The following is a 288,358-nucleotide window of genomic DNA, read 5'->3' as shown; positions in this document are numbered from 1 at the left end:
AATGACAGGACAAAATTATGCAAATACTGTAGTTCAGGTTTTGCTTCATTACCCGTTTCTCAATGAAGTCAAGACACATTTTCTGCTTTTCAAAATGCGAATGTTGTCTGTTATGCACTGCCGATAAGCACAAAGCAAAAAGTTCCAAACACTAATACGTTGTTATTGCAATTCATGCAACGAATGGAACAAAATGAGGAACGAACACAGCAACAGCTACAAAACTTACACAATTGAGCAAACGCTTGAACAAAGATGTGAAGACTTAACTGCTGAGTTACTTAAAATCGAATCGAAATGTCAAAAAGTCTGTAATGACGTAAAAACACAAATTTGTGAGCATTTTCTAGATATTTTTTCGCGTAATGAAAATGCATTACAGAATGACGAAGCAGCCATAAAAGAACTGCAAACTATTGTTCATGAAAATCAGGACACCCTGCAAGCTAAAATTGACTCAGTTGTATCTACCGATTCGGTTATGCAACTTGCAAAAACTCAAGGAAACTTAAAGAACATACACTACTGGCCATTAAAATTGCTACACCAGGAAGATGACGTGCTATAGACGCAAAATTTAAGCGACAGGAAAAGGATGCTGTGATATGCAAATGATTAGCTTTTCAGAGCATTCACACAAGGTTGGCGCCGGTGGCGTCACCTACAACGTGCTCACATGAGAAACGTTTCCAACCGATTTCTCATACACAAACAGCAGTTGACCAGCGTTGCGTGGTGAAATGTTGTTCTGATGCCTTGTGTAAGGAGGAGAAATGCGTACTATCCCGTTTCAGACTTTGATAAAGGTCGGATTGTAACCTATCGCGATTGCGGTTTATCGTATCACGACATTGTTGTTCGCGTTGGCCGAGATCCAATGACGGTCAGCAGAATATGGAATCAGTGGGTTCAGGAGGCTAATACGAAACGCCGTGCTGGATCTCAACGGCCTCGTATCAGTAGCAGTCGAGATGACAGGCATCTTATCCGCATGGCTGTAACGGTTCGTGCAGCCTCGTTTCGATCCCTGAGTCAACAGATGGGGACGTTTGCGAGACAACAACCATCTGCACGAACAGTTCGACAACGTTTGCAGCGACATGGACTATCAGCTCGGAGACCATGGCTGCGGTTACCATTGACGCTGCGTCACTGACAGGAGCGCCTGCGATGGTGCACTCAACGACGAACCTGGGTGGACGAATGGCAAAACGTCGTTTTTTCGGATGAATTCAGGTTCTGTTTACAGCATCACCATGGTGGCATCAGTGTTTGGCGACATCGCGCTGAACGCACATTGGAAGCATGTATTCGTCATCGCCATACTGGCGTATCACCCGGCGTGATCGTATGGGGTGCCACTGGTTACACGGCTCGGTCACCTCTTGTTCGCAATGGCGGCACTTTGAACAGTGGACGTTACATTTCAGATGTGTTACGACCCGTGGCTCTATCCTTCATTCGATCACTGCAAAACCCTACATTTCAGCAGGATAATGCACGACCGCATGTTGTAGGTCCTGTACGGGCCTTTCTGGATACAGAAAATATTCGTCTGCTGCCCTTGCCAGGACATTCTCCAGATCTCTCACCAATTGAAAACGTCTGGTCAGTGGTGCCGGGCAACTGGCTTGTGACAATACGCCAGTCACTACTCTTGATGAACTGTGGTATTGTGTTGAAGCTGCATGGGCAGCTGTACCTGTACACGCCATCCAAGCTCTGACTCAATGCCCAGGCGTATCAAGGCCGTTACTACGGCCAGAGGCTATTGTTCTGGGTACTGATTTCTCAGGATCTATGCACCCAAATTGCGTGAAAATGTAATCACGTGTCAGTTCTAGTATAATATATTTGTCCAATGAATACCTGTTTATCATTTGCATTTCTTCTTGGTGTAGCAATTTAACGGCCAGTAGTGTAGTAGATAATCTTTCAACACAAATGGACACTCTGAAACTTGGTCCAGAAAAACACACCGAGGAAGTCAGTTCACTATCGGAGAAAGTAGCCGAACTTTTGGATCAGTTCACTAACTTTTCCACAAAGGTAGGTGATGGTCTGAATGACGATAGCCTTTACTGACACAGAAGAGTATGAACAAATTAGAAAATTCAAACAAAATCAGAATCAAATTAATACGCAACACAAAAGGGAAATCCGGGAAGTACAAGATCAGCTGGCACAAGTAATACAAGAATTACCTATTTCAGAGGACACTCGCGCTCCAATTCGGGAAAGAGGGACTCACAAATACGAAAAGCCACAAAATAATAACACAAGGCATTTCGGAAATTATGAACGAAATTGGCAAGGTGCAGCGAGTTTTGAGATGGAACCGCCGACACGACGTAACAATGACCGATATGTGACATGATGATTTTGACTATAAGCTGTTTATTACTACACGTAAATTCAAAACATTTAGGAAGTCTGGCAACGACATTCATCTACAAGCGTGGCTTCATCAATTCTCTCATTGTTTTCCTCCCAACTAGTCATTAGAGCACAGATAGGAATTTATGTGTGGCTACTTGGAAAATGAACCTCCTGTAAGAATGCGTTCGATCATTCGCGACTGTCACAGTGAAGGAGAATTTTATCATGCCTTCCTCTCAGCATATTGGTCTCAAGCTACTCAAGACCGAGTAAAACATAGCATCATAATGATGAAACACTTTTAACATTGTGAATTTTCCAGTCTCGTCAAATAGTTTGAAGACATGTTACACAAGAAACAGTACCTGTCAAACCCATACAGCCCCTCAAAACTCTGGCATCTCTCTCCCCACATCCACCACTGCTGGCGGCTCACCTCCAACTGCATAACACTACGCACTGTTCACATCCAACTGCCCAAAACTACAATAGCGAATATTCCAACAATGTCAACAAGCCACAGACCGCACACAGCATGGTCAGTGATATTCATACACAGCGCTATGTGGCGTTACCAACATAAAAGAAAACAGCCTACTTACAACTGTATCTATACAGAGACACTCGAGAGGTGTTAGTTGCAAATTGAAGTACCTTCGGAACATCCATGATTATTTAAAAGTTGTAGGAGAGAGTCTGGTAAAAAATAGAAATATGCACATAAATGAGAACACTAAGTTTTTTTGTATACTATGAAAAAGTGCTCAAGGCAGATTTTAAGTTTAATGAACGTCTCAACACAATACACTTTCCTACCTCTGAAATCTAGTAAGTTTCATTACAACAACCAAGTTAGTCTAATGATGCAGCAATAGTGAAAAAAGTAACACCATTATAGTACTTATCTTTGACATTCCATTAGACTTCCTCCTTCGCAAAACAGTTTCCGTTACAATCTTGATTAATCATTTTGATTGAGCAAATTGATAAATTGAGACATTAAATTGGAAACATAACACTGCCATTGCTTCCTCACTGTAACACAGCTTAACACTGACTCTCCACTGCGCCCTCGTGCGCATTAGAGATTCACAGGCGTGGTGATGTTTGTGACATGACGGAGACTGGGAAATTTTACTTTACAAAAATAATATTCTGATAGAAAGATATTAAAAACACTATGCGTAATAATGAAACTATACTTGACAGAAAACAAATACAAACTACTGCTGGACATAAACATATTGTTAGAAGTATAGTATTTGCTAAATATTAGGGTACACTCACAGTAGTGGAGACTGCATGACATGTGTAGACTGTTAGTACAGAGAGCCGGTACAATACATATATGCAATGCACATAGTAGTGTCCTAAGTACAAAGAAAATATTTGTCACCACCCTAGGTTGCGGCACAAAAAGTGTCCTCAGAGCAGTACAACTTGTAAATAATTGTCAACCATAAGTGCACAGGCAAATTATATGACGCATTGAGGGAAAATCTTGCATTCCCACGACAATGACACTATAAATATTAATTGAAAAGCCCAGTGAGACCGACTGGCACTGTGGTCAGAAGTATTTGGTAGAACTGACCAGTGCAGGACAATCTTGCAGTCCCATTTCCACTGACATCAGAAGTAGCTGATATAGTTGACCAGAGAAGGACAATATTGTGGAGTCCCACTGGCACCAACGTCAGAAGTATTTGGTATCGGCGGTAACGAGGAGGTAGCAAGCTCAGCATGTGCTAAAAAAATAGTCCATCCACACTGTAGCAAGAACCTAACCATTCATTACAAACATGTCTCTAAGAGACATCCACAGGAAGAATAATCTTAAGTGAAGCGCAGGCTAATCACAAGCCAGGGTATAAGAGTCTACAGTCTCTGATAAAATAAAATATGTGAGCCAACAGTGGCTCCCAATGAAAATATTTCAGTATCTGTGTAGAGTGCACATAAATTACAAATGCGTCATATAAAACAGGAGGGTATGTCCAGGCAATGAAATACCATATTGAATAAGTATAGTATTACATCGAGAAACAAAGTAAGAAAGATGTTACCTAAAAGAGCAAAAAGAAAAATAACAGAATATAGTAGGTCATAACACTGACGAAATGACTTAAAACTAATCAAATAAACAGTTTTTCAGACCTATTTATGAAGTCCACATGTCAGAGTAATGTGAAAACTTAGTTGCTGTGTGACAAGAATTTTTGACCTTAAAGAGGAAAAATATCAGAACACAGTACACCTTAACACTTAAGAAGTGGCTTAAAGTTAAGCAAATATTCAAGGTAGCAATATCACCAAGAAAGGAGTATACATAAAATCCAGTATGTCATAGTACATACAAATGGCATGGGAACACTCCATTTCATTCAGTTTAATGTGTAAACTTAGTTGGAGTATCACCAGAATTGTTGCATAAAACGTTATAGTTGTGGCTTGTGAAAAATGGTTGTCAAGAGCAAAGTACATCACATTTGGTAACATGAGTAACACAGCTGTGTAAAATAGTTGTATACATTCAGAGAAGTGTGCAAACATAGGTGTTTTATGAAAAGATACTTTCCATATGATTGCAAGAACATCTCTATGTTAACATAAAAAAATATTTATACTGATATCTAGACTAACTATCTCTGCAGTGTAAACACACACAAGGGAAAAATAGGAGCTCCACTAACTACTGGAACAAATAGAAGATGAGGAGTAAAAGGAATGTTTGTACAGTGCACTAGGACTATTGTACCTGTGTAAAGAGATAATTTAGTCATTCGTCGTGCGTCAGTAAACATAGCAACAAGAATCTGGCCAAAATAATGAATATATGTCAGACTTGACAAGACAAATATCATCACACAGAAGAAAAAGCGTAATCGTCCACAAATCACCATAGAGGAAAAGAAATCAAGTCTAGCAAACCAGCAAACACTTAAAAAGTAACCATAATCTCACACTTTTTATACCAGGAAAACAAAAGTATCATCATGAAACCCGAAGAAAATATCATCATCATCTATATGAAGTATCTCCTTAACATAGTATCTTCAAAAGAAATACATCATAAAGACACATTGTAACACTAGAAATACACTCCTGGCAATGGAAAAAAGAACACATTGACACACGTGTGTCAGACCCACCATACTTGCTCCGAACACTGCGAAAGGGCTGTACAAGCAATGATCACACGCACGGCACAGTGGACACACCAGGAACCGCGGTGTTGGCCGTCGAATGGCGCTAGCTGCGCAGCATTTGTGCACCGCCGCCGTCAGTGTCAGCCAGTTTGCCGTGGCATACGGAGCTCCATCGCAGTCTTTAATACTGGTAGCATGCCGCGACAGCGTGGACGTGAACCGTATGTGCAGTTGACGGACTTTGAGCGAGGGCGGATGGAGGCCGGGTGGACGTACCGCCGAATTGCTCAACACGTGGGGCGTGAGGTCTCCACAGTACATCGATGTTGTCGCCAGTGGTCGGCGGAAGGTGCACGTGCCCGTCGACCTGGGACCGGACCGCAGCGACGCATGGATGCACGCCAAGACCGTAGGATCCTACGCAGTGCCGAAGGGGACCGCACCGCCACTTTCCAGCAAATTAGGGACACTGTTGCTCCAGGGGTATCGGCGAGGACCATTCGCAACCGTCTCAATGAAGCTGGACTACGGTCCTGCACACCGTTAGGCCGTCTTCCGCTCACGCCCCAACATCGTTCAGCCCCCCTCCAGTGGTGTCGCGACAGGCGTGAATGGAGGGACGAATGGAGACGTGTCGTCTTCAGCGATGAGAGTCGCTTGTGCCTTGGTGCCAATGATGGTCGTATGCGTGTTTGGCGCCGTGCAGGTGAGCGCCACAATCAGGACTGCATACGACCGAGGCACACAGGGCCAACACCCGGCATCATGGTGTGGGGAGCGATCTCCTACACTGGCCGTACACCTCTGGTGATCGTCGAGGGGACACTGAATAGTGCACGGTACATCCAAACCGTCATCGAACCCATCGTTTTACCATTTCTAGACCGGCAAGGGAACTTGCTGTTCCAACAGGACAATGCAATTCCGCATGTATCCCGTGCCACCCAACGTGCTCTAGAAGGTGTAAGTCAACTACCCTGGCCAGCAAGATCTCCGGATCTGTCCCCCATTGAGCATGTTTGGGACTGGATGAAGCGTCGTCTCACGCGGTGTGCACGTCCAGCACGAACGCTGGTCCAACTGAGGCGCCAGGTGGAAATGGCATGGCAAGCCGTTCCACAGCACTACATCCAGCATCTCTACGATCATCTCCATGGGAGAATAGCAGCCTGCATTGCTGCGAAAGGTGGATATACACTGTACTAGGGCCGACATTGTGCATGCTCTGTTGCCTGTGTCTATGTGCCTGTGGTTCTGTCAGTGTGAACATGTGATGTATCTGACCCCAGGAATGTGGCAATAAAGTTTCCCCTTCCTGGGACAATGAATTCACGGTGTTCTTATTTCAATTTCCAGGAGTGTAGATAGTGAAGGGAGACGAAAATTTAATAGTAATGGGTGACTGGAATTCGAGTGTAGGAAAAGGGAGAGAAAGAAACATAGTAGGTGAATATGGATTGGGGCTAAGAAATGAAAGAGGAAGCCGCCTAGTAGAATTTTGTACAGAGCACAACTTAGTCATAGGTAACACTTGGTTTAAGAATCATGAAAGAAGGTTGTATACGTGGAAGAACCCTGGAGATACTAAAAGGTATCAGATAGATTATATAATGGTAAGACAGAGATTTAGGAACCAGGTTTTAAGTTGTAAGACATTTCCAGGGGCAGATGTGGACTCTGACCACAATCTATTGGTTATGACCTGTAGATTAAAATTGAAGAAACTGCAAAAATGTGGGAAATTAAGGAGATGGGACCTGGATAAACTGAAAGAACCAGAGGTTGTACAGAGTTTCAGGGAGAGCATAAGGGAACAATTGACAGGAATAGGGGAAAGAAATACAGTAGAAGAAGAATGGGTAGCTCTGAGGGATGAAGTAGTGAAGGCAGCAGAGGATAAAGTAGGTAAAAAGACGAGGGCTGCTAGAAATCCTTGGGTAACAGAAGAAATATTGAATTTAATTGATGAAAGGAGAAAATATAAAAATGCAGTAAATGAAGCAGGCAAAAAGGAATACAAACGTCTCAAAAATGAGATCGAGAGGAAGTGCAAAATGGCTAAACAGGGATGGCTAGAGGATAAATGTAAGGATGTAGAGGCTTATCTCACTAGGGGTAAGATAGATCCTGCCTACAGGAAAATTAAAGAGACCTTTGGAGAGAAGAGAACCACGTGTATGAATATCAAGAGCTCAGATGGCAACCCAGTTCTAAGCAAAGAAGGGAAGGCAGAAAGGTGGAAGGAGTATATAGAAGGTTTATACAAGGGTGATGTACTTGAGGACAATATTATGGAAATGGAAGAGGATGTAGATGAAGACGAAATGGGTGATACGATATTGCGTGAAGAGTTTGACAGAGCATTGAAAGACCTGAGTCGGAACAAGGCCCCCGGAGTAGACAACATTCCATTAGAACTACTGACGGCCTTGGGAGAGCCAGTCCTGACAAAACTCTACCATCTGGTGAGCAAGATGTATGAGACAGGCCAAATACCCTCAGACTTCAAGAAGAATATAATAATTCCAATCCCAAAGAAAGCAGGTGCTGACAGATGTGAAAAGTACCGAACTATCAGTTTAATAAGTCACAGCTGCAAAATACTAACGCGAATTCTTTACAGACGAATGGAAAAACTGGTAGATGCGGACCTCGGGGAGGATCAGTTTGGATTCCGTCGAAATGTTGGAACACGTGAGGCAATACTGACCTTACGACTTATCTTAGAAGAAAGATTAAGAAAAGGCAAACCTACGTTTCTAGCATTTGTAGACTTAGAGAAAGCTTTTGACAATGTTGACTGGAATACTCTTTTTCAAATTCTAAAGGTGGCAGGGGTAAAATACAGGGAGCGAAAGGCTATTTACAATTTGTACAGAAACCAGATGGCAGTCATAAGAGTCGAGGGGCATGAAAGGGAAGCAGTGGTTGGGAAAGGAGTGAGACAGGGTTGTAGCCTCTCCCCGATGTTATTCAATCTGTATATTGAGCAAGCAGTAAAGGAAACAAAAGAAAAATTTGGAGTAGATATTAAAATTCATGGAGACGAAGTAAAAACTTTGAGGTTCGCCGATGACATTGTAATTCTGTCAGAGACGGCAAAGGACTTGGAAGAGCAGTTGAACGGAATGGACAGTGTCTTGAAAGGAGGGTATAAGATGAACATCAACAAAAGCAAAACGAGGATAATGGAATGTAGTCAAATTAAATCGGGTGATGCTGAGGGAATTGGATTAGGAAATGAGACACTTAAAGTAGTAAAGGAGTTTTGCTATTTAGGAAGTAAAATAACTGATGATGGTCGAAGTAGAGAGGATATAAAATGTAGACTGGCAATGGCAAGGAAAGCGTTTCTGAAGAAGAGAAATTTGTTAACATCGAATATAGATTTAAGTGTCAGGAAGTCATTTCTGAAAATATTTGTTTGGAGTGTAGCCATGTATGGAAGTGAAACATGGACGATAACTAGTTTGGACAAGAAGAGAATAGAAGCTTTCGAAATGTGGTGCTACAGAAGAATACTGAAGATAAGGTGGATAGATCACGTAACTAATGAGGAGGTATTGAATAGGGAGAAGAGAAGTTTGTGGCACAACTTGACTAGAAGAAGGGATCGGTTGGTAGGACATGTTTTGAGGCATCAAGGGATCACAAATTTAGCATTGGAGGGCAGTGTGGAGGGTAAAAATCGTAGAGGGAGACCGAGAGATGAGTACACTAAGCAGATTCAGAAGGATGTAGGTTGTAGTAGGTACTGGGAGATGAAGAAGCTTGCACAGGATAGAGTAGCATGGAGAGCTGCATCAAACCAGTCTCAGGACTGAAGACCACAACAACAACAACATATAGAGAATGTCATAAACGTTATATTATTTGCTGACAAAGGCAGAGATTGACCTATTCTCAATCCAGTAAGATCTGTTTAAAATGGGTTAGTACAAACTTTGAAAATTCATCAGATGAAAAACTGCCAAGGTGTCAGCCACATGACCATTATCTGAACGCTTACCATTTACTTCTGAATGTACCAGGTGACTGTACTAAGCTGCTGAAGTATATAGACTTGTCACTCCTTAACGAAATTATGGTAAGACGATGGTAAGAAAAATGAAGCATAGCATGACCTGCATACAACGTTCTTGAAAATACGTAGCACAAGTATGGAAAGTGATAACACAGAAATTAGGTATTGGAGTATAAGTTGTGTGAGGATGTTGTCTGTCAAGCTATGTATGTGTTTTCTAACTCATTCAGTACATATAACTCCCACAAGAACAAATAGTCCAAATAATACAGTAGGGTATTATTCGAACAATAATGTTGTAGTATATAGTACATTTCTGTAAGGTGTAGCATGGCTGTAGCTTGTTGTGTTGCTCACATACCGGTAGAGAAATAAAATTACCAAGTATATCCAGGGCTGCATAAGCATCTCACGAAAGTGACAAGTCCATATCAAACAAAAGAAATTTTAGTGTAGTAGCAAATATCTGTAGAACAGTTACTTTTGTCAACCTGCCTGACTGTTCAAAACTAATCTTTTATACTTATAAACTAGACATATCATCATGTGAAATAAAATTGACTTTAACGAAAGCAGTGTCACTATGCCCTCACCATTACCTCAGTATTATTTATCACCATCATTATCAGCATCCCATCAGTAACTTCACATAACACATTATATATGTAAGCCACATAAATCATAATCATACATTAAATATCATCAGTAATCATCATCATCAAATACAGAAATATGTAGTAAACTTCATAATACAACTAATGCGAAATACACCAAAATAAAATTCCCTGTTCTGTCTATATCAGTTGTCTCCTACACGAAAAACACCTGATAGCGATAAGTATAAAACATCCAATATTGTACACAAAACACTTGCAATGACAATAGATCCTGAGAAAAAGAAATAGTAGCTCTAATCAAATATTCCTTCTGACAGTAGACAAAAATGTATGAAAGCATCAGACTGTAGATAGCATCACGTAAATGGTAGAAAGTGACAGCAAAGTAAATCCAAATATAAGTGCACGTCTAAAGGTATAAGACAAATAGGCGTAGTGATATCGTTCAGGTAGTAATCCAGATCACAGTGTAAGTGTGTTGTCTTTAAAGTTGCGCATGTTAGAAAATCAGAGAAAATCGAACATATAAAACAAAAAATAACAAACTAGGTTGTAGTCATACCAATCCGACAGCAAACAAATTCTCAGTGTAGGTATGTCGTTTGTGAAGCTGTGTGAGTGTGTCCTATCCGTGAAATTCTTTGACATTCGTAATATAGTGTACACCCATACTAGATTTGCTTCTCAGACTTTCCACTTCCAAAGCATTCGGATGACAAATACGACATATTCAGTATTGTCCGTTAAAGCAAAGAACGAATAAGATTTCCTGTAATTGCTGTTTATCAAAATCAGAGGTGGCTTTACAACCGTCAACTTTGTTCTGAATCGTGCCAAAAACGTCAGTCACAGTGCCGTCATCGTCGCGCTCACAGTACGGGTCAGCAGAATTAAATTATGTGATGTACCAGTCGATATTTCTGTTTGAAGAAGGAAAATGCAGGCGACTGATATCTTGTTCCTCGCTAGAGAGGCTCTGATCAAAATTTAAATATACCATTTTGTTGTCGTTTTATAACATAATACAAGAATTGTTAAAAGCCAGCACTGCTTTAGGTCTGTTTAAGAAATCGATGCTCAGAATGACTTCAGTTATTAATAGTGGAACGATAAGAAAGTTGGCGAAAAATATGTGAACTTGAGTAAAAAATTGTAAATGAGTGTGAGATTTGACTTCAACGCTTTTATTGAGGTAACGTCGGACAAGAATTATCAGATTTGCAGTGGTTGAATGCTGCGTCACTCGTGACGGTAACGGGGGAACCAGAACTGCTTGTAATACGTTTTTGCCAACTTGAATGGTAATAACAGGATGATACAAATGTTTCAGAGGCTGTTCAGTTTCAGGTAACAGTAAATCCCTGATGTCTTCTAAGCGGATCATATACTCTACAATGTGTGCAGAATGCGATGTATCCTGTGTGTTGGCGCGGCGTGTGCATCATCTGACGCCTGGTCCGCTAGTCATTGTTGCATAACGTCTGTACCGTTCGGTGCGTTGGCAGATTCGACTTCATTGATTTGAACAGTGCGATGAGGTTCTGAATGATTTTGATTACCTTGTCGTGGATGAAAATGTGAATGTAGTTAATTTAAGCATGAAGACTGGGTGTTATAAGTGCCCTTTATTCCTGTAATAATGACTAAAATTTCTATTTCCTTGCTTATTCCCATTGTGATCATGAAAACGTTTTGTTGGTACGGCTGTTGTCTACAGTTACGGAAAGTGTACCTGCGTACAGAATTATTCTCAAAATCATTTTGCGGGAATGATTGCGCTGCGACAGCTGTTGTGTCAACGGCTGATTTATGTATTGTCTGGAATAAACATATTGCTGACTAGACCGTTGACAACTGTGATTCCGCTGTTGGTAGTTATTAGGAAGACTTTGGTTCTGCTGTAAATGTCGTTGCTGATTACAATTAAAATTCTGGTTGTTGTTGTCAAAATTTCTGTTACGTCTTGCATTCGCAAAATACTTATACTTATTGTGATTGAAAAACGTCCCAGAATGACCACCGTTGTGTTTGTAGTGAAAATTATGGTTGTTAGAAAGCGACTGATCTATTTCAAGTAACAGTAAAACGCCACGAAAAGTTAGATGTTTGTTGACCTGCTCTTAAAGCACATTTCAAGTTTCCTGGAAGTTTTGAAATACAGAGGTGGACCAAACCTGACGGTCTGAATGGCTCAAGTAAATGCTGGTTCTGTTGTACCATGTATTCGAAGTATTGTGTTAACGTTTCAAAATTCGAGTTGTTGAAATTTGGTAAATTTAGCAATTTGTATTTTACAGCACGCTGTGTCGTCTCAGACCAGTACGCTGCGAGGAAAGGGCTTTGGAATTCTACAACTAAGAACACTTGTGTGCAATAGGTTGGCACTCTCGTCGATGGTCCCCCTTCCAAAAAGCTACAAATAAATTCTAATTTATGACAGACAGGCCACTTTGGCCGCAAAGAAAAAGTAAATTGCTGAATCCAGTCCAAGGACCATTACGAAATACTTTTAATTTCGTGACAGATAAAAAAAATGCTTGTAGGTATATCCAATGATTCGAAAATACTCAAAAGAATGCTGTCGGCAGAAAAAGATGGGAGAGTTGTCATATGGTTGTAAAAAGCCTCTTTCTCTGACCGGTTTAGTAAGCTGAGGTTGCAGAGAATGTTCTATATTCTGATCGATAAAATGCATGGCGAAGTTATGTGAGAGTGCTGAGAAACGGCAACGTTCTTATTGTCAGATAAGCGAGCATTAAGTCTATTAAGTTCCTGTTTGATTTCACCATTAATTTGCATCTGTCCCTGTCGAAAGTTTTCAAGAGACTGAAATTCTTCGTTGTCAATGAAGTGTAACGGTTGTGTACGTTCAGAGTGATTGTCATAATTTAATTTTAATTGCGCTACTCTGACGGCGAGTTCATCATGTTCAGCTTTCAGATTGCCGTATTGGTGGAATTTTATTAGTATCATCTTTAAGTGACTGTAACAGTACAGCATGACTACGCATTTTCTTTAGCAGAGTAGCAACAATTTCACTGGGTAGGTACCGACTTTCTGTTCAGAAATGGTATTAAATTGTTCATCAACGGCTACTTCTCTATATGATACACGTTGATTAAGGTTGTCATGAGCTGTAGTTAGTTCGCTTAAACGAGGTATGACATTGGCAACCAAGGTTGAAACATCGTTTATACGGTCTGTTAAAGTTTTGTGGATGTCTTTTACTCGTCAGAGGGTGCTTTCTTCTTGTCACGGAGCGCATCTAAAGATTTTTTATGCTCTTCGAATTTGTGATTAAGCTCTTCCAAATGAGTAACCGGTGCATCAGAACGTTCTGTAAAAGATTCATGATTTTTAGAACATTTATCATTAAGTTCTTGAAATTGCTTTGTAAGGGACTGTTTTTAAGTTCGTCAAAACAAGTGGATTATTCATTAAAACGTTTCGTAAGTGTCTTCTTGTTTTCTTTAACTTTCTCAGCAAAATGAGTGGATTGTTCCTCAAAACGTTTGTTATTTTCGTAAGGTAATGTCCTTATAGCTTGCAACAGGAGTTCAAAAACTTGATTGGAAAAAAGAGGGTGAATTGTTGATTGTCAGAGAACGTTGTTGCATAACAGAATTGTCGGAAATTTTTTGTCGAGAATGGCTGTCGGATTTTATCAAAGGGAGTGAATCTTCCATATTTGTCCGTGTGCAGTTGCTATACTCAGAAAATGAAAGGTCAGTTTTACGAGAAATATTGATATCGGAATGTTGCATTACATCAGAATCATGAGGTACTGTTGCTGTCGGTTGGTTTTCGCAAATAAGATTTTTGCAAATTCATCGTAGTGCGTGATTTGTTGACGAACGTACTACGCGGCATGATAACAGAGAAATATAAAAACAAATCACAGATGTAAAAGACAAACGTCGAAAACAAATGGCGCCGAATCTGAAAAGAGATATACAATGTTAGCAGACAAATTCGCGTTACGCCAAAATTATAAGAATAAGTAAGACGGAGCAGTACACAATTCCTGACTGTTTCTCAAAATAATCCTACGTCGCTCATACTGTATAAGGACATTGCCAGTTGAATCTTCTCTTTAAATTATTAAAGATAATATACAGTGAAAGTTCTCTTTTAAATAATTAAAAATGTGGTTGAAGTACTGTACTATCATAATCTGAAAGCAAAGCTGCACTGTAATAATAAATTGTCGTAACAAAAAGGGAAGGGTTTCACACTGTAAAGGTTAGGAATTTGACTGCAAGAATTTGGAACAGTATAAACTGCCTGAATAATGAACTTTGACATGAAACCTAGAGAAACTAGTTCTGCAAAACTATGTTAAACCTGAAAATTACTGTATCTACGCAGAGAAACTCGAAAGGTACAATGAGTTCTCTGTTAGTTGCAAATCGAGCTGTTTTTCGAACACACCTGGTCCCATTATCCATTAAAAATTGTAAGATCAAGACTAGTAAAAAATGAAGTATGCTCATAAATAACAAACTACACTCCTGGAAATTGAAATAAGAACACCGTGAATTCATTGTCCCAGGAAGGAGAAACTTTATTGACACATTCCTGAGGTCAGATACATCACATGTTCACACTGACAGAACCACAGGCACATAGACACAGGCAACAGAGCATGCACAATGTCGGCACTAGTACAGTGTATATCCACCTTTCGCAGCAATGCAGGCTGCTAATCTCCCATGGAGACGATCGTAGAGATGCTAGATGTAGTCCTGTGGAACGGCTTGCCATGCCGTTTCCACCTGGCGCCTCAGTTGGACCAGCGTTCGTGCTGGACGTGCACACCGCGTGAGACGACGCTTCATCCAGTCCCAAACATGCTCAATGGGGGACAGATCCAGAGATCTTGCTGGCCAGGGTAGTTGACTTACACCTTCTAGAGCACGTTGGGTGGCACGGGATACATGCGGACGTGCATTGTCCTGTTGGAACAGCAAGTTCCCTTGCCAGTCTAGGAATGGTAGAACGATGGGTTCAATGACGGTTTGGATGTACCGTGCTCTATTCAGTGTCCCCTCGACGATCACCAGAGGTGTACGGCCAGTGTAGGAGATCGCTCCCCACACCATGATGCCGGGTGTTGGCCCTGTGTGCCTCGGTCGTATGCAGTCCTGATTGTGGCGCTCACCTGCACGGCGCCAAACACGCATACGACCATCATTGGCACCAAGGCAGAAGCGACTCTCATCGCTGAAGACGACACGTCTCCATTCGTCCCTCCATTCACGCCTGTCGCGACACCACTGGAGGCGGGCTGCACGATGTTGGGGCGTGAGCGGAAGACGGCCTAACGGTGTGCGGGACCGTAGCCCAGCTTCATGGAGACGGTTGCGAATGGTCCTCGCCGATACCCCAGGAGCAACAGTGTCCCTAATTTGCTGGGAAGTGGCGGTGCGGTCCCCTACGGCACTGCGTAGGATCCTACGGTCTTGACGTGCATCCGTGCGTCGCTGCGGTCCGGTCCCAGGTCGACGGGCACGTGCACCTTCCGCCGACCACTGGCGACAACATCGATGTACTGTGGAGACCTGACGCCCCACGTGTTGAGCAATTCGGCGGTACGTCCACCCGGCCTCCCGCGTGCCCACTATACGCCCTCGCTCAAAGTCCGTCAACTGCACATACGGTTCACGTCCACGCTGTCGCGGCATGCTACCAGTGTTAAAGACTGCGATGGAGCTCCGTATGCCACGGCAAATTGGCTGACACTGACGGCGGCGGTGCACAAATGCTGCGCAGCTAGCGCCATTCGACGGCCAACACCGCAGTTCCTGGTGTGTCCGCTGTGCGGTGCGTGTGATCATTGCTTGTACAGCCCTCTCGCAGTGTCCGGAGCAAGTATGGTGGGTCTGAAACACCGGTGTCAATGTGTTCTTTTTTCCATTTCCAGGAGTGTATTTTTTTTGTGTCAGATTGGTGAACGCCAACAGAGACGTTCCTCAAATGTTGACCTTGTGAACAACACCTGACCCAAAGGATTTTACACCTGCTTTGACGCACCCGACTACAGATATTCACGGGAGGACTTGTGAACACAGACAAGGTATTCCTGGAAGAAGAAGAACTGGTTGCTGTGTCACCTGCATTCTGTGGGACAACATCCACCGTATCTGAACCTGCAAACTAGGTTTGTCCCTCTGTATTTCCTGTTGGTTCCTGTCACTTTTTACCCATGACGTCATAATTTCTAGTTCCCTCTGGTGGTGATAATGTGAACTAGGTCAGTTGGACTCCAGATGTCAAGGTGAGGACATGAAAAAAAAATTAAGAAACATTTTCCAGCAGGATAACACTCCAAAATAAACTACCTTATGTCCCTCCACACCAACAGCTCAGGACTGAGTGAGCAATTTTTCCTGCCAATTTGCAGCTGGGGGGTGATGGAGAGAGGGGAGGGGAGAGATGGGTGTGGGATGGAGAGTGTTTGTGATTTCCGATATGGGGGATGGCAGAGGGACCACCTGACAGGCTGGGGATTTCCTTAAGGGGAGGGGGTAATTAAATGATCAGGGCGCAGTGGGGCATGGGTGAACAAATTGAAAGTGGCGTCATACTCTCTTTATTCCCATAGTGATGGTATTGAGTAATTATTCAGATCAGTACTGAGTAACAACTTGGGCAGCATGTTGGTAGTTGTAATCATGTAAAAAGTCGCAAAGTGCTACACAAATTTCATCTAGTGAACCAAACGAAGTAGTAAACATGGTGTGTGGTGAGTGAAGCCTACACTACAGACACGGTATTGTGAATGAAAGACTCGAAAAATATAAAGATAATCACCAATTCACGTGGAATATGGGCAGCCGTTCTACATAAATCTTAATGTGCTACACAATGCAACATATCATGCTTTACTAGCTATGAAATCATAAACACGTGGGGGTAGTGATATACTGGTCGCAAAGAAACCATCATTAAATTGGAATAAAATTCACCCAAATTTATTCGTGAGCTAAGAACAAAATATTATCTCAATATGAACGCATAATGGTTAAGGCATAATATACTTTGGCACATATCCACGATTCAGTCTCAAACAAAGCGATGAGCATCAGACAACACTCTTGCAGCAAAATTCAATAGAGGACTCTTACTCATTTCTCGGACGAAAATGACGCTGAAAGGAAACGAATTAAGTTAGTCTACAACTAAATAACGCCTTCTGATAAGTGTGTCCACAGCATAAACGAGACCTTCTCACAGAGTACGTCCATCGACTTATCACGGCGGAGCCTGAGTGCCTATCATAGAGTACGCAGAGAACCGGCTCCACTTCCAAAAGAGTCGTGTGGGGAAAAGAACCCGTTGGTCCTGGCCAACCAATGCAAACCGAAGTTGTAGCCTCACGGATATCTTCGAAGCATCTCTTACCTGTCATTCATTGCTGAACTTGTTCCCGAAGTAAGGCTGACAATGCATCTGTTGTACTCATTCCTCTATGGTTACCCGCATAAGCATTCAGATTTACGATACTATCATTTCCATTCACTCATGAGCACAGAAAGGGAACACCAATATCGGAAAGGATGTGTATCAATAAGTAAATGAACAAGTTGGCGCATCCTTTCTCCATAGACTATTGGTCTCCAGGATAAATAAATACGCCACACGAAAATCAGCATGATACATATGCAACTTGAATCAAATAATGCAATCATAATGAAACAGTACTTATGGACCTGTTTCACCCTTAGTTGTAGGTCTAGGAAACAGCCGCCATATAACCTTGTACGGACGTAGAGGTGGCTAAAATCATGTGCGAGATGAAAAATTCCGGAACTCCTGGATCCTATTGCAGACCAGAAAAGGTGATACAATCATTATTAAATGTTTACGCAATTCCTCACATGTGTAGTTTATTAAATTAATGAATGATCAAGGGGCTTTAAAAAGATTCTGGAAAACGGAGAAGCAGTCATTATAAAAACGGAGAAAATAAGAATCCCTTATTCCCCAAGTCACAACGGCCTGTCTGCCTGACAAATGCGCTGATAAAAGCGTCAATCAATTGATTAAAATGTGACAGGATTCTAACAGGATTAAGTAATGCTCAGTAAGAGTCTAGGAAGGGTAAGTATACGTAGAATACTGAGTACAAAAAAAGAGAGAGAAAATATGTAAAACATATAAAATGATAGACATATCTGGAACTTTCAGCAACATACGGTATCCAGAAGGGAAACGGGCAGCCCATGAATGTTACACGGATTTGTATTACACTGAAGCGCCAAAGAAACTGGTTCAGGCTTGCGTATTCAAATACAGGGATATGTAAACAGGCACAATACGACGCTGCGGCCGGCAATGCCTATATAAAACAGGTGTCTGGCGCAGTTGTTAGATTGGCTACTGCTGCTACAATAGCACGTTATCATGATTTAAGAGAGTTTTAACGTAGTGTTATAGCCGGCGCACGAGCGATGGGACACAGCATCTCCGAGGTGGCGATGAAGTGGGGATTTTCCAGTACGGCCATTCAAGAATGTACCGTGAATATCAGGAATCCGGTAGAACATCAAATCTCCAACATCGCTGTCGCCAGAAAAAGAGCCTGCAAAAAACGGGAACAACGACAACTGAAGAGAATCGTTCAACGTGACAGAAGGGCAACCCTTCGGCAAATTGTTGCAGATTTCAATGCTGGATCATCATTAAGTGTCAGTGTGCGAACCATTCAGCGAAACATGATCGATATGGGCTTTCGGAGCCGAAGGCCCACTTGTGTACCCTTGATGGCTGCACGACACAAAGCTTTACGCCTTGCCTGGGACCTTGGCTTTTGATGATTGGAAACATGTTGCCTGGTCGGACGAGTCTCGTTTCAAATTGTATCCAGGGGATCGACGTATGCCGATGTGGAGACAACCTTATGAATCCATGGACCCTGCATGTCAGCAAGGGACTGTTGAAGCTGGTGGAGGGACACTCGGGCAATTCCAGCAGGACAATGTTATACACGTCCAGAATTGCTGTAGAGTGGCTACAGGAACACTCTTCTGAGTTTAAACACTTCCACTGGCCACCAAACTGCCCAGCATATCTAGGATGCCTTGCAACGTGCTATTCAGAAGAGATCTCCACCCCCCCCCCCCCCCTCGTACTCTTACGGATCTATGGACAGCCTTGCAGGATTCATGATGTCAGTTCCCTCCAGTTCTTCATCAGACATGTGTGAGTCCATGCCACGTCGTGTTGCTACACTCCTGCGCGCTTGCGGGACCATACACGATATTAGGCAGCTGCAGCAGTTTTTTTGGCTCTTCAGTGTAGATTACTGCTGAGACCGATAGATGACATGGTCAGGTCCTTCAACAACAGTTCAAACGTGTTACGAGAGAATGTCCTCAGGGATTCGTTTGCCGTCCCGAATTCTGGGATGTTAACTTAAAACTACTTCTGTATAGTCACGGTAAATGATAACAGCCAAGCAGTTGCAGGATAAAGATTTACTGAAATCCTTGACCACAGTTTCTGTATATCTAAATATACCTGCATCAAAAGCAAAAATACACTAAAATCATATCGTGCAGTGGAGATACATAAAACAATCGTGCCAACGGCGTCGTCAGTAGTTAAAATTAAAATATGACCTGCAATTGTTTTATGTATCTCCACTGCAGGATGTCATTTTAGTGTATTTTTGCTTCTGATGAAGGTATTTTTAGATATACCGAAACCGTGATAAAGGATTTCAATAAATCTTTATCCAGCAACTGTTTGGCTGTTATCAGTTACCATGAAGATTTCAACAGTTGCTGCTTCAGCCATGTTAAAAATTTTGTCTTCTGTATATATCACAAAACAGTCAGGAATAGTTACGAGTTGCACCATACGCTGATGGATTTTTACTTATAATGCAGCCCAACAGACGACATCCACAAGAAAATAATGGCAGCTAATTTCTAGGAGTCATGTATGAGTTGTGCTCGCAGGTGCGACTCAAGGTAGTACCACAAAAACTGACAGATGTGTTACTTAAAGGAAGGCTTACTATGGATCCACTGATTAAAATAAATCAGGTTACAATTCGAAGGCATACCGTCAAAAGGTATTTAGGTACGTATCTAGTCGAACATTGGACATCTAATGCCCACGTAGAATGTGCAACAAGGAAAAGCTGTTGTATAATAAATAAAATTATTAATATGGGACAAAGGACGTCACGTTTGCACGTGAACGTAATTCGACTGTACCACGAGTATATATTAATTGCAGATTTTGGTCCCATGTTTAGGCGCGCAGGTCACTGTTGGCAAAACTTGTTGCTGTAATGAGAAAAATGCAGCGAGGAATTTTGTTACGATGCTATCGAGCCTTCAACACCAGGTCTACAGACGTCCTAACGGTATTGACGAGCGTGCGTTCCCTAGACCTAAAACTAAGAATGAAACAGGTCCATAAGCACCGTTTCATTATGATGGCATTCTTTGATGCCAGTTGCATATGTATCATGCTTATTTTCTTGTTGCGTATTTTTTTGCAATATTTAGTGTCATTTTTTGTCGTTATCTGTAAGAAGAACTCGATGAACTTCAGTGAACCCTTTCCAGTTTGTTGTCAACCAGCCTCAAGTTTGGATTGTGGATAGAACAGTGGAGGATATTATTTTCTCAGTTACAGTTTTATAAGACAAGCTCCAGGGATTTAGACCCAGATTTTCGTAAAACTTTCTCGACTGACTCGTCTATATACATTATCTCAAATTTGTACATCTCTTTTAGTTATCTATGGTGCATTTGACTGAAACAGCCTGAAGGTTCTATGCAACACGTAATACAAGTATTTATAAGCTGTCTCAGATTTCTGACAAATAATTGAATCGATCGCACATTACAGGAGATGGTTTTGCGGGGGACATTCAGCTATAAGAGCCTTTCAAGTTCGTGTGGAATGCCCACTTAGAATAACACAGTGCAGAGAGTTAACTGTGGTAGCACTTAAACCCATATCGTACCCAACGTGTGTAAGCAATGGAGCAGATGATTTTTGAATCCAGAGATCATCTCTGTGAAACGACTTTTATCCTGTTCTGGAGTGTAGTACTTCCTACAGTTTGTACTCGTATTGCCGGCCGGAGTGGCCGATCGATTCTAGGCGCTTCAGTCTGGAACCACGCGACCGCAAGGGTCGCAGGTTCGAATCCTGCCTCGGGCATGGATGTGTGTGATGTCCTTAGGTTAGTTAGGTTTAAGTAGTTCTAAGTTCTAGGTGACTGATGACCTCAGATGTTAAGTCCCATAGTGCTCAGAGCCATTTGAACCATTTTTTTGTATTCATATTGTCCACAGAAGAAGCCCATTTCCATCATGATAGAAGTTTTAATCTTCCACAGTACCCAAGTCTGCAGTGGTGAAAACTCTTACACTGTGCTTGTCTCAGATCAATAACAAAAGTTTTGTTCAGCTGGAAACCACGTTTGATTGGTTTCAGTGTATAGTAATGTCTCATGAAACTTTCATCTTTGAATAGGACCATACTCTCATTTATACTTACAGACATTGTGGGACCTGATATATTTGAAATGAGTCGTCACTGCAAGAACGCAGTCTGTAGAACTTATCTTTTCAGTCTTTGCGTTTAGCTTGGGTGTCATGTACTTGCAACAGTGAGAGAATAGTTGCAAACGGTACCTGCTCATACATTCCGTTACTAATGGATGACACAAATAAGAAGGTAATTACTGGTAATCTTTCCAGGAGAGCTGTAACTAGCAAAAAAAAGATTTAAGTGAAAATTAATATTTCGTTATCCTGTAAGTTCAGTCTTATTCTTCTACAATCCATAAAGTACTGACTGGAATCTTACGTCACTTATCACTGATCCACATGTATTCATGACTGCCTACAGAAGGAAGAAATTTAGTTCCGATCCGTTCCATACAAGACGACGAAGTTTACGGAAGAATTTTTAAAAAAATATATAAGTGGAATGAGATATTGGGATGAGCCAATCTTGAAACATGTTGTCGATTCTAAAGACTAAGTTCTTATAGAAATCAGTGAGAAATTAATAAACATTTCTGAAGCCAACTTGGAGGAATTTATGGCAGTCCTAGATTGGACTGATTTGATCAACGAGGATGCCAAAGTCACCTAAAGTTATTTTGTAAATTAGTCAACAACGAACAGAACTGAACAGTACAAGAATCGAGGTAGAAGCATTAAAGACCTTCCCATATCCCGCAGTGGTCATCGCCCTTACTGCGCCTGGTCAGTAGAAAGTCTGCAAGGCAAGTCGTGCACGGTAATGAGAATCCATCTGCTAGTTGTAAACAGAGGCGCCACGAACACAGGCACTACTCATCCAAGCTATTATTGCTCTTGGTTGTTACTGGAGACAAGCATTGACGTTACAGTAAACAAGTACTATGGCGCCCAGGGAAAACACATGGCACTGTCAATGCATTAAGATCAATTGTGCAGGCACTATCAACTCCGATTACGTGCTGACCCAGGCACCTTCACTCCCAAGTGCAATAATAAAGGGCTTCTATAAATGGGCCATTCGTTTTGAAAGGTCTGTACTTTCCAAAGCATTGCACGTAAAAATACGATTGATGCATGAACAGAACCATCAACTCGACAAGTTTTCATTGTGTCCACCAGTTGGGTTACGACTCTAGTGCATTGATAAAATGGCGTCAAAGTGAAAAAAAGAGAATGTTGGAATATGCAAGATGTTCTGTTATAACAGTGCAACTTGTATTCAAAAGGAATTATGGAAAAGAACCACCACGTGAACAGTTCACTATGCGTTGGTATCGACAATTTAGGGACAGCAGTTGTTTCTGTAAACAGAAAAGAGTACTAATTGACATGGCGCCACGTTCAACGTAGGACAGGGCTAGGGAAAGTTTCGTATACAGTAAAAAAAGAAGAAAACGCACAACGCACAATACAGGAAGCACTTCAGGATGAACATTTCGCTCCCAAGCTGATATTCAGCAACAAAGTAGCCTTCAATTACCTCGAGATATTAATTGCCATAATGTGAGAGTGTGGGGCATTGAAAATCCCCAGGAAATAGTCCGCACATGAACGAGACCATCCGAAGGTTAATGTTTTCTGTCACAGACGAATGGAATGTTTCTCTTCTGTGAGAAGACTCACCTTGATCTGTTGCAGTTGTGGTTGTTTCCACAACTGACTACTGATTCCGAGAATTTCATTTTCTAACAAGGCGGTACAGCTTTCATCAGAGTGTAGATGTTCGTCATTAACATTTTCCGCGTCGCCGGATTGGACGTAGTGGTAACGGTGTGGCTCTGTCCACTTGGCCCTCTCAGGTCGTCTGACCTAACGTCTTGTGACATTGTTCTTTGGGAGTACCTTAAGGAACACAGCCAAGGACACTGGAATGGCTAAGAGAACGTATCAGTGCTGCTCTGATGACCATCGAAAGGATGTTGTTACATATGGTACGGAACGAACTTCACAATCTCTTGGATGTATGTTGTGTAACCAGAAGTTGTGTAGAATGCAAAGTGTGAACTGGTCACTTTACGGTTCCATTCTTAGATCAGTCATATTTGTACATGTAATAGTTCGGAAAGCCAACGGCCTTGCCACAATGGTGCCACCGGTTCCCGTCAGATCACCGCAGTTAAGCGATGTCGGACTTGGCTAATACTTGGTTGGGTTAGCATCCGGTCTGCCGAGCGCTCTTGGCAAGCGGGATGCAGTCAGCCCTTGTGAGGCGATCTGAGGAGCTACTTGACTGAGAAGTAGCGGCTCCGGAACGAAAACTAACAACGGCCGGTAGAGCGGTGTGCTGACCTTACGCCCCTCCACATCCGCATCCAGTGACCCCTTTAGACTGAGGATGACACGGCGGTCGGCCAGTACCGTTAGGGTCTTCCGAGACCTGTTCGGACGGAGTTTACTTTTAAATAGTTCGGTAAATATAGTGCTTTCTAACGCATAAATATTTATAGTGGCCCCTTACTGTGGGCGGCTAATGCAGTCCTGGCTACCGAAATAAAAAGCACCACTGGCGATCTGATAATCCACGTGGGCAAGCGCATAGCAGATGGCGAAGGCAGTTTACTTGCATGCAAGATAACGTGGCGGACGAAGGTAACCGACTATCTACAACGAAATCGAAAAACTGTTATCAGTTTCGTAATGATTTACCCCATCTTGTAACTAATACTACGGTTACGTGACGAACATCTTACCTTGCTGCATTTTAGGGGATGACATTCGCGATAATACATTGACGGAAAAAAATCGCAACACCCAAAATTAATTAATGCAGAGTATGAAATTTCGGGAATACATTAGCAGTGCAAGATCACAGGTTAACGTATGCGCGAGGTAAGCACTGTAAATGTTAAATGCTGGTACTTTAAGAACCGGTGTAAGCGCCAAATTGTTGACTGAAAGCATGCAGATGTGCATGCATTGTGTTGCATATGTTCCGGATGTCAGTTTGTGGGATGGAGTTCTATGCCTGTTGCACTTGTTCGATCAATACAGGGACGGTTGATGCTTCTGATGGATGACACTGGAGTTGTCGTCCAAAGATGTCCCATAGGTGCTTGATTGGAAAATACCTTTTGATCGAGCAGGCCAAGGTAACATGTCGACACTCTGTACAGCATGTTGGGTTACAACAGTGGTATGTTGCGAGCGTTATCCTGTTGGAAAACACTTTCTACAATGTTGTTCATGAATGGCAACACAACAGCTCGAATCGCCAGATTGACGTGCAGTTCTGCGGTAGGAGTGTCTGGGACAACCACGAGAGGCTCCTACCGCCACACGAAATCACAACCCAGGTCATAACTCCAGGTGTAGGTCCAGTCTGACTAACAAGCAGACAGATTGGTTGCAGGCTTTCAATTGACTTCCTTCTCGATAGCGCCACGTGGCCGCCCGGAGCCCGGTCTTCTTACGGCCACGACAATTGCTGCCAGCAATCACGTACCTACATTCCTGCCAAGTCTTTCTGCAATATCGGAGAAGGAACGTCCAACTTCTCCTGGCTCTATTACACGACATTGTTCAAACTGAGTAACGTGTTGATGAAGGCGTCTTTGTCGCCTTAAGTGCATTAGTGACTAACATCAACTCACCATGTCCAATCTGAAAGGTAACTAGTGCTCACGACCGTTACAAGTGTATATAAAACAAACCTGAGTTGCATCACTCTTACGCGACTGGTGCGAAATCTGAATTGATATCATCTTACAGACGCCCACCAACTTTCGTTTATGTCGCATAAGTACTACTCAGTGTGTATTTACGAGAAGGAGTGATTTCTAGAGCATTTTTCGGTATCAACTTTGAGGGATAATAGAAACCAGACCGGATTAGCAGAAAAATTTTCTTTCAATATTTGCAGACTTTGACTGAGGAAGTCTGGATGAGGGGTACACTTAGCACGGAAGGTCAAGTCCCCTATAATGTCACTCCTTAAACACAACAACCAAATCAATAGATTAACAATTTATTCAAAGACAATATTTATAAAACAGCTAAGAGACAATAAACATGTGGCCATCTCTAAGACAATACTAAAATATCACAGATAGATTGTTTCTTAAGCAAGGCAGCAAATTAAAATTACCAAAACTGACTTAAAGAGATGAGCCACAAATATTTCAATGCTTAAAGGAATATGGAGATGATGTAAAGAAATGTGGCACAGTTTTTTTTTTAAGAGCAATAATTTGCAATATGAAAGTGATTTATGAAACGCACACCAGTTGGTTAAGAACCCAAATAACACAAGCAGCAGAACAAGTTACAAATTAATACAATTAATTCCCAAGCTAATAAAAAACTTTATTTTAAACAAAATATACATGAAACACGTTAAATAATTTACCAAACGGGCAGTGAAGCCAGGCAAAAGGTGACTTAACTTAAAATGCCGGAAGTAGCAGACCAGCCGTCCAAAACAACAACTAAACGCCGGGGCCCAACCGGGAGTCACTTCAAATTAGAGGCCACGTCACGGCTTCTGTGCACCGAAGCGAAACGTGGTGCCGCTTCCACACACCCCAACTCGCAGAAAACTGGAACACAAAAACAGACCGCAGAAGACACGGCAAACACCAACCAAACATCAATTAATATAAGTTAAGAGATCAATAAATAACAATATAAATGAAGAAGCAGTTGCTCTTTTACTAATACTGAGTGAGTGCATTCAAATAAATGCACGTACGGTATATGAAGGAACTATGTATAAATGACTAGCTTTACAGAATACGAGTCTCTACTAATAACCGAGTGAGTGCTTTCAAAGAAATGCACGTATATAAGAAACTCAAATTTTACACTAATATACAAGGGACGTCGATACACTGAAAATCTCATACAGACAATACAGTAACTTTTGGATATTCTCCCAAAAACCCAAAATATAACACACACACCTTCGTACTAATCAGCTTCCTAAGAGTAATCCAACCAGCGGATTTTTGCAAAGAAGTAGTAACTACTGGTCTCCATGCAGTCACACACTTTGCCGGCTGCTCTTACTTCAACAACGCGTTCATTAGGGCAACCTAGCTACAAGTACATTCGGTGCAACGCAAATGGTTCAACGAAACGAAGGCAACCAAATCACTTACACCTTCGATGGAGAGCGTTGTTTGAGATGGTCTCCAGGGATGTGTCTCTTCGAGAAAACAGACACCAAGGCAATGCGACGAACAGCACCCGGAGTTAACATCAGGCAGCTCCACCACAACCTCGCGACCGTCTTACGGTAGGTCTTACCGTGCCGCTGCTGACCGGACACTCCTGTTTTCCTCTTTCGTCCACGCAAGCACTTCCTTGCGCGTCGTAGCGAGTTTTCTTTTACTCCGGATACCCTTAGGGAAAATTGGCAGCATGCTCGAAACAACTTGGAGTTAGCTCATAGTCGACAAGTCGAATGTTATAACCAGGTCAGATGAGTTTTTCAGGCTAAAACCGGGGATAAGGTGTTTATTAAGAACATCGCTAGTCGGAATGCTCGTGGTATGGGAACTCTTTAAGTTTGTACAGCGTTACTTGGGACGGTGTGTCGTCACCAGAGTCTTAGGTCCTGTTAATTTGTTAGTTAAGAAGCTTGCAGCGGGCATCTTAGTCAAAACAAGCCTGTTAGATAAGTCTCTTTCCCTTCTTTTAGTGGTGGTTAGACGAAAGGGGGGGCTGGTCAGGTTTGAGCGGGGGAGATTGAGCCGTGGTGCGCCTTTTCTGGCACACCAGCTCTTTGACACGACAGGGTAGTGTCGTGTCAAAGAGGTGGTGTGCCAGAAAAGGCGCACCAAGGCTCACAGATATTTCTTCGTTGTTTTCTCATTGGTCGTTTCAACGCTAATGTCAAAATTAAAACGCTGCGATTGAGCTTGCAGCAGTGGCTACTGCAGCTGAGAAAGCACGAATGTAAAGCTCGAAGTTTAGTTGGTAACATCATACACCATTACTAATGAATATTCCCCGAGTTCCTCAATTAAGAGTTTGTAAAGCAATTGTGGTAGTATTTGTAGTGTACGCGATGTTGTGGTGGAGCGTAGTTGTCACACCAGCATGCTGGCACTCTTGTAAGAAGAATGACTGCTATGTAGTCGCATTCCAATACAGCACGTCGCCATTCACTTGTTGCGAGTAGAGAGCAATGAAAAAAGAAACTGCAAATTAACGCACTAAAACAAGCAGATCTCAATAAATGAAGAGTGAAATATACTGCACTCAATAAATGAAAAATCGGTTACTTAGAATAAATTTTGCAGGAAAAAACGATGATAGAAATGAAACCTACTGTAATCATTTTCACTGCTGGCTGAGGCCTCGGTGCTGTTACTTCAGTCATATAGTTAGATCAGCTATGTTTCTATTTCTGTGTCCAGATGATGGACTGTTTGGGCATAAATAACTTCAAAATATTCAGATGTGTGTGAATTCGTAAGGGGGCAAACTGATGAGGTTATCAGTCCCTAGACTTACACACTACTCACACTGTACTTAAACTACCTTATGCTAAGGACAACACACACAACCACGCCCGAGGCAGTACGGGAACCTCCGGCGGGAGGGGCCGCGCAATCCGTGACATGGCGCCTCCAACCGCGCGGCCACTTCGCGCGGCAACTTCAAGCTCGTTCACATGGCTCACTGATTCCTTCCAGACGCTTTGGGGAACACTTTTCAGCGTGTAGCGATGGAACTGAAAGAAATATAAAGTACCATAAGTCTTAAAATTCTTGTTATCTTTTGTTACCTTGTTCTTGACAGGGCCACAAGTACGTTAAATTACATTGAATTCGCTTATTCATTGCACCGTAGGCCACCAGAGAAGTTGAACTTTCTCTTCCACTCAGCGCAGAACACTTTCCAAAACGTATTCTTGTGACCTGACGGGTAGTCGCACATGTTCCAGTAAGCCAGCTCTAGCACATTCTTCATATTATGATGTGGCATTAGAGGGGAGCTATACAGCATTGCTTTCCATTCTTTGAATAACTTGTGGGTGTGCTGAAAAGTAAAGCCTCCGAATTTTTCCTGTCAAAAAACATAAAGATTTTTAAATAAAACAAACATTATTGACATTCTACATCTATATTTTTCATGTCTACATATTTATTTACTATGGCGACGAACATATTTCTCCCAATGAGAAGTCAGTTTCTTGATATCATCACAGTAGAATGTCTGATTTCGTTGACGAAGCCACAATGCCACCGCATAGCGTCACTCCTATCGAAGAAAAGTCAGTGAAGGAGTACTTTAAGTTTCGGAAACAGATGAAGTCGGATGGGGCCGAGCCAAGACTGTATGGAGGATGATCGATGGCAGTCAATACAAGGACTCGCATTTCTACAGACGCTCATGTGTGGTCTTGCATTTTCATGCTGAAGGAGATTGCTACATGTGTGGTCGAACCCTTCGAATTCCTCGTTTCAGTTTTCTGCACCGCAGTTCTGCAATGATGTCCTTTACGCGCTCTTTTGATTCGCCATACTTATCCGAGAGCGTTGTCTGTTTATCCAACGATTTTCTGTTATGAGTCATCAATCCGATTCCGATGAGTCTCGTCGGTAACCGTGCGCGGTCGTCCACTGTGAGCTCTGTCACACACATTGAGAGCAGCACCACCGTTTCCGTCATTACGAGCACGAACAACCACACGTCGCACACTATCGATGTCGACATAATCTGCAACATACAAAGCTCTTATTCTTCTATGGATTTCAATTAGAGGCAGAAACTCTAGTACGACACAGTTTCTCACGCACCGACATGACTACGTTACACACCGCCGTGTTGCACGCTACAATTCGGGGCCCTCTAGCAACAGAGGACTACAGCTTGCGTCAGTGAAGTGGGAAAGTCGACCGAGTGATTTGCGTGACATGTAATAACTCATTCGGTACTGAGAACAGAATAAAAATTTGGAGGCATTACTTTTCTCCTCGGCCTCGTGGAATCCTTTTTCCATAGATACACAGCCAAAGCTCTCAGATAAGTGCAGAATACCACGAGAGAGTGTACAGGACTTAATTACAGAACTATGGTACAGAAAACGGAAACGTCGGATGAAAACTCCAGACTCATGGAGTTTGGATTTATCATCGTGTGATGTGGAGCCTGATCTGTAACAATCGCAAATCTGTTTAGTAATTTTTAGAGTATACCCTCTTCGTTGTCACAAAAGTGCTTACGATGTCACGATGCAAAATCTTAGGTTAAGTACAGCACGTACGGAAGCTTTTAAATTATCATTCTTCCCCCTCTCCATATGCGAATAGCACAGAAGAAACCTCCGCGACATTCACTTACGGGAAGAATGACTGTATAAATGCTAGTACCTGGTACGATGGGACAGAACTTCTGCCATGGACGTCACAGAGGTTTGCAGAGTATAGATTACCATGTCGGTAGATACACATGAAGATGGTCTTTTTATGGCTATAACTGGTTGCTTAATACCTACGTTAATACAGCTGTAGGTAACCATGATTTTTCAGCACTTTACAAAGTCGAATTTTGTGTAAATGGCTTGATACTTTCACATTGACGTTTGTCTGAGTAGCAACGTCCCCTAATTCACTTCACGTTAATGATTGCATGTTTCATGTAAACACCTAATTTTCTCGACGAGTCTCCTCTTGGTGATTTGTGTTTTGTCTTTATTTTAACACGATGTTAACTGAAATAAAATGTCGTTCTGCTGCTACTTAATTTAGTTATTGCTATGTCTAGTTCAGTTTTTCGAAAGTTATTCCGTGATCAATAATGCTAGTATCGCAGAGCATAGTTTCACCTCGTTTTGGTGCACAGTTTTTAAGGGGTAGACCGGGGTACAAACTTCTGTGAGCCAAATTTTTTCATTTGCTTAGAATATTTCTTAGAGAGTCTACTTTTAAGTTTCGTTCATATAAAGTGTGCCAAGAAGCATACATTCAGCGCGATTTGGTGTACAGTAGTAATTTTTGAGACTCATTTTTTATTGGCTTGAACTGTTCCTTAGATAGTGTAGTGTATTTTTAAGTTTCATCCATATAAAGTGTGCCATAATTATTAAAGAATGTTAAAACCGCGACTTACATCATGGTGGTCACCTAACTAACCTAAGGGCAGCACACAACACCCAGTCATCACAAGGCAGAGAAAATCCCTGACCCCTCCGGGAATCGAACCCGGGAACCCGGACGCGGGAAGCGAGAACGCTACCGCACGACCACGAGCTGCGGATACAGATGTAACATCTATAATACGAGTTACCGACGGAACAGGAGCCCTTTTCGTTTCGAATAGTATCACAGTGGTCATTAGTATCAACTAATACACTATTTTCAACTTCTTAACGTAGTTCGTTTATAGTAGTCTGAAAACTCGTGCTTGTCTCGCGTCTCCTTAATTCGTCATTTCTCTTCCTTTTCATGCGAATTAAAACGTGAATGCTTGAAAAAGGCTGAAAGGCGTATTTCTACACATAAAAAAGGTTGGGAAAGTAATATCAGTCGTGCAAAAAACGCACGATTGGCAAGCGGAAGCAAGCGGAAGCTAGTAAATCGATATTTCGTCAAAATGAGACTGTTTCGACACGGTCGAGAGAAATGCAAACTTTACGGTGTTGGCATTACCTATTAAAGGTCTGTTCAATTTCAAAATTGAAAAACACAAGTTGGAACTTTAACGCTTGTTTTTTCTAAGCAACATTTTTCATGTCGGAGGGAGCTATAACTTATGAAGTAATGTATACATGAAATTACATTTAATTGTCACTTGAGAGTCGGCGTTTTTTCTAATGTATTACGTAGGATTTTTGCGGTATAATTTCGAACTTTTGTGCAAGTTTTCATAACGACTTTTTGTCGAATACATTGATTTTTATTTCAGAATACCGCCATTTTGCTAAAACAATTTTTTTTTAAAAAGAACATCCCTACGTATTACGTTGGACAATATCATTGGTTTCAAAGCAGTTTTCGAAATTTTGTTATAGGTCGAAAACAGGGGCTTTCAGATCTCCTCGCACTCAGTTAAGTTTACTTTAAAAAATGAATATACAGTCTTTATTGTGTAGAATATGAAGCCGGTTTTGTATTTTTTGTTATTTTATTAAAAAATTATGAATATCCGTTTCAGAATCGAGCGTCACCCTGATCTAGCCTTTTTAAGCTACCTGTTGAACACTGAACATTATACATTTTTCTTGTGTTGCACCTGACATCGATGCTTCGAAACATTTCGTTAGGTGTCTATAGTTGATACTGAAGTTTATTGCTGTGGTCAGCTGAAACGTTGAAAATCCTGTTTAATATTTACACGGTTATCAAAAACATAAAATAAAACTTTTATTTCCAAAAACTGCTTTCGACCAAAAATGCCGTAGAAGGACGCATTGTTGAGCGTGTTTTCTTTAACGGATGTGAACGTCTGCTTTAATAGCCCTTAACGATCCCCCCAATGGTAAGTCTTTGTGATCCCACGCCTTTGCAGAGCTGCTGGCCATTGGCGTGAGGTGCGCATGCGCTCTGAGCGGAATTCCATTGGCCGAAGCGCGGTCTGCCGAGTCAATATCAGCTCTGCAATCCGCTCTGCCTTTGTGGCGTCCTTTATGCGCTGAAATTGGATCAACAGATGACAGCTCGTTTTGAATTGCAAATCTGTGATGCATACTGCTGGGTTCAGCAAGCATGTGTAAGAGACGTCTTCGGATTGGTGTTGAAGCTCAGTGTAATAATGAAGTGATTTAGAAACATACCCGGAATTGCTAACAGTAACTCTCGCAAGAACCCGTTCTGCATTTCCCATGATGTCTTTAGTTATTTGCCTTCTATCGAAATACTATCTTCCTTATTTAAATCTGAAACTTCTTGCAATCTTAAACCATACCGGATGCACTCATTCACGGCCAACTATTGAAACTTTCCTAAAACATGACGTTTTGTGAGGTAGGCTTCTGAAATCTTATGACCCAAATTCAACGCTCCGTTAGTGTATACCCATATTGACCGATATAATAGGATATATCGTACAGTAAGAATGAGACGCAGAAAAATTGCTTACGATTATTTCTACAAATTACAGGTGGTGTGCGGAAAGTCACCCAATTTCATTTGACTTTTAAAGCTCTACTATAGGGGAAGTTACACCAACGTGGCTAGTTGCACAATTTCGGGATGGATCCAGGAAGAGCTAACTGAGGAATAGGCTACCTGTGACATAACTTGGAGTGTGCATCATTTTATTCTCCAGGTTAATTATTCCTGGAATAGCGTACCCGTCTAGTTGGCAACAAAACAGTACGTAGAGCATGCTGGATATTTTCGCTCACCTTTCATATTAATTTAGTTGTCTGCAGAGATACCGGGTTGAACATAAGGTACTTTGGTACTTCGAGGCGTGTCGATACTGTGAACGAGTTCAAGAGCGTAGTAGGAAACGCAAAAACTGATCCAGTCTCATGCAATGAAATAATTAGTGAAAAACGTTTAATTAAGCTTGTAAAACATTTAATTAAGCTTCTCTGCATAACAACGATATATCTTGAAATTAATTAAAGGATGAGGCACTTTTTGTTCGACCAGTAAAAGATCTTCCTAAATTTGCAAATACAGTATGGGAAAATATATGCAGCAATTTCAGTTCAGAAACAACTTTATATATGTCGACAGAGCAGCTGCAACATACGTACGATTTATTACTAAGAAAGAAGCACATAAATATTTTGTCCAGAAAAGGTAGCAGAAGCTCAAAAGTGGAGCGAAGGTTCCAAATTACGTACAATGAAATACACGATTTTATAAAATGGCAACTGAAGGACGCCATAGGCAATTCCACTAAGTTTCAAAATTTCTACGAAAAATAACGTTCCATCAAATGTACTGTTGGCATTGGTAGACTATGAATTGTAAGTAAACGCCTAATATAGTAGGAGTTGTGCAATGTGGTCTGTTTTGTTGGTCTTTTCAGAGACTCCAACGAACTGTGAGAACACAGACCTCACGGAGATTGATTTGACTGACAATTCTGAGAGGTGTTACTGGCCACCTTGCTGTTGTATTTGTATCTTCGCATGATTAATTCATTACAGAGCAATGGATGTTCTACAAAAAGTTCCTTTGCTCAATTATTGAACACTGTGTTTAAGATGCCAACATTTACAGTGAACGTCCATCATCCATTCATGTTATAAAAATTTTCCACATTCCTTCCTAAATCACTGGACCAGTTTCAACCAAACTAGATACACATATCGGTTACTGGTTGGAAAGAATCGATGTTGGTGGCGGGGGGGGGGGGGGGGGGGGGGGGGAGAGTAGTGGTAAGAACCATCTACCTGTCAAAGGGATGGGAGTGGGGGTGAAAAGGAAGTCTCACCCACGACACGTGATTACCCAGAATGTATTCATTGAATATTTGACAGTGAAAACACTTAGTAAATTGCAACAAACTTTAATACAGTTTCAAACCTTTATGAAACATTTTCTCGCTGACAACCTCCACAAAATGATGACACGGAAAAATTTTATTGCTTACTACATTTTTGCTGCTCGTACATTAAAACTGCTGCATCAGGCATGATCTTGTAATTTAATGCATCGTTATTACTAACTGTATTCGTGACATTCTGCAGACAGTATTCACATACACCACTGGATGTACATGCAAAATTTATCATTGTACGTCACATAGGTCAGGAGATATGGCGTCATGAATACTGAGATCCGTGAAAAAATGCCACATCATGCGTGTTGTTGAAATTTATTACTTCTTTCCTATTAACTCTATTCCCAACAAATTTCTAAGGAAATATCTAAATACGCACTGAATGTACCTACAAAATTAAATCATTGTACAGTGCATAGTTCAGGCGCTATGACGTCGTGAACGTTGAACTATAGGTCGAAGTTCGCTAGAGACACAGGTGAAATTTGTGTACAAGTATGTGTGAAATATGTTAAACAGACGCGAAATGTATCTGACGTGTGTATACAGGCAAAGCTGCTGGTAAAGACCTCCTCCTAAGACTGTTGGTCGATTTCAGAATAACTCTGTACATGTACTTCCTACTATCCGGAAGTAAATACTGTGGGGGTGGGTACCTGCAAACTCCTATTGAGGTGAGGGCGATGACGTGGAGATAAAGGGAGGAAGAAGAGATGGACAGAAAGAGAGGGGGAAGGAGGGCGTGAACACAGATATGAGGGAGGAAGAGATGGATTGAGTGAGTGGGGGAGCAAAAGGGCAGAGAAAGGTTAAAGCAGAAGGACAGTGAGAGAGGGGTGGAAGAAATGGACAGCGACGAGTGCAAAGGAGATGGACTAATAGAACTGGAACAAATTCATACCTGGGCAAAGCTCAGCTAGCCTCTTTTATATTGCTGGGGTAGAAATGTACTAATGGGACATACCCAAACTGGAGGCAGTTGTTTTTGTATCTCACCTAAATGTCTGAGGATCAGTTCAGTAAACATTTCCCCACAATTTTGGCTTGTGCATTCATCGCTGGCAGGTATACTGCAAGTAATCTTGGAGGGAGAAGGAAGTAACTGGACACGTGACACTGTTTTTCCATGTTTCCTGCAACCATCTCAGCTTAAAACTGTCAAAATAAAAATACCTATTCTCAAATGTGAAAGAATTATCAGAGTAGAATACGGCGCTGTTTCAAAAGTCGCATAACAAAAACGAGAGAAGAGAGGAAGAACTGTATCCGTTAAAACAAAAGAGCACAAAACTAAAACTAGGGATTAGAAAAGAAACATTAAAACAAATTATTTCAGAATAGCAATGTGTGAACTCAATTACATTTGTTTATTTTATTTTCATTTAAACAGCAGAGAAATGATATAATGAATAAAACTGCCTCTTGTGCTTGTTGTCTATTGTCATACACATCCTTTAATAATCCTGTTGACTGTCCTCTTGTCAGTGCCAATGACATCTCCAACAGACAAAAGAAAATCACCAGTCGGTACCAAAAAAACCTACAATGGAAAGGAGAAAATCACCACAGTCAAAGTTCTCAGTGTTAGAAGAAGCTGGTTCATTGGTGAAAGAGTCATTCCTGAAAGAAAGAAAAGAATTAGATGAGACAATATGTGCGTCAGTTCAAGAGAAATTTAAAAGCATAGCTTTCCAGTCACTCCTTCCACATTTTATCATTTTGTAGATCAGTAAGTAAGCCTTCCTTTTAGCTGAGTGACAAGAACCAAAGCTCTTATAATATACGGACAACTATTATTTTATGATAAATATGGATTTGCGTGTGTGGATAGTACTGAAACTGAGAAACACAACAACTATATTCCATAACTGTGGAAATATTATCTTTCTCCATTTTTTTTAAAAAAAAGTAAAAGTACAGACTTCCTGTCAATGGTAAAGTGTTAAACTTAGTCTTAGTCTTAGTCTTAGTTTACTTGCTTATGGAAATGACGCTAGGCCGAGACTATTTCGTTGCTCTGAAGGATTAATGGACCAGTGGGTCTAATATTTTCACTGAAAGACGGAAGTTATGGTCCTAAGATAAAGACTAAATAATTTTTTATGGCTGTAGATGTAGCGTAGGTGAGTGAACTCGGGACATTAGCATTCTGCCACCATTTTTGTTACGTGAAAAATCATAATTTTGTTGTCTAACACTGAAAAGAAATGTTAATACAAATAGCGCCCAGGACTGGCATGGTTTTGTGATCTGATTAAATCTACTACTAGACAAAACGAAGTAGTTCTTTCTAATACCCCGATGAACAATTCTATTTTAGCAGGAACTACCATTTTATGCAGCTAATTTACAAAAATGATACGACAGTATAGCAATTACGAAGTACTGGCATCAAATGCCTATTTTTACAAATAAACATTATACGTTAGGAAATATTGATAGACTCATTTGTCAGTCATGAGATCTTAAGATGAAATACGACTTCCTTCGGCAGAGGAAATCAAGATATATATAAGGTGTTTCAAATTAGCACGTCTATACTCCTGAAACTAATAAACATATACAATGAATTTTGTGTTTTGATGAATGGGAAACTCAAAAAACTTTTTTTTCATACCTTTTCATAGGTGTACAGTACGCCCTCTTGAGATGCATGGCATATGCCAATGCGGTATTCAAATTGTTCCCATACTGCAGCGAGTATGTCATGAGTTACAGCTTCCACAGCTGCTTTGTGTGATGTCTCAGTTCATTCATAATTGTTGGTAACGAAGGCACATACACAGAGTCTTTTATAAACTCCCACAAGAAATAATCAAATACAGTCGGGTTCTGTGACCTTGGAGGCCAGTAATGTAAGAATGAATCATTTGCACCCGCTTGAAGAAACAACACAGAAACTGGAAAATTAGAAAACGAGACTCCATTTTTGCAGATCACCTGCTTAAAGAAGAAGGCCAAAATTACAAGCTGAAACAATGAAGTGTTACATCATATGCATAAATAAAGGAACTACATTGAAATAACGAAAATTAACAAACATATGTCCATCTTCTGATCTTAGTACTGAATAACCAGACATAGTTCCGTTACTGTTCCCTGCCGCCGTTGGATAAGCAGCTGCAGCACAAAGTCGTATAGTCCTAGCTTACTTATTTGTTACATAGTTTAATTCTTAATTTCTTTGCGTGTTTTTGGGTACTTGCATTGTTTAATTAATGTATTTCGGGCGTATTATAGTATTTGAGAGTTGTAGCATCGCGCTGTAGCGTTTACTTGGTAGATTCTTACTTAAATTGCGTGTGAGTTTCGTATAGGAGGTGTAATTTCGAGTTTTAGTTACTGTAATCGTAAATTCAGGCAGAGTGTAGCGCAGTCATTAGGCATTTGTACAGGTTAGTTGATACATTCTTTGCGTGTTTTGCTTGCGTTGTCTAGGCACGGACTCGTGTTTCAGTAACTGTTGTTCAACATCGATTACAATGGACAGGGACTGCGATTGCTGTGTTCGGATGAGGGCTGAGCTGGCATCCCTTCGCTCACAGCTGCAAGCGGCGCTGACTTCGGTCGCACAGCTTGAGGCTGTTGCCAATGGGCAACACTGTGGGGAGCCGGACTTGGGTATCACGGGGATGTCAACCTCGTCCCGTCTGTCCCCAGATCGGTCTGCCGCTGTGGTTGCCCCGGTTGCTGCCCGCAGTGGGGCTGAGCCCTCGCCTGTGGTTGATTGGGAGGTCGTTCCAAGGCGTGGCAGGCAGCGAAAGGCGTCCCCGGAGGCTGATCAGAAAGCCTCCCCGGTGCGTCTGACAAACCGGTTTCAGGCACTGTCTCTGGCTGAGCCAGATGCAGCTGCCTGCCCTGTTTCAGAGGATCATTCTCAGCCTTCAAGGTCCGGGCAATCGCAGAGGGTGGGCTTACTGGTAGTTGGGAGCTCCAATGTTAGGCGCGTAATGGGGCCCCTTAGGGATACGGCGGCTAAGGAGGGGAAGAAATCCAGTGTGCACTCCGTGTGCATTCCGGGAGGAGTCATTCCTGATGTGGAAAGGGTCCTTCCGGATGCCATGAAGAGCACAGGGTGCAGCCAGCTGCAGGTGGTGGCACATGTCGGCACTAATGACGTGTGTCGCTTTGGATCTGAAGAAATTCTCTCTGGATTCCAGCGGCTATCTGATTTGGTGAAGGCTGCCGGTCTTGCTTACGAGATGAAGGCAGAGCTCACCATCTGCAGCATCGTTGACAGAACCGACTGCGGAGCTTTGGTGCAGAGCCGGGTGGAGGGTCTGAATCAGAGGCTCAGACGGTTTTGCGACCGTGTTGTCTGCAGATTCCTTGGTTCAAATGGCTCTGAGCACTATGGGACTCAACTGCTGTGGTCATTAGTCCCCTAGAACTTAGAACTACTTAAACCTAACTAACCTAAGGACATCACACACATCCATGCCCGAGGCAGAATTCGAACCTGCGACCGTAGCAGTCGCACGGTTCCGGACTGCGCGCCTAGAACCGCGAGACCACCGCGGCCGGCGCAGATTCCTTGACTTGCGCCATAGGGTGGTGGGGTTTCGGGTTCCGCTGAATAGGTCAGGAGTTCACTACACTCAGCTGGAGGCTACACGGGTAGCGGAGGCTGTGTGGCGTGGACTGGTCGGTTTTTTTTAGGTTAGAAGGCCTCGGGAAAGTACGGGGTGGGCTGCAATGTCAAAGGGTGCATGGCAAATACAGGACGTACTTGGATCAAGGAACAGTCGGAATTATAGTTGTAAATTGTTGTAGTTGTGCTGGAAAAGTCCCTGAGCTTCAAGCGCTAATAGAAAGCACAGAAGCTGATATCGTTATAGGTACAGAAAGCTGGCTAAAGCCTGAAATAAGTTCTGCAAAAATTTTTACGAAGTCTCAGACGGTGTTCAGGAAAGATAGATTAGGCAGAATTGGTGGTAGAGTGTTTGTGTCTGTCAGTAGTTCCGAACTGACCGTGCAAATGTAGACGAGATGTGGCTCAAATTCAAAGATATAGTAACAACAGCTATGGAAAGATTCATACCTCACAAATTGGTAAGAGATGGAACGGATCCCCCGTGGTACACATAACAGTTCCGAACGCTGTTGCAGGGGCAACGGAAAAAGCATGCGAAGTTCAGAAGAACGCGAAATCCCGAAGATTGGCTAAAATTTAGAGACGCGCGAAATTTGGCACGGACTTGGATGCGAGATGCCTTTAATAGGTTCCACAACGAAACATTGTCTGGAAATTTGGTAGAAAATCCGAAGAAATTCTGGTCGTATGTAAAGTACACAAGCGGCAAGACGCAGTCAATACCTTTGCTGCGCAGTGCCGATGGTACCGTTACCGACGACTGTGTGGCTAAAGCGGAGTTATTGAACGCAGTTTTCCGAAATTCCTTCACCAGGGAAGATGAATGGAATATTCCAGAATTTGAAACACGAACATCTGCTAGCATGAGTTTCTTAGAAGTAGATACCTTAGGGGTTGCGAAGCAACTCAGATCGCTTAATACGGGCAAGTCTTCAGGTCCAGATTGTATGCCGATTAGGTTCCTTTCAGATTACGCTGATACAATAGCTCCCTACTTAGCACTCATATACAATCGCTCGCTCACCGATAGATCTGCACCTACAGATTGGAAAATTGCGTAGGTCGCACCAGTGTTTAAGAAGGGTAGTAGGAGTAATCCATCTAACTACAGACCTATATCATTGACGTCGGTTTGCAGTAGGGTTTTGGAGCATATACTGTAGTCAAACATTGTGAATCACCTCGAAGGGAACGATCTATTGATACGTAATCAGCATGGCTTCAGAAAACATCGCTCTTGTGCAACGCATCTAGCTATTTATTTGCACGAACTAGTGGCCGCTATCGACAGGGGATCTCAAGTTGATTCCGTATTTCTAGATTTCCGGAAAGCTTTTGACACCGTTCCTCACAAGCGACTTCTAATCAAGCCGCAGGCCTATTGGGTATCGTCTCAGTTGTGCGACTGGATTCGTGATTTCCTGTCAGGACGGTCGCAGTTCGTAGTAATAGACGGCAAATCATCGAGTAAAACTGAAGTGATATCAGGTGTTCCCCAGGAAAGCGTCCTGGGACCTCTGCTGTTCCTGATCTATATAAATGACCTGGTTTCATTGGCAGGACACTTAGAAGATGCAACAAGTCCACTAAAGAGAGAGCTTACACTACACTCGTTCGTCCTCTGTTAGAATATTGCTGCACGGTGTGGGATCCTTACCAGGTGGGATTGACGGAGGACATCGAAAGGGTGCAAAAAAGGGCAGCTCGTTTTGTATTATCACATAATAGGGGAGAGAGTGTGACAGATATGATACGCGAATTGGGATGGAAGTCATTACAGCAAAGACGTTTTTTGTCGCGGCGAGATCTTTTTACGAAATTTCAGTCACCAACTTTCTCTTCCGAATGCGAAAATATTTTGTTGAGCCCAACCTACATAGGTAGGAATGATCATCAAAATAAAATAAGAGAAATCAGAGCACGAACAGAATGGTATAGGTGTTCGTTTTTGCCGCAGCTCGTTTTGTATTATCACGTAATAGGGGAGGGAGTGTGGGAGATATGATACGCGAATTGGGATGGAAGTCATTACAGCAAAGACGTTTTTTGTCGCGGCGAGATCTTTTTACGAAATTTCAGTCACCAACTTTCTCTTCCGAATGCGAAAATATTTTGTTGAGCCCAACCTACATAGGTAGGAATGATCATCAAAATAAAATAAGAGAAATCAAAGCACGAACAGAAAGGTATAGGTGTTCGTTTTTCCCGCGCGCTGTTAGGGAGTGGAATAGTAGAGAGATAGTATGATTGTGGTTCCATGAACCCTCTGCCAAGCACTTAAATGTGAATTGCAGAGTAGTCATGTAGATGTAGATGTAGATGTACTCGTCACATCTAACTCATAGCCCCAAGTAGGCCATGTGGTGAAAATACCGCTCTTACTGACATGACCCATTTTTCCTTTATTTCAGTTGTTATAATTTCTCTTGCCGTGATAAAAAATTTACATTGTATAACCACAGCTGCTTCACTTAATCTCACTGGCATATTTGATCTGTATGTAATTTAGCACCTATTAAAGCCAAGATTATTTTGTTCAACCACACCCTTGGAACATGTCGCTAAAGTTTATTGTTTAATTTATTTTCATGAACAGTTGTAATTTGTACATAGTTCATTATTTAATGTGTCAGATACATTGTCTTTGTTAAATATTTTTACATCTCATTTACGCTGTAATAATTCCTATCGTTTCATTCCTAAATTTAAGACTTTTCATCTCTTGAAATGGAGATACAATGTGGATGCACTAGTTCAAAATCTTTGATCCTACAAAATGTCACTGCACCGTATGTTTTGTGTACGTGATGACGGCGTAACAGCCAAAAACATCTTTGTGCTCACAGTGAAGCACTAAAATCAAACATAATACAACAGAGTCTACAATGATTAAGTTTAGGTCTTAGCAGTCAGCAATTTCTTCGTTTCCGAAAACTTCTTCATTCGCTGTGATCTGTTTCTCGTTCTTCTGCAGATATGACATACTTCTTCCGTTCTGATGATTTGAATATCAGCCTAATGTACGAGGGTCAGTCAAAAACTAATGCCTCCTATTTTTTTTCTACGTTTAATTGTCAGGAAATTTAAATGCAATTACATAGGTTGAAAACCACAACATTGAGGATCATTTTGTCATTTTTCAATGTAATCTCCGCTCATCTCTACAGTTTTGGTCCATCTTTGAACAAGGGCATGTATCCCAGCACGGTAAAAATCACAGCTCTGCTTCCTAAGCCATTGACGCACGGATGTTTTGACGGCCTCCTCATCTTCAAAATGAATCCCACGATGAGCTTCTTTTAGTGGCCCGAACAGATGGAAGTCTGATGGTGCCAGGTCAGGGCTGTATGGGGGATGAGGCAAAACTTCCCATCCAATTTTGACAATCTCGTCAGAGGTGTGACGACTGGTGTGTGGTCTTGCATTGTCATGCAAAAGAAGAACATCTGCCATTGATTTTGTTGGGCGAACTCGCTGAAGACGTGCTTTAAGTTTTTTGAGGGTTGTGACGTATTGAACAGAATTTATTGTGCATCCCTGCTCCAAAAAATCAACCAGAATCACACCCTCTGTATCCCAGAAAACTGTTGCCATAACTTTCCCTGCCGATCGCACAGTTTTGAATTTTTTCTTCCTCGGCGAGCTTGTGTGACGCCACTCCATTGACTGCCTCTTTGATTCGGGTTCAAAAAAATGCACCCATGTTTCGTCCCCGGTCACAATTTTTTTCAGAAACTCATCTCCCTCCAAACGGAAGCGCTGCAAGTGGTGGGAGGCTATTGTTTTCCTTGCCTCTTTATTCTGATCGGTTAACATTCTTGGAACCCACCGTGCACAAACTTTTGAGTACCCCAATTGTTTAATAATCGTGATCACACTGCCTTTACTAAGAGAAATAATGCGACACACTTCATCTGCAGTCACCCGACGGTCACCACGAATGATGTCATCAACTTGCTGAATGTTGTGTGGAGTCACTGCACTCACCGGCCTGCCGCTCCGCTTTTCGTCAGTCAACGGTGTTTGCCCTTCAGCTTCCTTACAACGACGAACCCATCGTCTAACAGTGCTGACATCCACTGTCACAACACCATACACCTTCTTCAGTCTTTCATGAATGCGTATGGGCGTTTCACCTTCTGCATTCAAGAATTCAATCACACAACGCTGTCTCAAACGAACATCGATGTCGGCCATCTTACAAACTTCTGCCGTGCTGCCACCTGTTAACACAGAAAGTTACTATTGCAGTGGATTGCAGAAGAAGGTTTGAGGAATGGCGCCAAATTCACATTTTTCACTTAACTTAATTTTTTTAAATAGAAAAAAAATGGGAGGCATTACTTTTTGACCGACCCTCGTATTTGTTCTTCAGAATCAGTTACTCTTGTCTGTGTTGAATTTGATGTGTAGTGATGTTCAGTTCATCCAGATCACTTTGTACTTCTTTAAACCAGATGTTTTTGGTTTTATTGTTCCAGAAGTAGTCAGAAAGTTGCTTCAGGATTCTAGTATTTGGTAGGCGAGATATGTGGCCGAAAAACGCAATCCTTCTTTTCCGCATTGTATCAATAATCGATTTACTTTCTTTATGCACTACTGAATTGGGCAAAAGTCTCCACTGCCCTATAACTTGATGTTTCTTACTGATAATTGTTCGGCGTTTTCTTCTATCAACTTTCTGCAATTTGTCAGTTGTTGCTTGAGTATTTAGTCTGAATAGTGTTTCATTTGCATATGTTGTTTCCGGTTTAACGACGGAGGAGAAATGTCGAAATTTAGTATTTGTTGAGAGATCGTTTCCATTCATAATGTAAAAGATTTACACTAATGAGGCAAAGCATTTTGACCACCGCCTGTAGGTCCACTTTTCGCGATTCTGCGTGGCACTGATTCGACGAGTCCTTGGTAGCAGAACGAGAGAAGAGAGAGACTTGGAAATTTTTACATTTTATTCATTCGATGGCTAGTTTCAGGCCGAGACCCATTTTCAAATCATCATAATATAGTCGAATATGGCATTCCCGAAGATGTCAGAAATGTACAACGTTCACTGCTTGTATTCTTTAGAGATGCTTCTCGAAGTAGTTTAGAACTTCTAGCTGTTAAATAATATTGTTACGTAGTATGTGTTTTTATACTACGTTCATGTCCTCTAGTGACAGAATGGGTTACCAGGCAAATGGAGCAATGTCGTTAGCAAGTTAGTAGTGTGTCAGTCTTACATAAAAATGCAGTGCGTTTTGAGATTTTTTTCGGAACATAGTAAAATTATGTGGTACGTTCCATACGCAAGCTTGCTGTGCTCGATACACTTACGGTGAGGTTATTATATGTGTGTATCTCATGGGTCTTTGCATCATGACAATTATTAAATGTACATGTACGAATTTCTAGACTTTTCAGGCCGGCCGGCGTGGCCAAGCGGTTAAAGGCGCTACAGTCTGGAACCGCGTGATCGCTACGGTCGCAGGTTCGAATCCTGCCTCTGGCATGGATGTGTGTGATGTCCTTAGGTTAGTTAAGTTTAAGTAGTTCTAAGTTCTAGGGCACTGATGACCTTAGAAGTTAAGTCTCATAGTGCTCAGAGCCAATTTTTTAGACTTCTCATTTTATATCAACCACGCGATTGTTGCGTCACAGCAGGACACATTGCAATAATTCTTGGCAATTTTCACCATGTGGTAGTTTTTATCTATTCTGTATTAGGAGGGCATGGAATGAACGTTTCGGCAAGCAATATCATAACTTGTAGTGACTTGGTTGTACCACCATCACCTCGGTTGTCTGGTCTCATTATTTCCCGTAATTTTTGTTAGATGTATGGTCAGAATTCCCATTATATATTCTCCAACTGATGTTTTACATTTGAAAATGACGACTTAGTTCGTTGAAACCAGTAATGTGCTCCCTTTTTTTTTAAAGAAAAAAATTATGTACAATCACTTTGGCTTCACTATTGTTGTGTCAAATAAACATTTAAGTTATATTGTGGTCTCACTCCTTACGACAATTATGTCGGAATATAGAAGAAAAGGAAGGTAAGAACTAACCGGGAGAGGTATGTTTTCTCCTACACCTCGTGTTCCTGTCTTCCGCCTATGAAACTTTTTTCGACCCGTGACTGTAAACGCACGCAGTTGTCATAGTGACAATTCTGCAGTGTCATTTCGTCCGAGCAACGTCATACATACACTGCTACTAAACGGACGTCTGTCGTTAGCGTGGTTGATGTTATGACAGCGCACTTGGTACACACAACTGAAGACTACAAGCTCGTTCATGTTCAACAGTGGTGTACTTCGTACTACTTTACTACGATATTGCGGGATCTCAAAGGTCGGTGAGCGGATGCTGTAGCAAATACGCTATCTCATCGAAGGCATGTCATTTTTGCTGATTTTTGTCGACTGAGGACGAGAGAAATGTGATGCGTTGGAGGAGATGTTCTATTTACTTCTCTCTCCACGTAGTACTTTTGCCGCTTCCAAGTTTCGGTTGGTAGGTCCTGCCTTGCAAATAAAAATAATTCAAGAAGAAGCCTCCTGTGGCTCGTTAATAATATTATGGAAGTCGTTAGAAATGTGCTTATAAACAGATGAACTCTGGTCGTCGAAGTTGAACCCTCGTGTAAACAAATGTATGATCTACCATTGCTCGTGGGCTGTATTGCTCAAGCATTTCATATTTTATGACCACTGGATGTAGGACTTACGTATGCATAAGGGGCAGTCAAATCAAAACAAGGCAGAAAGTAAGTGAACTGTTTATTATTTCGAAACTAATCGTAGTAACTATGAATACATAATACCACTGTGAGAGAAGGCGGTCAACGACTTCATGGAAAAATGTTTGCGGTTGTCCACGGAAACAGGTGTGCACCACTTCATCCAGAGTAAATCGGCGGCCACGAATATCTCTTTTTCAGGACTACAAAAATGTGGCATTCACGTGAGAAGTGATGGAGACTGTGTAAAGGCTTGCCAATGAAACATCCTTAGCGCAGTCAACACAACTCTGGCAACACGACGGAGAGCATTATCGTGCAACTGAATATTGCAGTCCGTCATTCCGCTGCCTATTCGCTTTCTGGAACACAGCGCCACAATTAACGCACAGCGGTAGGTGGGCACTTAGGAAAAGTTGAAGCGCGTCATCAAGTCCAAAACGCTGAGGAATGTTGACGGACTGCGTCATTCAGCTGCAGGACAATGCCAGCCACATGTTACCAAGGTTGTTTCGACTACACTACGGATGTTTCGTTCGGAACCCCTTTGCAGATCCTCCACACAGTCCCTATCTCTCCCTGCGCGATATCCATATTTTTGGAATCCTGAAAGACGTTCGTTACCATCGATTTGCTTCGGACGAACAGGTGCACGCCTCGGTATAATGCAAGTTCCATTTGGAACCGCAAACATTTTTCCTTGAGGGCACTGACGGTGTTGTCTCACTTAGGGGTAAATTTATTAACAGTCATGGCGATTATTTTTGAAATAGAAAACAGGTTACTTACTTTTTAGGGTTCCGTACGTCTGTCGGTAAAAACGTAACCCTTACAGGATCACATTGTTGCAGTGTGTCTGCCTATTCGACTGTTAAAAACACTTTTCCTCAGATGAGTCAAGTTGAGATTAATCCGACATACTATGGTCTAGGGTCCCGTGGTGGTCAATGCAGTCAACAGTTACGGCCATTTATGTCACATATTTTGATACAAACTCAGTCGTTAAAAGTTACAGGGTACAACCATAAAATTTGGCAAGAAGCGAGATTCCACAGAACAAGTAAAGGAAAAGAAATCACGAAATTGTTAATTTGCAATTTTATCACATGAAAAAAGTTTTTTTGTCATTTTTTATCTGACGTCAAAATTAAAATGAAATTGTTCCCGAAAATCTTCTCGGGACCCATATCTTACCATTATCAGCCTCGATAACGAGAAAAAATCATCGAAATTCTGGATTACTGCCATGGACGTGCTGTCTGTGTACATAATTATGTTTGTACGGAACCCTCAGAGCGCGAGTCATACTTGCACCTGGCCAATACTTCGCCCTCTGTGTCGTTTTCATTGGAGCGCCCTTTATGTTATGTATTTTGTTATAATGACCCGCCCAGATAGCTGCCCTTAGCGGGCCATTTCCAGGATTCGGGGAGCCGCGCAACCACCACATCGGATTTTCCCAGCAGATTAACGACGAGGGGCTGTGGGGTGTCCAGCATGGATCTGGTTTCTAGGCGGCTTTTCACATCAGACTATGTGAGTGCCGGTGTGCTACTCACATCCCGCCTCAGTTGCACGTTTCGGAACATTTCCGAAAACTTTGTCAGTCTTGCGCGTTGGGTGATGGGTGACAAACGTTTCGTCCTGAGTGGGGGGGAGGGGAGGAGGGTTAGAGGAGGGGGAGGGATGGGTGGTGGTGGGAAGGGCATCCGGCGAGCCTCTACCACTGAAATCCGTAACAACATGTCGGTCCCGTGACGCTCGGAAAAAAGCGAGGAAAATGATGAAAGTAAATTAAGAAAATTGTAGTTGTGATGAAACTACGACACACGTTAAAACGTCTACAATCTGAATCTTCTTGATAATCACTGTGCTAAACGTGTTACGCATGTAGCTCTTGTCTCTTGTATCAAATCACTCGACACTTGGTTTAACTACGTGTCATCTTTATTGAATCTACTTACAAAATTTTCGAAACCTACGTGGAAAAAACTGTAGTAATACACGAAGGCTATTAGGAAAGTAAGATCCGATGGTGCTCGAAATGAAAAGCACATTGAAAACACAATGCCGGCCGCTGTGGCTGAGTGGCTCTAGGCGCTTCAGTCCGGAACCGCGCTGCTTCTACGGTCGCATGTTCGAATACTGCCTCGGGCATTGATGTGTGTGATGTCCTTGAGTTGGTTAGGTTTAAGTATTTCTAAGTCTAGGGGACTGATGATCTCAGTTATTAAGTGCCATAATGCTTAGAGCCGATTCAACCTTTTGAAAACACAATGAGGCTTTACACAGATGTGTCGGAGAGCGTTCTCTGGTAAGCCTGTCGATTGCGTGACGTCGCTGTTTCCACTTCTGAGCGCTCAGTGAGGACGTAAGGACGCCTGGAAAATAGTGTCTCCCGCCAAATATGAGTGATTTCACCTGATGTCTTGCAGCCCACATAACTGTCATGCGTTTCCTTCTTCATGACAGTTTTCGGCCGCACACTGCATGGCCAGTGAAGGTGCTCCTGCAGCCTTTTCGATGGGAGGCGTTTAATCACACCCCGCCATGAAACACTGGCTATGAAGACAACATTTTGTCACAGAGAACGAGCTGCAGATCAGCGTGGCTGCTTTCTGTGACCGAGTATTGGACAGTTGGTACGACGCTAAACAAACTTCTTAATCGGAGCGGAGACTGTGTAGAGAAGCAGCTCGAAGGTGTAGCTAACGCTTAGAAACAAAACATATTTGATTTTCACAGTGGTTTTCATTTCACGACCGATCGGACCTAAGGTTCCGAATAGCCCTCTCAGTTACGCAGGAGGGAGCTGTGGGGGGGGGGGGGGGGGCGGTCTTAGGCCTATGAATGTGATATCGAGCCTAGACTCGCGACGTACTCCGCATGTTGTCGCAGAATTCGAGCACTGTACGTGGAACATCATCATCAAATTGCACAACACTTCTCCTGACGTTAGGCCAAACGGATGCTAATAATATACTTGACTGGCCCCTTTAAACTAGTAGATCGGTGCTCAGTAACCAGTGGCGTCGCGTCTTCGGTTACTACGGCCCTTTCGCTCCCAGGAAGCTTTCCGCGATGAGACGGGTTCGGCAAACACAGGTGGAGATTATATCCCCCGCGATCATCTGGGCAGCGTGCGCCGACTTCAAAGCCGGCCGGTAGGTCGACAACGAAGTGAGACGATACGATACGGTACTGTGTGGCAAATTAGAAGCTCTGCGGAAAGTAAATACTGGGCGACGGCGGCGGCGACAGCGGCAGAGCGGCCCGTAATCTGCGGGCACGTGCCGCGGCTTACCGCGGCGGCTGAGGATCGCCGACACCCGATACGGCTGCCGCTGGTAGCCGGCGCGTCTATCTGTCGGCGCATCTCGGGGCCGGCGCGCCCCGCCCACACAGGCACGCGACCGCCGCCAGCGGGGGACCGCTTGCTGGCGGCGGCGGCGACACCGTCTCCTGCGTGATCCGGCGCACCGAGCGCTCGTCGTGGAGAGCACAGCCCAGACTGCGGATCGCTGGAAGATGGTTGCACGGCGGGTTATGGTCTTTCCTACTCCGTCGAAGATTGCAAAGAAGTGCGTCTTATCCATATGGGTGCGACAGAATACGTACCTAATATTTTCTAAAACACCGTGCATAAAAATGGGATTTTCCGGTGCTGTGGGTTCTATTGGTGATAAAAAGGAAGGGTCAAGAGTTTTGGGCAGACCTTCGGCAAGGGACCATCTGCATACAGAACAAAAGCATCGTCTTAGTGTCACTATCCTACAGTACGGGGTCAACGTATGCACATCACACACTTCCTCCTGCTCAGGGAAATGACGCAAATCAGTTGGTTCTTTTTGCATTCGATGTGGTCTGTGGTGGACTCTACGCGATTTACGGAGACACCATTAGTTCATGGACGGTGCCTCGGAAAACACCCCAGAAACGATCTTTTCACAGTATCTTCGTCGTCGCCAGCGGACCAAAACCCAACCGAGGATTCCAAGAGGACTAAGCACAGCAAATGCCTGAAATTTTTACGATACATTTCTAAGATTCCTATATCGAGCAACATAGAAAATTTTCTTGATATCTTTATCCGTTGCCAAGATACAGAGATTCGAAGTTACCCTACTTCCATACATAAAACTCGATAAGAGGCGAAATTAAAATAAACGTAACAAGTGGTTCAAAATTCAACGGTATGCTCTCTAGGGATTTATCTAGAGAACCCATCTCCCCTGTCAAACATCTTTGTCCGTTATCAAGAAACACGCCAAAAACTTGTTTTCTCGAGTACCATAGCATGGCAGTGAATTGCGAGACGGCGATGCACAGAAAATGGCTGTAACATTTACGATGTGTTCCTAAAATCCCAATCTTGAAAATTTTTTCATATCCTCCCTCCGAGGTACAGAGGTTCAAACTTACCCTAATTGTAGACGTATTATATACACGTAAAATCCGGAGTCAAGTGAAAACGTAGCTTATATACTAACTTAGCATGGAGAAATATGCTGTAAAGTGTTTTCGTTATCATCTAGGAACGCTATGTTGTAGTACTGAAGCACATGCAAAAGCTTTTTGCGCGTAGATTTCGGTCTGAAGTGTAAAATTAGTTTTACGTTATTTCGATTTCACGTAAGTAAATCATTTTAATTTTGATGACCAATGCATTTCGTTTCATATGAGTTACATGCCCTGCTGCAGCCGGGGCAAGAAGGGAACGAGCGGAAAAATGCTCTCATCGGCGCACAAAAATGCGAATATGCTCCTGTTTATTTAAAAGACTCCAACTGAAAAGTCTGATATCAGCAGTCTCATTCTACCTTCTGCAACAGCTTTAAAAATTTTATCATCCTAAGAAATTCATGGCTTTTTATACTGAGAGAGAAGAGACAGTGGCAGAGGCAAGGAGACGGAAAAGTGATAAATATTGGAAGACAGAAGACAGTGGTTGCGTTATAGAAAAAGCGAAGGAGACAGTGGCAACGTGAGAGAAAAAGAGGAACACAGTAACAGTGGAAGACATTTGACAGTGTCGTAACAGTGTTAGGAAAAGCGTGGAGGGCAGTGCCGTGGAGGTGGGGCGGGGAAAGAATGAAGAGAGAGTGGGCGAGAGCCAGTGGTAATGAGAGACATAGTATATCACAATGACAACGAGGAAGAGAGAGGTAGTGACAGAGAGACGATTCAGCAGTAGTAGGAAGGAATGAGTGAGATAGTAGTATCAAGAGAGAGCAAGAAGGAGACAGTGGCAATGAGAGGAGACTGTAGTAGTAGGACAGATCGAAGGGGATTATGGCTTTGACATAGGAGACAATGACAGATAGAGAGATTATAATGAGTTTGGCTGAATGAATGCGTGAGAAAGGACAACTGGAAGTAGATGGGTATGGGTATGAGGGACCTAGAGCGGTGGACTAGTGGGTGTGAGTGAGTGACAGGAGAACTTGGAGTTTGTCAGCTGTGTGTTTAAAAAACGCACGAATATGTTCGTATGCCAAAATTTTTGGGAAAATGTTTGAAGGTGCTGAGGAAGGTAGAATGAGGCAGCTGGTTCCTTATTTTTCAGTCAGAGTCTTTCAAATAAAAAGAAACATATTCGCATTTTTTTTCTGCTGGTTACTTCTCTCCCGTGCAGGTCTGTTTGTTGTTTTACTTCATTTGCTGTCGATTTCGAAGCAACTTGTGGCACATTGTTATCCTAGGGTCGCTGACTATACTTGAGCTTGTGATGTAAGATATAGCAGTTAGCACACCAGAACCTAAAAGAACCTAGTGGGAATTATTAATTCAGCGAGATACAACGCTAAATGAGCTTAAATGGAATCCACGAATATTTGCTGTCTTGTAACAGCTAACCGAGCTCTGAATTATGTTGTTACGTGATTAGTGTGCAGAAAAATTCGTAACAACCTCTTTCAATACAAAACGTCACACATTCAAAATACATCTTACTTCCAAGGAATAAACGGTATGCCGTGTTCGTAATTAATCCTGCACACCGAATTACATAAAATTCTCCTAATTAATGGTCACTGCGAATACTACCACTTCAGTGCACAAAATTATTTTCATTTCGTCACTGGTGCACTCGGAGTATTTACTAAAGAAGGGTCTTGTAATAACTGCTCCGCCGGATGCTTGATTCCAGTGGTCAAGTGACCATCATTAGCGGCATACCGTTAAGGTATTCACAGTATCATGAAAAGGATAGTTCGATACTGACCATAAGCAGGATGTGTGTTGCATATAAGTATTTCAAAAATACTGCTGAACATGTGAGCTTTCGGCCAAAAGCCCTTCTTCTAAAGTTGACAACACACACACACACACACACACACACACACACACACACAAACACACACACAAACACATTCACGTAAGAACAACTCATACAGATGACCATTGTCTCTGGCCACAGAGGGGAGACTGCCAATCCGTTTTTCAGTATTTTGAAAGACTTCGTTACGGAATTCGTACTTTTTTGGTTGGTAGTGTTGTGCACTGAAGTGATAGGATCTTCAATGATTATTAATTTGAAGATAGCACTGAAGAGTTTTCTTTAACTCAGCACAGAGATTTAACTCCGAACAGGATATAATGGCTGTTTCTCGGAAGTGAGACGTTCTTAGAGATTGTGAATTTGTCTACTATTCGTGGTTGTGACGATTTTCCTCGACCATGACGACAGAGCTAGACAGTACAGGGATTCATTAGCTATTACAAGATAGCAAAGATTCGGATATTTTGCGCAGACCCCTTTTGTGTAGCGGTTTCCTGAGTCGATAAATCCGACTGGGTGCTCTCGGGCTCGGGGACGCCAGTTTCTGATGTTACATCATAAACCAAAATAGTCAGCACCCGTAGGTAGAAGGACCGCTACAGACTGCGGTTTGCACTCCGGGCATTTCAGCTTTGATGTCGATGTGATATACCAAGGAAATTGACTCCCTACTGGAAATTGTTTATAAAAAAATCAGGGACGATCAAAATGTTTCCCTTTGACGGTGCTGCTGCAGCGTACGTGCAACGTGATGCGCCTCCGATGTGGGAATACAAGCAAGGGACGGGCGAAGGAGTAGTGTGGCATTCGTGTCTTTCAGACGTGCGTGCGGTGAACGCGGAAACGAACTATGGCGACGTTATTACAGGACCAACACGCTGTTATTCTTTTCTTGGCTGCCAAAGGACAATCCTCTGTATATATCCATCGGAGATGAAGAACGTGTACGGGACAGCACATTCATCGAAAACCACCCTTGTGGAATGGTGCCCCAAGTTCCTTGCTGGTTTGCTGCTGCTTCATGATATCGCACATCCTCATATCGTGAATATCGTGATGCAGAAGTTTCATCAACTCAATCGATCACTCACCCAATAGTCCTGACCTATACGACCTTCAGCCCCTTAAAAAAAAATGCCTTGAACAGTCGACGATTGCTGTTGCATGTGGATGTGCAGCAGGTAGTTATGGACTTTTTCACGCAGCAGAACACGTTGTTTTAACCAAACGAGTACCTTCAACCTGGAATGTCGATAGAATGATTTACTCAATGCTCATGTCAATTTTACATGATTGGCATACCTATTTTGGACTGTACAGATTTCGAACAGAAAATTTTTGATAACCACTTACGACATTTCTGGCTCTGGGAACCACGATATTCGATCCAGGGATTGACTAATTGGTTGCGAGTAAAAGCATTAGCTCAAGTAGGACGTAAGGAAGTCGAGTGAGGTGCAGACGGCCTATGGTTCATCGACTACCAGTTCCTTGAGAAATAGCGCCACCTTATTAATTGTATGATCCGACTTACTGTCACCAAAGAAGATGGAAGGATTACACTCAGTCCAGCGCGTCATATCTCACTTTTCCAATTATTAATTTTTTTACATGACAAGTTAGATATCGTTGGTAAAATAGTCCCACGAGGTCTTTCTCTGTCAAGCTTACGGCGCCTGGAACTGATGCTGAACCCCTGCTTTCGATACATCTGTGACGTTCGAGTCTCTGCACCAAGTCTTTATTTATGTTTTGCCGTCTTACACACAGCTCTGCTGGCTACGGACAGATAAGGGCAGATATTTCCATACACTCAGTCTCCTCTACTGTCTTATCAACGTACACCGACCCTCAGTCCCTGATATCCCTCCTCAACCTTAACGCTCTTGTCTTAACAACAAGGCAGAAACACTCGTTCCCATGAGAAGTAAATCCTTTCTGTCCGACTCCATCACCCAGCCGCTTACATCTACATCTACATGACTACTCTGCAATTCACATTTAAGTGCTTGGCAGAGGATTCATCGAACCACAATCATACTATCTCTCTACTATTCCACTCCCGAACAGCGAGCGGGAAAAACGAACACCTAAACCTTTCTGTTCGAGCTCTGATTTCTCTTATTTTATTTTGATGATCATTCCTACCTATGTAGGTTGGGCTCAACAAAATATTTTCGCATTCGGAAGAGAAAGTTGGTGACTGAAATTTCGTAAAAAGGTCTCGCCGCGACGAAAAACGTCTATGCTGTAATGACTTCCATTCCAACTCGTGTATCATATCTGCCACACTCTCTCCCCTATAACGCGATAATACTAAACGAGCTGCCCTTTTTTGCACCCTTTCGATGTCCTCCGTCAATCCCACCTGGTAAGGATCCCACACCGCGCAGCAATATTCTAAAAGAGGACGAACGAGTGTAGTGTAAGCTGTCTCTTTAGTGGACTTGTTGCATCTTCTAAGTGTCCTGCCAATGAAATGCAACCTTTGGCTCGCCTTCCCGACAATATTATCTATGTGGTCCTTCCAACTGCAGTTGTTCGTAATTTTGACACCCAGGTACTTAGTTGAATTGACAGCCTTGAGAATTGTACTATTTATCGAGTAATCGAATTCCAACGGATTTCTTTTGGAACTCATGTGGATCACCTCACACTTTTCATTATTTAGCGTCAACTGCCACCTGACACACCATACAGCAATCTTTTCTAAATCGCTTTGCAGCTGATACTGGTCTTCGGATGACCTTACTAGACGGTAAATTACAGCATCATCTGCGAACAGTCTAAGAGAACTGCTCAGATTGTCACCCAGGTCATTTATATAGATCAGGAACAGTAGAGGTCCCACGACGCTTCCCTGGGGAACACCTGATATCACTTCAGTTTTACTCGATGATTTGCCGTCTATTACTACGAACTGCGACCATCCTGACAGGAAATCACGAATCCAGTCGCACAACTGAGCGATACCCCATAGCTCCGCAGCTTGATTAGAAGTCGCTTGTGAGGAACGGTGTCAAAAGCTTTCCGGAAATCTAGAAATACGGAATCAACTTGAGATCCCCTGTCGATAGCGGCCATTACTTCGTGCGAATAAAGAGCTAGCTGCGTTGCACAAGAGCGATGTTTTCTGAAGCCATGCTGATTACGTGTCAATAGATCGTTCCCTTCGAGGTGATTCATAATGTTTGAATACAGTATATGCTCCAAAACCCTACTGCAAACCGACGTCAATGATATAGGTCTGTAGTTAAATGGATTACTCCTACAACCCTTCTTGAACACTGGTGCGACCTGCGCAATTTTCCAATCTGTAGCTACAGATCTATCGGTGAGCGAGCGGTTGTATATGAGTGCTAAGTAGGGAGTTATTGTATCAGCGTAATCTGAAAGGAACCTAATCGGTATACAATCTGGACCTGAAGACTTGCCCGTATCAAGCGATTTGAGTTGCTTCGCAACCCCTAAGGTATCTACTTCTAAGAAACTCATGCTAGCAGCTGTTCGTGTTTCAAATTCTGGAATATTCCATTCGTCTTCCCTGGTGAAGGAATTTCGGAAAACTGCGTTCAATAACTCCGCTTTAGCCGCACAGTCGTCGGTAACAGTACCATCGGCACTGCGCAGCGAAGGTATTGACTGCGTCTTGCCGCTTGTGTACTTTACATACGACCAGAATTTCTTCGGATTTTCTACCAAATTTCCAGACAATGTTTCGTTGTGGAACCTATTAAAGGCATCTCGCATCGAAGTACGTACCAAATTTCGCGCGTCTGTAAATTTTAGCCCATCTTCGGGATTTCGCGTTCTTCTGAACTTCGCATGCTTTTTCCGTTGCCTCTGCAACAGCGTTCGGACCTTTTTTGTGTACCACGGGGGATCCGTTCCATCTCTTATCAATTTATGAGGTATGAATATCTCAATTGCTGTTGTTACTATATCTTTGAATTTGAGCCACATCTCTTCTACATTCGCATAGTCAGTTCGGAAGGAATGGAAATTGTATTTTAGGAAGGCTTCTAGTGGCACTTTATCCGCTTTTTTAAATAAAATTATTTTGCGTTTGTTTCTGATGGATTTGGAAGAAATGGTATTGAGCCTAGCTACAATGACCTTGTGATCACTAATCCCTGTATCAGTCATGATGCTCTCTATCAGCTCTGGATTGTTTGTGGCCAAGAGGTCAAGTGTGTTTTCGCAACCATTTACAATTCGCGTGGGTTCGTGGACTAACTGCTCGAAATAATTTTCGGAGAATGCATTTAGGACAATCTCGGAAGACGTTTTCTGCCTACCACCGGTTTTGAACAAGTATTTTTGCCAACATACCGAGGGTAGGTTGAAGTCCCCACCAACTATAACCGTATGAGTGGGGTATTTATTTGTTACGAGACTCAAACTTTCTCTGAACTGTTCCGCAACTGTATCATCGGAGTCTGGGGGTCGGTAGAAGGAGCCAATTATTAACTTAATTCGGCTGTTAAGTGTAACCTCCACCCACACCAATTCACACGGAGTATCTACTTCGACTTCACTACAAGATAAACCACTACTGACAGACACAAACACTCCACCACCAATTCTGCCTAATCTATCTTTCCTGAACTCCGTCTGAGACTTCGTAAAAATTTCTGCAGAACTTATTTCAGGCTTTAGCCAGCTTTCTGTACCTATAACGATATCAGCTTCTGTGCTTTCTATTAGCGCTTGAAGCTCAGGGACTTTTCCAGCGCAACTACAACAATTTACAACTATAATTCCGACTGTTCCTTGATCCAAGCACGTCCTGTAATTGCCAAGCACCCTTTGACATTGCAGCTCATCCCGCACTTTCCCGAGGCCTTCTAACCTAAAAAACCGCCCGGTCCACGCCACACAGCCTCCGCTACCCGTGTAGCCGCCAGCTGAGTGTAGTGAACTCCTGACCTATTCAGCGGAACCCGAAACCCCACCACCCTATGGCGCAAGCCAAGGAATCTGCAGCCAATACGGTCGCAAAACCGTCTGAGCCTCTTATTCAGACCCTCCACCCGGCTCTGCACCAAAGGTCCGCAGTCGGTTCTGTCAACGATGCTGCAGATGGTGAGCTCTGCCTTCATCTCGTAAGCAAGACCGGCAGCCTTCACCAAATCAGATAACCGCTGGAATCCAGAGAGAATTTCCTCAGATCCAAAGCGACACACGTCATTAGTGCCGACATGTGCCACCACCTGCAGCTGGCTGCACCCTGTGCTCTTCATGGCATCCGGAAGGACCCTTTCCACATCAGGAATGACTCCTCCCGGAATGCACACGGAGTGCACACTGGATTTCTTCCCCTCCTTAGCCGCCGTATCCCTAAGGGGCCCCATTACGCGCCTAACATTGGAGCTCCCAACTACGAGTAAGCCCACCCTCTGCGATTGCCCGGACCTTGAAGGCTGAGAATGATCCTCTGAAACAGGGCAGGCAGCTGCATCTGGCTCAGCCAGAGACAGTGCCTGAAATCTGTTTGTCAGACGCACCGGGGAGGCTTTCTGATCAGCCTCCGGGGACGTCTTTCGCTGCCTGCCACGCCTTGGAACGACCTCCCAATCAACCACAGGTGAGGGCTCAGCCCCCATGGGGGCAGCAACCGGGGCAACCACAGCGGCAGACTGATCTGGGGACAGACGGGACGAGGTTGACATCCCCGTGATACCCGAGTCCGGCTCCCCACAGTGGTGCCCATTGGCAACAGCCTCAAGCTGCGCGACCGAAGTCAGCGCCGATTGCAGCTGTGAGCGAAGGGATGCCAAGTCAGCCCTCATCCGAACACAGCAATCGCAGTCCCTGTCCATTCTAATCGATGTTTAACAACAGTTACCGAAACATGAGTCCGTGCCTAGATAACGCAAGCGGAACACCTGTACAAATGCCTAACGACTGCGCTACAATCTGCTGAATTTACGATTACAGTAACTAAAACTCGAAATTGCACCTCCTATACGAAACTCACACGCAATTTAAATAAGAATCTACGAAGTAAACACTAAAGCGCGATGCTACAACTGTCAAATACTATAATACGCCCGAAATATATGAATTAAACAATGCAAGCACCCAAAAACACGCAAAGAAATTAATTAAACTATCTAACAACATACTTTTCAGTAGCAAGAACCAGAATGACCTTGCTGCTTATATCAGAGAACTGAATAATAACTACAGCTTCGACAGGCAGATAATGACATGTCTATTGAAGCAACAATGATGACTACCATTGTAGCCCTACGCACTCATTTCTTTATTATATCCTTTTTTATCAGATCTTCCTCATTTCACAATGCTTTCAGCTGGTCCAGTCCATCTAAATTCCTTTGCCTCAGTACTCGCTTTGTCGGAGAGTTTGTATACCCATAACTTCTTGTTGTATGTGCCATCATCATCATCATTATTATTATTATTATAACTACTGTTACGGCGACAGCACTAGAGACAGCAATAGTAGTGCTGCTAGTGTTTACTTTATTGGTTCTTAGTCAGTCCTGTTGATTCACAGTCTTTACAGAGGTTTAAATTATTTTAGTTACATGAATAATGTGCTTTTACTGTCTGGTATATTAAAATTATCGTTATTTCTTAGAAAACTACGATGTAAAAAAAGTGTGACATGTGTGAACCCCTTGTCAGATGTAAGAGAGCCTGAACGCTCTTATCTTTTCAGTTTAAATAATAAATAAATGAATAAATAAGCCCAACAAATTATAAGGAAAAACTTCCCAACAAAAGCCTATCATCCACTCGACTCAGATTTCATTTTTATAACCACTTGCAATGAACAGTCTGAAACCTTCCGGTGTCTCCAGGTCTCTTTCACGTATACAACCTTCTTTCATGATGCTTATACCAAGTGTTAGTGATATTTAAATTACGATCTGCGCAAAATTCTAGCAGGTGGCTTCCTCTTTCACCTCTTTCCTCCAGTCCTTATTCACCAACTATTTTTCCTTCTCAACCTTTTCCCGCTATCGCATCACAATGCTCCATCAAATTTTTTTCCCTTAACTCTCCCTTCTATTTCAACTTACATTTCTTCAATCTCATCATCTGAAGTGCTAGCTGGCATATAAACTTGTACTACTGTGTTGGGTGCAGCCTTCGTGTCTAACTTGGCCACGATAATTCGTCCACTATGCTGTTCATAGCAGCTATTTTCTTGTTCATTGTTATTCCCTTTTTATTTTGTAGTTATAACCACCGGAGTAGAAGTCCTGTTCCTCCTGCAACCGAACTTCACCAGTTACCATTATACTTAAACTCAACCTAGCCATTTTTCGTTTTAAATTTTCGAACCTACCTACCCGATTAAGGGATATAACATTCCACGTTCCGAACCATGAAACGCCAGTTTTGTTTCTGCTGGTGACGACATGCTCCTGAGTAGTCCCTGCCCAGAGATCCTAATCGGGGATTCTTTTACTCCCGGCATATTTTACCCAAGTGGAAGCCATCATCATTTAACCATACATTAGATTATATAAGTTGAAAGAAATAGATGATCTTGAGAGTTTCTGAGGGAACTTTAGGCAATTGTTGACTAGACTAGGAGAAAGCAACACAGTAGAAGACGAATGGGCAAGTTTAAGAGATTTGCGAAGGTTCACCTCTCTCCAAAGACAGAAGAACGCTGCTTCCGTCTGTCTTGGTCAGCGTCTGCGTCACTTGATCCTCTGTCCATGATCCTCCCCCACCCCCATCCCAAAAAAACTACTTCATCCTGCTCAACTTTCAATCTCTCGAACATGACAGACCGACGGGCTAACTCTATACTATTGGCAACATGACGGCCGAGAGATTCCAAATATTTTCTAAAAATCGGGTCAAGGAAGACAAAATTCGTCCTCTCTGCGTACAGGAAGTACATTTAACCTTCAAACAGTTGGTATATAAGTTTCAACGTGACACGTCTACTCACTACTAAGACAAAGGCGCCTTAACAGACGTTCAAGACACCCAGATGGATAACAAATAATATTTTTTTCGTATTATATGAGTAGAGATTAACAGTTTTTGGATTTTTTCCTTCGTTTATGCTGTGAAACCTTGCTTCTTGCCCAGTTTCCTGATTATACGTCAAGACAAGGACCCTATAGGTAATGACGAGTGAGTTTGCTAGTATCAAAATATGTCTCATACCTGGCGGTATCTTTTGATTGCATTGATTGCAGGAGGATCTGCAGCGAATTGACGCATGGTGCACGGAATGGCAATTGAATCTCAATGTAGCGAAGTGTAATATGATGCGAATACATAGAAAGATAGGTCCCTTATCATTTAGCTACAAAATAGCAGGTCAGCAACTGGAAGCAGTTAATTCCATAAATTATAGGGAGTACGCATTAGGAGTGATTTAAAATGGAATGATCATATGAAGTTGATCGTCGGTAAAGCAGATGCCAGACTGAGATTCATTGGAAGAATCCTAAGGAAATGCAATCCGACAACAAAGGAAGTAGGTTACAGTACGCTTGTTCGCCCAATGCTTGAATACTGCTCAGCAGTGTGGGATCCGCACCAGGTAGGGTTGATAGAAGAGATAGAGAAGATCCAACGGAGAGCAGCGCGCTTCGTTACAGGATCATTTAGTAATTGCGAAAGCGTTACGGAGATGATAGATAAACTCCAGTGGAAGACTCTGCAGGAGAGACGCTCAGTAGCTCGGTACGGGCTTTTGTTAAAGTTTCGAGAACATACCTTCACCGAAGAGTCAAGCAGTATATTGCTCCATCCTACGTATATCTCGCGAAGAGACCATGAGGATAAAATCAGAGAGATTAGAGCCCACACAGAAGCATACCGACAATCCTTCTTTCCACGTACAATACGAGACTGGAATAGAAGGGAGAACCGATAGAGGTACTCAGGGTACCCTCCGCCACACACCGTCAGGTGGCTTGCGGAGTACGGATGTAGATGTAGATGTAGATTTAGAATATTTTTTTTTTTTTACCGCCAACGGACCGTAGACTTCGGTATGTGGCATGAATTTCAGCTTGATATGTTTACTCGTTTCTGAGAAAAAGAGGTTTTAACAGTCCAACAGTTAGACAGGCGGACAATCCTATAAGGGTTCCGTTCTTACCATTTGAGGTACGAAACCGTAAAAACGAATCGAATTGTTGGATGAATTCCGGTTCTTCACACCAAGAAAGGTGAAGTAGTTTATATGTACAGAAAAGGATGGCCATGGTTCCTGTGATGCAAAAAGTAATCTTCGGATTGATTACCGTGGTAAGAATAACGCAAAAACACTCGAATACTGAACAAGTCGATTAGACTTGCTAGATGAATAAAAGGAAGTACATCAGAAGAAAATCGGATTCCAGAAAAGAAAAATCACGTTATGTCATTACAATGCACACCGGACAACTAAGGTCTTTTGTCAACAAAGAAACTGATAGTCTTGAAATGCGAACTGCTGGAACAGCACCAAATTTGGTACACTATGAATTCCATCTAAGCCTGTATCTAAAGAATCGAACTCCATTTAAACTTTGGTGGTATTATACTGGAATATGTCAGATCTTTCTGAATCACACTTCATGAACGGAATGTTATCAGTGAAATGACGTTAAACGAAAGAAGTTTAGCTTAAACTGCTCAACAACGGAGAAGTATTATTAAGACAAGAACAACATTTCAGTGTGAAATCCATCTGTTATAAACGTCTTTCATGTTTGTCTCTATGCGTGAGTCGCGAACCACTTGCATTACTCAAAGATTAGATAGCCAATGTTCTTGTCTGCTAGAGAAGCCTTATACCTTTGGTTGAGTAGTGAAAAAGCATGTCTCGAAGCCGCACTTTGAGTACAGAGGCGTGTCACCCAATGAGAGTGCTTCGCGCACAGTTTAAAATTCGGTTGAACAGCGTGGTCTGCAGGACCTTTTGTGAAATTAACACTTTTGTCTTGAGGATTGCATTACTGAACTGCAGGTTCTTGGATTAGTGTTGAGATGAATTTCAGGTTCATCCAAGGGACATGCTTTGGCAATTGTGTATCCATAAGAGCAAGATTTTTGCCTTTGTTTGCATAGCGTCCTTGTTTGACAATATAAGGATCAATATCTGTTTTTCTTTGAGTTATCCGAGAAGATAGGTAGTCTTAACCGTTACTTTCCCACGCTTATTTTTCTGCTTTCTGTGAATTCGTCTCCTTGTACAATTACGTGGTCTACTAGAGGACATTTACACTCCTGGAAATGGAAAAAAGAACACATTGACACCGGTGTGTCAGACCCACCATACTTGCTCCGGACACTGCGAGAGGGCTGTACAAGCAATGATCACACGCACGGCACAGCGGACACACCAGGAACCGCGGTGTTGGCCGTCGAATGGCGCTAGCTGCGCAGCATTTGTGCACCGCCGCCGTCAGTGTCAGCCAGTTTGCCGTGGCATACGGAGCTGCATCGCAGTCTTTAACACTGGTAGCATGCCGCGACAGCGTGGACGTGAACCGTATGTGCAGTTGACGGACTTTGAGCGAGGGCGTATAGTGGGCATGCGGGAGGCCGGGTGGACGTACCGCCGAATTGCTCAACACGTGGGGCGTGAAGTCTCCACAGTACATCATGTTGTCGCCAGTGGTCGGCGGAAGGTGCACGTGCCCGTCGACCTGGGACCGGACCGCAGCGACGCACGGATTCACGCCAAGACCGTAGGATCCTACGCAGTGCCGTAGGGGACCGCACCGCCACTTCCCAGCGAATTAGGGACACTGTTGCTCCTGGGGTATCGGCGAGGACCATTCGCAACCGTCTCTATGAAGCTGGGCTACGGTCCCGCACACCGTTAGGCCGTCTTCCGCTCACGCCCCAACATCGTGCAGCCCGCCTCCAGTGGTGTCGCGACAGGCGTGAATGGAGGGACGAATGGAGACGTGTCGTCTTCAGCGATGAGAGTCGCTTCTGCCTTGGTGCCAATGATGGTCGTGTGCGTGTTTGGCGCCGTGCACGTGAGCGCCACAACAGGACTGCAAACGACCGAGGCACACAGGGCCAACACCCGGCATCATGGTGTGGGGAGCGATCTCCTACACTGGCCGTACACCTCTGGTGATCGTCGAGGGGACACTGAATAGTGCACGGTACATCCAAACCGTCATCGAACCCATCGTTCTACCATTCCTAGACCGGCAAGGGAACTTGCTGTTCCAACAGGACAATGCACATCCGCATGTATCCCGTGCCATCCAACGTGCTCTAGAATGTGAAGTCAACTACGCTGGCCAGCAAGATCTCCGGATCTGTCCCCCATTGAGCATGTTTGGGACTGGATGAAGCGTCGTCTCACGCGGTCTGCACTTCCAACTGAGGCGCCAGGTGGAAATGTCATGGCAAGCCGTTCCACAGGACTACATCCAGCATCTCTAGGATCGTCTCCATGGGAGAATAGCAGCCTGCATTGCTGCGAAAGGTGGATATACACTGTACTAGTGCCGACATTGTGCATGCTCTGTTGCCTGTGTCTATGTGCCTGTGGTTCTGTCAGCGTGATCATGTGATGCATCTGACCCCAGGAATGTGTCAATAAAGTTTTCCCTTCCTGGGACAATGAATTCACGGTGTTCTAATTTCAATTTCCAGGAGTGTATATTGTTCATTAACTTTAGTATCTGTTTTCTGAATAATGACAAAAAATTTCCCTTCTAGAGTTATTTTCCAGTCCTAGTAATTTTCAGTCCGCAGCTTGTGGTCTCGCGGTAGCGTCCCGGGCTCAATTCCCGGCGGGCTGAGGGATTGTGTCGTCTTTATCATCATCATTCATCCCCATTACGGGCGGAGGAAGGCAATGGCAAACCACCTCCACTAGGACCTTGCCTAGTACGGCGGTGCGGGTCTCCCGCATCGTTCCCCGACGCTCTTGCAAGAAGCATGGGACTTCCCATTTCCAGTAAATTTTATGTTCCATGACACAGGTGCATACTTAACCATTGTTCATATGAGCAGTAGGTGTGAGCGCAACGTGCTTAGGCTCCATTCAGCAGACATAGCATTTTCTTCCTTTATATGCAATTCCATGCAAACAAGGTAAGTGTGAGTAACAGAGAACTTCAAGACGCGTGCAGAGCAATGATTCCATGAAGACTCTGCACATCACTGAATCATTAGGACATACAAAGTACAGTTACATCTTCGTGGCCCCTGTCTTCATAAAAGAGAAGAGGTATGTACCCTTATACGTTGTATTAGGAGTGTTCAAGATCTTGGTTGCAATTTATCTTCCTTTAATTTTAATTAAAGTTCTTTTGTTCTATCCGTTGCGCTATTAACGTTTGCTTACTACCTCATGTATCATTAAGGGAAGTCAAATCGCATTTTTGTTGATCCTTGGGCCAAATTTCATACAAAGAGGAATAGTTTCGTGACGTTAATACCGGAATCATCATTTGCTATATAGTCATGTTAAATTAGAACAGGCAGTAGCAGCTTTCAAGAGTTCGTTCAAAGACTTTTCGGTTCATCCTCATGGCACCGCATGTCTGAATTAGCGTCAGTTTACCGGCGTACTAATACGTGTCTCAAGGTAATGTTTGTGCAATTACTACGTTACTGATGGTTCTCGGTGTTGGCTTACGTCAATGGCTTCAACGTGATCCCCAAACAAAACACTACCTTTGTCTTTGAGCCTTAGAAAGTACGATGGTAGGAGGAATATTGATTTTAGAAAGGGGAGGAATTTCCTTCATCTATTACCATAATGAAGGAAAGTAGTTTCAAATGCTATGGTGATGTTATGAGAAGCACTGAGCAGTCGAAGTCAACGATTCAGGAGGAATTCTGCATCGTGGACGTCAAAGTATTCAATGACTTCACAGTAAGACTTGAACGCCCTAACTGTTAACCATCATGAAGACATTGACTGTCTGAGGTAGACGAAACTATGACGATAATCACTACCACTATCACTATCACGGCTCAGTTCGAGGAAAGTGCGAGAAAAAGAAAACAAACATGGAAGAAGCACGGTGATAACAGATTTCCTACGCCTTAGCACCAAAGGAATAGAATCTGTTTGTAGCATTTTCATATTTCCACAAGAGAGCACGCTTTGGACATACCCATAAAATAAATAAACCTCGTTTTATAAAAGCAATGAAAGTACTGCAATAATTTTTATTTCTTCACACTCCGATTTTCGACTGCTTAGTCCTCCCTCGGGTGAGGATTAACCCACCCTCCTGCAGGTAAAATTTAGCATATACTGAAATATTAGACAATACACAACAAATGCAAAGTAGAACTTACACACAGTATTAGCTGTCACATGCGACAAAGAAAATTAATTTTACTGTTTTCGTTTTTCACGTTTCTTATATAGCCGTAAGTACTGAGTCATGCCTGCTCAAGTTACATGCTAGCAAAATCAAAATTGCAAATTCACCAAAGCTACTCAAAGGAGACAGGATGCTATGGATCTTTGATGATAGACACACTTGTGGTTAGCATATAATTTTAATTTCCAGTAAAGAACAAATTTCATTATTACGGAGTTACAAAATTGGAATAACAGCATAAATTTAATTCGGACCTTTGTCATCTTAAGATAATATACAACTGACTTCAACCGTCTGCCACGAATTCATATAACAAACAATATTTTAAAGGTAATAATTAGATCTGATTGCAAAAGGATCACAGACAGACAGCACCATAAGCACACTGATAAGTTCATTGCTTACGTAACCGAAATTTACACAACACTAATGATTCACTTTGAGTTATTTATGAAAATACATCTTCCGTCTCGGTGAACAGGCAGGATGCTTATCTAAAGGATGGGGGCACGGCTTATACACGTTGGCACTCGGAACGAACGAGTAGAAAGTAGCCGCGAAGCAATTTCTAAGATGATTAGGTTGCAAACTAGTGGAGAAAACACGCCGCACACACACACACACACACACACACACACACACACACACACACATACACATAATCTCAACCTGCCCGCGAAGCGACGAACCCCATCTGCCCTACATACCAGACCATTTCTACAACAGCAAATAATTCACGCGACAGACAAATTCAACTCGTAATTCAGCTTTTTCAAGAACGTGCAAGGCTTACTAACTACGCGACTACCTGTAACATAACTGACAACCAAACAGAGATTTACCGAATAAAAGAACAATTAAAATCACACTGACTTACAAAGCTCTGCCCTTCATATTAAAAGAGAGTCTAAAACCAAAACTGGGCGAAGAGTACACTAATTAACATACTCCATCAAATTAACACTGCAAGGAACCTTTAAAAAACAAGCAGTAAACAACACTTCGAAGCCTTAGACTTCGTAAGTTCAGTATAACACTTTTTTTTTATTCAGAACCATCCTTAGCTGATCTCCAGCAGATACAACATGCCACCTTAAGTTTCACAGATCTTCACAGGTTAACAGTAGCATATGAATCATACGTAACTTAATGCTTCCAGTTACGCGATGAGAAGGTGTCCAGCCTGAGATGGCGGACCCGCCACCTTTTCGCTCGCAAACGCGCCGAGTAATCAGCACCGTACTCCCGGCGCGTGGCAAAACAACAAGGACGGCGGGGCCCAGGCACAGCGGATTCAGACGAGGGCCTGTCTTCAAAATATGTTGGCTCGTTGAACGCCAACCAGCGAGGGAGAGCTCGGCCACACACCAAGCCGGAAAACCAAAGGCGGAACAGTCAGAAATATAAGACAAGACGAGTGTCGATATCAGCAAGTGTAGCATAACCAGCGCCAGTCGCCACGGCTCGAGTACATTTAGTATGAGGGAAATTTTAGAATCGAGCTATCGTCCAGTACTGCAGTTTAGTTTTAATGGAAAAGTTTCTTCAAGCGCCGATATTTTAAATTAAATTCATTGTCATTCTCTGCCATCATAATGCGATCACAACACTCAGAAGAATTTTAATAAGATAGATTTCGAAAGGTTGTGGTTATATACTAGGGTTATGAACCTTCAGTGTGCTGTCTTGTTAACCGAGAAAGCTGCTTAGTAATGACATAAAAAGAGAAAACAGAAATATACTCTGCACAGTTAAAGCCTCACTTTTTCGTAATTTTTTCCATTTGTGACTCAAAGTTTAAAATTTGGCTTAAAGGTGCTTTCGCCATCCTCGACACCGCTTCAAACAGCGGAGTGTTGACACATGCTAAGAAGAGGCCAGAAGGACAACCTGCGAAGTAGTGCTGCGTGCCTGCATGCAGGCATCTGGAATCGGAGGGGTGTCAAGGAATTGGGCGTAGGACTGCTTTATAGATTGTCTCTGTAAATGCCCATTTGAAATTCTCATTAAAGATGGGCGTCTGCCACCGAGGGTGTTGTCGAATTGTGGGGTCTTAGAAAGACTCTTTGCTCACGCCCCCCCCCCCCTCCCCCTTCCCTCGAACCCATCCCATGATCACCTCGCAGGAGGGTTGAAAATGCGTAACCACCGTCTGCTGCTTTGCATCCGGTTAAAATTTCGTTGAATGCTTTTCAGCGGTCCCTAGGGCTTCCATCACGTGCACGATACCAAAAACTACGGACACGCTGAACTCCAGAGGGGTGAGATAACGCACAATGGGGATGCAGCACCATAATGTACTTAGAGGAAGGTTGAAACGTCTGCTGGTGTCAGAGGTTGACAAGAACGTCGTCCCGTTGCTTATCGCAATGCTTCTATTAGAGGCGACTAGCGTTTTGTTAGGAAACCTAAAGATTGTAAGGACATGCGGTTAGAGCACAAGACTTCCTACCATTAAGACTGCCTCCATCACTTCAACTGTCATCACGATAATGAGATAAAGTAATTCCATTTCACCCAATAAGGAAATACACGTCGCAGTACTAGGTGTCGAAGAGATACACGTTGACCATCAGTCCCCTAAAGCATTATACATGGCGTGGAACTAGTACAGGGCGTTCACGTGAGCCCCCATTGTTGATGTAAGTCACAGGCAGTAGAGTGACGTGTGTGTGCCATTTGCTCGAATGGACCAGCTCAGTAAGATGGATCGACGCGACAGCATATTAGAATGGAGGACAGTGACAATTGGACACGCCGTTGACTACACCCGTGAATGAAGTTGCCGTATTTGTCGGTGTGTCAACTCGCAGTCCAATTTGTCTACAAGAACTGAGGCAAACATGTAACACGGCGAAAGAAAAGTGGTCATAAAAAACATCCTAAGCAACAGGGGCCGGACACAACTCACGTCAATGACAAACGGCTTCAAACCCGACAAGAATCGCTGCTCTCAGTGGATGGAGGTTCATCTCATCCTGTTTCCGAGCAAACATTGTGAAGGGAACTGTATGCGATGGACATTTGGAGCTAGGTACCCGCAAAAGGTGAATAAACACACGGGATCACGAAGCTGCACGTCTTCATTAGACCAAACAACACAAAAATTACACAGTAGATGGTTGGAGGCTTGTTATGTGTTCCAACTAGTTGAGATTTTGCTTGTTTTCAGATGATGCAGGGTGTTGGGTGTGGAGGGTACCATTAAGGCCAGAAGTGGTTCTGTGATGTTTATGGGTGTTTTTCGTACGATGACTTGGATGCACTCATTCATGTTACCGTGTACGTCATCTAGGATGCTTATTTCAACATTCTTGGTCGTCAAACGTCGTATTTTCTTCTACATGGTTATGGTGAGTATGCTGTCAACACATCCGTCTTCCAAGACGACAACAGCTGACCTCTCGAGGAAACGCGCATACGTCCTGATTTGACGGGGTTGGAAAATTTGTACGAAGTAACATTCTGGTAGAGTGGCGTTTCTGCGGAGTCTGGGGCTTTTGCTGGGATTAGCGGCTTTTCACAGGTACAGGCACACTAACATACCAAAGCTACGACACGATTTCTGACGGAAGGAAAAGAAATGGATGTAACTGGATATCATTTGCTGTGTCTCCGGTGTATTTATTTTGTGTTCGGTGTCCACCCCTTAAGATTTTTATTAATAAAAATTTGCAATGAGATTGCCGCGATGTTCCCTTAGAAGGGGCATCATCTTTTACTAACGGGAAGAGACATTTAATCGACTCTATGTCGTTTCCAATGAAAACCACGAGGAAGTAATCTGATTTCGTCACCTACTAAACTTTTTTACGACAATGCCGTTGGTTATGAGGTGCATTAAATTACTTTTCAATGTTTAAATAACTCCAGTAATTTTAAGATGTCATTACTTTAAATTGTTTTCGAAGCCTTTGCAGTATTCTCGTTGGTCTTTACTGCTGACATCCTTCTTCTTTTCCATCGAAATTTAAAATTAATCTGGCAAACTGGTGGCCGTACTACTGTGTGTCTTCTCGACGGTTTTGTATTTGTGAGTAAACAAAAAATAAAAAAAAAGGTTCAAATGGCTATCAGCACTATGAGAGTTAACATCTGAGGTCATCAGTCCTCTAGACTTAGAACTACTTAAACCTAACTAACCTAAGGACATCACACATATCCATGCCCGAGGCAGGATTCGACCCTGCGACCGTAGCAGCCGCGTGGTTCCGGACTGAAGCGCCAGAACCGCTCGGCCACAGCGGCCGGCCGTGAGTAAATATTTGGGTAAACTGATGTTAATGTATTTACGCTTTCACTCCATTTTTCAGAGTCAATGTTAGTGGGATACCGCCTCCCTACTGCAGTTGCACATATCTCTTGGCATAATGTCGTTACCAAGCCACTGGTCCAGAAATAGTTGTGTGACGCTTTTGGTTTTCATACGTGGTGTCCTGAACAGACAGCCAACCAACATTTATCCTTTCCAGGGAAATACGTGCTGTAGCATATTTCTTCGTTTTTCTCATAGGCGGGAACACGGCCGCAACACTGAAACCGTTTCCACAAACACAGATTAAAATGAAGACCTACTTCATTAACAAACATTGATGAAATTGTAGTACCTGTTTCTTTTGTACGCTTTTCTTCACTTACAAAATGTTTTCGCACTTCATTTGGAGCTGCATCTGGAATACAAACATGGCTACCTTCCCGTAAAACCGTGTTTTCATGGTTACAGTGTCTCTTTCCATTTATTCTTTGTAACGTTTACATAAAGCCGGTAAGTTACATCTTCTTTGGTTGTATAGTTCACTATATAGTGATGACTGTTGTAAATCAATGAAGGCTCCCTTTTTTGGGCTCGGTGAGCTGTATCTTCAAAACAATCAGAACGCGGAGCACTACTTTCCAGTCACAGAGCAGTACTGAATTGTGGGAGAAAACCCGCAACACAGTCGTTTGTTAGTGAACTGGTTCAAATGGTTCAAATGGCTCTGAGCACTATAGGACTTAACTTCTGAGGTCATCAGTCCCCTAGAATTTAGAACTACTTAAACCTAACTAACCTAAGGACATCACACACATCCATGCCCGAGGCAGGATTCGAACCTGCGACCGTAGCGGTCGCGCGGTTCCGGACTGTAGCGCCTAGAACCGCTCGGCCACTTCGCCCGGCAGTGAACTGGTGTGCGGACAGGTTCTTAACACAGGAAATGACGTTTCCCAATAGTATGTCCCAGATAGGGATGAACAGTCTGATGTATCTCTCTTCTGGAACTGTCTTTTCCGAAGTCCACTACCTGAAGCGTACTGGGCTCTGCAGAAATGTCAACACAGCGCATCTCCGTACAGCCGGCCGCTGGTGGCCGAGCGGTTCTAGGCGCTTCAGCCCGGTACCGCGTGAGTACTACGGCCACAGGTTCGAACCCTGCCTCGGGCATGGATGTGTGTGATGTCCTTGGGTTAGTTAGGTTTAAGTAGTTGTAAGTTCTAGGGGACTGATGACCCCAGATGTTAAGTCCCATAGTGCTCAGAGCCTTTGAACCATCTCCGTACAAGTGTCACAAACTTGTTTTGACACTCAGACGTCAAATCGCACTGCAGGTGGACTGGAAAACCATCATATCTTAATCTCACAGCAAATGTCTGTAGCCTGTTGAAACAGTGTGTGATACACAGCTTCCAAAATTCCCGCAGTTTGGCAGCTGAACGGGAGTAATATCTGAAGAAACTTTCAGACTCTCTACCTCTGCCAACTGGAGCGATTAGCGTGCTGCCTCCTGGGGTGATTAATTTTTTTTTTCAGGAAATTTGTCAGTGACGCCGCACGAATGCGGATGAATCATCGGAAGACACTACGCTATCTCCCAGATCTGATCGTGGAGTTGTTTCCTTCCGCCGTCGGTGAAGTTAGTCAAGATGGACCCTAGGGCGTGGTCGGGAACTGCGAAGGTGGGATCGCTTTCTACCGATCTTTCCAGCGTCCGTGAGACAGGTGGGCGCTGTCGGTGGTGGCTACGGCGGCGAGTAATTCCCATGGCGGCGGGCAGCGGGCGACCCTTCCTGTTTCCTGCTGATCCGGAAGCGTGAAAGGATACACCGCTCGGTCGCCGGCCCGCGGCCGGCAGGTAGCAGCAGCGGCTGCAGCGCGGCCCGCCGCCAGCTGCGCAGCGGCTCACGACACTCGACACGGCGCGCCGTCACCGGCCAGCCAGCGGCGGGGCACAGCGCGGCGCAGCGAGGCCGCCTGTCGCCAATATTTCCCTTACACGGCGCCTCTTCCTGTGGTATGGAATGCGTTTTGTAAACACGTCATCGGCATCCGATTTTGAAAGGTTTCGATCATATGTGGGCTGTAACTGGCGACTTACGTAGCTAAACAGCGCGGGTCAAGTACGAGGTCATGCCCTCCTCTCCTTCCCCCACCCCCAAAAAATTAATATAATCGCTTTTATTTAATTTTTAGTCTCAAAATTTTTCGGCTTTTGGAGAATAAAGTAGTACAAAAACTGACAGTATCGCAAATGGTAAAGAATCGTACACCCATGCTCATAAATTAAGGATAAATGCAGAATGTGGTGCCACCCAACGTGGCACTACACAAAACTGGCGCTAATAGCATAGGCACATAAGGAACACACACGACACTGATCTGTAAATCCACGGTCCCGGCGGAGTTTCGAGTCCTCCCTCGGTCATGGGTGTGTGTGTTTGTCCTTAGGATAATTTAGGTTAAGTAGTGTGTAAGCTTAGGGACATTTGACCTTAGCAGTTGAGTCCCATACGATTTCACACACATTTGAACATTTGTAAGTCCACGGTATTGATGATAAGTTGAGAAAACCGTCCCGAAACACATGTGCTACAAAAGGCCACTGTTTCCTGCGCATGTACCCCGACATCAATGTGGTATGTGCGTATCATGCACACGTACACAGGCCGCACAACGGGTTGGCATACTCTGGAATAGGTGGTCGAGCAGCAGCTGGAGTGTAGCCTCCCATTCTTGCACCAGTGCCTGTCGGAGCTCCTGAAGTGGTTTGAAGACGTGCGGCGATACGTCGACCAAGAGCATCCTAGACGTGCTCCATGAGGTTTAGGTCTGGAGAACAGGTAGGCCATTCTATTCGCCTGATATCTTCTGTTTCAAGGTACTCATCCACGATGGCAGCACAGTGAGGCCGTGCGTTGTCGTCCATCAGGAGGAAGGTGGGGCCCACTCCACCCATTGAAAGGCGGACATACTGGTGCAAAATGCCTCCCGATACACATGACTTGTTACAGTTCCTCTGTGAAAGACATGCAGCGGTGTACGTGTACCAATCATAATCCCACCCCCCACCATCAAATCACGACCTCCGTACAGGTTCCTTTCAAGGACATTAAGGGGTTGGTATCTTGTTCCTGTTTCACGTCAGATAAAAAGCCGGCGAGAATTACTGTTCAGACTATACCTGGCCACTCTTCCAATGACCACGTACTGTGTTCTTGACACCAGGCTTTACGGGCTCTCCTGTGATCGGAGGTCAGTGGAATGCACCTGGCAGGTCTCCGGGCGAATAAACCACGTCTGCTCAGTCGTCTGTAGACTGTGTGTCTGGAGACAACTGTTCCAGTGGCTGAAGTAAGGTCCCGACCAAGGCTACCTGCAGTACTCCGTGGCTGTCTGGGGGCACTGATGGTGAGATATCGGTCTTCTTGTGGTATTATACACTGTGGACGTCCCGTACTGTAGCGCACGTTTCCTGTCTGCTGGGATCGTTGCCATAATCTTGAGTTCACACTTTGTGGCACACGGAGGGCCCGTGCTACGACCTGTTGTGTCTGACCAGTCTCTAGTCGCCCTAGTATTCTACCACTCATAACGTCATCAATATGTGTTCTTTGAGACATTTTCAACACACACTCACCATTAGGACGTCTGAAAACGTCTGCACACTTATTCTCTGCACAGTACTCTATCATGCACCAACACACCTCTGCGAATGTGGACTGCTGCCAGCGCCATCGCACGACGACCGCGCGTCAAATGCACGCCATCGTCACACCGCGAAGTGATTTAAGCCCGCAAACCGCCCACCAGTTAGTTGTTTTATCATGTATCAGCATTATCCTTAATTTATGAGCATCTGTTTAGATAATGACAAGCTACATGCATCTCCATGTTTTCCCAGCCGTATAAATTCCGTTTCTTCTTCTAATACGTCGACCGTATACAGTTCACCCATATTCATAGTGAGCTGAGTATGTTACGATGTGAGTCAGCAACCTCTGGTTCCGAGGAGACAAATGTTACGTCCTCGTTGCTAATGGTAATTGGATGGAAGGTGGCCAAAGCGATGTGTCGCCTTAGGAATCTGCACCCGGAAGCAAAAGATTAGGTGACAGACGGATCTGTAGTCGCAGGAGTCTGGACATTCAAGCGAAAGATTAGTTGATACAAGTGCACTTTAAATAAATATGTCATACTCAGCTTGTGTGAAATAACTTCTACAATGTTCACAACTTGTGGCAGAAGCAGCTAGCTGTAAGCAAAGGTCCATTAAGAGCGACCGTCTAATATCTGAATGTTTTCCGGTGGATCTTGAAAGTTGTTTAGTTCAATATTTGTAATTATTATGTAATTGTTATTGTTGTGAAAGACGTACTGAAATGAATAAAGCTCCAAACCTTACAAAACTAGCATTTTGATTGAGAACAAAAAAAGCAGAAATTTGTTACCCTTCCTATTAATGATGAAAAATCAAATTCTGTTGCGTCTGACTGGGATTATAAAATTATTCTCTAACATCTCATAACGATTAATGCAATAACGCTCCAGTACACAATAGAGAACTTACCTCCTCTTGCCGCTGCAACTGCATGAATATTTTGCATCCAGCAACATGCTAAAATAGTTCAACTGAAATGCTGAAATGCGTGGAGGGTGCAATGCAAGGTCATTACTATTGATACAACTACTGCGCCTTTTTTACATAGAAATTGAATGATCAGGGGCGGTTTGGTCAACAAGCCTTAAGTATTGTAAGAAAATTAAAGAAACCAATAAAAATTATTAATTTACTATATTCTAAAAAAATTACGATTTAAACACTGACAAACTTTACTCGGACCTTTCCTTTTCTTCCAAAGATTAATTAGCGACAACTTTAATTATTCCACAACTTCTATAATCAATGACCACGTATCTGGTTCAAATCAAATGGCTCTGAGCACTATGCGACTTAACTTCTGAGGTCATCAGTCGAGAACTTAGAGCTAATTAAACCTAACTAACTTAAGGACATCACACACATCCATGCCCGAGGCAGGATTCGAACCTGTGAGCGGAGCGGTCGTTCGCTCCAGACTGTAGCGTCTAGAACCGCCACGTATCTGGTCACAACAAAGATACGAACATTACTCCCAATTTATGCATAACAAATCTGAGAAAATTCCTCCAGTGAGCAAGCAAGCAACAAGTGCGTGCAGCAAATAGGCATGTTGCTAAAAATCCTGAGTTAACACCGAAGACTTCTCTGGTGCTACCAGAACGGCCTCGGCAGGCTGCCACCCCATCTGTAGCCTGGTTTGTCTCTATCGCAGGCTACTCTCAACAACTGTTCACTATCTAATACTCGCGATAATAATATGTTAGACTCAGAGTTTATGTATGCACAGCAGATTCAGTGAGCAACATTCCAAGGAAATATTAACGTCTAACTTTGAAGCTAACTATCAACAGATCGGTGTAATGTTCTGCACCAATCAGCGACACGGAAGCGATCTTGTACTAGAAACGATCCTGTACTAGAAACGATCTTGTACCAGAAGATTGTTGACCAGGTGCCCGCCGCTTGTAACATCGTCCTTGCGGTCTTCAGTGGCTGGCGGCCAGGAGTTACTTCATTAGTGGCGATGTTCAAAGGGCCGCTCACTTTTGCCCTCAGGAATCTTCGAGGCACCGGCTCCGTCAGTATCGATAAGCTACGATACTACAGAATGACACGCTCCGATCTTTTACACTCGCGACCGCACCAATGCGTATGCGGCCACCAGCGCCAGAGACGTCAATCGGCAGCGGAGAAGTACAGATATGCATGAATTACTTGTGTGGCTATACAGTCGATCGACGCTGGAAGCCGATGTATCACAATGAGCTGCACTGTCGCAACACCTTTGCAAGTTTATTAAACTCCTTTATAAGGAAAGGACCAAAACAAAGCACTCTATTAATTAAATTCGAATTTCTACAGCTTCTTTCATCTAAGTCTCCAAACTGTGAAATTTACGATAGAATTTCCCCTTCTTTGAGCAACGTAGAGTGACCAGTATCAGTACAATGCTCTGTCAAAATCGATTTATTGCGGAGTGCATCTCCGGTGGCCGGCCGCGGTGGCTGAGAGGTTCTAGGCGCTTCAGTCCGGAGCCGTGCGACTGCTACGGTTGCAGGGTCGAATCCTGCCTCGGGCATGGATGTGTGTGATGTCCTTAGGTTAGTTAGGTTTAAGTAGTTCTAAGTTCTAGGGGACTGATGATGTCAAATGTTAAGTCCCATAAACTTGCAAAGAATTCACCAGAGCGCAGCTCACAGTGATAAATCGACTTCTTTTCGTGGACTGACCGTATAGCCACAGATCTAATTCATGCATATCTTTACTTCTTTGCTGCCGATATACATTCCTGGCATCGCGGCCTGCGAGTTTAAAAAGACGGGATTTAGCGTCAGTCATTCGGCTCACTCTGAAGATGGCTGAACGTTATGCAGCCGAAATATTAGAAATAGTAACGAAGTTTATGCGGCCGCACTCCTGAAATGTAATAGAGCAATTATAAACTACCTTTAACCCTTGATACTAACCTGTTTCATGTTGATATGGGAAAAAAGGTATGTCCTTCCCAATCCGGCGTAGTATCCAGTCTGATGGGCTTAATTTTATGTTTTTTTAGTTTTATTATAAAATTATTTTTATTACGATATTATATGTCCATAGTTAACATCGCAAGTCATGACGACAAAAAAAAAAAAAAAAAACAGGTATTACATAGCTGGAGCGAAACCATGTCCCTGCTCCTGTTTTAAATTCATTATTCCGTTGTCTGTCGCCAGGATGGTCTGGGACAGTTACTCCTCAAATTGCGGTTCTACTAGATCTACGAATATAAGATACTGGATCTTTGACTTAGCACTTGAGCTTTCAAATATATTTAATCCGCAACTACAAGTTAATAAAAGAAAGATCAAAGACTAATTCTTCTCATTTCAAAGTTTGATCAAGACCCACTGTTCAGTTACTTCTGTTACATCTTTAACGTCTGTGATGTCTGTATAGTAAGCGACCACTACTGTGAAAAGGGTATTGTGAATTTTATGGAGTTACTTACATGTTAATCCACGTTTGCAAGCAGCCATAGATTGCGGATCTGCGGGATGTAGTAGATAACACAAAGTAGTAAGAGAAATTTAAAGTTAATGCATATCATTGAAATATCTATTCATGTTTTATTAGTCGTCCAATTCTGTTTAAATTATTAGCATCTTTTCTTATTGCAGACATCATAGTAGGCAGAAACGATTGAAGAAACAGCAAAACCCACATTTACACACTCGTATGACCGACCTGCGTTAGTGTTATGTGAAACAGTGGTAATAGTGAACACACATTACGATTTTACGTTGTGTGAATTATGACGTTATCGAAGTTTTTAGAGATAATTTCTATTGCAGCTCTTAAATCAATTGCATGACTCATGTAGTTCTGAAATTTTATGATCAAACATATCAAAATGCCGTATTTCTCTGAACTGAAATCTACTGAAAGCTATGATAAAGCGACGTACCTACCACTGATGTCAACAACAAGTATCAAAAAAAATTATTATTATTACATTAAAAGATTTCATATACCGGATTTCGTTATTACTGTTATAATAATAATTGTTATTATTATCATTATCGAAGGCACCTGTGGCGAATTAAATGTCTACTACTAAAGAAGCTATTCACAACAGTGCTTGAAAGCGTTACTACTAAAGATGCACAAAAAACTTTAAACATTACTCCCTTGGTCCATCCAAACTCGTCACCTTATGGCTTTCTCCTCAACTATTTTGCTAAATTGACTGGTCAACCTCGATTATTTCCTATTCCCGTATCCTACTATAACATGTTCTCAGCTGCATCTGGAATAAAAATTAAAACAAACAAGAAACCACACCTACATAGTATACACGATAATAACAGCATTGAAGTGGTACGTTTTTGACAGCTATAATCACCCCAGAATATGATTAGCACAAAAAGCAATAGTAAAAAATATCTGCATCACTGAAGAGACAAAATAACTTCTGAAAAAAGTATATTTGCGTATTTTTGATAACCATCTCTGTTGTTTTGTAGTTACTCTTTGATTTCTTGTCTTGTGAGTAATACGTCCTCGTATACCATGAGAGCTGACGTCATGGTTTTGCTATTTATAATCAGCTAAGATTATGTTGCGACGGTATCTAACGGTTATTGCTGAGTAGTTGCTCTTCCAAGCAGCATCCCATACGAGGAAACAAATTGCGCCTTTACCTGCGGTTACTCATACTTTGGGCACTTGGGCTATGCATGGCTCTGTTCAAAAAGAATAGCTTGGCGTAGTCATAGGGTCGAGCAGCGCACATTTGATTTTATGCCTCACAGCTAATTCGCTGCAATTAGTAACCTGTAGCTGTGACCCTGTAGTCAAGTAGTCTGTGCATTAGATAAAATTTGGAGTAAATAAGATTCATAGAAATACAAAATAAAAGTTAAATAAATATTTTAATAACAAGTGTTCTGTTCTAACATTTATTATGTTGAATAATGTTTATACATCTCATGTGAACGGGAAAGGGGTGTGAAACCTGGTAGTCAAGGGAAGGCAGGATTCGGTTACGATTGTGGACGGAGCCGCAATCAGTTACTATTGGTTGCCTTTTACAGTTACACACAATTTATTTGAAACCAGTAATTCCAGATTCAACAATAAATAAAAAACCACTGTGGAAATAACAATGTTTTCAGCGAGTTACAATTCAGCAAATCACCATTAAATACAGATACAGCAGATAATGTTTCAAAAGCAAGCCGCTGTGATTTGGGCAGAAAGCCTTACACGCCAGGAATGTCAATAAATTAAGAATTGTTCAAAACTCGCTGCAACTTACAAATTACTGGTTACAAATTACTGGTATTGAAATATTAAAGTAAGTCGCCACAAACACAGCAGAAGACATCAGACGCCAGAAATGACAGTAAATAAGGTTTTAAGGCTTACTGCTAAAATACAAATACCAAATTAGAATTTTAAGGTAAATGACCACAATTACGGCTGAAGGCTTTACGCGCCAGGAACGGCAATAATATAAAAAATTTAGAAACCTGCTGTAAAACAGCAAATACAATAGCAAAGGTAGCGAAATAAGATGATGGTAAACCTTGTAACACAACTCTTAACATTCACTGAACACTACACTGCTAGATTTATTCCAGAAGGCGATCAGAACTATTAACGAGACATATATAACCTTTAATGTAGGCATTACAAGGTATTGCAGTAATAATACAAAAATGAAACACAATGACAACTACATAAGTTCCAAAAAGGGTACTAAGGCAGATTATAGCCGCAGAAGGCATGGAATGAAGGAACGTTACACTGAACTACTGGCCATCAGGCCTCCTTTTAGAAAACACATGTCTTACAAGAATCAAGGGGCCACAGACAGTGCTCCAGGAATCGACCTCTGAGAAGGTCTGGCAACAAACACTTTCGCGAGCGATGAGATAGGCAGCCAGAAGTTGCATTCACTTCACAAAATGGTAACTCAGACTAGTGGCAGTCTAACGAATGACTAATGATAATCTTGCTGAAGCTATCTGACTTCCTCTAAACCAAATGCAACGATGGAACAATACACCAAAAGTGGAACCGGTGGTCTGCACTACGTCTCCAGAGTACTGAGTTTAGAGCGCCCGAAAGGAGAAAGAAATCACTACCACCAGAATAGAAGAATCACCAACCGGCCTTAACGGACAGCAGCGGCAAGGCGAGGAAACGTACACTGCTGATATATACACTAACCCCCAGGGCAGTAACTGGGGAGTTAGCGCCCACCAGGCAAGAAAAATTACCGTTGGCTGAACTTAACAAATTGTAACAAGTTGAATCCAGTAAATAGTAATAAGAAGTCGAGGAAAGCTAATCAGATCCGCCTTCCCCAAGCACTCCACTCGCTGTTCTTCACCTCAGCGACACTACGAGCAGCAACACGAACCCAACTCACTGGATAATCTCGAGATATCATAATGGTGGAGGTTTATCTACTTGGATTGCAATGCAGTCATCTTAATGGTTGCAGGCTCTGGTTTACGACGAGGTCGTGTACCCTCTTGACCACAGCCCTTCCATCCGGCAGTCCATGTGTGCCGCCAGCGGTCCCGGTGTGTTCTGGCACTGCGTGGACCTGGCTCCTCCTGAGTCCCCAACCGAAGTGGCCCACTCACACGACCCGGAAAAACAACGATGTCGCCCTAAAGTTAGGGCCACAGTTACTACATATCGATAACCGTCGCTGCTGCCACTAGCGGACAGGCAACGCTTGCGAAACCGAGCGGCGCCAGTCAACACGAGAAGAATCGCAATCGCAACCATGCCAACTAAACGATACCGTGTGGCCTCCAACAGAGAGCGGAAACCTACAAACAGCACCAACGCGAGCCGCCGCACGGCTCAGGGTCCTATGATTTTCAGTTGTAATACAAACAGACAATACCCATACCAAATGCAGTAAAGTTACGCTGAGACCGTTACGAGAATGGTAGCAAAATCTCCCGACTAAAAAGTCATCAAAGATAAGCGAAAACTAAGGCAATTTTGCAATCACAATACACAAACTATTCAGCAGCTCAAATCAGTTCGGAGCTCTACATAATGATTGACAAATTGAAACATGCAATACAAAGAATATTAACTTATACTCAGTCTCTCTTCATGTCCCTAATTCAAACAGAAAGAGGTAGAGTCCTGCTCTGGGGCACATTCATATCTTCTGTGAGTTAGTCCCTTTAAAAATCAGAGTAATGTAGCTGCAATTAAGCACCCAGAATCAATCACTTATGCGACTGAATCACACATATTACCATAGATAGCTTCGCCTTCTTCCAGCGTTCTATACAGAGTGCCCCCAATCGCTCCCTTGAGTTCTTCACTCGAAAGTCCCAGTTTTTAATTGACTCCCATAGCCTTGTCGTACTGTCTGCTTTTCCATTGGCTGCAGGTCATCACCTGATGAGACTGCTGAAGCGGTGTAGTACCGTGTCGGCAATGCGGCGTGTGCAGGCAGCTAGCCCAGCAAATTCAGCGGCCAGCCGGCTACAGAGCCACTGCTTCAAGCAGTGCAGTTGCGTTAATGAAAGAAATCGTTACCTTTGTGAGCCGTGCGTGGCTCGTGTTAGTACCATATCTCATTTGACATTCTGTTTTTAGTGTACTACCACCTCGTTATGTTAATTTCAATTACTGGTGTCACTGGGTTGCCACCTTGGCTGCCCGTGAGCGGCAGCAGCGGCGCTTATTGATATGAGCCCTGGCGCATTATCGTTGCTGACTGCTATTACTTCTCGGTTGTCGTGTGATCGGAGTTAGTTCGGATCTGGCATTGAGTTGGAAGGCGCTAGCAGTGCAGTTCGGACCTGGCAGTTTGACTCAGGACGCGGCAGAAGTTCAGTTGGGGCGCGGCTGCAGTGAGGTCCGGACAGCCATGACTCGCCCCACGGTCGCCGATACATACCACTTGAGTGCGGACCACCTTGGTCGGTCGTCTTGTCGGGCGACGTGTATGGTGGCCTCCGTGTGCCGACTCGTGATTCGTCCTTGTTATTGCACAGTCGCTGCCGTTAGTATTGTCTAGTCCTTCGTGCAAGTGTTCGTGAAACTGTGTGTAGCTTGTGATGTCGTCTGCTCATTTTTTTTAGTGCTGTCTTCTTGCTGATGAGTGGCAATCAGTTGGTTGGCGTGGGGCAGCGAGGAAATCTCTGCAGGGCGTGGTTTGGCCGGGCCCACTGGTGGTCTCTCCACAGTGTCAGAGTGTATGGGGCTGTTATCATTATTACGAGGTCCGTGGCTCACCGACCTTGGACAAGAAAGTTGAGTTTGGATTTAATTTACCAGCAAGTCAAGACTGGTTCTCGTTGTTGGCTGTTAGGACATTCCCGTGAGCAACAAAGTGTGTGTTCGAGTTGACGAAGGTGGAGCCAACATCCAGTGGAGTCTAACTGTATTTGGTTATTGTTGTCACTGTCCAGCACGGTGTGTAGTTCGACAGCTTAATGTATGGTTGGTTGTGGGCGTCCATGCCTTTTACGTTTGCATTGAACTCCCGGTTGTGTGCTGGTCGAGTGGAGCGCAAGTTACCTTGTCGGTGGGTCCGCTGACTGTCTGTTGGTTGGGTTGTCGTCGGATCGAGAATGGTTAAGCCGACTGCCTGTCTCAGTGAACGTTAGTATTTCAAGTGATGGCCGACCCTTGAAACTTTTGTGTGCCATTAGCTGCACTGCCTTTTCTTATTATCTGTTGTGTGTATTTGTATGGCTCATAGCCGATGGTTTTGAATTAAAGTTGAATTGTTTTTAGTGGTGTTATAAGTCATGGGCCTTCAGCCGCTTTAAGGTTAAATTTCCTTGCTTGTCAAGTGTTAGATTGTTTGGGCCTTCATCCTGATTAAAATATTTTTTCTAGAGATAAAGTCTTGGGCCTTCTGCCTACTAAAAATTATTTTAGTTGTGTTTTAAGTCATGGGCCTTTAGCCGTTTTAAAATTAAAGATATTTCTCTTTCGAGCATCAGACTGTTCGGGGCCTTCATCCTAACTGAAGATAAGGCCTTCTGCCTTATGTTTTTTTTTTTTCATTTAATTTTACCTTGAGTCTTAAATCATCGGCCTTCTGCCGTCTTTAAATTAAGGTTGTTGCTTTTCAAGTGTTATATTTTTGGCCCTTCAGCCAAATTATAAAACTTACTTAACGTGAGGCCTTCTGCCTTCTAAATATTCATTTTAGCGTCTGAATTTTGAGTTAATGCCTTTTAGACTTTTTTAAAAAAATTAAATTGATTGTGCCCTTAATGCATAAGATAGTGTGGTGTATTCAACCGATAACTAATTTCAAGAATTTGTACTGTAATCTTTGGTCAAATAAATGAAGTTATGTGTGTTCGAGTGTAACTAACAGCCGCTAATTTTGGCCCCTTTCAGCAATTCCAACCATCTGTCCTGTCCTGTCCTGTGGATTTAGCAGGGTGTATCACTTTGCATCTCTGTCTGGAGGCATGTGGGCTTCCACCTCGAGTCCACCACATGTCCGAGCCATCCTGCGGGGTAGGTGCCCCACCCTGCAGCAGAGGGCACTGTAGAACGAACAGCTGCCGCCCCCGTTCAGCTTGACTTCACAAATTAAACGGCAGTTTTAGAAACTACATTTGTCTCGCAACACAATTAAGACCGATATTAGCCGTTACTATACGGGGTTTCGTATTGAACGGGGGAGAAATCTTGCCCCGTAAAATGACGGAATCGGCAGTCTACCGAAATTCTGGCATCCATTCAATTGGCAATTTGGTAATCAAATCGGTAAAATCCCCAACGTAGAACTTACTATACATATTTTTTTCCAGCTCTCATCTGAATAGCGGCAATGCATCGCTTTCTAGCTCACCCCGTCAGGGCTACGGAATCATATAATAGTAAGGACGAAAAAGTTATGGTTACAGGTCTGATAGATACCATTCAGAACCCACCATTGATGGTGAGCCATCTTTTATTGTCCTGTCCCCATTTTATTCACTCTCGTGTTGTCCTGTGTCTGCTGTCTACCTTACAGGAACTTTCAGGTGATGACGCTCGAGCAGCTGCTCGTATTCTTAGTTTTATGACATTGACGGACTTGTCCAAGAAAACCTAACTCTTTTGCTGCGGAATTCTGCACATATTGGACATTGGTCATTGCAGGAACCTCAGAGCCATAACTCACATCATTTGCGCTCTTAGTTTTATCTATACGTATACATATACATATACGGACTTTTTTCTGTTCTTCCGAGAGAGTCCACGCGGCGATTAAATTACGGTTGATATCCTTCTCGACAGTCACTTAGTAGGCAGCGGCTAAAAGCGGTCTTTTTTAGTGATTAATGCTGCGTGCCCTGGGCACCCGATGCCGACCCTCGCCCCCTTTGACGCGGCGCGCGCTCACCATCGTAATTGTCATCGTGGGAGCACAGAGTGGAGGGGAGAGGGCGGCGATGCGCCCCATCCGCTGACCGCGGCATCCCCCGGTGTGCAGACGTGGTCCGCTAAGTCAACAACCCGCTTTGTGCGCATGCGCGCTGCCGCTACCGCGCCGTCGGGCCGGAAACCTGTAATTTTATTAAGCCGTAAGCCGCCGCGGTTGTGGACACCTGCGTTCTCACCCTGCTGCTGCTCTCAGACACGAGGGAGGCGACATACTGGCTTCAGCTACCTCCACGCACCATGCTTCTCAACCTTTGTTCGCTCTTCGTCATCCAACACACCCCTGCTCAGAAACACGAGACTCGCGACCACAGCTCCCTGTAAACGTGAAAGATCTAATTCACAGAATGTAGTGAGAGAGTTCAAATCGTTACTCAGCAAGGTAAGATTAGGAAGTGATATTAATTTCAAACACACATTCACACACGTACATCACAACAGTCGTGTCCTACCCTGCGTTGGCTCCCTGAGACTAGGTGACAGTTTAGAAGTAATAGCACAGTTCAGACGGATATAAGAGTTGAGGCCCTCGTATTGCAAATTTAATCTGTTAACTTCCTGGGAATCTGACTTGCACAGCAAAGGTTAATATTAAAGTTATGGCGATGGGGTAGTAAATACTTATATTTAACCAAATTTGTTCAGTATTTTCCGACCAGCCATAGTAAATTTTCAACTTAATGACGTTTAGTAAATTCACGTTATTTGAACTGATGTACCGATATATTCACTGTTACAATATTATAGAAAATAATCCTCACACAGACATCTAAATCTACATCTCCATCAATTTGCGTGATAAGTTTGCACATTTCGTCTGATTTATTGCTAGTCTTTCCTTTAGAGCATGCAGCGTACGTTACAACACATCGCCCTTAACCTTTCACATTAGTAACCTTAAGGTCTCCACATTCGCCATATCAACCGCTCTAGGTTTCTGTTGTATTTCCAAAGTGAAAAACAGCCGAGTTTTTTGATAAATCCCTGCACTCTGTTCAACGTGATGGCAATGGTTTTGGCAACTTAGTTGATGTTTAACTGGGATCGCACGCTCTCTATGCAGACACTGCTCACCTTGACTGCTACGTTTACATTCTCACCTCCTGCCAAGCCTACTTTATAGCGAGCCAAACACCAACCCTTTCTAAGAAGTGTATTATTTACTCTTCTTTTCTTGCTCTATGCCCACAAAGTCCTCCGAACAATGAAAGTAATGTGCATCTCTAGCTTACAGACCCCTTATCAATCCTGAAATGTTTCCCAACATTTCTTCCGAAGCGGCGAAAATAGGAGCGACGACCAAACTTACCTCTTTTTGTACGATCTTTACGTTTTCTTTTGGTTACATGCCTCTTGTCTGGAGTTCGTAAGTCAGCTCTTCTCTCCTCAAATAGGACAAATTCCTAACACTTCCGGCAGGCAAACTAGAAGAAGCAACAGAATAATACCACATTTCAATACATACGGCTAATGTTTTGATGATACTTTTATATTGGTTGTACGTCTTTACATTTGATCTTCTTCGCTCTGGTACCATCCTCTATTGGCAGCGGCTGATTAGTGGAAACGACAGACACGCAATAGAGATACCAACAATTTTTTTAACAGTCATAAAAATTTCTGCTACTTCCTTACAATACAACAATATTTGGAGAAATTACACTACTGGCCATTAAAATTGCTACACCACGAAGATGACGTGCTACAGACGCGAAATTTAAGCGACAGGAAGAAGATGCTGTGATATGCAAATGATTGGCTTTTTAGAGCATTCACACAAGGTTGCCGCCGGTGGCGACACCTACAACGTGCTGACATGAGGAAGGTTTAAAACCGATTTCTCATGATCGGCGCTGCCTGGTGAAACGTTGTTGTGATGGCTCGTGTAAGGAGGAGAAATGCGTACCATCACGTTTCCGACTTTGATAAAGGTCAGATTCTAGTCTATCGCGATTGCGGTTTATCGTATCGCGACATTGCTGCTTGCATTGGTCGAGATCCAATGACTGTTAGCAGAATATGGAATCGGTGAGTTCAGGAGGGTAATACGGGTAATACGGAACGCCGTGCTGGATCCCAACGGCCTCGTATCACTGGCGGTCGAGATGACAGGCACCTTATCCACATGGCTGTAACGGATCGTGCAGCCATGTCGCAATCCCTGAGTCAACACATGGGGACGTTTGCAAGACAACAACCACCTGCACGAGCACTTCGACGACGTTTGCAACAGCATGGACTATCAGCTCGGAGACCATGGCTGCGGTTACCCTTGACGCTGCATCACAAACAGGAGCCCCTGCGATGGTGTACTCAACAACGAACCTGGGTGCACCAATGGGAAAACGCAATATTCTCGGATGAATCCAGGTTCTGTTTACAGCAACATGATGGTCTTATCCATGTTTGGCGACACCGAGGTGAGCGCACATTGGAAGCATGTATTCTTCAAAGCCATACTGGCGTATCACCCGGCGTGATGGTATGGGGTGCCATTGGTTACACGTCTCGGTCACCTCTTGTTCACATTGACGGCACTTTGAACAGTGGACGTTACATTTCAGGTTTGTTACGACCCACGGTTCTACCCTTCATTCTATCCCTGCGAAACCCTACATTTCAGCAGGATAATTCATGACTGCATGTTGCAGGTCCTGTACGGGCCTTTCTGGATACAGAAAATATTCGACTGCTGCCCTGGCCAGCACATTCTCCAGATCTCTCACCAATTGAAAACTTGTGGACAATGGTGGCCGAGCAACTGGCTCATCACAATACTCCCGTCACTATTCTTGATGAACTGTGGTATCGTGTTGAAGCTGCATGGGCAGCTGTACCTGTACACGCCATCCAAGCTCTGTTTGACCCAATGTCCAGACGTATCAAGGCCGTTATTACGGCCAGAGGTGGTTGTTTTGGGTACTGATTTCTCAGGATCTATGCACCCAAATTGCGTGAAAATGTAATCACATGTCAGTTCTAGTATAATATATTTGTCCAATGAATACCCGTTTATCATCTGCATTTCTTCTTGGTGTAGCAATTTTAATGGCCAGTAGTGTACTATTCTTCATTTATTGTAAAACATTAACGATGCCTTTCACTATTGTAGATTCTCTAAAAGAAGGATTTAAAAGAACAAGAAAATCATTTGAAGGAAGTACAGAGGAAATATATGACTATATAAAAGCTAATGTGAAAATCATAGCAACAGAGGTGTTGGGTACAAAAGATAGCAACAACGACCGTGCAGCAGAGAGGTGGTCAGAGGAGCTAGAGGTCCTCGTTAGAGAAAAACGAAATACGTTCCTTCAGTGGTTGAATAATAAATCAGAAGAAACAAGATCAATATACAAGGAAAAGAAGAATGAAGTGGTGAAAAAAAATAAGGATGGCAAAAAATGAAGCATGGGAAAGAACATGAGCCAAGGTGAATAGCAAATTAGGATTTGGGAGAGCAAAAGAAGCATGGTCAGTATTGAAAGGGCTTCGACAGGGTACAAAAAGGAAAACTAATCTCCAACTGATAACACAAATGGAATGGGAAGAGTATTTCCGAAAATTATTAAATGAGGACAGAGAAGAATATCTAGTAGAAGGAACAGGGGAAGATAAAGGACATGAAGATGATGAGATCCAGATTTTAGAAAGTGAAGTACTTCAGGCGTTGAGAACAGGAAGGAATGGTAAACCACCGGGACCAGGCAATGTCAATCTGGAGTGTCTGAAATATGGTGGTGACAAACTTGTGAAACTGATAACACAGCTCTTCAACAAAATGATACATGGAGAGTCAATACCCGACGAGATGAAGCTAGGTTACATTAATACAATATTTAAGAAAGAGGATCGCAAAATTTGTTCAAACTATCGAGGAATTTGTGTTACAAACAAATTAATGAGAATTTTTGCGAAAGTAATTAAAAACAAACTGGAAAAAAATTTTAGAACCCAAGAAGAACAATGTGGATTCACGGCTGGGAGATCATGTGTAGGCCATATTTTCACATTACGACAGATTTTGGAGAAACATAGGGAAAAAGCAAAAAAATATAGTATTAATTTTCATAGATTTAAAAAGCGTATGATACTGTTCCAAGAAAATTACTTTGGAGAGCACTACATATGGCAAACATAAACCCTTCCTTGATTAAAATAATACAACAGACGTATAAAGATAACATTTGCCAATTGAATGTTGGTAATAAACTTTCACAGAAGTTTAGAACAAGCAAAGGCCTTTTACAGGGCTGTCCCATGTCACCATCATTATTTAAAATCTATATAGATATTATCCTTAGAACATGGTCTCGTAAATGTAATATTATGGGATTAGAAATAAGAGATGGAGTTTACCTACAAAATTTATTATTTGCTGATGATCAAGTAGTCGTAGCACAAGATGGGGAGGATGCTAACTATATGTGCAATCAACTAGCAGAAGCATACAAAACTTGGGGTTTGAAGATTAATTACCAAAAAACAGAATACTTGACTAATGATTCAGATGAGCTATACATTGAAGGAAAGAAAATCAAAAAGATAAACACTTTCTGTTATTTGGGATCCATTTTAGAAATCGAGGGAAAATCAGAGTCAGAAATCAATAAAAGAATTAGTGGCGGACGGAGGGTCATTGGGATGCTTAACTCAGTCTTATGGAGCAGGAATGTAATGAGCAGGACTAAAAAATTAATATACAAATCCATATTAGAGAGTGTGGTTCTGTATGGAACGGAGATGTGGACAATTAACATGAAGCACATTAAAAAATTACAAGCTCTAGAGATGGACTTTCGGAGAAGATCGGCAAGAATCTCCAGGATAGAAAAGATAAGGAATACCGAAGTAATAAGGAGAATGGAAATAAAAGAAAGAATATATCACGTAATGGATAGGAAGAAATTACAGTGGTACGGGCATGTACGACGAATGGAGAAAACCAGAATACCAAAATTGATACTGGAGTGGGAACCGGAGGGGAGAAGAAGAAGAGGACGCCCTATGACCACCTGGATCCAAAATGTACAGCACACAATGAGGAGAATGGGCGCAGAGGAAGAAGACACACAAGATCGAAACACCTGGAGAAATATTTTGAGAATATAGTTTAAGAACGGTTATTGTTTGTATTGTAATTTCCAAGTAAATTATTATGTTGGAGATATGCCTCTTTAATGAGGAAAAGCTCAAAATAAAAAAAAAGAAGCTCAGCATAACTCCGACCTAATCCATTAAGCAAGCATACGTTTATAAAGAGCAGTCACAGTTTCCTTCTTAACAAAACGAGTTAAGTCAGTCTTACATAGTTTTCAATGAAGCTACTTACGCTGATAACAATCTTTAATTAAACCTTTTAATAAAAGCAACCCTCCACAGGAAGTTTAATAATCACAATATTTAAAACACAATAAATAAAGCACTCAACCATATCAGTATCCAGTCCGTCGAAGCAGCGTCTTACTGAATTTTATTCCGAGCTTTGGTTTGGCAGTTAATCAGGTAGGCATGTATGAATCTCAGTTATCCACCAACAAGGAATCAGGATCATAGACATGCCCCTAATGCACACCGACAAGATTATTTGCGTTCTTAAGTCTAGAGTTCCACTGAAGAAAAAGTAGTTTAAGTTCAGTTCAGAATAATCAGTTTATACGCTACCTCTATACAGCTTTCACAATAAATGCCTTCAGCAAATACCATAAGCCACTATTGATGGCAACTGCGAAACCAAACTAGAAAAAGTAATAATACAGTCACATCTAAAGATCATAATTCCAGTCTAACAAGTTAGGCATCCGCGTAGGAAAAGAACCCCACACTCCAACTGACATATTTGACATATTTAATGCCACTTATACTTAAGATACGGAATGTACCATGGAAATATGGAGTCACGTTGAGTCCACTGACAACGTGCGTCTGTCTGGAGCGAGCTAACCGTCACGCGACGCTAAACACACCTTTTATGTTGGACGGAGGCTGACAAGGCTCCGCTGAATGGCAAACATGCTCAGCACTCCCACCGTCACGTGCGACTGTCATACCGCTTCCTGCCAGGAGAACTCGAATTCTGTGCCACACTTACTTCTCGAGCGTAGGCGTTTCCTGGAAAGAAATGCCCGGTTGCCACAGTCGAGTACGCCGTCCGCACCGTCCAACTGCCCAACCGTGACTCTTTCTCAGAGACAAGAATTATCGCTTTGTTCTCTCTTTCGAACTTAGGCACCTCACGCATCATTACTAAACGTTCGACTGCCCAGAAGTAACTATCAAAAAAAAAAAAAAAAATGGTTCAAATGGCTCTGAGCACTATGGGACTTAACATCTGTGGTCATCAGTCCCCTAGAACTTAGAACTACTTAAACCTAACTAACCTAAGGACATCACACACATCCATGCCCGAGGCAGGATTCGAACCTGCGACCGTAGCAGTCGCACGGTTCCAGACTGAGCGACTAGAACCGCGAGACCACGGCGGCCGACAACTAACTATCTCCTCAGCAGACACGCACCTGCTCCCGTCACATGACCGTTGGACCTCTCTGCTTCTGCGATACTGTGGCTTAGTGGTTCCAACCCTTGACACAACAAATTGTGATCTGTTTATATCTCTCTCGAGTACGCCTTATTATTCAATATCTGATTTCAAAATCTCTACCTGACGATGATGTAATCAAACTCGAATCTTCCTGAATTTCCAAGACTTTTCTAACTATATCTCCTCTTCTTATGATTTCTGAGAAGTGTAATTTCATCTCCCTTTGCATATTCAATGTCCAACGGCACTGCCGTATTGGTAACACGGGTTCCCGTCAGATCACCTATTTAAGCGCTGTCAGGCTTGGTTAACGATTGGTTGGGTGACTATTTGGGTCTGCCGAGCGCTGTTGGCAAGCAAGATACACTCAGCCCTTGTGAGGCCAATTGAGGAGCTACATAACGAGGAATTAGCGGCTCCGCTTACGAAAACTAACAATGTTTGGGAGAGTGGTGGTCTGAACACTTACCCCTCCACGTGCACATCCACTGATGATTATCTGGTGAGAATGACGCGGTTGTCGGTCGGTAGCGTTGGGCAGTTCGATCCCTTTTCGGAAGGAGTTTTTTTACATACTGAATTACTCATTAAATATCCTCATATACCTTCTTTATCACTTCATCTTCTGCTATGTGTACCTGAACTATTATTTTCAGGACTGTTTTGCTGTTGAGCCTGACGAGAACATTCCTGTCTCTGAACTGTTCACAATAACTCACTCTCTGCCCTAGCTTCATATTCATAACGAATCCTACTCGCGTTATACCAATATCTGCTTCTGTTGATTTTGCCCTACATTCATCGGACCAGAAATATCTATCTTCGTTCCAAAAAAATGACTCTGAGCACTATGGGACTTAACATCTATGGTCATAAGTCCCCTAGAACTTAGAACTATTTAAACCTAACTAACCTAAGGACACCACACAACACCCAGTCATCACGAGGCAGAGAAAATCCCTGACCCCGCCGGGAATCGAATCCGGGAACCCGGGCGCGGGAAGCGAGAACGCTACCGCACGACCACGAGCTGCGGGCTGTCTGCGTTCCATTTCAGTTGTATCAACCCTACTGTATCTTGAATGAGGTTTTGCATTTCCCTTTTCAGATTTTATAGCCTCCCTGCCATGTTCAGCTTCTGACATTCCACCCTCCGACTCGTAGAATATTACCCTTTCATTGGTTATTCCATCTTTTACTCATGATCCCCTCTCCCTTGGCAGTTCTCTTCCGGACATCCAAATGGTGGAATAGTCCGGAATCTTTTGCCAATGAAGAGGTCATCTCGCCACGTGTTTTTCGGATAAGCTTTATGAGTATTTAATGCAGTGGTTTCTGTTGCTCTCTGCGTCCTTATTCTTTTGATCATTGCTGAGACTTCCACATTTTAGGAGCAGTTTTCCACCCCCAAGGGCAAGAGACTGCCTTGAACAACTCTCTACTCTTCCTCACTCTTTAACAAGGCCGTTCACCGATGGAGAACAACTTCTTATGCCAGAAGTTTTCACTCGACATAGTTGATGATTTTCATTTAAATGTAAACAAAGGCGAGGTTCGAACTCTGGATACAGGACGTTTTGATTAGTAGTCAAAGACGCTACAGCTCGGACACGTGTTCATCTTCAAAATGTATCAAATCAAAATCTGGAGCAGGATTTCAATTCCATCTTGCTGCATCCCCTACATTGTAACACTTCAGATTTCTGTTTGAGTTTCTGTCCTGAAGTTGGTGGAGAAAGTGCTGCTCGAGCCTATCCATCTTCGACGGCAGCCATGCTGGAGTGCTGCAGTGTGTAGGAGATTTCCTCCTTCACGCCCTGCAAGCCTCACGTACTCCGAAGAATGCTCATATGCTCATTAGGATTCAGAATGTCGAATCAAAACACCTTTGAGCCGTATAAATTTTCAATATTTATTTTATTGTTTTACCAGTTTCGGCGAAGTATTCGGAATGCCGCAGACATTTTGGTCCTGTTGACTCTTGGCTCCTCGAGGATGATGTTAATGAATTTTTGTCATGAAGTATGAACCCATCATTATGGAGGATCCACTCTCGGTACTGCACAGCCCTGAAATTACCCTCGATGACAATGATTGCCGTCCGACATTCATACATCAGACCAAAACATGACTGACGCAACATGAGGTGTGCATTTATACATGGCTGCCTACACACTTTCCTACGACCATCAGCAGACTATAGACAAATATTGAATCGGTGAAAACAAGCGGACGACACTGGTTCTGGTTACGTAACAGGTGTCCCTACATTCTGCGCTAACAACGGTGCCGAAGAATTGTAGATACCTAGAAGCCAAAATGATTCTCAGGAGACAATTACGTACTGTCTGGCTCCATACAGCTTTCCCATTTGCTTCCAAAAATGCAGTGCGCTGTTTTGTTGCGAGCTCCTCGCTGCAAACTCCCCACGGAATCTCCGAACCGTAAATTGTGGAACACGGCTAAAAGCATGCCTTCGACGTTTTTTTTATCTCAAGTCAGCGGCTAAATCTTGTATCACATCGTTCACGAGTTACTTATGCGATAGGCTTTGTTAAGGAACAAGAGTGGTAGGATGTTTATAGTACCGATAACATAGATGACAAGTATAATGTTTTCCTTAACACATTTCTCATGCTCTTTGAGAGTTGCTTTTCATTAGAACGTTCGAAATGGCGTACTAGTAGTAAAGGGCAGCCTGGGTGGCTGACTAGTGGGATAACGATAAAATGTAGAACAAAGCGCGAATTATATCAAAATGTTATAAGTAGTCACAATCAGGCTTCAGTAGCCCATTATAAACAGCATTGTAAGGTGCTTAAAACATTATAAGGAAAGTAAAGAATATTTGGTACGGAAATAGAATCGCTAATTCATAGGATAAAATTAAAACCATATGGGAGGTTGTAAAGGAAGTGCCTGGTCAGCAGCGCGGGGTCGACGATATAAAGTCAGTTGCAAAAATATTTTTTTGACTGATAACTCACATATATGTACAGTATTTAAAAATAATTTTGTAAGTATTTCTGGTGAATTAAATAAAAACTTAGTTTCTACTGGAAATCATATAACTCTCTTGAAAAATGCCTTTCCGAGACTGAAGTCTGAAATACACCTCTGTAATAGTAGCAAGGGGGAAACTGAATCAATAATTAAATGCCGGCCGGAGTGGCCGAGCGGTTCTAGGCGCTACAGTCTGGAACCGCGCGACCGCTGCGGTCGCAGGTTCGAATCCTGCCTCGGGCATGGAAGTGTGTGATGTCCTTAGGTTAATTAGGTTTAAGTTGTCCTAAGTCCTAGGGGACTGATGACCTCAGATATTAAGTCCCATAGCGCTCAGAGCCAATAATTAAATCACTGAAGACTAAGGGGTCTCATGGATATGATTCAGTGCCTAGCAGTAAATTAAAGTACTGTGCTGTAGCTTTTAGCCCTATACTTAGCCATGTTCATTAGTCTGGGTATTCTGACATTGGCCTCTCAATACATTTATATTATTTACTGTCGTTTCTTGTTAACAATATCAGCTAATTTCCATAGTTAGTGGCTTTCGCTAAGATAATACTAGGCGGAAATCCAATTTGTATTTGGATCGCACTTCCTTAACTTAAGTGCAGAAAGGTGTGCAATACAATGCTGCATCCATTTTTCAGTAAACCATCACAAGAAATTAAAAATGTTAGCAGTAATCCATGCGCTTTCAAATCGAAACTGAAGAGCTGCCTCATGGATCACTCCTTCTATTCTGTTCAGGGGTTCCTTGAAAAATTAAGCTGACTCCTATGTTATATTGTTGATTGGGTTTACTTAAACTTATGGCTTGACTTTTTGGGTTCATAAACATTTTATTTTATCTGTTATCACTTCTGTGTTGTACTTTCATGCACCGACACGTTCCATGACCTTGGAGATTTGCTCCACAGTTTGGTCCTAGGGAACTAGACGTGTAAGTAAATAAATAAATCGTTCGTTTGTGATCACATGTACGCCACCAAACGCACTCACCTGCAGGTTGCCTGCTCCTCACAACGGTTCATACCACGGAAATCTGAAAAGCCAAACATATTAATACGTGGCAATACTAGTGGATAGCCACCAGACTCCATCTGGATATCTAATCAATCTGTGGTTTAGGAAATTGGAAATTTGTGGTAAGGTCTTACAGGACCAAACTGCTGGGGTCATCGGTCCCTAAGTCTACACGCTACTTAATCTAACTTAAACTAACTTACGCTGTCGACGACACACACACCCGTGACCGAGGGAGGACTCGAACCTCCGACGGGGGAAGCCGACGGACCGTGACAAGGCGCCTGCCTAGACCGCGCGGCTGCGGTTTGGGGCTAGCATCTTTGATTAGTAATGAAAACGTTCTCGGTCCTGGGTTCGAACCCCGCCAGAGCTTAAAATCGTCAGCAATGGCGACCGAAGATTTCCGGCAGAAGGTGTAACCCTCGTTCTGCCAACGATCTTGTCAAGGAGGGCGCACGTGCGGACAGAGATGCAGGGCACTACCATGCTCCTAAGGTGATAAACTCGTTCCGAAGGCGGAAGAATCAGCAATGATCAACGGCATGAGAGTGGAGAAAGCAATGGAAACCACTGAATTATGTGGGTACCCACAGGATACGTGGTAAGTAATTGAAAGTGCAAGTGTGTCGTTATATTGTCTCCATTGGCATAAGATTCCGAACTAGTCCCCCATTCGAATCTTCAGAGGGGACTGCCAAGGGGAAGGTGAACATGAGAAAAAGTTTGAATAACCAACGGAGGGTAACGTTCTACGAGTCTGGGCGTGCAATGTCAGAAATTGGAACGTGGTAGGGAAGCTAGAAAACCTGAAAATGGAAGTGTTAAAGCTCACCCTACATAAAGTAGGGGCCAGTGAAGTGAAATGGAAAAAAGACAAGATTATAGGGTAATGTCATCAATAGCAGAAAACAGTATAATGGAAGTAGGATTCGTTAAGAATAGGAAATTAACGCAGAGAGTGAGTTACTCTGAACCGTTCTGTGACAGGGTTGTTCTCATCAGAATCGACAGAAAACCAAGACCGACAAAGATTGTTCAGGTATACGAGTCGGCGTCGCAAGCCGAAGATGAGCAGAGAATGTATTATGAGGATGTTGTTGTTGTTGTCTGTTGTTGTTGTTGTCTTCAGTCCTGAGACTGGTTTGATGCAGCTCTCCATGCTACTCTATCCTGTGCAAGCTGCTTCATCTCCCAGTACCTACTGCAACCTACATCCTTCTGAATCTGCTTGGTGTACTCATCTCTCGGTCTCCCTCTACGATTTTTACCCTCCACGCTGCCCTCCAATGCTAAATTTGTGATCCCTTGATGCCTCAAAACATGTCCTACCAACCGATCCCTTCTTCTAGTCAAGTTGTGCCACAAACTTCTCTTCTCCCCAATCCTATTCAATACCTCCTCATTAGTTACGTGATCTATCCACCTTATCTTCAGTATTCTTCTGTAGCACCACATTTCGAAAGCTTCTATTCTCTTCTTGTCCAAACTAGTTATCGTCCATGTTTCACTTCCATACATGGCTACGCTCCAAACAAATACTTTCAGAAAGGACTTCCTGATACATAAATCTATATTCGATGTTAACAAATTTCTCTTCTTCAGAAACGCTTTCCTTGCCATTGCCAGTCTACATTTTATATCCTCTCTACTTCGACCATCATCAGTTATTTTACTTCCTAAATAGCAAAACTCCTTTACTACTTTAAGTGCCTCATTTCCTAATCTAATTCCCTCAGCATCACCCGATTTAATTTGACTACATTCCATTATCCTCGTTTTGCTTTTGTTAATGTTCATCTTATATCCTCCTTTCAAGACACTGTCCATTCCGTTCAACTGCTCTTCCAAGTCCTTTGCCGTCTCTGACAGAATTACAATGTCATCGGCGAACCTCAAAGTTTTTACTTCGTCTCCATGAATTTTAATACCTACTCCAAATTTTTCTTTTGTTTCCTTTACTGCTTGCTCAATATACAGATTGAATAACATCGGGGAGAGGCTACAACCCTGTCTCACTCCTTTCCCAACCACTGCTTCCCTTTCATGCCCCTCGACTCTTATTACTGCCATCTGGTTTCTGTACAAATTATAAATAGCCTTTCGCTCCCTGTATCTTACCCCTGCCACCTTTAGAATTTGAAAAAGAGTATTCCAGTCAACATTGTCAAAAGCTTTCTCTAAGTCTACAAATGCTAGAAACGTAGGTTTGCCTTTTCTTAATCTTTCTTCTAAGATAAGTCGTAAGGTCAGTATTGCCTCACGTGTTCCAACATTTCTACGGAATCCAAACTGATCTTCCCCGAGGTCTGCATCTATCAGTTTTTCCATTCGTCTGTAAAGAATTCGCGTTAGTATTTTGCAGCCGTGGCTTATTAAACTGATAGTTCGGTAATTTTCACATCTGTCAGCACCTGCTTTCTTTGGGATTGGAATTATTATATTCTTCTTGAAGTCTGAGGGTATTTCGCCTGTCTCATACATCTTGCTCACCAGCTGGTAGAGTTTTGTCATTACTGGCTCTCCCAAGGCCGTCAGTAGTTCTAATGGAATGTTGTCTACTCCGGGGGCCTTGTTTCGACTCAGGTCTTTCAGTGCTCTGTCAAACTCTTCACGCAGTATCGTATCTCCCATTTCGTCTTCATCTACATCCTCTTCTATTTCCATAATATTGTCCTCAAGTACATCGCTCTTGTATAAACCTTCTATATACTCCTTCCACCTTTTTGCCTTCCCTTCTTTGCTTAGAACTGGGCTGCCATCTGAGCTCTTGATATTCATACACGTGGTTCTCTTCTCTCCAAAGGTCTCTTTAATTTTCCTGTAGGCAATATCTATCTTACCCCTAGTGAGATAAGCTTCTACATCCTTACATTTGTCCTCTAGCCATCCCTGTTTAGCCATTTTGCACTTCCTGTCGATCTCATTTTTGAGACGTTTGTATTCCTTTTTGCCTGCTTCATTTACTGCATTTTTATATTTTCTCCTTTCATCAATTAAATTCAATATTTCTTCTGTTACCCAAGGATTTCTAGCAGCCCTCGTCTTTGTACCTACTTTATCCTCTGCTGCCTTCACTACTACATCCCTCAGAGCTACCCATTCTTCTTCTACTGTATTTCTTTCCCCTATTCCTGTCAATTGTTCCCTTATGCTCTCTCTGAAACTCTGTACAACCTCTGGTTCTTTCAGTTTATCCAGGTCCCATCTCCTTAATTTCCCACATTTTTGCAGTTTCTTCAGTTTTAATCTACAGGTCATAACCAATAGATTGTGGTCAGAGTCCACATCTGCCCCTGGAAATGTCTTACAACTTAAAACCTGGTTCCTAAATCTCTGTCTTACCATTATATAATCTATCTGATACCTTTTAGTATCTCCAGGGTTCTTCCACGTATACAACCTTCTTTCGTGATTCTTAAACCAAGTGTTAGCTATGATTAAGTTGTGCTCTGTGCAAAATTCTACTAGGCGGCTTCCTCTTTCATTTCTTAGCCCCAATCCATATTCACCTACTATGTTTCCTTCTCTCCCTTTTCCTACACTCGAATTCCAGTCACCCATTACTATTAAATTTTCGTCTCCCTTCACTATCTGAATAATTTCTTTTATTTCATCGTACATTTCTTCAATTTCTTCATCATCTGCAGAGCTAGTTGGCATATAAACTTGTACTACTGTAGTAGGTGTGGGCTTCGTATCTATCTTGGCCACAATAATGCGTTCACTATGCTGTTTGTAGTAGCTTACCCGCATTCCTATTTTCCTATTCATTATTAAACCTACTCCTGCATTACCCCTATTTGATTTTGTGTTTATAACCCTGTAGTCACCTGACCAGAAGTCTTGTTCCTCCTGCCACCGAACTTCACTAATTCCCACTATATCTAACTTTAACCTATCCATTTCCCTTTTTAAATTTTCTAACCTACCTGCTCGATTAAGGGATCTGACATTCCACGCTCCGATCCGTAGAACGCCAGTTTTCTTTCTCCTGATAACGACATCCTCCTGAGTAGTCCCCGCCCGGAGATCCGAATGGGGGACTATTTTACCTCCGGAATATTTTACCCAAGAGGATGCCATCATCATTTAATCATACAGTAAAGCTGCATGTCCTCGGGAAAAATTACGGCTGTAGTTTCCCCTTGCTTTCAGCCGTTCGCAGTACCAGCACAGCAAAGCCGTTTTGGTTAATGTTGCAAGGCCAGATCAGTCAATCATCCAGACTGTTGCCCCTGCAACTACTGAAAAGGCTGCTGCCCCTCTTCAGGAACCACACGTTTGTCTGGCCTCTCAACAGATACCCCTCCGTTGTGGTTGCACCTACGGTACGGCCATCTGTATCGCTGAGGCACGCAAGCCTCCCCACCAACGGCAAGGTCCATGGTTCATGGGGGGAGGATTATGAGGATACTGAACAGTAAATTCAATACGGACGGAAGATGAAAATCTAATACTCATGAGGGAATGGCATGCGATTGTGTGGGAAGGAATAAAAGGAACGGTTACGGGAGAATGTGGGCTTGGTAGTAGGAATGAGAGAAGAGAAAGACTAGTTGAGTTCTGCAATAAATTTCAGCTGGTAAAAGCCAATACTCTGTTCAAGAATCATAAAAGGAGGAACTATCCTTGTAGAACGGCTTGGGGATACGGGAAGGTTTCAGTTAGATTACATTACGGTGAGACAGAGATTTAGAAATCAGATACTGAAGTGTAAGGCGGACCCAGGAGTACATATAGACCCACATCACGATTTAGTTGTGATGAAGACTAAGCTGAAGTTTAAGAAACTAGTCAGGAAGAAAGGTACAAAGAAGGTAACTGCGAAGAACCAAGGGTAACAGGAGAAATTCTTAAATGCAGCGGAAAAAGCTGATATGTGGAAAGAGTACACTGAAGACCTCTATGAGGCGGATAACTTACGTGGTAACGTGATATAAGAAGAAGAAACAGGAGCAGTTATTGTATATACCGGGGATCCAGTATTAGAATCGGAATTTAAAAGAGTTGTGGAAGAATTAAGATCTGATGCATTGAGGTGTGGTGCTACAGAAGAATGTTGAAAATCAGGGCTGATAAGGTAATGAATGAGGATGTTCTACGGAGAATCGGCGAGGGAAAGGATATATCGATCAAGGCAGAAGGGATAGACAATACTCCTCTTGGGGAAATGACAATAAAACGACTACTCACGTTGGTGTGTAGAATGTGTGAGACTGGCAATATACCATCTGACTTTCGGAAACACATCATCCACACAATTGCGAAGTTTGCAAGAGCCGACAAGTGCGAGAATTATCGCACAATCAGGTAAACAGGTCGTGCGTCCAGGTTGCAGACAAGAATAATATACTGATGAATGGAGAAGAAAACTGAACATATGTTAGATGGTGATCAGTTTGGTTTTAGGGAAAGTAAAGAAACCAGAGAGGCAATTCTGACGTTGTGATTGATAATGGAAGGAAGACTAAGGATAAATGAAGACACTTTCATTGGATTTGTTGACCTGGAAAATTGTAAAATGATAAATGATGCAAGCTGTTCGAAATTCTGAGAAAAAGTAGGGATAAGCTACAGGGGAAGATAATGTACAATAATAAGAATAACAAAAATAATTTACAATATGTACAAGAACCAAGAGGGAACAATAAGATTGGAAGACTAAGAACAGAGTGCTCGGTTTAAGACGGTGTAGAGAGGGATGTAGTCCATCGTCCTTACTGTTCAATCTGTACATCGAAGAAGCATTGATGGTAATAATATTAAGGTTCAAGAGTGCAACTGAAATCCAAGGTGAAACGATATCAATGATAAGATTCGCTGATGGCATTGCTATACTCAGTGAAAGCGAAGAAAAATTTCAGCATCGGTTGAATGGAATGAACAGTCTAATAAGTACAGAATATGGGGTGAGAGTAAATTGAAGAAAGACGAAAGTAATGAGAAGTAGCAGAAATGAGGACAGCGAGAAAATCGGCATCAGGACTGGTGATGATGAAGTAGATGAAATTATGGAATTGTTCTACGTAGGCAGGAAAATAGCTCATGACGGACGGAGCAAGGAGGACATAAAGCAGAGTAGTATTGGAAAATAGAGCATTCCTGGCCAAGAAAAGTCCATTAGCATCAAACATAGGTCATGAGTTGAGGAAGAAACTTTGTTTGTTTGCAGCACAACATTCTACGGCAGTGTAACTTGGACCGTGGCAAAATCGGAACAGAAGGGAACTGATGCATTTGTGATATGGTGCTACAGAAGAATGTTGAAAATCAGGGCTGATAAGGTAATGAATGAGAAGGTTCTCCGGAGAATCTGCGAGAGAAAGGATGTATGGATGTATGGAAAACACTGACAAGAAAAGGGACAGGATGGTATTGCGCAATAACTTCCATTGTGAGATGTAGAGCGCTAAAACTGTAGAGGAAAAGATAGAGACTGGAAGACATTGAGGACATTGGTTACAAGTTATACTGTAAGTTGAAGAGGTTGGTACATGAGAGACATTTTTGGCGGGTCGCATCACACCACTCGGAAGACTGGTGACTAAAATTAAAAAAATTACAGAAGCTAGATTGGATACTGTTATTGTAAATGAAACATACTTTTCTATTTACTTTATATGCTTTTTACCACGCGAAATGTTCAGACGGAATGGTGGCTCAGTGATTAGCGCCGCGTTTTTTTAGCTTTGCGGGCCGTTTTCGAAACCCAATTATTGTTTTTATTTTTATTGTTTTCATTTATCTGCTCATGTCTTACAAACCTAGGGGCTATAGGGGTGTTATATTAATTGTAAAATTACGACTGAATTTCAGAATAAGTGTCACCCATTTAGTACAAAATATATGTGAGTGTATGGTATGTTGAGGGGTTACAATCTTTTTAAATTCTCATTTTCTGATGTATCATTCTCATATCACTTCTTATATTGTCTTTTATTCATATTTTTATTCTTCGGGAAGATCTGATACATTCCCTTGGACGATACTGATCATAGAAACATTTCAAACACAGATATTCCGAATACCACTAGCGTCAAAGGCAGGTCTTCCGCAGTGATATTTATTCGCGTGAATCTCAGTCGGGAAACAAACGTTGCTAACATTGGTGGAGATTTCACGAATTTGCAATGATTTCATGGGAAATTATGTATAACGAATCACTTTTCCGAAAACTGGCGCTTGCACCTAACTATGAATAAAAACACACAACAGAAATTTAACCAAAAACAATTTCAAATAATTTGCTCACTTTTTTTCTTATTTGAATTCATTCATCTGACATACAGTTAGTTGACCAATATGGACTACGTTATATCAGTATACACTGCAAAACATTCGTGTAGTTATCTTCACTAGGCACGAGCATACAAATGAAAAACAATAATGAGAGTAATAATGAGGTTTGGAACACAGGGCGAAAAATTTAAGAGCAGCGACGCTGACCTCTCTGCCACCACATAGTCTGAGGGTATCGCGCTGTAAAAGGCACATACCACGAAAACCTTGACTGTTCCTTTTTCAGAAACGGTCCTCTTCCACTGAGCGAAGTTTCTGGGAAATCATTTATGGCACTTGCCGTGTTCTCCTCATAAGTACATTATTTTGTCGTCTCAGGCTTTATATTTTACAATGTTCAAGCAAAACAGGTGATCGTATATTTACAGCTCTAAACTTAAGAACTATCTCTACGCTGAATGCAGGGAGTCGTATGAACTACTTGCCTAACACATACACTACCTTAGTAATATTAGAGAACGCCTAGCTCCCTGCTCGGTCCGTCAAGAAGTGGCTAAGTGTGTGACTGTATTCACACTCCCTTACGTCTGCATCTACATCTACACGCCGCAAGCTACCTTATGATGTGTGGCAGAGGGTACTTTGTGTACCACTGTCACACCCCACTCCCCTGCCCCCACCCCCCTTCCTGTTCCATTCGTTTATGGTTCGCGGGAACAGCGACTGCTGGTAATCTCCTTATGCTCTCGAATCTAATTTTATCGCATACGCGGGAGGAAGAAATATATTCATTGACTCTTTTAGGAACGTACACTCTCGGAACGTTAACAGTAAACCACACCGTGATGCAGAACATTTCTCTTGTAGCGTCTCACAATCGAGTTGGATGATGGTCTCCGTGACGCTTACGTGCTTACAGAGGGAACCTGTAACGGAACGCGCTGCTCTTCTTTAGGTCTTTATTTCCTCTATCACTACTGTCTGATTAGGATCCTATACTGACGAGCAGTATTCCAGGTTTAGTCCAACGAGTCTTTTGTAAGTTGTCTCATTTGTTGAAGTTCTACATTTCCTGAGGATTATTACAATAAATCTCAGTCTGGGATCCGCCTTTCCTGTGATTAGTTTTATGCGATTGTTCCACTTCAAATCTCTCTTCCAGCAATTCGCTACTGTAGCTCTGATTCCGGCCAATGGCCAATCAAGTTTCTCGACCGTCGTTGAACTTCGAGAGTGGCGATCTACAATTCATGGTCTCTGTCGTGCTGAACTTTCGACCGCCCAGCAGGACTGAGTTCCGCTGCGTGTAGCCTCCACGTTCAGTGAGGTGCTGGTAGAGGGCTACTCGGCGATGAACCAGGCTTGGCCGATTACGTGTGGCCTGTGCAGTTTAAACAACCAGCGTCCACACCTCCCACATGCAATACATGCTATTATATGACGATGAAAATTCCGACACTCAAAACCCTCTAGGCTCACTTGCGACTTTTCGCTACCAGTCCCATTTACCACTTTGTCGTCTGTCTCTTCTACTTTGCTATTTGCCAATTTAAATGAAAATGCCGGGTTTTCCCTCAGTGTTCGGATTACGTATATGTACAGTATACGAATTCTGCTGGCTGTGCTTGAAATGATTCTTGAAAGCTTGTTGAGTGACTCAACCTCAGTGGAATTTGTTTTCACCTTCGTCTCCCATTACACAGTAATGCAGAGATTGTCTGTGTTTAAATGACTATTACAAATTTCCGATCACGAAGAAATTATCAGGCTATTAAAATCATAAGAGTGGTGCAAAACATTTTTGAGCCGTACCTAAAACTTCAAATTTGGATTATGATTGCAGATTCAGTCACAAATGCTTGTGAGCAGTGACTGCTAAAGATTATTCATAAATATATGGTTATACAGTAGTTCTGAACTGACTGAGAGTAACATGAAAATCCATTTCTCTGAGAGGAAGAAATTTATAAAGAGAAGCTTTTCTGTCAGAAGCAGCTATCCTACATCTACTGACCTGAACATACAGTAGGTGGCGTAGCCTTGCATCGGCTAACCTCAGCCCACTTTCTTTGTTCACACTCGATCGAGTTTTTTAGTTTAGCGTTGACAGGCAAATCATTCTAGCTAGTCATCCCCCATCGAAAGGTATGCTTACATCAGACACTAAACAACAGGAATCCCAGAGGCGATATGCAGACAACGGTTACTATACGTGCAGAGAGAAGTGCCGTAACGAATATACATTGTGTTTCAGATAATTTAGAGTACAAAATTTCCCTGAAACATTTTTCTAATTTTTAGTGACTGCAGAACCTAATGAGATGCAGGCGGCCATAACTGTAATGTATATAAGCGAAACCCAGTTGACGATACACACGCTGCCGATCCATACGCCATTCCCTGTATACTGAACTAATGTGATCTATGACCTCAACACGTTAGGGTCATTTTTCAGCAGATTTAAATGTGACACAAAGGAATAGCAACAACGATTACGCGTGCTTCCCAGCAGACTTACCTGCAAACTTATGAACATCAGTGTCATATACTTCATTCCAAATATTTGTGCGGTTCAACTTCAACAATATAACGAGTTCTTGTCCATGACTACTTCGCAACATAACACGTCCTCTAGTCTACAAGTTGTCAAGGATATCAGTAGGCAGAACGGTCATATGTGGAATATGATTGGCTTATAACCGACCTGTTAGCTTCCGTGTTCGGTAAGTACCAATCGACTGGACCAAAGACGACGTGCATGAAACATGCCAATAGCTTTTGTGCGTAGATTCGGAACATACTGATTATGTGGTTTTTAATTTTTAATACTGATTTGCAACTCCAATCGTTTATTTCCCATAATATGAATTATTTTTTGTGAGCTGTTCATCACAGGGACGTTTGATCATAAAATTTGGTGGCCACAAGCCTCATGTCGGAAAAAAAAGAAAGAACCTTTTTATCTTTCCCCACAGAAAGTTCAAGCGATGTGCTTACTGATAAAATTAGAGAGGTTCAGGTTCATGCGGGGACGTTGCGAAAATCGTTCTTGGAGCATATTCGGCACAAACGGAGAAGGACGACAGTACAAATAAGAATGGTACCGGTACAATAAACTACCTTTGCGATGTTATGAAGTACAGCGGCAGACTGTAATACATGTGGAAGTCTATATGACTATAAATATGTTGCAGCCGAAACTGCAGATTCTTCTGTAATCTGGGTACGCAGGACAGAGCGGATCAGGTTGTGGAAAGGGGCCCAAATCAGTTGCTGTTAGCTGCACAAACATACAAACTTTATTTTGCTAACACACTTAATCACACGTAACCTTAAAAGAATTCAGAAACAATACGGCTGAAGGCCAGAACACAAGTTATTAAAATTGCCTTAAGGAATACACACGGCTGAAGGCCTTAGTTACAAAATAAGAGAACTGAGGGCTTAAGGCCTGGATAACAAGAATTTCAGTAAGAAAATTTTAAAAGGTTTTAAACAAATGACCTTTCAAATTTTAATTTAAGATGGCTGAAGGCCTTATCTTAAAATATTTCATAAAGTTCGGCTGAAGGCCATATACTGAACGTATAACAACTCAATGCTTAAGGCCTCGATAACAAAATTAAGATAGAGAGGAAAATTCTCTGATATTCAAATGATTTTTTCAAATTAAAATTTAAGACGACTGAAGGCCTTATCTTAGAATATTTCATGTAGAATTTCGGCTGAAAGCCACATACTGAACTTTAAAACAAACTAAGTTAATACATGGCTGAAGGTCTCGCGCATTACTCGAGAATACAAAAAAAAAAAAAAAAAAAAAATCTGAATCCAAAACTACAGAACAGTGGTGGTCAGAAGTGTTCCAAGGATCGGCCTGGGGAGGAAACTCTAACATAACTTTAGGTGAGACAGGCAGCCAAGCGTAATACTAAATAATCAGATGGCAACACGACCTATGCATTCCAGCGAGGACGAAGAAACCAGCAGCACTATGTCTTGACAGTTAGTACCTAAATACAGTCAAGGCACAATAACCACTCAAAAAAAGAACACCAAAGTTGTCGAACTACAAGTCGTGCCGGACAGCATCAACACGGTGAGGAAAACACACTGCCAGAAAACTACGCTAACGACCAGGGCAGGTAACCGAGACGTTAACTGCCACGAGGCAGAAGATACCGCTGGTGCACTTCACTAATAAGTTAAATCTATTTTATTTATTTATTTATGCATTTATTTTACCTGGCAATAGTTTAGCACTATACAGGAAGACAGCTGCAAAATTTTGCCGACTCCAGCACACTAAACGTTGCTGCTTGCGGGTATGGCCCAGGAAGCAACAACCGGCAGTGAACGAAGAGATGTCACAACAGTTCAGGTTTCATAACAAGTTAACTGATTACTGAACTCCAGTATCCAGGTTCGGTGGGCGACGGACTTTTCAGCTCTCGCAGCTAGTGCCTCACAAATCCAACGCCAACAGCGGCTGTGGTCTTACCTCGCGCCGTGGAGTCTTCCTCGCTGCTCTGTCGCTACCGACCGACTGCCTACTCCAGTACGCAGACCGCATTCATAACTGCTCAGTGGAAATCACAGGCACTACACACAGTTCCACGTAAACACTTGCACCAAGAACTCTGACAATCCTAAAACCAATCAATGTGGAACAACAAGGATGAGTCACAAGCCGATACATGCAGGGTTTCGATAAAGAGCCGGCGACCAAATACACGTTGTCCGATGAGACGACCGGCCCAAAGACCAACCAAGGTCGTCCCCACTCAAGTTATGTGTGTCGGCAATGGTCGGGCGAGTCATGGCTGTCCAGAGCTGACTGCAGCTCCATTCCGACTCCCTTGATGTCCATTCAGAACTCGGAGACACGGCGACCTGGGCACACTAGCTCAGATCCAACCATGCAAAGGGAACACTTGCCCATTGGCCACCCGACATATCTGTACAAGGACGGAACCGGCCCACGTCCGGCAAGATGACCAACTGACGAGGCCCAGAAACTGTCAAAAGACCAAATAAATGTCGCCCGATGAGACGACCGACCGAACGACCAACCAAAGGTCTTTCCCACTCCAATCTCCTTCCGTCGGACAGTTCACGTGTGTCGCCAGCAGTGGGTGACTACTGGCAGTCCAAACCTCACTGGCACTCCATCCCGACTGAACTCTGACACATGAAGACCCGGAAATACTGGCGGTGGCACCAGAGATAGTACGACAGTGCACTTATCGATCAGCGCTACTGTTGCCACTCACGGTCAAGCAAACCAGCAACAAAGTAAAGCCTGTAAATCGAATAAGAAACGAGATGGCAATACCGTAAAGACAAGATGTCAAGCAATAAACGGCATGAGCACGAGCCGCGGGCGGCTCATCTTCTGACGACTCTAACTGGTTCAATCTTCTAAGTTTATCAGACGGGAAAGAGTCGTATTGTTACAGTGATTAAACTAGTTTCCTTCAGGCGAAGGAATGTGTTGAAACTTCGTATCAAGACGGCGTTGTCCCTAGCCTACTACTGCTGAACTGCCGATACGGAACCGCGGGCCTCCAGCAAGAAGCATCACGCGGGATAACATTCACTGCTGGCAATGAAAACTGCAACACCATGAAGTCAGTACGCAAGAAACATCACACTGACAGGAAGTGTACTCGTGATTCGATATGAGAATGATTAGCATTTCAGCATAAACGAGGTAGGGGTAATGCCATTACATTACTTATACAAGGGAAGATTAAGCAACGGGTTTGTCAAACAGAAATCGCTTGTGCTGTTATTCGTTAAGTAGGAAAATCGTTTTGCTCTTGGTGGAGGAAGGAGAAACATCCACCAATACGAGTTGGAATTTGACAGAAGCGGGGTCGTGGCATACAGAGACTGTGACTTGTTCCGTGAATATTGCTGCTCGCGCTGGGCGAGATCCCAAGACTGTCAGAAAAATATGGAGTTGATAGGTTCGATTCACGATAGCCATGATCGACACCATGCAGGCGCTTTCTACCCCAAGAGACTAATGCCATTCAGACTCGTAAAGTCGCGTCACGTTAAACACGTCATGTAAATTCGCTCAGGAGGCATATGAATAATTGAACACGTCTTTATCACTTACCTCACTGTTAAGGACAAGTGGATTATTGTTAGTAGCGGCCTAAAGTGACATGGTTGTGCTCATTTAGCCACTCATAAAATCAGCTTGTTTGGCGCTAGATAAGCATCCGCAACGACTGAGCGATGATGTCTAGATCGCCTGAGCTATCAGTACGACAACCATTGTTGCGGCTTCACTTCACTCGGCAGCAGGAGGCGCCAAGCCTGTAGTTGAAACGTATCTGTTACTATTAAAATGTGCAAGGGGACGATAGATTAAAATAGTTACTTCAGTCTAGAGAGAGGTCCTTTCCTTTAAGATTTAAGTGTAGGGCCGTACAGTGCTCGAACTGGATAATGATTTGAAAAGAAAGTGCAACGGATAACTATCTTTTACATCTAACATGTTAACCAAGGAGACAGAGCAGGAATTGTAATTTATTCATGAGATTTTCAATTCATTCATCCATTAATACACTGTAGAAAAGGGGCAGGATTTCAATATAAACGTCGTGAATTACTTTTCGACATATGGACCGAATGGTTTATCAAACAGTTTAATTGAACTTGGACGGAGTACAGACAGAACAGCAGCATTAACAAAGTAATGGATTGGTGTGGGCCCTTACTTTACATGAAGATTCAGTGAAATCCTGTCAGAATCTGTTTGGGATCAGTGCCAGACATTGACACAAAGTTTCGCTGTGGAAACTACTAAAAGCATCTCGCATTGGAGATCGCACTAAATTTTGACCTAACTCAGTGCAAAGGGTGCTCGACTGTTCATATCCCTCACCCACTAAATGCAACTGGTTTGCCGACATGCTGGTGGGCTATCCCTCGATTTGTACTGTGTCACAGAGTTGAAGCAATATGGAATAACGTAGCCATGAATCTCAACCAAACTCATTTAGATTCATTGTCCAGTCAAATTACAGCCATTGCTGTATTCAGAGGTGGCAACTCTTGGTGTTAAATTTCGCACCCTGTGTGCACCGGATTACATCTACATCTACATCCATACTCCCGAGCCACCTGACGGTGTGTGGCGGAGGGTATATTATGATTATATTCTCTTCTCGCTCTACTGTATAATCACAATAAGCAATACCTAGTTTTCTGTTCTGGTGCCGCATTTTAATGACCAGCAGTGTAGTTCTACCATATGCGGATTGTGTGGGGAAAGCATTGCAAATAAGGCTGTAGCAAATAAAGCGGTTCATTATGCGTCGCCTGCCTCAGCACCTGAGTCGTGGGCGGCCCGTGCGGTGGGGCGAGTACAGCGGCGCGGGACTGGCTGATTGTGCAGTGGGGGCAAGCCGGAGCCACCTGTGTTTGGCACACGTCGCGACGCGTTCTCCGACGCTCCAATTACGCCGGTGCCGCAAACACCGACCACAAAGAAGCCCGTCTCTCCGCTGCTGCAGGGGTGCGCGCCAAGCGGACACTCTGGCGAGCCCGCCGACGTACCTCATTGTGTTGTGCAGCCGTAACAGTTCATCCACCGCTAATAGCAGGCTGGCTGTGCAGAACGCGGATGCGTACTCTACCGACAAATTTGCCCAAGTTGCTCGAAGATGAAGGCCACTGTTGACTCACTGGCTAGTGATTATGTATCTGCTGTGAGACCGTCAAACACTAATGAGGCAGGAAAAACGGATACCTATAACTAACAAACGTTGAAACTCGATCGGTCCGTAGGACGCGGGAAGAGCACAGTTAAGGCAAAGAGAAAAGCTTTGTGCAGAGGAGTAAAGCAGTGCGAAAACTATGAAATTGCAACTGCATCTGACGGGCTAGACGAGTGACGCGCTGATTTAAGAAATATTGCTCGCATTCCAAACGGATGATGACGAGCACCATATGTGGAATTACCTAAACTTGAGTCAGGGCGTAATGCAGACGGACGACGGCATGGTTGTTAAAGGAACTGCTAACAATTCATATGCGGGGTGATTTCTGGTGACTACGTTTGTAGTCATCACAGCTTACGTCTGTGGTTAGGTCGGTACCGCACCTTCTGCCGCAAGAAGTAACCTCCACTACCGAGCTTCACGCTACAAATATGAATATGTAACTTCTGCATGCCACATCTGAAGAAGTGCCTGAAAAAGCTCGCCGACCGGAGTGTCTGAGCGGTTCTAGGCGCTACAGTCTGGAACCGCACGACCGCTACGGTCGCTGGTTCGAACCCTGCCTCGGGCATGGATGTGTGTGGTATCCTTAGCTTAGTTAGGTTTACGTAGTTCTAAGTTATACGGGACTGATGACCTCAGAAGTTAATTCCCATAGTGCTCAGAGCCATTTGAACCATTTTGTGAAAAAGCTCGAAACTTAAAGGGAGTAAACACATATTGCATAAGTGATTGCTCACAACTACCTGTATTTATATTCATTGATATGACGCAGTTTCAGACCATAACGTTGAATTATCCCAGGTGCACATGTTGCCCCAGGAGGAAAGATCAGTATTCAGAGCAACGATCATTCGAACCCAAAATATTTAAACATGGGCTCTAAAATAGATACCTCAAGAACTATGGCTTAGCGGCTCTAGGCCCTTCAGTCCGGAACCGCGCTGCTGCTACGGTCGGAGGTTCGAATCCTGCATCGGGCATGGATGTGTGTGATGTCCTTAGGTTAGGTTTAAGTAGTTCTAAGTCTGGGGGACTAATGACCTCAGATGTTAAGTCACATAGCGCTAAGAGATATTTGAACTAAGAACTATTATCACTTCTTCAACTTCGGTATTGTGAAACTAATCTCTTCTACTACAAGCTGTTTGATTTCCATATTTCGCGAGGAGGTAGTATGGATCAAAACAAGAAAAATGTACCCGGTGAACATGCTCTTTAAACTGCGTGCCTTAAGAGTCAAGAGCACTTTTTCATTAGTAGAGAAGATGACGATGGATTCATAGGTTTTAAAGTGTGCGTTTCCGAGCCTTTTTTTTTTTGGTTCGAACTATCGTTCCTATTACCTTCCTGAATATTCGCCATTGATCCTGGGACCGAAATAACAATAATAACCAGAGAAAACTGACCATTAGGCAAGTAAAGTGAATACTGGGAAAGAGAAGAGTAATCGTCTGGACATCAGAAACTGAAACGCCAATTTCTGAGAAATAAGCAATTTGTCAAAAATGCCTCTCCGACGGTAGAGGTATACAGGTAGAAAAAAGGAAATGTTGCTGAAACATTAGTTACAATATTGCTCCAAGATGCTTGGGAGAGTTGTATGCCGGTCGTAGTGGCCGTGCGGTTCTAGGCGCTACAGCCTGGAGCCGAGCGACCGCTACGGTCGCAGGTTCGAATCCTGCCTCGGGCATGGATGTGTGTGATGTCCTTAGGCTAGTTTGGCTTAATTAGTTCTACGTTACTAGGCGACTGATGATCTCAGAAGTTAAGTCGCATAGTGCTCAGAGCCATTTGAACCATTTGAGAGTTGTATTCATAATACAGAAAATGACGTTCATCAGAGCCAAATGCTAGCTCATACAGCGCTCAAATTAGTAAGAGGGAGAGATCACTCCAATAATATCGCAAAACGAGTCTCGATAAAGCATTATAAAACTTTATAGCATCGCCAAAATGTACAATAACTTCAAGAAAAACATATTTAGACTGGGAAGCAAAGGGAATCGATTATGTAAATATAAACTGAGGTCAGAAGTCACGGGAAGAGTCATCCCATTTGAAGATGTGCCGAGTATGACGCTAGAATATTGCGGCTAGATGCTGCTTGAGGCATGACACAATAGCAGTAAGTCACTGCCTGGTATACGAGTGGCTATTGTACTTGGCTGCACATCGTGAGGTGATCGACTTTAGGATGATCTATGCAGACTGTATAGATATATCAGAGATCATGCAAGAAGAAGTCAAAAGTGTCAAGGGCGCATCTTCAGTATGGCACTGAGAATGTATGCACACCCGTATACCGCTGCGCAGGATCTCGAGTGTCTGATGAACGGACGTTACGTCGCCTCCATAGAGCCATATGGACTGATCGACGGTCAGCAGTGAGTCATATCGCTGCCGATTTGCATGGGAGGTGTCGGGAACACATTTCAACCGGGAGTGTACGGAGACAGAGGCACCGCGTGGGTTACAGCAGCCGGCGACCGAATCTTGTCGCAATGCCTTCTCAGGAGTCTAGACCACCTGTTGCAGAAGAATTGATGAAGTCTGTAAACGCCACAGAAATAGTAAAACAATCAGTATGTAATTAGGCTGAGCTAACAGTGCGGTCGAACGCTGCTTCCTTTTAGACAGATACATATTTTTAATGTTTGTTGAAAACAAAAGAAAATTCCTTAAAAGTGGAAAATGTGAAAGCTATGTCACTGTTGAAGAAAGACAACATAACGATTTCAGTAACCACGGAAGAGTGATGGAGATTACTATTGCTCCTTCTCTATTTAATATATGCCTCAATCAGGCTGTTTGAAAATAAGTTTTAATTGAAGTTCACTTTTTTATTCTAGCTAACTTACCATAATTTCGAGGAAACGAATTGACCTGCAGATTTCTGTTCAGTGAAATACGTTGGGAATATAATATCAAAATTTCAAACCAAAAGAACGGACTTCTCACATATAAATATGTGCGCCTTGACGGCAAATAATACCTTCAGTGTGGGTGTGCTCTACGTTCGACTTCTTGCGGTAATGAGGCGAGGGTAATACATAGTGTATACCACGTCTGTAGCGTGTGACACGAGGGAATTTGGGTTAGACGGGAAGCATGCACAAGTTGATATGGTGACCCCTCGTGATAAGGGGAAATTGGGATCGTGTCCTGGCCTAGGACAAACTTTCATTTGTCGCCCTTGGATTTATTTCAATGCTCCATTGCGGTTGACGTCGAAATTTCTCCCTCATCGTGCAAATACTGTTTGTCTATATCAGGTTTCACTGTGTATGACAACGCAAGGGACGATCATAGTTTCATGTTTGTAGTAGTCACTTCTGTGTTATTAGAAGGATCATAATATAATGACAGTTAACTTCATATTCTTAAAACTAAACAAGACAGAGGGAACCTAAGTTATCAATTGCATGTATGAAACAATTGTAGGGACTAAACGAACGTTATGAGATGGAATTAGGAGACAGTATTCATTTGCAAAATTCTTATAAATTCAGTAGATGCATATTTTTACAGGGCACAGTTTTTAATACATGACAGATAACTAGAGTGTTGTGATTGTTTGAAGAGCAAACTATTCTGTGTGCTATTGGTAGCAGTTCTTTGTATCCAGTTCTATTTACAGACAGTCCGATTCAATTCAGAGTAATTGGCGTCACACACATGGAAAGTATTTTCATAGTTAATGTTGGTGTTCAAAAGTAAGGTAGCCAAAGCTGTTCTAGATCACAGTACATGGGCGACACCATAATTTGAAGCTTAGAAGTCACTTAGTTTTTGTATTCCAAGATTTTTTGGATAAAAAGTTTTTAAGTTGATTAGTTTTCAGCCTACTTCACGATGCTGATGACACTTCTTTCCTCGCACAACACCTACATTTCAGAAACCTCAACGATCCTTAAAATCCTCTCAATCAGTAAACCTCCAGGTGTAACTAATGGCTCTTCACGTCAACCCCGCCAAAACGCAGGCAATAATTATAGGAGGAAACACAATGGGCATGTCGCCACCATTATGGACCTACATCTAGTACGAATATGTACTATTTGCCGATATATGTTACATTGGTGTATTTGGTGTGTGTTATGGATATATATTACTGTATTTTTACCCTATGAATTGTAAGTACTTTTCAGTTTGTGACCTACTGACGTGATGTGCAATCCATAGTAGTAAAAGGGCAAAGAGAGAGTCACCACACTCTGCATTGTTGCCAGATTTATTGAAGATGGCGGATCCAAGATGGCTGACAGAGGTGTGGCAATGTCACAATGTAGGCCTCATGGGAAGTTCAAATTTTGGCAGGAATGTAGGTCAACTGGGCTACCTCCAGTAACCTAACCCCTCCCCTCTCTTCCCCCCTCCCAATATATATATATATATATATATATATATATATATATATATATATATATATATATATATATATATATATCGAAAACAAAGACCGTCTATGTGCCGCCATCGACCATATGTGCAGACCCCATTAAATAACAAGGTATTGATCCACTCAGTCTCCTGCACAGACCAGTGTAAAGTGTCGTCGCCTGTAATGTAGTAGGGGGACCGTATCTCACAGACTGTCAGTGGCAAGAGAGGCTCCCTGTGCCCCTGGCTCATTGTTTGAAACATAGTTTTTTTTCTGCTGTAAGACGCTTATGAGACAGTTTTGTGCACTACCATACATTTTGTTTTTGGCACCACGACTTTGAGGTCTGTGTCCGGTTCTAAACTGATGTTACCAAATGGTTCAAATGGCTCTGAGCACTATGCGACTTAACATCTATGGTCATTAGTCCCCGACCAATGACGTGGCAGCATGCTTCCCAGTTTCTGTATCACCGTCAAACAGCACCTCCACTACTTTGCGAGTACCATCGCGAATGTAGTTAGAGGTCTGCGCAGTACCTTCATTCATTGTTAATAATCGAACTGCAGCGTAATTTATTATCTTTCTCTATGTGGATGGGAGTCACAGGGCATTCTCGCATTTCAGTTCGCAAATTATACTGTGCAAAAACAGACATAATGTCTTATGGGATAACAGCAATCAATGATTTTATAATGTTACTTAAAATCCGTCTTGATTGCAAATTGTTTTCTATTCATATGACCGGTTTCGGTTCATTCAGAACCGTCTTCAGATCTGTAGCGAACGGATATACGTGTAAGCAGGTGATGAATATTTATAGGAAGATAAAGAAGAGGCAAATGGAACAAACAGAAGGAAGTCAAGTAGCAGTTAAGAGGAGCAACAAGAAAAAAATATGTAGCTCTCACTTACAATGGAAGAATTACAGATAAAATTGAAAGATGCTTTCGTAAATCCGACGTTAAAATAGGGTTCCGAACAAATAACACGTTAAAATTGAAGCTCCGGCATAGAATATGTAATAGTAGGAATAAATTTCAGGATTCAGGTGTATATAAGATCAAATGTAATGGCTGCTGTAAACAATATATAGGGCAGACTGGTAGGAACTTTGAAACCAGATTCAGGGAGCACACCTACTCTCAAAACAAAACAGCTTTTGGGGCGCATATGGCTGTGACAAAGCACTCAGTCACGAACATTGAACACAATTTAGACATCCTGCATAGAGCTCATAAGGGACAGTTTCTTAACATTTTGGTAGAAATTGAAATATACACCTACAAAAATAAAGATCCGGATTTAATCCTCAACGAGCAAAGCGAATTCAATCATAACGCCTATTTTAGCATTTATGACGACCTACTAAGATGACAACTGTTGCGTGTGGAGATCCAGGCCAAGGGATGAGAGATGATGCGCGGTGGAGAAGCCGGAAGACGCAAGCAGTGCCTGGCGTCGTTGACGGGGCCCTCCTGTGCCGCCCTCTTGCCCGCGGCAATGGACGACTGAGCGGACCGCGGCACAACACCGAAATGGAGGGAACCACGGAAGCAGACCGTAGAGGAAAACAAGTTCACACCAGCACCATAGATATATAAATCACTCTATGTTTTTTAGATCGTATAAAAATGATAATTTTACTGTTTTTTAATTCTGACAAGTACAGATTTGACCCTTGACATCTACATATTTTAATTAAGTATTTTTAATATAAAAAAAGATCCACTGAATACAGTATGTTCAAATGGAATGTACCAAATGTACCAGACGCCACCTGTCGGTAATAGTGTTATAATTAATATAAGTGACGTGCACTCTGCCAACCAATTTTATGCGACGTAGCATGTGAAAATTGCTGGATTTGGACGGGTTACTCCTGTAACTGAAATATCAGGTACGTTCTGGTACATTTGATGTTGATTACATAGGATGAAAGAGATTTGCATCCGTAAAATAGTAAATTAGTATCATTATTTTTACAGATCTGAAGATGGTTCTGAATGAACCGAAACAGGTCACGTGAATAAAAAAAAATTGCAATCAAGACGGATTTTAAGTAACATTAAATTATACTGTACTCGCATGTTACCTCGATGAAAAAAAAAGACTGTTTCCCAGTGCTTCCATGTTAACGTTTTCTCGTATTCCTCTTGCTGTTGTATACTCGTCCCATGTACAAGAGTTGTTCTGCATCAACCAGAAGTCATGCAAGTACTCCCTCAATTGCTCCGCATTTCGATGTATTTTCCCCCAGTTTATACGTATTTTCCGCTCTTTTACGTAATTTTATCGATTTTATGTCACTTATCCCCATGCTATCATGACATCACTTCTCGCACAGTATTCTAAAATTGGTTGTAAATGTGGTATAGCTGCCAACACTTAGAGCAAATGTACTATTTTTCTGGTCGGGTGGCATAGTACAGTACTATATCCGAATGCATCCAGTCACCCCAAACCACATATTCTATAGTTCCAGAGCGTTTGTTCTGTTTTCTGTATGTCTGTGGCTGTGCATGTGTCACAGATGGCTTCCACGACACGGCCTTCCAGCTGCATTTCCTTTTTTTTTTTTTGGTCGAGACAAAATTCTACTATTTGTCTATTGAGGTAATAGTGATCTACACGAGTCGACCGCTATCTTTAATGCTTTCCTGAAAAATAAAAGAGAACCATCTGCCTATAAACGTACTTGCATATGCTTTAAAGGATGGCAGAGAATGGATGGAGTGATCGGTTGAGATGGAGCTGTAACGAGGTAGTATTTAATGGTGGACTGACGCTGCATTCTACAGAGAGGGACATGTTGCTGCAGATCATTTTGCCATTTCTTTCCGTTGTTCTGTCGGAGGGACGCGGAAACCAGTGCAGTCGTTGTAGTAATGAGGAAACGGAGCGATTTATCTGACGTCCAAACGAGCTCGGTCATTGGCTTTTCGGACAAAGGTGGAACCATTAAGCAAAACAACAAAGTTTTTAAAACTGTTCACTTACCGATGTGATTAAAGTACACCGTGCATGGCAAGATGGCGCTAGCGCCGAGGCAACTGCGTGAGCCACCGCTGCGGAGATATATGCGGGCGAGTCTCCTCAATAACGTTTTATGCTTTATCTTCTCAACGACTTTTTATACTTTATATACCCTCCACTGCTAGTGCTACCATCTGCCGTGTGTGAGTGGTTATTTCACGCTGACGAAGAACATAGGCGGTGGTCACATTAACGTGAGGGGACCGTGTAGTCATACCTTATGTACAGCTCTCCAAAGTGATCAGTGTGCTCTTTTAAGCTGGTGACTAACAACCGCCGAGTTGGTGTTACTGTTATTTCTGCAATTAGCGCTGAAATTGGTACTATACTCTTCTTCAGTCCTATAGTTTCTCAGCTATCCCCTTCATCTGAGTATAACTTCGCTTCTTATCAGCTATCTGCCTTACATTCTCGTATCAAGGGCTGCGATTATTTTCTTTCATCATCGTTTCAGCTTTCAGCAATACCATAATCCTTTCAGCTACACTCATCTCAGAGTATATGTTCAAGTACTGTACCTCTTCGATTCATTATGGAAGATAACACTTCGTGAAACATTGAAAAGTTATACAAAGTCCTGATATCTTCCCTACTATACGAAATATCTGAAAGCAAAAAGATATTTATATTTTGTAGGGAAGCTACAGGCGCGACGCAAACAAGACGTTAGGAGAACAGCGTCATATGACAGTGAAACATGGACTGCGGGGAAAACCGGATAAGAAGAAAATCGAAGCATTTGAAATGTGGTGCTACAGAAGTAACGAATAGGAGGTTCACTGGAGAGGAAAGGAATACAAGGGAACAGTGACAAGAAGAAGGGACAGGATGATAGGACATCTGTCAAGATATCAGATAATAACTTAAAAACGTTCTGGACTGTACTGATGCACTAACTGTTGGCATTACCTCCACACCCTTCTGTTTCTGCCCAGTGTTGAGGGAGTAGAACATCAAAATGGTCCAAATGACTCTTAGCACTATGCGACTTAACTTCCGAGGTCATCAGTCGCCTAAAACTTAGAACTAATTAAACCTAACTAACCTAAGGACATCACGCACATCCATGCCCGAGGCAGGATTCGAGCCTGTGACCGGAGCGGTCGCTCGGCTCCAGACTGTAGCGCCTAGAACCGTATGGCCACACCGACCGGCAGTAGAACATCCTTCGTGCACACACCTCCTTCATCTTCAAATCCTCGTGGATGATTGTGTGGTGGATTTTTACATGATAGACGTGTTCCCTCGTCTCCATTATGATGTAATTGACACGCTGGGCATTGTTTCGTTTGCGTGCAGTTTGTGGACGGCCAGTGATATTGCACTTTTGAGCCGTGTCTGTATTGTGATACCCAGTCTGTAGCTTGGTGCTGTTTCCCCAAATATGGCTGCTAACCTCTTCTACATCTACATTTATACTCCTCAAGCCACCCAACGGTGTGTGGCGGAGGGCACTTTACGTGCCACAGTCATTACCTCCCTTTCCTGTTCCAGTCGCGTGTGGTTCGCGGGAAGAATGACTTCCGGAAAGCCTCCGTTCGCGCTCGAATCGCTCTCATTTTACATTCGTGATCACCTCGGGAGGTATAAGTAGGGTTGGTTGGTTGGTTGGTTGGTTGGTTTGGTGGGAAGAGACCAAACATCGAGGTCATCGGTCTCATCGGATTAGAGAAGGATGGGAAAGGAAGTCGGCCGTGCCCTTTCAAAGGAACCATCCCGGCATTTGCCTGGAGCGATTTAGGGAAATCACGGAAAACCAAAATCAGGATGACCGGACGCGGGATTGAACCGTCGTCCTCCCGAATACGCGTCCAGTGTGCTAACCACTGCGTCACCTCGCTCGGTATATAACTAGGGGAAAGCAATACATTCGATACCTCATCCAGAAACATACCCTCTCGAAACCTGGACAGCAAGTTACACCGCGATAGAGAGTGCCTCTCTTGCAGAGTGTGCCACTTGAGTTTGCTAAACATCTCCGTAACGCTATCACCCTTACCAAATAACCCTGTGACGAAACGCGCCGCTCTTCTTTGGACCTTCTCTATCTCCTCTGTCAACCCGACCTGGTACGGATCCCACACTGATGAGCAATACTCAAGTATAGGTCGAACGAGTGTTTTGTAAGCCACCTCCTTTGTTGATGGACTACATTTTCTAAGGACCCAATGAATCTCAACCTGGCACCCGCCTTACCAACAATTAATTTTATATGATCATTCCACTTCAAATCGTTCCGTACGCATACTCCCAGATATTTTACAGAAGTAACTGCTACCAGTGTTTGTGCCGCTATCATATAATCATACAATAAAAGATCCTTCTTTCTATGTATTCGCAATTTATTTGTCTATGTTAAGGGTCAGTTGCCACTCCCTGCACCAAGTGCCTATCCGCTGCAGATCTTCCTGCATTTCGCTGTAATTTTCTAATGCTGCAAATTCTCTGTATACTACAGCATCATCCGCGAAAAGTTGCATGGCTGAAGCAGTCACTCCTTCCCTCTAAAGAAACCACACTGTGCTCAGTGGCCCGTGCTTTTTTGCTTCCATGGTATCATGTCGATGTCCACGAACGTACTCACAAGCCGGGACAAGCGCTGCTGCAGTGCGCCACCTAAAGCACGTAGCAACACCGTCAATCTTAACGCACGCATCGACACACATTTCAAACTGCTACTTTGCAGGGGCTATAGGGAGAATGCCAATCGACATTGAAAGAACTAAATAAAAGGACGGAATTAGGGTCTAACGTTCCGTCGACATTGAGGTAATTATACAAGGAGCACAAGCTCTGAATGTTTCATGGATGGGGAAGGAAAATTGGCCGGCCCCTTTCAAAGGAACCGGCCGGGCATTCATCTGGAACGACTTCGGGAAATCACAGAAAGCCTACATCTGGGTGACGGGACGAGGATTTGAACCGTTGTCCTCCCAAATGTTGACCACTGCACGACCTCGCTCGGTACGAGCTAAACAGGTACACGTTGCAAACGAAAATTATGTCAATCGTGAGAAAAAGTCAGAATTACTTGACGAGAAAAATAGTTTTCGTCGTTATTTGGCACTTATCAAGAAAACAAGGTACAAACAATGAAGTAAAATGCGCTATTTACTGCGTTCTGGGTATTATTTGACGTGTTTGCAAGTGTATGTTTTCTCGAGCAAATAAATGTATTTGTTGTGACTGTTTTTCTCTTCTTTCAATTCTCAGGAGTGAATAGAATTTACCACACGACCTTTGCTAAGAGGTTCCACCATGAATTCATCTTTGTTGCTACATTTTGACTCTGTATATCGATGTTTTCTCAAGAAAACCCCACTTTCACCTTTCAGAACGCTGACTGGACAGCAGACATCTCTCGCAATTTTGCCAATGTCGAGCAAACGAAAATGAGCACTTGAATGAAACGAGAATCAGTACAGGAAAACTGTAGGGATGCTGCAGCAAACACATTTGTCTCCAACGTCAGTTGAGGCAAAAAAAGTCGATCGTGTAAAAGGCTTAAGCGGGCGAGCGATCTGCCTCAGAACCCAAATAAAGGCTCGACACGTGAGGTCAGAGTTTCCCGGCCACCGTGTGAAAGCAGCAGCGCCCGGCCTGGTTTCCGGTGCACGCGAGAAGCTATAATGGCGGTTCACATGTCCAGCTACGAAAAGAACCCTTTATTGGCAGAAACGACAACAATTTTCGCTTTATGCAGAACAACTAGAGAAATTATAAATACACTAAAATGATGGCGTGAACATGACAAATCTGTTGCCGGTTAGTTGAAGACCAGTTAATTCCCGATTACCGAGCGAGGTGGCGCAGTGGATAGCACACTGGACTCGCAATCGGGAGGGCGACGGTTCAATCCCGTCTCCGGCCATCTTGATTTAGGTTTCACGTGATTTCCCTAAAGCGCTTCAGGCAAATGCCGGGATGGTTCTTTTGAAAGAGCACGGCCGATATCCTTCCCAAACCCGAGCTTGCGCCCCGTCTCTAATGACCTCGTTGTCGACTGGACGTTAAACACTAACCACCACCACCAATCCCCGATTCTGCAGAGAACCAAACTCCCACGTATAAAACAACTTCAAACTTTGGATTGTTTTACAGATGAGTTAATGCGTCAGATATGCGTCGTTTGGCATGTAAGTGAAAAACAGTTCATAAAAGGTTTGAAATTAAGTTTAAATTTTGTTAAAAGCAGCTAAGTGCTCTCATAATCGAACACTGGACAAGTACAGTCTGCGCAATTTGACCTCCGTTTTACGTAAACTTTTGTTTTTCACGCATCTCTATGCTTACGACATTTTATCTCCTGAGCCATGTGGTGTAGAATAATATTATTTGGCTGGTACATTCAGTGTTTTTGGAGATACAGTGTGCAAAACGTGTTGCGAATAGAGGTAGTAATAAAGAAGTAATAAATTAAAATATCACGCCAAAGCGGCAGTTTTACTGCGTAATAAGCGGAAATGCAGTAATTGATCAACTTTTATTTTATGTGGGCTGTTAGCGGGAATAGTTTGATAAAGGTTTACAGTTATGTGTAAGGTGTGTTGCAAGTCACAAAGCGCTTTCATTTTCAAATACTGGATGAATATATTCTGGGTATTTGCGCGCGGTGAGGCATGCTGTCTTGAAACGTCTACACAGTTCCTAAGTGTAGTTCTTGTCTTACTGCGTTAAGCCTTTAACATACACCACCGGAAAAAAGTAGTACGATTGGAAAGGGGACTTCAATTTTGATATTATGGCGGCATATGTCACTTGAGGGATAGTAGATGTACTGATAATGGTTTCAATGTCGTCCGCCAATAGATAGCGTAGTGGCGTAGCCACCAGAACACCATCTGTGTGTCTACCGTTTAGTAAGGAATGTACACAGCCAGAAGTCTCAGTGTGTTGTACACGTGTGAAGCAAGCAGGTAACCGTGCCATGGAGACACACTCGTGCCTCTCACAGCGAACTGAGCGAGTTTGGAATGAGTTAAAATGTGGTCTTCCAACTGAGGGGGTGGTCCTTTCGTAGGACTCCCAAACAAGTTGGACGTTTGTCCAACGATGCTGGGATCAATGGTAATGAGTGATGTTAATCCACCAATCGTATATAGGAAAATAAACCCTAGAGCTAACAATAATGGTGGGTTAAACTTGAATTTAGTTCCATCATCTGAATACCTTGATTCATGTAGGTACGGCAATAATTATTGTTGCTGATGTATGGTAATCAGTGGTCAAGAGAACATTCTCACGCTCTTAGACGAGGTTCTGGACGTCCACGCAGCACAGACGCCTGCCAGTATATTCGAATTGTAAGTGCAATAGTGGCAGATCGTACAGCTAACGCACCACTTATAAAAGGACCGAGTGAGGTGGCGCAGTGGTTAACACACTGGACTCGATTTCGGAAGGACGACGGTTCAAACTCGCGTCCGGACATCCTGATTTAGGTCTTTCGTGGTTTCCCTAAATCGCTTCAGACAAATTCCGGGATTGTTCCTTTGAAAGGGCACGTCCGACTTCCTTCCCCATCCTTCCCTAATCCAATGGGACCGATGGCCTCGCTGTCTATCCCCTCCCCCAAATCAACCTACCAATTGATAAGAGGCCTTAGAGCCCAGATGTGTCAACACGCCGGCCACGATGGCCGAGCGGTTCTAGGCACTTCTGTCCCGAACCGTGGGACTGCTACGGTCGCAGGTATGAATCCTGCCTCGGGCATGGATGTATGTGATGTCCTTAGGTTAGTTAGGTTTAAGTAGTTCTTGTGCTATTGATATGCAACTGTAACGGTTTCATGTACTCAGTACGTACTGTTGCAACAACAAATCTTGAATAAACTGGAAACCTCTAAAAAAGTGTAGTAATTTTTTTTGACAGTGTGTGATACCTGTTGATGAGTACATTATGTCAGCATTTAAAATTTTAAAATTCGGCCAATAATTGTATGAAAAACTGAAAATTAAATTATTGTTGTCCTGCTATTGGGACTGTGCATCATAAACAGTGAACAATGAACAGGGTTAGCTGATCAGCAACCTACATTACGCCACGATAACCAAGAAAGTTACAAAAGTTTTACACAAACTTATGCTTACACAGGAGACTTTAAAAACTGATAGCTTGCAGATGCATATAGCCACTGCCACAAAACAGATGTCAATCGGCATCTGAGCGTGTCAGTTGTCAGTAGAATACAAATTTATTTTCGATAATACGTAAGTTTTTCATTATACTAATTATGCAAATATGCTAGAAATCAGAATCCTCTACATTTAGAAGTAATGTATAAGTAAATGCAACAGTGTGTAACATTATCTTAAGCATTTCTCCCAATGATCACATGTTTAGTTAAGAATTATTTGACTTAATGAGGTTGTTGTACATTTCGGCTGAAAGTTAAGATTAATATGGAGGAGTATATGTAAATTCTAAAAGCATAATTGAAGGGAGCTCAAAAACATGCAAAATCTTTGCAAGACATGTTTACAAATGCCTCTCGCCATGAAGACAACATGCATCAAACGTCAGATTAGCACGAAGTTTACTACATTCTTGGATATGCACATTAGCATTTCAGCGCTATCGTATTGGAATAAAACCACCTGCATCCTGCGTACAAGGAAAGATGTCACAGAAGGTTTCTCATTGAGAGATCGCACTGATTTTTGTTTGTTTGTAGAAGCCAACGCTAAGCCTCGAGCACGGTAGAGAAACGCCTCCCAGCGTGAATCGGATGCAGCAGACTCGTGGCCTGCCAAGACTGTGGTGTGTCATTCCGCAATAATGCCACTCGCACTGGTCAGGATTCCCAGATGGCCATCTGAATATGGGAATCTACAAGTTAAGGAGAGCCATACGCAGTCCCATGCTGACATTCTAACGCCGTAACTCACTAAGTTGTGGACGATCATCCAGCCACGTCACTCATCAACAATCAGGAAATACGCTTGCTCACAGTAAAACCAGTATCCATGCGGAAAGTGCGATGGAGTCTGGAGCACCACAGTCTGTTTTAGCTCATCGGACAGTGTTGTGCCTTCCTTGTGCACAAAAGCAGAGCCAGATGAGCTCATGGATGTTAGCGCAACAACGGCACTGTGAACCATGCCGTACTTTCAGGTGAATCTTGGGTCTGTATGAAGCAACACAATCACGGAAGGAAACTGACAATGTCAGATTGCATTCATCATGAAGTTACGGGGATGACAGTTGCTGTGATGGTATGGTGTTGCTGTTGCCTACACAACGCCTTCATCTTTGGTTCGCATATTCGTTAACTTTGAGAGTAGGCATTATATATGGTATAGCATGTGTGTGGTATTCATATTGCTAACTGAGGACGGTGTACTGAACTACATTACATCAGTATTTACATCATTTGCGACTAATAATTGTGGTCGTTACAAATCGTATGTTTTTAGTTTAGTTAGTACCTCCAAGAACATGTGGCAAGGGCAAGCCATTAATGCTTATATTCCCCAGGGCACCAGGTCAGATGTTGAAGCGTGGACGTGTGGACGCAAGAGGGTTTGTCTAAACCGACAGGTGTAGTCCACTTAGTGGTACAGTGCAACAGTGCATAAAACATTAGAGAGCTAGGTGCGTGATGTTTTTTTGTGAGATGACTGTTGGTCGCAGAGAAGAAACAACCAATACAGTGATGTGTGTACGTGTTAAGGTCCTGCATATAAAAATGTCTGCACTTATACCCAATACATCTTGTATTTCTGATGTGTTACGACGGGGAGTTAGTGCTGTTCCGATCAACCCCCATAAAATGGGATTCGATTCTTTCCATGGTCAGCAGATTTCTCAGTCCAGTTGACAATATGTATTACTGGTGGCTGTTATTTTCCATTGGTTATGCTTTGTTAATAAAAAAAGAAGACTTGACGGTCCATTTCTGAGTGGTAACTCACGTTTCGGTTTTTGAGCCACATATGAGAAGTGAACAGTTAATGATCAACCCACGTAACCGTCAGCGTGCACAACAATTAAATGCTGACCAGCACTTCCATTTGTCAATACCCCTCGCATACTACCACTTGGTCTATTTTTCTTTACTTTATAATGTGTGTGAATTCGTGTTTCGTCTAACTGAACCGCTGGCCTCTTTGTTCCAGATTCTCTGTTCTTCCGTAAAAGCGTAATGAAGTATGCCCTTTTTACAACTATGCCCCCTCGTTCACACATAACACGTTTATTACGGCACCTTTAGTTTAAAAGAACTAGAGGCCAGGTAAGAACAACTTTTATTAGAACTTTTACTGGAGGTTCCTTGCTAAGCTTGAAGGTCAGTTCTGTGCGACAAAAGCTGTCTAGTTTTCGCAAATTTGTTATTAATATGTAATGTTCATAATAATATACAAATTTCTGACGTAGAATACATTTACTCGCATCACCAGTGGAATACTTATTGTGAGCACCTTGCTAAGTTAAGTGCTTTCCAATGTGAAATGCTGGAACATTAATAACCGGTGCAACCGCCAGAATGTTGAATACAAGCATGCAGACGTGAATGCATTGCTTTGTACAGGTACCGGATGTAAGTTTGTGGGATGGAGTTCCATCCCTGTTTCACTTTCTCGCTCTTTATAGGGACAGTTAATGCAGGTTGTGGATGACATTGGAGTTGTCGTCCGATGATGTCCCATATGTGCTCGATTGGAGACAGATCTGGTGATCGAGCAGACGAAGGCAACACGTCGACACTCTGTAGAGCACGTTGTGTTAGAACAGTGGTATGTGGATGTGAGTCATCCAGTTGGAAAACACCCCTTGGAATGTTGTTCTTGAGTGGCAGCACAACAGGTTGAATTACCAGACTGACGTACAACTTTGTAGTCATGGTGCGTGGGAAAACCACGAGAGTGTTCCTAGTGTCATACAAAATTGCTCTACAGACCGTAACGCCACGTGTGAGGCACGCTTACAGGTTGATTGCAGATTGCCTTCAACTGGTCTCCTAACACAGAGCCCACATCTCGTGGTCGTGCGGTAGCGTTCTCGCTTCCCACGCCCGGGTTCCCGGGTTCGATTCCCGGCGGGGTCAGGGATTTTCTCTGCCTCGTGATGGCTGGGTGTTGTGTGATGTCGTTAGGTTAGTTAGGTTTAAGTAGTTCTAAGTTCGAGGGGACTGATGACCTAAGATGTTAAGTCCTTTAGTGCTCAGAGCCATTTGAACCATCCTAACACAGACACTGCCATCACTTGCACTGAGGGTGAACCAAAATACAACAGACCACCACTCTGCCCTCCAATGAGCTCTCACTTGACATCACTGAAGTAGCAAATGGCAAAAGGCAATGGTTTAAGTGGAATGCACACCATAGGAGTCTGGCTTGCAACTGTCCTTGAAGTAACCGATTTGTAACAATTCATTGTGTCATTGTGGTGACAACTGCTGATCAGACTGCTGCTGCAGATGCTGTATGATGCGCTAGAGCCAGGCGCTGAACGCGATGGTGCCCGTACGGAGTCCGTACATTCTCGTGATAACCGCTGCCAGCAACCATGAGCAGTGGCTACATTCCAGCCAAGTCTTTCCACAATATCTCGTGGCCCTATTACACGAGCGCATTCAGACTCAGTGAGGTGCTGATAATGGCGTCTTTGTCGCCTTAAATTAATTCTTGACTAATATCAGCTCACGACCGTTACAGCCTGTATTTAAAGCAAATCTGATGTGCATCCTCATAGTGGCGTTATTAGTGCCACTCTTATACGACTTGTTCGAAATTTGAATAGACACCATCCTCCATATGTAGAACCAAACATTCGTTTATGTCGCACAACTCTTCTTTGTGTTGCGATTTTTTTCCATCAGTGTGTATACAGTATATGTGTTTCAACTAGAGACAAACAACACTTCGTACAAAAAAAAGTTCTAGGTAGAAAGTCAATATCAGTAAAGGAACACCTCCTAACCACGTTCCGTGCGTGGGCGGGGTAAACTTCGTATTTTGAAGTGGAAATTCCCATTTTTGTTGCATATTTGGATTCTAAGCAAAAAGAGATACACGCAGTTTACTCAAGCCAGTGTTTTCCGTTCGCTGTGGATAGCGCTGTAATCCACAAATATCGAGCGTGCCTACTTTCTCAATTAACAACAGACGCATTTGAGTCTACGTTTAATTTGCAATGTAAATGTAATACTTTGTGTTCTAACAGCTGATACTGATGTTCAAACGTTACTTGGTTGGTTGTTGCAAACATGATTTTACAGCACAAATAGTATGGCTTGACACAGGCATTTCTGGCAAATAATTTACTTGTATGGTAACGTAATTTTCTTTTCCCTACGAAGTTAATTGCGGTGAGTCCCCAAACTATTGGAATATATTATTTCGGTGGCCGCCCTCGATCTCCACCGTCAAGGTGACTGATTTCAGTGTGTGTTTCCATCAAACCGCCATAGCTGCCGCGCTGCCGCTACGTGGCTAAAGGCGTAACAAACCACAACCTTTGTAATGAGCTAAAATGTCCATGAAATGATAGTGTCAGTCCCACCTGCCATGGATACTCACAACAATCAAGCACTTCAATGGTGTTGGGCAGAGGAGTCCACCGCTATCACTCACCGAACTCAAGCATCACAGTGATGCGAGGCAAGAGCAAGCACCGACACCAAGCATCCCAATGGAAGCTGAAGATTACAACACCCACGTCGTTGTTCCTGGATCACGCTAAACTTTGTTTTAACGAGACATTGAAACAGCTGCCCATATTGTACTGTATAATGAAATTTGCAACAATAAAGCAAATTGCGGACATAAGCATCAACGATTAGAACACAAAGGTTTACACCAACATCTTAAATGAATCAACTGCATCGGTACTTGTTTCCATAAACGGGCAAACTTGATATTTGTCGTTTACAACGTGATCTCCCAAGAGTGGAAAACAATGGTTTGAGTAAATCGTTATCGTTTTTTAGCTTTTAAGCCGAATATGCAATAAAATGGGCCGGGGGGGGGGGGGGCTGCAAGAGAGTGTTCCCATTTGAAAATGCAAGCTGACCCTCACCTGCAAGAGAGGTAGTTACTTGGTGAAAAGTTGTAACACATACAGATGTCACCTCTCTCTCTCCTTTGATGTTTTCTGCTTGGTTGTAAGTCGACTGTTGCCTATTAGTACAGACTACCGGTTTGCATCCACGTGTCCACACTTCAACATCTGACTTGCTGCCCTGGGGAAATTAGGCACTCTTGCCTCATGTACTTGGAGATACTAACCAATATAAAAACTTACTACTCCTAGTAGCTATAACTATTAGTGTACAAATGAAGTAAATACTGAGGTAATGTTGTTCAGAACATTGACCTTGGTCACCAACAGAAATATCTGCACATCTACCGTTTACACACACACACACACACACACACACACACACACACACATATATATATATATATATATATATATATATATATATGTGTGTGTGTGTGTGTGTGCAGATATTTCTGTTGATATATATATATATATATATATATATATATATATATATATATATATATATATATATATATACTCCTGGAAATTGACAGAACCACAGACACATAGACACAGGCAACAGAGCATGCACAATGTCGGCACTAGTACAGTGTATATCCACCTTTCGCAGCAATTCAGGCTGCTATTCTCCCATGGAGACGATCGTAGAGATGCTGGATGTAGTCCTGTGGAACGGCTTACCATGCCATTTCCACCTGGCGCCTCAGTTGGACCAGCGTTTGTGCTGGACGTGCAGACCGCGTGAGACGACGCTTCATCCAGTCCCAAACATGCTCAATGGGGGACAGATCCGGAGATATTGCTGGCCAGGGTAGTTGACTTACACCTTCTAGAGCACGTTGGTGGCACGGGATACATGCGGACGTGCATTGTCCTGTTGGAACAGCAAGTTCCCTTGCCGGTCTAGGAATGTTAGAACGATGGGTTCGATGACGGTTTGGATGTACCGTGCACTATTCAGTGTCCCCTCGACGATCACCAGAGGTGTACGGCCAGTGTAGGAGATCGCTCCCCACACCATGATGCCGGGTGTTGGCCCTGTGTGCCTCGGTCGTATGCAGTCCTTATTGTGGCACTCACCTGCTCGGCGCCAAACACGCATACGACCATCATTGGCACCAAGGCAGAAGCGACTCTCATTGCTGAAGACGACACGTCTTCATTCGTCCCTCCATTCACGCCTGTCGCGACACCACTGGAGGCGGGCTGCACGATGTTGGGGCGTGAGCGGAAGACGGCCTAACGGTGTGCGGGACCGTAGCCCAGCTTCATGGAGACGGTTGCGAATGGTCCTCGCCGATACCCCAGGAGCAACAGTGTCCCTAATTTGCTGGGAAGTGGCGGTGTGGTCCCCTACGGCACTGCGTAGGATCCTACGGTCTTGGCGTGCATCCGTGCGTCGCTGCGGTCCGGTCCCAGGTCGACGGGCACGTGCACCTTCCGCCGACCACTGGCGACAACATCGATGTACTGTGGAGACCTCACGCCCCACGTGTTGAGCAATTCGGCGGTACGTCCACCCGGCCTCCCGCATGCCCACTATACGCCCTCGCTCAAAGCCCGTCAACTGCACATACGGTTCACGTCCACGCTTTCGCGGCATGCTACCAGTGTTAAAGACTGCGATGGAGCTCCGTATGCCACGGCAAACTGGCTGACACTGACGGCGGCGGTGCACAAATGCTGCGCAGCTAGCGCCATTCGACGGCTAACACCGCGGTTCCTGGTGTGTCCGCTGTGCCGTGCGTGTGATCATTGCTTGTACAGCCCTCTCGCAGCGTCCGGAGCAAGTATGGTGGGTCTGACACACCGGTGTCAATGTGTTCTTTTTTCCATTTCCAGGAGTGTATATGTGTGTGTGTGTGTGTGTGTGTGTGTGTGTGTGTGTGTGTGTGTGTGTGTGTGTGTGTGCAAAATACTAATACGAATTCTTCACACACGAATAGGAAAACTGCTAGAAGGCGACCTCGGGAAATATTAGGTGGATTCCGTAGAAATGTTGGAACATGTGAGACAATGCTGACCCTATGACGTATGTTAGAAGATAGATTAAGGAAAGGGAAACCTACATTTCTAGCATTGTAGACTTAGTGAAAGCTTTTGACAATGTTGACTGGAATACTCTCTTTCAAATTTTGAAGGTGGAAGGAGTAAAATACAGGGAGCGAAAGGCTATTTACAATTTGTACAGAAACCAGATGGCAGTTATAAGAGTTGTCGGGCATGAAAGGGAAGCAGTGGTTGGGAAGGGGGTGAGACAGGGTTGTAGCCTACTCCCGATGTTATTCAATCTGTATATTGAGCAAGCAGTAAAGGAAACAAAAGAAAAATTCGGAGTAGGAATTAGAATCTATGCAGAAGAAATGAAAACTTTGAGATTCGCTGATGACATTGTAATTCAGTCAGAGACAGCAAAGGACCTGGAAGAACAATTTAAGGGAATGGACAGTGTCTGTAAAGAAGGATATACGATGAACATCAACTAAATCAAAACGTGGATAACGCAATGTAGTCGAAGTAAATCGTGTATTGGTGACGAAATTAGATTAGGAAATGAGACACTTAAAGTAGCAAATGAGTTTTGCAATTTGGGGAGCAAAATAACTGAGGACGGTCGAAGTAGAGAGGATATAAAATGCCAACTGGCAATGGCAAGGAAAGCGTTTCTGAAGAAGAGAAATTTGTTAACATTGAGTATAAATTTAAGTGTCAGGAAGTTGTTTCTGAAAATATTTGTATGGAGTGTAGCCGTGTACGGAACTGAAACATGGACGATAAATCGATTGGACAAGAAGAGAATAGAAGCTTTCGAAATGTGATGCTACAGAAGAATGCTGAAGATTAGATGGATAGACCACATAACTAATGTGGAGGTATTGAATAGAATTGGGGGGAAGAGAAATTTGTGACACAATTTGACTAGAAGAAGGGATCGGTTGGTAGGACATGTTCTGAGGCATCAAGGGATCCCCAATTTAGTACTGGAGGGCAGAGTGGAGGGTAAAAGTCGTAGAGGGAGACCAAGAAATGAATACACTAAGCAGATTCAGAAGGATGTAGGTTGCAGTAGGTACTGAGAGATAAGGAAGCTTGCACAAAATAGAGTAGCATGGAGAGCTCCATCAAACCGGTCTCTGGACTGAAGACCACACAAACACACACACACACACACACACACATATATATATATATATATATATATATATATATATATATATATGTGTGTGTGTGTGTGCGTGCGTGCGCGCGCGCGCGTGTGTGTGTGTGTGTGTGTGTGTGTGTGTGTGTGTTAACACTGCTTCCTGTGAGAATACCGAAGTTAAGGGCTGTCTCTGGTTTTGCTGATACTTGACTGGGGTAACCGAGCGCTGTCACCAAGCGCAAATTGAGGCGCTGCTTGATTGAAAACTAGCTGCTCCGCTCAAGAAAACTGACAACGGCCGGGAGGGCGGAGTGCTGACCATACGCCCCTTAATTTCGCAAGCCGTGACGCCTATCGGTTGAGGATGACAGAGCGATCGGTCGTTACTACTGGGCGTTTCGAGCCTGCTCGGAGTTTAACTGTAAAACAAACAACAAAAAAACAACAAAAAACACCTGTTAAAATTACAATGTATTGAAAATAACTTTTGTTTGCTGTTGACTGTCAAACGTCAGGTGAAAAATGAATTCGTGACGAATTTAGCATTTGCGCAGTTACTTGCAAATGTGAACGCGGTCTGTTCTATTAATCTGAAAAAGAAAGCTAAAGAAATCATAACAGTAGAGTACTTTCAACGATGTAATTCATCTTGTATAACATGTTACATAAAAAGAATGAGTGCATAAACTTCTGTAGCTTGGTCAGAACTCCAGCGACGGCCAGCTAAGTATGTCACTCAACCTGTCATTAGCACGAAGAAAGGTGATCATCCAGTGATGAATCAGTATTAATAATTTTAACTTTTGCGTCAACTCAGATATCGGAGCAAATCTGGTTTTATTAAATGAATTTTTCTTTCCAGGCCTTCGAAAGCTGTTGGGTACACGACTACGGTGATATAACACTTGTTAATATTGGCACCGAGCCAGGTGGCGCAGTGGTTAGCACACTGGACTCGCATTCGGGAGGACGACGGTTCAATCCCGTCTCCAGCCATCCTGATTTAGGTTTTCCGTGATTTCCCTAAATCGTTTCAGGCAAATGCCGGGATGGTTCCTTTGAAAGGGCACGGCCGATTTCCTTCCCCATCCTTCCCTAACCCGAGCTTGCGCTCCGTCTCTAATGACCTCATTGTCGACGGGACGTTAAACAACACTAACCCAACCTGCTAATATCGACGTTGGGACTTTACGCAAAAGTATCCAAGAAATGTGCTGTAATTGAAAGGCAGCTCTTGTTAGCATAAGTGAACTGGAATTTCTCTATGGTAAAGTAAAAGTATCTTGCTGAATGTCGTAATCTGAATGTACTCTATTGACAGGTAAACACAGGCATAGAGAAGTTCAGAAATCTGAATGATTTTGGCATAAATTTATTGCATAAGAACGGAGCCTCCGAACAGCAACTTCACCTCGCACGCACGCTACAGCACTAACAACGAGTTCACTATTCGGTGCTTTGACTTTCTCCATCTCGTAGTCTGGGGAATCCCCGAAGCGTGCGCTGAGGAGGCTGGCTGCGCGTTCGCCGCCAGACATCCGACTGCTGCGCAGCGCCGCTGCCTTTCGAGTGGAGTGGCTGCCACTTTGCGCGTAACCGTACCGCCGCCCACGTGTCGGTGATCCGCCTCCCACAGCGAGGGAATTAAAATGCGCGGGCGGTGGACGAGCCTAATGCTCGCTCCGATTTCACCCCCACCTAACGTCCCCCCCCTCCCCCCGAACCAGGCCCAGACGGGCGGCCGCAGGATGTGACGCCGGCTCCTTCTCCATACGCCAACGCTAACCGGATCACCAGCCGCCCGCCGGAGGGGTGTCCCGGCTGGGGTAGCGTGGAGTGGGGCGGAGGTCACCGGCGGGTGCCGTACCCGACACTGGGGTCCTCCTCCACCCACTGCTTTTCTCCGCTGGCGGTCAAGCGGCGCACTGGACTCCATCGGCCGGTGTGGACAGTCGACAATGGTTCTTTGCACTACACGCCCGCGCGGCGGCCACTGTGGGATGACTGAGGCGACACCGGCCATCGGCTTCACACGTTGACACAGGTATGCCCCGCCGCCAGCTAGCGAGTGTCTACGCACTACACGAACCGCATACGTGTGTCATCGTAACTACGAGTTTGGTGAAATATTTACGTTGATGTTTTCGGGTTTTAATCAGGAACAAAAGCTTACACGAATGTCTGTAAAACGACTAAATTTACACAAGACAAGTGACGTCCGTCGAGGTTCATAAATATATTCATCACCTCTTCTTCATTTTTCTTTTTTAAGGGACGTCAAACAGTCCGACTTGGAGCAGGAGAGGCACCACAGGACGTTTTAATTTCCACTATCTATACTTTTACAAATAAATTCATAAAACTTTGTCAGCATGACCAGGAAGGGTTCAGGATTCATGCTCATAGCAGTGGAAGTTCAAAAAATAATGAAATATATTTTTTTACTTGTGGAATGTCATCATCTTTTCCCTTGTTATTGTCTGCATTCTTTGCTATAGGTACACTTCTCTTCATAAGTAAGGGAGATTCTTCCATGAATTTTGCACAGCATACAAATCAAACTTACAGGTGTATGAAAGTCTAGAATTTTCCAAATCTGTTAAAAACTGTGCTAAACATTAAGATAATGAACCATAGCATTTGAGTTTTTTCTATAGATGAAGTTTAAAATGTAACAGTTAATTCATTTTTCATTAACTGAATAAATTCTAGAGTTTCATACACCTGTAAGTATGGTTTGTATGCTGTGCAAAAATTCATCAAAGAATCTCTCTTACTTGTGAAGAAAGGTGTACCTATAGTAACAAATACAGTCAATAGTAAGTGAAAAAATGATGAAATTTCATGCGTAAAAAAATTATTATGTTATACTTTTGAACTTACATTGCTATGAGTTTGAATCCTGAATCCTTGCTGGTCATGTCGACAAAGTTTTATGAATTTATTTGTGAAAGTATAGAAAGTAGAAATTAAAATGTCATGTGGTGCCTCTCCTGCTCCAAGTCGGCCAGTTTGATGTCCTACCCCCCTCAAATTCGATAAAAATGGTTCCACCGACGTCTGGAAACCGATGCGAGAAATTCAATATCTACTTGAAGTGATGTACGATCAGGATTCTACATACAAAAACCATTGTGATATTGAGACTGTAGTCGCCTGCGTTCTTGAACACCATTCGTATATTTGTCTTTCTATTAAAGAGATCTCCTCCAACCCTATAGATGTGAGTGTCAAAGCCAGTTGTAGTTTCCGGTAACCAAGCACATACTTAAAATTGCAGGTCACTAACAAGACTCCACTTGTTTGGCACGTCTGTGTCATGATTCATCATCATAATACTAGAAACGAAAGAGATGCAAAGCATTGAACGAAACGGTTCTGATGCTCTGATGATGGGCCATGTCCTTAACGCGTCAATAAAATTTTATACCAAGCAGGTACTTGTTATTTAATGATCTGAAGCAAAGATGCTAAGATTTAATGGTGTAATGGATGGGAAGCCTCCAGCGTGACTTTGTTCTGCAAGCTAAATTCGCTGTTTCCATTTCTTACCAGTTCGTTTTCATTCTTTTCCCTCGGTCCAGATACAGTGTGACTCTATTTCGCAAAGGACTGCCCACGGACCGCAGAGATGTGACACTAAATGATCACTATTGTTTCTTATTATCATGAGTTTAGTGACGTATTTACTTGGAAGTCGCATGGGTTCCGATCAACAAATGGAAGTTTATACACACGCCATTTATATGTAACACGTTCACGACCTTTCGAGAGCATTTTCCCTCACAAGGAGCTCATCATTTGACACCGCCCCCATTCCTCTAATTTGAACTTGCACACTTTCACCCGTCTCGGTTTTCGTTACCAACTGTGATACGCACTGTGCACATAGCTTGCACGTGGACGCCCCTCGCACTCCTCTCAGCTAGGCCCCCTAAGCGTCCGCTACTAATTGTGGTACTTTCTATACAGAAATCACAGTTGCGTCCCTCTCGGTTGAGAGCCCCAAGCGGCGACTTGTGTCACTTGGGCCTTTAACCGATCCTCAAACGTCACACATGATGAATTACGTGTTTAAAGATACTCAGATAATAAGAATCTTTACCTTTTTGCTAGATTTGCTGGGTTCCGCATTTGGAAGTCAGTGCACAATTCAATAAAACTCGATACTCGTCTGTAACTGGTTTACCATCAGAATAAGAGTAACTGCAGGATTAAAATTGCTGTGGCAGCTTTACGAGAGCCAACAGCGAGCGAAAATTATTTCAGATCCATTTCTCAACGTAAGCGCTGTATACCTTAAAAGTGGTGACGTTTCGGTTGATATTGCAGGCAGCGTTCACCAGATACATGACGGCTGCTTGCATTTACTGCTGAAGCGGTGGTGGTTTTGTTACATATGATGCGGTCACACAGAAAAATTGCTGAGAAGGCGAAAGCCTGTGCTCTTGCATGTTTCCATGTGACATGCCTCGTAATTTTAACTAAAATGTTAATTAGTTGTTACCTGATTTTTATTTTAGGCAGTGAGCCTGATTATTGTCTTTGCTGCTCACAGAGTTGATCTCGCGCGCAAAGATGTGCAATTGGGTCGTTTGTACACCCTAGCTACGCTGTTTAAAGCCACAAACGTTTTTCTACTTTTAACTAGCAAATATCAGATCGAACATCACGGTTCGTGTCACATAAGACGAGTGCTGTCGGCAAAGCTTCACAGCTTGAAGTTCTTCATTTGTTGTTTGGGGTTCGAAACTGTTCAAATTAAGTAGCGATACTTGGGTGAAATTATTTTACGGATAACGTTCTTGTCGTCAGAGCAATTGCAAAACTGGAACTAAATTGATGATACAGTGTGACCCTATTTCACAAAGGACTGCTCACGAATCGCAGAGGCGTGACACTAAATGATCACAATTGTTTCTTGTAACCATGGTTTGGGATTCGAGTCTGTTCAAATTAAGTAGCGATACTTGGGTGACATTATTTTATGGATAACGTTCTTGTTCTCAGAGCAATTGCAAAACTAGGACTAAATGGATGATATTTTTAGGGTCTGCAGGGTTACACCTATCCCTACGAGTGCGAATACTTTTCAATGTCAGTCATCTGCACACATATGTCGTCTTTTTGCTATCGATATCTTTTACATTTTTCTATCTCATGATCGGCTCCTGCAATGATTTACTGGACGATATAGCGGCCTACGAACTACGAAGGTGCGAAGTTACGTGATCACCATTCCAGTAACTCACATTATCTCCTAGCAGTATATAGATATCTAACACGAAGAGTGGTGCGATTTGTGGAACAATATTACATTACATGCACATTATTGCTTAGGTATAACAAATGAAAGATTTCATTTCTCATATTCTTTTCTCATTTACAACTGTAGCTGGAGTTCACATAAGGAAGATAAAAATTACCGATGTAGGATACAGAACGTTAAAGCAGGTCTATCTAGTTTGGGAATACCATGTTAATGTTTTCATCTTCAACAGCGATACATTTATCAACTAACTTACGCGAGTATTGTTACTTGTTGGTTATGAAATTTTATAAAAGTCTGTGCTACACGAGAGTGCTGGCACAGTGGTTAGAACTCTCGACTCTTATTCGTTTGGAGTGAGGAACCAATACCTGTTAGGCCAAACTGTTATACGTTGTTTTACTGGCTGGGACGGTCATTTATTAAAGGCACCAGCTGCTGCATATTTTACCTCTAACTGAGCAAGATAACCTCATCCGTGACAGCACTCTAACCCTTTCCGCTCCGGTTATTCACAGTCGCGTTAGTAGCTTCTCGTTCTAGACTATAGCTAAAAAGCCAAATTTCAGAACGATAAACAAGTATTCTTTGTACAACATCTCAAAATAATTTTATTTGTTTTGGATTACATCAGACACACTTCAACACTTGCTGAATTCGCCCACAGATATTTACAGTTATAACATTGCTTTCAAACAAATTGTCGGACGTAACACTAAATTTCTGACGGTATTCCCTGAAATCAGATAAAATGAAGTAATTAAATATTGTTAATTCATCTGTTTTACAATATTTAGTCAATGCATCGTTCAGTGTTAAAATATATTTCAGAGTTCTCTTCGTTTCGAATGAATCTTGTAAGTTTCACAGTAGAACTATCAGAAACATGAGAAGCATGTTATCAAACTGCAGTTTCCATTAATACGAGCACCACGTAGGAAGTGGTACCAATTAAGATTTAGTTATGAACATCAGTATTTCTCTCTATGGTTACATGTAGCACTTTTTTCTTAAGTGAGGAAATTCACTCGCTGTAAATTGAAAACACAGAACAAACACTTCTGGCAGGGAACGAGGTCAGTACGTCTCGCAATCCTTCCGAATTATGCATTCCGGAACTGACGACTGGTCAGCAGAAGGCAGCAATAAAAACTCGACGTGATCTCATCGTTATCTGTTTTTCGATAAATGGTACCATTCGCCGATAGGATTATAGCCTACTGGCAAGTTAAATGAACGAATCTGCTCGATCTAAGAACCCAGTCGTCGAAGGGACCCCAAACTCTAATATTCTTTCTTTTTTGTCTGCTAGAGTTGGTAAATAGCGACACATGGACTCAGCACCGTGGAATCAGTTTTCAAGTACCCTGTAGTAATTAAGAGTGCAATCGACTATCTGATGCCTCTCCTGCTGGAAACTATATCGAAGCGAAACTATTTCTTTTTAAGAAATGCCTCGTACACGTTGGCTGTTGCACCTGAAATCCCTTTTGCCTGATTCATAACACATAATATTAGTGACGTCAAAGCGATTAAGGAGAAGACAGGATGCCCTATATTGGGAGTCTCATTGGAAAGAATAATCGCATCTCGTACCTGCTTGAAGAGCACAGGACACACACAGAAATGCTGCGCAGTTGTGTATACAACTTAGGGGCTGCGCGCGACTGCGGTATGTATCTCACTCGAAGGAGCTGCGTGGTGGTCTCCAATCTAACAGACTCCCAGACGATCAAATTTCAAATGCAACAACAAAAGAAACTGTGGTTTCTTTCTCTGGCAAGCAAGTTAAGGCTTTCATTAACCGCTTACTGAGTTCCCTTCTCGAATGTATAATAGTAGTGGCGAAAAGGAAGTAATTTAATAAACGTTGAAGGATATCTCGGTCTAAGGCGCTGCAGTCTTGGGCTGTGCGGCTGGTCCGGCGGAGGTTCAAGTCCTCCCTCGGGCATGGGTGTGTGTATTTGTCCTTAGGATGATTTAGGTTAAGTAGTGTGTAAGCTTGGGGACTGGGGACGTTAGCAGTTAAGTCCCATAAGATTTCGCACACATTTGAACATTTTTGAAGGATATCTTCCAGGTATGGGTCTAATTTTTAACAGTTGTAGCGTTTCTGTAGTGTGTGTGTGTGTGTGTGTGTGTGTGTGTGTGTGTGTGTGTGTGTGTGTGTGTGTGTGTGTGTGTGCGCTGAAAAAGCTTTGTGCAATTATAATAGGCAGATCATGCCGCAGAAGTTTTGCTTTAATCGCAACTAGCTTGCCGAGTCTGTCATGATATCCACCGTAAGCTTCTTGGCATGCTTTCTGTGTCTGCAAATAGTACAAAGTGTATAATACTAAATAAATGTGCAAAGACCGAGCGAAGTGATGACGCTAGATCTCGTGACTCGCTATAGTACAGCTATTTTTCGATTCTAACTGTAAATTGTATTCCGTCCCCATTTAACGTGACGTTAAATCCTAATCTTCCATCCCTTTCCACAATAAGTGTTTCAGTATCGGATGCTCGAGGTAATAATAAAAATCAGACTAAGATTGACTTCACTGGATGTGGTAAGCTACGTAAAGCAATATTCACATTACAATTCCTTTCGAGTATGATCCAGTTCTCGCTCTCACGCTTATCTGCTTGGCCACCCCCCCCCCCCCACCCCCCTCCCTTCCCGCTTAAATCAGAAACGAAATAGTAAACGAAATGTTACACATTGTCCTCCGTTCTCGTGTGTGTAATCCTCTACCTAATTTTTATGTTTCTTTAATATAATGCAAGGGTATACGTCAGTTACCACCTACAGCGAATAACAACTTTTACATTTGATTATGAAACTATGTTCATAGATGGGAAGTCTAACAGCTTCCTTTGTGAAGCAAGGTCTCAAATGAAGATTGAAGTAGCTCGTTAAAAACACCGCAGTAAAAATAAAAGTGAATAATATTTTTCACTATAATATGCCATTTCACCAGTTGAAGTCGACTCAGCATACCGTTACTTTTCAAGAGGAAATCATGGAGTTCAAGTTGGTTACGACAAACACTGTGTTTTTTTTCTCCACGTATAAGAACACGAATGTAATTCGATAGAAAACGATATAATAAGACTGTACTGACTATTAACATTTTTACCTGAATAGCTGGAAAAATTTGGAGCGCTCATCAAGATTGTTACACTTCACATACTGTATAACTAATTCATAGACGAACACTACTGTAACTAAAAAGTTTCCAAGAAAGGGATGATAACTGTTTTATTTTTAGCAGTGTAAATACTAAACAGTACGGATGGTATTATAGGGATAATTTAGAAATAAGTAGTCGTTAATATCGCAGACACACATCGCAGAAGTGGTTAAGTAATTTTTGGTAAGGATTTCGGTAGATGGCAGGTAATTAGCACTATAACGTCTAGATCTGTCTCCATAACAACAAAGCAGCATTGATGGCCTGTATTGCAAGATGATAGCTGTTCCATACTTCATACTGTATGTTGTTATTTCTGGAATTTTCAGCAGGCAGATATTTTAGAGTGGCCCACAGGGTCGCTAGAATTTTACCTCCGAAAACGTGTAACGATCTTAACGTCAGCGATGGTATTCAAGCAACCCTGTACCTCTCTCCGTTGCCGAATTTGGTGAATACTGATTTCTTTCACATCAGAACCTGAATCGACTTTTTCACCAATGCTCGAGAAGATATGGAACTGCATTGCAGGCAGTTTTTAAGTATAGCAAAATTACTACAATATCTTCAAGAAATTATTAAAATCATTCCACTACCTGAGGAAGGAGAGACCAAATTCTTTATGCGGTAAGAATGTAACCGCGTTTTCAGAAACCCTGGACCATCCCAGGAGCTTTAAAGCAATTGAAAACTAATGTGGTTGAGGCGTTCAGGCACGACAGGTTTATGGCAGCTCAAGCCGCGAGTTTTCTCACGAGAAACCAAATCAGTACTTTCCGAAAATACTCTTTTTCTAGCCATCGTTCTCGTCACCATCGTCACTTTCAGAGTTTTGGCGAGACGCCTATTTTGACTTCGTTGGTCTGCCTTATTCATGTCATCTCTACTTGGTTTCCAAGACTTCCTTTTTCATGTGGTATGTTTTTTATGGCTCATACTGTTAATAGACACTCTTCTTCCCATATACTTTCATATTAGTCTGTTGTATCAACCGTCAACTCAACTATTGATTTTATAATATCTTCATTTTTAGTTTTATAAAATTTTGTTCCCCATTTCACAGCCTTAAGGAATTTCGTTTCAGTAGAGAGGTACAGGCACGCCCATAGTTTTCTAATTGTAATAATAATTTATTTCTTCCTCTTATTTTTTAGAATTCTGTGTACACTGGTACAAACATATTCGAATTTTGCAAACTTTTTATGTGCATCTTTTTGGTAAGGTAAGTGATTTCAAAGACATTTTTGGCTTTTTACTTGTTACATGCTGTTGTTATTATAGTTATCAGTGCGGAGACTGGTTTGATGCAGATCTCCATGCTGGTTTATTGTGTGCAAGTCTCTTTACCTGTGCATAACAACTGCAGCCTGCAGTATTTGAGCCGGTGGCTGTGGCCGAGCGGTTCTAGGCGCTGCTGTTACTGTCGCAGGTTCGAGTCCTGCCTTGGGCATGGATGTGTGTGGTGTTCTTAGGTTAGTTAGGTTTAAGTAGTTCTAAGTCTAGGGCACTGATGACCTCAGATGTTAAGTCCCATAGTGCTTGGAGCCATTTGCAGCATTTTTGCGGTATTCGAGCCTAGAGCTCTCTCTACAATTTTTAAACCCTTTCTCCTCTTTCCACCCCCTCCATTCCTTGTAACACATTCACACATACTACTCCCTCCATTACAAAATCTACTATTCTTTGGTTCCCCGGGTACGTCTATCAACTGATCCTTATTTTTGGTCGGATTGTGTCGTAAATTTCTTCTTTCCGCAATTCGATTCACTAGCTCCTCATTATTTGTTCGATATATCCATAAAATCTCCAGTATAGCTGTCCAGCACTACATTTCAAAAACTTCTATTCTCTTCTTGTTGACGTGTGTATTGCCCACGTTTTGTTTCAGTAGAAGACGTCATTCCAAGCAATCACTTTGAGAAAAGACTTTCTAATATTGAAATTTATATCTGATATCAACAAATTTTTCTTTTTCAGAAATACTTTTCTTGCCATTCTTAGTCTGCATTTGAGATCCTCTCTGGTTCCATAACCTTGTCGTAATGTGGTCTTCATCTTGGAGGTTCGATTCCTGTAAATTACAGTACTTTTGCATTATCAGTCGAAATCTTCATATTATATTCTTGTCGCCGTAAACTCAGTTTGTGAACAGCAGTTTGGATATAAATCTGCGTCATCACGTACAATTCATATTCTTAGCCTATATTTCAAAGTAGGCGTCTGCGGCTCATACAGTGGAGTGGCAGCTGCAGCTTTCTGGGAGGCGAGCGCCAGTTACACAAACACTGGCAGAGAGCTGCGCGTGGCAGGTGATGGCAAGGAAGGGTCAAGGCATTAAGACGCCACGCGAGCGCCGGGATTAGTTGCGAGTGGTCTCTGGCGGGCAGCAAAAGCCAGGCCAGGCGCAGGGTGGGGTCTGGCAGGTGACCGCACCAGCACGTGCTCTGCTCTCCTCACAAACGACACTTGGCGCCGTAGGGCCTCGTTAAGGAGCGGGGGTGCCCCTCTCTTAATACGTCCAATGAATCCTACTTCTTCATACCCACATTACATGGAAATTCGAAATACTAGTGGTAGTCATAAATTTACAATAATCACTTCGCACACATCAAGCCATGACCATGGAACTTGGTGATAGTCCTTCACAGCATATTCGTCATTCAATAGGTCATACTTTCTCCAGCAATGGATGACTAGGCGGTAGAAATGGTCACTTCGTTCTATTTATGCGTTGTGGATGTTCAGAAACGGTTCCACCTCGAAACTCAGGCCGTCGTCCTGCAGGAAAATTCTGCCACGCAATGGTTTCTTGTTGAAATTAAAATTTCTTTTTACAAAAATCTTTTAATGCCTATGTCGTATTTTACATAAGACAATTAACATACGACTATTAGTTAGTTTCGGTTGTAAGAAGCAAACATTTTTATGTGTGTAAAAAACAAAAATACAGAAAATCGCCGTATAAAAGCCGCTTTATAATGCAATATTCAAGATAAAAATATTTGAAGAAATTACAGAAAACGAAGGTGAACCCTAGTACTCTATTAAAAATTAGCATCTTAGGTTAAGGAAACAACATGTACAGGGTACTAGAAAATGATAACGACGAACGTCAAGGGTTTGTAGAGGATACCTTGAAGAACAAACTGAGGGTGGAAACCCAAGCCCAGAAATGACATCTAACAACGCTTCAGAACGTCGAAGTTACGGGTGCCGGCGCCTGCCGCTAGACTACCCCTTCGACAGCAAACATGACTTTGTGCATTGACGCAACGTAGACTGAACACCTCGCAATGCTGTCAGTTGTTCAGCAAATGCGACTGCTTGCGACGATCGACAGTGGACAAAATGGAGTTAGCTACTGCCTAGACATGCCTTGTCTAATATGAATGCAATGCGTCGTTGCCTCGGTGGATGACGGTTTCGGACACGGGTTTCTATATGAAGCTTATTTCTCTCCTGGAAACGTACAGGAGAAAAATAAACTTCGGATGGAAATCCGTGTCTGAAACCGTCATCCATCGAGGCAACGGAATGTCGCATTCATAGGAGACAAGGCATGCCTACGCACCAGCTAGCTTCATTTTCTCCATTGGCGATCGCAGAAATCAATCATGGTCACTGAATGACTAACAACATTGCGAGACGTTCCGCCTACGATCCGTCAGCGTACAAAGTTACGTTTGTTGCCGAAGGGGTGGCCTAGCGGCCGGCGCCCGCGGCTATAACTTCAATTGCTCTATAGTGTCGACGAATGACGTTTCCGGACACGGGATATTATTCTCCATTTGTTCTTCTGAAGATATCTTTTACGTCTCCTCGATAATTGTCGTTGTCATTTTGTATCACAATATAAAAAAAATGCTTACCGAGAAAGAATTATGCTTTTATTGTTCCCTACCACGCCCATATTAAATGCAGGTCGAACCCAAACTGGATGTACCAGCAATAATCATCATGTAGTGATACGCATTTGTGCAGAAAATAACATGAACAAGGAGTTTGTTGCTAACAGCAACAACAAAACTGAGCCAGGCAGTACACCCGTAGGAATACACAAAAACAAACTAATTCCTTAAACATAGATTGTATAAAGTTTTTTTAGACGATTTTCTGTATTTTGCTACTTTGCAGATCTGAAGATGGCTATTACTAATAACCGAATCTAGCCAGTCATTTTTTTCGTGAAAATTTTTTAAAATCTTGACAAATTACATAAAGATCGAATTCTTCTTCAAAGACTCAATGATTACTAATGGGTTTTTCATCCGAGGAATCAAGAACATGTCTCTGGTTGCCATATCAGGAGATTTCGTGGCCTGAGACCAATTTTGACAATGCAGAGAAGCAGTGCATACGGCTGTGTCCTACTCAGAATGGTCTGCGCATCTGTCGTGGAGCAGGAATACATCTTTGTACAGCTTTTTGCGACGCTTCATCTTGACAGCCGCAAATGACCTCGTCAGGAGGTATCAGTAGAATGCTCCCGTGGTGGATTACCCGGTGCGGCATTAAGAAGACTACCGAAAAAGAGAACGATAAGCGAGGTAGCGTTGTGGTTAGCATTCTGGGCTCGCATTATGGAGGAGGAAGGTTCAATGCAGAAGACAGTTTATCGGATGATAATCCATTCCATTAAAGGGCTGCATCATTTTGTTTTATCCCCCTCGCAGCGTGCTGCGGTACTGTGGAGTGGAAATTTCAGTGCATCCAGGATAGCAGACATGCACCTGCAAACAAACAAAAAATTAATGACGTAACTCCATTTTTGTAGAGGTAAGAATTAAAAGTAGAAAACCTACTCTCGAAGTCAACCAAGAGTTACGCGATCTGTTGTAAATTTTTATTTATGTTAGCGATTGAAAAACCATGAAGTCAAGGTAGCACATGAAATCTTCTTTATCTGAACTGATTACCAGCTTTGGCTAATAATATAGTCATCTTCTGATCACAAAAAGTTTTTTGATTAGTGCTGGTGCCATAATGGCTTTACATGTCGTTAAAATCTTTGTTATAATGACAGGTCCGACACACGACATAATAAAAAACGACTTTTAATTATTCATGGCCAGTGTAATTGAACAATGGTAATAAAACAAAGGCGGTATGCTGTTACATCTTAAATGATGTAAATACTGATTGTGTCTGCTACTAAGATGTAACTGCATTACGCCTATGTTTTATGATCATCTTCAATTACACTAGCTATGAATGATGATAAGCTGTTTTTAGTTACGTCATGTGTGCGTGTTTTCATTTCAATAAAGATTTTAACGACGTATGAAGCTGTAATGGCACCAACGCTAATCAAGAATGTTCTATGGTCTGACGATGGCTAGATTGTTAGCTGAAGCTATAATCAATCCAAATAAAGAATATTTCATGTGCGATGTTGACTTCATCGCTTTTCAATCCCTAATACAAATAATAAAAGAAACTCTTCGTAATATACGAAACAGAGACAAAGAGTTAAAAATAGACAGACCTTAAAAGGTGGATCGAATAGAGTAGATCAGAAGTGAACAGTGTCACATTTAAATATGTGAATTGCAATACGTGTTATCATAATGCTGTGGATGAAAAACTATAAATTTCAAGCAACATGCTGAACGAGACAAAACCACAAAAACCGAAATGATAGAAAAACATTTTTATAAACCTGTGGATAATCGTTCTATTTTGTCTCAGGATGCCTGATATATCTCTATAGGTAATTGGCCAAGGGCCCGAAACCGCTTTCGTTTTTAGAAGGAAAAGAAAAGTGCTTACATTTTACTGAAAATCAGAGCTACGCTTGAAGAACCAGCATCAAGATGCTCCTCAAGCAGGACAAGAATTTGGAAGTTTTTCTTCTTGTCGATAGACGATGCTTCATGACTTTAGGTCAGGGCTTAACAGCAAACATGCTTCGTAAGCAGACGGTGGACGGAGGCTTGCGACGAACGAGTGCTGTACCCCCTCCATCGTCACAGGGAATAGCGTAAAGGGCCGTATGGAGAACAAAATTTTGTACATCGCTGCACGTTCAGAGACCGTGAATAGTTACAATTGAAAGAAAAACAACCTTCGGTCACTATTTTTAACAAATTAACCTGGTTTCGACACTGCTGGGAGTGTCTTCCTCAGAATATAAATCAAGGAATGGTCTATATTCTATAACATTCTGTGACCATGTTATAAATATAGACGATTCTTTGATTTATATTCTGAGGAAGACACTCCTAGCAGTGTCGAAACCAGGTTAATTTGTTAAAAATAGTGACTGAGGGCTGTTTTTCTTTCAATTGGCCGTATGGAGAGTTGTGTAAACTAGTACGCCTATCCCGAGGCAAGTGTTTGAAGAAATCTAGATTTCTATATTCCCTGCCACGTTAGAGATCTATCACTTCAAGCTGCAAATCAGTAGGTTCTGGAAGTTTTCTCATTTTCCCATTCAGTTGTGCTGCGAATCCTCGTTTTTAAAGTCTGTAGACACTTAAACTAATAAATTCCACAACAAACCAGTATTTTCTACACTTTCTTCCGGGCTGTTAAGAATGTCATGTTAGCTGTGTGTCTGCGGTAGCTACACTTCCATGGAGTGCTAAGGTATATGCAAGAAACAAAGATTTTTCAAGCTGACAGTGAACTCGTCTGCCATAACCTTTGTGGGATGTATGATTGTCGTGTTTGATAAAGACACCACTCGAAATTGTTCTACCTGATGTGGGCATAAATGTTTATTTGCAATTGTTAAATATTCTTTGATTAAATCATCATCCGCGAAAGGGCATAGGGACTCTGCCAAAACTAGTGCAGTTTTGTAGTTTTTCATCGTCTTCTTTTTCTTCAGAGAGCTTCCCTTTAAATCGTGAAACTTCTTGTTGCCCCTCAGATCCCTCAGATTTTCCATTTTCGTATTCTCTGACGTGTTGAGCCGTGCAGCGCCTTTGTAAATTGAACTTCCTGAAAGTCTTTCATCATTTTACGATACACTAAACATTTCACGAACAAATCTTTGTCTGTAAAATGATAAGATTCCTCGCACTAAGGGCTGAAGTGCTAAGAATTTATATATGTTACACAATGCTGGAGCGCCACTGTAGCTATTGGATGGCACGGCACTGCTGTCAAAACCAGCGCTCCCTTATTTCACAGTTGGTGCTACTCGCGTGCTGTAGTGACCACGTGATGCTCGTGCATTCCTCTCACTCCTTATCACGCCGCAACTGCTCTACTTGCGAGCAACAGCGTGAAGGAGCACGAGTGCTGAAGCTAAAATTCAGCGAGCTATTAAGCCCTGCATAACGTGGATCATAGTTAATCAGTTTTATTTTTCTGTCTCGTATTTGCCTTAAGTATACTATCATCGCTACTGCTCACCAATCAGTTAATTTTTGGTATTATATTTAATATTTAATTTCAGTCTGTCATTTGGCACAGAATCATTTACACATTACATATAAAAGACATGTAAGGAACCATTTTATAATCCTTGTTTTCGTTGGACATAATCCTCCTAATTTTTTCTGCTGAATTAAACACAGTTATACACTGAAGAGCCAAACTGGTACACCTGCCTAATATAGTGTAGGGCCCCCACGAACACGCAGAAGTGCTGCAACATGACATGTCATGGACTCGATTAATGACTGAAGTAGTGCTGGAGGGAACTGACACCATGAATCCTGCAGGACTGACCATAAATCCGTAAGAGTACGAGCGGGTGGAGATCTCTTCTGAACAGCACGTTGCAAGGCATCCCAGATATGCTCAGTAATGTTCATGTCGGGGGAGTTTGGTAGCCAGCGGAAGTGTTTAAACTCAGAAGAGTGTTCCTGGAGCCACTCTGTAGCAATTCTGGACATGCGGGGTGTCACATTGTTCTGCTAGAATTGCCTAAGTCCGTCGGAATGCACAGTGGACATGAATGGAAGCAGGTGATTAGACAGGATGCTTATATACTTATAACCTGCCAGAGTCTTATCTAAACGTATCAGTGATCCCATATCTCACCAACTGCACAGGCCTCACATCATTATAGAGCCTACACCAGTTTGAACAGTCTTCTGCTGAGATGCATGATCCATGGATTCATGAGGTTGTTTCCGTTTCCGTACACGTCCATCCGCTCGATACAATTATTAAGGGAACTTAACTGACCAGACAACAAGTTTATAGTCATCAACAGTCCAGTGTGAGTGTCGACGGGCCCTGGCGAGGTGTAAAGCTTTGTGCCGTGGAAGCATCAAGGTTACGAGAGTGGGCCTTCGGCTCATAAGCCCACATCGACGATGTTTCATTGAATGGTTCGCACGCGGACGCTTGTTGATGGCCTAGCATTGAAATCTGCCGCAGGGATTGTACTTCCGTCACGTTGAACGATTCTCTTCAGTCGTCGTTGATACCGTTCTCGCAGCATGTTTTTCAGACCGCAGCGATTTCGGAGATTTGATGTTTTACCGGATTTCTGACATTCATGGAACACTCGTTAAATGATCGTACGGGAAAATCCCCACTACATCGCTACCTCGGAGAATCTGTCTCCCATCGCTAGTGCGCCGATTATAACACCACTTTCAACCTTATGCCTTGATAACCTGCAATTGTAGCTGCAGTAACCCATCTAACAACTGCACTAGACTCTTGTTGTCTTATTTAGGCAGTGCTGACCGCAGCACTGTATTCTGCCTGTTTACATATCTGTATTTGAATACGCATGCCTATTCTAATTTCTTTCGCTCTTCAGTGTATAAGAAGTACAATAGGAGAATAAACAGAGAGACGTAGCTATCTAAGACGTCATCACAGAGCACACAGCCGGCCGGAGTGGCCGTGCGGTTCTAGGCGCTACAGTCTGGAACAGAGCGACCACTACGGTCGCAGGTTCGAAGCCTGCTTCTGGCATGGATAAGTGTAATGTCCTTAGGTTAGTTAGGTTTAATTAGTTCTAAGTTCTAGGCGACTGATGACCTCAGAAGTTAAGTCGCATAGTGCTCAGAGCCGTTTGAACCATTTGAACGGAGCACACAGGTTACCTAAGAAACGAAAAGTGCCATGGCATCAACTCTTGGTAAACGAAGAACCCTGACATAATTCTCAAGAACTGAAATAAATATTGAATGTGATTCAGTTTAGCATTATATGTGCTGAAGGGATAGTTTTGCCGTGAACTGTCACAATTAGTATGTCAGTTCATGTAAAGTAGCGCTCTTGATGTAGAATTATCGTACTTTATAACATCTGCCTGTTGCAGTACGTATTAATAAATGTTCAAAGATGTAGCAGTAACCTGTAAAACTGTAGAGGACACGTACCACACCTTCATGCGTTTGATACTTCATACGTGAGAGATCAGAGCTTCATCGACCGTGTAGCTAAGACTAGTAGGTGTCCGTAGCGGAGAGGCGGCTCGGTGCCGGCAGGTCGCGAATGATAATTTTTTGTTTACCGCGTCGGCGGAGAGGACAGTAACTCGACCCGTGGGCCACACACAATGCAGCAGCAGCCAATAAACGCGCGCCTCAGACACACGAGACGGCCACGAGGCGCATACCTGCCGCTCACGCCCCACCGCCGGTAGTCTGCTGGCCCGTGCATCCGGCATAACGCGCTGGGAACACACGGCTGCGCCAGACGCCGCTTCCAACTGCTACGTTAGAGACCAACGCCGCATAGAGCCAATGGAAGTCAGAGATACAGTAGTCGCAGGCAGAACTTCATTGTGAAATAACTGGCAGTGGAGCTCAGCAATACTTTATAATTATGATAATTAGATGGCCCGTTTAGTTCGTGAAATCCAGAAGGCAGCAGGCAGTTGCAAGTTATTTCGTAACTTGTCAAAAGTAATCTCGTAGGAGCCCGCGGTGTAACGCACGGCTTTCCGGGCGGTAAGGAGCGCAGGGTCCCCGGCACGAATGCGCCCGACGGATTTGTATCGAGATCCGTCAGTCTGTGGATGGTTTTTAGGCGGTTTTCCATCTGCCTCGGTGAATGCGGGCTGGTTCCCCTTATTCCGCCTCAGTTACACTATGTCGGCGATTGCTGCGCAAACAAGTTCTCCACTTACGCGTACACCACCATTACCCTACCACGCAAACTTTGGGGTTACGCTTGTCTGGTGTGAGACGTTCCCCTGGGGGGTCCACCGGGGCTGAACCGCACAATAGCCCTCGGTTCGGTGTGGGGCGGCGGAGGGGTGAAGTGGACGACGATAGTCGTCGTAGACTTGTGGACCACTGCAGCTGCGGCGGGGACGGAGCCTCTCCGTCGTTTCTAGGTCCCTGGTTAACATACAATACAATACAATACAATACAATCTCGTAAGAGGCGGGTGAGGTGATTGGCAAGGTGCTTGGCACATTAAAAAACACGTAATTTAATACCCTTTATTAAATCATTAATTAATGTACACTCGACCCAAAACAATACGGGATTAATCAAGACGGAAAATTGAAAAATACTACTTTACAGCCTGTATCAACAAGTAAATCTTGGAAGTTATCATTACAGTATATTTCGGTGAATAAGACGACCTTCAGATAAGTCGAAGTATAATTTTTCGTCAAAGGTATGTTGTTTCACCGTGCTCCCCACTTATAAGACTATACCCAAATTATCAATTGCTAGTAAATTTAGTGATCATCTGGATAATAATATGCGCGCTGATTCGGATAATGACCCTGAGTATTTATAAAACCGTCATTTTGGACATAGCCGCTGTGTAGTATTAAACAATTGGTACGGTTGCACACATCGTAAATCAAAAGCCTCCTTCAGCACTGTTACGGTTTTGCCTCTAGAAGAACGTGACGAATAACGAATGCAATCGGTTTAAAATTTACAAAGCGTGTGATTCATGATGAAACCAACAAAAAGAAGGAAATACGAAGGAAGATCCAAGTTAAAGGTCGTAAAAGAGGCTAACGAATCGAAAGATTTTGTCGCGGCAAGGGCTTTCGATAAAACAGAGGAGATGGTAAAAGACTGGCGAAAGAACGAAGATTCTATTTAAAAAATGCCAGTGAAAAAGTATTCTCTGAGGAGAAGAATAGCTTGCTAGTCAGATTTAGAAAACAACGTTGCAGAATGGGCACAAGCAGAGAGGCAGAGTTGTTATTTTGTTACAAGAAATGTGATTAGGGCTTATGCATTGGAGTGGGCAAGAGACAATCCAGAGTACGGCAAAGAATTTAAAACTTCGGTAGCTTGGTGAAATTCTTTCATGAACAGAAAAATCTGGTAATAAGACAAAAAACAAAAATTGTGCGCAAATTATCAAAATATCTTGACCATAAAGTTACGAGATTAGATAAGCTTGTTATTCGTACGAGGCAAAAAACAACTTTCCACTATCTCATATTGGAGATACGGATGAAACATCGATGAACTTCGATACGATAAACAATAGAACTGTGGAAACAAAAGGCGTAAAATCTGTTCAAGCCAGAAGGACAGGCCACGAAATGAACAGATTTACAGTAGTATTAACATGCATGGCAGACGGACCAAAGTTAAAACCTATGGTCATTTTCAAGCGGAAAACAATTATTAAAATAAAATTTTTACTACACATTTCTGTACATTTTCACGAAAGGAGATGTATGGACGAGAATGATGTAAAATTGTGGATGGAAGATGTGTTGCAGCAATGGAGCAATTGGATGACGAGTTGATTTTTTGTTTGATTTCGTGGTCAAATCACGGGCTCAAGTGAAAGTGGATATAGTGATCAAATCCTTCAAGAAGTATGGCCTTTCTAATGCTATGGATGGCACTGAGGACGATTTGTTATGGGATACTGATGACGAGGCGGAAATCGATTCACGAGGTGCAAAGTGGGACGCGTATGACGAGCTTCTCAACAATGAAATGAGACTGTGCTTAAGGAGCTGCTTTTCTGAGATAATGATTCTGAGGATTTTGCAACGTTTTAAATGCACTGGTCAGTGATTCATTTTATTTTATAATCATTTTTATTCATATAAACTCACCTGTCTTATAAATTATATCTGTCGTATAAGAAGAATTTTTGGTGCCTTTTTTGTGCTACAAATATCATCTTGTCTGCCGAAATAACGTTATTTAACTCATTAGGCAAAAGGTTAGTTACAGTCTTAAGGTACAGATATCAGAAAAAAATTTTCCAACACTCACGCTCATATAACTCTGCTTCTGACTGACCTTTAACAAGTTTTAAATACAATACTGTTACAGTTAATCATTTCAGACCAGTACAACAAACGAGTCGGAATAATGCAGCTAGACTATTGCTGCCACGGCTCCACGGCCACACGGTCTGCAACGAAGGTATCACAGTAGTTCAATTAAGAGCTAATCAAGTTGTAGACAAGTCTCACAAGTAACGGTTAACTGTTATAAGGGCAAGCGGCCATTTTTAGAACCGGAGGGAAGAACTTTCAGGACCAACAACCATCGTTGAGAAACATCTTGAATTTACTTACCTTATGTAAATCTAAAGAGGCCTGATCTTTAAACGTGACGCAAGTCACTTTAAGCAGTCTGTCCAATAGACAGGAAGCAGTAGATGATAGTCACTTTAAGTAACGGCCTAAATACCCTTTATACAGGGAGATAAACAATCAGTCAGCAAGTTATACCTGTTTACGCTATTTGAGAGGAAGAGTCCAGAGAGATAGTTTTTGGAGGCACCAACTAAACGAGGATCATAATACTGGTTACTCAAGCTGAGAGGTGTTCAAAAATGGTTCAAATGGCTCTGAGCACTATGGGACTTAACTGCTGTGGACATCAGTCCCATAGAACTTAGAAGTACTTAAACCTAACTAACCTAAGGACATCACACACATCCATGCCCGAGGCAGGATTCGAACCTACAACCGTAGCGGTCGCGCGGTTCCGGACTGTAGCGCCTAGAAATGCTCGGCCACTCCGTCCGGCGCGGAGAGGTGTCAGAGACAGTTTTCAATCATGTAAACCCTTATTTACAGCAAAGGCCAACAGCCTGTTTTAAGTTTGAGAGAAGTAAGTGACCCAACATAGTAAGTAACAACAGGATCGATCACAGTCATAAAGTAATAGACTACTGCTAATGACGTGGTAATTAAGATGTCAGTAGATAATTGCACCAACACAAAATCAATAAATCAGACGCGCTACTTACAACGCACAACCTTTGAAATAAAAGGGGCACAATAGTATGTGAACAAGTTAGGTGGAGGAAAACGTACCTCAATGCAAGCAAGTAATGGTGCCGACAACAACACACTTAATAATAATAGTATGGTATCTGCGCATGAAAACACAAACCCTGAGTTCCACACAGTTTAGTCATGTGACTCATCTGGTAATTTACCATAAAACCTACCTAAGGAAGGCCGCAAATATAAGATTAAAGGACAGTAAATGCTACAAAGAGCTTCATCTTTTTAGACAATGGCGGCCACAACAGATAAATAGCCGCAAACGAACAATCACCAAGACCACTCGTTTAACATCTGCACGGTAAATATTAATATCAGTCCTCTAAGTTCAAATTGCGACAATCGAGGTTCTGATGGTTGAGAAGTTTAATGCCATGGCTGCCGGAAACTTATGACACGAATTACATACACGAAAGAAACAAAACAAATCTACTGGAAATTGTCTCAAATTGTGTAGTCGCCACACACATGTGCACACATTACAATCACTGGCTACAATTAGCGCACATTATAACAGCAAAACAGTTTAATAAGTCTTGAACCACCATTAAGGGCTACACACCTTCTATATTCAACGTCCACAGTAACGACACCTGGTGAACAGAATGTTTAATCATTAGAGCCGGCCTAAATCCACAGGTCTGTCATTCACCAGAAAGTTCCGTCGTGAACGAATCCACGGAGCGCCCTCTCAACGGATCTTAACTCAAACATGAGAGCCATAACAGACCGCGCAGTTTCCAGCCTCGGCTGTCGCCACCGGCACTGCTCAGTCGAACGTACAAACATCAACTGCCACGGTCTTCTATCCGCGCTCACGCGCCATCTCAGCTGTTTACCCTCACGGCGTACCTCCGATGCCGGTCGGTGTAGCCGAGCGGTTCTAGGCGCTACAGTCTGGAACTGCGCTACCGCTACGGTCGCCGGTTCGAATCCTGCCTCGGGCATGAATGTGTGTGATGTCCTTAGGTATGTTAGTTCTAAGTTCTAGGGGAATGATGACCTCAGCTGTTAAGTCCCATAAGTGCTCAGAGCCATTCAAACCATTTGTACCTCCGATCTGATTCAAACTGCTCGTACGCGACCCGCGCAGCCAAATTATAAATCCCCTTTCTCCGCCAACTGTCCTGTTCTCTCGCGGCCGGTTGTCCACTGCAGGTATTCCCTCCTGCCGATATATCGATACTGACCTCCACCGCCCCGGTAGCTGCGCGGTCGACGCTGCGGATCTCCAAGCGGAGTGGCACGGCTTCGATTCCCGGCCGCATCGGAAAATTTCCTCTCTTGGGGACTGAGTATTGTGTTGTCTTTACGTTCGTAGCGTTGTCAGTGACATTCCAGAAGATAGCTGAACGGACCCCTTCCGAAATCCAGTAAATTAAAAAGAAACCTCCAAAGACGTCGATGTAGCTGGTGCACGGCAAAAAATGTTTTAGATATAGTTGTGCACTTCTACCTAATAAACGAATTATGTAGTTGTGGAGAACCAGAGCAAGCAGTTAACTGGACCTTTTAATAAAGGTAATGCATTATTTCGTTCTCAATGGGGATATGCCCGATTGCAAAGCTATTGTCACTAAGTGCTGCAGTCTGGTGACTGTCGGATGGTAGCTAACTGGTCTCAGTCCTTTTCCTAGAAGAAGATATCAAATGGGTCAAATGGCTCTGAGCACTATGGGACTTAACTGCTGTGGTCATCAGTCCCGTAGAACTTAGAACTACTTAAAGCTAACTAACCTAATGACATCACACACAGCCATGCCCCAAGCAGGATTCGAACCTGCGACCGTAGCTGTCGCGCGGTTCCAGACTGCAGCGCCTAGAACCGCTCGGCCACTCCGTCCGGCAAGAAGATATCATCTCAGTACTTTTCCAGCAAAGGATCAGATAGTCCCTATTCATCTCTGCAGATTAAATGAAGCGTTCGGCGCTGCTGCGCCACCTCACAAACAAGCTGTCACCTCTCAACCTAACCTTGACCCCAAACCACGCGACAGATTGTACATCACCACATATATGTCCTCGTATTCCCATTAATCGGTGTCGTCAACTCACAACGAAATTGACACCTTCCAACTTAACCTAGGTTTAGGGCTTCGCTACAGATCAGTGTGTCTCCTCAACCTACTTTTCAAACACTAACACACGCGAAAGAAATACCTTCGGTGTTCTCCTTCTGCAGGAGCATATAATAAGTTACACGTCACATCATCATTATGATTTGTTAGAAAGCCGGCAGGTTGAGTGGACCCGACTCTGCAGTGTCATATGGAATGGGACTGTGGATTGTGATCCGTATGTCGAATGCAGGTGTTTAGCACACTGATTCCTTAAGTGCCATTGAAGATGGCTACTGAAATCATGGTAGGTGCTCTAACTTTCCTAGTTTCTCTTATCGGCACTTGATCATTACGCTCTACAGCTCTTTAGCTGAGTCATTTATCTAAGTTACATTTAAATCACAAACCACAACTAATGTGCTCGGACAAGTGAGAAGACCCCAATTAAACAGCTGAATCTGTTTTTCGGGTATTCACGATGAATAATGAGTGACTTCAGTTTGTGACACTGCCACACTTTGTTTCGTATTATTTACTGCTATATATACTGCCTACCAAAAAGGTGAAGCACGCAGAAGGGAACGTGTAACAAAAATAAATTTCACGGGTGTAAAGTGCATATGATGTTATTTAAATGATTACACAATCGATTCAAAATTACCAAGAACTTGGTGGCATGAGCTCACTTATTAGTGCGACGTCAAACAACCTCTGATTCGTACGTATGCACCGACTGAGCTGGGAAGGGAGTCAGGAAGTCGTTGTATCCTCTGCTGAGGCCAGCTGGTCCATAACTGTTGAAACCATTTCGTGATATCCTGGTTAGTGGCAGTGGGGTAGATTTGACGTCCGAGCCCATTCGCGACATGTTCCATCGGAGACAACCTGTGTACCTTGCGGGTCACACGAATGTCTCGACATCATCCAGACAGTTCATATAGACACATACTGTGTGTGGATGAGCATTGTCCTGTAGAAAAATGCCACCACAATATGGTCACATGAGAGGAAACACATGAGACGCAGGATGTTCGTGACATACCGTTCTACAATCAGAATCTTTTCAATTATTACCAGTTGCGATGTGAAGTCATACCCTACGGCACCCCACACCATGACGGAGTGACATCGCTGTTATTCTCCAAAAAATTGGAAGAATGCGATCTCTCCCCAGGTCGCTGCCATACACGCCGACGGTGGTCATCTGCGGTAGCGTACAACCACGATCCATTGCTGACCACAAGGTGCCGCCAGGAATAAGCAGTATATGCTTCGTGGTTGTGCCATCACCCCAGGCGAAGTCACCTCTGTTGTTAATGATAGATGAAAACCATCGTACTGTATTATTAAACACGTATTGGGTTACGACCGGTTTCGTTAAACATCTTAAGGTGTGCTTAAGTCATGGCACAAATCGTCATGTTGTCATATGTATTTTTAAGGATCGAATCCAAAAACACTGCTTATAAGCATTCTGCCGACTGCGGTCGGTAGTTTAACGAGTAGACACGGCACTTCAGTTTACTGTCTGCTAGCAGTCGCCAGAATTTTTATGGGTAATACTTTACAGATGGACACATACAGTGTCGACCACAAAAACATTTGTTTTTATGATAGCTGGTTATGATCAGTTTTTGAGCATCCTCAGACCCTTATACCATGATGGTAGGCGGTGGCCGGCAATGGAACTCCCGCCGCCGTCCAGGTATGAGGATCTGTAGATAGTAAAAACTCACCTAAACCAGTTATCACCATAAATGTTTTTTCGGCCGAGACTGTGTCCATTCCTAAAGAACTTTTCTCCAGACCACTGGTCTCCACGAGGCATGTTCTCAAAAATCACTTTGATGACAAGTGTTTTTACGCTTGGTCTTTAACTTTCCACACGACAACCAAACCATTCGTGTCATGACTTTGGCTCTTTTCGCCAACCTGTAGATGTTCAACAAATGTGTAATAATACAGCTGGGGTGGTTTTACTTAATCATTAACATTAGTTTCAGCTGTAGTGATCAATATGGTCACGATTGTTTGTGTTGTGTTAACGACTGCTTCAACGACCGCCTACACAAGGGTCGGTAATTCCCTGGACGGGCTGCTGTTAGTCTCCACCAAACGGTGTGGGATGACACAGAATGTTGCAGTGTAAGTTCTCGGATGGTTTGCATAGATATGAAGCGGTTACAACGTGCTTACAAGACCGTACGGCGATGATACCTTGTTGTGGTCAGACGTGTTCAACGGGAGCCTTGACAACGAGTGTGCCTGCCCTCACGTTCCCGTATCGTCTACTATCGGGCCAGTCTCTCATCCGAATCCCCCACAAATCTGGATTTTGCCCGATTCAAGCAGCGAGATTGACACATGGAGACCAACAACGAGGCCACTTTCAAATAGTCAGGAACACTGTCTCACACGAGTACACGATATTTCAGTGACCTCAGTTATTATTCAATTTTTAAGGTTGTTCAAACCTTATCTAACCTTCCATGTTTGCTAATAGAACTGAACACGAACAACTCTAATGTAATTTCGTTTCCAATGGGCCTGCAGCTCGATATACGTCAGGTGAAGACATTATGAATTAAACCCAAAAAGCTGTTTTTTTTAGATGTTTAGTTAATCACGACCACACTAAACACAATCTTAAATCCCGTATACCACACTAAAGAAAACTTAAAAATTAGATCGGGAAAAGATAAATTACCAATTCACTCGAGTCCAGGTATATACAAAATTCATTGTAAAGATTGTGATAAGTTCTATATAGCTCAGACAGACCGGAACTTTAATACACTCCAAGAAATGGAAAAAAGAACACATTGATACCGGTGTGTCAGACCCACCATACTTGCTCCGGACACTGCCAGAGGGCTGTACAAGCAATGATCACACGCACGGCCCAGCGGACACACCAGCAACCGCGGTGTTGGCCGTCGAATGGCGCTAGCTGCGCAGCATTTGTGCACCGCCGCCGTCAGTGTCAGCCAGTTTGCCGTGGCATACGGAGCTCCATCGCAGTCTTTAACACTGGTAGCATGCCGCGACAGCGTGGACGTGAACCGTATGTGCAGTTGACGGACTTTGGGCGAGGGCGTATAGTGGGCATGCGGGAGGCCGGGTGGACGTACCGCCGAATTGCTCAACACGTGGGGCGTGAGGTCGCTTCTGCCTTGGTGTCAATGATGGTCGTATGCGTGTTTGGCGCCGTGCAGGTGAGCGCCACAATCAGGACTGCATACGATCGAGGCACACAGGGCCAACACCCGGCATCATGATGTGGGGAGCGATCTCCTACACTGGCCGTACACCTCTGGTGATCGTCGAGGGGACACTGAATATTGCACGGTACATCCGAACCGTCATCGAACCCATCGTTCTACCATTCCTAGACCGGCAAGGGAACTTGCTGTTCCAACAGGACAATGCACGTCCGCATGTATCCCGTGCCACCCAACGTGCTCTAGAAGGTGTAAGTCAACTACCCTGGCCAGCAAGATCTCCGGATCTGTTCCCCATTGAGCATGTTTGGGACTGGATGAAGCGTCGTCTCACGCGGTCTGCACGTTCAGCACGAATGCTGGTCTAACTGAGGCGCCAGGTGGAAATGGCATGGCAAGCCGTTCCACAGCACTACATCCAGCATCTCTACGATCGTCTCCTTGGGAGAATAGCAGCCTGCATTGCTGCGAAAGGTGGATATACACTGTACTAGTGCCGACATTGTGCATGCTCTGTTGCCTGTGTCTATGTGCCTGTGGTTCTGTCAGTGTGATCATGTGATGTATCTGACCCCAGGAATGTGTCAATTAAGTTTCCCCTTCCTGGAACAATGAATTCACGGTGTTCTTATTTCAACTTCCAGGAGTGTCTAAGATACAGAGAACACACTAGAAACACTGAACGCAACCCATCAACATTCTTTCAACACCTACAGATAGAACAACATACCACAGACAATGTAGAAAAAGCAATCCAAATTTTGCATATAACACCTAAAGGTCGCTTACTCAATATTCTGGAAGAGGTCGAAATCTACACCCATGCACGCAAATATCTACAACAAATACTCAACGAGTGATTAGATCTAAAACACAAACACAATATAGAAAATTTTATTCAAATTATAGATCATGAAAATGGGTAAACAACCAAAGACATAAGCTAAGCCAAACCAATCACACATTCACAGATAAAAATAAACATCACGGTAAATAAGAGAATATCGATAAGTAACTGCTCTGATGTAAACTTATAACATCGTTGGTTAAACAACAAACAAAAAATAATCACACACAACAAATACAATTCAGGCCATAATTTCCAACAAACATAGCCTATGAAAGCTACGTCATAAAATAACTTTAAATGACGTAAGAAAAACGCTTGAGTTACTAACTAGCGATGTAATAGATAAGTTAAGAATTCCATAAATGTATGGTAGTCAATCTCATATATGACAACTGGGCTACCGTCTTCCCTAGAAAACAGTACATAATAAAGCCATTACTTTCAGACCACCTGATGATGGCAGTAGTGCTGAAAAAGGTCTGTCATGATTAAATAAACATCTCAAAAAAAGAAGCAGATTGTTGGATTTAATTAATAACTCGAATGTACTTCGATAGCCATTCTATATGTCACAGAGTTTTGCACCTGTGATCATTTACATACTCACTGAAGATGTGCACGTGTAAGAAGTTCCATTGACATCCGATCATGTCTTCTAGATGCTTCATTTTATGTTGTTAGAAAGTGTAGTTTCGGATATTATGCCATTCTCAAGTACAATGTGTAACTCGATTTTCGTATGTATCTTAGTTACAGCCCCCGTACTTGTCTAACACACACAAGTTCAAAAAAAATGGTTCAAATGGCTCTGAGCACTACGGGGCTCAAAACGTCTAGGGTCATCAGTCCCCTAGAACTTAGAACTACTTAAACCTAACTAACCTAAGGACATCACACGCATCCATGCCCGAGGCAGGATTCGAACCTGCGACCGTAGCGGTCATGCGGTTCCAGACTGTAGCGTCTAGAACCGCTCGGCCACTCCGGCCTGCTCACACAAGTTAAAAGGGAAATATGGTCGGCTGTAGCCAGCAGATACGCATGCCAGTATGTTCGTTTCCATAGTCCAGAAACCACTATCGCCATCTACAAGACAGGCTCATGACTGTTGCCGCACACTAAATGTAGAGTTCTCAAATTACAATCTCTCTGACAGTGATAATCTTATTCGCATTATAAATTGAAGAGCCAAAGAAACTGGTACACCTGCCTAATATCGTGTAGGGCCCCTCGCGAGCACGCAGAAGTGTCGCAACACGACATGGCAGGAACTCGACTAAAGACTGAAGTAGTGCTGGAGGGAACTGACGCCAGGAATCTTGCAGGGCTGTCCATATTTCCTTAAGAGAACGAGGTGGTGGAGATCTCTTCTGAATAGCACGTTCCAAGGCTTCCCAGATATGCTCAATAATGTTCATGTCTGGGGAGTTAGGTGGCCAGCGGAAGTGTTTAAATTCAGAAGGGTGTTCATGGAGCCACTCTGTAGCAATTCTGGACATGCGGGGTGTCACATTGTCCTGCTGGATTTGCCAAAGTCCGCCGGAATGCGCAGTGGACATGAATGGGTGCATGCGATCGGACAGGATGCTTTCGTGCGTGTCACCTGTTAGAGTCGTATCTACACGTGTCAGGGGTCCCAAATCACTTCAATTGCACACACCCCACACCATTAGAGAGCCTCCACCAGTTTGAACAGCCCCCTGCTTACTTGCAGGGTCCTTGGATTCACGAGGTTGTCTCCATATCCGTACACGTCCATCCCCTCGATACAACTTGAAACGAGACTCGTCCGACCACGCACGAAGTTTCCATTCACCAACACTCCAGTGTTAGTGTTGACAGGCCCAGACGAGACATTAAGTTTGTGTCGTGCAGTCATCATGGATACAGGAGTGGGCACTTTGGTTCCGAAAGCCCATATCGATGATGTCTCTTTGAATGGTTCACGCGCGGTATTAGCCTAGCGGTCACAGGCACTGCAGTCATGGACTGTGCAGCTGGTCCCGGCGGAGTTTCGAGTCCTCCCTCGAGCTTGGTTATGTGTGTTTGTCCTCAGGTTAAGCAGTGTGTAAGCTTAGGGACTGATGACCTAAGCAGTTAAGTCCCATAAGTTTTCACACACATTTGAACATTTTTGAATGGTTCGCACGCTAACACTTGCTGATGACCCGGAATCGAAATCGGCAGCAGCTTGTGAAGGGTTGCACTTCTGTCACGTTGAACGATTCTCTTCAGTCGTCGTTGGTCCCGTTCTTGCATGATCTTTTTCCGGCCGCAGTGATTTCGGAGATTAGATGTTTTACCGGATTCCTAATATTCACGATGTAACGTTCTTTATTTTGAAGAAAGAGAAACATGACGATTACCTTGAATTAACGTCTGATCTGTGGAATGAGTACTGAACTCGAATTCTCATGTTGCGTGTTGTAAGTGCAACTGGTGTGCTTACTCTGTGTTATTGTTAGCAAAACTTCGCACGCATTGATTGGGCAATGCCACTCCCAATACGAACAAAGCAACACTCCGAAATATACTCAGCCCCTTAGGCACTGAGTCATCTGGCCCTGTTGAAAACTGATGACTTTGGTCCCTGTACACATAGTAAATGAATCAAACTGTCTTACCTGTAAAGCAGCAACAGTGGAACGCGGTATGCTGGTCTCTCATATATATATAATATATGCTAACTACAGGCTGAGCAGTGTGCAATGTTGGACATAATACTTGAAATGCACGTTAAATTCATTTGGCTGATAAACTAGAACATTTAAGAAAATCCAAATTCTTTGAAAAATGTATGACCTGGACTGGGAGGCGTTATTGATTATGGTGAATTACTAACACACGTTCTTTTAGCAAAATTGTATTGCAAGTTTAGTTTGCGTATTCAAAAACATCTGAAAACTGAAGTTACATTACTCACAATTGATTCACAAAGAGTGAGATTTAAACAGCAAGTATTATCTAACTTTATTAATCCAACATAAATGCAAATCATCAAATTACACATAACTCTGTTAACAAATCTTAAAATCATTACAAAAATAAAGTATCTAACTAGCCTTTTTATCAAATCAGTTTATGTATATTCTGGGGTTACTCAACAATTACAAATTATCAGCCAGCTCATCTACACTAACGCGCTGGCAGAAACAGAAATCATAATTATTGAACATCTTTACCTTATTTGCGTGAATACTTCTGCTTGCATGTTCAACAATATTGACATACCTACATTAATCTAACTCTTGGTGGCTTCACACAGCACACCCTTTCCCTCACAGACAGCTGCGTATAATTGTGCGCCCAGCGCTCTTACTCCAACACCGGCAGTATCTTTAGCTCTGCGGTTGCGCACAGTCAGCGATCAGGATTACCGAGTCTATCAGACACACCCAACTTTTGTAGTACACTACTTCCATTTTAATGTATTAATTTCCTTATCTTATTCTGGTGCCACATATAAGTTTGTCCCAGTATTCTCCTGCCAACGGAACACTCGTGATGTGGTCGTACGAGAAAATGCTCACTCCATCGCTGCCTCGGAGATGCTGTTCCCCATCGCTCATGTACCGACTATAGCACCACGTTCAAACTCACGCACATCTAGATATAGGCAGACAGGAGAAAACACCCAGATGACATAGAACTATATTTGTTCGCTTCCAAGAGCTGAATACGATGCGAAGTTCCAACAGCAGCGCCAGCCGTTGTGGCCGAGCGTTTCTAGGCGCTTCAGTCTGGCACCGCGCGACCGCTACGGTCGCAGTTTTGAATCCTGCCTTGGGCATGGATGTGTGTAATGTCTTTAGGTTAGCTAGGTTTCGGTAGTTCTAAGTTCAAGGGACTGATGACCTCAGATGTTAAGTCTCATAGTGCTCAGAGCCATTTCCAACCGCAGCGCCGTATTCCAACCGCAGCGCCGTATTCCACCTGTGTACATATCTCCGTATTTGAATACGCATGCCTATACCAGTTTCTTTGGCGCTTCATTGTATGTTGCCGTGAAAAGGAACGAAGCTCATTACAGATGGAACGCAAGCTGGGCTTGGGGAAAGGATGAAGACGGGAATGGGCTGTGTTCTTTTCAAAGACAGCATCCTCGAATTTGCCTTTCGATTTAGGGAAACCGCAGTAAATCATGTCTGACAACCAGATTACTCACTAACGCTCTACACAACTGAAATCCTGTAAAATGAATTCTTATGTGACATTACTGAAGAAGGTTAAGAGTGGCGGTCTAGGGTGCATTGAGATACAAGCTGATTCAGATTATACATACGGGGTGTCCGGTGAAGGTGTCACTGATTTCAAAATTAAAGTTAGATCGCAGACGAGTGTAATATACCTAAGTTTATTGTGAGAGCTGTAAGAATTTTACACAGAAGCTATACAGAAGTTTAGATATGATTCGGATAGCTGTTAACAGATGGCGATGTAATGGCAGTATGTCGTGCTTACAAATAGCGCGGGAAATGAGGTTAGTGTACCGAAGGATCAGGTTGAAATAATATTCCGTTGAACAACGTCCATTCCTGATTCTGGAATACCACAGTCCTACGGCAACAAGACGCTGTTCTCAAACACGATATAATTTTACGATAGGACCCCATGGAAAAACCATTCGCAAGCTCTTCGCTAGATTCCAACGGCCGTCAGCGTAGTTGATGATCTTTTGGGGAATGCTGACCACAATATAGCGGTAGTTACTTATGAAAATGTCGCCACGGTTTCTGCAATTATTCAGCAAAATCCAAATCCGAAGAATTGCAGCAGAGACTAGTTTGAAGCACTCTAGCACGTAGAAAATACTGAGATAGAGCCCACACACTTTTCTGTTAGAAATCTAAAGTCTGTATGAGCTGTGCCAAAGAAAGCTGACTTCTCAAACAAGATTTTTCACAATGATAATAAAGGATTGGATGTTGGCTGCTTGTGGTTCGAAGATGAAGCTCACATCCAGCTAAATGGAGTCGTGAATAAACAAAACTCACGATTTTGAGGTTTCGACACTCCCTGATTGTGTGTAGTGAAGCAACTGCATTCCTCTGGAGTTACTGTTTGGTCTGCGATATGCGGCAGAGGGATTATTAGCCCTTTATTCAAGGGAGAAACGATCACCAGCGAATGTTACGTTGCAATTTGTAAACAGGTTTCCGCCACACAGTTGAAGTTAGAGGATCGACTAGGCACAGAGTGGTTGAAGCAAAATGGTACCAGACTACATCGCACCGAATAGGTATTTCGCTTTCTTTTAAAATTACTCCATTTTCAGTTAGTAGATACGTTCCTCAAAAATCTTCCAAGACGCAATATGCATGTGACCCACGAAGCAGTAACGGTTGTTACGAGAAGAAATATGAGGGACAGGTCAGAGAGCAACAAAATTTCAGACATTTTCTATGGTCCACAGAAGTAACGGCACCCATTCCTTCTTGACAAGACATTCTTCGATACATATTGCGAGGCATTGTCATGCTAAAACACGAAGATGAGCATTTTTGGATTCAGGTGGAGACCTGGAGTCTGAACGCACTTAAACACGATTCTCGGGTGCTTAGATGTACGTCAAGTGTCTTCGAAAAAGCGACAACGCCATACAGATAGCAAAGACACGTCAACTACTTAAGATGGTGAAGCAAGTTGGCCATCATACATTCAAAGATGACTGCAGCGTTATATAGTCCAAACGGCATAACTGATCCCATAGAGACTTTCAGGAATTACAAAGGCATTTCCTGGTCACCCTCGTCAACTTCGATTTACTGTTAGCATGTCTGCGTGTTCGCAGTTGAGAAATACTTAGATCTTTTCAAGCGGTATAGGGTGTTATCAATGAGCGGGAGTGGATAGACATCCTTGCAAGCCGGTGTGGCCAATCGGTTGTAGGCGCTTCAGTCTGGAACCGCGCGACAGCTAGTGTCGGAGGTTCAAATCCTGCCTCGGGCATGGATGTGTGTGATGTCCTTAGGTTAGTTAGGTTTAAGTAGTTCTGAGTTCTAGGGGACTGATGACCTCAGATGTTAAGTCCCATAGTGCTCAGAGCCATTAGAACCATTTTTTTTAATGGACATCTCTCTTCATGATTTTGTGCAGTCACTGGTAGTCGCCGCAGAAGCTCCATGCGCCACCTTTCTTCTTCACGAGGACCACGGGCAAGGACTAAGTTTTCTATAAATGTTCAAAGATGACATCTAGCAGCATTTTCTCAACTCGCTCCTACATTATCCGTCGTTCAACTGGCTGATTGGTAGATAATCTCTAGTGTCGATACGGTGTTTTACCGTGGGCCTCTTGGCCTGTCTTTTCTCCACTACGAATTTGAAAGCATCTGAAAGTTGGTGCAGAATTGCTATCATTCGCCGTTGTTGTTTTCGGTCAGACCAGATACTATTGGGAGCTCGATAATAGCTTACTCTCCTGCATAGTCGGTAGCGGAACACTAAACTGCTCTTCCTGCTCTAGTTCAGCTGTCCCTATGCACATACATTTAAGGATGAATTGTTTGCAATCGACAAAAGCGTAACAATTTAACTGCGCATCTAGCTCTTATCATTAATGATGGCAGACAACCACTTAGACCAATATTTGTTATGTATGCTTCTGGAATAGCTTCGTAAATCTAGAACTCCACCGTTTATAGCTGCTTGTGATGTCGCAAAAAGTATCATCCTAGAATAACATTGTGACTACATTGTGTTAAAATGATACATTTGTAGGGTTTAGTTGTGTTTCTGACAGCTATTCTTGCAATACGTGTTCCTGGTGGCTGGATGTATTTCACACCTGCGATCTTCAGCACAATCGTACTCATTCAGTCTTCTTAAGGTGAGTCGACAAACATCTGACATTATAGCAAAGGAATTCCTTGAGCTCTGAGTCGGCTAGTGCCTGGATAGGTTGGCCGTCGATGAAGAGGTCAATGAGATTTCCTAACATGTTCCTAACTGTCGTCCATGGAATATTTTTATCTGTGGTGGTCTCGCGGAGTTATCATGAATGTGGCGATTAAGTAAGCGACTTGTATATCTGTATGGCGACTGGGGAGGGCTATGGTGAGTTGGAGATGGACTTCAATTGACTGGCGGGGACTGTTGTAATCGTTGACATCTTGCGGGTAATGAACTTCCAACACTCGTCTTGTTTTTAATCAGCAGCGCACAACGCGTTCAGTAAGTCCACAGTGAAAACACGCACATTTGTACCCATCCGTCTTCCAAATGTCTGTTATTCGGTGGGGCGTTATACTTGGTGAAGGAGTTGGTTGTTCCTCAGTTCGGTGGACACTGGATCACCCTCTGACAACGGTGGCATAAGTCCGGATTGGTCGAGTCCATTCTTTACGGCACGTACGGCTGATGGTGGATATTGGTGACAGTGAACTGTATGACTCTTCTTCAAGAGCTTCTATTACCTCCTGACATTAGCGGACGAAGTTCATGACCGCTGAGTACTTGGTCCAACATTTCTGGCTGGCATACACTACTGTACCTCCTCCATTACTAGGTGGCATATGAAAGACGAGCTCAAGGTGGTTTTCCACAACTGCCATTGCGATCACTTTCATCAGCTGACCATACTTCTCTCGTTCCATTTTTTTCTGTGGCATATCCTCGATTCGCTGGGACCACATGACGAGCTGCTTTGTCGTGACATACTTTACCAGAAGAGCTTGGCGCATGTCTTCAGCGACTCCTTTCATCAAGTGTGAAATATGGTCAGCTTCTGTCACATTCGGGTTCAGCATGTGGCATAGCACCAAAACATTTTGTATGTACGAGTCTTTCGTTTCTCCGCGACGTTGGGCCCATTTCTTCAATTGTTCTTCCTGTAAGTGGTCTTGCTGTTGACCGTCGCTAAACATTGTGTTCATTTCAGCCTGGAATTTGTTTTGAGCTTCTCTTTATTGCCTTCGAACAACTGCTGGGCTGTGCTGTTCAAGCAGAAGTATATATTCGCCAAACGCTTGGAGTCATCCCGTCTGTTGTCGAATCGTTTCAGCCATTTCACCTAGCCGTGACCAGCGTCTCCGGAATACTCTAGTGCCTACCTGATGTGCGACTGACTTACTGCAGTTTGGGAATACACTGATATCAGGAAAGATATATTGGTTATATTCCAATTCCTGTCCATGTGGACGAAGCCTTGTACATTATCTAATTGGAGCCATGTGATGTAGATGTTCTGAAGCATACTGCGGTTTCACCAGTGTCACAGTGAAACCTAAGACCACATCTACTTAGAACTGAAAGTATGTTTTTTACGAATGTCAGTGTGTGGACAGAACGGAACTGAACTCATGGACGGAGAGTGCAGATATTTATACAAACATCGCATAACTCCGAACGCTTGTCTTTGTACAGTCACAGAATGTACTAGATGTACAAACATTAGTAACATGATATATACATATACACAGATATATAGTGTACCATAATTAATGGCATAAACGCATACAGTTGAAAGTAACGATACTAGAAGCAAAAGAGTCTCAGCAAAGATAGGGTCGAAAATGCATACCTTAAGAGCTACAAGCAATTTTTCATCTTTGATACTGTGAAAAAAATCTCTTCCACTGCAAGTTCTTTGCTTTTCATATTTTGGGAACTGGTAGTATGGACCAAAATAAGAAAAGAATGCCAGGCTGACGTACAGATTTGCAATCTTGGTGCGTGGGATAATCACGAGAGAGCTCTTGTTGTCGTGGCATTCATGAACAGAATTCCAGCTCGTCCACATACCGCTGTTGAAATCCAACATGCTCTATAGAACGCTGACATGTTGCCTTGGGCTGCTCGATCAGCACAACCGTCTCCAATCGAGCACGTATGGCAGCATTAATCGTTCCTGTCTTGAGCGACCAAGTGGAACAGGCCTGCAACTCCATCCCACATAATGACATCCGACACCTGTACAACACAATGCATGAACGTTTGCATGCCAGTGTGCAACGTTTTGGCGCTCACACAGGTTAGTAATGTACCAGAATTCCGCATTTTTAATGGATGTCTCACTCTTACATTAACCTGTGATCTTGCAATGCTAATCAGTTAATATGTTACCTAGACAAATGATTCCCGAAATTTCATTATTAAGTATTATTACTTCTTGGTTTTTCGATTTGCTTCCCGTCAGTGTGTCTAGTGAGAACCCGTCTCTACCTATAGTTTACATCTGTTGTTATTTGAAATTAGAACATCTTACTTAATTTCACACAGTCGAACGCTTTTTCTAGATCAACAAATCCATTGTGAGTGTCTCGCATCCATTACCAAGTGTAACCTCTGCAATGCTTCTCTAGTGCCTTTACTATTTCTAAAGTCAAATTGTAGTCATAAATTTTCTTTTACAGTATGTATATAATTCATTGAGATGGAAGGGTTGACACAGGAGAGGAATTCGTGGCGGGCCGCATCAAACCAGACGGAAGACTGATGACTCAAGGAAAGAAAGAAAAAAATATTATTCATGTTGTCACCCATTTTCTGGAAAACCTCATCATCCCTTACTTTATAAATCCACCTAATTTTCAACCTTCTTCCGTAGCACCACATCACAAATTCTTCGATTTTTTTCTGTCTCGGTTTTCCCACTGCCCATGTTTCACTACCGGACAATGTTTTGCTCGAAACGTACATTCTCAGAAATTTCTTCCACAGATCAAAGCCTATGTATGACACTAGTAAATCCTCTGGCGAGGAATGCCCGTTTTGCCAGTGTGCTAGTCTGCTTTAGGCATCCTCCTTGTTCCGTCAGTCATTGGTTATTTGCTGCATAGGTAGTAGAATTCATTAACTTCATCTGCTTCGTGACCGTCTTCTCAGTCTATTTTCTGTACGCATTAGAGTGTTCATTCCATTCAGCACATCATGTAATTCTTCTTCACTCTCACTCAGCATACCAATGACGTCACCGAATCGTATCACTGGTATCCTTTCACCTTGAAACTTAATCCCACTCCTAAACATTACTTTTATTTCCATCATTGCACCTTCGATGTACAGATTGAGCAGTACGGGCCAAAGACTACATCCTTGTCTTAATCCCTTTTTAATCCGCTCATTTCGTTATTGGTCGTCGAATCGTATTATTCGCTCTTGGATCTTGCACATATTATCCGTCTCTCCCGATGTCTTACCCCTACTTTTCTCAGAATTTCGAACATCTTGCACCTTTTACATTGTCGAACGCTTTTTCCAGACCGACAAATCTTATGAGGGTGTCTTGATTTTTCCAGGCCAACAAATCCTACGAACGTGTCTTTTATCAACCGCAACATCAGACTTGCCTCTCTGGTGGCTTTACCTTTTCTAAAGCCAAACTGATCGTCAATTTTCTTTCTCCATTCTTCTATATATTATTCTTGTATCAACATGGATGCATGAGCTGTTAAGCTGATGGTGCGATAATTCTCACTTTTACCACCTCTTGCAGTCTGCGGAATTGTATGGATGATATTTTCCGGAAGTCAGATGGTATGTCGCCAGACTTATACAGTCTACACACCAACGTGACTAGTCGTTTTGTTGCCACTTCCCCCAATGATTTTAGAAATTCTGATGGAATGTTATCTATTTGATCTTAAGTCTTCCAAAGATCTTTTAAATTCTGATTCTAATACTGGATCCTCTACATTCTCTAAATCTTCTTCTATCACGTAAGACAAATCTTCCCCCTCATTGCGGTCTTCAGTGTACTCTTCCTTCCTATTCGCTCTCTGATTTGCAATTAACATCGTAATTTCCGTTGTTATCTTAATGTTATCACCCTTGCTTTTAATTTCACCGATGGTTGTTTCGACTTTCCTATATGTCCTTCCCACAATCATTTCTTTTCCGATTTTTCACATTTTTCATACAGCCATTTCGTCTTAGCTTCCCTGCACTTTCTATTTATTTCATTTCTCATGGACTTGTATTTCAGTATTCCTGAATTTCGCTGAACTTTTTGGAGCTGCTTCTTTCGTAGATCAACTAAAGTATCTTTTCCATGGTTTCTTCGTACTCATCTTTTTTGTACCTATGTTTTTCTCTACATCTTCTGTGATAGTCCTTTTTAGATTTGTCCGTTCCTCTTCAACTGAACTGCCTAGCGAGTCATTCCTTAGCACAGCATCTATAGTCTTAGAAAACCACAAGCATATCCCTTCATTCCTTATTACCTCCGTATCCCAGTTCTTGAATATTGATTCTTTCTGTCTAGTATCTTTAACTTCAGCCTACTCTTCATCACTACTACATTTCGATCTGAGTCTGTATCTGCTCCTCGGTACGCCTTACAATCCATTATATGATTTCGGAATCTCTGCTCGACCAGCTGTAATCTAATATTGACATATCCCCCAGCCTTTTCCAAGTGACCCCTTCTTCTTGTGATTCTTGAACAGAGTATTCCCTATTACTAGCTGAAATTTATTGCAGAACTCAAGTAGTCTTTTTCCACCCTCACTCGTGCGCAGCCGTTTCTTCTGCTCGTTCCCCAACAACATCATTCCAGTCCTCCATGACTATTAGATTTTCATCTCCCTTTATGTACTGAATTACCTGTTCATTATCCTTACATATTCTCCATCTCTTCATATTGAGCTTGCGACGTCAGCGTATGTACCTGAACTAACGTTGTCGGTGTTGATTTGCTATCGATTCTGATGAGAATAACCTTTCACTGAACTGTTCGCGGTGACACAGTCTGCGTCTTATCCTCCTATTCATAACGAATTCCCAGTCATAGAAACTGAAGAGAAAAACATAAGGAGCAAAAAAGGTAGCTGCAAAGAAACCATGGGTAACACAAGAAATACTTCACTTGATCAATGAAATAAGGAAGTACAAAAAGGTTCAGGGAAATACAGGAATACAGAACTACAACTAACTGAGGAATGAAATAAATGGGAAGTGCAGGAAAGCTAAGACAAAATGACTGCATGAAAAATGTGAAGAAATCGCAAAGAAAAGATTGTCGGAAGCATATAGGAAAGGCAAAACAACATTTGAGGAATTCCACTGCTAAATTCACAGGAAATAGCAGATAGGTGGAAAGAGTACATTGAAGGCCACTATGAGGGAGGGGGGAGGGGGGGGGGGGGGGAACGGGAAGGTATGTCTGATGTGACAGAAGAAGAAATAGGAATCGATTTAGAAGAGATAGGGGATCCAATTTAGAATCAAAATTTAAAAGAGCTTTGAACGGTTTAAGATCACTGGAGGCATGGAATAAAAAACGCCTTCAGTCACAACTTTTCGTGTTTTATTAAATACACGATGCATTTCGGACCCTGTGGGTCCATCACCAGGTGTAATTTGTCTTAACACATGATTTATTTTTACCCTTGTATGAGGTGAAATGCATATTCCACATAATCCAAGAAAAGCGTTCATAAAATTTTAGCTCCAGAATGCACTCTTTTCTCCATCGTTTTCGTAGATGACACTTCATTCAAGAGGGACGTTGAAACTGCGAAATACATGATAAAATTAGACTTAGGATTAAATAAGGCAGAAAGGGTGGAAAACATTCCACCAGAATTAGCACACCCAGGGAAGTGACAATATCATCTGACTTCTAGAAAAATACAATCCACGCAATTCCGAAGACTGCAAGAGCTGACAAATGAGAGAATTATTGCATAACCAGCTTAACAGCTCATGCATCGAAGTCGCTTATAAGAGTAATTTACAGAAGAATGGAAAAGAAGATAGCGGATAGGTTGAATTACGATCAGTTTGGCTTGAGGCAAGGTAAAGGCACCAGAGAGGCCATTCTGACGTTGCGGTTGATAATGGAAGCAAGACTAAACAAAAATAAAAACGCAATCATAGGATTTGTCGACCCGGAAAAAGGTCAAGATGGAAATTCTGAGGAAAATATGGGTAAGCTATAGGTAGAGGCGAGCAATGTAGAATATGTATAAGAGCCAAGAGGGAATAATAAGAGTGAATGACCAAGAACGAAGTGCTCGGAGTAAGAAAGGTGTAAGTCTGGGATGTAATCTTTCGCCCCTACTGTTCAATCTGTACATCGAACAAGCAGTAACGAAAATAAAGAAAGATTCAGGAGCGGAATTAAGATTCAGGATGAAAGGATATCAGTGATACGATTCGCTGACGACATTTCTATCCTGAGTGAAAATGAAGATGAATTACATGATCTCTTGAATGGAATGAATGCTTTAATGAGGGCAAAACATGGACTGAGAGTAAAGCAAAGAAAGACGAAAGTAATGAGAAGCAGCAGAATTGGGAACAGTGAGAAACTTAATATCAGAATTGAAGATCACGAAGTAGATGAAGTTAAGGAAATCTGCTACCTAGACAGCAAAATAATCAGCGACGGCCGGAGCAAGATGGACATCAAAAGCAGACTAGTGCTGGAAAAAAGGGCATTCCTGGCAGAGAGAAGTCTACTAGTACCAAACATAGGCCTTCATTTGAGGAAGAAGTTACTGCAAACATACTTTTGAAGCACAGTATTGCATATTAGTGAAACATGGAGTGTGGGAAAACCGGAAAAGAAGAGGATCGAAACTTTTGAGATGTGTTGCAACAGAGGAACGTTGAAAATTAGATGGGCTGATAAGGTAAAGAATGAGGAGGTGCTGCGCAAAATCGGAAGGTTGGCACAGGAGAGGAATTCGATGCGGACCTCATCTAACCTGTCAGAAGACTAAAAAAACAAAAAAAGTTCTAGAGACAGTTGGAGCTAAGTGGTCTTGAATTTTTTTCCTTGATTCAACAACCTTTTGACATCGAGACCGTTCGCCACGAATACCTCTCTGTTGCTAGCCTCTTCATCTCAGAGAAGAACTTATACCTAACGTTCTTACGTTTTTGGATGTTCTTTAATTTCTGTCCTCCCTTCAGCACCCAATAGCGCCACGGACGTTGTTTCCTGATGTCTTAACGCTTGTCCTAGCATCCTGTCCTTTCTTCTTGTCACTGTTTCCCAATGTGATCCCTTCTTCACCGATTCATCGGAGGACCTCCTCATTACTTATCGGTCCACCTAATTTTTACATCTTTCTTTAGCCTCACATCTCGGTTCTATTTTTTTCCTGTTTTTCCACAGTCCATGATTCACGGTACTCCAAACATAAATTCTCAGATATTTATTTTCCAAATTTATCCTGGACAGAAATAAATGCCCTCTTTGCCTCTGCTAATCTGCTTCTAGTGTTTTCCTTGCTTTGAAAATCGACCTTATTATAAAGACGCTATCAGCTTGGGAGAAAACCGTATTCATCACTTAAGGAACAAAAAAATAAACAAGCAGAGAAATTAAGAATAATTAGTTCACTTTCAGGAAATATATTTTGAGAAGTGCGATTCTAGACAGCTATGCAAGAAAGAAGATCAAAACAACAATGAAAGTGAAAAATGAAGTTATACATATGCTAAGCTTCGCAGCGCACAGAACCCTTCTGCGTGAAATAATGGAGTAACTTCTACTAACAGAAAGATCCTGCTTAGCGCAGAATTTTGGTTGAGGATCAAAAAGAATAAAAAAGGAGAATTAATAAATCGAATGCAAAAGGCTCAGCAAAAATAGCCTGCTTAACATCACGACTACGAAAAGTACTATGGAAGAAATACACTCCTGGAAATTGAAATAAGGACACCGTGAATTCATTGTCCCAGGAAGGGGAAACTTTATTGACACATTCCTGGGGTCAGATACATCACATGATCACACTGACAGAACCACAGGCACATAGACACAGGCAACAGAGCATGCACAATGTCGGCACTAGTACAGTGTATATCCACCTTTCGCAGCAATGCAGTCTGCTATTCTCCCATGGAGACGATCGTAGAGATGCTGGATGTAGTCCTGTGGAACGGCTTGCCATGCCATTTCCACCTGGCACCTCAGTTGGACCAGCGTTCGTGCTGGACGTGCAGACCGCGTGAGACGACGCTTCATCCAGTCCCAAACATGCTCAATGGGGGACAGATCCGGAGATCTTGCTGGCCAGGGTAGTTGACTTACACCTTCTAGAGCACGTTGGGTGGCACGGGATACATGGGGACGTGCATTGTCCTGTTGGAACAGCAAGTTCCCTTGCCGGTCTAGGAATGGTAGAACGATGGGTTCGATGACGGTTTGGATGTACCGTGCACTATTCAGTGTCCCCTCGACGATCACCAGAGGTGTACGGCCAGTGTAGGAGATCGCTCCCCACACCATGATGCCGGGTGTTGGCCCTGTGTGCCTCAGTCGTATGCAGTCCTGATTGTGGCGCTCACCTGCACGGCGCCAAACACGCATACGACCATCATTGGCACCAAGGCAGAAGCGACTCTCATCGCTGAAGACGACACGTCTCCATTCGTCCCTCCATTCACGCCTGTCGCGACACCACTGGAGGCGGGCTGCACGATGTTGGGGCGTGAGTGGATGACGGCCTAACGGTGTGCGGGACCGTAGCCCAGCTTCATGGAGACGGTTGCGAATGGTCCTCGCCGATACCCCAGGAGCAACAGTGTCCCTAATTTGCTGGGAAGTGGCGGTGCGGTCCCCTACGGCACTGCGTAGGATCCTACGGTCTTGGCGTGCATCCGTGCGTCGCTGTGGTCCGGTCCCAGGTCGACGGGCACGTGCACCTTCCGCCGACCACTGGCGACAACATCGATGTACTGTGAAGACCTCACGCCCCACGTGTTGAGCAATTCGGCGGTACGTCCACCCGGCCTCCCGCATGCCCACTATACGCCCTCGCTCAAAGTCCGTCAACTGCACATACGGTTCACGTCCACGCTGTCGCGGCATGCTACCAGTGTTAAAGACTGCGATGGAGCTCCGTATGCCACGGCAAACTGGCTGACACTGACGGCGGCGGTGCACAAATGCTGCGCAGCTAGCGCCATTCGACGGCCAACACCGCGGTTGCTGGTGTGTCCGCTGTGCCGTGCGTGTGATCATTGCTTGTACAGCCCCCTCGCAGTGTCCGGAGTAAGTATGGTGGGTCTGACACACCGGTGTCAATGTGTTCTTTTTTTCATTTCCAGGATTGTACTGAAGGTGTTTGTAATATCGGAAACCCAATGAGAACTCTGGCATAAGTGAGGAAACGGAAGTTTTCTTCGACAGAAATAGCTATAGTAGTCAAAACATTGACAGAAAAGCGGTAAAAACTGTTGAAAACAATACATTTTTAACAAATCACTGTAGGGAGGTCAATTTGGAAAGTGGCAAAACAGAAAAAGGAGAAACTGAAGGTGGTGGGAAAGGGATGATACACAATGTTATAGGAAAATAAAGATCTATTCCACAAAATAAACGGAGAAAGGAGGCAGTGGCTAATCACGGAAGAGAGGATAGATACGTTAAGTATTTGTAAGATTGTTCAGGTCAAGTTAATTCGACGATGGACGTAGCAGTTGTAAGACTGTAAAGATCTTTGTATGTGTCAGAAGCTATTAGGGGCAGCAGGCGCTACAGGAAAGTGGAAAAGCAGTAATTGTCAAATGTAAAAACGACGGATAATGTAACAACACTCTAAATAATGATTTAAAAAACAAGAATGGTATGGATAGTGGGCTGAGCTTTTAGTTCGTCTCTGTTGTGCAGCTATCTCATTCTATTCGTGGCAGCCACGGCGTCACACGCCGACAGTTAAGCTGATTTCCTCTGCCGAGGAGTGACGTAAAGTCAGATTACCTGTAATGCTATTAACCGTTCGACTGTGACCACTGCCGCAACCAACTACACTGAAGAGGAACGAGCTCTGAAAATCGTCGTAGCTGCAGGAAAACATAGACAGTCTGCCCTTTTCCTTGGGTGGACCTCATAAAAGCTACGCCATCTGAAAAGTTAACCTCACGAAAAAAGTAATTAGTCTCTACAAAACTCGTATATACAAAACTGGTCTTAGATGTCACAAATGCTAATGCTAATAGACAAGCAGAGATGCGTGTTAGACCATCAGTAGGGACGAGCAATTGCAGTTTGTACACCACAGTTGCTCTCTTCAGGATTTTCTACAAACAAAAATTTTATATTTGTACGGAGAGGGCTGTGTACAAGTCGACAAAATTCTTCTCAAGCTTGATCTTGAACATTAAGAGTGCAACGAGAAGACTATGTTAAACACAGAGGAGAGGGCGGATAGGTGGAAAGCGTACATTACAGGCTTTTATGACGGGAGGAAGAAGAAACAGGAGTCGATATGGAGGAGATAGGGTAGCCAGTATTAAAATCAGAATTTAAGAAAGCTTTGGAGGACTTAAGATCAAATAAGGCCGAAAGGATAGATAACAGTCCATCAGAATCTCTAAGATCAGTGTGGGAAGTGACAACAGAACGACTATTCATGTTGACGTGTGGAATATGTAAGCCTAGCGACATACCCTCTGACTTCCGGAAAATATCATCCACACAATTCCGAAGATTGTAAGAGCTGACAAGTGCGAGAATTATCGCACCATCAGCTTAACAGCTCATTTATATAAGTTGCTGACCAGAATAATGTACGGAAGAAGACGGTCAGTTCGGCTTTAGGAAAGGTAAAGGCACCAGAGAGACAATTCTGACGTTGTGGTTGATAATGGAAACAAGACTAAAGAAAAATCAACACACGTTCATAGAATCTGTCGACTTGGAAAAAGCGTTCGAGTAGATCAAATAGTACAAGATGTTCTAAATTCCGAGAAAAATAGGGGTAAGCTGTAGGGAGAGGCGGTTAATATACGATATGCACAAGAGTCAAGAGGGAATAATGATTGTGAACGACGAAGAACAAATTTCTCGGATTAAAGAGAGTGTAACACGAGGCTGTAGTCTTGCTCAATCTATACACTGAAGAAGCAATGATGAAAATAAAAGAAGAGTTCAGGAGTGGAATAAAAATTCAAGACGAAAAGATGTCAATGATACGATTCACTGACAACATTGCTATTTTGAGTGAGAGTGAAGAAGAGTTATATGATCTGCTGGATGAAGTGAACACTCTAATGATTACAGGAAATAGGCTAAGAGTAAATCGAAGAAAGGCGAAAATAGTGAGAAGTAACAGAAATGAGAACAACGAGAAACTTAACATCAGGATTGATAGCCACGAAATAGATGAAATTAAACAATTCCACTAGGTAGGCAGCAAAGTAGCCAATGACAGACGGAGCAAGGGAAATAAAAAGCAGACGAGTACTGGGAAAAAGTGCATTCTTGGTGAAGAGAAGTCTACTAGCATCAAAGATTGGTCTTAATTTGAGGAAGAAATTCCTGGGAATGTACTTCCTGACCACAGTATTGTTTGGTAGTAAAACATGGACTGTGAGAATTCCGGAAATGAAGAGAATCGAAGCATTTAGGGTTGGTTCGGTTGGATTGTTTTGGGGGAGGAGACCAAACTGCGAGGTCATCAGTCTTATCGGGTTAGGGAAGGCTGGGGAAGGAAGTCGGCCGTGCAATTTTTTAAAGGAATAATCGCGGCATTTGCCTGAAGCGGTTTAGGGAAATCACGGAAAACCTAAATCAGGATGGCCGGACTTAGGATTGAACTGTCGTCCTCCCTAATGCGAGTCCACTGTGCTAAAGCACTTAGGTTGTGGTGCTACAGACGAATGTTGTAAATTAGATGGACTATGTGGAAAACACTGACAAGCAGAAGGGACAAGGAGATAGGACATCAGTTAAGACCTCAGGCCGCTCGTGGTAGCCCGAGGTCTTCGGCGCCTTGCCACGGTTCGCGCGTCTGCCCCCGTCGGAGGTTCGAGTCCTCCCTCGGGCATGGGTGTGTGTGTTGTCCTTGGCGTAAGTTAGTTTAAGTTAGGCTAAGCAGTGTGTAAGCCTAGGGACCGATAACCTCAGCAGTTTGGTCCCATAGGAACTTACCACAAATTTTCAAGACATCAGTGAATGACTTCCATAGCGCTAGGTGAGCTGTAGAGGGCAAAAACTGTAGAGGAAGACAGTGACTGGAATACATCGAGCAAATAATTGAAGACGTAGGTTGCAAGTGCTACTCTGAGATGAAGTGGTTGGCACAGGAGAGGAATTAAGGAATTCGTGGTGGTCCTCATCAAAGCAGTCAGAAGACTGATAACAAGATGAAAAACACATGAGGCACAGGTCTGGCAGTGTTGGATATTGACGCTACTTCTCCCATGTGGCGTCCATTATATTGTTCCTTGGGGACTGTATGTTTACATGGCAGTGTTGGATATTGGCGCTACTTCTCCCATGTGGTGTCCATTACATAGTTCCATGGGGACTGTATAAATTTACATGGTCTTGCCATAAATTAACCTTCGGTGTCTTTGTTCAATGTAAACAAATAGATGTGATACATAAACACGTTTGCAGTTATAGATCGTCTGAAGAGCTACGATCTTTGCCAAAAATGGGAACAAATCGCGCTAGTTGCAAAGAGTAGTAATGCGGAAATCTGATGAGAGTATTTATACTTGACGCTCCAGATCTTCAGCGTCAAATATATACAGACTCTTGATGATCCTAAATCATTTTGGGGGCGAGGAGTCAATGGCCTGAAATAAATTATGCGAGCATTAGGAGCTCGAGAATGACCACTGTGTGGCTGTAAACTGCTTACGTCTGGTAATAAACGACTATCTTCTGCGCCTACTGTGGTAGTGTTATCTTAAAAAACAATAAAAAATCGCTAGTGACTGATCTACGATCGAGCGTATCACTGTTTACATTAACCACGTATTGTCGACCATTAAGCAATAGTCATTACAGGCATTTCCTGACATGCATGTACAGTTTAATTCAATGTGATGTAGCTGAATAGTCATACGAGTGAACCGAGGGAAATTCGAAACAAGTGTCATTCAGTTAGGAAGAAATTTCGCGCCACACATGGAAAATTACGAAGAAGTGGTTCTTTTAGGAGACAGAAAGTTTACCAAGGATTTCTCAGTGTTGGGCTAGAATGAGAGGTCCTGTCCCATGACCAGCGCGATTGCCGGATATCGCTGCTGTGCATTCTTTCCTAATGGTTTACTTGAAGTCGTTAGTATATGAAACTTCAACAGGAAGTGGAGAGAAACTAACTGATAGGGTTCCAACTACTTGTGTCATTATCTAGCAGTCATTAGGCTATTTTTAAGAGTGAAGCTTTTTATGCACCATTATAACGCTTTATTTGAAACTAGCGGTCGTTATTTTGAACAACTGCTGTGAGTTATTAAAGGGTATAAGTTGAGAACGTAAATATTCATTTCCTACCAGTAGTCCTTTATCTCAAAAAACTCAATTTAGGACTCTCCATATAATTTGGACTCTAAAGTTGTGGGACAATCTGTGTAGTGAAGGACTTGATATTACATTCCAGAACGTCGTGGAAAATTTATGACTGTATATAGATAATATTAGTTTCACTCAATTTTGGTTGTCTGCTGTAGTAACCGCGTATGAATAATTTTGAATATAATACTCTTGGTTCCAAAATTGTATTTATTAATAACAATTACGCTTTTCGCCCTTGTAAGGCATTATCACATTATATGGAAAAAAAGAGAACAGAAAATTAATATGAAAAAACAGAAAATAGAATGAGACATCCAGCCATGCATACGAGGGACAATAATACATGCACATACTAACATAACAACGTGGTAGGATAAGCTTCGTCCGTCAATTGCAGCTGAATAAGAAGCATCAGGATATAGCATGCAGTACTCAATTGTCTTCTCAAATACGTAAGGGATCTAAACTGAAAGTAAAAAGTAGAAAGTAAAGTTAACCAAAATTAATAGTGGGTGGTATGAGAGATGCTATTCTGCAATAGATAAAATACTAGAAGAATTAAGTACCTTACGTAGAAAAGTAGGATTCACAGCATAGAGCGAAGCGTGCAAATACGAAGGAAATGGGCTCGAAGGCGCAAACATTCAAACGTAACAGAGTACAGTAATTACATTGTTTAAGGCCAACAATTTAAAAATTATTAAAATATATGCGAAATCACATTAAAAAGGGAACAAATCACTTTGCACTTACAAAACTGTGAAGAACTAACGGAAACTTTCTTAATAACTGTTAAACGCACACAGGAAATGTATAGTCCAAGAGAAATCTGTGCGCATCCAAGAATGTTCATAGTAGCAAGATAAACATAAATACAGCAACGTTAGTAAAACATCCGTAAATGTGCAAGGGAGTTTCATGACTTGGCCAAAGAAACAACCTGTGCGACGTATGTCTCACAAGTGCCGGAAGGGCTTGGACTATTACATTACAGCATTAACGCCGAATACTATTTAACATGATTGAGTACAATCCTTAGCTCAGTTTTTATAGATTGACGACGTAATATTTATTGCGATGTGATAACAGTGTACTATTCATGATTTTATCACCCGATGATAACGATTTTACCTGTGCGACGTATGTCTCACAAGTGCCGGAAGGGCTTGGACTATTACATTACAGCATTAACGCCGAATACTATTTAACATGATTGAGTACAATCCTTAGCTCAGTTTTTATAGATTGACGACGTAATATTTATTGCGATGTGATAACAGTGTACTATTCATGATTTTATCACCCGATGATAACGATTTTACGTTTCGGCACACATAATGCTGTGAATATCTTTATGAACCATGACTGAAAAGTGAAAATCGTTGTATAAATGAAGTATGTTTGCAGCACCTCAGGGTGGTACTTCGACATTTTTCATGGCTCTTTCTGTTTACTGCTTTCTTCTATTTTCCCAAGATAATCTGATGATGCCTTACAAGGGCGAAATGAGTAGTTGTTATTACCAAATACAGTTTTGTAACCGAGACTGCTTTATTCAAAAGAAGAGACTGTGTGTAGTGTTCAGTTAGAGGTAACACTGACAATTAATTACTCTGGTATCCTACAAGTTCACTCCGTGAGACATATTGACTCGTGTTTGGCCGTCGCTGTGACGAGACTGTAGCTGCCTATATGGGAAGTATGACAAGAAACAAATGGACTTTCTCACTGTGCTAACGAATTATTGACGTACAATACTATCTCGTGACTATTTTTCGGCGAGGATTGTGCCTTTGCTAAAGTAACTAATCTGGAAATGATTTTGACACCATCTGTATATTTGAGTACGTGTACCGGCTTAGACTGAAGTATAACGGAGAGTAAAAGAATAAGCCTTACGGAAACAAAAGGAGAAATTTGACTGTGCAATAATTAAAATATCGTCAATCTTTAGAAAGTTGCGCATCTATACATATCTTGGAAAACACAAGCATGTATCACGGTATTCTCTTGTTACGGTAGTGTCCCCTTTGGCTTGCTGCAAACAGTATTGCGGCTCAAGTGTACTACTTCCCCTATTCCCCCCTCCCCCCCTCGCCACTCCACCCACCACTCCCCGCCTCCTGCGTTTGTCTATTGTATGAGTATGTGACAAGTTTCAGCTAGCCCAAGAATGATCAGTCGGGTTCATGGCAATATATTCCGCTCCGTTCGTTTGATTCCTGCAATTTGGAGGAGGAGTACATCAGGTGGTCGCAGTTTATGGTGTATTCTTTTCGAGAAAGACAAATCCATCATCCAAATTTTGAATGTAGAGCTCGGCAGAAGTCTGAAGAATGCAATAACGGTACAGCACAGTCCTCAATTTATCCTCAGTACCGATGAGGAGCCCGACATGTTTTTTTTTTTGTCATCAGTCTACTGACTGACTGACTGGATTTTCCTGTGCTAACCTCTTCATCTCAGAGTAGCACTTGCAACCTTCGTCCTCAATTATTTGCTTGACGTATTCCAGCAGATGTCCTATCATCTTGTCCCTTCTCCTTATCAGTGTTTTCCACATATTCCTTTCCTCTCCAATTCTGCGTAGAACTTCCTCATTCCTTACCTTATCAGCCCACCTAATTTTCAACATTCGTCTATAGCACCACATCTCAAATGCTTCGATTCTCTTCTGTTCCGGTTTTCCCACAGTCCATGTTTCACTACCATAGAATGTTGTACTCCAGACGTACATCCTCAGAAATTTCTTCCTCAAATTAAGGCCGGTATTTGATATTAGCAGAGTTCTCTTGGCCAGAAATGCCTTTTTTGCCATAGCCAGTCTGCTTTTGATGTCCTCCTTGCTCCGTCCGTCATTGGTTATTTTACTGCTTAGGTAGCAGAATTCCTTAACTTCATTGACTTCGTGACCATCAATCCTGATGTTACGTTTCTCGCTGTTCTCATTTCTAGTACTTCTCATTACCTTCGTCTTTTTCCGATTTACTCTCAAACCGTACTGTGTACACATTAGACTGTTCATTCCGTTCAGTAGATCATTTAATTCTTCTTCACTTTCACTCAGGATAGCAATGTCATCAGCGAATCGTATCATTGATATCCTTTCACCTTGTATTTTAATTCCACCCCTGAACCTTTCTTTTATTTCTATCACTGCTTCCTCGATGTACAGATTGAAGAGTAGGGGCGAAAGGCTACAGCCCTGTCTTACACCCTTCTTAATACGAGCACTTCGTTCTTGATCGTCCACTCTTATTATTCCCTCTTGGTTGTTGTACATATTGTATATCACCCATCTCTCCCTATAGCTTACCCCTACTTTTTTCAGAATCTCGAACAGCTTGCACCATTTTATATTGTCGAAAGCTTTTTCCAGGTCGACAAATCCTATGAACGTGTCTTGATTTTTCTTTAGCCTTGCTTCCATTATTAGCCGTAACGTCAGAATTGCCTCTCTCGTGCCTTTACTTTTCCTAAAGCCAAACTGATCGTCACCTAGCGCATTCTCAATTTTCTTTTCCATTCTTCTGTATATTATTCTTGTAAGCAGCTTCGATGCATGAGCTGTTAACCTGATTGTGCGATAATTCTCGCACTTGTACCGTGCATGGTACCGGTCAAAAAAGATAACTGACCCTCATACTTGCTGAACCCATGGGACTGCATCTGTAAGATAGGTTCGTTACCTGGCCATCGTGCATAATTTTCTATGACGATCATCAGGCAGTGTAAAGTTTACTGCATTCAACGCAGCAGTGAAACCGATGTCTCATAACCCAGGTTCCATTCTACACTACTGGCAATTAAAATTGTTACACCATGAAGATTACGTGCTACAGACGCGAAATTTAACCGACAGGAAGAAGATGCTGTGATATGCAAATGATTAGCTTTTCAGAGCATTCACACAAGGTTGGCACTGGTGGCGACACCTACAACGTACTGACATGAGGAAAGTTTAAAACTGATTTCTCATACACGAACAGCAGTTGACCGGCGTTGACTGGTAAAACGTTATTGTGATGCCTCATGTAAGGAGGAGAAATGCGTACCATCACGTTTCCGACTTAGATAAAGGTCGGATTGTAGCCAGTCGCGATTGGGGTTTATCGTATCGCGACATTGCGATACTGTTAGCAGGCATCTTATCCGCATGGCTGTAACGGATCGTGCAGCCACGTCTCGATCCCTGAGTCAACAGATGGGGACGTTTGCAAGACAACAACCATCTGCACGAACAGTTAGATGACGTTTGCAGCAGCATGGACTATCAGCTCGGAGACCATAGTTGCGGTTACCCTTGACGCTGCATCACAAACAGGAGCGCCTGCGATGGTGTACTCAACGACGAACCTGGGTGCACGAGTGGAAAATGGTCATTTTTTCGTATGAATCCAGGTTCTGTTTACAGCATCATGATGGTCGCATCCGTGTTTGGCGACATCGCGCTGAACGCACATTGGAAGCGTGTATTCGTCATTGCCATACTGGTATATCACCCGGCGTGATGGTATGGGGTGCCATTGGTTACACGTCTCGGTCACCTCTTGTTCGCATTGACGCCACTTGAACAGTGGACGTTACATTTCAGATGTTTTGCGACCCGTGGCTCTACCCTTCTTTCTATCCCTGCAAAACCCTGCATTTCAGAAGGATAATGCATGACCGCATATTGCACGTCCTGTACGGGCCTTTCTGGACACAGAAAATGTTCTTCTGCTACCCTGGCCAGCACATTCTCCAGATCGCTCACCAATTGAAAACGTCTGGTGAATGGTGGCCGAGAAACTGGCTCGTCACAATACGCCAGAACTGTGGTATCGTGTTGAAGCTGCATGGGCAGCTGTACCTGTACACGCCATCCAAGCTCTGTTTGACTCAGTGCCCAGGCGTATCAGGACCCTTATTACGGCCAGAGGTAGTTGTTCTGGGTATCACGTCCTTTCACTCTCTTTCCTATTTCTCGATAATACAGAAGGTACTGTTCTTCTTTGAACTTTCTCGATGCACTCCGTTAATGCTCTCTGATAAGGATTCGACACGTCACAGCAGTACTCCAAAAGAGGACTGGCAAGCGTAGTGTAGGCAGTCTCCTTAGTACACTCCTGGAAATGGAAAAAAACACATTGACACCGGTGTGTCAGACCCACCATACTTGCTCCGGACACTGCGAGAGGGCTGTACAAGCAATGATCACACGCACGGCACAGCGGACACACCAGGAACCGCGGTGTTGGCCGTCGAATGGCGCTAGCTGCGCAGCATTTGTGCACCGCCGCCGTCAGTGTCAGCCAGTTTGCCGTGGCATACGGAGCTCCATCGCAGTCTTTAACACTGGTAGCATGCCGCGACAGCGTGGACGTGAACCGTATGTGCAGTTGACGGACTTTGAGCGAGGGCGTATAGTGGGCATGCGGGAGGCCGGGAGGACGTACCGCCGAATTGCTCAACACGTGGGGCGTGAGGTCTCCACTGTACATCGATGTTGTCGCCAGTGGTCGGCGGAAGGTGCACGTGCCCGTCGACCTGGGACCGGACCGCAGCGACGCACGGATGCACGCTAAGACCGTAGGATCCTACGCAGTGCCGTAGGAGACCGCACCGCCACTTCCCAGCAAATTAGGGACACTGTTGCTCCTGGTGTATCGGCGAGGACCATTCGCAACCGTCTCCATGAAGCTGGGCTACGGTCCCGCACACCGTTAGGCCGTCTTCCGCTCACGCCCCAACATCGTGCAGCCCGCCTCCAGTGGTGTCGCGACAGGCGTGAATGGAGGGACGAATGGAGACGTGTCGTCTTCAGCGATAAGAGTCGCTTCTGCCTTGGTGCCAATGATGGTCGTATGCGTGTTTGGCGCCGTGCAGGTGAGCGCCACAATCAGGACTGCATACGACTGAGGCACACAGGGCCAACACCCAGCATCATGGTGTGGGGAGCGATCTCCTACACTGGCCGTACACCTCTGGTGTTCGTCGAGGGGACACTGAATAGTGCACGGTACATCCAAACCGTCATCGAACCCATCGTTCTACCATTCCTAGACCGGCAAGGGAACTTGCTGTTCCAACAGGACAATGCACGTCCCCATGTATCCCGTGCCACCCAACGTGCTCTAGAAGGTGTAAGTCAACTACCCTGGCCAGCAAGATCTCCGGATCTGTCGCCCATTGAGCATGTTTGGGACTGCATGAAGCGTCGTCTCACGCGGTCTGCACGTCCAGCACGAACGTTGGTCCAACTGAGGCGCCAGGTGGAAATGGCATGGCAAGCCGTTCCACAGGACTACATCCAGCATCTCTAAGATCGTCTCCATGGGAGAATAGCAGCCTGCATTGCTGCGAAAGGTGGATATACACTGTACTAGTGCCGACATTGTGCATGCTCTGTTGCCTGTGTCTATGTGCCTGTGGTTCTGTCAGTGTGATCATGTGATGTATCTGACCCCAGGAATGTGTCAATAAAGTTTCCCCTTCCTGTGACAATGAATTCACGGTGTTCTTATTTCAATTTCCAGGAGTGTTGATCTGTTAAATTTTCTAAGTCTTTTGCCATAAAACGCAGTCTTTTATTTGTCTACACCATTTTCTGTGTGTTCTTTCCAAATGAAGTTGTTCGTAATTGTAATTCCTAGGTATTTAGTTGAATTTACGACCTTTAGATTTGACTGATTTATCGTGTAACCGAAGTTTAACCGATTCCTTCTGGCACTCATGTGGATGACCTCACACTTTTATTTATTTAGCCTCAATTACCAATTTTCGCACCATATAGATATCTTTTCTAAATTGTGCTGCAATTTGTTTTGACCATCTGACGACTTTACTGGAGGTAAAAGACAGCATCATCTGCAAACAACCAAAGACGGCTGCTTAGATTGTCTCTTAAATCATTTATATAGATAAGAAACAACAGAGGACCTGTAAGACTATCTTGGGAACGCCAGAAATCACTTCAGTTTTACTCGATGACTTTCGGTCAGTTACTACGAACTGAGACAATATTCTATAAGCACATAATTTCACTTGTGTAGTATAGTGTCAAAAATTTTCTGGAAACATAGAAATACGGAATCAATTTGAAACCCCTTGTCAATAGCACTCAACACTTCGTGTTAATAAAGAGCTAGTTGTGTTTCACAAGAACGGAGTTTTCTCTATCCGTGTTGACTGTGAGTCAGTAGACCGTTCTCTTCGAGCAATTCATAATGCTCGAATACAATATATGCTCCATCCTTCTGCTCCACATCGACGTTAATGATACTGCCCTGTAATTTAGTGGATAACTCCTACGATCTTTGAATATTTGTGTGACTTGCGCAACATTCCAGTCTTTCGGTACGGAACTTTCGTCGAGGGAGCGGTTGTATATGCTTTTTAAGTATGGAGGTATTGCATCAGCATACTCTGAGAGGAACCTAACTGGTATACAGTCTGGACCAGAAGAATTATTTTTATTTATTTACATGTGTGAATATGTCATTAGTGTGACTGATTCATCCAAATAGTATGAATCTTAATCATAAGTTCACGACATCGGAAATATCTACTTCTAAGTTACTCATGTTGGCAGCTGTTCTTTATTTGAATTCTGGAATCTTTACACCGTCTTCTTTGGTGCAGGAATTTCGGAAAGCTGTGTTTAGCAACTCTGCTCCGGCAGCACTGTCGCGATAGTATTTTCATTGCTATCGCACACAGAAAGCAGTGACTGTATCTTACCACTCGCATACTTTATGTATGGCAGAATCCCTTTCGAGTTTCTGCCAGGTTTCGAGTCACAGTTTGTTTGTGGAAACTATTGAAGTCAGCTCCAGTTTTCGAGCTTCTGCAAAAGACCGCAAATTTTGGAGATTTTGCATTGTTTAAATTTGGCATGCTTTTTCCGTTGTTTCTGCAACAGTGTTCTGACCCATGGTGTATCTTGGGGTATCAGCTCCGTTGTTTGTTAATTTATTTGATAAAAATCTCTCAACTGCTGTCGGTACTATTTCTTTGAATTCAGGCCACATCTGGTCTACATTTACATTGTTAATCTGGAGTGAGTGGAGATTGTCAAGTGAATTTTCGTCTGTTTTTTTGAATAGGTATATTTATTGCGGTCGCAGGACATACCGGAATTACCACTCTTTGAATGCGGAATGTTAATTCGAACTAAAAAAAACGCATGTGAGATTGCATTTCGGAAATTGTTAGAAAATTCAGTATTCCGAGCTCTATAGTGTCAAGAGCGTGGCAAGAATACCAAATTTCAGGAATTACCTGTCACTACGGACAATGCACTTTGCTGACGGCCTTTACTCAACGGCCGAGAGAAGCGGCGTTTGCGTAGAATTGTCAGTGTTAACAGACAAGCAACACTGAATGAAATAGCTGTAGAAATCAATATGGGACGTATGAAGAACGTATCATTTAGGACAGTGAGTCGAAATTTGACGTTAGTGGGCAACAGGAAACCGAAGCGAATGTCTTCGCTGTCAGCTTACCTGGGCTCGTGACCATATGGGTTGGGCCGTAGAGGACTGGAAAACGGTCGCCGTGTCAGATGAGTCGCAGTGACGGTGGTAGGAGATGATGGTAGGGTTGGAGTGCGACCAGACCCCACGAAGTCATGGACCCAGGTTATCAACGAGGCACTGTGCAACCTGGTGGTGGCACCATAATGGTGTTGGCTATGTTTAAGCGGAGTCGACTGGGTCTTCTGGTCCAAATGAACCGATCCCTGACTGTAAATGGTTATGTCTGGTTGCTCCATTTGCAGCCATTCATGTCTCCAAACAACGACGCACCACGTCTCAGCGCAACAGTTGTTCGTGATTAGTTTGAAGAACATTGTGAACAGTTCGAGTGAATGGTTTGGGCCCCCAGATCGCTCAATATGAATCCTATGTAACATTTATGGGACCTAATCGAGAGCTTACTTCGTGCACAAAATCATTCATCGGCTACACTTTGCAGACTATAGAGGCAGCATGGCTCGGTATTTCTGCAGGGGACCTGAAACGACTTGCGACGTCGAGATGTTGCACAGGCGGGCAAAAGGAAGTCCGACACGATGTTGGGAGGTAGCGCATGACTTTTGTACCTCAGTGTAAAATAACTTTCAGTACAGTCGTGTTCATATTAGATTTATGCTTGAATACGAACGCTTTAGTCTAATCCTGATCATCCTCAGAAAACCGTCTCGTTTGTTACGTCTCACTTATTTTGTTGTGTTACGATAATTACAGTAATACTTTCCTATACATACTATGGTAGAATTTTCCTTTATAAAATTTTTAAGTCATATACTTCTCACCTGTCTATCTCCCAAAATATAGAGCTATCCCACTGATATAAAATAATGCAAGTAAGGAATCGAATAAGCTCTGGACATCAGTGATATCAACGATAAAAACAGATGAGTGCTCTGTCAGTGATTTTAACTCGTGGTGATGATAGCGGTGAGATCTATCTGAAGCTCGAGTATTTTATTCGAAGTAAACCAAGAAGATTTTATTGCAGCATGCCACCGCTGTAGACTTCGACAGGACTGAGAATGCATATTCATAATAACGAAACTTTCTAGCGCACTGAATACATCATTTTGACACAGGAGTGAACAAATTTTTATTATTATTAGCAGATTTATCACACAATACAATGATCAGTGTACTACAGTGGAGAATATTCTGAGACGGATGCACAAAAAATGGGTTAAAGTTCTGAAGACTATTTAGTTGCCGGTTTCTTCCACTAGTGTCTGGTGTAGTTTGCTGGACAATAAGCAGGAGTGTAAGTGGAAGTCATGCATTTGGCCAGATGTAAACCAGCGCTAGCTGTCTACAGAAAGTGGGAAAGACCGTCAGCTATGGTATCTCTGGCTTCAAAAATGCCTCTGGCCTGGCTGGACATCGACTTGAAATGGGCGTGATGACAGATACCGGTACGTCATTTCACGTTGCTCCATTTCTTTTCCAGAATTCTTTAATCATAGTGGCTCATGAATGGTGCGTGCCAGTTTTCGGCACACAAGCAGAAACATTGCAGAAGGGTAAACCACAGTCTCGACAGGCCGAGATACTGCCACTGTCGAATTCCGACGTGTGCTCGTGCCCGTTTCTCATTTCTATACGGGCGTACAATGCTCTCCTCGCAGACACATTCAAATCAATTTCTGGATGCAATAACAGATTTCTAATCTTTTCACATATATCGATAATGCAGATAGCATTATTCTTACTCACTTACTACTACACAGATCTATAATACACTCCGTGTCAATTTACGTTCGACACATGCTACCTTCATGGTGTTGAAGTTCCAATGATCTACAATGCAGTGTCATTATCCTCTTGTCTCTTCCAATCTTTTCCATTTATTCAGCTCTATTTATGGAGTTACAAAAATATGTCTACTACAATTTGTTCGTACCTTCATGGTGTTGAAGTTCCAATGACATACAATGCAGTGTCATTATCCCCTAGCCGGCCGTTGTGGTCGAGCAGTTTTAGGCGCTTCAGTCCCGAACCGCGCTGCTGCTACGGTAGGAGGTTCGAATCCTGACTCGGGCATGGATGTGTGTGACGTCCTTAGGTTAGTTAGGTTTAAGTAGTTCTAAGTGTAGGGGACTGATGATCTCAGATGTTAAGTCCCATAGTGCTCAGAGCCATTTAATAGCCTAGAAGCCTACACTCTCTACGAACCACTCTACTTTTCCTTAAGAGAAAAAGATGCTGGTTCCTTTTACTATATTATTAATCTTTTTATCATCACCTTCTCGTGATGAAATGCTGTACACCCGTACAGTGGCGTTGGAATTGATTTGCTCCCAATCAACTGACTTTTTGTTAGCATCACAACACATTGTGTATCTGCGATTAGTATTCATGAAACATCAACTTCACTCTCTGATTCTGCACGGTCCATTCACATTACTGTGACCTCCTGTCGGAAGCCTGAATAGCCACCCTTTGTAGCGCAGATGGACATGTGTGGCGCACCACCTGCCATAGACGACAATGATAATGTCCTTTTGGAAATCAGATAAATGGCTCAGTTTGCGCATTACGACAACGACTGCACAACATGTGATTCACCCGTAAAGGCTATCCGTCGGCATTCAGTAGACATCCAGTTTCGGTGTTGACAGGCTGGATACATGATCAGGCACCAGCAGTGGAGGCCCATATGCACCAACATTCACGGAACGGTCGTTGTGGAGAAACTGTTGGTAGCCCCTTGATTCACCTGGGCGGTCAGTTGCTCAACAGTTGCCCGTCTATTCGCCTGTACAGATCACCACAGCCGTCGTTCACCTCTGTCTTCGATGGCGCCTGGTGCACCACAGTTGGCTAGGCAGAGGTTTTGAACAGTGTCTTTTCGCTGCATAGTCTGCTGTAACCACGGCGGCACGCGAACAGTTTATAAACTTAGCCGTTTCGGAAATGCTTCCACCTTTGGCTCGAAAGCCAATGATTATGTCTTTCTGGACGTCAGATAAATGGCTCAGTTTGCGCATTACGACAACCACTGCACTGTTATATATACTACACTGCTAGTGCTGCCACCAGCCATCTGTGAGTGGTTATTGCACTTTGCCGTTAAACATAGGCTGTTGTCACATTAATGTGACTGGACCGTGTAGTTGCTGATGCTGTATAACAATTTGGGCAGAAGTCTCAGGGTTCTGTCACTGTCTTCAGCTACACCACTTCACTAACCCAAATAAGTCCACCTACGTCTCTCTCTATCTCTCTCTCTCTCTCTTCACATATTGCAGTTAAACTACAAAATTCCACCCGTGTATTAACATCTGGTTAATCTCATTCATTGTCATTCACATAATTTCCACCTCTGTTATGTTCTTCTGCTGTATACACCGATGTGACTACCGTATATTTAGATATACACTCCTGGAAATTGAAATAAGAACACCGTGAATTCATTGTCCCGGGAAGGGGAAACTTTATTGACACATTCCTGGGGTCAGATACATCACATGATCACACTGACAGAACCACAGGCACATAGACACAGGCAACAGAGCATGCACAATGTCGGCACTAGTACAGTGTATATTCACCTTTCGCAGCAATGCAGGCTGCTATTCTCCCATGGAGACGATCGTAGAGATGCTGGATGTAGTCCTGTGGAACGGCTTGCCGTGCCATTTCCACCTGGCGCCTCAGTTGGACCAGCGTTCGTGCTGGACGTGCAGACCGCGTGAGACGACGCTTCATGCAGTCCCAAACATGCTCAATGGGGGACAGATCCGAAGATCTTGCTGCCCAGGGTAGTTGACTTACACCTTCTAGAGCACGTTGGGTGGCACGGGATACATGCGGACGTGCATTGTCCTGTTGGAACAGCAAGTTCCCTTGCCGGTCTAGGAATGGTAGAACGATGGGTTCGATGACGGTTTGGATGTACTGTGCACTATTTAGTGTCCCCTCGACGATCACCAGAGGTGTACGGCCAGTGTAGGAGATCGCTCCCCACGCGATGATGCCGGGTGTTGGCCCTGTGTGCCTCGGTCGTATGCAGTCCTGATTATGGCGCTCACCTGCACGGCGCCAAACACGCATACGACCATCATTGGCACCAAGGCAGAAGCGACTCTCATCGCTGAAGACGACACGTCTCCATTCGTCCCTGCATTCACGCCTGTCGCGACACCACTGGAGGCGGGCTGCACGATGTTGGGGCGTGAGCGGAAGACGGCCTAACGGTGTGCGGGACCGTAGCCCAGCTTCATGGAGACGGTTGCGAATGGCCCTCGCCGATACCCCAGGAGCAACAGTATCCCTAATTTGCTGGGAAGTGGCGGTGCGGTCCCCTACGGCACTGCGTAGGATCCTACGGTCTTGGCGTGCATCCGTGCGTCGCTGCGGTCCGGTCCCAGGTCGACGGGCACGTGCACCTTCCGCCGACCGCTGGCGACAACATCGATGTACTGTGGAGACCTCAAGCCCCACGTGTTGAGCAATTCGGCGGTACGTCCACCCGGCCTCCCGCATGCCCACTATACGCCCTCGCTCAAAGTCCGTCAACTGCACATACGGTTCACGTCCACGCTGTCGCGGCATGCTACCAGTGTTAAAGACTGCGATGGAGCTCCGTATGCCACGGCAAACTGGCTGACACTGACGGCGGCGGTGCACAAATGCTGCGCAGCTAGCGCCATTCGACGGCCAACACCGCGGTTGCTGGTGTGTCCGCTGTGCCGTGCGTGTGATCATTGCTTGTACAGCCCTCTCGCAGTGTCCGGAGCAAGTATGGTGGGTCTGACACACCGGTGTCAATGTGTTCTTTTTTCCATTTCCAGGAGTGTATATTTAAATTCATTAGGCCGTCCTCTTCTGGACTACAGTGAAAAATTTTTCGTGTGCCATGTAGGATCCGTTTCATAACTAGCACACCGATCTACAGTTTTTTTTCTCTCCAGTCATAATCACATCTATCACTGCAGTCTGTTCCGTGACTCATTTGCTCGTTTGTCTGTTTCTCCCAGCAATTTCACCACGTTTCTCTCCATTTATCAGTAATTCTCTTTTTCTTCCTTCTTTTTAATGTTTTAAAATTAAAAGGCCACTTTTCAAAATCACAACTGGTAGTAAACACTGATTTTAAACTTTCTGCGCTTCAGTTTTTTCTAAGTCTCCATGTACGCGCTATTAAGTCAAACGAGCAGTTAAGTTGACGGACGGCCTTATTCTGTTGCAGGATAATGTCCACCCACATGTTGCCAATGTTGTTTCTACTGTACTGCAGAGGTTTTTCTCGGTAGACGATTGCCATATTTTTGAAGACATGAAGAAAGATAATTGTGACCACGATTCGCTTCGTATGAGTAGATGCACGCCTGGGTACGATCAATGTTCCGTAGGCAAACGCAAACATTTTTCCGTGACTGCACTGATCGTCGTGTCTCACAGTGGGATAAATGTACTAACAGTCATGGCAATTAAGTTTTTAAATTATAAACAGGTCACTTATTTTTTTCCGTTTGTCTTGTTTTCATTCGATTGCCCCATATAGTTTCGAAAACTTTTTATAATCTACCAAAAATTGCTGTTTTTCTGTTTGTTGCTTTTGCTGTTCACCCAAGCTTTGTCTTCAGCTGCCTTAAGACCAAAAATAAATAGTCCTTCCAATCATCTAGTTCTGTAACTTCTTTATTAATCTGTATTATTTTTTTCAGGGTGCTGGTTTTACATTATTGTTAGGGTACTACAGATATCTGTCAAGCCTACAGTAAAACAGGCTGTAGTTTTCCATTCGTTGGTGACGTTCACCTGTCCTAGAAACAAAAGGTACTGCCTCATCCGAAAAGCAAATGTTGGTTCACATACGTTCCACAGAACACTCAGACTTTTGAGAATCTCCACATCTTCTTGGCTTGTCGAGAAGAGTTTTGTTGGTACGGAATCTCCTTGCGGTAATGAATTTCTCACTAACGTGATGAAATCTAAAAAGAGTAGTAACACTGACATACCAGTTTCCCTTTACACTATCAATTGACTAAAAGTCAATCGTTTTTACTACCCAGTTGCTGGTAATCTTAACGAATACCTTTAGGAATTAAGAAGAAGAGTCAGACAATTCTACGTTTTGTATGTCTCGTCTGACTCCTTTCTTGAGAAATAGAATATACCTTTTTCAATTTTGATGTTTTACTTACGGCTGAAGTTCAGTAAACAATTACGAAAGGTTCTATTAAACTTGTCTCTAGTTTTAAAATTCTGTTGAATAGCTATCAACTATGTCTGTCTCCATTTTCTTTATATCTCTCGTTGTTTCAGTCGCCTCATCTAGCGTAACATACTGTAGGTCAGTATTTTATGTATTAACAGTGGTATATAATTTTTGATTCATCTTTCAAAGTGCACAAATATCGGAAAAATTTTTGGAATGCTTTTATGATTTTTTGTCTTTTGTTAGTTGCTATGAATTCTTATCTGATCGAAAGAAGAGCCTTCCGAACATAAGTTTCGATTTTATTGTCCTCACAGTATTATCGTTATTCTTCTTCCCAAATTTTCATTGACTGTAACTTCTCAAATCGTTTGGAAGATTGGGACTATTGTTGTTTATATATCCGAGCAGAACATTTCGAGATCATTGTCAGTTTCAACAAAAAAGTTTCTTACTTGTAACCATGGCGTTCAGTGGTAATGATACAACACAACGATTCACAGTCGCAAACTTTTTATTGAGAGGTTTGTGCTGAATATTGTTACTACTCTGGTCGTCAATCGTAGGTGTTAAGGCAACTTCTGGAGTACTTCATGGCAGTTTTGTAGGGCCATGACTATTTACAACGTCTGTAAATGAGCGAGTGGATCACGTAAGAAGCTTGAACAGGCTTTTCGATAATACTGCTCTTTGGAGGAAGCGCCAAAACCAGAAGGGTGAAGAGAGATGCAGGATTACTTGCGTAAGATCGATGATCGTTGTACGGACTGGTAACTGACCGTGAAAATAAAAAAGTGTTATATTTTGCAGATTAATAGCCAAAGAGATCCAGCTGCACGTGAAGCGCTATTCTTTAGCGTGATTCGCATGATTAAATTGCAAATGGAAAACTATTAACTTTATTTCATATCAATTATTCCGTTGTTTTGGTTAATTCACTATAAGTTTAAGGCGTATATATAATTGTAGAATAACAATACGAGAATATTGTTAAAATATTTTGAACGTATATGTGCGTGATGTTCATATATACTACTTTCTCATACTGCTGTTTTCTAGTAGAATAACTTGAATATTCTCGAACAAGATTTTTTAAAACAAATTGGGCTGATGTATCCACCTCCCACGTTTTCTTCCATAGCCTTCAAAATCCCACGAACAAGCGGGTTATGATTGTCACTTTACGGTACAGTGCTTAGAGTCTGGGCATTAGGCAGTCATAGCGGAGTGCGGAGACTGATAACTGGTGCGCGAGAAAATTCAAAGTCTGTACTCTCAGGAGGTCATAACTGTGTACCATTTGAATTATGGCTCAAATTTTCGGGAGGGACTGATATCGGGCGGGACTGATGTCTTGCTATTGCACTTTTTTACCCCATGGAAATGTGGGGTTAAGTTGGTGATGTTTCCATCTTAGGTTGGTTGGGTATGATTTCCTGACGCGACAGTTGTGCCGTTACGAGTATCCTGAGCTTGTTTAAGATAAAAAAATGTGCTATCTTGATAGCCCCTGATGATGGCTCCAGCTTAAAGAGACTACCTTTTGGACTATTGCCTAATCTCATTATAACAACAATCTTCAAAGACGTAAATACCGGCCGTAAATGCATAAGTTGCTTGGATAGAGAGTTAGAAATTGCTTGGTAGATCGCTCGTGTCCGGTGAGGTCGAAGCGAGCTACCGCTTGCAAGTGACAGTCGCGAGCGATTTATCGCTCAGATGTTGGGTATTGAGGACCAACGAATGAATGGCGGGGGTGCCTACACGCCAGGCGCACAGCCACCCGTGTGAAGGGCCTCGTCGTGGACCCCTCGCTCGTCCAGATGCAGGTCGGTGGATCCGTCCAACACGGAATCTCCCGGGAGAAGCCTGCCAAGCGGCGTACCATGCGCTCAAATAATTAATAAGAAGCCCCTGTCGGCCGTCGGCGTGCAACCTGTGGCAGCACCAATTAGCCGCCCTGGGTAGACGCTGCTCCCTCGCCCACCCTGCCGCCCCCCTTCCCGCCAACTCCCTGGCCCTCACTCTCATAACGAATCAAAAAGCTGCCCGTTTGCCTTTGCAGCAGATCTGATCCTAGTGCTCTCCCGCGCACGGTTTCACCACTTCAGTTGCCTTGTGTGTTCCCTCGATCGCAATCTACAGATATGCGTTTGATATCCAAATATAAGGTTAGTAACATAGCCTCTTTAAAACCAATATGTCTCTTTACGTTTGACATAATCTTGGAAGGGAGTGAACATTTCGATAAAATAACACTTGAGGCGCTCATTCTATGGATTCGGGAAATAAAAGTTTGAGATTAACAGCCAAATAATGTTTCTAAACGCGAGCAGTATTCCACCAGATAACTCCTATAACTTTACTGGGGCCGCAGAAAGAGTAGCATGCATTCTCGAACAAGAATGAGCCGATGTGTCCACTTACCACTAGCACTAAAAACTAGAAATAGCAACCGTTAACTGATGTTTTTAGCAATGTTTCTACTGTGCCTGATGAATACTGGGAATTTTTCTTTATAAATACGGTGTACTTTGAGCAACATTATTTGAATGTCTATATGAAAGCAATAGGAACACTTATAACGTTACCGTCAGTTGCCGCCGCAGTTTGTTTCCGAATCAGTGAGTTGTGCATTATTTCTGAATATAGAAATCTGCTGACTGTTCTACGGATTAAGTACGAAATATGTTGCTACGTAGGTTATTAATGAACGATTGTGACCCATACACATCGTATACATATTTGTTCGAAAGTAGCTTTGGAAATATTTGTATGGACAGCAGAAAATGTATACTCCTATCCATACAAAGTTTTTTTTCTAGAATTTAGTTTTCATTTCTTTTGTTTCTTCCCCTTTCCATTGTTTCTTCCACGTTATATACCACTGAAACTGGTCGCTAAGAATGTTACATTATTAACCTTTTAGCAACTCTAGGTCGTGGCATCCAAATACTCTACCGTAGCTCTGACAGGTATATATTAGGAAGGAACAAAACCATGAGACAGCGAGGAAACAATATTGTAAACTATAAGCTGTTGGTTCAGTCAGTCGAAACTGGTTACATACGTTTTCATATAATCATTTTTATGGCCTACGTGTTGCGCAGCGATGTTTTTTGTATGAGTTACTTCACCTATCAGTACCAATCATAATATAGCACAGTATAACACCACACAATACCTGATAGATAATGATTTACTAAACACTGAAACCGAAATTTAGTTGATCCCAGTTAAGATGTAAACTTAGTTGTTGTATATGCTGTTATATCGTATGCTGTGCTTGGAAGTACTATAATTTGCTTCTGATAGGAAATTGTAGTAGATATCAGCCATTATACAGTCACCTGCGAATGCTAATTTCAGATTTAATTTTGTAAAACTTATATCAATTATGTCTTGTGTGGAGAGTTCCCTTGACAACGCGTAAATGTGTAATGGACAATGCTTACCGGTATTTATTTATATATAACACAGTTTTTGTCATAGAATGTGTAATAAACGAAAATACACGAAAAATTACTTAGGTACAATTCTGCAATATTAGAGGTAATATGTGAGAATATAATACAGGGTAAGTCTCACGCAAAATTTCTAATGTAAGGTCTAGGTATTCTAGCTGTGATGCAAGTAATATGCTGTTTCGTCATTTACTACAGGGTTGCAAAAATCAGCAAATTCACAAAAATTATCTTATTCAACATATAATTTTTTTCCCTTATAAACTGATAGACCAAGCAAACTGTTCCTGTTTACTGTTATTTGTTAGCAGTCTAACGTTTATTTCTCTGACAGATAAAATGCTTTACTTATTTTACCATTGTTTTTCTTTTAGTTTTAACAAAACATATTTTAAGTGATTATTTTGGACGATTATTTTAGACTGCAGTTATTTTTTGTGCCATGCTATTTAGATGACAAGTTATTATTAGCTTTTTTTTCCTACGTTACAGCACTATTTTGGCACCTGTTTTATAGGCTAACAATTCTGACAGGAGTGACATCGTCTGTGTTTACCTATTTTCTCATATCTACATATCTGTCGAAACTTTAATCTTTGACTTTTTCTTGACCTATTCCATTCTGGTTACCTTTTCACATTTACTGCCTCATCCAGTGACAGGTTTTTTCTGCTCTTAATTCTTAACATCATTCTATAGCATAACGTTTCAATTGTTACCAGTTCGTACTTTTCGTAGTTTACAACGGCTCAATATTTTATCATAACTTGGCGATCCAGACGAATCGATAAACATCTTTTCAGTTTTTCAATATCAATATCCAACATCGGAAAACACCGCCTTTTATGAAAACTTTCATTTGTGTAATAATGCTTCTGATATTTAGCTTTATCCAACAGGACATGATTCGTACATTTATTTCCCAGCTTTGATGTTATTCGTAATTGTTCTTTCTCTATCTCTGCAGTTCTTTTTTTCCTTCGTAACTCCTTAACGTACATAGCGTGGAAAATAGATTTTCTCTCCACTTAACAGTTCTTGCAAGTTTTGCAAGAAATAACCGAAATGTTTTAATTATCGCTACGAAAAAACAAAGGAACGTAATTAATTTTTTTCGTTTGAGTTAGAATACGCGTTTGCAATGCTAGTACGTATTGAAATTCCTACGTCACAATATCATAGCTTGCCGTTGGAAGTGTCAAAACAAAATGGCGCAGCACGTTGAAAAGATGCAGTTTCGTGCAACAATTGAAGACGAATAACGCATATACAATGCAAGGTGAGTTCGTGGAAGTGTGTGGAAACTATGCGCCGTCGTACACTACGTGATCAAAAGTATACGGACACCAACAAAAACATACGTTTTTAATATTAGGGGCATTGTGCTGCCACCTACTATCAGGTACTCCATACCAGCGACCTCAGTAGTCATTAGACATCGTGAGAGAGCAGAATGGGGCGGTCCGCAGAACTCACGGACTTCGAACGGGGTCAGGTGACTGGGTGTCACTTGTGTCATGCGTCTGTACACGAGGTTTCCACACTCCTAACATCCTTAGGTCCACTGTTTCCGAAGGGACACGTACAGCACAAAAGCGTACCGGCTGACCTCGTCTGTTGACTGACGCAGACCGCCGACAGTTGAAGAGGGTCGTAATGTGTAATAGGAAGGCATCTATCCAGACCATCACACAGGAATTCCAAACTGCATCAGGATCCACTGCAAGCACTATGACAGTTAGGAGGGAGGTGAGAAAACTTGGATTTCGTGGTCAAGCGGCTGCTCATAAGTCACACATCACTCCGGTAAATGCCAAACGACGCCTCGCTTGGTGTAAGAAGCGTAAACATCGGACGACAGAAGAGTGGAAAAACGTTGTGTAGAGTGACGAATCACGGTACACAATGTGGCCATCCGAAGGAAGAGTGTGGGTATGGCGAATGGCTGGTGAACGTCAACTGCCAAGGTGTGTAGTGCCAATAGTAAAGTTCGGAGGCGGTGGTGTTGTAGTGTGGTCGTGGTTTTCATGGAAGGGGCTTGCACCCCTTGTTGTTTTGCGTGATGACTACCTCTCGTTGCTGTTTTCCACTTCAAAGGATATGTCGTCTACGGACATTGCTACCTGAACCCCTGTGACTATGATTCTTGTTCTGAAATTTAAAAAATCTGTTATTAATGTGTAACTGAAGAATTGAGACGCTGATGGGAACCACTTATAAAAGGACATGATGTAGAATAGAACTGCAGTAATATTCCACAGATGCTGTAACTGAAATGAAATCAGTTGTAAAGACGAGCAAATTGTTTTGTCAGAGAGCTAAAGAAGCGTTTTACACGCTGTTAGTATTAGTGGCTACATGTATCAACTATTAATGTAAATGGAGAAGCTTTCATGTCCGTGTCATTGAAGGTAAAATATTCTGAGTTGTAAGGCTGCATCATGTCCATTCTTCAAATTTCTTCTTTCTTTGTCGACATTCTGATCCCTCTCCTGGAACTATCCGTTGTTTCCGGAAGAGTCCTGAAAAGGATCTCAGCAGAGAGATCGAAACGTTTACTGTTGAATAAAAAATTTGAAGCGGATCCCGTGGTGGCCGTATAAACCAGATTATTTTATCTTCAGTTAGGAAACATATTCGTTGCGAATTGATCAGTGGCTACAGGCTTTTTGAATGAAGTCATTTCCGCCATTTAACTGTAAGTTTTGATTATTCATTTAGCTGACTATTTTGATTTCTGCTGTAGAGCCAGTTTCAGTCTGCCTGGCACTTCGTCGTAGAAACATTGCATCACATATGTTAACACAGATACCATTCATGTGATTCGTATCCGTCCACAATATGTAGACGACGATATAACATTCAGATATGCCGGATATTTACTGTATTTCTTTCACCTTTGCACTTAAAACTGGCTCAACAGACGAAATCACGATAGTGAACCAAATAAACAATAAAACCTTAGAGTTAAATGGCGGCAATGATTTCATTAAAAAAGTATTGGCCTGTTGTGAGTATGCTTCCGAGACGAAGGAAATACTCACACTGGCTAAAATATTTTTAAAATGGAGAATGATGTCTGAAGAGAAGGGGTCGCCGCGCAGTGTGCGAGATGGCGGCCCGGAAGCGATGCTGTGTGTAGATGTGTGCGTGTGCTTGCGCAGAGGGCCGGCGCGATGGACGGCTGCTACGTGCCCAACAACCCGCAGTTCGGCCTGCCGGAGGCGGCGGCCTGGGGGCTCGACGACATGGGCTCCTTCTCGCTGCCCGCGCTAGACCTCGACCCGCTGCCCAGTCTGCTGCCGTTCAGCCCCGCCGCCTACAAGTGAGTATTGCTCTACTGGCCACCGCATGCGTCTCAGCCAACTATACTGTCTTTGTGGCTTGCAACTAAACCTCTTTCGTAGTAGGCAATAAGATCTGTAAGGACGATACAGAGGTGTGTGGGAATGAAACAAAGGTAATCACCTCGTTATTGGCTCGGTGAATCATAACCACCCTCAGTTAAGGCACGGTACATCCTTTAGTGGAAGTGTCCCGAAACAATATTTACACCTAAAGTCTCCCTTCACTGACTGATAATTTGAATCTCACTATGTTTATACTTAAGTTGCAAAATTAAGATACAGAGAGAAAATTTTGGACTCATTCATTGCTATTTATAAAACAGAAAGTTTTTCTTCCGTATCAGCAAGCAGATTGCTAATTCGAATCTGTCTGGAGTGGCTGCAACTAAACTTTGCGAGTTTAGGCTTTAGTTTAGGCCACCTGCTGAACGATAACAGGTAATTGTCATTTTCACATAAGGCGTTTTGCAGTAGAACTCTACGAAAGTTTCATCAGTATAAATCGCAATTTATCATTTTAGTGTGAGGAGATGCTGAATTGAAAATTTCAGAACACAATGATCCTTTGATTTCTTCTGGGCGCGCAGCAATGATTCTACAAATGTGGAAAACAACACTGTTTCCAGGAGGCTTGTTTAAATGAATATTTTGTTAATCTCTAGGGCCTAGTTTATACCGTGAGCTCATTCTCAACTACACCTACAAACCTAATAGCTCACCACAATTAAATGGAAGTCGAAATATAAAAGTCCTTGCAACTGTATGGGAAGAGTTTTCACTAAATTATAGTGTGATTACTTACAATGGACGTGGAAACTTCATCTTCATAAATACTGTAAAACAGAAGCCACATGCCGTACACAGTTATATATCGCATTGCCCTTTATAGACACAAACTAAAATATTAAATGCATGGAGTAACTGTAGGTGCAAGAAAAGCAGTATAGTAGATAATAAGAAACCACATATAACAACAAGCAACGAGAAACCATACCTCGCAATAGGTATCCACTAACCGCACATACACAGCTATTGTCGGCCGCGGTGGTCTAGCGGTTCAGGCGCTCAGTCCTGCCTCGGGCATGAATGTGTGTGATGTCCTTAGGTTAGTTAGGTTTAAGTAGTTCTAAGTTCTAGGGGACTGACGACCACAGATGTTAAGTCCCATAGTGCTCAGAGCCACTTGAACCATTTACACAGCTATTCGTATTTCAACCATATGTGAACACATGTGTAGATGGGATAGTTTAGAACTGTCTGTCAAATAGTATAAAGTCGAAAGATATTATGGTACTATAGCCATACAGTTTCAAAGTAGGTCGTTCGTCGTTTACTTATTGTTACATGCATGGTATCACTTTAGTGTTTATAAACGGTGTCACACATAAGCAACAGTGTTAGATATCCTGAGTGAGGCTTTTATTTTTATTTTAGTCACACTTACATATTATAATCACAATCATAAACGGTTTCTGCCCTATGTTAACTACCTTCAGATTCTTAACATCAGCGACATATTGTGAACAATTGACGCCAAACAGTGATGTGAACACGTCTCTCGCCAAATGCTGCATAGAACCTGATGAATGTCATTGTATGGCTGAAACCGGGTATCATTGCAATCATATTTTGTGATTGTGTTTCGTATAAAAATAAGTAAATAATACTACAGTCACTCTTTTCCGCGGAACGTCGTTCATTTTCGATGCTACCTTTCTTTTCTAAAATTTTCAGTAGTTGTTTGGACCCTACTGTACACTTTCACAATTTGCAACACTTTTGAATTAGTAAATAAAATCAGTAAAATCTTCATCCCGACTGAATACCAGTGTCTGGGAGACAATCAGTTGTCGGATAATGGAAATGAACAGAAAATTAATTTACATCCTGTGAAGATTTCATAAAAAGGGATATGGTGGCAGGGTTCAGTTCGTCGTCCATTCCTTTCCTTAGTGTAGCTATTGGTATGGTTTACTGTTAAACAATACAGCTGTTCAGAATATTTTATGGCTATTTCTGACGTAAGTTCGTACAGAAAGAGGTGAAATATTATATAAATCGTTGAATGTATAGTACCGCGAGTAATATCATACGTAGGTTACACAAAAGAGATTTTCAAGTCATTCAAAACAATTGCAATTTGCTAACACAGTATCACAAGGCAAGGAAATAATCAGTAAATAATTCTTCAAGGAGGTGATAAGATTTACTGAAAGTCGAAGCATTTAACATCATGTGCTATAACACAGTGTCTTTTCCGTGAAATAATCGTGACTCTTACTGACATGACAATTAAAACCGAGTTAACGTTGCTTTTTAACACCTTTTTATAATGCATTTCATAGTAGTTATTATGAGACACTCACATTCATTACAAAGGAGACGTATAACCCTAACAAGTAGATGCTTTTCAAAAGCCTCACATGTCTGACCCTGTAAACGCAGTACATACACCCCATCATAAGATTTGTGGTTAACAACACAGACTCAGTCAAGAGGAAATGCTGAATGGCGTGAACGCTATAGGGAAAGAGTCCGAAAATATATCTGTAAGACCTAAAAGAACGGAAGATACCTGGTCATTACTCAACAGGTTTCATAACTGAAGCTAATTTTAATTCAGTTGACATTGTTAAGCTCGTTAAGCTGTAGTTTCCTAGTTGCAACAGTGGAAGAATATACCACTTCAAACATAACTATACCATGTCTGGTGAGGTCTTGTGGTGTTCTGACTCCCTTACTAAGAAAGTGTTTCAGTCTTCCTGTTACAGTTTTGTATCGAAAATGAATCACGAATTTATGAGCGGTGCATTTAACCACTGTACTGTTAAATACGGTGAAGGTCTAATACGCAACAGCGCAAGAGACGAGAGAGAAATGAACTAATATGTAATATTATATGGCTGCAATAGCTCTTAATCGCCAGACATTTGAATATTACCTGGTAATCTGAAGGTAGAGCCGTTAACAGTAATATTTTTTAGCGTATCATTTGCAACAATCTTGGAAAACACTAAAAATACAATTCTTTTGCCGGCAAGTTGTCTCTTGATGAACTCCAGAGAGTCCGTGTAGCACAGATGTCAGTCGTTTACAGTAATTATTTACTCTCTGATTGTGTCTCTGCAAGGTGAAAATCTACGACTAATATGGTTGAAGTTTCACGGAACATTTATTTTTATCAAATTATGTGAAATTTTCCTTCGGAGAAGAGAGTTAAAAAAATTTAAGGCACTATAGTTACTACATACGATTCCTTTCGTAATGTTCCTTTTATGACGGAGAATATTCACGAATAGTGTGATAAACATCACTGTGGTAGTAAAAGCTAACGGCTAATTAAGCGCAAGAGACAAAAGAGGAATGAGGTAACACATTATAAATTAAGGACTTAAGCATGAAGCAGAGGAAGTATAATATAATACATAACTGCATGAATCGGTAGAAGATGCTTTTAGTCAGTAAGTTAGATAATATCTGGTGCTTTGATTTCGATAGTCTGACCGTAACTCAGGCAGTAAATTAAGGAAGAAAAAAATTAGGTGTGGTTTTCTGTAGTATTTTCCGGGCTTTTATTTGAGTATATTTCTGCATCAGACTACAAGCTATCTACAACTGCGTGGTGGAGCTTCTAATTTGTATACTTTTGAACTTCAGGTTACGTGTTAAAAGTACCAACCGTTCCTGTTTACGACAGCAGATTTACCACTTGTGGATTGCTCATCGAGATCAAAAGTAAAATCTAACTCAAATAATCGTGGTAGAAGAAAAATATTATACCGTCTTAAAAATGCCAATATAATTCAGTCTTAAAAATGCCTGTCTTTTGTAAAGAGATTTCATCAGACTCACTTCTCTTAGATATTTTGTCTATCCCTCTTGTTCTATCGAGAAAAGTGTCCTAATTATTTACAGAATCGTCTCCTACAATAAATCATTACTAGCATCCCTGAATTATTTCTGTAAAGCAAAGTGTAACAAGTTCTAGTCATCTTCTAGATTTTACTTACTCTTTAATGTTCTGTGAACTGATTTTCAACGCAAAGTAGTCTTCATCTAACGAATATTCTTTTCACTTTTCTAAAAACGTGCAACTGTTTCCATTTTCTTCATTTTTGTAACTTTGATGCTGAAAAAATGCTGTATCTTTGTGTATTAATGCTTACCTAAAATTGGTCATCATAGTACACTAATTTTAACATCTATCTTTTTACTTTCGGTAAAAACTAGTACCGAACGTACATTGCTCAACAATACAGACAGAAAATTATTAAAATGGATTAGCAGAAAAAGATGTCATATACGAATCCTGTCGCCAGTAGCTCCACTTACGTTTTTTTTCTGAAGCAATATATTCAATATGGCTTGTTTACCTAAAAATTCGGACTATCATTTAAAAACGCAAAATGAATGATTACACTTTTTGCTGTCAAATTTGTTTCTTGGCTGATGAAGTTGTGAGGCTGATATTATTTTAGTTTAAATATCCGCATGTCTCTTGTGTATTTTTCTTCTTTTAACTGGTAAGTTCTTCTATTAATTGGCAGATAATTTACTGCTTTCCATTTCAAACATTTGTGAGCCCGCATCTCGTGGTCGTGCGGTAGCGTTCTCGCTTCCCGCGCCCGGGTTCCCGGGTTCGGTTCCCGGCGGGGTCAGGGATTTTCTCTGCCTCGTGAAGGCTGGGTGTTGTGTGTTGTCCTTAGGTTAGGTAGGTTTAAGAAGTTCTAAGTTCTAGGGGACTGATGACCATAGATGGTAAGTTCCATAGTGCTCAGAGCCATTTGAACCAATCTAACATTTGTGAAAAGGATGCATCATAATCTGTAATCTTTTCGGTTTTAGAATTTCAACAACTACCGTTAAAAATTAATCAAACATATATTTATTCTTCTATCTAGGAAAGCAACAAAAGTCGCTTAGCAGTGGAAAGGCATCAGGTTCGGATGAGATGTCTGTAAGATTCTACAAAGATTATGCGAAACAACATACTTCTCTTCTATCAGAAGTTTATCGTAGACCGCTTAGGGTACGAGGGTATCTAGAGGCTGGGAAAAGCAAAGTTCATTTCAAGTTTCAAGAAGGGTTGTAGGACAGATACACGTTATTGTAGGCCTATAATATTCAATTATGGAACATGTCTTACACTCAAGAATTACGACTTTTTTTGGAACGCAAATCTGCTCTGTAAAAACCAACATGGATAACGCGAACAGAGATGTTGCAAAATTCAGTTTGCTCTCTTCCCCCATGAAATTCGTAGCGCCGTAGCCAACGGCGCTCAAATAGATTCCGTGTTTCTTGACTTCAGGAATGCATTTGATTCCTTCCCTGACTACCATTTAATGAAGACATACGAGCTTACCGAGTACTGGACGAATTTACGAATAAATTAAAGACTTCCCTACAGAAAGAACTCAACACGTCGCTGTTAACGGAACTAAATCGAGTGATGTACAGGTAATTTTGAAAGTACCTCAAGAACGTGTGATACGACCGTTACTGTGTACAATGTATGGTTGTATGTATGTATGTAAATGATCTAGTAGAAAGTATTGGAAGCTCTAAGACTATTCACAGATTATTCGGTTGTGGTAAGAAAGTAGCAACGACAGAAGACATTAACCATTAGCAGAATGACCTATAGAGGAATAATGAATGATGCAGATACTGGCAGTTAACTCTGAACACAAACAAATGTGATATATTGCGCAGATATAGGAAAAGTAATAGACTGCTGTACAAGTACACTATTGATGCCAAATTAATGGAAAACAGTATCCATCTTAAAATATCTAGGATTAACTATTCAGAGTGAACTTAAATGGAAGGACCACATACAACAAATAGTAGGAAGAACAGACGTCAAACTGAGATTCGTAGGAAGATTCTTAAGGAAATATAACGCATCCACGAAGGAAGTGGTTTACAAGACGCTTGTTCGATCGATCCTTGAGTATTGTTCGTCATTCTGCGACCCTTACTAGATAGGAGAAGATTCAACGAAGAGTGGCTCGTTTCGTCGCAGGATTGTTTAGTCGGCGCAAGAACGTTATAGAGGTCTCAAGTAACCCCACAAGCAGGCGTTACAAGAGAGGCGTTTCTCTTCATGGAGAAGTTTACCATTAAAATTTCGAGAGAGCACTTTCCGGGAAGCCGAGTGGTCTAAGGCGCTGCAGTCATGGACTGTGCGGCTGGTCCCGGCGGAGGTTCGAGTCCTCCCTCGGGCATGGATGTGCGTGTTTGTCCTTAGAATGATTTAGGTTATGACCTTAGCAGTTAAGACCCATAAGATTACACACGCATTTGAACATTTGAACGTTCCAGGAAGAGTCGCTCAATAATTTACTTCCTCCAACATATATCTCGCTAAATGACCACTACGAGAAAATTCGAGAAATTAGAGCTAATACAGAGGCTTGCCGATAATCGTTCTTCCCACTTACCATTTCCAAGTGGAACAGGGAAGGGGGGATCAGTTAGTGGTACCGGAAGTACACTCCGCCTTGCGGAGTAGGACGAAGATGTAGATAGGTGTAGATGTTAGAGACTTACCGTGGATGGCCAAGGAGAAGCTCAACAGAGTGCGCCCGTGTAATAGACGTACTCCTGTAGTGGCCCAGGTAGCGGGACAGGACATCGATGTTGGGTTTGGCTGGTAGCATATTCAAGTCTACTGCTCAAAGGTGCGCACGAACCGTGCCGTTGTGAGGTGCGTTATGTCACTCAGGAAGCAGATACCCTGAAACGTCAAATGAAGGCCACTGAGAGAGACCATTGTTTCTAGGGCCCTTTGCTTGTAATTTTTTTCCTGCAAGGTGCTTATTGTCTATGTTTCTGTGCCATTTGACTGCAAAGTACATAAGAAAACATAGGAATGAAATCTAGTACAATGAGCCGCATAGATATGAGGAAGAGGCCGCAGAAGTCCACAAGGAAGCACTCGCATGGACGCTGCGCCGTTGGTCAGGCATGTAAACGTTGCCAGAGAGCTGACTAAATCGACGCGCAGGTGTTCCTGATGTCCTGCGTGATGGTGCGCCAGTAAGCGTGCACCTTGAGAGCGGCTTCACGAGTGTCGTCCACTGTTACCAGTGTGCAGGAGGTTCATGACACGCTGACGGCATGTCGGCCGGATGATCGCACAGCAGTAGTCAGTTGATGTCAGAATCATTTCTCCCTGTACCGTCTCGATTCTGTATTTTTAGAGGCCTGGAGGCGAGTGGGAAGCGAGACGCTCCGGCCAACCTTGGTGAATGTATTTAGCAACGTGTTTTAGAATAAGGTCCTCAGCTATCTCAATGACGGATGCAGTGAGAGGGAACTCCTTCAGGTGGTTTTGGCAAGCGTTGTCTCCTTGAGATCACACTGTTTTTCAAGATTAAATGTGAGATCTGGGCAGGGCATCGGCATTAGGATGTTGCGCTATCGGCTGATTGTGCGAATCTTTGTAACTATTGAGGAAAAAGTGTTTAATACCATTTTATTGAAATAAATGTACGTTATTTGACACAATGATTCTTTGTATTGATTAGAACGTCCATGTGTGATGTCAGTAACTTCATGAAAGACTTCTTATGATACATTAGTTGCCAATATGAGAATTGGCTTTCCAGGTTTCTGACTGTAGATATACGAAGCGTGCTGAAAAGTAACACCTCAGAAATTTTTATTTTGTTCTCATTATCGGTTGAGGTATTACATGTTATGCGTAGTACTTGCTCGACTTACTCGCTTCGCTGACGCAAGTTGCAATCCTCTGAGGCTAGGGAGCTCCGAATCTCGGCATGTAACAAGGCGGTGTGTAAAGCAACAATGACGATGCGTGAGAAACCCTCAGAAAACTAGAAGAACGAGTTCGAAGAGTTCATCCACACAAATGGAGCACAGTCTCTTTCAGCATGTCAGTGCACACCACACACAAGCGGTGCGACATTTGGAAAACTCAGAAGCACTTAATTCACTGTCATCGATTATCTTCCTTACAGTCCCGACTTGGCCCCATCTGATTTTTATCTGTTTCCGAAACTTAACTTCAGTCCGATGGTAATAAGGCAGTATAAGCGGAGATGTGGTTGTGGTTCCGTCAACAAAGTCAAACATTCTACAGTGACGCTAACTGGTCTCTCATTTGGAGAAACATGTTCGTCGCCATTGTGACTATGTTTAGAAATAGATATGTAGACATGAAGAACAAGTATGTAGAATGTTAAAAACGCTTGTTTTATTTAAAAAGCTTTCACATAAAAGAAATCCGGAGGCATTACTTTTCAGCAAGCCCTTGCATTCAAAAATTAAACGAGCCGGAGGCGAAAAATAAACCACCGAAAAGTGGTGAGGTCGTTTATAAGAGCTCTGAGGTCCAAAACTCGCCGCTAGAAGGACACGGGCGCACACCTACGCCCTAGCTCGCCCACGCGTCGATCGGCCTTTAATCTCAGTCGTACTGAGAACAGAGTGTGGGCTTCAAAAGAAGTGCAAAAGCATTTAGTGTGTTTCCTGAAGTGGGGGAGAGGAAATTCATCAAAGAATGGTGCAAGTATCCAATGCAGTACCACCACTCAATTCTACCTAGGTGGCGATGGCCGGTCTTGAATAATGAGGGTATCCACCTGCTGGACAATGGCGTTCCAGGTCGTGCATCATCTGCCAACGACATTGGTCCTTCCCTGAATCGCTTGTGCCACGCCTTAACATCTGCAAAGGGCATGTAGTGATCTCTGTGCACTTTGCACTCCTCGCGTTTTTAGGAAACGCACTGCACCCCTTTGCGTTTCACCTAAGGCCTCCATTTCACCGTTTTCAACACGATAAGTGCAGAAGCCCGTCGATGCGTGAGTATGCTCGCTCTGTCATCACTGGATGTGCGCCCGCGTCCTTCTGTCGCCGAGTCTGGGACCTCATTGCTGCCAAAGTGACCGTACCTCCTTTCGTAACGAGACCCACGGGAAGGATAGGCCGTGGCGCGTACGTCACAACATGTGACACTGCAGGTCTTACGAGAGCCAGCAGCCCTTTTGGGCGGCGGGCCAGTAAATATTTAACACGGGTTTCATATTTCTCGACTGCGTGTTTAAAAGGTGCAAGTTCTCGAAAGCACACGACAAAATTAAGACCTTTAGTGGTTACATTTGCAATTAAATATTGATTTCCTATGGGATGGGCCCTACACCGAGCTGAGCGTTCGCGAAGTGTGTAGGACTAGTATGAAATCACAAGTTCGTTGCAGGGCCCTTACATATCATTAACCCCACTTTCGTACGTAACCATCCTTTCAGCTGTTTTCGTTTTACCGAGTCCACCTTATGTACAGGATGACCCAGATTACGGCAGTGTGTAAGTTGTTCATTGATACCTTCTACGTATTTTGGTGTAAATGAAATTTCAATCACCAGATTTCTCCTCCGATTGCGAAAACATTCTGTGGCATCCACCTACATAGGGAGAAATCATCATCACGATAAAATAAGAGAAATCAGGGCTCGCACCGAAAAATTTAAATGCTCGTTTTCCCGCGCGCCGTTCGAGAGTGGAACGGTAGAGAGACAGCTTGAAGGTGGTTCATTCAACCCTCTATCGGACACATTGTTGTGAATAGCAGAGTAATAAAGTAGATGTAGACGTAGATGAAGAGAACCACGGTCTTCACAGGCTCATTAAAGATTTATTGCATTTCGTTGTTTTAGTACCCAATACGCTTTGTACCGTGAATGCACTGAAAATAGCGCATAGCAGTTCAAATGTCGACGTTGTTCGCTGTCTGGATTACACATTCGCTGACAAAACCTGCTGCTGACAATAGTAATACCTTCCTAACTTTGCTGACCTCACGACTGCATTAAGTACTGCTCGATTCTGTCTTGAGTTTTGTTTCCCGACTGTATTAGTTGTACGTTAACAGCGAGACACATTACAACTGTATCACACATGCCATGTTGTCATTACAGCGGATACATATTTAGCACATTCCACATACGTCAAAAATAAGCGTAAAAACAGGTTTGTCGCGAATAACAACAATACGCAAAGTATCTTTTGTAACTGCGGATATCCACATACACTATATGATCAAAAGTATCCGTACACCTGCCTGAAAATGGCTCAAAAGTTCGTGGCGCCCTCCATCGGTAATGATGGAATTCAGTATGGCGTTGGCCCACCCTTAGCCTTGATGTCAGCTTCCACTCACTTCTTGGGGAATGTCAGCCCATTCTTTACGGATTGATGCACCGACGGGAGGTGTCGATGTCGATCGGTGAGGCCTGGCACGAAGTCGGCGTTCCAAAACATCCCAGAGGTGTTCTGTAGGATTCAGGCGAGGACTCTGGGCAAGCCAGTCAATTACAGGGATATTATTGTTGTGTAACCACTCCGACACTGGCCGTGCATTATGAACAGGTGCTCGATCGTGTTGAAAGACGCAATCGCCATTCCCGAATTGCTCTTCAACAGTGGGAAGCAAACAGGTGCTTCATCAAGCACTGTTCAGTCGTCCTAAGTTGACGCTCCTTACACCAAGCGAGGCGTAGTTTGGCATTTACCGGCGTAATGTGTGGCTTATGAGCAGCCACTCGACCATGAAATCCAAGTTTTCTCACCTCCCGCCTGTCATAGTACTTGTTGTGGATCGCGATGCAGTTTGAAATTCCTGTGTTTTGGTCCAGATAGATGTCTTCCTAATACACATTACGACCCTCCACAACTGTCAGCGGTCTCTGTCAGCCAGCAGACGAGGTCGGCCTGTAAGCTTTTGTGTTGTACGTGTCCGTTCATGTTTCCACTTCACTATCACTTCGTAAACAGTGGATCAAGGGATGTTTAGGAGTGTGGAAATCTCACGTACAGACGTATGCCACAAGTGACACCCAATCACCTGACTACGTTCGAAGTCTGTGAGTTCTGCGGATGGTCCCATTCTGCTCTCTCACGATGTCTAATGACAAATGAGGTCGTTGATACGGAGTACCTGGCAGTAAGTGGCAGCACAAAGCACCTAATATTAAAAACGTGTATGTTTTTAACGGTGTCCGGGTACTTTTAATCACATAGTGTACGTAAAATTCCACTGATGCTAGTTAGATGCTGAACAGCGTTACAGAACACGTTTTACCAGTTAAAACCGATGACCAGGAATAAATAATATTGACTCTTGCCTGTTGTATTTTTCTTCAGTCTGAGGTAGTGTTAGCATCAGAACAATGTTAGCGATGGCAAGGAGTGAGATCAACATAAAAAACAGTGAAGTGGAATTTTGTTATTACACAGAGAAACTGCAAATATATTATTCTATGATTTGGCAACCTGCGTTAATCCACAGGAATTTCGCTTTGTGTGGCGAACAGCATTCCTAACGCCGTTTTCAATCTGAAAATATATTAAGCAGGTTGTTGTTTCAGCAGCTTTGCGACAAGGGAACATAAGCAACAATGAGAAGGCTTAGCGGAGGACCTTATACAGTTCGCGCCACGATGCCGGGGAGTAGAAGGCGATACCAAAACAAGTATGCAAAGAACTAAAATAGCTGAAAGCATAAATCACGCTGTTGCGTCGCCATCCCTGCACGGGCAGTACCTCATCCACATTACTCAATTCGTATTCAGATTCTCGGGCAAGAACTGTAGGTGCCTCATACAGCCACGGTATTTATCAGACTAGTTGTATTTATCCATCATTTTCTGCGCAACAAATAACCGAGCTATTGGTAAGCAATATTCTTACGTGAAAACAACAGATGCGGTTTACGCAGTTTGGGGCAGCATCCCATTTACTACTCCTCGTACAACAGTATCCAAACAAACAGTTAAGGAGCGATGGTTTGGTCGAGGCAGTCCATGGCCTTTACATGCCTCCTAGTTCACCCGATTTCCCTCAGATTTCTGGTTAATGGAACTTTTAAAGAAATTGCTCTATTTCACTAGCATCGTCATCGTATACATGTATATGATCAAATCATAGGGATGCCAAGTTTGTGTGTAGGAGTCGTGCTTGTTTGAGAAGGAGATACGAGACTTGCATAAGAATGGGCGATTATTTGAATCTAATGGAGCGCATTTTGTAGTGTCAACTGATGCGTGTTTGTCACAGGACAGAATACTCGTAGTCCAAGTAACTGTTTCCCGACATAAGCTGATCCAAAACCTCGTGATCAATGCCTGTCGCAAGAGTGAATGCCGTCTGGAGTCATTGCAGGCACCTGACACCGTAAGGGAAATACGCTGTCCAGTCACATTAACGTCAAAAGGCTGAATAACCACCTTTTGCGGTGCAGACCGATTCGAGATGTGTGGATCCTCAGTTTCTCTATTGTGTTTAAATTCGGGGAGTTTGGTGGCCAGAAGATTACTTTAAACTCACCCTGGTGCTCTTAGAAACACGCACATACACTGTGAACTGTGTGAGATATTGCATCGTCCTGCTGATAGATATCATCGTGGGAGGGATAAACAAACTGCGTGTAGGGATGGACGTAGTCACCAAGGTACCGAGACATACTTGTGTTGATCCACTGTGCGTTCCTGAATGACGCGATCGCCCAGGGATTGCCTCAGACCATTGCCCTGAGCATAAAGTTACCTCCTCAGACCCAGACCCTTCCAACGAGTATTGTAATTGTTGAAATGTGTTTGCTTTCAGACACTTTACACTTTCCGTGCCAGAAGACATCTGTCGAAAGGAACATAAAACGTGATTTATCTGGGAAGGCTATCTGTCCTCACTCAGTGGAAGTCGAGTTGCGATATTGACGTGGAAACTCCAGCTTTCATCACCGCAGAACAACACCCAGCATAGGTGCATGAACCAAGCGACTCCTGCGGAGGCGACCATATGCATCAATGTTCGGTGAATGGTCGTTGAGGAAACACAGTTGGTACGCCTAGTTTAATCTGGGCCGTCAGTTGCTCAACATTTGCACATCGATTTGCACGTACACATCCCTGTAGCCATCGTTCACCGCTGTAACCTATAGCAAGGTGCTGCATCACAGTTGCCTCGGCACCTATTTTGATAATGACATTTTGCCAAGCATGGTATACTTAAACCACAGCGGTGTAAGAAACTGTTATGTTTGTTGAGTAACAAGTTATCTTCAGAAACAATAATTATTCTCAACATTAAGCTCTTCGTTTACAGAATAGAGTACGAATAAAATGGTAAATTTGAAGTTTCTTTTCACAATATTGTAAGTATAAGACGCTTTTAAATTCAAAAGTCAAAATTTCGGTACGATGTCTGATAACAACGACAGATGAACTGCATTGTGCAGCCAGGGTCCTTTGCCAGGCACGTGGTATCTCCCCCGATAAGTGCCCCCCCCCCCCCCCTCCTGCGCCGAGTTAATGTCTGTTCAAAGATTTTTCTTTTTCCACTTGTCAAATATACGATTTTACAGAACAATCTTCACATTTTTTAGGTAGGGTTTCAATGCTTCAGTGTTTCTCACACCAAGCAGTTTGTCAGAGGTTCGGTAGACCAACAAAAAGCACTTTGATTAGGGTTTTCCATATCTTAAAAAGGCCTAGAATAAATATGAAGGAATGTCTTTAATTCTAATTGCCTTTGATCCCTTATGTGATCATCAACCTTTGCCTGACTCATCTTTACTTACTTCTCAAGTCTGTTCTTTCTAGCCTTCATAACATTTTTGGCTATTTCTTCCTTTTTTTAGGCAGACATAGACGCACAAACAGAAAAATGAATAAGTTCATTAAAATATTGTAGGGTTCCTGTGACACATTATCTATAATGTACAGAAATCTGTAGAAGAATGTTGTCGACTTACTATCCACATCTTCAAAGTCTCAAACATGTTCAGTTCAAGATGGATGTTTCTGCTACAGTAGATTTCACATCACTTTCCTATTTCTGTCATGTACTTCTCTGCTGGATTACCGTATGGGGGTGTAGACTGAGATCAGGATATCCTGTCAATGAAGAATTTGCAAGTCTTGGAGATAAGTTGTGTCAGGTAGGAAAACCTTTTCTTTTCCTATCTGTGTAATGTACTTCACTTTTTGACACAATTGCTTAGCTGGTCGCTTTCCTTATGGGATTACTTTTAATAAATTTTGAGAACACATCTGCTATAAATAGGATGAAACTGAATTCACCTTTTAAACTCTGGAGTGGGTTATATGGATGGAAGACGACGAGGCTCGTGGGTGTGACAGGAATTATATTTTACATATGCCATTGACAAGTTTGGTTCCTCACTTTGAGTCTCTGACATTTATAACATTATCAATGTACTTTGTTATCTGTTTGATAATGCTCTAAAAGTACATTAAAAGTACACATTCTCCTGTAGCTTTCATAAACACTTTGGTATGACACAATGACCATAACTTTCATGGGTGTAGGTTAAAAATTTTTTTTGGTAAACTGCCCTGGCTAACATAGCTTCCAAGAGTCAGTCCAGGTGAGTTCTTCTAAACAAGATAGTTTGTGAATTTTATAAAACTAACTGCTTTGTCTTCACCTACTGTTTGCGTCTTGATTTTGGTTTCTATGAGTGTTATTACAGATTGCTTTACTGGTATTTTCATCTTTTACACGTTTCTTATACACACAGCTAAATTTCTTCTCATGTTCAGTCTTAAGTAAACTCTGATCTGTTCCTACAGGTGATTCTGAGAGTGCATTGGCCACCTTGTTTTCAGAACCTTTGACATATTCTGGATCACAACTGAATTGTTGGAAGAACATGGCTCACCTTGTTAAGTAATTATGATAAAGTCTGCATTCTTGTATATAACTTGTTGCCTTGTGGTCAGACTAGAATATCACTTTATGCCACATCAAATAGCGTTTAAACTCATTAAAGATCCAGTGTATTGCAAGTAATTCGTTTTCCATCACTGTGTATATTTTCTTATCTTTCACTAACATTATACTGGCAAAAGCGGTAGAATAATGTTGTGTTCCTCCATTCTCTGCACTTAACTGGAATAGACTGGCCCCCAGTCCATTATCGGAAAAGTAGCAACATAACAGAAAGGGAAACAAAGTTATGTCTTGATAGAAAATCACAATTATTTAAAGTTTGTTTTATATTGTCAGAAGATTCTTCACAACTCCAGTCCCACTTTCAGATGACATTCTTTCTTGAAGCATGACGTAAACATGGAACATTGTCCTTTTACGTATTTTAGGTAGAAACCACTTAATCCCAAAAAGAACTTTAACTGTTTACAGTTTCTAGGAGCAGAAAATTCAGAAATAACGTTACCTTCTTTTGAGTCAGGAAGAACATCTTCCAGAGATATATAGTGTTCCAGAAATTTGATGTTTTACTTGAAATTTACACTTTCCTAGCGTCAAACTTCTCTTTTATGAGCCCATAATAGTATTCCCAGTTCTGACTACATGCAAGGGTATCAACTAGGTAGATGGTTAATTTAGACAACTCTTGTCCTGACACGTAATCCAAGACTCTAGTAAACTTGTCTAGTGAAACAGTCAACCCATATTGAACAGCTTGATACTGGTTACATTTGACATTGTGCTTGGAAACTTTCTTAACTCAGGGGCTAAAGGTATATGGTAAAATCCGAGAGTCAGATCTGAAATGGTCATTAATTTTATACACCAAAATTTATCAAGTAATTCACCGATGTTTTCGTGAGGATCGTTTTCTAATTGGATACTGTTGTTTAGATGTCTGGAGTCCAACCCCAGTCTCACTCCATCATCACACTTACTAACTGCAACTACTAGATTGTTGTGTTCACTGTTACTTGCTTCTATAATGCCAAAGCTCTCAAGTTTTTTCAGTTCTTTGGCAACAGCAGGTCTTTTAGCAATAGGTATTCTGTATGGTCTAAGGGAGAATGCTTTATGAGGCCTTAATTTTAGAACATACTTACAATTTTTTATGATACAAGGAACATTGCTAAATACATACCCATACTTTCACATTAATGATTTCAAGGTTTTTCTTTCTACTTCATCGACTCCATTAGCTAGAGACACCTTCTTCTCAATAAATTTCTTGAAATGTTCACCTACACTTCTCCTCTATTTAGAGTTCTTGATTATGTGATCTCTTTCATTTGCACAGGACAAGTTATTAATTATTACTTCTAAGTATACACTATTCCATTCTAGGAATTTTTGTTGAGTTACATTACCACATTGACTTATGGTGTAAAGAGATTTCTCTCTACGATTCACCACTGCATTTAATTTACGTAACGAATCAATACCAGAATGTTCGATGAGTTTAAGAATCATAAAAAACAATGGTTAAACAGTGCCCCACTGACTTCAGATGTTATCATTGCTTGCTGTCAGTTTTTACCAAAAGGAATTTTTGTTGACACTTCTCCTAGTCACATCTAAATACTGTAAAGAAACCATTCACCTTTCTCCATAGGAACATTTGGATTTACACATCGTGACATTCGTTTAGTATTCAAATGATTTTCACTCCCATACACAAGAGCAGAGATAGGCACAGATTTAGACGACCCAAATCTTATTCAGGTCCCTCCATAACATCTAACAGTGTCACAATATCTGAAACTTCATTTTCTTCATTTCCTATAACTACTTGTTGAGTTAAGCTAACATGATAATCCTCTTCTTCTTCATCTTCAACCCTAACTTCTTCAACATCTGTGTGTACCCTATTACCCTTCAGAAGATCATCGGTTACCTTACTGTCTATTTTGCCCTCGCCCTTCTGCTCAAATATATCTAACTCCCCAGTTTTCTTAGTTTTTAGTCCACCCTCAAATTCCTGACTGAACAATAGATGTAAATTACGTTCATCTTAGGAAAACACGGTTCTTTACTATTGTTTTTGTCTTAGTATTCTTTTCAAATATGCTCCAAAATTCATCAGTGGTAGCTGTAGTCGTTTGAAATACCCCCACTACCCTGTTATCATCACAATTCTGATTTAAACATTGATCATTATTAGTGGTCCCTGCATTAATATCATCATAAACTCTCACACTGTGGGCTGCCAATGGAGAGGTGTGCAATTCTTTCATGATTTGGTCTAAAGGGTTACAGCGGCTGATTGCACTCTTTCCGTGGTCTGCCTCTATTTTCAAATACTCTGTTACTATTTTTATCTACATTATAGTTCTGATTTCCTTGAATCTCTTCTTTCTCTCCAAGTAAGAATTTGTGTAATTATTGTACTGCCTCTTCCTACATTATTATTACTATTATTATTATTATTGTTATTTTTGTTAAGGTTGTCAGTTCCCCAGTTTGGTCTCCTACAGTTAAAGTTTCTCCAGTTCTCTCAAATATCTTATCTAACTTGTCTACACACTTCAGGAATTAATGTTGATAGGAAGATAAGTTTTGTAGAGTTGTTGGTCATTAAAAAGGAGGGGGCATCAGGTCTGTACATGAAGCCCCACTGTATTCATTCAGATAACATCTTTAATGTATTTCTTTGAGTTAATTGATCGAAACGTCGACTCAAATGAATGAGCTTCTTTAAATGAGCTCTCCAGAATTCTTTCACGCTAACCTCCTGCTTTCTATAATGAGGCCCAGCTAGAACACCCTTTTAATCCTAGCTTGCTCTGACTCAGAAACAGTCTTTTTTAGGAACACTTTCTGAAACTCATCCAGTGTCAGAGTTTGACAATTGATTTCAATCTCCCAAGAAAATTATGCAATTAAGGTTATCCTTCAAGATATGCTTTCACACATTTAATTTTTAAGTCATTACTCACGCCAGGAAATAAATTATCCTTGCTATGGCACATGAAATCTACCAAGCGGAAGTTTCCATCCATTGGGAAACTTTTCAGAGGCGTGTTAGACCAGTCGAGATGCCCAGAATTTAAGGAAGGAAAAGCACCCTATTCTAATAATTGTACTTGTTTTTGAACGTTAGAAATATTCTCTTATAATACGGATTCATTAGAGTTTCAATGTTGATCTGTCTCAGTTACATCTTTGTTTATCTCTTTTGTTTTACCGTTCCAAGTCTTAATGTAACAAAAATTTTGATTACCAACAGTTTCAGTTTCACCTGTACATTTAATTTTTACAACGAATATTCCCTTTTATAGTTTTACACTTCAGTCACTTTCATTTCAACCAATTTGGATTCTGTTTCAGATACCCTCTCCTCTAAATTTTCCACTCTTTTATCGAGATTTTCTACCTGGTTATTAATCGCTGCTACTTCGTCACTCAACTCTTTTTGGACTTCAGGAATTTGTGAGAACCTTTCTGTCTGCTATTGAAAGTTCGCTTTGCTAAGTTATTTGGAAATTAGCCACTAGAGCCTGAAACCATATAATTTATTTACGTTTGCTTCAATAAGTCTTGCAAACTTAGTTCCCTATTACTCTCAAATTGACCTTTTTTGCTTGTTCTTATCCGTCCTGGCTTAATCGTACTTGCTGTACACATGAGTGACCAAGTACAACAATTTCTGCTGTTGCTTGATATGGTTCTACCTCATCTTCATTCACAGATTCCTGTTTAATGTCTGCTAAAGACACTAATAGATAATCCATTTCAAAATGTTTGACTATACTGCTTTCATAATTTCGGCATTAATGTTTATGGTAGCGAATACTGTACACTAATGTAACAAAATGTAATACTGAAACGAAAAATATTTTTAGAAGAGTACTTAACTTGTGTCACTCGAAACAGCTGTCTAGAGTCCAATCTTCCTGAAATTACAAACTCTATTACTGCAAGGTAACTGAATGGGGCCAAACTGAAATATTAATGCTTATTTCTAGTTGCGTTGTTTTCTTCAAAGGTGAAAAGTTGTGCAGTTTGTTCCTAGGTGAAAATCTGTGTTATTTGTTCCTAGGTCCTCGAATTTGCGTAGAAAAATTTAATTCCCATCGTTGCCTCGCAAATAAAAACGTAGGCTTTGTAAATTTTGAAATATCTCTATTTATTTATCGGTAGTGTGTAGTACGCTGTACAATCTTCGACAGTGTTGCACAATAAGTAAAACTCTGAGAACTTCACAATTATGCAATTATGTCCTTACTTTAGGACATCGACATCACACGTAATATTCTCATCAGAAATGACTTAAGTCTTTTACAAACTCCCAGTACTAAAATATCAACTGCAATGTGATTTACTTGCACCAGATACTATCATAAAACAATATTAGTGTTAAAAACAGAACAGATATGAATGATTCTTTTGAATAAAATACATATTGTTGCACTGGCGATTAATTACAGAAATAGGTTTTTGATATTTTTTGTTGTTAATAATAGAAGTAATTTGAATAGAGAGTGAATTAGCAATCTCCTCCTCAAAAGATGAATTTTAGAGTCAATTTTCTTAGTTAATAATTTCAACCCTTTGAAAGTATGATTGTTTTTTTGGTGTTAACATCAGAAAAATTTGGGGTTTAAAACTGAAAATAACGAAGCAGTTCAATCACTTCTTATTTCAATAAATCCCCAGTCTAGGAAGTTTGACGAAATGCAGAACGTTTTCCTGATCCTCCACCACATAATCTTTCTAACGAGATATAAGTCATTGGTAAGATAATTACTTTTTGAAATACGAAATTTAATAAATTATGTGTTCCATGAATATGTGTATCTTCCATTATGTGGCAGTTCTGAATGTTATTTACGCCTTGCAGTCAATAAGCGGCTCTACTGAAGATCATTGAGCTTTAAATTGCTTTGTTATTCGTTAGTATTGTTTTATTGTGCCTTTTCAACTGTGGCAGTAATTTTGCTTGTAACCAATTATTGCTGATCGTAAGAAAGTAATTCAACTAATTTTCTGTTGAGTACATGTATTACAGGCGAAAGACAGAAGGTTGTAATTCTAATCATAAAGCTTAAATTATAGCGTAAATACTTCTACGGAAATGTTTAATATCACGCCCTTTGTGGTTTGATGCTCAGTAACCAATTTGGTGTAAAGTGAATTGACCGATACCATGCGTAAGGTGCTATACCCGTCAGGATCGTTACCAAGTGCAGTTGGAAGGCAGAGAAGATACAAGACGAGCAGTAAATTTCGTCGCAGGTTGAGGCCATTATCAAGGACAGAGACGGAGATATGCGGTAATAGGGTGAGGTTACTTGTGGGAGAATAATTTCTTGTCCAGTGAGATTTGTCGTTGAAGGTGTACCTCCCACCAGACACTGTAAGGCAGCTTTCGACTTATATAGATGCTAATGTAGATGTAGGAGGAATCCCGCGACCCCTACCGAGAGCACTGTGTTCCCGCAGGACGGAGAAGCAGCCGCACGACATGGCGGACGTGCTGCTGTCGCTGAAGCACGCCGTGGTGCACCCTGGCCAGGTGGGCGGCGGCCCGCTGTCGCCCGGGCTGCCCGCACAGCCCACCTCCACCGCCTCCGCCGCCGCCGCCTACCAGGGCGCCAGTCTCTCCTACACCGTACACCCACACCAGGTAAGTCGCCTGTGTGATCTATGGCTCATGCACACTGTCTAGTCTCACTACTGTTAGCATCTCTTTGATCTCTGGTACCCCCAACTATTCTGAGAGCGATTCCCCTGAATGTTGTCACATTTCAACCAATGTCCCCAAACGAATTAAGAAAGAAACACGCCTACATTTAATGTGACGAAAACACTTACAGTTTTACAGGTTTTACAGGCCCTCATTAATTCTGCCTGTTGTTGTAGCCTTCAGTCCAAAGACTTGTATGAGGCACTCTATCTGTGCTAGCTTCTTCATCTCTGCGTAACGTGTGTGACGTACATCCAGATGAAACTTTTACTCTAGTCTAGTTTCGGTTTCTGTCTGAAATTTTTACTTCCAGACGTCCCTCAACTATCAAATAAAACAATTTCCTTACGTCTCGAGATATGTCCTAGCAACTGATCCACTTTTTAATGTAGTTGTGCCATAAATATCTTTTCGATTCTGTATGTCATTACTTATCCTACCTAGTCATCTAATCTTCATAATTCTTCTGCAATACAACAGTTTAAAAGCTATTCCATTCGGTTCTAAATGGCTCTGAGCACTACGGGACTTAACTTCTGAGGTCATCAGTCCCCTAGAACTTAGAACTACTTAAACTTAACTAACCTAAGGATATCGTACACATCCATGCCCGAGGCAGGATTCGAACCTGCGACCGCAGCGGTCGCGCGGTTCCAGACTGTAGCGCCTAGAACCGCTCGGCCACTCCGGCCGGCTATTCTATTCGCGAATGCTTATCGTCCACGTTTCAAGTCTGTACAATGCTTTACGCCAGACATATAGTTTCAGAAAGGATTTAGTAGTACTTAATTTCATATTCGATGGCAACAGTTTTCGCTATTGTCAATCTGTATTTTATGTCCGACCAACTTCAACTATCAAATAATTTACTGGCAAAATAACAAAAATCATATATTCCTTTTAGTGTCTCTTGTCCTAATCTAATTCCCTCAGCATCACCTCATTTATTTCGCTTGCTTTCCTTTACCCTTGTTTTACTTGACATTTCAAGACACAATAAATTCCATTCAGTTGGTCTCTCTGGCCCTTTGGCGACTCTGACCCAATTACAGCGTCATCGGTATATTTTCAAGTTTTAATTTCTTCACTCTAAAACTCAATTTCCTTTCACATTTTCTAATTGGTTTTCTTTAGTGCTTGCTCGGTGTACAGATTGAATAACATGAGGAATAGGCTACAACCTCATTTTACGCCTTTCTCAACTGCTGTTTGCCGTTAGTGCCCTACGAATTCTATAACTGCGGCCTTGTTTCTCTGCCAGTTGTAAATCGTCTTTCAATAGTCTCTTCCGTTATCCACAAAAAGCGACCGATACATATCGTAAGTCATACTCCAAGTGCTTTCATTTCCTCGCTCATTTTTTCATTACTATATTGCCCCAAAAGTCTTTCATTCCTCAAAGTTGTGACGAATGGAATCGACGTTGTTAGGACTTCTCCAATAAAAATTAAATGATTGTCAGCGACTGCTCCTGCCAGTTCTGTCTTATCAGAATCTGTTTTTAATGTGTTGTCGCCACTGCGTCAAAGTGTTTTACATTGCTTCCAATGAAAGTATCTGAAAATAGCCCTTCTTCACTGAAAATGGTGTCGTGGATAACGAATTTATAGTACTTTCCTAAATCAAGAAAATAGTTGTAAATAGAAATAATCATTGATTTCGAGTGAAAGCATTTGTCCTGAGTGTAACCTCGTACGGAAGTGAAACGTGGCAAAAGGAGAACAAAAGCTTTTAAAATGTGATGCAGTAGAAGAATGTAAAAGCGTACCTAGGTGATGGGTAGTGAACAAGTATTGAATAGCAAAAATAAATGTTTACTAAAAGGCGGAATTCGTTCATACGAGAACGCATCTTGAGACATTAGGGATTCGTAAATTTGAGACTGGAGGAAAAAACTGGACGTAATTAGAGACCAAGGCCTTGGCCACAGAAAAAAGGTTCAAATGGGTCTAGGGTGCACTGTTTGTGCAAACATGAAGCGTTGTGAGCTGCATCAGATCAGCCTTTGAACTGAAGACCACAATAACAACAGCTGTTGCAATATTGTGTATTCAATATTACGACTGGATAGACAGAAAAAATGAATAATAAAAATGTACTGTTATTAGGAAATTTTTAATTAATTTATTTTTAATACCTCAGAAAATATATTTTCACACTCAGGGAAGTAATTACGGTCACTTTCGGAACCACATCGCAAATCGTATAGATATCGACAACAGAAGGTGGCTTATGGTATAGTTCAATTGAAGACATAGGGCAAGGACGTATCTAAGGGAAGCTACACGAAGGTCATCCCGCATTCCACTTACGTCTGCCATGGCTAAGGGTAGTGATCTAGTCAAATTTCAAAACGGTATTATTATCAGGTTCTCGCCAACGGCAACGTGGGACACAGCGCCGATGTCTGGTTGGGCCAGCAGTGGTGCTTGGAATGTAGTGGATTGCCGCTGCAAAATGAACTGGAACTTCTATTATTCTCACAACCACCCTGCACGAAATGCGAGCAACTTCAAATATGTTCTCTCCTTCTATGTTTTCAAGCTCCCAATGACATATACGGTATGTGATATGCATTGGTGAAACTAATCGATTGCTCGCTGATGAATGCAGACTGCGTCGTTTAGTAAATTGTGTTGTTAAATTAGAAATGATTCAAGAGCTTAACCAAAATTATCCCTTGGCACCTTAATGATGGAGACTCCTTGCGTTTCTTCCATGCAGTCGATGTCGATATTTTTATTCCCTTACCGGCCTGAGATAAAAATAACTGCCACGAAGGATATGCATTGATTTTCCAATCTACAATTCCACGTAATCGCACCTGGAGAGGCTCTGCAACTATCAACAACAGCTAGACCTGACACCAAGTGAGTGTGCAGACGTGACCACTGTCGCAGCCTTTGATAAACACTTCTATGTAACCTTCTTTTTGGATCATCAGTTTCCTGACTGGGTTGATGCGGGTCTCCTGTGCCAGCCTCTTCATCTGAGAGTAGCACCTGCAGCCTTTGCAATTATTTGCTGTATGTATTCCAGTCTATAATTTAGGTTAAGTAGTGTGTAACCTTAGGGACTGATGACCTTCGCAGTTAAGTCCCATAAGATTTCACACCCATTTGAACATTTTATTCCAGGCTCTGTCTTCCTCTACAGTTTTTATCTTCTACAACTCCCTCTAGTGCTATGGAAATTATTCTCTGATGTCTTAACAGATGGCCGGCCGGGGTGGCCGAGTGGTACTAGGCGCTAGTCTGGAACCGCGCGACCGCTACGGTCGCAGGTTCGAGTCCTGCCTCGGGCATGGATGTGTGTGATGTCCTTAGGTTAGTTAGGTTTAAGTAGTTGTAAGTTCTAGGGGACTGATGACCTCAGAAGTTAAGTCCCATAGTGCACAGAGTCATTTGAACCATCTTAACAGATGTCTTATCATACTGTGCCTTCTTTATGTTAGTGTTTTTCATGTATTCGCTTCCCTCGCCGATTGTGCGTAGAGCCTCCTCATTCCTTACCTTGACAGTCCACCTAATTTTCAACATTCTTGTCTAGCGCCACATCTCAAATTCTTTGATTCTCTTCTGTTCCGGTGTTTTCACAGTCCATGTTTCATAATCACACGACGCTGTGCTCGAAACGTACGTTCTCTGAAATTTTTCCCGCAAATTAAGGCCTATGTTTAATAGTACTAGACATCTCTTGGGCAGGAATGCCCTCTTCGCCATTGCTAGTCTGCTTTTTATTTCCTCCTTGCTCGGTCAGTCGTGGGTTATTTTGCTGCATTGGTAACTTTATCTACTTCGTGATCACTAATCCTGATGCTTCTCTCTGTTCTCATTTCTGCTACTTTTCAGTACTTTCGCCTTTCTTCGATTCACTCTCAATCCATATTTTGTATTTATTAGACTGTTCATTCCATTCAGAAGAACCTTCAATTCTTCTTCACTTTCATTGGGGACAGCGCTGTCATCAGCGATTCTGGCCACTGATATCCGTTCACCTTGAATTTCAATTCCACACTTGAGCCTTTCTTTTATTTCCGTCATTGTTTCTTCTAGCAGTAAGAGCGGTAGGCTACATCCCTGTCTTAAGCCTTTTTTAATCCGAGCACATTATTCTTTGTCTTCCGCTCCTATTGGTCCCCCTTGCCTCTAATAAGTATTGCATATTACCCGTCTTCCCATATAGCTTACTTCTATTTCTCTCACAATTTCGAACATCTTGCACCATTTTAGACTGTCGAAAACTTTTTCCAGGTCGACAAATCCTATTAACATGTCTTGATTTTTCTTTAGTCTTGCTTCCATTATCAACCGCAACGTCAGTAATGCCTCTCTGGCGCCTTTAACTTTCTTAAAAACAAACTGATTGTCATATGACATATCGATTCTTCTGTATATTATTCTTGTCAGAAACTTGGATGCATGAGCTGTTAGGTTTATAGTACGATAATTTTCGCACTTTTTGCCTTTTGGAAGCTTCGAAATTGTGTGGATGATGTTTTTCTGAAAACCTGATGGTATATCTCCAGTCTCATACAGTCTGCACACCAGCGTGAACAGTCTTTTTGTTGCCACTGCTTCCAATGATTTTAGAAATTCCAATCGGGTGTTATGTATCCCTTCTGCCTTATTTGGTATTAAGTCGGTGAAATCTCTGTAATATTGTGGTTTTAATACTGTGAACTCCTGTTACTCCTTCTGTCTCGTCATAAGTCCAGTTCTTCCCCTCACAGAGGCCTCCAGTGTACTCTTTCCACCTACCCGCTCTCTCTTCTGCATTTGTCAGTGTAATTCCCGTTGTGCTCTATGGTTTACTGTCCTTGCTTTTAATTTCACCGACGTTTGTTTTGACTTTCCTATGTGCTGAGTCAGTCCTTCCGACAAACGTTCATTTTCGATTTCTTCACATTTTTCATGCAGCCGCTTAGCCTTATCTTCCCTACAATTCCTATTTATTTCATTCGTAAGCGGCTTATAGTTCTGTATTCCTGAATTTTGCTGAACATTTTTGTATTTCCTTCTTTCGTTGGACAACTGAAGTATATCTTCTGTTACCCTTGGTTTCTTTGCAGTTACCTTTATTGTACCTACGTTTCTCTTTCCAACTTCTGTGACTTCCCTTTTTAGAAAAATGCATTCCTCTTCGACTTTACTACCTACTGAACTATTCATTATCGCAGTATCCACTGCCTCAGAGAACTTGAAGCGTGTCCGTTCATTCCATGCTACTTCCCTATTCCACTCTTTGTGCACTTATTGTTGCTGAATAGTTCTTAAACTTAAGCCTGCTCTTCATAATTACTAAATTGTGATGTGAGTCTATATTTGCACGTGGGTACCCCTCACAACACAACATCTGATTCCGAAATCTCTGTTCGCGATGTAATCTAACTGAAATTTTCCCGTATATTCCGGCCTTCTCCAGGTATATTTCTTCCTCTTGTGATTACGTAACAATGTATTTGTTGTAGAACTGATTTAGTCTCATTCTTTTCTCGTTCATGCTATCAAGTCGATATTCTTCCGTAGCTATTTCTTTTAGTCCTTCCCTTGAAACCTCTTTCCAGTTCTCCATAGCTATTAGATTTTTGTGATTCTTGAGATTCTCCCGGCGTATTTGATAATCAAAATATCCACGGGTGTACTGCCGGTCTACAGTGCCCAACGGGCACAATATTTCGGCGATCAAACATGTCGCCCTCATCAGGTGAACTGACGGACTGAGCTCCTGTGAACGCGCAGGCACGGAGATCCGTACGCTATGGCTGCTCAGGGGGAACTGGGTTCGGTCGCGGCCGCGGCAGATTTAAATACCCTCCGCCCGCGGCGCGCTCCCTCCGCCGTCCGCGCCCCGCGCCACGGTAGCGCGGTGGAACAGATTGCGACGGCGTCTGAGATGACGTCGGTGTGATGGCTCTGTCCGCCGTGGTCGTCACAACTATGCGTTTGCTCGATTTACTCTTGATTAACCCAATCGCTGGTTCCCAAGCCTTGCTAAGATTATAGCCACAGTCACGGTTTATGAGGTCGTCATTGGTCCGAATTTCGATGGCCTCTCTAACAACGCTGTCCCAGTATCTCCACGTCTGTACCGCCGACGTGCTCGGATACATCAGTCGAGTGTGCCTCTGGTGTTCACGGCATCGATCCTCGACGGTACGCATCGTCTGACCAATATACGACTTGCCACATTGACACGGAATCTGGTACACGCCGGCCTTCCTCAAACCGAGGTCATCTTTGGCGCTCCCCACCAGTGCACGTGTTTTATTCGGAGGACAAAACACAGTTCCGACCCGGTGTTTCTTCAGAATGCGGGCGATTTTCCCCGAGAGTGCGCCTGTGTATGGAATAAATGCAGTGCCTACCTCCTCCCTCGTGATTTCATCCATCTCAACAGGTTGAGCTGTAGTGGTTGGGCGGAGAGCACGTTGGATCTGCCACTCTGAGTACCCATTTTTTTGAAACACATTTCTCATATGTTCCAATTCCTGGGGTAGACTCTCTACGTCAGAGATAGTGCGCGCCCTTTGTACTAGACTTTTAAGTACCCCATTCCTCTGTGAAGGGTGGTGGTAGCTGTCTGCTTGTAAATACAGATCAGTGTGCGTTGTCTTCCGATACACTCCATGACCTAGGGTGCCGTCAGCCCTTCTCTTGACCAAGGCGTCAAGGAAAGGCAATTTACCCTCCGTTTCAGTCTCCATAGTGAATTTGATGTTGGGGTGTATGGAGTTTAGATGTGCAAGGAAGTCAAAGAGTTTATCCGTACCATGTGGCCAGATGACGAACGTGTCCTCCACGTAACGGAAAAAGCGAGTAGGTTTCCATTCGGATGACGACAGGGCTTCCTCCTCGAAGTTCTCCATGTACAAATTCGCTACCACCGGTGAGAGTGGGCTACCCATGGCGACTCCTTCCGTTTGTTCGTAGTATTCTCCATTAAAAAGAAAATACGTGGAAGTCAAGACACGCCTAAAAAGTTCAGTGGTATTCTCGTCAAACCTCTGACCAATAAACTCTAGCGACTCTCGCAGGGGTACCCTTGTAAACAAGGAAACGACGTCAAAACTCATCATGATATCTGACTCATCCAACCTGAAGCTATCAAGGCGTTTAACAAAAACCACGGTATTACGGATGTGATGAGGGCATTTACCGACATAAGGACTTAATATTCCCGTCAGGTATTTGGCCAACAAATATGTAGGTGCCCTGATGTTGCTGACAATGGGGCGTAATGGTACCACCTCTTTGTGAACCTTCGGGAGTCCATATAGTCTAGGCGGTACCGGACCTTGGGGTAACAATTTCTCAGCGTCACCCTCCGGTAAATCTGCGTCCTTGAGAAGAACCCTCGTCTTGTTCTCCACCTTCTTTGTAGGGTCAACTCTGATCTTCCGGTAGGAATCGTCATTTAGCAGGCTCTTCATCTTATCAGTGTAGTCCTTATGGGAGACAACAACTGTAGCATTGCCTTTGTCAACAGGTAAGACAACAATTTCAGAGCGTTCCCTCAGATCACGAATGGCCGCCCTCTCTTTACTGCTGATATTTGACTTCATCGGCTTGGATTTCGTCAACGCACGACTAGTTTCACGACGTATTTCCTCGGCTGATTCTGGCGGAAGTCGAGCTGCAACCTGTTCAACAGCACTAACAATTTCTGCGACCGGAGTGAACTTGGGGGTGGGAGCGAAGTTGAGACCTTTCTGCAAAACCGAGACCGCATCATCACTACAGACCGGCAGTACACCCGTGGATATTTTGATTATTAGATTTTTATCTCCCCTTACGCACTTAATTACCCGTTCAATAGACTCATAAATCTTCTGTCTCTTCACCGTCTGCTTACGACGTTGGCATGTGTACCTGAACTATTGTTGCAGGTGATGGTTTGCTGTCAGTTATGATGGAAGAAACATATCATTGAATTGTTCACAGTAACTCTTTGCCCATACTTCTTATTCATAACTACTCCCGTTACACAATTTTCCGCTGCTGTTGATATTAGCCTATACTCATCTGATTAGAAATCCTTGTGTCCACTAAATTTCACTTCAGTGACCCTACCGTACCTAGACTGAGCCTAAGCATTTCCCTTTTGAGACTTCTTTCCGACATTCCATGCCCCGACTCGTAGAACGTTATCCTTTCGTTAGTTATTCATTCCTTTTGTCGCGGTCACCTCCAGCTTGACAGTCCATTCCCGGAGATCCGAAAGGAGGAATAGTCAGGAATCTTTTGCAGATGGATAGATCATCATGACACTTTTTCAATTACAGACCACGTGTCGTTTGATGCAGAGGTTGCCATTGCGCCCTAAATTCTCATTCCGTTGGTTATTGCTGATTCTTACGTCTTTTAGGGGCAGATCCCCAGGCCAAGGGAAAAAGAGTGCACTGAATCTCTGTTCGCTCCTCCGTCAAGGCCATTTGCAGATCTATGGTGACTTCTTATGCTAGAAATCTTCGGCCGCCGTTGCTGATGATTTTGATTCACGATTTAATCAGCAGGGAATTGGGAAGCTCATACCTGATCTATTTAAGCTATTTCAAACAAGAGGTGTAGTGAAATAAGTATGTAAAAACGACAATAGAAGCGATGATATTCCCGAGCGGGGAATGAAGCATTTGGGCTCTCGAAACATTTCTAACGGAAGCTACTTTTGAGGTAGGACGTACTCATCCACTTGTTAATCCTCCTAAGGGAAGGAATTCCTTTGAAGTGTGGTACTGCACATGACGTTAGAAATAACGTAAAATTAAATAAAAAATTAATCACACTCCACCAGCAGAAAGAAAAAATTGAGTTCATGTCATGACATCTTACGAAATAATGGTGAACGACATGCTCGATATCGGGCTTTTCAGTAATTAATGGCAAATTACGTGCTTGGTGTCGGCATTAGTCGTTTGTCTCCGACAACGATAGAAACATGTTGGAAGCAAATATGCCGAATTAACGTAGTGAATGACTGTATTACGAGTAGACTAGTAACGTGTGGAAATTAGAGAGGTTTTTACGAGTTTGTTGAGAAATAAGTATCCCCTACATGTGGTGTTCACGCTATTGTGATTCTAAGCAATGGTTATCTTGATTTCTGATGATCATTTCTGTGTTTATTTGCTACGACATGCGGAAAATACTTTACGAATCAGTTTTATTTTGACATCCCTGTATATTTGAATCTGCAACTTTGACGAACTCTTAGCATGACTCCGACATTTTTAGTTTTGCATATAGAATATAAGATTTAAAATTTTACAAGAAAGTATTATGTAATTATACTTTTATTCGTCGTTAAATGTGCGTATTATAATAACAAAAAGCATAAAACACAGGGAGCAAATGAAAGAATGTGCACAGTGGTAAATTCTGCTGTGCGAATAGAATTTCTATTAAATTTAAGAAAATTGACCACAACAGAGGGTTCATGCAGTTTCCTGCTAATTAAAAGCTTACAGAATGTTTGTCTGGTGGAGCTTTCGCAACGCTTTGTATGGTCCTGTGCCGTGTCCAGTTAGCCTTTAGCCTGCCCAGAGTCTTTCTTGTCGTGGCCAACAGAAAATTATTTCTTCTTGTTCCCAGATTGTTTTGCTACTCCCGATGTCTGTCCGGCGGAACCCAGGAGAATATGGAACTACTTTTGTCTTCTGCCAGAAAGATTTTATTGATGTGAATAGCCCAGTTATAAGACTACATTCATGAAAAATTAATGAGAAAATTGTGAGAACAGGCTTTTGCAGCTGACTGAAGAATGATTCCGCTGGCTCCAGCGCACATTTCGCGTAAGAACTCGAAGGCAAGATAAGAGGAATTAGGGGTCGTACGGTGGCATATAGACAATTGTTTTCCGTCGTGCCATTTGAGAATGGAATAGGAAAGAAAATGACTAGTAATGGCACATGGTACTCCCGCCATACACTGCACACTGCGCAGTTGTTTGCGGAGTGTGTATGTAAATATAGATGTAGATGTAGAATATCAGAAGGTCCAATTCAGTTGGCGCCATACGCGAAATTCTCTTCAGATGATAGGTGACGGGAAACTGATCAGTGTAATAGTTCGTAACTCAAATACACGAGGAAGCAAAAGGCCCTATGTTACCGTAACAATTCTAAACATAACATCAACAACCTTGTTCACTGTGTGACTCATATACTACTCAGCTTTTAACAGTTCAGGGCAGCACTATGAGCAGCTTAGCTTAGCTTGCAATTTCGGTATGTTCATGTTTTGCAGTTGTTGTGATATCTGTCATTAACTGGAATACTGGTATAATTTTATTTGTGCGTTTGTTATATACATCTTACTCTCAATATCCTTTTTCTATTATTATACATATTTACAAATAGCATAAAAACCTTAAGTAAGTATTTTCGTTGAAATGCACGTTATTGTGCACTTGTTTAATTTCCAATAGATAGAGGTATATCCATATTCTCTTCCATTAATTGGTCTTGTGAAATAACATAGAAATTTTCTGGAGTTGTTAATGACATACTTTTAGTACGTTGTGTCCCACAGCTTGAAGGTACGGTAACTTTTCACACTTTCGCCTCTAGCCGGCCTTACAACCAAAGTATTTTCTAATGATGGCATTCCCTTTTTATGTTCTGCAGTCGTACTCGGGAATAACAAAGATTACTCCGGAAAATTAATGTTTTTTTCACAAATGTGAAAACATTTTCCAAAGTACAAAATGGTTATGTAACCAGGGACGAACATTCGATTGAAATTTGAAAGCGTTGCAATCGAGAAAATATAAACAGTACTAGGTTTTGTAGTCTATGTGTTACATTGCTGTCTACTACACAACAATTATCAGTAAGTGAAATCAAATTAAGCAGACGTATTATGAAAACTCAGTTAGAAGTTTAATATTTTTTGTAATGGAAACTGTGGGAAACTGACATAAAATTTACATTTTTTTAAAAAAAGATAAAATTTTTGAGACATTTAAAAATGCACTTATTTTGCAAGCTTCACAGGTTCCGTGGTGAGAGACCCTTTTCTGTCTGCAGGTACAAGAGTTGCTAGACACAAAGTACGGCGTAACTGTCCACGTCTTAAGAAATTAGTTCTAATAACTTACAGCAGTTTAGTCAACATAAAATTTTGTACCTGAAGAGTTATGAACGTATTACAAGTAGCTTTAAGGGGACTGGTTCTTGAAAAATTTGTCATTTTCACGGATAGTGTAGTCCAAAGAATAACATTCGTAAGCCTGTGTAATGCTTACCGTCTTTTAGGAGACCTTTTGTGAACAATTTGATGTATGAACTACAGATTTTGGTCTCACACATTTTTCTGAATTGTATTTTGTGCTCCAAGTGAAATAAAAAATGTTAATTATTTATGTCCAGCACAAATGCAGAAATCTAGAAATAAAAACAAAGTAGAAGCTCGACTTTTTCCTGTAAGTTGTTTACACTATTATGTTTAAAACAGACTTTTAAAAATATGCTGCTGTCATACATTATGGTTCAAACAGATTTTTAATGTTGCTGTCATACATTATGGTTCAAACAAATTTTTAATGTTGCTGACATACATTATGGTTCAAACAAATTTTTAATGATGATTACCAAATATCAGTAATTAGCGCATAGTTTTTCTTTAAAAAGTCTTTAATCTTCAAATTTAAGTCATAAGAATAGTCTGCTTTTAGTTAAGTGTTTTAAAACAGTATACAAAATTTCAGCCCTCAATCTACAGCAGTTTTTCACAAGTGTGTACGAGTACATAGAAAAAGTGAACTTCCAGGTAATTCAAGTTAAAGATTGTCTCTCTGCCTTTTCAACACAACAATAACGCACTCCGGGTCCATATTTATCTTGTTTCTGGTGTTCTTCTTATTCTTGCTTCTCCGATGGCTTCCAATTCTAATTTCTCTGATTTTAAGTGTCTTCAGCGTTCAATGGTAATTGAAGTTCTTTGCATATTTAGTCCACCAAGCACTCCCATCAATTCCGCAACCTTAAACGTTGACACTGATCATCACTGAAATATAGCAGAGCCTCCAGCTCATCTACTTCCAAATTACTTAGTCCTACCAGAACTGTTTTTTTTAGTACGTTCCCATATACAGCTGTCCAAGTTCTCATTTGGGTTGAGTTGATTTCAGGGAAGAGACCAAACAGCGAGGTCATCGGTCTCATCGGATTAGGGAAGGAAGTCGGCCACGCCCTGTCAAAGGAACCATGCCTGTATTCGCCAGAAGCGATTTTGGGAAATCACGAAGGACCTAAATCAAGATGGCCGGAAGCGGAATTGAACCGTCGTCCTCTCGAATGCGAGTCTAGTGTGCTAACCACTGCGCCACCTCGCTCGGTGTTCTCATTTGGCTTTTGAGTCCTACCGTGTAATTACTTCTCGAATAATGTGTCACTAAGACATTAGAGACTAAAAAGTAGTAAAAAAACAAACAAATAACAAAATTCTGTTTGTAACAAAGCAGTCAGTGTGACTTGGGGCTGTCGTTATGTGAGCAAAAACTTTTAAATTCGTTTAATTTTGGGGCTTTCTTTAGTAGTCTTTTCGAAATAAACTATTTCTTGTTCAGAAAACTAGAGATTTTTTAAATTTAAAAATCAATTTTTTGGCACTTATTCACATACTAGTCGACTTAATATATTGTACAGTACTTAAATATGTAGAACGCGAAATATTTACACATTCTGCACAACAAACAGGCTAATGTTTAACAAAATGGTGGAAGCCGCTTATGGTGATCCCATGTGCGCTTTCCTTCTTGTGGTTCTAAAATTAGTCACTAGACTGATATATCGACTAAAAAACATCGTGTGTTCTGATATACTCTATCTACTAGGTACAACATTCCCTGTATTTATTGAAAGCCTGTTTGTACCATAAACAGGTACTGAATGTACATCTCATTTGAATTATCATCACGCACGAGAAGGATAACTCAGCAGTTATGTTTGAGTCACTATAGCTGCCTTTGCGGTTAAGTATTTTCTGTGAGCAGTGAAAAGTTTGTTTCTAAGCTGTTCGTAATAAGATGACCTCGACCTCATTACGAGCGTCACCTATTTTTAAAATTTCAATGTGTGAATCAGTGTCCTAGATGTGAGTTCGTCCTGTTGTTGCAGCGAGACAGTAACTAGAGGCGCGCGCCGTGTGCTCTGTCCTCAGGAAGCGTTTGACAGGTGCTGCCTGTTTTCACCGTCCGATGCAAGCTTTTCCTGCCGCCAGATGCTGTCGCCCGGCGGCGGCTACGGCGGCTCTCAGTTCTGCGAGCAGAACGGCTTCTGCCAGGCCACGCCAGCGCCGCAGCAGCACAACATGTTCCCCAGCATGAGCGTCAACGTCTCCATGAACATGACCATGCACGGCTACCCGCCGCCCGACAACATGGGCTGTTCACAGGTGAGACCACAGCCTCATCTCCAAACACTACCTAGCTGTGTTGTTTCCATGACGCCTAATGAAGGGGGTATACAGTTTAAACTACATTTATTTAGGAGCTCACGGACTGTTTTCATTTAGTTCAGTTGTGTTTACTGTTTACATCAGTGTTGGTGAAAACTGTAACACGAAGGAGACACATGACTGAAATAGAATTTATTTCACAGATTAGGTACATGAGAATGCACAAACGATAAGAATTAGAAAACTATACGTGCACTTTGAGAATGACAATTCGGTATGGAATGAAGTCGGCACGTAATGCAGTCAGAGCCGCTAGAGATCGTGGCACGGAATGAAAGAATGTCTGGATGTGCTGCTGAGGAGCACACTGGCACGCAGTTTGTAGGTGCATCCACGTATCAACGCCAGTGTTTGTAGGAGGACTAAAACGAAGAAATTACCGATCAATCATACTGTACACATGTTTGATGGGCGACATGTCAGGCGAACGTGCAGGCCAGAGAAGTAACTGTACCAGTCGTTTTTCTAAGAAGGTTTGCACATTCCTTGAGATATGCGTCCAGACATTGTCCTGCTGGAATATGTTGCGTGGAGGAGTAGTGTCTCGGGCTATAAAACGTCCCCAATGCAGCAGTTGCTGTTCAGATTGTCCTCAATACAGAGGAGGAGAGTTCGCGTATTAAAGCCAAAGGAATCCGAAACTATCAACTTGGCTTGTGATCGCTATGCCACTCAAAAGCAGCCTGCCCGATTGCGCTCTCCACGGCAGTGTCTAGTAAGTATGTAGTTACCAATGTAAGATAAGTTGAAGAGTATTCGTTCAAAAGCAATACAGTTTGACACTCAGCACGCCAGCGATGGCATTGACGTGCCCAGGATCGCCTGAAGGGTTACTAGTTTTTGTACTTTGGAAGCCGACGCAGTGGCTTGTTTGTCTTCACACCAGCCTCAACATACGGCGTTGAACCAACAACGCAGACATGTCGACACGTGTTTCAGTGTGCCAACGTTAGGCTAATATTCTGGACGTAGCTGTTTTGTTGTTTACTATTGCGCGGTCGAAGCGGAGGCCATCCATCGCGGTGATCACGTTACGTTGTCCAGTACCTGCCCATCGCTGTCTATCACCTCTTCCTAACCACTGATTCCACACATGCGTCACGGTTGCACCAGCGTGCCGCGTTAGAACCCCACTGTCACGGTACGAAAAACCCCTTTTCCGGGGACCAGTCATTCTGCCTCGTTCGAACTCAACGACTTGCAGATACTGCACCCTTTGGTATTTGCGAAAATTCAGTCACCAACTTTCTCTTCCGAATGCGAAAATATTTTTTTGAGCCCAACCTACATAGGTAAGAATGATCATCAAAATAAAATAAGAGAAATCAGATCTCGAACAGAAAGGTTTAGGTGTTCATTTCTCCCGCGCGGTGTCCGGGAGTGGAATGGTAGAGATAGTATGATTGTGGTTCGATGAACCCTCTGCCAAGCACTTAAATGTGAATTGCAGAGTAATCATGTAGATGTAGATGGCACACCGGCACATGCTTGGACGTTTCCACTTGGTTCAAATGGTTCAAATGGCTCTGAGCACTATGGGACTTAACATCTATGGCCATCAGTCCCCTAGAACTTAGAACTACTTAAACCTAACTAACCTACAGACATCAGACAACACCCAGTCATCACGAGGCAGAGAAAATCCCTGACCGCGCCGGGAATCGAACCCGGGAACCCGGGCGTGGGAAGCGAGAACGCTACCGCACGACCACGAGCTGTGGACGTTTCCACTTGGTTTGATGGCTCTATACCGAATGAGCTTGGCGTAACGCTGACCTGGCTGGTCACACAAAAGAAAGCGCCGCTGCGCCTACTTGCACACCACCTCTCTTCAGTCTTAATCACTTGTTATGGTTCCCCTGTTCTTCGTATCCTTCGATTCTGGAGTGATTCAGACCATTCCTCCTGGGTGTTGCAATTTTCACAAACAGTAGGGTACTTTATTTGGAATCGATTTCGAAGCCTTTTAGGCGGTCATCTTCAGACATTTAGGCAAAGTTAACGAAATGAAATATACACGAAAAGGTTTCTTCCCACTGTACCACAGAATCCTCTAACGTAACATACCGTGCATGCCATTTATCACGACGAGCCGAAATAACCTTTCGTCCACAAGCAAAAGAAAATACGTATGAAACAAACGTTCTTTGGATACGAAGATGTGAGCAGTGGCACTCTGTTTGTAAATATCATCCTGTATTTTTTGTTCGGTAATCGACTTTTTCTCCTCAAGAACCATTCAAAAATATATCACAATGTCCCGTAAACACGATGCAGGTAAACACGTCACACATAACTGACTTAAAAGATATCTTTGCTATTCGAATAACGTTCATTCATTAATAAGTCAAGTAGCCTATCTCTAGTTATTAGTGACAAATAAAAAATTTAATTTTAATTTCATTATGGAAAGCCGTTATAAAAATTGTTGGTTGTGTGGCATAATGTAACACCCCTTTAGTTGTCTAGCTGATATTAGAAAAATCAAGAAGAGAAGAGGATAGGTCTCTGATTACCATTGCTTCCACGCGTTGTTCAATTGCAGGTTGTGTGACAGGCAAAGAGAATGTACCCTGACTGGATTTGCTGCTGCTGTTGGTGGCGGGTTCTTTAAGATCATACAGTTATATTGGGGGGTGGGGGGGGTGGGGGGGGGGGGGTTGATTATACCATGAAACTAAACGTGTCCTTAACGTGACACTGAACTTCAGCTATGGCTACTAAAAGACGTTCTGTACAAAATAAGACATCAGAGGAGCAGATTGTGATCTTCCGTAAGTATTCTCACGCTGCTTACTTTTCAAACTGTTCAGTCGTTCTATTAATCTGTAGTCGTCACATTAAGTATGCAGAATTAATGATATACTAACACCTATATAATAAATAATTTGTTCACATTATATTCGTATGTAGGAGCAAAGTTATATTCTGAGGTTGTTTTGAAGGATTTTGCCTCTAAGACAGAAAATACCATGTTATACTGTCGTTTTCCTCAAGTTGTTACTTAAGCTCCATACCAGAGAAATACATGTTTCACACAAGAGCCTCGACATTAATTACCAGTACCCAACATCTATGTAATAATGAGAAGAAATGAGTTTTTAAATTTTTTCTTAGCATTGGCATTTGTCCGGACACTTTCATTAATATGTATTTCGCCAAGCAGTCCATTTACGAAAAATATACACAGGGATAAATGATTAACAAATGATACCGCTACAAAATAGAATTGAATAATAAATAAATAAAAATAAAATATTCTGAAACAGAAGGTTACTTGCCATAGAACGATAGACAGACTACAAGTAATGTGACAAAAGGAAATCTCGTCTTAACAAATGCAAATAAAAAAAATATTTTTTGACCTATTGCGACAAGTACATGAATTCGAGAAGTTAAGTCTCTCTTGCGAAAATGGCATATTTATTGTTTCTTCAATCCTATAGAGAACAGATGACTTGAAAATTTACCATTATACCAACTTAATAGTTGTCATTTGTTGCCTGATTATACCCAAAAAACTAAGCCATAATATGGTGACATTTCTTAAAGCACTCCACTGTAATTATCTTCATGGCAGAGTTCTATTTCATCTTCCATTCTTTCGCTTAAAAAATTAAAATGAGCATGTGCTGAAGTTTCGCTATAAGAAACGCTGCTGGTCCCCGGAATCCTATTTATTTTTACTTAATTTTCGTAATGATGTCTTTATTTTCAGGCGAGGCGTTTTAGTTCCATTAGGGGTTTTGAGACTCTCCTCTACCTTCATGGAACCTGTTAAATTCACCATAATGTTCGGTGTTGGAACTGTTATATTTAACTGCGCTTTTCTAGTTGTGGTGTCTTCTACATAATGGACTGTTGGTTCATAAGCAGACAATGCTCAACTGTAAATTTTCTGCAGGGTTATATTCCTGTGAGCTATGGTCTTCGAACCACTAGCAAAAATGTGCATACATTCTGAAAACTCTTTGTTTCAAATTTAAAGTTATTTGAATTTTTGTGTTGGGTGATATTGTCGAGATCTTCCACTTTGACAGCTGAAGGGACTAAGAATTCCAACGAAGTTTAGCATGCTTGAATTTCATTTTCGTATAAATTCCAAAATGCCAGTTTGATAGAATTTTCATTCAAAGTAATACTGGGGGAATGAATTCCGTTAGTCTGAAACAATTTTTCTTGAAATTGTTCTTGTTATATTAATGCCACATATCATTCCCAAAGAACGTAGAACAAAAAGGTAAATATGTTTCGTAGATGAGTCGAAGAATTGGCGTGAGACGCTATTTATGAGTGGTGGCTTAGTCGGAAACTGTTGGGGTGATCAATACTGCAGCTTTCACGAGTTACACTGCTTGTGACGTGTGCTGCTGCCATAGCAACGTTTGCAAGATGGCCGCCGGTACAATATGTCGGGGAGTGAGACAAAGCGCTAAGACTAAAGACTTAATAAAAATAACTAATCCGCCCACTAGTGCTACTATAACGTTCCCATACAGAACGCCACCATCTACATGGTAACTTTGTAAAAGATTTCAAATATCTGATGAAACATTGCATACACGTTGACTTAACGGACGCAAACAGCGTTGATAACGACTCCGTATCCCTGGTAGAAAGAAGTGTGAAAACGAATCCGGTGTTTCAAGTTATGCCGAAGATTCCAATTATTAAAGTTCAAGCCAGTTAAAAATAGGATAAAATTGTGGAGAGGAAGGTAGATAAAATTGTGGCGTAAAAATATAAATTAAGCACTGGTAAATAAGCGCGAGAGACAAACCCAGGGGATGTTCCGGCAAATATTAAACGGGAACTGGAAGTGAGAGTCTTAGTAGTAAATGACAAAAGAATTTTACTGTCTTCTTCTTCGTAAGTTTCAAACAACTTTGCTGAATCGGTTACTTGCCTCATTTTCGCTCCTACTTTTAAGAAACGAACCTCACACTCTTGAACAGATATGTACAACTTTCCATCTTTTGATGTAGTCTTAATGTAGAAAACTAGGAACCACATTCATTTAAGGCAAACGTGAATGGTTAGTAGGAGTTGTGAAGTAACGTTATTTTATTTTGTTCTTCTGCTTCCTTGTCTTGTCTGTCATACCATTCAAATCACAAGACCACTATTCGTATTTTTCCATGTAAATGACAGCTTCAGTTCGGGAAAACTTGTCTCACTTCTCCGCTACGTCGTGATCTTCAATAGCCCCACACGGAAAGTTCACTATATATCCCCTCTGATGTTCAACCTGACCCAGCCAGTGTATATTCTCAGCCGTTCAATAAAACGAACTTCTTGCATTCAGCTTTCATGATTTGTAAAGGTAGATTCATCAGTAAAGAGAGTTCTTTGGGAAAAACCTATTGTTCTCACGTCGCACGACAACCAGGCGACGGAATTCAACGCATCTTCTGCAGTCCCGCTGGTGAATATGCTGATGAAGTGACACGTGACGTGGATGGAAGTTGTCTGCGCGTAAGATGTGCTCGGCTGTCAGAAGATAAATTTCGTTCGCTCTGCTCTTTGCAGGTTTGCGTAGTATATTGTCTTCCCAGAAAGAGTCATATGCAAATTCGCTGAACTGTCATTCTCGTTGCACAACAAAGGTCCGTACAACGCATCTGCTCTCTTTGTGTTTCCTTTTTTTTACATTCTATATAGAAGCAGAAAATTTTATTTCTCTTCATCTGCATCTACATCTACTTAAATACTCTGTGAATCACCCTAAGTGCCTGGCAGAGGGTTCACCGTACCACCTTCACAATTCTCTATTATTCCACTCTCGAACAGATCGGGGAAGAAACGAAGAGCTCTTTCCGTGCGAGCTCTGATTTCCCAGTATTTTATTATGATGGTCATTTTTCCCTATGTAAGAGAGTATCAACAAAATATTTTCGATTTAGAGGGAGATAGTTGGTGTTTGAAATTTCGTGAGAAGATCCCACCACAACGAGAAACCCTTTGTTTGAATGATGCCCACCCCAAATCCTATACCGTGTCCGTGATACTCTCTTCCCTGTTTCTCGACAACACAAAACGCGCTGCCCTTCTTTGACATTTCTTGGTGTACTCAATCAACCTTATCTGCTAAGGATCCCATACCGCGCAGCAGTACTGAAACGAAGTCTTCCCCACAAATATTCAATGTATTCTTTCGAAGTCTGTTGTTTGTAACTGTAATTCCTGAGTACATAGTTAAATTTACAGCCTTTATATTTTATTGATTTACCATGTAACCGTAGTTTAATGGATTCCTTTTAACACTAATGTGGATAGCATCACACTTTGAATTATTTAAAGTCGACTGCCAATTTTCGCAATTTGTTTTGATCTTCTTATGACTTTACTATACGATAAACGATAGAAACCACTGGAAACAACCTAAGACGGCTGCTCAGATTGTCTCCTAAATCGTTTATATAGATAAGAAACAGCACGGGCCTATAACACCACTTTAGTGTATGGAAGATTTAGTTTTTCAAACCAACTAGCACTCGACACCCACATTTAATAAAAGCTGTATTTCCTCTCTGTTATATTTCGTCTGTGCCTGTTTTATGCTGGTATCGCGACAGAGCAAAACGTGATGCACCTCCTTCATTAAAACCACGACTTTTCACATGAGACAGCAATCGATTACACGTTCAAAATAAACAGATCCCATATTTTAAGTATTATAACTTCATCTAAAGTAGTAATCGGATTTCAAAGAGTGAAATGCCATTGAATTCGACTTTCAGAAATACGATGTTAGGAGCAGAAATTACGTTTTGTTTGTGAAAGTGAAGCTGGTAGCTACATCTCTTTAATTGCACTGAAGAGCCAAAGGAACTGGTACACCTGCCTAATATCGTGTAGGGCGCCCGCGGTCACGCAGAAGTGCTGCACCACGACGCTTCATGGACTCGATTAATGTGTGAAGTAGTGCTGGAGGGAATTGTCACCATTAATCCTGCAGGGCTGTCTTTAAAGCCGAAAGAATACGAGGGAATGGAGATCTCTTCTGAACAGCACATTGCGAGGCGTCCCAGATATGTTCAACGAAAGTGTTCAAACTCAAAACAACGGAAGTAATTAAACTGAAAAGAGTGTTCCTGGAGCCACTCAGTAGCAATACTGTACGTTTGGGTTGTCGCATTGTCCTGCTGGATTTGCCCAAGTCCGTCGTGATACACAATGGACGTGAATGGATACATGTGATTAAAAAAATGGTTCAAATGGCTCTGAGCACTATGGGACTCAACTGCTGTGGTCATTAGTCTCCTAGAACTTAGAACTACTTAAACCTAACTAACCTAAGGACATCACACACATCCATGCCAGAGGCAGGATTCGAATCTGCGACCGTAGCAGTCACACGGTTCCCGACTGCATGTGATCAGACAGGATGCTTACATATGCGTCACCGGTCAGAGTCGCATATAAACGTATCAGGGATCTCATATCACTCCAAATGCAAAAAAACCCTCACCATTGCAGAGCCTCTACCAACTTCAGCAGTCCCCTGCTGACATGCAAGGTCCATGGCTTCATAAAGCTGTCTTCATATCCGTACACGTCCATCCGCTCATTACAATTTGAAACCAGACTCGTCCGACCAGGCAGCATGTTTCCAGCCACCAACAGTCCAACATCGGTGCTGATGTGTGAGGCGAAGCGTAAAGCTGTGTTTCGTGGAGTCTTCAATGGTACACTAGTGAACCTACGGCTTCGAAAGCCCATCTCGTTCAATGGTTCACACGCTGATACTTGTTGATGGCCCAACACTGAAATCTGCACCAATTTGAGGAAGGTTGCTCTTCAGTCACGTTGAAAAATTCTCTTCAGTTGTCGTTGGTCCCGTTCTTGCAGGACCTTCTTCCGGCCGGAGATCTGATGTTTCAGCGGATTCCTGATATTCACGGTACACTCGAGAAATGGTCGTACGGGGTAATCCTCACTTCGTCGCCCCCTCAGAGATGCTGTGTCCCATTGCTCATGCCCCGCGGGATAGCCAGGTGGTCTAGGGTGTCTTGTCAAGGTCCGCGCGGCTTCCCCCGTTGGAGATTCGAGTCCTCCCTCGGGCATGGGTGTGTATCGTCCTCAGCGTCAGTTAGCTTAAGTTAGAATAAATAGTGTATAAGCTTATGAACCGATGACCTCAGCATTTTACTCCCTAAGACCTTACCACAAATTTCCAATTTTTTTTCCATCGCTCGTGTGCCGACTATAACACAACGTTCATACTCACTTGAATCTTGATAAACGGTGATTGTAGCAGCAGTAACCGAGCTAACAATTGAGCCAGATACTTGTTGTCTTATATAGGCTTTGCCGACCGCAGCGCCGTGTTCTGCCTGCTTACATATATCTGTATTTGAATTCGCATGCCTATACCAGTTTCTTTGGTGATTCAGTGTAGTATAATTTTGAAAACAGACGGCACCACATTTTGTGTGGCCTTAGTCACAGGTCAGCTGACACAATTTATTTGCGGAGGATCGTCCGCAGTATCGCTTCCACAATGTGAGGTGTCAGTTGAGTTCTTTTGAATACACCTAATATACTGACGATCTGAGCTCATCTATAAAGGAGATAACATATAGAACGCTAGTGCGACCTATTATTGAGTAGTCCCCATCAGGTCGGATTAAAGGAAGACGTACAAGCAGTTGAGAGGTGTGCTTCTAGCTTTGTTACCTGTACGTTTTATGAGAATGAAAATGTTATGAAGATGCTTCGTTATCTCAAATGGGAATCTCTGGAGGGGAGATAACGTTCTTTTAACGAGACAGTGTTGTGGAAATTTAGAGAATCGGCATTTGAGGCTGACTGCGGAACGATTCTACTGTCGCCAATTTTGTGTAAGGACCATGATGATAAGAAGCGAGAAATTGGGCCTCGGTTGCTTTTAGACAGCCGTTCTTTCCTCCTTCTGTTTGCAAGTGGAAAGGGAAAGGAAATGACTGTTAGTGGTATCTAGTAGCCTTTGCTGCGCATCGCGCGGTGGCTTGCTGAATACCTACAAGTATGTAGATGTAGAGCTCTGGTGACCTACAGGGAAGGCAGGCTCCATGCAAGGACATGCAAAATTAAGAGAAACAATCTCGTGCAAGCGGTAATGTCTTAGTAAAAGAAAATTACTAGGATGATTCAATTAAACACGGAAATACGGATACTACACCTCGCACAGATAAATTAGTAAAGAGACTCAGCAAACGAGAAAAGCAAACAGGTGGTCAGTATTGCAATTTGTTTTACTCCCATGAAACATGTTATAATATGATTTACCCATTGAAGCAAGTATTTAAACATTTACTGAAAGGTGAATAGACACACAAGAGGATTATATAAAACTACATCGTGGATATTGGCAATGAGTACAAGAAAGGTTAGTGATTTAAAGAATGATCGCTGAAAACGAAAAAGCGAACACCAACGCTTTCTCAAAATTGTATGATGGGTGCAGCTATCTGTCTGTGAATGTTAAATCTGCGCAATGAAACCCTGATTCAAACTGGCTAGATTCACGTCTCCTTCACCTCGGTTGCAGCATCGATGACACATAGTGCTAGTATGAAAGACAAATGCAGGAAATTTTGAGTTCTGCTCTGCCTCCGTACATCTCTCTAAGTAGGAGATGTGATCTCGCTCCCGCAAGTATAATCTTCAGCGTCCCTGAAGCAACTGTACTCTTCGATGTCCTCCCTCAAATTTGTTCTGACGTTGCGAAACTTAGCTCATTCTGCCAGCGTCGGAATCTCACAGGCCTATTGCAGTAGACCTTGTGAGTTCCGATCAATAATAACTTAATAAACAAGTTCAACAATTTCATACTCTCACGGATTTGGTCATGGTTAACTAATAATGGTATGGCGTGGGAAAAAAAGCAGAAAATCTGTCCCCCCACATGACAGATTTCCATCTATGGCCAGCCAAATGCCTTCCATGTAAGCACGTGTGGGAAATCTCGTCTTCCGCTGAAATAATTACTTTGGTCCAATCACAGAACCTCTTACTCATATCTGAACAAATATTCCTATGTAGCACAGTAGCGTCTTACAGATGGTCCCATGGTGTGAAACTCTGTGTTTGCACCTGGTATTCAGATCATACCTAGCCAAAAGGATTTTCTTTAGCGTCTCAACCAATGCAGTTTTTACGGAAAGCAGTGCAACCCCTTTTACGATCCTGCTGTGTGGACATGGGAGACTGCCATATCCCTGTTTTATAACTGCCCAGGGGCAACTTTCAGCACCAAGAATTTACTAAGTGTTATGTTCCATGTGGTGAGCCGCCTAAAGAAAGCCCCCAAGGGTGCAGAAAGAACAGGTCATCCACATTACAGTAGTTAGTTAGTAAGTTACTTTCATGCTCCATGTTTCATTTTGCACGATAAATCGTCATGATGTGGAACTAGTCAATTTACATTCATATTGCAGATTAATTTGTACATTTATTTGTACTCTAAACATCACCAAATTATCATTTTTTCCCAGAATGAAAACAAGATATACAGATTGAGTTAGCAATTCCTGTCCACCACCTTTTACACATAGAAATTCTTCTACGGAATAGAAGCAGTTGCCAAGGAGAAACCTTTATTTATTTTCAAATTTTACCTTGCTGGGTAAGAGGTCAAAAATTTTTGATGCAGCGTTGTGCACCCACTTTCTGTGCTAAAGACAACCTTAATGTTGAATAACGAATGTCATTTTTCTTCTAGTATTGTAATTATGTACTTCGTTGTTCCTTTTGAACTGTAGTGGATTATGTACAACAAACTTCATGAGGGAACAAATATACTGTGGAGCAGTAGTCAGAATACCCAACTTCTTAAACGGATGTCTACAAGGTAATCACAGGTGAGCAACACATTTTATTCTTACAGCACGGTTTTGGGCAATGGAAACCTTCTTTCTTAAAGATGAGAAACCCCAGAACATTATTCTGTATGATGTTACCGAATGAAAATAAGCAGAATATGTCAACGTACTGATTTCTCTCCCTCCAAAATTTTCTGTGAGTCTAAGTGCAAATGTGGCTGCATTAACTTGTTTTAGGAGTTCCAGAACGTGTTTTTTATTAAATTTAAATTCTCCTCAATATGGACACCTAAGAATTTTGAAGTTTCCACCCAATGTATTATTTTATCACCATGTGTTACACTCATCACTGGTGCAGTACCCCTGAATGTGCATAACTCAACATGACATGTCACTGTGAAATTCAGAGTGAGACCATTCACAGAAAACGAGTCAATGATAGTTTTGTGAACTTCGTTCACCATTTTTTTCCATTTCTTTTTGTATACTGGGAGTGATTACAGTACTGGTGTCATCTGGAAAGAGAACTATTTTTGCTTGTTGTACAGTAGATGGAAGACAGTTTACATATATGAGAAACAGTAGTGGACCTAAGATTGAGCCTTGGGGACCTCCACATATGATTTCTCCCCAGTCAGAATTAGTCCCTGGATTCTGTTGGTTGACGTTTTACTAAGTACAACTTTCTGTATTCTTTTTGTTAGATATGACATGATCTGTTGGTTGGCTATAATATCAATCCCATAACACTTCAATTTATCTAGTAGTAGACTATGATTCGCACAGCCAAATGTCTTGGATTGGTCACAGAAAATACCTACCGGTGCTATTTTGTTATTTAATGCTTGTAATATCTGGTGTGTGAACATGTGAATGGCATTCTCAGTAGGGCAACTCTTCTGAAACCCAAACTGTGATTTGCTGAGGATATTATTGTTGCCAAGGTGAGATACTAATCTAGAAGACATCACCTTCCCAAAAATTTTGGAAAATGATGTCAGCAGTGAAACAGGTCGGTAGATACTGACGTCTCTCTTGTCATCTTTCTTAAAGAGGGGTTTAACAATGGCATATTTTAGTCTGTCTGGAAAAATGGCTTTAGTTAGTGGTCCATTGCATATTTTGGACAATACTAGTCTTATTATATGGGAACACATTTTAGTACTCTGTTGGATACATCATCAAAACATAAGAGCTTTTATTCTTGTATTCTTGACAAAATGTATGACTCTTAATTTCAAAAGTACAAGTTGGTAGTACATTCAGATGATGTAATTTTATGAGAGTTAATTCTTCAGTATATTGATTTGATCTTTCTCTTGAACAACTGGTCCCTATGCTTTCTACTGTATTTAAGAAATGACTGTTAAATACATTTGCTACCTGTGACTGTCATTTATAACCCTCCCATTCAGTTCAATAGTAATGTTATCCTCTTCTGCGGTTGGCTGGCCTGTCTCTTGCTTCACTATATTCCATATTGCATTAAATCTATTGTCAGACATACTGATTTCTGACATTATGTGCGTGTTTCATGATTTTTAATAACGTTTCTTAGTAATTGTGAGTAGTATTTGTGGTATGCAACTACTGCAGGATCTCTACTTGTTCTTGCAATATGATGGATTTCATTTTTCATTTCACAAGATACTTTAATCCCCATTGTGATCTGTGGTTTTTTACATGGCTGACTAATGCCCTTATGATTAGATTACACAGAAAACTATTTTTAAATACTGATATGAATTTATCATGGAATATATTAAATTTTATATTGGCATTTAGGTCTTTATAAATTTTATTCCAGGTTGTTTCTTGTAAACTACTCTTAAAAACATTTCCCCTGTAGTCATTAATGATTCAAACTGACATCCACTGAGGTGTATTCACACTGTAAGGCACTATGTCATTTATCCTGACTAACTGTGCATGATGATCAGAGAGAGCATTTTTTACTGGGTAAACAGTTATTTTCTTGCTTTGTGCCTCATCAAAGAAAACATCATCAATTAGGGACCTATTGTCTTTATCCACCTATGTTGGAAAGTTAACTACTGAGAGCAAATTGTGGGATCCAAATAAGGTTTCCAGATCATTTTTCCTATCAGAATCCTTTAGAAAATGTACACTGAAATCACCACAGACTAACTGCTTGCTGATATGTGACAGACAGCACAGTAAGGAATCCAGGTTCCTCATAAACAATTCTAAATTTCCATATACTGTTACAATTAAAAGCGATCTGTTTTCCAGCATTAATTCACACACTTCTATGTGCTGATCACTACAAAATCTACTTGTGACGATGGTTTTAAAAATGTGTTCTGTCTTAATACATGCAACAACTCCTTTTCCCATACTAGTTCTGCATGAGTAAGCTGCTAGATTGTAATCTTTTATATGTAACTTATCTAACCCCATTGTTATGTGGTGCTCAGACAGGCACAGGATGTCTATCTTTTCCTCTAAATTTTGCAAGCAGACGAGAAGCTCTTTTACCTTATTACTCAATCATTTAATATTTTGGTGGAATAAGCTAACCTCACTTTTCTGTGCATTCTTGTGGGGCTCTTCTTTCAAAACAGGGTGACTGAAACTTGATTCTGACATAAAAAAGTGCCCCTCTGACACCAGTAACCACAGGAATCTTGCATTGTGTGATGGTGGCCCCCCGTACATTTCCTGCAGGAAGTTCAGCCAACCTATCTTTCCCTTTCCTATTCAGGTGTAGGTCATGTCTAGTATAAACCCATCTCTCAGTTGTAGCAACGGGCGCTGCACTCATATGACAATTCTCTTCAGTCAGCAGTAACCTGCTCAGCTCGGAGTTAAAACGGCTGACACCAGTATTAACCCCAGGCTGGTCTTGGCGCTGCAGGACCTCCGTGAAACTCACATATGTGCGTATACTTGCTACTCTTATTTTATCCAGGTCACACCTAATCCTGTAATTACTATTAGCCTGGCTACTTCGTGCTCCACCTACTATAATGACCTGATCCTCTTTGCCAAAGCCTTTGCACTATTTTCCTATGTCCTTTTACACCTGAGAAGCGAAGGAGAAGACGTAATTAGCAGTGTAGTCATAGGCAAAAGTGAATATTGTCGGCAGTTTTCATGTAGCGTTTAAGAATTGTCTATGCTTACTACTGGGACCTGCGTATTAAAAAAACAGATTCTTATCAGTTTGGGCACAATCTATCACGCAGCATGAGGAAACAACCGTTGTCACAGCCACAGATGCATTCTGCTTTTACCAGTGCAAAATTTAAGCAATGTGTATCTTCCTAGGATCTTCTTAATTGCACGAAATGATTCACATTCTCTTCCATGTAAAACACATTTGAGGAAGAAACAAAGAAGAATCAGAAACAACAAATCATCATAAACCAAGATTGCTTGATATATAAGTTTACACCTACCATGTATTAATGTTGTCACGTCATAACCAGAATCTAGTCCAAATCCGAAAGCAGGTTCGTCAGCGAAATACAGCATTTAGTACTGAAAACATTAAATTACACTGCCAGAACGGAACTGACCTCCAGCTCGTAGAGGACAGGTATTTATATAAACCATGGAGTATTCCAGAACGCTGGTACTCATAACAACATAGAATATTCGAGGATATACAAACAGAAGAAGTTTTATAAGAACTTCCCAAAACTCGTGAGTAGTAAAAAACAATTAATTTCTGATGATCGGGTCAGAAATGGTGACGCGGAGCAAGGCAGCTCCCGACGCTACCCATTACGGTACGCTGCATTCACCCAGCTCGCCACAATGGCGTAGTAACGGCAGATGTTTATCTAGCCTGTTCTTTCTACCATCCAAATTTATGATTGTCTCTCTCAACTTTTATGTTAGTTAACGCTTTCTGTAGAAGGAAACAAGCGACTCTTTCATTAGACTGTATTGCTGTCGAAAAATATTAGATGCCAAAGAAGTGACAAGGTTCAGCTAAATACATCAGTTCACACATTACTAAATGTGGAGGAATACCGCTATTTATAAACATTTCATAACAAAAAGAAAACGAAGAATTACAATACAGTCCGTTTCAACAGGACGTGCAATTCCGAAGTACAATGGCATACATGGCTATTGCCTTATTCAGCTGAACTTGTAATAAACCATAGGCATAATTACCATTCAGTGTACGATATACTTTCCGCTGAAGCTGGTTCTACTGAATCTCGTGACCTGTAATAACTCCGGCGCATTCGGCTACACTGGAGTAATTGTAGTGGTAAGCTGTGCAACGGACAAACATCAAAGCCAACCCAAATTAGAGGCAAATACGGACGACACAGTCTCTAATCACAGTTACCGTGTGCACCAATGTCTTTCCTCACACACATCGGACCTAAGTAAGGCTTACAATTATTTTTCTAAACATTCTATTACACTTTTAAGGTTTTTAGCTGATGCACCCGTTGTTTACAAGAAAACAGCTACCTTTCACTGTTGATCCCAGCCAAGGCTCATTACCCTGCCTGGTCACTGCTGGAAACATCATTGCTTGTTCAGCATCTGGTAGGACGTCGGGTTCTGCTCTAGTTTCATAGGAAAGCGGTTTGTCTTCTTCTTTTGCCGGTAACATAAATAATAGAGAAAGCAATATTAATAAATTCTACCTCATTAATAACAGGAGTAAAAATGCGCTGATGATCCAAAAGATTACGATCACTGCCCACGACGAGGCTCAATGCCTCCTGGCTGTGTTGCTGGTATGAGACGCCGTGAGGAAAGAATGGAAGCGGGAGAGAGGCGAATGTGCAGTCATTATAGCGAATCCACTGATTTAAGTCGTTTTGACAAAGGGCACATTGTTGTGGCGCTGCGGCTGAAATGGTGAAGCCGTCGCTTGCTGGCGCACTACTTTCTTGAGTACGTGTTATCAAATGAAACTGTAATGGATGGACCGTACTGTTCTTCTTTATGTCTTCTATATTTCCCCTGTCGATCCTATCAGGTACGGATCCCAGAATGACAGCAATACTTGGATAGTGGTTCAGCGAGGTTTTTGTAGGCTACCTCCTATTTGGTTGGATCACACTTCTTCAGGATTCTTCAAATTAATGTTATTCTGACACCTTCCTTAGCAGCTGTTAGGTTTTTGTGGTCCTTCCACTTCAAATCGCTCCAGGTTGATGCCGTGTTCCTTGACTACCAGCAATATTCGATACAGATCTACATTGCCACCTAATGAACAAATTATGAGTACGGAATATCAGACCAGTTGTGTAATTAAAGAGTCCCTGGTAAACAGAACACAGAGAAATATTTAGTCGCGAAAATAATTTCGTGCCTGCTCCTAGGAAGTGTTATAGGACTATTACTATTCCAATACACTTAAATAACTTTGTGGATTATGGCGTAAGTTCAATGTGCTACTGAGTACGTGACGTTCATAAAAAAGAATAAAATTACAAAAAAAAATATTTCATCTTACGTTTGAACTCTTGAAGCAGTAATGATAACACATAATAAGATAACAACTATTTTCTAATGTAGACCTATAATCGTAGATAATATGAATGACTGTTTTAATTTGTGGGGAACTTAAGAAAACAGTAATTAAATGAGGGCAAATGATTTATTTGACTGCTGGATAGTAAACAGGTGGGTTGTTATTGCGGATCATTTTATTCGGGAGACGAATATCAATAAGTGACTTAATTTGTTAGCTGGAGTGGCGTGCGTTCGATTGTGGCGGTAGCTGCAGGTGTGTTTGCTGCGCGGGTTGCAGATGCAGTGGGCGCCCGGCCCGACGGCGTCGCCGGTTTACCCGATGCAGACCGCGCAGGCGCAGGCGTTGCTGAGTCCGCAAGGCTACGGCGGGGGCGCCACCTACTCCTTCACGGCCGACTTCCGACCGCCGACCCAGCAGCAGCAGCCGCAGGTCCCCGCTGCCGCACCCACCCAGCCCACGCACCAGGTACCACACGCATACGAACCTCGTACAGGCACACATTTGCCAGTTTCGTGCCACTAGTGGGGCATTAGCAACTACCGCCCTGCAGCAGTAGACTCATTCACGTAAGCAGATCCTTACGACACATGTACTGTAAGTGCAACCACATTAGTGGGGCAACTGTGAAGAGTCCAGATAAACACATGGTTCCTGAAGAGGGATCTTTGCCTTTTGAGGGATCTGGCCTTGTAACATTAGCTAACACGACCTTGCTATGTTGATATTGCAAACGGCTGAAAACAAGGGGAACCCTAAAACCGTTATATTTCCTGAGGACATGCAGCTCCACTGTATGGCTTAACGACGATAGAATTCTCTTGGATAAATTATTCCCAAGCTGAAATAGTCAACTGGATATCCAGGAAGGAACTAGTCAGGAAGGTTTTGTCATCTGGAGAAGCAAATCTGGCGGTTTGAGGGTTGGAGTATGTAGTGATAGATCCGTTAGTTTGCTGATGCTATTGTAATTCAGTCAGAGATGATAAGGGGCTGGCAAGAGCATTTGAATGGAGTGGATAATGTCTTAAAAAGAGATTATAAGAGGAATATAACAAAATTAAAACAGTTAAAACGGCTATCACCGATATAAATAAATTGTAAAATGGGACACTAAAGGTTGTCGATGAGTTTTGCTACAGGGGCAGCGCAATAACTGGCGATAGCCGAAGTAGAGAAGGTATAAAACAGAAAGGAAAACGTTTCTGAAAATGTGGAATTTGGTAACGTAGAATACAAATTTAAGCGAAGTAGTGTGTCAGCCACAAGTCACATACAAGTTTCCTTTATTTGCATGTTTCGCTCATCAGGCGTGAGTTTTGACAGCCAACTTTCTCCATGTTATGTGTCACATCGACGCTGCCACAGCCGGGTGTATTTAACTTGTGGTCTTTTGGTTAAAATCACTGCCTAGGTCGCAGTGATATGTGTATTATGACCGGCTTCGAGTTTGAGTCATCTTCAGATGTGAGCCTCCTATGGCCGGTGACTCCTCGGCTACTATCGTGTAGCACGATCATAGGACAGAGCCACTAGAACAAAGTTATAGTGCTTTAGATACAGAAGGAAATAGCCTTGGTTTATTGTATTTTTACATGTGACGCATTTCGCCTGTTCTAGTCATCATCAGATAATCTGGGGAAATTACTAATGGTATAAAAATAAGCTGCTACTAAAGACAATAAATAAATAAATTGAAAATAACAGAAGGAAGACAATCATCGACTGGAATATGCGCCACAGGCTCACATTTGTGTTTCAGGGGGTGTCGAGGGGTATAAATTTCAACTCTTTAAATATTGAAACTTAACTGAGCTTACCGATAAAAAGTCTTGCTAATCGTGACCGAGGCGTCTAATGTAATTAGAAGTTCTATAGAACCCGGATGTAACAGCCAGATATCCAGTGAATACTTCATTAAATCACCGATAAAATTATTCCTACTGGTAAACGAGGCGTCAAACGTGATTAAGAGTCCCAAAGAACTCGAAGGAAACAGCCAGATAGCCACTGTCAATGCCTCTTTACATCAATTAGAAGCAACACGAAAAGGTAATGAAAGTAGGAAGAAGGAAGCTGCTAAGGCGTGCAAGGGCTACTTAACACAGGCAAATAGGCAAAATAGGCAAATAGGCAAATTCAGTAAGCAGAAAAAACTCACGAGTGCAAAATACACTCATTAAATGGATAGGCTAAAACACCTTGGCAAAGGAATGGACACTAATCAGAATAAAGAAACAGTTAAAATTTTAATAAAGATATGAAGCAACGGAGCCAAAAGCAACAATAAATAGGAAAACTGATCATGATGGTGATAACTTACCCACGAAGAAACCGCCCCATGAACACAAATATGGTAGTTTACAACACTTTGAGAACGCGCTGTCATGCCGGCATCTAAACTGCCAAGCAAGTGCCAAAGCCCTGTGGAGCCTTAGTTAGGGCCTTGACACTACAAGATGATGCAGATAAATACACGAATACGACCAGAGTCTGTAAGGATTATCAGTAAACTACGGGAGGAGCATAGAAAAATAGAATCGAACATAATTGAGATCGCCAAAGCTCATGTTGAAATTGAACCACATGGCTGTGAGGTATTAAAACAGCATAGCTGGCTCCTGAAGGGAGTGAACTAATATCGCGTCCCTATGGATTTTCTGATCACATCCAAGCCGTACTTTACGATACTCTTAGCATAATGCTGAAGGCGGCACCTGTGGAGTTCATCTCTATTTCTGTCCTCAGAACTCGAGAAGAAACAAAGTTTTCTGCGACCGCGAAGCTGCCTCAACACTTGTTCTAACTCTTCCGACATTTGGCGTCGAAGTTTACTCCTTCATCTCCTAACATAAAGTTTTTACTTTTTCATCGCCAAGTATGAAGTCTTATCTTCCTGACGTTCCGAAACTCGGCTGCTTTTCGTCAGAGCGGGAACTCGTTGGCCAGTGGGTGGTGGCAGACATTGTGAGTTACGTCCAGTGAAACTCAAGTAAAGATGTTAAACAATGTCCTACTCTTTTTGATTTGCTGTTTCCAGCTAATAGTACTCCCACTACAGTATATAATTTCGAAACTGATCTATGAGATGGCTAACAGGAAGCCACAACTGTGTGTCCTATGGAAAATAACTCTAAGAACGAACCAGAATGTTGGATTATGAAAATTTAAAACAAATGCTATTTTGTGACGTCGCTTCTGAGGTAACAATGACTCACAGGCTGACCTCTGGGAGGCGACATCTGAACGGACATCTGTTATCTTGCCGAAACGTTTCTACCAGCAATATTGTGCTTTTCCGACCGAAAGAGGCCGTCGCATGTGCCGCCCCCAGAGTGTGGCATGAGGGAAGTGAATACCAGTCTGTCTCTCTGAGAATGCGACTCCGCCTCGGTTTCTGAACTTTTTACGGTAGCGAGATCCTCTTAAAAGGATTCTTATCTTTTGACAGCCAGCCTTCAGCCTCCCAACTGCGCAGTCCCTTCACTGTACCTAAAACACGGAACAGTCACTGGAAGCACTGAATCTCGATGCAGCGTCAGTGATAGACTACTTGATAACGGTAAATGAGTGTAAAAACATTCTAAAACGTGTGAGATCGGATATGCTCTCCACGTGCACTACAGTCAACTGCTAACAGACCACCATCATTCCCTGGACACGGTATAGGAGATGTCTTGCCTTACATATGGCACGTTACCACGGAACGAGCCAATTGAATTATTTGAGGACTTGATGGAGGAGGAGGAGGTCACTGCAGATATACTTGCCTTCCTGCCCCACAGGTCGCCAAGATCTAACAGCCTCCTGTTCGAATTCTACAGGACCTACTGCCAGTTACTGACGCCGGCCTGGACTGACGTATGACGTGACCTGATGTCCCTTGCGGTACAGTTTTTTGGTACCTTCGTCGAAGGGCTGCTCGTTCCTGTCCGTAAACCAAACGTCACTCCCTGCCGCTCCTGAATTCTGACGTGAAGATCTTACCGCGGCTTTTGGTGGCACGTCTCTGAAGTGTCGCCCGTTTCGTGGTCTCCCACGATCAGGCGATCACTACCTCTGGACTGCCTTGCATCAATACCGTGACACAGTCGCTCTTGCGCGGACACGGCGCATTACAGGGTTTTGGCCTCCCTAGATTTTAGCCAGGCTATCGATATTGATCACTCCTATCTGGCAGCAGTGATGCGGAATGTGTTATTCCTAGACAGCTTCCTGGAGGTAATAATGCGTCTGCTACTGGGCACAACATCTTGAATCCCGTACTGTGGTCGTGATACGCCGCTCGACCTGATACGACGATCGGTGCGGCAAGGATGCCCTCTTTTTGCGTTCCTGTACACTTTCTCCGCGGAACCGCTGCTTTACGGCCCCCGGTATGAGTGGTGTCCTACGGCGCTGTTTCAGGCAGCGTGATTAACATTCGCAAATCTCGTGCGCTGCCTATAGGATGTGGGCCGCCCGATGAATGCACCGCTCCCCTCACGGTCTACGATGTGATAAGATGTCAATTTTACGGTGAACTGATGTGACCTGTGAAAACAGTAGGCGCTTATTACGCCGAATCCGGGCGGAGATCCTCGACCATCGGCTCCGAAACTTGGATATGCTGGAAAGGATCCGGTATGCGAACGTACTCCGACTTGCCTCACTGGCCTCCCCCCTGGCCCCAGGGCCGCTGACCGACGTCACAGCGCCCGTTTTCTACCTGAGATATTTATTTATTGAACACAGATACATCCGGACCATGTTTCTCCCCCCACGTCTATGGACGGCCAAGATAGCGTATGCCTTGCTGTAATCGCAGCTTCCGTCGAATGTAGTTAAAGGAAAACACCCCCCTCGTCCCCACTCTTGCGTCCACCTGGTACGTGACGGTTAATGGCAATCTGGTATGCCAGTCGCGTCTTTACCGGATATATCTGGCGGCTTCGACATTGTGTACCACGCGTAGCGTGCAAGACGACGATGGCCATAGACTTGTCTGCAGCGATGCGAGCGAAGTTTGACGTTTGGTCCGTTGGATTCTGACGTTCGTCATAGGCACGACTCCTGACAACGTCATCGCACAAATACTTCTCTTCCTGGCCAAGGACTATTTCAGGTGGCGAAGACCCACTCAGTGGCTTGGGTTAGCAGGTATGCTGTCCACTACCTATTCGGCGCTGGTGACAAACCAGCACTCGATTTCAGCCAATATCTTAATCACCGACATTGTGAAGTTGTAAAGAACGCTAAATATCGGCAATATGTTAAAAACTTTCTCCGGAGTGCTTTCTGCAACTCCCCTCGCAACTGAATCATACATGCTAGGAGCAGCTGACATATGTACCTTCCACCATTTTACAGGTTCGATCGCGTTAATGGTTAATCATACACCCTTACGAGATGCCGTGCATTGACGGTCTACTGATGTGTCGTCAGCATGCAGGGTTTCTCCCTCTGCTGTTCTAGGCGATCGCTAGTCTTAGCGAGGATGTGCTGGTGCAGCGGAGTCTGATTAATAATATAACACAAATAAGGAAAAATTAAATATAAAATGAAAAATAATAACAAGACCTCCCTTGTGTCCTTTTCTGTGTTTGGTATACGTCTTGGGGCCTTAATGATAGGGGCCTAAGCCTGAAGTGGTGCATTACTTTTTTTTGGAAAGGGGGGGTGGGGGTTGCAGCTCATTTTTAAATTTAGGGAAACGTGGCTGTGGCATTAGCTTTTCCTCTTTTGTTTGCATTCTTAGGTATAGCCAGGAACGTAGGAAAAGGGGAAAATCCTGTTATACATTGTCAATAAAATATTTAGGCTCGGAGGACAATAAAACATTTGCGTATAGTGTAGCGGAAAAAAGAGGGTAGCGTCTATGATTAGTAATCAAAATATCCTCGCTCCGGGGCTCGAACCCCACCACCGCTTAAATTTTGAATAAAGCCCTTCAGCAGCGGCGGCCGAAGACTTCCGGCATAAGAAGTCACAGTAATTCAGCCAATGGCATGGTCAAAATGGGCGAAGGAGCGGTCAGAAGTTCAGGGCATTCTCTTGCCCCTGGGGTGGGAAACTGCCCCTAAAGGCGGAAGAAGCAGCAACGATCAACAACACGAGGATGCAGAAGGCAATGGAAACCACTGAAGTAACGGCACATAATTTGTATACACAGGAAATGTGGTCTGCAATCCAAAAAGTGTCATTATGATCTCTCCATTGGCAAAAGATTCTGGTCCATCCCACGTTCGGGCCTCCGTGAGGGGACTGCCAGTGGAGGGGAAACCAAGAAAAATAAACTGAATTACAAACAGAAGATAACGCTCTACGAGTTGGCGCGTGGAATGTCAGAAGTTTGAACGTGGTGGGGAGCTACAGAATCTGAACAGGGATAAGCTAAGGCTCGATCTAAATATAGTGGGAGTCAGTGAAGTGAAATGGAAAGAAGACAAGGTATTCTAGTAAGATGACTATAAGATAATATCAACAGCAGGGCAGCAGGAGGAAAAGGTATAACAGAAATAGACAGGATGGTAGGGCATCTGCTAAAATATCAGAACATCACGTAATAACGTCCATGCTACTGGATGGAGCTATAGAGGGTAAATACTGTAGAGGAAGTCAGAAATTGGTATACGTCGAACAAATAATTGATGATGTACGTTGTAAATACTACTTTGATATGAAGAGGTTGGCACAGGAGAGGAATTCGTGGCGAGCCGCATCAAACAAATTAAAAGGGGGGGGGGGTGTAAAAGGTGAGAGAATGGCTCCTACATATCATGGGAATGACAGATTGATGACAGAAACAGACTAACGCTGCTGCTGCGATATCTCCTTTTTTCTCTTTGCTGTTATTTCATTTCCCCAACAGGATGTAATACTCGCAGCGGATAAAATCACCTAAGACTTCAACAACTTTTTAATTGTTGTTGTTGTGGTCTTCAGTCCTGAGACTGGTTTGATGGAGCTCTCCATGCTACTCTATACTGTGCAAGTTTCTTCATCTTCCAGTACCTACTGCAACCTGCATCCTTCTGAATCTGCTTAGTGTATTCATCTCTTGGCCTCCATCTACGGTTTTTACCCTCCATGCTGCCCTCCAATACTAAACTGGTGATCCCTTGATGTCTCAGAACATGTCCTACCAACCGATCCCTTCTTCTAGTCAAGTTGTGCCACAAGCTTCTCTTCTCCCCAATCCTATTCATTACTTCCTCATTAGTTATGTGATCTACCCATCTAATCTTCAGCATTCTTCTGTAGCTCCACATTTGGAAAGCTTCTATTCTCTCCTTGTACAAACTATTTATTGTCCATGTTTCACTTCCATCGATATCTACACTCCATACAAATACTTTCAGAAATGACTTTCTGACACTTAATTCAATACTCGATGTTAACAAATTTCTCTTCTTCAGAAGCACTTTCCTTGCCATTGCCAATCTACATTTTATATCCTCTCTACTTCGACCATCAACAGTTATTTTGCTCCCCAAATAGCAAAACTCCTTTACTACTTTAAGTGTCTCATTTCCTAATTTAATTCCCTCAACATTACCCGATTTAATTCGACTACATTCCATTAGCCTTGTTTTGCTTTTGTTGATGCTAATCTTATATCCTCCTTTCAAGACACTATCCATTCCGTTCCACTACTCTTCCAAGTCCTTTTCTGTCTCTGACAGAATTACAATGTCATCGGCTAACCTCAAAGTTTTTATCCCTTCTCCATGGATTTTAATACCTACTCCGAATTTTTCTGTTGTTTCCTTCACAGCTTGCTCAATATACAAACTGAATAACATCGGGGACAGGCTACAACTCTGTCTCACTCCCTTCTCAACCACTGCTTCCCTTTCATGTCCCTCGACTCTTATAACTGCCATCTGGTTTCTGTACAAATTGTAAATAGCTTTTCGCTCCCTGTATTTTACCCCTGCCACCTTCAGGATTTGAAAGAGAGTATGCCAGTCAGCTTTGTCAAAACCTTTCTCTAAGTCTACAAATGCTAGGAATGTAGGTTTGCCTTTCTTTAACCTAGCTTCTAAGATAAGTCGTAGGGTCAGTATTGCCTCACGTGTTCCAATATTTCTACGGAATCCAAACTGATCTTCCCAGAGGTCGGGCTTCTACTAGTTTTTCCATTCGTCTGTAAAGAACTCGCGTTAGTATTTTGCAGCTGTGACGTATTAAACTGATAGTTAGGTAATTTTCACTTCTGTCAACACGTGATTTTTTTGGGATTGGAATTATTATATTCTTCTTGAAGTCTGAGGGTATGTCGCCTGTCTCATACATCTTGCTCACCAAATGGTAGGGTTTTGCCAGCACTGGCTCTCCCAAGGCTGTCAGTAGCTCTAATGGAATGTTGGCTACTCCCGGAGCTTTGTTGCGACTCAGGTCTTTCAGTGCTCTGTCAAACTATTCACGCACTATCATATCTCCCATTTCATCTTCACCTACATCCTCTTCCATTTCCATAATATTGTCCTTAAGTACATCGCCCTTGTGTAGACCCTCTATATATTCCTTTCACCTTTCTGCTTTCCCTTCTTTGCTTAGAACTGGGTTTGCATCTGAGCTCTTGATACTGATACAAGTGGTTCTCCTTTCTCCAAAGGTCTCTTTAATTTTGCTGTAGACAGTATCTATCTCACCACTAGTGAGATAAGCCTCTACATCCTTACATTTGTCCTCTAGCCATCCCTGTTTAGCCATTTTTCACTTCCTGTCGATCTCATTTTTGAGACGTTTGTATTCCTTTTTGCCTGCTTCATTTACTGCATTTTTCTATTTTCTCCTTTCATCAATTAAATTCAGTATTTCTTCTGTTACCCAAGGATTTCTACTAGTCCTCGTCTTTTTACCTACTTGATCCTCTGCTGCCTTCACCACTTCATCCCTCAAAGCTGTATTTCTTTCCCCCATTCCTGTCAATTGTTCCCTTATGCATAGTTTGGATCACCGTGCGAGATTTAGTTCATCAAAATTGCATCTCGGAAAAAAAGAAATCAGGATTTAAAATTTCACTAAAACTTTTTTGTCTGCCTGTCTGTTTGAATACGCTTATCTCCAAAACAACTAGACGAGTTTGTCGTAGGTAACTTGAGCATAGCTTTGGGCGTCTTATAGGCTTTATTTTATCAAAATCGGATCACGAAAAGAAGATATGCACACACATTGTAAAAATGTATGCATCGAAGCATTTGTGATGTGGTGCTGCAGGAGGAGTTATAAAATGTCACGAACTAATGATCTAGGAATGAGGAGTTTCTCCATAGAATCGACGAAGAGAAGTAAGTGTAGAAAAACTTTGACAAGAAGAATGCACTCAGAACACTTGGTAAGATACCTAAGAATACTTTTCGTAACTAGGGGAAGATTCGCAAATTGGAATATATCCAACAAATGAGTCTTTGCTTAATCCTTAACTAAAACTGTGCTCAATCGGTAACAATCTGGTTGTCGACAGTACACAAATCTCTCATATTCCAGAACCTTTTAAATTTCCTGGCAGCGTAAAACCTGTGAGCTCGACCGAGTCTGGAAAACAGATACATGCGTTTTGCAGGAAAGGCTCTTACCGACTGAACAGTCCAGGTGTAACTCAAGAATAGAGAGCTACTTGCAGAACTGGAATCGTGAGGTCTGTTCGACTGGTGCCCGTGGGCAGCTTAATCGGAAAATTTTCCTGCTAGAGGGAAACATCCGCGTTCGACAAAGAGTTTTAATCTACCAGGAAGTTTCTCATCATCTTTCTGAGTAGCTCAGTAACTGGCCTGTTTGTTCAAATGTTCAACTGTGTGTGAAATCTTATGGGAATTAACTGCTAACGCCATCAGTCCCTAGGCTTACACACTACTTAACCTAAATTATCCTAAGGACAAACACACACACCCATGCCAGAGGGAGGACTCGAACCTCCGCCGGGACCAGCCGCACAGTCCATGACTGCAGCGCCTGAGAACGCTCCTCTAGTCCCGTGTGGCACTGGCCTGTTTGGCTATGATTACAATCCTTTCTGAAACTTACAAAATAATACTTCATAAATCTCGGTTTCACAGTGCACTACATTTTATTTTAGGTTACCTGTCTGTTGTCTGGTATGATGCTGCCATATAGTGTTTCCAAACAGAAAACGATAAAATTGCAGAGAGTATTAAAGCAATGCTATGAATAGGATTCACATGTTTGTAGAAACAGCGCATTCCTCATTTAAAGTTTCCTTTTACAAAATTCCTTTTTCTCCCCTTTCACCCCATAAAGAAAAATGTGGAATCCAGTTTAAGTCCATATCTTCCATTCTCCTTGAAATGGCATCTGTGTCATATTATCAAGTTAGGTATGTGGGGCGTTCAATAAGTAATGCAACACATTTTTGTTCTCAGCCAGTTTCGTTTGAAAAAAATGCGGCTTTTGTTATGAGACATCGTGAAATATTCCTGCTTCAGCCCCCATAGTTTCATGAAGTTCCGACAGGTGGCGGCGCGGTACGTAGCCTTCAAAATGTCGTCTGTAACGGGGGTGTGTTCTAAGCAGAGAGGAGTCATTGAGTTCTAATTGACGGAAAATCAGAGCATCGTAGATATACATAGGTGCTTGTAGAAGGTCTAAGGAGACCTGGCAGTGAGAAAAAACACGATGATTCGTTGGACGAGGTGTCCGTCTTCATCGCAGCAAGGTCGCGCAAATATTTTCGATCTCCTGCGTGCCGGCTGGCCGCATGCAGCTGTGATGGGCGAATCACAATCAAACATTTCGTTGCACAGCTGGACGTCTCTGTTGGTTGTGCTCACTCACTCGTCTACCCGAAGTTGTCTGACGTTGACTAGTAGAGTGGCATCAAGGTACATTCAGACCCTCCAAATAAGCTTGCGTAAGGCCGTCGCATTGAACGGAGATTGTGTTGAAAAATGATGTTATCTAGCCAGAAGATTGGGAAATAATATGGTGTATTGGAACCATGACTAAAACCAACGAACGCCTCTTGTATATAAAGAACTGATCTTCAACGGAAAGTGCCCCGTATTAACGTATAGTGCTTTCCAGATGTTAAGCGTCCATTTTCAAGGGATTTTGTTTATCGTTCTTACTAGACGGTACGGTTCGTATTGAAAGAAGGACTGATAGTCATATATTTTGTACAAAATAATTCATATAATATAGTTGTCGCCATCAGTCCCGTAGGTAATGGACATGAGGTCAGACAGAAAAGTTTGCTAATACTCAATGAAAAACTAGGGTTTATGTGAAGATGAAAATTAATATTTGGGAATCACCAGATATTATATCTTGATTATAGGATCCAATTATTCCTACTTCACGCTGTTCAGTTCCTTAATGCCAACGCCACTTCCATTGTCCTCATGAAGGTGGTAATTGTTTACTTCGTAGTCTAGACTACTTCTCACGTGTCAGTCCAGGAGTTTTGAGGAGATCTGTGTCCTGTTCGACATTTGTTGTTTAACTTTATTCAAGATAATCAATTAAGGAGTCCCTTTTGCATACAAGCAAAGACTGGTCGTATTTCTCATTTTAAAATAGACCAAGCATTGTTAAGAGTTTGGTCTTAATATTTAGTGTTGATCGGCTTTGTATACATGCGACATCCACCTTGTTCAAAGATTTCTCGTATCTACTCTTCATATAAAATGTACCGAACTCCTTTTCCTTATGTGCCTCTTGAAGCAATTGTTTCAAACTGCATTAACCGACGATAATCTACTCTACATATTGCATTTACTTATTTTTCTTTTTAATGTACACTTTTGGGAAAACACAGAGTATCCTTTTTTCCGTTCTTTACCCAAACGTGTTTTGACGTCAGTGTGTTATCTTCAGAGGATCTCGTTTAATTTCTGTAAAATATTACACAAAAAATTTGTGCTTGATTGTAAAGATAGAACTGCACAGACTGCCTGTTTCATGCGTAATATGGCTTGACTACACGTCACCTGCAAAGTACTCAGATGAATATGTTTCATTGTCCAATTATTAATTACTTTTGTACACCTTTCACGAGGGTAACATTAGTGTATATTCTTTAGAATCGACAAAAAGAAATATATTTTTATGTAGGTAGAGATTTTTTTTCCAAGAAATGTCTGCCGTGTATTTACAGGGTGTTACAAAAAGGTAAGGCCAAACGTTCAGGGAACATTCCTCACACACAAAGAAAGAAAATATGTTATGTGGACATGTGTCCGGAAACGCTTACTTTCCACGTTAGAGCTCATTTTATTACTTCTCTTCAAATCACATTAATCATGGACTGGAAACACACAGCAACAGAGCGTACCAGCGTGACTTCAAACACTTTGTTACAGGAAATGTTCAAAATGCCCTCTGTTAGCGAGGATACATGCAGCCACCCTCCGGCGCATGGAAACCCTGATGCGCTGATGCAGCCCTGGAGAATGGCGTATTGTATCACAGCCGTCCACAATACGAGCACGAAGAGTCTCTACATTTGGTACCGGGGTTGCGTAGACAAGAGCTTTCAAATGCCCCCATAAATGAAAGTCAAGAGGGTTGAGGTCAGGAGAGCGCGGAGGCCATGGAATTGGTCCGCCTCTACCAATCCATCGGTCACCGAATCTGTTGTTGAGAAGCGTACGAACACTTTGACTGAAATGTTAGGAGCTCAATCGCGCATGAACCACATGTTGTGTCGTACTTGTAAAGGCACATGTTCTAGCAGCACAGGTAGAGTATCCCGTATGAAATCATGATAAAGTGCTCCATTGAGCGTAGTTGGACGAAACTAAAATGAGCTCTAACATGGAAATTAAGCGTTTCGGGACACATGTCCACATAACATCTTTTCTTTATTTGTGTGTGAGGAATGTTTCCTGAAAGTTTGGCGGTACCTTTTTGTAACAACCACTATAAGGAGAGTAATTTTCAAGAGAAGTTCGATCATGTTTATATTCAGTCACCAAGACTGAAAATGAAAAGTTACATTCCTTACAGTACTTCAGTATCTTCTGTTGGCGACAATTTCGCTAGAGCAAAAACTTATTTCACGGGACTGATTTAATCAGTTTAGTAACGCAAGACTGCTTTAAAAGCAATGTCAACCAAACTATTCTACTGACCGTGCTGACACTTCATATTTCAGCGCCACCTCTGTGTCAGATATGGTATGTTGCACGTTGCACTCCTACGTGTGTGCCGGCCGCGGTGGTCTCGCGGTTCTAGGCACGCAGTCCGGAACCGTGCGACTGCTACGGTCGCAGGTTCGAATCGTGCCTCAGGCATGGATGTGTGTGATGTCCTTAGGTTAGTTAGGTTTAAGTAGTTCTACGTTCTAGGGGACTGATGGCCACAGCAGTTGAGTCCCATAGTGCTCAGAGCCATTTGAACCATCCTACGTGTGTCACTTCAAGAACACTAACAACTCTGACACAGGCAACAAGCATTCGTAAGATCATCGGCCACAGCACCCAACAAGAGGTAAAGTCAGTCGCTGACGTAATGAAAGTGGAATTTTTAGCTCTCATGGGCAACATACGGTCAATCACACCGGTATATCCTCTGAAATACAAATTTACTGACGATACTTACAATTGTAGCACACAAGGAAGCAAAACATTATACACTCCTGGAAATGGAAAAAAGAACACATTGACACCGGTGTGTCAGACCCACCATACTTGCTCCGGACACTGCGAGAGGGCTGTACAAGCAGTGATCACACGCACGGCACAGCGGACACACCAGGAACCGCGGTGTTGGCCGTCGAATGGCGCTAGCTGTGCAGCATTTGTGCAGCGCCGCCGTCAGTGTCAGCCAGTTTGCCGTGGCATACGGAGCTCCATCGCAGTCTTTAACACTGGTAGCATGCCGCGACAGCGTGGACGTGAACCGTACGTTCAGTTGACGGACTTTGAGCGAGTACTTATAGTGGGCATGCGGGAGGCCAGGAGGACGTACCGCCGAATTGCTCAACACGTGGGGCGTGAGGCCTCCACAGTACATCGATGTTGTCGCCAGTGGTCGGCGGAAGGTGCACGTGCCCGTAGACCTGGGACCGGACCGCAGCGACGCACGGATGCACGCCAAGACCGTAGGATCCTACGCAGTGCCGTAGGGGACCGTACCGCCACTTCCCAGCAAATTAGGGACACTGTTGCTCCTGGGGTATCGGCGAGGACGATTCGCAACCGTCTGCATGAAGCTGGGCTACGGTCCCGCACACCGTTAGGCCGTCTTGCGCTCACGCCCCAACATCGTACAGCCCGCCTCCAGTGGTGGCGCGACAGGCGTGAATGGAGGAACGAATGGAGACGTGTCGTCTTCAGCGATGAGAGTCGCTTCTGCCTTGGTGCCAATGATGGTCGTATGGGTGTTTGGCGCCGTGCAGGTGAGCGCCACAATCAGGACTGCATACGACCGAGGCACACAGGGCCAACACCCGGCATCATGGTGTGGGGAGCGATCTCGTACACTGGCCGTACTCCTCTGGTGATCGTCGAGGGGACACTGAATAGTGCGCGGTACATCCAAACCGTCATCGAACCCATCGTTCTACCATTCCTAGACCGGCAAGGGAACTTGCTGTTCCAACAGGATAATGCACGTCCGCATGTATCCCGTGCCACCCAATGTGCTCTAGAAGGTGTAAGTCAACTACCCTGGCCAGCAAGATCTCCGGATCTGTCCCCCATTGAGCATGTTTTGGACTGGATGAAGCGTCGTCTCACGCGTGCTGCACGTCCAGTACGAACGCTGGTCCAACTGAGGCGCCAGGTGGAAATGGCATGGCAAGCCGTTCCACAGGACTACATCCAGCATCTCTACGATCGTCTCCATGGGAGAATAGCAGTCTGCATTGCTGCGAAAGGTGGATATACACTGTACTAGTGCCGACATTGTGCATGCTCTGTTGCCTGTGTCTATGTGTCTGTGGTTCTGCCAGTGTGATCATGTGATGTATCTGACCCCAGGAATGTGTCAATAAAGTTTCGCCTTCCTGGGACAATGAATTCACGGTGTTCTTATTTCAATTTCCAGGAGTGTATATTATATGACGTCACAACAACATATAAGAAAAACGTCCATCTTCCATTCCTCAAGTGTTGAAAGTGAAACTACAAACAACGCGGAGGTTCAAACTTCCTGGCAGATTTTAACTGTGTGCTGTACCGAGACTCGAACTTTGGCTTTCGCGGGAAAGTGCTCTACCGACTGAGTGCCGACTGTTCACTTGCGTGCTTGGGTAGCTCAATCGGTGGAGCACTTGCCAGCGAAAGGCAAAAGGTCCCGAGTTCGAGTCTCTGTGCGGCATTCAGAACTTTCACATCAGCTCATACTCCGCTGCAGAGTGAAAATTTCATTCTGTAATCCGAAAGTTCGTTTGAACACAAGTATGCCTTACTAGGCTGTTGACTTCTTCCGACTTCCGATCCATGGTGAAACTCGGAATTTCCCTCATGAACAATGTCAGACGTAAAATAAAGGATAAGTGACAAATAAAAGTTCCACAACTATCCGGGCTTCGAAACCAAGACTTATGAATTCGTAGCATGGAACATCACATCCACCAAGTCACATTCTGAAGCGTTACAACCGTACAAAACACGAGGATCTCGATAAATAGTTCCATAAGGGAAACAGCCGTGAGCAAGGGCTAAAATATGTTGCAGATTGAACGAACTATAAACAACAAACTGTTGATAACGTGTCAACTACTGTTACGCACTCGATTCATAATTCACATTCAAATAATTTTGCAGATCATTCTAATCTCTAAAAAATGGCTCTGAGCACTATGGGACTTAACATCTGAGGTCATCAGTCCCCTAGAACTTAGAACTACTTAAACCTAACTAACCTAAGGACATCACACACAGGCATGCCCAAGGCAGGATTCGAACTTGCGACCGTAACAGTCGCGCGGTTCCGGACTGATGCGCCTAGAACCGCTTGGTCACACCGGCCGGCCATTCTAATCGCTGTCTGGTGCTTTACATGTTAAGTGAATACAAAAGTGAAGCTGGCAGTACAGAGTAGGTCTACTTTTGGAAGCTATCATGAAAACCTTAACGGGGTTGAGGAGAAAACACTTTCTATAGCAAGAAGGTTCGAAACGTTTCGTCCTTTATATAACATTCAGTTGATAACAGCGATTTTGACACAGATATGAAAACTTCAATACAGTAATGGATAGTAACACAGCAAAAGGAATGCTTATCAAAAATTTTCTACTAGAGCACAACAGACGTGTGCCACTAATGATGAGTACTACGTTAATCTCTTTAACTGGTGTTTAACAACTAAATAATATATAATGTACCAAATGTTTCTAATCTTCTCGATCTAGAACATTTTTCTTCAACCCGCCTAAGGACTTCATCTTAATCTGCAAGACTGTCTACTCCAAGTGGTTGAAGAAACAATCGACCGAAATACACCGTTATCGGCGTAGGGCATATTGGGCAACCAAGGACAGCACCTAATAAAGAAAGTAAGTGGTCTATTTGCTGCTCAGTGGTACAGAATTGAAATAAAATGCAAATATTCCGGTATTTCGTGATCCAACGGATTGTACACAAAGACCACGAGAAACTACGCATTCTGCATTTGTTAGTCAAAATAAGAAATTATAATGCTGTGATACAAAGTTCGAGATCAGTTCAGAACTCATCACAAATTATCTACTAAATGGATAAAGTAATTTTTAGACTATCGTGACAGATAAATCTGCATAACTATTTGACGACACTTGTAAAACCCACAATGTGTGTTGCGGCAAGCAGTTTGTGAAACAGACAGTAATGTTTGGGAAGCAGCATCATCTTGCTGCATAAACAGGCCGTTCTGTATTGCTGGTGATCCCACTGCAAGTACATAGAAGATTAAACCAGGATGGTGTTTTCATCTAAGGAGCTATACAACATCTTACCACTATAAAATCAGCAGTAAGTTCACTTAATATTACTCCAATGACCTTGGCCTGTAGAATGTACATAGAGATAAAAGAAACAAAAAACCCGCAACGTTTTCGAAAGACAAAGTCGCTCACTAAGGACGTCTTCAGCAGTTTTGATACTAGAACTGGTCTGTGTCTTCACACGTGTAATAATGTTCCAGGCAGACGACAACACATTCACTTTCGTTGTGATATTCAGTCCCATAAGCAATTCTGTTTTTATCTCATCAATAGTGGCAAAACGGACGTCTTTTCATAGTTTTCTTCAGCCTCGGGAATAGAAAGAAGTCGCAGCAAATATGCTGGCTGAGGTAACATAACGCTTTTGTTTTTTGCCAAAAAATCGCGAACAAGCATCGAGGTATGAGTGGGATCATTATTTTGATGCAACTGTGAGGGGTGGTTTTGTTACAGTGCTGGTCGTTTTCTTCAGATTGTTTCACGCAAACGGCGCATAACTTCCAGGTAGTCCTTCTCCTAGTGTACATATAAGACAAAAAGAAGTGGAAATCGGATGTATAAAGCCCACGGAATTAAGAAAAAATGTCCCACTACTTTTTGATCGTAACTCGTAGACGTGGAAAGAAAGAACCAAACGTTGTAAAATAGATAAATTGCTCTTTTTAAATACGAAACCTCATGTTTATAACATGCTTAGTGTAAAGCGATGATTTCGTCGCCCTGTTGCCAATAATACGGAGTTCTTGAGAGAGATAATGGTGCGTTGTCTTATATTATTTGTGTTTGAAATGGTAGGAGAATCAATGGGCTTTCTGACTTGTAAAACGGTGATTTTTATTTTCCAAGGGTGCGGTGATATTAGCGCCAGCCTGTATTCCACGTAGAAGGTGGAGTCCTTAGAGTGTGTTGTCACGCCACATTTGACCCAAATGGTTCAAATGGCTCTGAGCACTATGGGACTTAACATCTATGGTCATCAGTCCCCTAGAACTTACAAATACTTAAACCTAACTAACCTAAGGACATCACACAACACCCAGCCATCACGAGGTAGAGAAAATCCCCGCCGGAAATCGAACCCGGGAACCCGGGAGTGGGAAGCGAGAACGCTACCGCACGACCACGAGATGCGTGCCATCTGACCCAGAGAGCTGCTATAGTGAGGGCGTCGTGTGTTGCGAGGTGGTGGGAGCGGCGCCGACGCTGCCGGTGCTGACGGCCGACATGGCGTCGCCGGCGTCGCGGGCGTCGGTGGGCGTGGCCCCGCGCGCCTCCCCTCGCCGCTTCCCGCCCCCGCCGGGCAAGATGGCCGCAACCATGACGCTGTCCGCCTCTGTATCCCCTCCGCCGCCTCCGCCGACCCACGTTCTGGATGAGGTAAGAGAGCAAGCGGTCTATACTGAGAATACAAAGCCATGCATGTATCTGCCTATTATGAGGCCGTGCTGAGAGGTATCGTCTCCGAATTTTTTATGTGAAAACATGTAAACCTTTTTACATCTTTATTTTACATCTTCATTTTCTACATCTTTATTTTTCTTGCCTGCATATTGAACCCCTCTGCCGCCAGAGCGCACAGTATTGTAGCGTGAAAGTGGTGGTGTGTAACTTAACTATGTAAGTGCCTGAGAAACAGCGTCCTGTAATCGACTTTCGAATTCTAATAGTTCGTCCACACGTAAAGCACCCTCTTCTTCAGCATGACAATGCCAGACAACACACGAGCGTTGTGACATCTACAACTATCAGACACCTTGAGTTCACTGTCATCGATCATCTTCTATACACTTCCGACTTCACTCCATCAAATTTTCATCTGTTTCCAAAACTTACAAAATAACTTCGACGACTGCACTTTGATAGTGATGAAGCAGTGCAATCAGAGGTGAGGTTGTGGCTTCGCCAACAAAGTCAAACTCCTACAGTCAAGGTGTCAACAAACTAGTCTCTCATTGGGAGAAATGTGTTCGACGCCAAGGTGACTATGTTGAGAAATAAACATGTAGACATCAGTAATAAGGATGTAGAATGTTAATGACGTTCGTTTTATTTAAAGGGCCTTAAGAATTTTCACATAAAAAATTCGGATGCATTATTTTTCACCATGCCCTCGTCCATACACTATTCATTAAGATTGCGAAAGACCACAAACCTGCAACGATTATAAATATATATTACTGATATGCGTCCTGAAACCTACTGTCGACTCGCAGAACTCTTTGGTCCACTATGACCTCTTGATGGTGCACGATTCAGACATATCCAGGGCGATAGTGGCGGAGACAGAAATGTTCGTCACTACCTTATAATAACAATAAAAACATGAAGTAATACTGTCATGTGCCAATTGCATTTACTCTGCAGTACCTTATTTGCACGCTGACTCTTAACTTGATCTGCAGCCCGTCTTACAAATTTACAAGAGAAGAGTTTCCGTTACGTACAGCAACTAGAACAACGTTCTAGATCCTCAAGCAGGAGTGAAAAATAAACAGTCAATATTTACATTGATGATCAGAGGTTAATAAAGGGAATGTAAATGAGCAGACGGACAGGGAAGAGCTAAAATTTACAACGGATAACTGAAGAAATATATTGTGCACCAAGGATTTACGTTTTGTTCAACGTACAAATATTTTTTACTCTAATTTCAGGAAAAGAGTGGACTAGGATTGATCATTAACATTCACTGTTTAACAAACACTGTAATTGAAAAAGATATATTTTTTTCTTTTTGTCATCAGTCTTCTGACTGGTTTGATGCGGCCCGCCATGAATTCCTCTCCTGTGCCAACCTCCTCATCTCGGAGAAACACTTGCGCCCAATGTTCTCGATGATTTCTTGCGCATACTCCAATCTCTGTCTTCGCGTACAATTTTTACCTAAAGTATCATGGAAGTTTGTCCTATCACCCTGTCCCTTCCTCTTTGCTGTGTCCTTCACATGTTTCTCTCCTCTCCAGTTCTGCGGAGAATCTCCTCGTTTCTCATTTTATCATCCCACCCATCTTCAACATCCTTCTACAGAATCACATCCCAAACGCTTTGATTCTTCTTTTCTCCGGTATTCACCTCCATAAAACGTTCTGCTCCAAACGTATATTTTCAGACTTTTATTCATATTAAGGTCGATATTTCCAAATAGTAGACTTCTTTTCGCCAGGAATGCTCTCTTTAGCTGTGCTAGTGTGCTTTTTATTTTCTTCTTACTCTTCCATGCTATGCAATACAACTGCTTTGCCTCGTCTGTTTCTTGAAGACCAATTTTGATCTTAGGATTATCCCTAGTCTCATGTTTCCTCTACTCCTTACTTTCATCTACACTCCTGGAAATTGAAATAAGAACACCGTGAATTCATTGTCCCAGGAAGGGGAAACTTTAATGACACACTCCTGGGGTCAGATACATCACATGATCACACTGACAGAACTACAGGCACATAGACACAGGCAACAGAGCATGCACAATGTCGGCACTAGTACAGTGTATATTCACCTTTCGCAGCAATGCAGGCTGCTATTCTCCCATGGAGACGATCGTAGAGATGCTGGATGTAGTCCTGTGGAACGGCTTGCCATGCCATTTCCACCTGGCGCCTCACTTGGACCAGCGTTCGTGCTGGACGTGCACACCGCGTGAGACGACGCTTCATCCAGTCCCAAACATGCTCAATGGGGGACAGATCCGGAGATCTTGCTGGCCAGGGTAGTTGACTTACACCTTCTAGAGCACGTTGGGTGGCACGGGATACATGCGGACGTGCATTGTCCTGTTGGAACAGCAAGTTCCCTTGCCGGTCTAGGAATGGTAGAACGATGGGTTCGATGACGGTTTTGATATACCGTGCACTATTCAGTGTCCCCTCGACGATCTCCTGAGGTGTACGGCCAGTGTAGGAGATCGCTCCCCACACCATGATGCCGGGTGTTGGCCCTGTGTGCCTCGGTCATATGCAGTCCTGATTGTGGCGCTCACCTGCACGGCGCCAAACACGCATACGACCATCATTGGCACCAAGGCAGAAGCGACTCTCATCGCTGAAGACGACACGTCTCCATTCGTCCCTCCATTCACGCCTGTCGCGACACCACTGGAGGCGGGCTGCACGATGTTGGGGCGTGAGCGGAAGACGGCCTAACGGTGTGCGGGACCGTAGCCCAGCTTCATGGAGACGGTTGCGAATGGTCCTCGCCGATACCCCAGGAGCAACAGTGTCCCTAATTTGCTGGGAAGTGGCGGTGCGGTCCCCTACGGCACTGCGTAGGATCCTACGGTCTTGGCGTGCATCCGTGCGTCGCTGCGGTTCGGTCCCAGGTCGACGGGCACGTGCACCTTCCGCCGATCACTGGCGACAACATAGATGTACTGCGGAGACCTCACGCCCCACGTGTTGAGCAATTCGGCGGTACGTCCACCCGGCCTCCAGCATGCCCACTATACGCCGTCGCTCAAAGTCCGTCAACTGCACATACGGTTCACGTCCACGCTGTCGCGGCATGCTACCAGTGTTAAAGACTGCGATAGAGCTCCGTGTGCCACGGCAAACTGGCTGACAGTGACGGCGGCGGTGCACAAATGCTGCGCAGCTAGCGCCATTCGACGGCCAACACCGCGGTTCCTGGTATGTCCGCTGTGCCGTGCGTGTGATCATTGCTTGTACAGCCCTCTCGCAGTGTCCGGAGCAAGTATGGTGGGTCTGACACACCGGTGTCAATGTGTTCTTTTTTCCATTTCCAGGAGTGTATATTCGAATTACCCTCAGTACATATCTTCCTCATTTTCACTGAGCATAGCAATTTCATCACCGAATCTTATCACTGATGGCCTTTCACTCTGAATGTTAATCCCGCTGGTGTTTGGTTTCCGACACATTTATCTGAGACAGAACACGAGTTCATTGTCCTCAGCGTCAGCAGCAATTTCGCACCAACAGGCTATCCCCACTCTGTACTCCAGAGGCACGTTAAAGAGAAAAAGTATAGTTTTTCAGAGGTGTATGAGATTGCACGATGATTGGGCAGGCGCAGTCGTGCAGAATTTCCGCTTCCCCCCAGTTCCTTTCCAACTGACATGCCTTCTCGGTTCAGTTGGTACCGTCAGGTGATGGAGAAATCTCTCCTCTCGCAACCCTTTTTCTTGGTAACTATTTGAATTAAATTTGGTTATTGTTACTAAACTAAGTGAGCAAAAGTCGTGAGGTTTGTTGTCCCATTGAAGATGTACCTGGTATGATGCTGGAATGCTGGCGTGTGGCGCGATATCTCAACATACTGTTACAGACAGTTATGTATTACACCTGACAACACGTCGGTAGTTAACTGATGATGCACGTGGGATTATCGATGTAAGACACGTGAATATTAACAGACAGGAGATTACACAAGAACTCGGGTCTCCGCGGTCAAAGGTGTCTCGGGTACGTCTTCAATACCATAAATAAAATTTTTTCCACACGCGTTAAACTTCGCGCAGAAGGGCCCAAAGAGTTTGACAGAAGGTCGCCACATACGCTCCACAAAAGCACACAGGGCGAAGGACCATTAGTGTGACTCAGTTCGACCCCAAGTTGAATGTGTGGCCTCAGGATTTTTTTTTTAAATTCAGAGACGTGCGGAGAAAAATCATTCGCACAACAGTCACGAACCGACGGCCGACATCACATCCGGTGCCTCCCCAAGACTTCTGGCCACTCACTGCAATATGAAAATTTAGACTGAGTTGATAGTACTAAGATTAAATGGAACAAGGCCTACCTCCCGTCCCGTGATACCCAGCACGTTGCAGTCTGGGTTCAGCTAGTCTTCCCATCTGCTTCTTGGTCTTCCAGGGGGTCTTGAGCTTTCTATCTTCTTGTCATACATCTGACGAGCTATTCCACATAGCCCATTATGAAAACATGGCCTGGCCATTGAAAACGTCTCGCTTTCGTGATGTTCACTTCCGAGGTTGGTCGGTTAGCTTTGCTGGTTGGATCTCCAAACATAACGTATGTATTTCTTGGTCAATTTTTTCCCAAAGACTTTTCTGTACACTTTATTTCCGAAGACAGAGTAGGTGCTGGTCTTTTTGGTCAGGCTCTACACTTCGACTCTGTGTAGCGGTAATAGCCTGGTGACTGTGTTGTAGAGCTTCGGCTTGGTTTCCTGGCTAAGATTTTGGGGGTGAAATGTAATAATTACAGCCTCTTAATTCAGCCAGATGGCAAAACGGGAAAGGGCTGGACCAGTGGGGAATTTACACACTTCATTCGCTGGGAGAACACAAACTTATTTTACACAGTTTCAATCACATAACAGCCAGTTAAGCTTTTTTTTAAATAATTAGAAGTCCACGTAATGAGACTCATTCAAAATTCAATTCCAATTTAAATAATTTACAAAAAATTTAAAATTAACTTTAAGCCAGTATGACTTAACGTTCATTAAGGCAAGAGATCCCTTGCATAGTCCGCCTGCTTACCTGAGTGGTAACGCGCTCGCCTCCCATAAACGTGGGCCCGGGATCGATTCCCGGCCGGGTTGGAGTTTTCTGCGGTCGGCGACTGGGTGTTGTGTGGTCCTCGTCATCATTCATCCTCATCACCGGCGCGCAAGTCACGCAATGTGGCGTCGACTGAAGTAAGACTTGCACTCGGCGGCCGAACTTCCCCGGATGTGGTCTCCCGGCCATCGATGCCATACGCTCATTTCCATTTTTTACCCCTTGCATAAGCCACAGACGGAAATCTAAACAACACTACCAGAACAGATCATAATGGCCTTAATTACAAAATGCCGAAAGTAAAACATGATTTGAACTTGACTAATAAAAAAACTAAAACTATTCAAAACAATTTAACACCCCTATTTAAGCAAGATAATTTTGACCCCAGAAACACACATCTGTTGAAGCTTTAATACATTTCAGTAACACGAGAATAATTAATTTTAAACGGATTGAGGTACATGTTGGGATCTCAAAGTACATCAAAATTTGCTTAAGGCGAAGACGACACTCTAACGTATACAAGTTCAGAATTATTGCAAGTAGAAAAATAACTTGAACAGGTACATTGAGTAGTGCAGCTGTGGTAGTAGGAAACAGCTCGAAAGATAGACAGCGGGGAGAACTTCCGAGTGTATGCGCGTCAAATGAGACAAACACCCAGCCCGCATCTCGTGGTCGTGCGGTAGCGTTCTCGCTTCCCACGCCCGGGTTCCCTGGTTCGATTCCCGGCGGTGTCAGGGATTTTCTCTGCCTCGTGATGGCTGGGTGTTGTCTGATGTCCTTAGGTTAGTTAGGTTTAAGTAGTTCTAAGTTCTAGGGGACTGATGACCATAGATGTTAAGTCCCATCGTGCTCAGAACCATTTGAATCAAACACCCAGATAAGCAAGCCGACGGCCCTTGAGTCAGTGGGGCCCGATCCTGCAGCACAAATAATTTTAATTAGAATTCCAACACACAACCGTGCTTCAGATAAGTAACTCTTAGGATAGAATTAATTAATCTGAGCTCCTATCATAAACCATGATTCAAGAACTAGCTACAAATATTTATTTCAGCAATAAAATAGTAATATCAGAATTTTTTTCTTAGCAAACCATTGGAGCAGTCACAAGGACACTCGCTTGACATTAAAAACTCATACACATTAGTCCATAGCGGTTCTGACAGATCAGAATTATATGAACCACTTAAATAGAACAGATACACTGTGTAATTTCTTACACAGCGTAGGCCTTTAGCATTAGGTTCAAGGAAATCAGAACAACAAAACCAAATTATAAGCAGGGCAGTGAAATACCAAAACCAGTATACTGACACCAACAATTAAACATCCGTGGTGCTGGCCGGGTGGTCGAGCGGTTCTAGGCGCTACAGTCTCGAACCGCGCGACCGCTACGGTCGCACGTTCGAATCCTGCCTCGGGCGTGGATGTGTGTGATGTCCTTAGGTTAGTTAGGTTTAAGTAGTTCTAAGTTCTAGGGACTGATGACCTTAGAAGTTAAGTCCCATAGTGCTCAGAGCCATTTGAACCATCCCTGGTAATTGGTAATACGAAATATTTCATTGGGTCTCCAATTGAAAACCACTTGACCAATTGTTTACTTTAAAAATCAGGAGTATTAATGGGAAGTAGACAAGAACAGGTAACGCATACGCTAATGCACACCACCACACTTCCAAATAATCTTTCTCCTGGAACACTTCGCTTCACACTGGCTAAAGGTTCACATGCACCAAGGTTACATAAGGTTAACACCTAAAACAAATTATAGTATCAGCCAGTGACTCAGTCTGAAACGTCTAACAGATCTTGGAATCTCATTGTCTTTCAGATACCTTGGAGACACAGAAGCAAGACAGATCAAAATGACAGTGAACACTCCCATGAAAGCTCAGTGCCCTTCTGATAAGCCACACCACAAGCCATGTCGGTACCCAACAGCTTACACGGGATAACATGACCCCAACATATTCGCCCGCCAAAGGCAAACACCAAGGCGAAGAGGCCCCACGAAAGGTCGTCACAGCGCCGTTCCTCAGCTCATACTGCCCACCAAACTGGCCACCATGCTCAGAACCACCACACCAGAAGGCGCTGCGCTCCAACAGCAACTTGTTAGTCAAAGATCATAAGAATAGTAATATCAATACACTGCGAGAAAGCCACCATGGCTCAGGAGGATAGAACTTTTAGAAGGGAAAAGTAAAATTTGTTTGCGTCCTGTAGTCTTGTTTGGTATTCGGCTTGCTTCTACTGCAATCATTTATATTAATTTGAAGTTAGGAGTATTCTTGAGAGTATAGTTTGCTACCTGAAGGTCGTTCGTTGTCCTGTAGTCATATTTTGCCTTAGTATGGCCACGTATACTGTTTTTTTCTCATTTTCAAACTTATTTTCAGGGTTGTTTCATTTAACTTCTTGAACAGTGTTTAAATTTCACTGCATTATCTTTCGTTCTTTATCTGTTGCTCGTTTTGTTTCTCTTATTACATTTTCCATGATAATGTTGAAGATAAGTTGGGATAGACCATCACCTTGCTTCAGTCCAATTTGGTTCTCAAAACAATCCGATACCGAGATGCTGACATCTGAATTCTGCGCAAGCTCGAATTCTGATGAAGAGCACGCATCTGATGTCACCATTACGGATGCACCTGAGCGCCATAGATCGAGCAATATTCGAAGAGAGTGCGAAATTCGACAGAGGTCGTTCATGTAGCGGCTGCCCTTGCGTATGTGTCTCCTCTTTATTTTCTTCGTACAAAGTTATCGATGTGGACTAGCAATTTCCAGTGCTAAACACTCACCTGAAGACGGCTGACAAGCTGTCAAGCGAAATATCGTGGCAAAAAGTCGACGTCACTCGGCTGTAATCCAGAAATTTCACGAAATACTCTTTACGCCATGAAAATTTCAAGAGTCACAGTATAGGAGTAAAATTAAAACTGAGAATAATTGCAAGGTCTGGAAAAAGACGTGGGCAATTATCCATTACCCACTGATCAATTCAACTTCACGATCTCTTTGGCACAGGGGCATCCACCAAGAGTTCCACAAACAGCAAAATTCAGAGGGCTTAGCGCCTCGTCAATGTGTGCTCATTGGAACTTAGAGGATACGTCAGTGCCTAATATGCTATCAGAAGGCTGAAAAATGGCAAGGTACGACACAAAATCTGGCAATAACAATACGTACTTCACCATCCACGTACAGTTCAGAAGACATTCTATTTCTGGACAAGTTCTTTTATCCAAATTGCAACGCAATGAATTTATCTGGATGCTAACCAGTGATAGCTAGTACTTAATCAGCAAGAAAACTGAAATGAGTATTGAAGATTGCTCCTATTACCAGGCAATGGAGCACAACCAACTGCTACACTGTACGAAAAACAAAGATAACTTTGACTGATATTTGACCGCTGTACTACCATAATGAACCATGCTACTGAACAGAGGTTTTGGCTAAGTCTCCATTTTTTTGGTAGAAGTATTGACAAGCTTTCCTTACCTGTTTTCCTCGCTAAATAGCAGGTCCACAACGGCAGAGGAGCCAGGATTTATTTGTTCATACGATACAAATTTTAATTTCAAGAATAACGCCTTTTCTACGGGTAGAAATTATGTCTCTGTTTTAAAAGAGGAAGAATTTTTAGTTCCACAGAAGACTTCTACCTTCAAGTTTAAAGGAAAAAAAAAAAAAATTGGTAGAGGCCTTGCCGGCGAAAGGGGAAGTTCGAGTCTTTGTCCAGCACACAGCTTTAATCTGCTATCAGTTTTCAAAAGTGAGTTATCACTGTTATATCTAGAAATTTCTCTTCAACATGTTGTTCTTTTCGTGTTGCCAAGTAAGAAACCGAGAATTCGATTGCTGGTTGGCAGCTGATAAGATGAAGAAGAACAGTCGCTGTAATTCATTCCGAGATGAATCCTACCTGCCACATACTGACCTGTACTGTACCACAGGTGTCGGCTGTATGTACTTTTCACTGATGGCATTTTCCTCATGATAAAAGACTTATGGGCATAGATGAATCAGAAAAATCCAGTCGCTTGTAACTACGGTGAAATCTCTCTGATGGAATTCCAGTAGTCGTCCGCCTGCAAACAGTACGCTTTTTCAACTAGTCCCGACAGAACGACAGAAGGCACTCCTTGAAAATGTGGAATAGGAGATAAGTTCTACCAGAAAAAAATCGTGTGATGTTTAGAACTTTCTTGCTCGAACAGACGATCAATTCGTTTGAGTCAAGCGTATATTTGAACCCTGAAACTGCATTCGTAGCTCAGTAGATTTATTCTTAAATTATATTCTCAATTAATCTTCTTGTTCATTATGGTACTGTAAATACTGGAGTATATCTTCTTCTTGAGCTTGTGTACTCCCGGGTATATTATTTGTATCTCTCGTGCAATAGTATTTGGTGGATAAGGAGGTTTACGTCCTGGAAAATTGTTTCATCGGTGGTTATTTTAATAGCTGCGTTGTTTTTTATTCTGTTGTTAATGTAGATATTACATAGTTTGCTGTCAATTGTATCAGTATTCCCTCCAATGGCCGTATACCGGCTAAATTATGCAGTTCTCCTCTGCTGGTGTTTGGACTAGTTCTTACAGCTATTTGTAACATTCTTCTTCCCATGCTCAAAAATTTTGGTGCATGACCCTTTGATGTCATCCATATTGGTGCAACATATTCCAGGGTTGCCCTTCTAAAACTGCAGTAGGGGTAAATTAGTGCTGGGTCGTTGCACCATTAAATAATCCTTTTATCAATTTTAAAATTCCTAATCTTTTCCTTGATTTCATAATTAATACAGTAATGGCTTTTATGTTCAACCGTCGTCCACGACATATTACGGTTTTTTATGCTATTTTGCTTTCCCCATATCTTCGTATTTTGTCGCCTATACTGAGTTAAGCTTTTGTGATGAAAATCTGTAAACTGCCTTTTTTTAAAGTTGGGACATATTCTCCATTTAGGTACACAAGGTTTCATAAGTTTAATATACTGAGAGGTAAATCGGTGTAGACTTTCTGCCGTGGATGTATGACACCAGTGGGCAGTGTCACCTGCGTTAAAAGCCAAATCTTCCTTCCATTTTATTGGTAATACATCTGCTGTATACACTGAGGTGACAAAAGTTATGGGATGTCTCCTAATATAATAGCGTAGTGCAGCAACTCGACGTGGCATGGACTCTGAAGACATGGAGTCTGCAGACAGGTTGAGCCATACTGCCTCTGTAGCTGTCCATCATTAAGTGTTACCGGCGTAGTATTTTGAGCACGAACTGACCTCTTGATTATGTCCCATGAATGTTCGATGGGATTCATGTCGTGGTGGCCAAGACCTTCCCTCGAAATGACTAGAATGTCCTTCAAACCAGTCACAGATAATTGTGCCCTGGTGGCATGACGTAGAGTCATCTATAAAAATGGTTCGGGAACATGAAGTCGATGAATGGCTGCAAATGGTCTCCAAGCAGCCGAAGATAACCATTTACAGTCAATGATGGTTTTTCAGTTGGACCAGTAAGACCCGGTTCATCCCGTCTAAACATCGACCACGCCACTGTGGAGACACTGTCAGCTTGCACAGTGCCTTGTTGTTAACAACTTCGGTGCATGGCTTCATGGGGTCTTTGCCTTCGTGAGGTCTGTGCCTTCGTAGGGTGTGTGCCACACTAGAACCCTACCATCAGCTTTTACCAATTGGTATTCATCTGAACAGGCCATGGTTTTCCAGTCGCCTAGAGTCCAACCGATACGGCCGCGGCCAAGGACAAGTGCTGCAGGCGGTGTTGTGCTGGTAGCAAAGGCATTCGTTTCGGTTGCCTGCTGTCATAGCCCACTAGCGCCACGTTGCGCCGCGTTGTAGTAACGGAAACGTTCGTCGTATGTCCCACATTGATTTCTACGGTTATTTTACGCTGTGAGCAGCATTGACAACTGTAGGCAATCGCCACTGCTCTCGGCCGTTAAGTGAAGGCCATCAGCCACTGCGTTGCCCGTGGTGAGATGTAATGCTTCAGATCTGGTATTGTCGGCACACTTTTGACACTGTGGATCTCGGAATACTGAATTCTCTAACGATTTCCGAAAGGGAATGTCCAATGCGTGTAGCTCCAACTATCATTACGCATTCAGAGTCGCTTAATTCCCGTCGTGCAGCCATTATAATGTTGGAAACATTTTCACAATAATTATCTTGAATACAAATAATAGCTTCGTCAATGCAGTTCCCTCTTATACTTTGTGTACGCAGTACTACCGCCACCTGTATATATGCACATCGCTATCCTCTGACTTGTCACCTGAATTTATGTAACCCATAGTTGGCCTGTCGCCTAAGCAGTTTGCTATTAGTTTGAGTAGTCTACTTGGAAAACCCATATTTACCAATTTATCAAATGAGCATTCTACACTACTGGGCATTAAAATTGCTACATCAACAAGAAATGCAGATGATAAACGGGTATTCATTGGACAGATATATTATACTAGAACTGACATGTGATTACATTTTCAAGCAATTTAGGTGCATAGATCCTGAGAAATCAGTACCCAGAACAACCACCTCTGTCCGTAATAGCGGCCTTGATACGTCTGGGCATTGAGTCAATCAGAGCTTGGCTGGCGGGTACAGGTACTGCTGCCCATGTAGCTTCAACACGATACCACATTTCATCAAGAGTAGTGACTGGCGTATTGTGACGAGCCAGTTGGTCGGCCACCATTGACCAGACGTTTTCAGTTGGTGAGAGATCTGGAGAATGTGCTGGCCAGGTCATCAGTCGAACATTTTCTGTATCCAGAAAGGCCCGTACAGGATCTGCAACATGCGGTTCTGGATTATCCTGCTGCAACGTAGGGTTTCGTAGGGATCGAATGAAGGGTAGAGCGACGGGTCGTAATACATCTGAAATGTAACATCCACTGCTCAAAGTGCCGTGAATGCGAACAAGAGGTGACCGAGACGTGTAAGCAATGGCACCCAACACCATCAGGCCAGTATGGCGATGACGAATACACGCTTCCAATGTGCGTACACCGCGACGTCGCCAAACACGGATGCGACCATCATGATGCTGTAAACAGCACCTAGATTCATCTGAAACGATGACGTTTTGCCATTCGTGCACCCAGGTTCGTCGTTGAGTACACCATCGCAGGCAGCGTCAAGGGTAACCGGAGCCATGGTCTCCGAGCTGACAGTCCACGCTGCTGCAAACGTCGTCGAACTGTTCGTGCAGATGGTTGTTGTCTTGCAAACGTCCCCGTCTGTTTAATCAGAGATCGATACGTGGCTGCACGATCCGTTACAGCCATGCGGATAAGATGCCTGTCATCTCGACTGCTAGTGATATGAGGCCGTTGGGATCCAGCACGGCGTTCCGTATTATCCTCCTGAATCCACCGTTTCCATATCATGCTAACAGTCATTGGATCTCGACCAACGCGAGCAGAAATGTTGCGATACGATAAACCGCAATCGCGATAGACTACAATCCGATCTTTATCAAAGTCGGAAACGTGATGGTATGCATTTCTCCTCCTTACACGAGGCATCACAGCAACGTTTCACCAGGCAACACCTATCAACTGCTGTTTGTGTATGAGAAATCGGTTGGAAACTTTCGTCATGTCAACAAGTTGTAGGTGTCGCCACCCGCGCCAACCTTCTGTGAATGCCCTGAAAAGCTAATCATTTGCTTATCACAGCATCTTCTTCCCCTCGGGTAAATTTCGCGTCTGTAGCACGTCATCTTCGTGGTGTAGCAATTTTAATGGCCAGTAGTGTATATCTAACATTAACGTCAGTGCCAAAGTCCAAAATTTAATGTTTGGGTGGCATTGATGGCAATTGTAAATACTGAGTCCATGGTGGAATGTGCTTTGTGGAAACCTGCTTGTATTAATGTAATTAGGTCTTTTTTACCAACAAATGTGTTGATTCTGGCACGTTTGTGTTGGAACAATCGTAACCGATCCTATGTACTTTCTGTCGTGCTTTCAGTCGCAGCGGCCGAACCTGTGCCGCATCTGTGGCAAGACGTACGCGCGGCCGAGCACGCTGAAGACGCACCTGCGCACGCACTCCGGGGAGAAGCCGTACCGCTGCGGCGACTGCCACAAGTCGTTCAGCCAGGCGGCCAACCTGACGGCGCACGTGCGCACGCACTCGGGCGAGAAGCCGTTCCGCTGCGCCATCTGCGACCGCCGCTTCTCGCAGTCGTCCTCCGTCACCACGCACATGCGCACGCACTCTGGCGAGCGGCCGTACCGCTGCCGCCTCTGCCGCAAGGCCTTCTCCGACTCGAGCACGCTCACCAAGCACCTGCGGATACACTCCGGCGAGAAGCCTTACCAGTGCAAGCTGTGCCTGCTGCGCTTCTCGCAGTCCGGCAACCTCAACCGCCACATGAGGGTCCACGGCGGGGGCGGCGGCGGCGGGGGCGGCGGCGGGGGCGGCATCGCGGCCGGCGCCGGTGGGGGCGGCGTGCCTGCCTGACGGTTGGCCTCCTGGTGAGGCTTGGCCCTGGGCGCTGCCACGCCCCCGCCTCCCGCCCCCGTGCCGTCTGCCGCCCCCGCGACGCTGCGCCGTCCTTGCAAGTGCGTCCTGTGTTCCAGAGCCGACGAGGATCTGCTGTACACGCCGCAGCCGCCTCCTCTGCGCTCGCAGTTCTTCGACGACACTGACGACCGATTCCGTGCAGCGTTGCCCGAATACCTCGTGGAAGTGTCGATGGACGAAAGTGTGTAGATTCACCTGCATTCACTGCACACAGCCTCAAGTACTCTTATACTGTCACCCATATGCACTTCTTCTAATGAAAGGTAGGGAACGCCTATACAAGAAAAGAAAAAAAAAATATTGATCAGAAAGAAGGACGACACTAAAGACGACTATTCTACCGGTTTCAACTTACTGCACATGCTGGGTTGCGGGTAGCGGAAGAGACAAGCTCCACGCGTTGACTGTGGCAAGGAAAGAGGTGGCCTGGAGAGCGAAAACTGCGATTTCCTCATGCAGGGTGGCCATCGTGTGCTCAGCGATTTACCCAGCAAATATTAGAGCTGTGATTGCCGAGTTACCTTCTGAAGGAGGAGTTATGAGTGGAACCTGCGATGAACCAGGAATTGCTTCATTATTTATTTCACCGTAAAGAAAGCGGAGCAAAATAACGCGGCCACGTATTGCTGCTGCAGCGTGATTGGGCACAGTCTGATGTGATTTCTCCAGTTAACAGTGGCAGTAGGAGAAACACCTGATGATCGAAACACTCCGACTTCTGCAGTTTCCAAACTAGTGAGGCGATCACTAAAGAATAAGTTCATATATTTTAAAATCGGTTGTACTGATGTAAAACTACCATCAATAAGCTATAGATGAAGAGTATATGTGAAATTCGGATACCCTTTTGAGGTTCCTCACCGCTCGATTCAGAGACAAAAAGTGATGGAATAGTGACCTATAGAGGGATTCATTGTGATAGTTCATACAGTAATTTAAGCCAAACTACTACAATATTTCGCATTACGACCTCGGATACTACAACAAACAGAAGGAAAGCATCTCTCTCTCTCGCTCTCTCTCTCTCTCTCTCACACACACACACACACAAATATTTCACGTCTGGCTCACAATAAGTAATATTTGAGAAAATTTCTCGTGAACAATTAGCGATTTGGCTTAAAGTATTTTGAAAATGGGTTTCCAACAGTTTCGACTCCAAAAACATTTATTTCGATGGTATCAGGTTTGGGTCAGCATTTGACCATCCTCAGACCCTCATACCATGGTGGTAGGTGGTGACGATCAATGTACGCGTTGTTGTGACTCCACGAACGTCAACTGTTCAACTGTTGACATTCGTACAATCACAACACCCGCTCCATTCACCGCCGCCGTCAACCATCGTGGTACGAGAGTCTGAGGGTGGTCAAATACTGACCGCACCTGGTTACCATCGAAATAAATATTTTTTCGGTCGAGACTGTTTATAATCCATTTTTGAAGTGTCTCATTATACTACAAACGTTGATGACTTGTCAAAAACTGTTGATACAATCTCCCAAAAAACCAAAGAGATCTCAAATTACCACAAAAATTAATGTCTTAGTTACCACATAACAAATAAGTGCTGTCCCAATAAGGGTGTGGAATATTTAATCTGAATATTGCTGACTTAATAATTTCGTTATTACAGTGGTCGCAGCATACTAGAACTTTTCATTTTGTGAATCGCACTATTTACATTTCTGAACTTTTAAAGGTAGCTGGCAATTTTTGCATTACTTCCCATTCCTTAATTTCTTTTTGAAGCAGAACAGCCTCGTTCCTTTTCCACCTAATCTTATTGCATGTATTCTGGTAGAATCTACAACTGCACATTAAAAATGTCGCATTTACCTGGAGATCTTATCCAAACTTACAAGGTAGGCGTAAACTTTACCGACAGATTGTTCTGAAACTGATAATGGACTGTTCTTGAATTTTGCTGGAGAACTCACGATCTGCGATGCAATGTTAGTGAATATCATACAGATGTTTCAGTAGATGTATGCGATTTCCTATTGACTTTAATAGCGTGGCTCTAATGGACTATAAACTCGAATTCTTCAAATTCAAAATTCTGTAAAATACACTGCAACACCATGAATAACGGAGCTCCTCTACAGAAGAAAAGGCTTATACGCTGTATGTTACAACAAGCAAACATCAGAAGTTGAAGTTCACATTATCGTACACATGCTAACATCGCTGATGTCCAGCTTGCACCTTGGACATCTGAAATGAAACTACAAATACGCCTTTCACACAATCCCAACATGATTATGCTTTATCTGATGAACAAAGTCGCAGTGGAATGATAACGGATAGGTCGACTGAGTTTTCACCAATGCTTTCAGGACAGTATTCATCTTTTGATTAAGTCCTCTCTGGATCATACATATAAGAAGTTCATAAATTAAAGAATTAAATTCAGTTTTTCAGTAACGTGAACGGAATTTTTTCACATATGCCGCTTTTGAAGAACTGCTGTGAGTTCAGTGGAATTCTCTTTGATTTTGCATAGTTTGAGCACGTCCGAAAGAAAACCCTTTTTGTAAGCGTCTAATTCAAATGAAAAAGTAAAGATATACGACAGATGTTTTTGATGTAATTGATTTATATACTTCATATCGCAGATATGTTGTTGCTATCCACCATGGTGTGCATTAATTGTAAATTGAGAACTCGGAAAATGATTATGAACAGTTGTGCTCGCGAAAAGATTAATAACTATTGCGGTCTTAAGATTGACTAGCAGCTTTCTAATAACATTTTTCTTCAGTGACCTAGCTAAATTCTGTATGCACTGTAACTGTAAAAAGCCCTTTCTCTGATGCCAGTTAACCAAGTATCTGTCACTGCTCTAAACATAATTGTGGCTGTTAATGGATAATGTTGATTTTTTTTCCTAGACCTTCTTGTGGTTCGAATGCCGCTGCTACAGGAAAATCAAGCAGAGTGTGAATCATCTGGAAACAGGAATAATGCAGAAATATGAAACGGTGGTACATGTAATAAAATACCAAGAGAATTTATTTTTCATAGTATTAGGTGCATCGGTAACATAAAAACGGCATTTTCTTCATTTGCACTCTGTTTACTGGCATGTTGTCTCTGAAGCGTCTTAGTCTTGTGGGGTGCAAATTTATGATAAATGTCGACCTTAGAGTGATGACTCGTTGGTTACACTTAGTAAATCTAACGTGATATAATCAGAGGCTATTTCTATATTTATAGCAAGAAGAATGTATTCATATTATCGAACAAAATGCCACAATCAAAAATCTTAAATTTTAACTTGATGATGTAATATATTTGTCACCCTCTTTCCAATTTCTCTTTAGAATAAAAGGAACTGTGATGCACTTACACTGACAGCCATTTGCATTTCAGAGCATATAGTATTACGTGTATTCACAACAGATTTAAAGTGTATTATGTTCATTATGAATAGGTGACAAGTACACAAAGCGTCTCCTACTAGATGTGAAATCCACTGTGAGTAGGTCTGAGGCGGTGTGATTGCTGGAAGATTGGATCAGCTGGTAATATCGCGTACGTTTCTATTATCCATTCACTTCCTGAAATAGATAATTACCCAAAATTTTTCATAACCATTGACTAGCAGCTGCTTTTGAAGTGGTGTCAGTCATGCCTTCGTCAACAATTGCTACTTCTCCTTTTATGGATCAGTAAGCCAAGTCTGTGTGCTTCAACCGCTTTACTCACACCATCAATTATTCCATGTACCCACCAAAACTACGTTTAATACAGTAGTCACTTGAAAACATACCTGTAGCAAATTAGGGGCTCTTTCGCTGGCTGACAAAGGAAAAAAATAACTGCAGAAACCTAAAGCAGCAGGTTTTACTAAAGACAACCTGTTGTCTGACTGTTTAAATCCATAGAAGCTACATATTAATACAGGATGCAGTCAACTATAAATTTGGCAACTTTATGTTCAAAGTTTTATCGCAAATATAATTGTTAAGAACTAGTTTCTGCCTGTTTAAACTATAACCATTTTCCGGTTGTGGGCAGGATAATGACAACCGCACTGCATCTCAATTCCTAGTAAGGATATGAGAAGTCAGAGTTCGTTTGCAGCAAAGAAGATCCAATACGTCATCTTCATTTCCAGATAAACTTCAGCTACTTACTCCAGAGAACTATCAAGTGTACCTTAAATGAAATTTTTAAGCACCCTGCTCTTCAACATTGTTTTGACACTAGATTATGTTTAGAAGTACATAATTAACAATGCACACTACGCTTTCTCCTCACATTATTTATAGCAAGCAAAGAATGTGGAAACGGTTTCTTAATTGATTACGAATGAAATTGGCAAGCTGTAAATGTTCATGAGTAAATAAGAATTATACACATGTTATTTAATATGCAAATCAAAGATTCTCAAAAGGAGTACAAGAAGGCGCTTTACATAAACATCGAATCTCAGACAATGACATTCTTAATGTTATTAATTTGGATATCGAATCACAGACGCTGACGTTATTAACGTTAAAAATTTAGAAATGAAGATCCCTTGTAGCGACTGAAAAGTATTATAGTGTGTTATATCTATCTGCACATGTACAAATATGTAAATTCTCGAATAATATGTGATATTATGCCAGGGCAGTAAAGTATAATTCAGTATCTGAATTTTAAGTTATTCCAAAGACTTACTATATAGGATTGTGCTGTATATAGAATTCTTTTTATATTTTTTGAGGGTGGACTAAGGATGAAGAAAGACAAACAACACCAAATGAAAATTACCAAAGTGAAAAAATGTGTGACTTGTTTAGGCACATTGATAACAGAAAATAAAAAAGTTTCTATTGTAGGCTACGAATTGTATTTTGAATCTTATTATATGCAATTTTGATAAATGTTTCATTACATTAAGCCATAGGTATTCAAGGTAAATAGATGTTATTCCTGTTGTTACATCGCATTGAGAATAAATCTTTGTACGATGCTTGTGTCAGATATAGTGCACGTATTATGGACATTAGAAACGTTACATGTATGTTGTTGTTTGGCATGTACATCGAAATTCACAGTTTTGAGCTATAATTCGAATATATAAATTTAGAATATATTTTTATAGGGCAATGCAAGCCTGCTGGAAAATTCATGTTTGTCACACACACTCTCGTTGTTGTCCATTACAACTATCAAACGATTGTACTTAATTCGAACCAAAGACGGTTGAGTCTTGCCAAAGAATGTTGTAATTAAATACGATTAACAGTATCATCAGTGTATAATCTAGTCATACTCGTATCTCTTATATGTATAATTTGATCTTTTATAAAATATACAAATGTAAAACAAAAATATAAAATTCATTTAATACCATGCCTTACTACCTACATGTGTTATCATAAGCATTTTCAATACTACAATTGACGTTTATTTTCAGTGCTGCACCTAACTAATCAAACAAACACAACGCTATCGTGTTACGGTAAGATAGCTTATCTAAGAGGTGGAATTTATAAGAAGATTTAGAACTGCTCAAGGAAGAGAGACAGAAAAGTACAGATTTTACAGAATAATAACGGAATAGAGACAGTGTAATCATTTCGACACGAGATATTGATAGCATGTAACCTGAGAATGAGTAGTGTTTTAAGAAGAATATAGTTGCATAGTATGTTGGAACAGAGGCACTCTCCAAGACGATAATCTACACATTTGTATTTTGAGGGAGAGGTATATTTGGTGCCTTCTCAGTGTTACATCACAGCAGCCCTGTGGCTGCTCAGATGTCTTCAAGTTACTTGTACTGTTAACACGCAGTAAAAAAGACGAACGTGTTCTAAGTCTAATACCAGCAATATTTTTCAGAAATTGTAATTGAAGTAACGTATCTGATACGATAAATACAGAAGAAACTAGCACAATATCACGTAACGATTATTAGAAAAATAGGTTATTTCGTGTTGCCTATAGCATCACTCTCATACTCTACAGAATGACAACGGGTTTTGAACCATAATGGTTTTCCGACTACGTTAGACATTAAGTCTTTAAAATAAGTCAAGGAAACGACTTACTTTTTGAGACACAGTTGGGTATCTCAACTGGAACTGACAACTGACAGGACTCTAACTGGAAACCTCTAGAAATAATTGTTAAAATATTTCTGAACGTTTAGGATACAGGCATCGTTCCCAGAAATGAGAGTAATACCTTGCGACAAGTGGTGCTGAAAATAAGAATATTTTTACAGAGCTTAAACAATTCGTCACGAAATTGCGATAGTCTCATATCCTAGAAGATTTTACAAACGTTTTTGTAGAGTGTGATAGGTTTACCAATGCAGACATTTCTATTGACGACCGAGGACAATGTACTTCAAAACGTTACAATGCTATTTACTTCATTTGCAGACTAATAGTTATAGCTATTACGAT

The 288,358-nt window shown here is 42.6% G+C and overlaps 1 protein-coding gene across 1 annotated transcript; it reads left to right on the top strand.

Annotated features, from left to right (window-relative positions):
• The first annotated feature begins 132,357 nt into the window (after positions 1-132,357).
• LOC126355442 (protein glass-like) lies at positions 132,358-281,885 on the top strand. The gene is made up of 7 exons (XM_050005750.1): positions 132,358-132,440; positions 199,645-199,805; positions 220,030-220,213; positions 233,434-233,667; positions 250,288-250,476; positions 268,064-268,258; positions 281,391-281,885. Exons 2-7 carry the CDS (start codon positions 199,657-199,659, stop codon positions 281,883-281,885), a joined length of 1,446 nt encoding a protein of 481 aa, XP_049861707.1. The 5' UTR covers positions 132,358-132,440; positions 199,645-199,656.
• Positions 281,886-288,358: the final 6,473 nt, after the last annotated feature.

This window comes from Schistocerca gregaria, chromosome 3 (genome assembly GCF_023897955.1).
Source record: "Schistocerca gregaria isolate iqSchGreg1 chromosome 3, iqSchGreg1.2, whole genome shotgun sequence".
NCBI classification, from domain to species: domain Eukaryota; kingdom Metazoa; phylum Arthropoda; class Insecta; order Orthoptera; family Acrididae; genus Schistocerca; species Schistocerca gregaria.
This window is presented reverse-complemented; position numbering and strand designations above follow the sequence as displayed.

Coding starts and splice junctions, on each gene's coding strand:
- LOC126355442 (XM_050005750.1), top strand. CDS start 199,657: ATGGACGGCTGCTACGTGCCCAACAACCCGCAGTTCGGCCTGCCGGAG. Junction 199,806..220,029: donor TTCAGCCCCGCCGCCTACAA/GTGAGTATTGCT, acceptor GTGTTCCCGCAG/GACGGAGAAGCAGCCGCACG. Junction 233,668..250,287: donor ACAACATGGGCTGTTCACAG/GTGAGACCACAG, acceptor CGCGGGTTGCAG/ATGCAGTGGGCGCCCGGCCC.